Source organism: Pelmatolapia mariae, linkage group LG7, assembly GCF_036321145.2.
Source record: "Pelmatolapia mariae isolate MD_Pm_ZW linkage group LG7, Pm_UMD_F_2, whole genome shotgun sequence".
NCBI classification, from domain to species: domain Eukaryota; kingdom Metazoa; phylum Chordata; class Actinopteri; order Cichliformes; family Cichlidae; genus Pelmatolapia; species Pelmatolapia mariae.
In genome coordinates this window covers 18877107-19120899 of record NC_086233.1, presented here as the reverse complement: position 1 = coordinate 19120899, position 243793 = coordinate 18877107, and the positions used below count along the sequence as shown (strand labels likewise).

The window sequence follows — 243793 nt, the reverse complement described above, 5'->3', positions numbered from 1 at the left end:
ATCAATTTTAAAAGTGTAACGAAAACATAGTGTAATGAAAACTTGAACCTATTTTTAAAAGGGGAGAGGGGGGCAAGGAAGACCAAAACAGAAAAATATTTCCAATTAGTCACCAAAGCTGTCAAATAAATGCAGTGAAGCAGAAGTCAAAACTTTCATAAAAAATACTTGAGTAAAGTCTGGTGAGGTAAAGTTCAGTTTATTTCAGGCTCAGTGATAAACTATAGCCATAAGGTACCATCAGATCTAAATGTTCCAGCCACAAAAGTACCCCGCACTGTGCATGCGGATGGGAAGGATATCTCCGCCCAGGTACTGATCCTATTGGCGGATCCCGCTGTCAAATCCGGAGGGTCCTGCTCGGAAGGCTCCACTGATTGGCTACAGGGGTCTGTGTGTGTGTGCAGGCAGAGCAGTCTGTTTGAATGTGCTGGTGACTGAAGAGGATCATTTCCATGGACCATCTGTCTTACTGGCTGCGCACAAAACAAAGAAGGACCCAGGATGGTTTTAGTGCATGTCGGATATCTGGTTCTCCCCGTCTTCGGCTCAGTTAGAAACAGAGGTATGAGGAGCTTTATGTTCTCTTTTTTTTTCTAACGCTAACCCCGAAATAATACCTCTTCATTACTTATCTTAAATATCCACAGATGATGTAAACAGAGCTGACACCTGCTAGCTAAAAAGCGAGCCAGCGTAACGGCGAGCGATACCGAAATTATATTAGCCTTCTTGCTAGCTGTAGCCGAACCGAGACCGCTAACGAAGCGACCGAAGACGTGAGCCCTCAAATGCCGACGAAGACGTTGTGTTTCGGGCCTGTAAACCGCACTAAAAGGACTTCAGCTGTCAAGCGGCAGCTTTTCTTTTCCTTTTTTCTTTTTTTCTTTTTTACCCTCGGCGGCTAGCGCGCTTCTGTCTGGTTTATCTATTTATCCCTGCGCCTTGTTTATGTGTGTGCCGTCGCCGCTAGCTACTACAGCCCGGACAACAACGGCAGATTAATACTAGCCCAGCTTTATTTAGCTTACAACCTCCACAGCTTTTGTAAGGGGTTTCTTAAATTATGAATTTAGCCAAGCTAGGGTAGACATCTGAATCCAAAGTGACCGTGTGTATTGCTATTTTCTTCCATTTTGCTCCTTTGTGTGCATCCTTTAAAAAAAATCTATTTTCTGCGAGTTACTTTAACTGGATGGTTCTTCCACTGAAAGACAGCATTAGGGTAATCAGTGTAAATCAGTATAAGCATATGATTGGTTTTATGCTTTAACATTTTTGGAGCATGTCCCCGTTAAACCTCTAATAAAAATAATAATTAAAAAAAATCCCTGTAAATTTCGCTGCAGGTGCTCCAGTAGTGAAACAGCATAAAATGCATTTAATAGGGCATAACAACAATAACATCATCCTCCACTGCAGCAGGGCTATCTGTGTTGATTATGTAATAATAATAGTAATTTGTCGTGCATTGTTAAAACTACATGCAGTAGCACCAATGATTTCATTGTGCTTTTATTTGTGTTCTTTTTTCCTGTTCCATAGTATCGAGGCTGGCTCTACATTCCGCATTTCTCAGACCTTTGTCCCCCTCCATTGTGTAGCTAACGATCATCTGCTGCTGTCTGCCGTAGCCTCTGCCTGTTCTCTGCATCTAGCTGTATTGTGAACCCCTTCTTCCTCATTTCCTCTTTCCATCTGAAGACGACATTGGCATTAAAACCGAGTTCCCACTCATACCGTATCCTTCTGTGTAACAGACTAAAGAATAACACTCTCTGTAGAAAACAGTTTGTCTTAATTTAAACTGTCATGTTGCTCTTTAGTGAATAACCCATTGTAGCGTTAGACTTTACTACAGACTGTCATTGTGATTCTCCCATTCAGTGTGGATAGACTACATTCTGCTGTAAATTTCTGTAAAGTGGATACATTTTGATCCTCCCCTCCCCGATTCGATTACAGCCAGGCTTGATCGAACTCTTTGATTACTCTCCTCACAAAGGTGCATTGTACCGTCTTTTTGTTGTCAAAGAAGCACTTTACAATTGCTATTACTGATAATCTTGTTATCCTGATAATCACCAATTGGCATGCGGCGCTTAAGTCATTTTGTTTTTGGCACGTTATGTTTTTTTCCACATTTGAAGGTCCATTGCACCTGTTAATGGTTGCTGGTCATAATCCTATCCATGTGTCAAAGCATTTGTCCCTGCTAGCTGAGCGGACTTCACAATAAATTGGAGAGATGTGAATCTAAACCCATTTTGCCATTTTTGCAGCGCCCCACCACCACCACTACCACTCCCTCTCAAATCTTACCTCCAGCACCTCCAGAATGCTATCCATTTTACAGGGATGTGTATATCCTGCACTGCTGTAGATCTCCTTTTTTAGAATCAAAATGTCTTTTTTTATTCTTTGGTTGTGGTTTTTCTGCCTTATGTTCTTGTATTAGATCCTAATGCATGGTCATTTTATACTTTTGTTTTTCCACATTGAACAGCAGATTCCAATGTAATCCTTGTGTAGAGATGTCCCTGCTGTACTGAAATGTGCTGTAAGCATACACATCTACTCATTGGATGCTGCTTCTGTTCTGTTAACCCTACAGAGAGCATGGTCAGGCCTTGCCTTTGGTCTTTATTTGCATGGGATTATTATTATTATTATTATTATGCTTATGTAGAGTCTCTTACTCTTATTATTACTATTATCACACAGTGCCACACATACTAATATTTTTCCAATAAAGACTGTAGTTTTCTTCCTAACCTTCAGTGTGCTTTTTGCTGATTTCCATGTGTTCCTCCCCCTCCTCCCTCCACACTGTGCTGTCACTGAGACGGTCCCCTCACTCTATATGTGCTCTCATTTCTCAGCTGTCTTTGACAGAGTTTCTTCAGGTTGCCACACTGCTTACTTTGGAGTAGGGGCAAGCACATTTTCTTTCCATTTTTAAAATGCAAAGGCATGTTTGATATTGAAACCTCGACACTGACATTTCCTGTTACAGGCTGTCATTCCGTCCAAATCCATACACTACCTATAGACCAAAACACAGCCTCCCTCACAGCCAATCATTGATGTTAACATTGTGAGCAATATGGGTGAAATCATGGTATGTGTATTATATATATTTTTAAATATAGTTAATAGAAGTATATTGCTTAAAAGAAAAAAAAAACACTCAAAAGGAGTTAAAAATTGTAAAAAAATAAAATAAAAATACAACAGTGTTTAATTAAAAGAAAGTTGGCATGCTATATAAAATGAAAATAATACAGCTATTTGCAAACAAGTTAAACCCTATATTTAAAAAAAAATGTTTTAAAAAGTGAATTAATGAAGCACAAAATAGAATTTAAGGATTATTAAGGCCTTTTTCCTTTTCTTTATGGAAAACAAATAAGTTCTTGTTTTGAATTTGATGCCAGCAAAACCTTTTCAAATAAGTTGCGACAGGGGCATGTTTACCACAGAGTTTCATCAGCTCTTCTTCTAACAACACTCTTCAAGGGCTTGGAAACTATGGCAGACCGGTTGCTGTAGATTTGAAAGAAACATGTTTTCATGTAAGATTTCAGCAGCTCAACACTTCAGAGCCCCCTTTGTTATATATATGTTATTTATTTAGCTTTGGTTTGCATTATCTAGAATGTTGATACTGGGTGATGGCTTTGACCTGTTTAGCCCCTGGACTCACTCAGTACAGAGCCATACTGCTGTAATTCGTGAGGAATGTTGTTTTGCACGGTCTTGCTGAAAAAAAGCAAAGGCTTTTCAAAAAAGAAGTCATCTGATCCGATACCTGTACATATCAAATTGTTCAACATTAATGCCGATTTCACAGATTTGTGAAAGCACCATCAAGATTTGTGAAGTTAGTCATAATATTGTTCACTAATGTATGCGCATATCATCAGGAATGGTGCCATTTTTCTGAATTATATTTATGTATAATTTGTTTGTTTTTCACAGTGGTTTTGAGAAGTTGTTTAGTCCACTTCACAGATTTCCACCACAGAACTGAAATGGCGCTGAAGAGCACTGTCGTTCAGTGTTGATTTTCAGCTTTTCCCCCTGAATACAGAGATTTTCTTAGAATTCCCTTAATCTTTTAAACAACACTGATCTGGAGATTATATAACCCAGTGATAGTCGAAGATTATGGAGATTGTGTTTTACTTTGAAAAAAACATTGGTGAAACACTCAACATAGTTGCATCTAAAAGACTCTGTTCTCTTTTTAAACCCAATTACAAAATTGATCTATTTTCAGTTTACCCAATTGGAATCAAGACTGTTTTTTAGAAGAGGTTTCAGGCATTTTATTGGCTGGGTTTTCCCATCTTTTTGGCCCCTGTCCTAAAAAGTATAGCTTACAATTCAAACTGAGTGTATATAAAACAAAACAAAATTTAAAAAAAAAAAAAAAACAGGAAAGAAAAATAGGATAGTCATTTGTTCTCTTCATGATCACAAAATCAGTACTGCTACCCTACCTTGTACCTTAGCAAGATGCCTTGAACCAAAGCCACCAAGTGACTTTGTCTTACAGTGACAAAATCTACCTTCCAGCACATCTGTCAATCATTCATTGACATGTTTTAACTGAAAAGTGTAAAAGTACTAGCCACTAGATAACAGATAATGACTACCTATTAATTGGTGAGTTTTGCCTCCATATTGAGTTTGCTGCCTCCTGGCTCTAGCCTTTAACATCAGTACTCAGCTGTAAGAGCAATATAGACTTGACCTCCAGCACAAAGTGAACAAGCAGACAGTCCTAAATGTCTAGCTATTCCTTTTTTGCAGTCTCCAAATGGGTATCGCAAAGACAATACAGAGGTTCAATAATTAAATGGTGGCTGCTCAGTCTGTGCATTTAAACTTGTGTCTCTGTGGTATGCTGTCAGGTCCTCAGCTGGTGTTTTTCTTTATTAGCACAACAGACCATGACACATTTATATTGATGTTGCCTTTCTAGCTGGTGACAGCAGCATAACTAAACCCAGTTAGGCTAACGTTGTTTCTCAAGCACAGATAATGTGTTAAACTCTTGAGTAATGAGTGCAAATGAAATAAAAGAAGTCACTTTTTTTTTTTGTTAGTAATAACTCATTTCTCTTTACATGCTGGCTATGCACATCAGCCAACTGTGTAATGACTTTTCATTTTTATCAAAACTTCAGTTTTTTAGACATCTGTTGTGCTTATCTTTAAATGTGGCATTAGATGCTTCTTTGAAAAGTTTCCAAGTGGGACGCATTTCTTCCATTTTAACACTTGACTCAGCTGGGTGAACCTTACATCTGCGTGCAGTGTCTGAAAAAGGCTAAAGGTGTGTCCGAGGCACAGCCATGTGCGCTCTGCAGCTGACTTCTAAATATCCCAACAGCTGCACTGCATGTGTGGCTGCACTGATACAAAACCACGACAACCCTCCCCTAATCTTTTACATGACAAATTGCAAAAGCAAGGTCAGCAAAATGGTTTTCCAAGCATGTGCATGTTATGCTGGATTTTGTTTTCTTCACCAAGTGCAGCTGTACAACACATGCACTGATTTTGCCTCATTAATCCTCATCTTCTGATGGTGAGTGTGTTATAATCGGTGAGCTCAGCAGGTGTGGGGACGGTTTCTGCCTAATGGGAGACCACTGGACAGGCAGAGGACGGATGTGTTAGAGAGGAGGTGTGATGTTAAGCTGCAGTGACTTCAGGAGGAGTAGAGGGAGAGAGAAAGAAAAGAGTTGAGGTTCCATGTCAGACTGCTGCAGTCGCAGGTGGGTGGGGCTTACTGGCTGTCACTCACTGTGGGACACCATGCTGCAGCCATGCTGTGGGGGAGGGGCCGCCTGTGCAGCAGCTGAGGGGAGAGGATAGGTGGAAGTGTGTGTGTGTGTGTTTCTGTCTGTGAGTCAAAGACAAAGCCTCAGATGTAACAGTGGAAACATCGGGGCTGCTGCTGCTGGCAGCTCTGCAGTACGTCAAATATTAATGTCAGCAGTTCATGCTGTGAAAAGCTCCCAGAGACAAATAATCTGATATTTACCCTGAACTTCACACAACAGTCCAGCTTTGCCGGGTCACAGGCTTCATGCAAAACTGATGCACAGCTTTTAACCAATCCAAGCCACCAGTCTGCCATTTCTGCTCTACTTCCTCAGCCAAATGCTGTTTTTTCACTTTGCCCGTGGCTCTCTGGGTTCACTGGCTTCCCATGTCCCGAGGCTATATCCAACAAAGCAAAGCCAGACAAATATGTCGTTTCAGCAACAAAAAACAGAGCATTTTGGGAAATGCGCTTGTTTCATCTGCACAGGACTTTATCAAATCATAACCACTTCCCTGCACATCTAACTCTCCTTAATTGATTTGCTACGGCTTAAAAAACAGTGAAGTAAAAGCAATATTTCATTTTCTGCCATTGAGAAATGTTACACACTTGTTAAATGTTAAATTAGATCTCAACTCAGTGAACCAGCTACTGTTAATTAAACTTGTCAGCAAATGTTAAGTATGTCATAGACCATTAACAAAGAGCCAAATCCACAATGTGGCTTCATGTTATTGTTTGAAAGATTATGAGTAAACAGTTTAAATGGGCAGTTCTTATTCACGGGACATGCAAAGACACAATACTGGCATATTTAAGTATACACTGTGCACTATCCATCCTCCAGACCCCGCTGTCTGCTTTCCTCTCTAGAGGAAATTTGGAGAAGCTTTAATTGGAAGTTAAAGGAGTAATACTTTGCCTCTACCTCAGCTTGCTTCCAGCATTCATTTCTGTGAGCTCTGAGTAATTTGTATTGATTGTTTTGTGCAAGTCCAACACCAAGGTGACTCAGTGGGACTAGCACACAACCTCCCATCTTCTCTGCTTAATATGAAGGGTGGAGAGAAGACAAAAATGAAAGCCCATAAACCTTTCAGACTTTCTTGATGGCTATGGTGCATTACTGTTATCTGACTCTTTTGTTGAGAAAGCCTCAGTTTAATATGTTCCTTCAAACAGCAAACACAATAATAATAACAGAGTTTGAAACTATTGGTTTTGCTGGGATTCATTTTGGAAATACCCTAGACCCCCAGTTAGTGAGGATGCATCTTTCCTGTTGGCTGCACATGGCAAGTGGAGACGCAGACCACTGAGTGAAATCCGTCTGTGGGTTTAGATGGTGCTCCACAGGGTTCTCCATGTCTGCGTCGCCCATCTGCTGTTTTGTCTGTCTCGTCTCTTCCTGTGTCACGTTCCTCTCTGCGTGGTTGATTTTTAAATGTGTTTGTGTCTTTTTACGAGTGTGTGCGAAAGTGCTGTTGATTCGTCTCCTTGTCGTGTAAGTTTCAGTGAAAGCGATCACAGCTCCGTTTTGATCCCTCGCATTTATTCCCAATAGGAGCGCACTTCACCAGGCATCAACACAGCCATGCTACCTCCTGCCGACACTTTCACCTGGGTGCTCCCCAGGCGCCCATCTCAGCTGAGTTTCCTCTAGGACATGCCAGCCAGCCCCCGCAGACAGGCCTGGCCACCCACCTGCCCCCGACACACCATCCACCCCTCACTGCCCTGCCCGGACCCCCTCAGTTTCAGGATGTGCCGGGGCCTTCATTCCTACCTCAGGCCTTACACCAGCAATACCTCATCCAGCAGCAGCTCCTCGAAGCGCAGCATCGCAGGATCCTCCCACACTCCAGGTAGTGACCCTTGCATCCATACAAACACAACTAAAAAACAAAGAAACAAACAAAACAAAACAAAAAAACCAGATATTTTTTAATCAAATCTTTATCTAATTACAGAAGAGCCCAGGAGCGTATTCCCCTGAACCCTCACAGACTGCGTTCGGGCTACGAGTACTCCCCGCCCCTCCATGTTCCTCAGCCAATGACACAACAACCGCGGTACCTGGCCGAAGGCACCGACTGGTGAGTCACCGTTGGGGATTAACGAGAATCCTGCAGAGTTGAGAAATGATCCCGTCTTTTTTATCTTTCCACCCATCTGTCTGTCTGCCACATTGCCTGGCATGGGCTATGTTAATTTAGCCACGTTCCTCTCTTTCTGCAGGGATCTCAGTGTAGATGCTGGCCTCCCTCACCATCAGTACCAGCTCCAGCAGCTTCCGCAGCACTATCAGCATTACCTGGCCTCCCCTCGAATGCATCACTTCCCCAGGAACACATCCTCTGCACAAGTGGTATGTTGGTCACTTCCTCAGGTGGCCTTGGATAGCTTGATAGTCTATATTCCTGCTGTAATATAATGAAGGATTTTGTTGTAGGTTGTGCATGAAATCAGAAACTACCCATACCCCCAGCTTCACCTGTTGGCGCTGCAAAGTTTAAATCCTTCGAGGCACGCCACTGCTGTGCGAGAAAGCTATGAGGTAAATCTGACTGTCCATCTGTCGAACTCTGCACCTTCCCACGGTGTCACTTTAAGTTATATGTACTAACTGTTCTCTAGCTTTTAATCAGTATGAGCTTCATAAGCAGATTTTTTCATTCTTTCCTGACCATGAAAACAGCAGTGAACCAAACCATTTGTTGTCCATGTAGTAGCTTTTTCTCTTTTTAGCATTCTGGTTCATTTTATTAACTCGGCTGTTCCTGCAGGAGCTGCTGCAGCTGGAGGATCGACTGGGGAGCGTTAGCAGAGGAGCTGTTCAGACAACCATAGAGAGATTTACTTTTCCACACAAATACAAGAAGGTATGGCAGATGAGACAAAAATCTGTTGAACGTTTGCTTTTTTTTTTCTTTGTTTTGACCCTACATTTCTGTCTCTCTGTAATGTAACCCACGAACAGAGAAAGCCCCTGCAGTTGAAGATTGGGGAGGAGGAGGAAACAGATGTTGATGAAAAATGTACCATATGTTTGTCCATGCTGGAGGACGGAGAAGATGTCAGGTAATAAATACTTTGTAGACCCAGAAATCGTAAAAAAGGAAGTGCACTTATTCTGAGTGAGTTAAATGGGAAAATCTATACCAAATTGTTTTGATGGGAAACATGATGCTGCAGGCTGCAAATGATGAGCTTAGCTCAGAGATGCATTGCAGGATGGGTCTAGACAGCAGGGACTGATGGGGAAGACGAGATGGAAGCCGGACTTCCTTTTCTATTATCGTAGACAATATGACATCATTGGAAGATAGATAAGCTAATTGCCTGAGTGAGACATCAAGCAATTGCAAGAGATAAAAGAGGCACGACTACAGGAATTACTCCAGATCCCATTATCAGTGTTGCCTTCTAACATTTTTGTCTGATTTTTGTTTTCCACTTTATAATAAATATCACTTTACCTGACTTATTGTCAGGTTTACTGATAATCTTGATATAATACACCACATTTCTGTGTATTGTCTGCAAACTCCTTCTGTGCAGTCTGTAGCACAGCAGCCAAACGTTGCACACAGGTACATCTTAGGTCCCTGAAGCTTCTTAACCACCTACCAACAAGCTAAAGTGGACTATTTTTAGCTTTTACGGAGCTATAACACCTTAAAAATGTATATTATTTTAATTCAAGGAGAGCAACATCTAATTGATATCCAGACAACTTAAAAATTATGGTATATATGATATAATGTCATCAGGTTTCCTGGCAATAAAGGACTAATAGTCAGAACATGAGCATGGGCCTGTAAAAGTAAATGTAATAAATACAATATCATAAATTTATATACTTTAACTGAAAATTGTACATCAGGAGTAATAAAATCTTTTAAAACTTGTGAAGAATTTGCAAGTTTGTAAGTTTGCTCACTTACAAAGAAATTAAGTCTCAAAACAGTTTGCCATCATTTTTTATGGTTGTTTCACTGTAATGGTGATGGAGAGAATGTCAACAAAAAAATCCAGAAGAAACATTACATAAAAGTTATACACTGATTTGATCTGTCATTGGGTGAAATAAGTATCTGATCTCCCAGCAAAATATGACTTGGTGCTCGTAAGTACCAAAATTTATAATGTTTCCACCTCCATGCTTGACTCTGGGGATTGTGTTGGGTCATACTCAGCATTTCTCTTCCTCTAAACAGGGCGGGTTGAGTTGATGCCAAAGAGCTCCATTCTGGTTTCATCTGACAGTGTTTTCTTCTCTGAATAATTTAGATGTTTACTGGCAAACTTAAGATGAGCCTTTACATGTGCCTTCTTGAACGGGGACCTTCCGAGTGCTGCAAGATTTATCAACTGTGTGTTACCAACTGTATTCTTGGTGACTTGGTGACACAGCCAATCTGTCGGAGCCAGTATTCTGGCTGGGATGTAGAGGATCAAATACGTATTTTACTCGATCACATGCAAATCAATGTATAACTTTGATGTATTTTTAAAAATATTCTGTCTCTAAACTAAATTAAAAATTAGAAACTGTTCATTTCTTTGGAAGTGAGCAAACTTGCAAATTCAGTGGGGGGATCAAATCATCATTTTATCCACTGTCTATGTAATATAATTTAAGAGTTTCTGACAAATACCAAGTATTTACTTCTTCCCATTGTGTTCCTGCCAACCTTCTGAGCAAATCATTCATGAGAATTTTTCCAGTCCTGTACCACATGTGTGCATAAATGAGCCTTTGCTATGAGCTGTTGCCAGACAAATAGCTGAGACCCTAGGAAGCTGCTGATCATGGCTACGAAATAGTCCAATCTCAAGCCACCCACATACCAAAATTTGGTTACTGTTTTTTTTGTTGATAGCTGTATTTTCACATGGAGACAAAAATCCCCTTTAGTGTTGCGTCAGGAAAGGCATCTACCATAAAACTGATCAAACATGCAGAGCTACCTGCTGCAGTGACCCCTTGTGAAAATGGAGCTCCCGAAAGTGGCCTCTATGCAGAGGCAGAAGCATGGCAACAACCTGCTTTTCAAATGCTGGAATTATAATCCCTAAAATGTTCTGTTCCATTACGCACATGCATTTGAAACAGTGGTTGGGAGTGAATTTTTAGGTAACAAGAACTGTCCCCCTGGGTTAGGCGAGAGGATCGGTTTGCAACATAAGAGTCTCAGCTGTCTGAGAGGCATTTGGGACTGACTACTCAACAACAAAAGTTGTCTCGACATGCCTGAATGAACAGAATTAACTCCCCGAGGGTCTTTTTAAGCTCACAACTGTATGCATTGGAAAAGTAACACACAGTCATGTGAATCCACACTGACCCTAAAGTTTGTCTCTCTTCCTATCCTGCAGGAGGCTGCCCTGCATGCACCTCTTCCACCAGGGCTGCGTGGACCAATGGCTGGCCACCAGCAGAAAGTGTCCAATCTGTCGAGTTGACATCGAAACACAGCTGAACCCCGACAGCTGATGAGATTCGACACTCTCGTGATTCAGTCGCCCTCGTGGTGCGATTCCTGCTTTCTTCCACCCCCGGCTCGCCAGCCTCCCCCACCTTACCCTACCCACCCCACCTCCCTCCACCTCCTCCTTCCCGTCGGGTGCTTTGCCAAATGTCTCCAGACTTCATGTGACATCACCACCCTTCTGAGTCACGCTTTACTGAGCCAAGCCAGGAAAACTAACTGCACGGAGAGGCCGCAAAGGACTCTCTTTATATAGAAGCACATCCCTCTGGAAGCAAAAGACACACTAACAAACACATACTCATGTACACAGGGTTTACTTGTAGCTTGCTGGTCTTACGTGGGGTTGTTGTTGCTGTTGTGGTGTTGTACTGTAGGTAGCCTGGGGCTGTGTAGCATGTCCTCAAAGCCATGACTTAATGTCCTGAGACTAGAAAACACATAACCCCAGACCTAGCTGGCTACTTTTCTCTCTTCTCTTCAATCTCTCTCTCTTGCTCTCTTTCTACACACACACATATATATATATATATATGTGTGTGTGTGTGTGTGTGTGTATATACACACAAATATATATTTCTCTCTTTTTAAACACAATCAAAATGAATATTCTGCCACGCAAGAAAGCTTAACAGAATCTAAATGCTCTGATGCCATGTTTACCTAAAGATCATTTGTGGTCGTAGTAGAGTAGCAGTAACCAATAAGTGAGATCTGGTGCGACCTCCTCGAGGCCAAGCACCAGCTAGCTGGGTGTTTTAATTCTCTCATGCAGCTTTTGACATTTCGCAGTACAGTTGTGCGTTTACCTTGGGTTGGTGTCATGTGCAGATGGTGTCATGTGATTAGGTCTCATTCACTGTCAGGGAAAACCCAGTGACCGAGATGTTTTTGTGTTTGAAATTGAAAAAAAAAAAAGAAGAAGAAGAAGAAAAAAATAATAGTGTTTTCACCAAAATGCATTATGTCACAGTGTAGCTTGAATCTCCGCACAGGTTTTATGTCCACTGCCCATGCCATGTGTCACTTCAAGAGACTGCGTCTCACACAAACGTGTTAGTTGAAGAGCACGGCCACTGGAGTGCTTATACAACACAAAGCCAAAAGAAACAAAAAGAAAACACAAAAAAACCGAAAAGGGATGAACAACAGAAGCTATCATGCACTGCAGAGTGAGGTGGGAGGATTTAGCTGCCCTTGTACCTGCATTTCCATCTGGCACTAGGCCAGTGGCAGAACAGTGCACACTAAAAAACAAAAAAAAAGATTGCATGTTTCATTTTTTGGGTTTGGGGCTCTTGGCTGTGGTAGCGTTTCTTCACTTTTAATAGGTACAGAGACGCCTGTGCATGACTTAGTTAATCTGAGCTGTGACTATCTTCTGAACACTAACAAATATTAATAATAATAACAATAATAATAATAATAATAATTTTTAAAAAGTCAGTGGTTTGGTCCCCTGACTAGTAGCGCGTGTCATCCGGTTCCCTTTGGTGGCGACCTTGGGATCCTGTTTTTTGATGTTTACCTTATTGCCTAAAGAACAAGCACATGTGACGATAGTTATAGCAACAAAAGTTTCTCCTCGGCATCGCGTTTGGTTTATATATAGGTACGGATTCATGCAGTGTTTTGAGCTGGGAGAGGAGCTTGCGTATTGATCTTGTGTTATATTTGTGTGACAGACCTCCCCTCGTGGTTGCTATGCTGGTTGCTATGCTGTATTTGCTAGAACATGTAGAAACGTGGTGCGACGGAGGCAGCCTCCCTCTCACAGTGCACACAGACACGAGACGACAGGACAGCAGGAAAGCATTCAGGCTGTTAAAACACACACTCTCTCTCTCTATCACCACCTCTCTCTTTTTTTTTACCCTTTGTGTCAGCTTGTCACTTCAGTTCCACAGAGCTGTGTGTGTTTGTGTGTGTGTGTGCGCGTGTGTTACAGGACGCCTTTAGGACCCTCATTGTCCTCTCTGCACTGTGATAGCATATAACAAGGGTAACACTTGGCCCAGAGACTCAATTAACAAGGCTTACTTCTTCCTGTCTTGTGCACTGCCAGTGTTGACACTGCCTCCTCCTGTAGTGGAGTCATCCGTGATGAAAGTTGTCATAGTTTACACAGGGTGTTGTCAGTTGAGATGCCTTAAGTATTTAACAATCATAATTTATTACTAACTGTAGATACTGTGGGTATGTATTTAATTTTATATAGTTTTTTTTTCTTTTTCTGGAGTTGGGTTGACTGAATCATAATTTATTTATTTACAAATATAACATGAAAAGGCTATTAAAAAATGGATACCTCATGTTTTTTTGGTTGCATTGTTTTAAATGGGAATGCTTTGCATGCAGTTGTACTTTTTCGGAACACTAAAAGTTAAAACAAAAAAAAAAGGAAAAAAAAAGTTCTGCTGTTTGATCTCCACAAGCTGGCTGTGCGATGTTTACTGACCAAGGCTGAGCTACTGAGCCCGTTCTCTCTCTTTCTCTCTCTCTCTTCCTGTCTCTCTCTATGTCTCTTTTTCTCTTTCATGTGGTGCTGTGGATCTTGGTTACATTCCATTCAATGCAATCTCTCCAATCCCCCATGCTGTGATGTAGTGAACAAACTGCAAGTGAATTGGTTTTGGTTTGTGACAATTTTTTTCTTTTTTTTTTTCTTTTGCACTAACTTGTTTAAAATGGGAACCCTCTCACTGGCAAAAAAAAAAAAAAATAATATTTTAGATTATTTAAATGAACTGGCTTTTATTTTTTTATGCTCTGCTTCTCACACAATGCACTAAGGGTCTTAATGAAACATGTTCCTTTGCTTTAACTCATTGTGTTATCTCTTCAGTTGTCATCTCTCTAGTGTTTCTCTGTTCGTTGGTTTCTTATGTTGTTGTTTTTTTTTTCCAAAATGCTTTGTAGATTTAAGCATAACAAGTGCCTCGCTTTAAGTGTTAGGGGATAGTTCCATATAACGGAAACCATGAACAACAATCAGTCCATCCACCATGCCTTACTGGTTGCTTAGTTAATTAAGTGAATGGAAAACGAAGGAGCTGAGACAACAGTTGACTAAAGCCATTATAATCAATCAATCCAAGTCAAGCTGTCCAAAAACTAGCTGCCGGTTTGTAGTACCGAAGCACTGCATTGCTGTGGAAATAGCTCTGACTATAAAGAGGCATGTTTCACCATGGGCTTTACAGCGGTCCTTTCGATGTACTTCTCCATTCTGTTTTCTCCTCTTCTTTCCGTCTCCGTTTGATTTTACCGTCCGTTCCTCCTCTCCGACTCTCTCTCTGTTTGCTTTCACAGTCTAAAAAAGGAAGGCAAGGATTTAAAGCACAACCTTTTCTAAAGAACAAAAAAACAAATGCATGTTTTCTCAGGTTTCAGTGTAGTCGCAATGGTTTCATAGTATATGGTGAAAATATATACAAAGAATATAACAGAAAAAAAATTATAAATTTTGTTGCTGCTTGAATCTGACAAAAACCAACAAGTGAAGAGAAACTATCCCAAAAAGTGCCAGTGAAAGGGCTGCCGCCATCCTTGTATGAAAACCTGCTGTTTAGCTGTGACTGCGCAATGTTTTTCAAAATAGGATATTTTATCTGAAAATAGAACTATTTATCATTAATATTAAAGCAATAGCGCATTAAAATGGTTTTGAGCGTGTTGATGATGAAGTGGATGAGCCTGTTATGGGTAAATGTTAGATTTACATTTGGTGGAATTTTGTACTTTATTTATTATTACTACTACTAATAATGATGATAATGATCTCAAAGGTTGCATTGCTAAACCCAAACTGTTCTGTTTTTAATTTTTATTTTATTTCATGGCTTGTATATTATCCTTTTATATGTGCTCTTTTTGTAATAAACTTGATAAAATGGAAGTGAACCTATTTTTTGCGTGTCTTTTTTTTAACCCCTCAAAATGCAGCAGTTTTATACTTCATCCTTAGTTAAAGGTGAAGTCAGGTCATCAGGTTGTTTTATAGAGAAAAAAAAAGATATTGTACTCATAAATTTATAGCGTTTTACGTATGTGGCTAGAGATCACCCACATGCCAAAAGCAGAGAAAAAAGAGAATTGTGGGTGTACTGTAAATATATATTTTATCAGCTTTGATGGGATCTCCTTTACCAAAGAAGTGAAAACACAAAGAAAAGAGGCAACAGCACCAGCATCTGGATATAAAGTCATCCTCTTCCTCCTCACCTCAAATCTTATCTGCTGAACTGAAGTCAGGACTCTAAAACACAAAAATGTGTATAAACATCCTCATTTATTCCTAATATTATTCCAATTACTTATTGTCAGAAGATTAGACTGTTATCCTTCTATCTCCAGCTAGCTGACAAAAGCTAACAACAACAGCAGCTGGTTTTAAGCTAACATTATGCCAGCTAACGTTAGGCTAAAGTATCCTAAAATCCCTAAAAATCCTAAAAATTCACACTTGATTTACATTCTCACACCTTATAAGAGGTTATTCACTCAGAGCGTCAGAGTTCACCAAAGTTACATCCACTTCAAAGACTGTTTCACAGAAGCTAACAGAGGCTACCAGCAGCAAAAACTATAGTGCCACCTAATGTTCTGCATGTCCTCAACAACTCACCTTAGTATGGCTGTCATTGTTCAGACATGAGCTTCTCTGACTCAGTGACACATATTGGACTTGAAAATAGAGATAGGTGCTTCTTACTGGGCATTGACAGCTAAGGCAAACAGAAGACTGACAGATTTTCACAAATAGGGAAAAACTCTTTCCGGATCTGGTCCAAACATTAATAGAAACATGCCGACTGACCATGTCACCATGGGGTACAGTCTAAATTTAATGTTTATGGTCTCTCTTGGCTGACTACAACATGCTTTTCCTTTGGCCACTGTATCTAGGATTATACACTTGAATCAGGGACAAAAGAACTCAGTTGACTGATTTCTGCAATCTACTGACATGTAGTGGTTAGACTGTAATTTAAAAAATGAAAGAAATCATGGAATCTCTGTGTGTCCATATATTGTTGACTAGACATTAAAACAATTGTTTTGGGCCAAGGAAAAAGCTATAAATATAAAATTCATACACAATTACTTCCTAACGATCACTTTGACATATTTGAATTTCCCATTTGAGTCATTTATTCACCTGTTTAATGTAATGTCTAAATATCATTCTCCACAATTTGCATAGGATCATCAAAACTGAACAGCAGAAGATTGGAAAATCATTGCCTGGTCTGTTGAGACTCAGTTTTTGCTGCAGAAATTCAGATGGTAGGGTCAGAATTTTGTGTAAACAACATGAAAGCATGGATCTATCCTGCGTTGTATCAGTGATTCAGGCTGATACTGGTGATGGTGTAATAGTGTGGAGGAGATTTTCTTGGCACATGTTGGGACCCTCAGTATCAACTGAGCATCATTTTAACACCACAGCCTACCTGAGTATTGATGCTGACCGTGTCCATCCCTTTATGACCACAGTGTACCAGTCTCCCTCCAGCATAACAGTGCAACAGGTCACAAAGCTCAAATCAACTCAAACTGGTTTCTTGATTCGTTGAATGAATTCACTGCACTTAAATTGTCTCCACAGTCACCGGATCTCAGTCCAATAGATCATCTTTGCGAGTTTGTGGAACCGAATATTTGCATCATGGACAAATTTGCAACAACTGTGTAATGCAATCAGGTCAATATGGGTCAAAATCTCTGAGGAATATTTCCAGCATTTTGTTTGCTGTGTTTACGGCAGCTCTGAAGGCAAAAGGAGACGACTGTAATAGCAAAGTATAACTAATGAAGTGCCCAATGAGTGTATATTTCTGCTTAACCAGACTTGAATGTAAAGTTTAGACCTACCAGCAAGTCAGAAGTGACGCTGAAAACTGGGTGTTATAAACAAATTGGATTTATTTATTCATTTGTTCATTTTATAAAATCTGTATTACAACAAAACAATGCAAAGAATCCCTGATATTTAAAAAGAATGGCACTTTCCTTTTTCCTGACCACATTAGACATCATCATGACATGTTTTTTTTTTAAATGTCTCAGTTCCTGAGATATAAAACTTGCTAGAAGCAGAATCTCTTTGGTCATTACTTTTAAACATAAGAGGACATGCTTGAGCTGTAGGGTTTTTTAGTATTTTGGGTAGATGGCCCTGGAGATCTTTCCATCTGCCTTCTTAGAGTCCAGCCATTTCCCGCAGAGAAAGATAGTGGTAACACCATTGGCTGTGTTGGTGACTTCCACACGATCGAGCAGCCAGCCAGAGCTGAGACCGGAGTTGTCGTGTTCTACCCGGACTTTCTGCAGCTCCCCCATGTCCAGCATTTCCACCGAGAAACGGTCTGTTTGCCCACGTTCAAAAAGGTTACGAAACTTCTGACGCAGTTGCCTGCAGCCTGAATCTCCATTGGAGCCATAGAGAGTAATGAAAACATTGGCATCTGTTCCCGCACCCTTTTCATCACCTGTGATGACGATGATCTCATATTTGACAGGTACCAGGCTTCGAGCTTTGCTTGCAAAGCTCTCGATGGTCTTTGTGCACTCAACGGTGATGAAATCGTCCCTCTTAGGAGAAAGAGGAATGAGGGAATTGCATTTGAAAATGTACCTGGAGATAATGGAGCAGAGCAGAAGGAATATAGTCTAACCATTTGGGAATATCAAGAAATTGTTTGATGGTGGAAAATAAATGAATGGCTACAGTGGGGAAGCAGCTGCCTTACTTGTTTCCCAGTTCTCTTTCGGTCACAACAACCTCCTCCACGTGCCAGTAAACCTCCCCCTTTACTTTCTTTCCATCCTTGGGTGTATGGCCCAAACAGATGCCAGCAATATCACCCAAGTTCTTGGATGAAAATTCAAACCTGTCAACATTTCCCCTAAAAAGAGAGAGGAACATGGATTTGTTGGTGAAAGTAGCTATTCCCTTAAATCGCTTTGCGTTAATTGAAATTCACATCACTGCCAGGTTGTTCTGTGTCAGAATTAATCTTTAACAGGACGGTGTAAAGTCATGACATCAGAGTGCAGCGCTGGTCTGGTCTTAAGTATTTTGGATAATCATAATGAGGGCAGAGAGAGATCCAGAGGGAGAGAAAGCACATTTCTCAAAGCTTTTTCATGCAAACAAGCTGCCGGTGACTGAGTTAATCTTGCAGCAAGTACCTACCGCAAGAACCTCTTCTTCTTTGAGGAGTTCTCCATTACAAATTCTTTTGATCGACCCTTTCTCCCTTCAAGTACAATCCAGGCATTTTCCTTGGTTTCAGCTGTGTCTCCAGTTGTGATACAAATTTCATACTCTGTCATAGAGAAAAGGAGACTCAGTTACAGTAAAATGTTGTTGCACTAAACTACATGGGGGGGGGGGGGGGTAATTTAATGCTGTGAGGTGCTAGCCTTACTGGTCTTTTCATTGAGGTCCAAGTAGTCATTGTTAGCACAGGCCAGCTCTCTCATTATCTGTCCATCATCATCGTTCTTGGCAAGCCAGCGGTCACAGGGGAAACGAAATGTTTTGTCCATGATCTCGTCCTTCACGTCAATATACTCCAAGTGCCAGCCTGGAGCAATACCTGCATGTAACGAGATGCAACAAATACCAGTGTGCAGTGCTTTCAAATTTTTCATTCTAAGAACAGTTGTGCTCACTCTAAGCTGTTCATCGTGCCAGTTAGAGCAGCTGACCTGTGTTATCGTGCCAGACTCGTACTTTGGAGAGGTCTCCCATGCTGAGGATTTCTGGGAAGCGAAACGTGTCCACCTGCTTGCGCTCAAACTTGTTGGACTTGTTGCACTCTTTCAGCGCCAGTGTACCCGTGTCCCCGTTCTCTCCAAAAATAATGATCCACACATTGGCATCAGTGCCTGCCCCTGAAGAGATGCAGCAGTTTACTATTTAGAAAATAAAAATCCTCGACAATAATAAGGGATTTTTCTTGGTTTGGTTACACTTTTAAATAAACATGGGTGAAACCATGGACAGAACTTTGCTTGGATTTTAGTCTATAAAGTCACAGCTTCCCAGTCTACATGGTCACTGAATGCAATTAACTATAATAAAAATGATTTACTGTCACTCGAGCTAGCTCTAATTATATACGTGCAAAGCAATTAAGCTATATCAAAGAGTTGTATGGCAGTAAAAAGGCTGTACAGCAATAGCAAATCACCACCTGAAAAGTAAACTGGGGAGCAGTGAGAGCTGGGTTCTCTGACTCATACAGCGCATCTATAATCCCCCTGTGCTTTATTATTTTATCACAGTCGGTTAGATCCTGAGTGAAACCTCACTCAGCCTGCAGCATGTTTTCAGTGTCCTTGCTTAAACTCGCTTCTGTAGAGTAGGCAAGAATGTTGATCATTTAACAATCCTGCAGTTGTAATAAGAAATTATCACGCTGGCAATATTTGAGATCAGGATATTTTTAAAGTTACATGTAACATATGTAACTTATGTGACATATATTCTAATGCACACACTTGATCTTCAGTACCTCTTTATAGTATATGTGCATAGGCCCAGCTCTGCCTATGTGATGTTGTTTGTGGGTGTGTTTGCATCTATCAGCCTTGCTCATTTTTTCCTCCCAGAGCCTTAGTGGCGGTGCAAGGTTACATTTCAGCTTCCAGTAACTGACAGTGGCAGAGAGCAGCCCTTTGAAGTCGGCTCAGACTTCTTGCCATTCTGATCGTATTGATCAGCAGAGCAACTGAGCTAGATTAAAATACAGGATGAAGAAAAGATGGAGCAGCGGTGTGGAGGGCTTCTGAAGAGGATCTCTTTAATTGCCACGAGGGATTCAGCCATGAATTATTCCACCTTTGCCTTTGCCTAGGAAAACACAAACCCCTGCACAAGGGCAGGCAAAATGAGGCTCTAACTCTGCATTGATCTTTGGGTAGTGACTGAATACACGGGATGGCAGTCATACAGTAATTAGTCTCTTCCAGGCAGCAGCTCGTTTGGCTTTGATGGGGAGGGTTTCACAGGATGTTCACAGTATAGAGCCACTCGCAGGTGCTCAAATGCAGAATACTCTCTGGTGTATCCTTTGAAAGTGGTCCGAAAAACAGATGATGAGGATGTGATCCAGGAAACGCTTGACAAATTAAATGTGTCCGCTGACCACAGAGTCCTTCAGGATCCCCCGGGAAGAGCTGGAGGATGTTCCTGATGAAAGAGGATGTCTACTCTGCTCAGTCTCAGCACCCCTGAACCCAGAGAATAAAGGCTGAATGGACAGGGAATGCTCATAGGCCTGTTAAGTATACTTAGAGTGCCCTCACTGACCTCACAGCTCAGACCTCAACATTTCAGTTGTTATTTGGTTTTATGTTGACACATTAAGATATGTGGATTCAAAACTGGGTATTGGGACTCTTACATAAAAAAATGTGCTTCATGTTTCTAATCTTACCTATTTGCTTGTGAATGCGTAATAATTTGATATCGTCAAGCCCCTAAACATGTTCAGACCAAACAATATGAATCTTAAAATGGCCACAACAAATATTGGCAACCTGTAACTAGTTTAGAAAACAGTGTCTGAAAGAAGCTTTTATACTTTTCATTTCTTCTGTCATATATATCCTGTTACAATGATGGGTTCTCATATTAAACACAGACAAATTTTCAAATAATTATCCAGCATATGTGCAAAATCCCTTTCATTCCCTCATCACCATCTTCTGTTTGGGATAGATAACCAATCAGAGCCAGCTGACTAAAAGGGCAGGGTATCCTTAAAGAGAGAGACCTAAAACTGGAGGATGAGCTGAAAGGTGGCAGCAAGAGTCAGTATAAGAACTGCACTGAGCAATGTTATGCTTGTTAGTTCTCTGCACTTGAATACAGTATTACACAAAGTTGTCCTTCATATCTTTATATTTTGCTTCCAAAGAGTCAGACTTTCCTGTATTATTCAAAGTGCTTTTGAAAAATACTTTTCCTGAATTTATGGAGAGCTTTCAAAGTTTTTCTTTGGACACTGGGCAGTCCAGTCATTATGCTTGACCTGATTATACTTGAAATTTCAGAGGAACGTTTTGTTTGTTTGTTTGTTTGTTTGAATCATTTAACATTGATCTATGAATCATTCAAACATAAAAGGACACCTTGAAGATTTCCATGTATGTTTGGACAAGTACTGCATAGTTCGAATGGGACCACAGAGCTGGGTTGAGAACCTACCTGCGACGTCACTTGTCTTGACCTGGACAATGTAGGTAGTGACCTCCACCATCACCTCCTCGTCCACCACAGCTGCCATCTCACAGATCAGTGTCCTCTTGGGTCCATGTGTCCTGGACAGCCACCCTTCATAGGTAAACACAGACACCTCCTCCGTGGTCAGGTTACGCATGATCACCTGAATGCACAGAATTAGCTTATAAATTAGCAAAGCATTTGGAAGATTGCATTATAATTATTAAAGGTAAGATTTAACAGTAATAAATGCTGCTGTAGTGTGATGTATTGTGACAGGAGTATAAATATCAACCTGTAGATGAAAGTTCAGGGGATCATCAGTAGTAATGCATTCTCTTATGATTGATATTGCCATTACTTGAACCACAGTACTAGTGTATTGAATGCTGTGTCATATTATGGCTGGATGACTACTGTGTTACCAGCAGGTACACTAATCCTGCCTCTCTGAAGGTTTTTCAGTTTCTAATAACAGGAAAAAATTTCTCTGTTAGGCCAAGAATGAGCCAGACGTCTATTAGCTCTCCCTTCTGCGTATTTATCTGGACAGATTACTATGCTGGCAGTCCACCTGGTGCACCATTGTGTCAGTTTCAAGGCGACGACCTGGCAATCCATAAAGGCAGCATGTCTGCTTGTGATGCTGAACACACAAGGCTCTGTTCAGGGTCAAGTCAAGGAGATGTTCACAGCGGCTGAGACTCGGGCACGGATGGACAGGGCTTTGTATTGTTTCTGACTGCTCTGCCGCCCTACAGGCATGGTGCATTTAGTAGAGAAGACATTTGCATAGGAAATGTGTTCTACTTCATCAAAGCCTTTAGCCTGAGACTTCACACTAAATTTGGTGGTGGGAAGTGATATTATCCTCACAGAATCATTTAAAAAAATCTTTCAGTACTTAGACAGTCAATTCCAATATGTTGCTCTAGTATACTGTAAATTAATTTATATATAAGATGAAAAAATTTCTCTCTCGAGGCCAAACACGGTGCTCATTTGTAGCGTGTGCGTACTGTAAGAGAGAGCGTGTCCATGATTCAAGCAACAGCGGAACGGAGAATAAAATGGGTCAATATGCTCACTCCAGGAGTTCTGGGCCCTGCTCTGTGTGTGTGTTTGTGTGTGTTGTTGCCTGTGTCTTTGTGTGTGGTTGAATCATTGACCATTCTCCTGCAGGCAGGGGTAGATGTGTGTGTGTGTGTGTGTGTGTGTGTGTGTGTGTGTGTGTGTGTGTGTGTGTGTGTGTGTATTTGTCTGTGCCATATAATAGATTGAATGATCCTGTGACCTACAGCATGTGGTGCCAGGATAAAAAACACAAGCCTGTGAGTGCTTTGTACTATTGATCTTGGAATGAGATAGCGATTACTCTTCTGCTTTTTATGTTGCTGGTTTTATGTTTTATGGTTGAGATCTGCAGTTTCTTCTTTATAACAAATTAGGCCTCGACAAGAACAAAAAATTCTATGCATGGTATTACTAAAGAGCTCAATCTGCACACGTTCCCTTTTGCTCTAGCTGTTCCTGGGTTTTTTCTAAACCCTTTTTACCAAATAAACATCTTCTAAATGACTGCATTGTATCTGTGTGCCTGGTGAGCCGACCTTGTCAAGAAACCAGTCGGGCCGACTGCCTGATCCATCTATCCGGAGTCGCATTTTTCTCAGTGGGGCAACGTCATCGATCTCCATGTTAAAAGTGTCCTCTTGACCTCGCTCAAACCTTTTGTTCACCACCACATAAAAGCACAAAGTTTAGAATCTTGAGTATGAATTGGTCCTCTCTTTATTTTACAGTTAGATACTTGAATGAAAATAGAAAACATTGATGCTACCTGTCCTCATTCTTCTGCAGCAGCATCTCCTCTGTGCTGCCGTTGGCCCCAAAAACAGTCATGAAGATCTGGGTGTCTGTTCCCGCATTCTGCACATCTCCGGTTACCACTGTCACCTCATAGATAATCTAACATGGAACGATTATCAGACATCAAACAACACTATCCTCCCACAAGTACATCTAAAGCTTAACTGGATGAGCACATAGGTATGAATTCAGTCATTTTAAGGTTGTAAACGGCGATAAAATAAACACAAATGCAGACATTGGTTATTTAATAGCTATGCCATGAAAAGGGAGGTGACAGCCAATATTTTGGGGCTTCCAGTGTAGCAAAAGTTGTGAATATCTGGGCTAAGACTTCCTGTTCTGTGCACCAGTGAAATATAAAGGAGCTAAACCATCGTGCAGATGGATGCTGATGGTTTAGAGTAGGGGTAGGCAACTCCAGGCCTTGAGTGCCGGTTACCTGCAGGTTTTAGATGTGTCCTTGATCTAACACAGCTGATTTAAATGGCTAAATGACCTCCTCAACATGTCGTGAAGTTCTCCAGAGGCCTGGTAATTAACTAATCATTTAATTCAAGTGTGTGTATACAGGATGAGATCTAAAACCTGCAGGACACCGGCACTCAAGGCCTGGAGTTGCCTACCCCTGGTTTAGAGAGTCCAATTTGGCAAACACAAATCCTGATGTTGCTAGGATTTCCACATCTATCACAACTGCTGTCTTCTGTGCGTGTCAGCCACCATGATGTCTGGTTGGCCAGAAGCTGCGTCTGTGTGAAAGTCAAAGTCCCATAGGACCTTCACCATGTTGCTCCCAACTACCTCTGGAGGTGTCTCCCATCAGGACTTGTGGACTTCTCTATATGCCACACAGATGTTCATCTACACTATCCTAGCCACTAGGTTTTGTCTCTATGGAGCTAATGCTTAGGTCCTGCTCCTGTGCTGCCGTGATCACCATCTGTGCTGTCCTTTAGGCCAGCTTTTTCTAGACACTGGAAGGATTTCTTAATTTCCACTTCTTCAGTCTGTTGATGGTAGACCCCATGGAGGGCCTTGATCTTCCTCCTCCTGTTCTTTATCACAGTCTCCCTTCAGCTGCCTGAGACACTGTCATCATGCTGTTGCTCCTCGTTTTATCCTGAATCACGGCTCTGACAGTCACTAATGATAACCCTCCTGCTTAGTAGAGCCTCAGCTTGCAAAAACCTCTGTGCAGTGTGAGGTGTTTTCATGTCTTGAAATCAGTGGAAATTATGTCCTCTTGTGGACAGCTTATTATATATTATTATACATGTACTATGGTAAGTTCACTCCTTTGTACTTTCTTGATGTAAATTCTTCTCTTGTCTTAATTTAACTCAGTAACACCATGGTGTATGTATGTTGCCTGCAACATGGCTTTGCTTTCAATTACACGTCTACATTTACAGACCTTATGGGAGATAGAAATGGCTTCTGCATCCAGCACATTGAATACTCTAGCAGTCAACCCATCTCCTCGATCTTTGGCCAGCCAGCACTTGCAAGCAAATATATATTTGACCCCTTTGGTTGGCACAGCAACACATAGTTCATCAACCAGCCAGCAGCTCTCTGGAGTGGCCCCATCATGGCCGAGCTGCAGGAAGGAGAGAAACAATCACTGCCAGGAACGTGGGTGCATTTTTTTCTGTGTGTTTCAGTGTGTGTGTGTGAAGCTATGTCAGTGCACAATCTTCAGTGAAACAAATTCACCTGTCACTCACCTCAACCTTTTTGATCTCCCCCACATCTGAACCGTGGGACTCGAAGCTCTCCAGAGAGCCGGCCTCAAAGCCCTTCCTCCCGTCTCGCAGGTCCAACCACAACCTATCTGTCTGGGTGTGATTAGCCCCGATAATGATGACATAAGCCCTGCTGGTGGTGCTCGCATCCCTCTCCAGTCCAGTGTAGATGGTGATGTGATAAGGTATGACTGCATAGAAAGGGCCGAGCAACTATTTGTTCATTTGATGCATTCAAGGGATTAACAACAAACACATGAGAGAGCATCAGGTGAACTAGCAGTGCAGAAGACACTTGAGTTTTCTTACTTGGAAGATCAATTTCTTCTTCTTTCTTCTTCTTGTTCTTCTTGTTCATGTTATTGTCAACGCTTTTCTGCATTAGAGCCAAGTTCTTCTTTTCACTGGCCGAGCTCTCTCGAACTCCTTCATAACCCTGAGAAAACAGAACGGACACTTAGTGATGCAGCAGCCATACCTGCAGAGATACAGACCCAAGTCGATGCTAAGCCACTAAATTTTTTACAAAGACTTCAAAAAGGTGCTGAAATTATTTCAGGTGGTGTGCCACGAAAGAACAAAAAATGAATCCTAGTCACTTTGGTGATCAACCGCCATTCACTTTAAAGTGGACCTGTCACACTTTTCCTCATGTTATGTAACATATACAGCAGGGATCTGTGTTACAGTAGTAAATGCGCTTATACAGCCAAAGTTTCAACATATGTGTAAGTAATTCATATGAGTCCAACACTCATGTGAATTTCAAACTTTTTAAATTCATTTATTTTTTACTCTTAGCTCTGTTGTTGGGAGAAGATCTCCCTAATATGGTCTTCTCAGGCACACAGGTCTGGCTGTGAGCACAGAAACCCCACCCACTTGCTGTTCTCTGTAATTGAGGGGCTGCCAATGAGAATAAAAGGGAGCTAAAATGGCATTTATTTGGTCTGTAAATGAACTGAAGGGCAGTTATTACTTTTTTGAGTTCTGACTCAGGCAAAGCTATTGTAAAAACATCTAAGAATAAAAATATGGAGCTAGAAGTGAGGACATTACGTTAATTGTGCTAGACTGGTGTAAGAAATAGAAGAAATCAGTATATCAGAACCTCTTTCATGTAAGAAGTAGCACTTTAGATTGTTCATGTTACCTTGACATAAAAGTATCTTTCGATGCGTCTATCCTCTCTCTTCCTGGAGAGCCAGCGTTCACATAAGAAGAGGAACACCTCTTCTGTATCAATGTCCAGCACCTCCACCTGGTCCAAGTACCAGTCAGGACTCACCATACTGTTATCATGGCGAATTTTTATTTTGAAAATCTGACCGAGGTCGACTGCCTCTATAGTGAACTTATCCACCTGGGAGAAGAGAAACATTCAGGAAATAACATCAATGTTGTGTACTTCTTTTTTGCTCTGTAATCTGGAATATATATATCTACAGTGTAGGAGACAAGAATTAAAAAGGTCACAAAGTTCAAGCTTTCTTACAGATCCTCTTTCAAACTTGTTGCTGTTTGTCTCCGACTTGCTCAGTTTTCTCTCCCCGGTGTCCCCCAGGTCCCCGTAAATGGTGAGGAAGACGTTGGCATCAGTGCCGGCTCCATACACATCACCTGTCATCACGGAAACTTTGTATGTGTGGGCTGTAGTGGGAGACAGTGATCACAGACAGACAGACAGGCAGGGGATTTTGTGTGAGGCAGCTGCCAGGAAATAGATTGAAAATGAAGCAATTTTCTATCGTAGTTTGATGCTGCTGTCATAACAGAGACTTATTCGGGGGTATAAAAGACCAGAAGGGAAAACTGTCTCCAAATTAATGCTCAGAAGGGCAGATAAAAAGACAGGATGACAAATCGTTTTTGTGTTTCTAATAATGCAGCCAGCAGGTAACATACTCTCCAGAGCGTCTTCCACCTCGACTTCAGTCACTTTCAGGCTTCCATCTCTTGAAAGTTTCTCTGTGATGATGTCAGAGGGCACAAGCTCTCTCACCGTTTCTCCATCGTCCTCTGACTTGGCGAGCCACCGCTCACAGGGGAAGATCACGGTCTCTGAACCCTACAAAGAGACGATTAAATTCTGCGGTTTAATCTGTGTGTTTGTGTCTCGGAGGAGGATCAGCAAACAGAATATTTAGACTGGCTGAGCAGCAACCCAATATGTTGAATCACAAATGAAATCACAGTGCTGCTTGACCAGCTAAGAAGACAACATCACCACCTGCTGACTAAAATCAGAACTGTTCCCTTATTAGAAGAAGGGGATCAGAGGATGTGCTCCTGAGTGCTGAAATCAATCTTATGAATGAGGCTTTCGGGTGTGGCAGCCCAAATACAGCCCTAATAGAGTGTCAGTCCTCTGCGGGGTGAAATGTAACTCTGGGCATTTGATATACGGCTGCACAGTTTTAAAAACTTGAGTGCTGACATTTAATTTATTTTTTATATTTGCACTCAAAAAGCAAATATGGTTCTTTTTATGTATTTAAATGTTTTAGATTCACAATTTACACACAAAACATGCAACAATTTCATAAGATATGATCACCTGTACTAGGTTGAAGTACCCATAATATACACTCACTGGCTACTTTATTAGGTACACCTTATTGGACCCCTTTTTTGCCTCCAGAACTCCCTGAAATTTTTATAGCATAGAGTCAGGTGCTGGAAATGTTTCTCAGAGACTTTGATCAATATAGACATGATAAAATCACACAGTTGCTGCAGATTTGTCAGCTGCACATCCGTGATGCCGAACCCCTAATCCCAACACATCCCAAAGGCCATTTGAGGACATTGGACTCATTGTAATGATCAAGAAAACAGTTTTAGATGATATGATGTGCTATCCTTCTAGAAGCAACCATCAGAAGATGGGTAAACTGATAAAGGGGCGGACATGGTCAGCAACAATATTCAGGCAGTCTGTGGTGTTGCTCTGTGGTGCTCAGTTGATACTAAGGAGCCCACATAAAATATCTCCAACACCTTTATACCACCACTAGTCTGAACTGTTGGCACAAGGTAGGATGGACCCATGCTTTCATATTTGTTTACCCAAATTCTGGCCATATCATCTGAATGTTGTGGGAGAATTTGAGGGTCAGACAAGCCAACATTTTTCTAATGATCTATTGTCCAATAATGGTGAGCCTGTGGGAATTGTAACCTCAGTTTCCTGCTCATAGCTGACAGCAGTGGTGCCCAATTGTGCCTTTAAGGTATGCCTTCTGCATATCTTGGTTGCAACAAGTGGCTTTTTGTGTTACTGCTGCCTTCCTAACAGCTGGAAACAGTCTGGCAATTCTCCTCTGACTCCCAGCATCAACAAGACATTTTTGCCTAGTGAATTCACTGCATATTATCTCTTGTCCAGGCCATCCTCTGTAAACACCAAAAAGGTTAGTGCAGGAAAGGCCCAGTAGATCAGCAGTTTCTGAAATATTCACACCAGTATATCTTGCAACAACAACCATGCTACCTTCAGAGTAATTTAAATCATCTTTCTTCCCTATTTTGATGCTCAGTTTGAATTTCAGCAGTTTACAGTCATGTCTGCATCACTAAATACATTTGGTTGCTGCCATCTGATTGGCTGATTAGATATTTACTTTAGCAAACCAGTTGCATAGACAAACCCAACAAAGTGGCCCTGAGTATATCAAGTAGTTCAAATTACCTTCACCTCTTTCTACAGTACAATGCTACTTGCACACTTTCTGTGCTGTCAGCCATCAGTAATATTAATTCACCAATATATTACCGCAATATTCACCAAAGTTTTCTAAATTGCTATTATCAGATACTATCATATTTTTTTTTACTTAAGCCAGTAAAACACTTTCCCTCTGTTCATGCATCCTCCACAGACAGTACCTTTCCTTTCCTGAGGAGGCGTCTGATTTCCACTCTGTCCAAATGCCAGCCTGGGTTCACCCCACGGTTGTCATGGCCGATACGAATCTTCTCAATTACATCTCCGACATCTTCTAGCTGCACAGACAACAGAACACTTGAATAAACGGACAACTTTCAGACCTGCAGTTCATTGCTGTAAATGCACAAACACGCTCATGACTTTGCTGTTCTAGTCCCCAAAGCAGGATGAATGTATTTATTGCTTCCCTTATTTAACTTACCTCAACAATAAACATGTCCTCAGCTCCTCTCTCAAAGTACATTCTCCTCTCCCTCTTGTTGACACACAGGGACTTCTGCTGGGTGCACACTGCATCTCGGCCGTACAGGATGATGAAGACGTCTGCATCTGTGCCGGCTCCAAACACGTCACTTGTGAAGATTTTGATCTCATAAGGAACGACTATAAAATGGAATAATAACCAATTAAATTACACTTTTAATACAGTTAGAATATGGTGCACTTTTCTGCAATTTACTGTTGACTTACATGGTGTGTAAAACTCTGTTTGAAGAGGATTAGTGAACAGCTCCCTGACGATGGCTCCATCATCTTCTCCTCTGTCCAGCCAGCGGCCGCAGGGGAAGTGTAGTTTCTGTCCCAGAGATGGAGCATCAATCTCCACCCAGTCAAGAAACCAGCCTGCTGACCCTCCCCCTTAAACATTAACAGAAAAGACTGTGATCACTTATGTAGATGTATTCTGAGTATTTCTGCATTATTCTCGGCACAGGCAGCCAGTCGGTCCTAATGTACCATTGTTGTCGTGTCCAATACGCAGCTTTTTCAGGGGTCCGAGGTCCACAGCCTCCACAGTAAACACATCAATCATACCTCGCTCAAACTTGTTCTTATGGGTCTTTGAAGCCTTCAGGTTAATAATTCCTGTGGATACAGAACACAGACTAATTATCATTTTAAACACAGAAAGCAGGCAAAAAGCGCAGCATAGTCACTTCCAAAGCTACCTGTGTCATCCTTGGTGCCATACAGGATCATAAAGACGTTAGCGTCTGTTCCTCCGTACTTCTTGTCACCAGTTTTTATCCTCACTGTGTATGTTGTTGACATGGCTGCAGGAAGAAGTAACCAGATTTAATAATCTCTGTGTTATATTTCTCAGAAAAACTCAGAAAAAGCTCGATATCTGACATCGGTCAGACACTTCTTTCTTCGTACGCAGTAAGTTGCTCTCACCTTTCTGTTCCAAACCAAGAGTAGCTTCAGAGTCATCTTCGTCATCATCATCTCCCTTCTTCATGAACGCCTCATCCACAGGAACAAGCTCTCTGGCAAGCTGTCCGTCATCCTCATCGACAGCCAGCCACCGATTGCAAGGAAAAAAGTACCTAAAATATATATGCCAGGATACAAATTTTTCCATGTCAAAAAAATTGTTTAAAATATTTCCGACTCCCACTTCACACCACACAGTGGTGCTCTACCACACATGCAGAGGCTCTGTCTGCTATGTAGGATGGGGATTTTTTGTGAACCCTTTGTGTTTCTGAATTTGTGTCTAGTATGACTCAGCAAAGTGCAAATTTGCTTTCTCCATTAAGGGGTCCGTTAAACATATAAAATCAATGTGCTGGTGACATACGTGGTTTCATCTTTGTTGTCCACAATCTCCACTCTGTCCAAAAACCAGCCGGCGCTGGCCTGGCTGTTGTCATGGCGGATCCTCAGCTTCTTCAGGGTCCCCAGGTCGACTGCAGAGATGTCGAAAATGTCCTCCTACGTCGCCCGCCAACAAGCCCGGTGACAAAGGGTCAAGAAATGTCACAGGTTAGCGGACCATGAGAACCTCATCACTTATTCATCTGATCTTTGTTTAACCCACAAGGCTACCGAGGCCAAACATTTGTTTGATGAGAGACTTTGCCAGGAAAACAGTATCAATTACAGCAATCTTGACAATGCCAGTGGATTAAACACATCCATGACAGCATTATAAAAACATCAACATGAGATTTAGCATTTTAATAAGGCTGATTTTTAGGCCTTGGTCAGGTCGGGCTGCCTGTTTTCCCCATATACAAAGTCTCTGCAAAGCCAATGCAATATCCTTCATGGACAGACATGGTAGTGATATCCATATTCTCCTTTAACTCTTTGCAAAATGTCAATACATGAGTCAGTGCGATTCAGTTTTATTTATATAACACTAAGTCACAATAACAGTCACCTCAAGGCTCTTTAAATTGTAAGGTAGAGATCCTATAATAATACAAAGAAAATCCAAACAAACAGATGATCCCCTTTGAGCAAGTACTTTGCAACAGTGGGAATGAAAAACTCCCTTTTAACAGGAGAAAAACTCCAGCTAAACCAGGCTTAGTGAGGGGAAGTCAATACCACGACTGGTTGGGGGTGAGGGGAGGAAGATAGGAAAAATCAAGAGTTAACAAACTGATTTCCTTCAGATTTTCAGCAAACCAGGTTTACCTGGCCTTTCTCAAATTTGTTTAGGTTGTTGGATTTCTTGAGGTGTCGCTCTCCCGTGTCGCCTGTCTCTCCGTAGATGTTGATGTACACATTGGCATCTGTCCCTGCCCCCCACATCGTCCCAGTGAACACATGTATCTCATAGGAGTTCACTGTCGGAGAAACACGGTAAATCATCAGTGACATTATGAAAATGCACATGAGGGCATTTGCTTGATTTTCAGCCTCACGGGCTTCAGCAGCAGATATCAGTGAGTCAACATGACCACATTCATGCTCTACTTACTCTCCAAGTCTTCATTGTCCTCAGTCAGCAGCTCAACCACAATCTCCCTGTCCTCCTCATCCCTGGCCAGCCAGCGGTTACAAGGAAAAATAAATGTCTCCACCACTTCCTGCAGCTCCTCAATTATCTCCACCTCCTCCTCCTCTTCCTTCTTCTTCTTTTTCTTATCTTTCTTCTTGTCCTTTTTGCTCGTCTCTTCTTTCTTCACCTCAACCTGCACCATAGCCATCGTCAGGCGCTTGATGTCCACAGTCTCCAGAAACCATCCATCTCCAATACCCTTCCCGTCGTGGTAGATACGTATCTTATAGATCTTACCAACATCCTGAGCCTCAATCTGGGTTGCAGACATGAAACAAAAGTCAAACCAGCAACTCAAATCTCTGACAGACGTTGACATAACCTAAGCAGTATTAATACAGACCTTAAAAATGTCAGTGGTGCCACGTTCAAAACTGTTGGAGCGACTTTTTAGAGGCAGAACTTCAGTTTTTCCTTCATATCCATAGATCTGACAGAAGACTTTGGCGTTAGTTCCACCTGCACGCACGTCACCTGTGACTACTGTCACTTCATAGTTGATCACTGTTATAGGCAAAAGGATTAAGCATTATGAGAAGCAGTGTATCGCAACTTATCACTTTAAAAATGATTAATTCTGGCTGTGCAAACTGTTTTTTGCTTTTGTGCCATTTACATTGTTCAATGTCCAACGTCTCGCTGGGATAGAGCTCCACCTCCACCTTTCCATCAGCTTCATCTTTACAGAGCCACCTGTGACTTGGGAACATGTACTGCTTTCCGTGAACCGGCACAGAGATCTGCACGCTGTCCAGAAACCACCCGGCCCGCAGTCCCTCGTTGGTGTGACCTATCAGAAATCGGTTGATCTGCAAGCATCAAAAAGCACACAGGCAAAAAGAAACAAATAAATGTCTTAATGTCTGTCTTTAATTACATACAGTACAAGTCTTGCAAACTTGCCTTCCCGATGTCAGAGGTTTCGAAGGTAAAGATATCCGTGCGACCTGTCTCAAAGTAGTTCCTGAGGTCATTGTCGGAGACTGCTAGTATCACCTTGCTAGTATCACCCTTCTCCCCATACAGCTTGACGAACACCTTGGAGTCCGAGCTGGCCCCGTTCACACTGCCTGTCTTGATTGCTATCTGGTAGCTGACATCTGAGGAGTGAAAAAAATTGGTTTAAAAAACTGATGTATGCCTACAAATCTAGGCTTTTTAAAATGTCCTTATGTACTCACTGAAGAGACGCAGGCCATCTCCTGCTGGAACTAACTCACGGACAATCTGTCCATCATCCTCATTACGGTCCAACCACCTGAAGAAAAACACACATGTAAATGTACCTCAATGGCGTAAAAACAGAATCAGAGGAGCCTTCCTACACACTTAGAAAATCCCTGGAAATGGAAATATTAAAAAGATGACATAATATTTATGTATTCATAACTTCACTGGAAGAATGATGCTATAGGACTGACAGAACCTCTGAAGCCACTGAACAATAAGAAGAGGAAAGAAGAGGAAACAGAAGGAATATGATATTAACTGACTTACATTTTAGCGGTTACATTTTCCAGATTAAAAGCCCAATCATTAACTTAATAATTACAAAACATTTAAGTGGCCTAACGTTATTCATGTAACAATTTCCACACTGAAAGTGGGAATCAATTTTCCCTGACTGGCAAATCAAACAGACAGGAGGAGGTAACACAGCACCTCAGCCTTGTGGTTTTGGCACCACTATTAGAAGCACAGAGCTGGCCACATTCATTTAGTCTCCATTTGTAATGGCACACTCGTCCATCAGCTGCCTAACTATTTACACGCAAGCCACTGGAGAGCCAGTGAAGGTAAGAGCGGTCAATTTACAACACTTAAGAGAGATTTCGAGCTGTTGGGAGGATTTTGTCTGACTGGATTCTGTCTGTGTTGGTTTCAGAAGAAAGTGGACACTACAAAATGTATGCAATTTCTGTATATAAAACATATATAAATATGTATGTAATATACAAAATAAAAATTTTTAAGCTTCTTGTGAAAAGAATGACATCCATCCATCCTCATATTCAATTCAATGTCGCCGGGGGGGCTGGAACCTATCCCAGCTGACTTTGTCGGAGAGGTAAGGTACACCCTGGGCAGGTCGCCAATCTGTCGCAGAGCTAACACATAGAGACAAACAACCATTCACACTCACATTCACACCTATGGGCAATTTAGATTTACCAGTTAGCCTAACCCCACTAACTGCATGTCTTTGGACTGTGGGAGGAAGCCGGAGTACCGGAGAGGATCCACTGAAGAATCTGAAGATGCTAATTTAAATGGGACTGACCAGGATGAACACGATTAGAAATTAGCATATCTCAGGGTCTCAGGTTGAGTAGTTTGGAGGCAAAGCGAGCAGGGATAGTGGGTATACTGGACATACGTTGAATACGGAGCAGCCAAGCAGGAGCGAAAGAGGAAAACTACAGAGGAGGTTCAGAGATGTAGTGAAGAAGGACGTGTAGCGGGTTGATGTACCAGAGGAAGATGGGAGGGATAGGGTGAGTTGGAGGCAGATGGTCCTCTGTGGTGAGCCCTAAAGGGAACAGCCGAAAAGAGAAGATGACTGTATGCTAACTAAAGCTCCAGCCAACGATTGGTTAACTTAACCTAGCATAAAAACAGGAAACAGGAGAAAACTGCTAGGTCACTGTCCAAAGTTCAAACCTGAGGAGTTCTGTTAAGTGATTTTTAATAGAGTCAAGCATCCTGCTGCTTCTAGTGCTTTTAGTTAAAGATTTAGCATATAGTGGCAATGAAATTAATAATCTACCTCGTGCAAAGAAACCATGTCTGTGAGAGCATTTGAGTTATTTGGAAACTATTGTCTTGCCTGTAACAAGGAAATTCAATGGCCATACTCTCTGGCTGGCCTTCCTCCCTGACCATCACCTTATCGAGGTACCAACCACAGCCTCCACCACGGCCGTCATGACCCACACGGACCCTGCGCACCTGGCCCAAGGATACGGACTCAATGAGAAACTCATCGTGCTGAGGGAAGAGAAAGAGACAGCCATGTAAAGATGCTTGCTGTGCATTTCACACATATTTACTTAATTATTGGGTACATTCTTGTTTATTAATACACTCACGTTTCCCTTTTCAAATTTGTTAACGTTGTTTTTGCTCATAATCATGAGTCGATCCGCCGTGTCACCTAGGTCACCAATAACATTGAGGAAGACGGTGGCATCGGTGCCACTGCCACTGACATTTCCTGTGCAGATGGTGACTCTGTACTTAATCACTGAAGAAACAAAGAGAGAGTAAAGGAGCTACATTCACTCAAGACATACTGTTTGTAATTGACTGTGAACATGGAGTCTGAACATCTGCAGAGTGTTCTGCAGAGCCCTCTTACAGGGCAGCGGCTCATCGATAAGTACTCCTGTCGCTGGAAGCTCTCTGACAATCTCATTGTCATCCTCGTTGATGTCCAGCCAACGGCCGCATTCAAAAGAATATTTCTCCATGGTTAGCGTCTTGAGCAAGGTGACCTGCAGAAAATCATAATTTGGTTCATAATATTCCTTTCAAACAGGACTGCAGCAATAACAGCATCTACACTGTTAAAATAATAATAATAATAAAGGAATGCTTTGAAAACACATCAGGTCTCAAAGGGAAAAAAAAGTCTTGCTGGATATCTATACTGATACGGCCTAGCTCTTCTAGAGTCCCTGTCTCTTCCTTGCTCTTGAGGCTGTGCTGGGAGACACAGCAAACCTTCTCCCAATGGCATGCACTGATGTGCCATCCTGGATGAGATGGACGCCTTGTGCAACCTCTGTAGGATCCAGGTATGACCTCATGCTAACAGCAGCGACACTGAACCTAGCCAATGCAAAATTAGTGAAAAAACAGCCAGAAAAGATGAGGAGGAAAAATGTCAACCTCTCCAACTGTTAATTTCATTAACACCAAAACAGCTGAAGCTGATGAGATCAGCTTCAAGGTACATTGTTTACTATTTCAACACATAATAGCATGCTAGCATTTGTCAGAAAAGTGGAAGATATAAAGTTAAAGCAATCTTTAAGGTTTCACTTAATAGTGTTAAAGCACGGGAATCAACAAAGTCCAAAGGCAAACATTCCCAAAAAAATTGCTGAGATAGTTCACACCGGAGCGAAGTGTTGTTGAACTGGTCTAAAGACTTCAACATCCACAGTAAAAGTAACACTTGCTCAGTGCCAGATTAATTGCTCAAAGGTGACCCTGTACAACAGACTTAACAGCTTATACTGACAATTCAGACAGACAGAGCAATGAGTTTCACCTTTCCTAAATGCCAGCCAGCGAATGGATGTCTCTTCTCGTGCCAGATCCGCAGTTTCAGCAGTCTCCCAATGTCTGGCATTTCAATCTACAATTATCCCCAAATGTAAAATAAGAATAGATAGTTTAGGAAAAAAGTTTCTTTGACAGACTTTATGATTATTGTGCTAAATGAACAATAAATGAAGCTGTTTTATTCACCTTATCAGGTGAACTCAAGACTTACCATGAATTTATCAACCTGGCCTTGTTCAAAACTGTCCGAGTTGTTCTCTAGTTTCATTTCATCAGACTTGCCCTTCTCTCCATAGATCTGCAGAAATACCTGGGCATCTGTCCCTGCCCCTTTTACATCTGAGGTCCAAATCCACAGCGACCATGGGTACTCTAAATGGAAACAGAGTAAGTGTGATTACTCTGATTTATGTTTTGATGTTTTATTCACTGAGTAAAGCAGAATGAAGACACCCACTTTTCTGTTTTTTCTGCCTGAGAGAGACCATCTCATACAGCTCCCTCTCAATCAGCCCATCTCCCTCATCCTCATCCAGCCACATCCCACACGGAAATGTCTGCTCTATCCCCGTGAACGGACAGTATATAACCACCTGGATGAGAAATGGTTGATGGATGTATGACACTTTGAGAAGTGATGTGTTCATACTTAAGAAAAAGAAAAAAAAATACCTTTTCACAGTACCATCCAGCACCAACTGCGCCATTGTCGTGCCCGATGGTGACCCTGCTGAGTGGGCTCATCAGTTCACAGATCTCTACATTGAAGATGTCGATGAGACCGCGCTCAAAAGCCCCACCTTCAAGGAAGACTTTGCCGCTGTTTTTAATGCCCTTAGCGCCATGCATCACCATGTGGATCTTAGAGTTGGTCCCCGCACCCCTCACGTTTCCAGTCATCACTTGGACATTGTAGACAATTCCTAAGGAGCAACAGGAAAATGCACGACACATTTTTGGTCCAAAGTGTTAACACTGAAATCAACATTGGCATCATCATCATCCACACCAGTAGTCTCTTCTAGCTCCTGATGTCCTCTTGACTCTTTAGTAGCTAAATGCTCCACTACATTGACTAAGCACCCAGTGTCACACCTGAGAAGTAATGTGCAGTACATTTTTTTGAGCTATAAACTATTGAAAAAGGCAGGGGAAACTGGTATATTTTACTGTTATATAGGTCCACCACTAACAGTGTTCCCTTTAAAAGTTTCTCAGGAGTTTATGGTTTGTTTGTTTTTTTCTTTATTCCTACAGTGGCATCAAACAGTAAGGTGAGTCAACTTTAAGGATTCAGGACATAATGAAAACAATCTGGTCTTTAGCAAGTCTTAAATTTAGGCCAGCACAATCAAATGATCAACCAAACATGGCATATTACACAGTGTCATTACTTATTTTTTAAGGGGAAAGCCAAAATGCAGTCCACCCTTACTGCTTCGATTAGGATTAGGAGGGTAATGAAATGCACTTGATTTATTGATCATTAGCTATTGTGATCACGTCTATAAAAGCAGAGGTTTAGTCAGTGTGCTGGTCAGGAACAGTGAGGGGTGTGTTAACACAAAGCCAAGGAGGAAAGACATTAGCAACGATCTTAAAGAATCAGTTGTTGCTGTTTAGCTTGGTATTTATGAATAATTTAAAGTCCATCATTCGACAGTGGGAAAGATTATTCACAAATAGAAAGACAGTTGCCAGGTGGAAATTACGGTAAAAATCCCCTCTTGGTAAGACTGCTGTGCTCAGAGAAACGGCAGAAACCCAAGAGCTACATCACAGACTCTGCAGACCTCAGTTAGCATGTTAAATATTTAAGACTAAACAAGTATCGTTTGTTTGAAGAGGCTGTCAGGAGAAAGTATTTTCTCTCTAAAAAGAACATGGCAACATAGCTTAGGTTTACAAAGTAGCATCTGAACAAACCACAAAACCTCTGGTACAATGTTCTCTCGAGACCAAAGTGAAGCTGTTTGGCCTTAATGCACAGAGGCATGTCTGGCAAAAACCAAACACAGCAGATCAGCACAAATACCTCCTACCAACTGCCAAACATGGTGGTGGAAGGTTCATGATTTGGGTTTGTTTTTGCAGCTACAGGACCTGACCACTTTGTACTCATGGAGTTGATTGTAAACTCATCTATACACCAAAGAATCCTATAGTCTCATGTGAAGCCATCTGTCTAAGAGCTAAAGCCTGGCTGAAACTGTGTCATGCAATAAGGGAAAGATTCCAAGCAGAACAGCAAATGTAAAACAGAATAGCTAAAAAGAAAAACTGGTAAGACCTGGTAAGGACTAGATCACTTTTTATTACGTCCTGATATGTAAAATCTGAAAATGGACACAGTGTCTACTGTCTTTTTCTACTCTCTTCCACAGCATGTCTTTTATTCTGTTTTCCTTCTCTCACCCCAACTGGTCGCAGCAGATGGCCGCCCCTCCCTGTATCTGGTTCTGCCGGGGGTTGCTTCCTGTTAAAAGAGTTTTTCCTTCCCACTGTCGCCAAAGTGCTTGCTCATAGGGGGTCATATGATTGTGGGGTTTTTCTCTGTATGTATTATTGTAGGGTCTACCTTACGATATAAAGTGCTTTGAGGTGACTGTCGTTGTGATGTGGCGCTGTGTAAATAAAATTGAATTGAACTGAATTTTTGCCATGACTGTATACATGCTCTCCAATGTGAATTAATTTTCGTAGAATTTCAATATTTGACCTAAGAAACCTCTACATGGGAATAGAAATACTTGACACAACATTGTCAGCATTTGCAGTTTTAACAGGGCTGTTAAAAATCCTTCAATTTTAAAGATGTTAAGAAATTTGAAAAACGGGCCTTTTAGCCAACTGTCTCCACAGACTTTGAGCTTTATACATTGGTCCAAAAAGTCCATTTACATTTTAATATTATGCACAATAATTTTGCATCAATTTGAACTATTTGCAATTTCAGTTACCCTCAAAAAATTGGTTCCAACAGTTTTTTTCTCACCCATTGGCTGCGTGGATCCAACCAACACATCTCTCTGTATTTTGCCATCACCTTCATCCAAGGCAAACCAGTTATACACCGGGAATTCGTACAATTCTTTGTTACCCATGTCATCTATTACCACCTACACAGGGACATTACACACTATCATCAGTGTTTTATATATATATATGTACACATCTGAGCAGATTGCGTGTGCTGGTTTACATGCCTTATCCAGAAACCATCCAGCTGAAGAGCCTCTGTTGTTGTGACCTATAGTGATTTTCTTCAGCCTCCCGAGGTTTGGGGCCTCTATTGTAAACTTGTCCTCTGACCCACGTTCAAAGTTGTCTTTGTCACTGTCCAGTCTTCTCTCCCCTTTGATAATAAACACACAGTTTATAGCAAACACACACACACACACACACACACATACACACATAATAATCACGTATGTCATTGCAAATCTTACCAGTGATTATGGTTTAATATACCAAATGTTTCACTTTCTGGCTTTAGCTTAATAACTATGAAGATTTCACACAGTTACTTCTGTTTGTGTAACTGTAAATTTACAGTATTATCTTTCGAATTTTATTACTTTGTACAGCTTTACATTTTTTTGTCAACCATATTAAAAAAAAACCTTTGTTCCCACCCTACCTGTGTCACCATTCTCTCCAAAAATATTCAGGAAGACATCAGCATCGGTTCCACTTCCCTTCATATCAGCAGTAAACACGCTCACTATATATTTATTCACTGCAGAACATGGGACATAAAACAAGTCAAGCAATCTGAAGGGTATGTAAGTAGCACATAGCAGTCTCTTTGACACTCAGATGGCTTCCATTTTAAATATTCATAACAGTGCATGTCTGTTCATTACAGTTATATTGCTGTGACCACTCCCTCACCGCACAGCACCCTTGTGTCTTTGCGTGAGCCTCAGGTTCACAGTGCTTTGCTTGATTGGCTACAGTCGCTTAGATGCTAGATCACATTGCCACAGAGGACACATGGGCTGTACCTGAGGATTACACTCTAGTGGAATTCAATGACAGCCTGAAACTCTATCTAAAAGACTAAGCTATCGAGCACTGGTTGTGTGCAACTGGCCAGACACATGGCTCTAACACTTAAAAAAGATCTTGAGAAATGCCTGAACATCAGACGTAGTTCTCATTTGGAAAAATAAATATTTAAAATGATTGTCCACTTTGAGTGGTACAGACCAGAGTGCTTTCTAGAGGCATTACATGGTATTTGGCTTTTAGACATCTTATTACAAGAGTCAACCATTTCTAATCCCCGAGGTTTCTCTGACATGTGGAGAAGGTATTTAGGACTGTTATTTTGTTTTAACCTCTGTGAACATTTTGGTCTGCTTATTATTACAGGTTTGTCCTGGATTGACCTACATTTCGGGACATCCATGGGGTTCATGCTGCCCAGCAGGTCCCTGACAAACAGGTTGTCGCCCTCCTCCCGACTCAGCCAGTTGTTGCAGGCAAAATAAAAGCGCAGATGGGGTCGGTTCATGTCAGTCACCACCACTCTGTCCAAGAACCAGCTGGCACTCATCCCTGTGTTGTCGTGCTCGATCCTGAGGAAATCAGCAGATTCAGAGAGAGACACGAATGCAGCCTGGAGGTAATATCAGATGAGACCCTCACATCTCATTTGTTTTTTTATTTTAAATGTCTGTTTGAATGTCTTCAGTGTTTAATAAAATACAACAATGGATGTTGTGTTTAAGTATTGCAGCTCACACTATCAGACACTGAAAATAAATACGATGGGATAGAATAACAAAATGAATAATGCACTCCCATGTCAAATCTAGAAATCTACACTCTGTAGATAAAAAATACCAAGCCACCTACACATTACAACAACGGGAGCTGCTTATCCATAGAAACACATGGTGTGAAGCTTCTGATGCACAATTTTTGTGCTGATGTTATTGCCACAGGAGGCTTAGAGCTCTGCTGTTATTGAACAACATTTGTAACTTTTAAGAACTAACCATCCCAGCATCTGGTCAGTGCTCTGTGTGTGGCTTATATAGTGAGTCACAAATACACAACAATGACAGGACAGGTTAAAAGTTTTACACTTTTACTGCTGTTTATGTTTGGTTTGCTAACTCAAGATTGGTGGAGCTGCTCAGACTTTCCAAGGAGGAAATCTGAGTTGAAGGGGTGTCTCAAATTGAAACTATAACTGGGAACTTGGAAATGTCGACGTCTGACTTAACCTGGACTGCGGCATTAGTTAGTGACTTACTTTGTCAAGGGATCCTTGATTAGTTTCAGCTGTGTCTTATTACCCTTATGGTTCCCATCTCCCCGATTATCTCTTGTGTGTATTTAAAGCCTCAGTTTGCTTGTGTTCCTTGTTGTGTTGTCCTATCGCCTGCTGGTTTACATCCAGCATGTTTCCTGGATTTAATATCTTTGTAGTTTGGGCTTGTCTTTGTTTGTTTTGGTTTTTTTTGTTTTGTTTTTAATCTGTAGATCTTTATTGGCCAAATAAACAGCTTACTTGTGTTGATCTTTGCCTCCCTGTGTATTTGCATTTGGGTCCCCACCTCAGCACACTTCAATATATATGACAGCACTTTCATTACAGTAAGGATTCACACTGCCCTGGCAATGTTTACAACAGGAGAAGCTTTATTAAGTTCTAGTTTGGCCAGATAATCCCCGCTCATAATCTCCTTACCATTTTAGCTTTTTCCAGAGTTTTGAATTGTATTGTTTTTTTCTACAGCAAATGTTGAATTATTCACATGCAATTTCAGTAGCCCTTAGAATTTTAAGTTCTTCCTAAAATGTCTTAAGCTGATTTACCTTGACCTTGAAAAAAAAAAGCAAATAGGTGGACCTTAACTGAGGATCATCTCCATAACAGGTAAGGAAACTGTGTCTGGCATGCTAGAAAAAGAAACAGAAACTCTTACAAAGTTTTAAATCAGAATGCAACATTATTCTTTTAGCAATTCCTGACAATTCAGCATGTTTAAATCTTGGGGCCTGTTTTCAGAGGTCATGTCTTGTGGCTGTGATGTAACTCTGTGTCTTTCTCTCTAGAGGAGACAAACTTCACACAGCAGATGGGGCTTAACCTTCTGTCACTGGATGAAATCCTTTGATGGCCCGCCGCACAGCGAGAAATGTTCCTGTGGGATCCTCTTAGTAAGCTGCTGTTATGCTGTGTGAGGAATGCTTAACTATGAAGCAGAAATTGTGATGTTGTCAGTGACCTGTAGCTGTGCATTCTGGGTATTTAATCCAGACACAGTAATGGGGTATTTAAAGCACAGTGCATACATGTGAGTTTATATACGAGTTATCACAGTCAACTATTAGCAATACACTACCTCAGTTTCTTTAGAGGCCCCACGTTGTGTGTTTTGATACGGAAAACATCCGTCTTATTCTTCTCAAATGCAGTCCGGCTTCTGGAAAATGTCAAAATGTGAATAATATCAGTACAATGCTCTGAATATCCCAGTCTAGAGACCCAGAGACACGTGAACTGAACTCTAGAACAGTAAATCGTATCCCCCTTAATGACGCAGATTTAGGGTACCCCGGTTGTCTCGTGGCAGTGGTATAATCTGAAACCTTCCTGAGGTTCGGCTACTTCACCTCTCCTGCTTCCTCCGGGGCCTGGAGTCGAACCAGGCCCGTGAGCACACCAGACCCCCCTCTGCCCAACACCGTGAATCAGACACCCTCTTTTCCATTAACAGAGAATACCTGCCTTTGTGTCTGACCCATATCTCCATCTGTTCTCATCTTCCTGCAACATTCAGTGGACAGACAATGCCAAGGCTCACAAAATAAGGTGCACAGTGTCATCATACTGCAACAAACTGCCAAGATTGAAATACTGTACAGCACACATGAATACATGCCCTCATTCTCAATGTCAAATCACCTGCAAGAGAATGATGGGGAGAAACTGATTATCTGGTGGAGGGGTGGAGAAAACTCACAGCAAACTTTGGAATTCATGCAATTTGAACGTGTTTTATAATTACACTGAATTTCCAAAGAGTTGCATTTTTAATCTGCCTCACTGATCAGTAGGGCAAATATTCTTGGAGACATAGCAACCCTCCCTTACCTGTATCATGCTGTTAAAGTTTCCAGTGACGATAACACAATACAGGCAGGACCTAACTTATATTGGAGTAAGGTGAAACTCCTTACAATGCAGTTTGTTTAATATGTCACCAAAAGGGGCTCCTGAACATCTGTGTGTGTGTGTGTGTGTGTGTGTGTGTGTGTGTGTGTGTGTGTGTGTGTGTGTGTGTGTGTGTGTGTGCGTGTGTGTGTGTGTGTGTGTGTGGCTCATCAGCTGAGCAACACTACAGTCACACAGCAGATAGGCAGTAAATGCAAAGGATGTGGACGCTGTCTGAAGTGGATGAGTGAGACCACCACAAGGTGTGGGTGACATGGTCCAGAGTGGCTGACAATAACATGGTATATCCGTTACGCTTCACAGGTAATCCTATCTGTCAATCAATGTGTGCAGAGATAAAGGAAGCCTGCTGCTAAGATCCCCTGAGAGTCATTTGATCGTCCCCAGAAATGACATCGTGGTCTTCTTTCATTTATCTCTAAATGGAAATGAAGACCAGCCATGTCACATAGTTCCTCCTTACTCCAGATATCCTGTGTCCAACACTTAATGCACTGTATATAAGAGACATTCCCATTTACCAACAAACCTCTGCTCTGTTGTCTGACGTCAAATAATTTACTGGTTAATATCTTTTTTTAATGGCTGGTGTGCGAACTCATTTTATCTTGCATCACTGGTTCTTTGGACATCAGGTTTTGATGTTAAACAGGAATTCTCTCACATACGGTGTTATATTGACAATACAAGCCAACACAAGGACAGGATCATAAGCATCATTTTACAGTTTGATTAAATAAAAAATACCTCTTTTCTGTGCTGAAGGAATGGAGAAGAATAGAAAAGATTAAAAAGTCAACAACTGACATTGGAAAGGTGCTAAACTGGCATAACTTAAACTGAAAAAGGACGTATTAAGCATGATATGATGGTGAAACAGAGCTCAGTAAGTCACTTAGATCTGACTTAAACAAACAAAAAAAGCATATTCATCAAACGAATTCAAGAACACCACCAAAACCCCTTTTAAACTCACTTGCTTGCCAGGTGGACCTTGGGCGTGACGCCAAAGTCTCCAAAAAGGGTAACAAATACATTAGCATCTGTCCCAGCTCCTTTTACATCACCAGTGACAGTAACTACCTCGTACACTGGAAGAGAGAGGAGAAGGGAGAATAGAATAAAAGGGAAAATACAATCTGAAATACAGTCACAAATTACATTATATCTAATACAAAAATTTAATGAATAATCACTTGAACCAAAGGACGAACACAAAGTCACATCCTCAGTGTCCAATAATCTATAAACATTATGGAGCATTATGTTTCCTTCCATGCACAGTTGCCAGGGAATTCAATGCGGCGAAACTGCAACGAATCCATGTCTGGCATTATACACCAGCCAATCCTCTCTCACATTTCATCCGTCTGTAAAATCTACCTGAGGTGGTGACATTCACATCGTTTGCATGGAGGAGAAGAGAGGACGAATCAAACTAAGAAAAAAATCAAGGCGTGCAGAAAATAAATCCTAATGACTGCTGATCGCTTGACTTCTACTCAAGAAACACCCTTTCAATTTGTGGATTATTATGAAGTACGGCACGGGATAAGTGGTGGCAGCATTTAAGTTCCCTCTGTTTTACATTCATATTCATTAGCAGATCAAAATAACTATTTTCCTAAAAGTAATACTTTGGTTTAATCCATGAAAAAAAGATTTGGTGTTTTGGAGCTTTAGAGTAACAATCTAAACAAAAATCTGCTGTTTTAGAGAAGCTTTCAAAAGGATGTTTATTCTGTTATAGACTATAAAATGGTAACACTTTGGTCCAGCAACTTTAAAGTATCAAATAGATTTTTTCTGTTTTGATTTCATTTGAAAGTATTGGGCTTTGAGATGAAAGTCTACTGACCCAGGGATGAAACGACCAGTATAAAGTATGCCATACATAGTGTGGGAATGAGAAGCACCATTAACCCTTTCTAATATGTAGGTAACATTTGGAAAAAGTTCCTAGCCTTATCATCTATTTTGTAAATGAGTGGCTCATTAAATGTGATAGATTTGGAGAAGTTTATATATAAGAGAGTCCTGTGAAAGTATACCCCCCGTGATTTAATACCTCGTAGAACCACCATTAGCAGGTGAAGTCTTCATTTTCTATTTGGCTTTATCCATCTCCCTCATCACTGTGGAGGAATTTTGTCCCACTTTTCTTTACACAGTTGCTTCACTCCATTGATGTTTGTGGACATTTGTTTATGCTCAGCTTTCTTATGGTCCAGCATCTCAATCAGGTTGATGTCTGGACTTTAACTGAGCCATTGTAATACCTTAATTCATTTCTTTTTCAGTCAGTCTGTTGGGCAAAGCTTTAGCTGTCCAATAGATGTCCTAATATTTGACTCTAGAATACTTTGATATACAGAGGGGTTCATGGTTGACTCAAAGACTGCATGGTGCCAAGGTCCTACAGCTGCAGAACGAGCCCAAATGATCACCCCTCCACCACCATGCTTCACAGTTGGTTTGAGGTGTTTGTGCTTATATGCTGTGTTTGGTTTTTGCCATAAATGGTGCGATTAATTATGACCACTTTGGTCTCCAAAGGACATTGTTACAGAAGTTCTTTGGTTCGTTCAGATGCAACGTTGCAAACCTAAGCTGTGCTGCCATGTTGGTTAGACGGAAGAATCTTTCTCCTGGCAAACCCTCCAAACAAGCCACACATGTTCAATCTTTTTGTACTTGAGCTGTCATGAAATTTAACATTTACATTTAAACCGTGGCCTGCAGAGTCTGGAATGATAGCATTATGTTAGCAAACAACACACCTACATGCTCCAGACCAGCAAAATGCAAAAATGTCTGCTTTTATAGATGTACTACATACATATGAGATAGTAAAGTGACTGGCTCTTAACTCTTTTCTACATGTTTATATGACAGGCCTAATTCACCCAAGCGCTTTGTTATGCTTTGCATCTAACATTCACACTCTTACGGATGATTATTACGCTGCCCCTACTGAAGCATCCAGGGATAAAATGAGATGACCTGTCCTATCTCCTGAGCTACAGCTGGAGTTGGTGGATAAGGAGCTGTTTCGAGAATGTCCTGCTGCCTCTGCAGGGCACCTACTGTCCCTTTCCTTTGCACCAAAGCAGATAAAACAAATTCATAATGGTTAGTGCTTTCTAACTGGTTGGATTGATATCCCTGAAATTAAGTGGCTTTGTGTTATCGAGCCTTCCCTTAATTTTTTGTTTTTTTTAGTATATAGGACTACAAAACTAGACTAAAGTGAATCTGACATATATGCTGCAGGGTGTCCACTGTTCTAGGTAAATGTTAAAAAAGCCAGTTTGAGGTGTCATATTAAATAAAACTAAATACTAAGGATAAATGCATAAGAAGGCTAGACAGCAAGAGAATAGCTTAAACCTTCTAGAAGATGGAGAGAGGAAATGTACAGATCTGATAAAGGAGCAATTTGATCAAAGTCAATCTGATACCTAATTAACAGTGAGGCGAGCTATTAAAACCAGCTTAAGGAGAAAGAGAGACACCTGATAAAATCAGATAGACAGTGGCCTGGTAAAACTCAACCATGATAATCTCCTTGGAGTGTCAGAAACCTGAGTGGGTCAGTTAGGTAACAAAGATGTTCTCACTGTAGAGGTGTATCACTGCTACAAATACTTAATGTTCCTTTTATAATCTGCAAGATGATCAAGAGCTTCAAGTAAATCATTAACTATATAAGGTCAGTTTTATGGAGGTGTTTATGTGGAAACACATAAATAATGTAATTGAATGTAACAGACAAATTATGATGTTGCAGTGTTGCATGTCTTGTAAGCTCTTGCAAACACGTTCAGAAATGTAAAAAAAATGAAACAAAACAAAACATCTTTTGGGGCAAAAGTACTAAATCTGTGCCTTTCCCAAGGTTGTTTGAATATATATCCAGCAAGATATACATGGAAAAAAGTGCTTGTGCTTGTGCATGTGTATGTGTGCTTGTGCGTTTGTGTCTTGAGCACTGAAGCACAGTAAAAAAGCATTATATAAGAGCCAGTCCATTTATCATTTAGGTGTCTGCTCAATTCTTCATTCTGCAAATAGCTTCCACTGTAAAAGGCTCACAAGAAGGACAAGAAGGAATAAAGGGGCTTTTGAGCTTGACCTTTTGAACTATGATGCCATCTAATTAATTACTCTCACTGGATGCACACAAAGAACATTGTGTTAGGATATTCATGATGACTGATAAACTGCAATAAATATAAATATTCTAGTAAGCATGTTTTATATTGGGTTATTTCATCAGCAGTACTCGTGAAAAGGCATTTTTAACCTAATCCTACTAACTGCATGTCTTTGGACTGCAGAAGGAAGTTGGAGTACCCATGCAAACATTGGAAAAACATGCAAACTTCACACAGAAAAGATCCAGCCAGATTATGAATTTGAACCCAGGACCACTTTACCCTGAGGCACGCTACCCGCCTGGTTTTTGTTTTTAGCTAAACTGACAGAAATTTCTTTATCATCATCTTGTCCCCAACTGGTAACAGCAGATGGCCACCCCTCCCTGAGCCTGGTTCTCCTGGAGGTTTCTTCCTGTTAAGACAGAGTTGTTCCTTTCCACTGTCACCAAACACTTGCTCATAGGCGGTGATCTGATTGTTGGGGTTTTCTCTGTATTATTGTAGCATTTCTACCTTACAATATAAATCAGCTTGAGGCGACTATGCTATGATATTATGAGTGAATTGAATTGGTTTGTTTTCAGAATAAACAATGAAAACAATTTAAGTAGGAAACAATTCCAACATTGTGTCAAAAAGTCAATGATTTGCATGTCAAAAACCTGACTTGCAAGCTTAAATTGAATTCCATATCTGAAATCAGTGTAAAAAAATAAGTCTAGTCTAATCAGAGGATGCTTAAAATAGGTTACATGACAAGAAAATCTTATGCTATTAACATTATTAACAAAAAACACACAAAATAGTCCTGCAGAGTTTATTAACATCTTTCTGAGGGCCTCTGATCTGCTTTAAGAAAGCTCCTTTGACTCGCAGGTCTGATTCTGGCCCCGGCTGTGCTCCCAGCCCCTGGGACTGGGATGGCACCCAGCACCTGTCTGCCCCCGAGCCACTGTTTGGCGTCATTCATGTAGAACATAACTGAGCTTTCACCCAGAACAATAACAGAGGGATTCCCCGGAGCGCTCCTGCTCAGTGCTGATAGAACTGGAGTCAAGGTTTGAGCAGCTGATACACTCCAACATATTGACTCAGATTTTTTATTTTAAAAGCAACATGTGAGGCTTCTCCATCTGTTCTGCAATCAGATGCTCTTACCTTTCTTTTTGAAGTATTCATCTTCATATCCATCGGATGAGTCTGTGTGGTAGTTCAGCAGTTCATTCTGGTAGATTTCAGCGTAGTCCACCTGTTTGCTTTTGGACTTTTTCCCCTTCTTCTTTTTATCTTCATCGCTGTCTGCTGATCCCTTTTTTGCCTTCTTTTTCTTCTTTTTCTTTGTTTCCTCCTCCTCTTCCTGTTCCTCAATTAAAGGCTCCTCATCATCGTCATTGTGAGACTTTTTCTTTTTCTTGCCATCTTTGGACTTTTTATCTTTGGAACCCATCTCCACGCCCCCCTCCGGGTTCTCTGCAGAGGATTTTTTGTGCTTTTTCTTCTTTTCCTCTTTCACTCCCTCGGTCACTTCTTCTTTGAGTTTCTGTGATTTCTTCTTTTTGGTATTGGTTGAGGGGTCATTGTTGTTCTGCTCACCCTCATCATCTTTGCCTTCAATCACAGCCTCAGCATCCTCGTCCTCATCTGCTTTCTTTTTCTTCTTTTTCTCTCGTCCCTTTTCCCCCTCTTTTTTAGCTTTCACGTTCTCTGAAAGCTCCTGATTCTCAGTGCTCTCTGAGCTCTTGTGTTTCTTCTGACTCTTCCCCCTTTTAGTGGTGTCCCCTCGGGTCAAACCGTTGCTCCTCTCCTTTAACTTTGGCTCAGTTTCCTCCACTTCGTCATCAACCTCTTCAGTTTCTCCTGAAGCTGTGGATTTTTTCTGTTTGGACGGCATCTTTTATTCATTCACTTCCCTGGCCCTTAGTTTCGTAAGAGCTGCGTAGAGTTTCTAATGGTGTAAGACAATTCATTTGACCCTTGGCTGCAGAGATGTTCTGGGATCGTGGGGTCGGAGCAGCCACTGAGGACACACAGATGGAGGGATGACTGCCTGGACGTCTCCTACCTGGCCACACAGCCTGCAGACACACACACTCACACACACACAAACACACCACACATACACACACATCACTCATGAAAAATTAGTGTCACTTCAGCACTCACATGACCCACAGGAGAAAGCCCTGTGAAAAAGGAGCCTTGCACAGACAACTTATCCTCTCTGCCACGGCACCCTGTATTATTCATGGTGTCAGGATCGCTTTACGGGCCGGGGGTGTCTCGCTTTTACCTGCAGTCATACTCACACAGACAGGACCACAGACACGCATGTACACATCCACACACACCCCTACACACAGACACACACACGCACACAACTTTACAACTACTTCTCTTTGTTTATTGTTGCATCGAGTGTGTCTAATTCACATTCACAGGGTAAAAGCAACTTATAACTCTATGTAATACTCAGACAGCATTGATTTATTTTACTCAGTGCAACTTATAATGAACTCTAACAAAGGTAAGAGCAGCACATTTTAGGAAATATGCTGCTTGTGAACAGGCTATTGCTAGCCTGTCTCAGTCAGGAAAAAAAAGTACTGGCTCTGGCTGGTGTCTAGAAAAAAATATATTTTTACAGTTTCTTCTTTAGTTACAGACCAAACAAACACCATAAACAGCATATATATAGTTATTTAAAAATAATCAAATCAGTTAAAAAATTAAAATCATTCTGATGTAATTTACAAATTGATGAAGTAAATGAGAACGTTTCTAGTTTTTGGACATTATTCATGATGCAAGTCAAAACCAAATAAATATATACATATTTAATACCCCAAATAATACAGAAGAAATTTCCTCACATATTTGCCCAGAAAAAAAACTATTTCTGTGGTGCTTTAATGATGGAGAACGGGAGGAACTATTGAATCTAAATTAAAAGTTAAATCATCTGCGGGTTAGCATCATTTTCCATATATCAGGGACTTATACAATAAATTATAAATAGAAATAAGCGAAATAAACTTAAGAAATAAATAATAATGACACCCTGTTTCATGAATAAGTTCCTTTGCACTGCTGTTGTATCTCTGCCTCACTGACATACACATCTGCATTTGACTATGTGCCAAATCATCCCATTAGCCTTATTGCTGCCATCTGACACCTGATGATGCAGGCATCAAGGAGAAGGGCAGCGTTTGGTCATATTGGTCTTTCAACATCAGATTACCCAAAGATTGGCTGACAGCAAAGAGTCAAACCTCATTGGATTGCTTCACTGCACTTTTCCTCCCCAGGAGTTATCGTTTTACTCTCACCTGCCAAAATTTCAAACTTTTTTCTAATTCACATTTAGCTCAGCTGCCCTAAAATTTCAGTTTCACAGGTGTGTAATAATTTTTTGAAAAATGCACCACTCAGCTACTTATAACTGTGAGTTGAGGACATTTATTTGTTAGCTAGCCTTTTTTTGCCTGTTCTTGAACAGAATCAACTTTTTAGGATAGCTGTGGAGTGCACATTGAGGCTGTGGTTTTACTAGTTTATTGTTTTACACATTTTTTAATGCAGAGTTGACATGTTTTTATTCATGCGTGGTCACATTTTGGTTTCACTTCACACAGCAGTGCATTCCTTCACACTCTCATCCCAACACAAAATAATGAACATACAAGTGAAAATTCAGACAAGTTTATTTACAAACACAGTAGCAGTATAAAGAATGATCCAGAGTCATTTAAGAAGCACTGTGTTATATATTACCTCCATTCTTTACACAGACCAGATCCCCTCTATTTCCACTCTTGCTCATTAACTGTGACTGTAGAGCAATTTAGCTCGAAACCTTTTGGTGCTGCATAAACACACAAAGAGTCTGTATAAAGAGATGAAGGAAACAGCTTTTTTTAAATTTTTTTTATCTTATTTGTAATGCATTCAAAGAAATAATGGACAAGTGCACAGCTGAGCATGAACAGAGGAGTGACTGAAAAGTAAAGTTACAGTCTCACAAGTGAAATAATTTGTTGCATACAACAAAACAAATAGCAAAACCTTTTATGACTTTCCAGTGTACCACAGTAGCATAATACATTTTTGGGGGTCATAAGTGAAAATGATACCACATCATCTCAGCCACTTTAACATATCCATCAATCTTTCTCCAAGCAAGAGTCTTGTGTACATCTCCAAAAGCACTGTGAGCTTCAGTTGAGGCTTAAGTGTAAACATAGGCTATATCAGTGATCGCTGAAGCAGGCACACACAAAGCCAAGTATAGAGTAAAGTCATGCAGAGCGCTACGTGGTTATGAGTGGAGTTTACAGGGAGGGACTCCAGTAGAATACAAGCCATGAACTGCACATGAATTGCTTTACCTTAGCGTGTTAGGGTTGTGCTTGGATGAAAAGAGGCAAACTAAAAACTTTGTCTGCACATCATACAGAGGGATTCCATACCTCATAAGGCAATAAGGCTTAAGACATGAAAGACAGCGATAGGCTGGGTTGCTTTAAAAACTGGAAAGCCAAAAGTTCTGTGGAGTTGGTGTATTGCAAAATATTTTTCTAGCTTTCACCCTAATCTATGACACCCCACTCCTCCCCCAAAAAACAAAAAGAAAATCTTGCCTCTTTTCCACCAGAAATGATGAGAAATATCTGGAAATGGGAGAAAGAAGGCCGTGGAAAACAGGCCGTTTCAAGAGTGTTTTTAAAATATTCACCGAGGGAATATGGTGAATAGGAAATAGATTACAAAAGTAGACAACTGAATCTTACAGTTTGATTTTTTTTTCATATTTTTTTAAATATTAGCTGAATATTAAGGTTCAGAGTTTGTTTTTTTGTTGTTTTTTTTACACAAACATTAAAAGCTGCCACACCCACAGAGTGTCTGAGAAAAAGAGAGAAGAAGACAGGCTTAAATATCTGTGTGACCAAGTAGAAAAACAACACCTCTGTACAGCCGAGCCACTAGAAAACTCCACAGAAACAACATCACTATGAAGACCACTTTGTTCACATTAAAAACAAGCATCCAATGGTCTGACAGTCGGAGATAACCATGGTGATTTTACTGAAGTGAAAAACTTGAAAGATGCTGGCAGAAGAGAAATCTTCAACATGTAGATGAGTGTCCCAAGGCCAACTCTGTTTGAACTGGGGTCAAAATAGTTGCCTAAACTGAGATTGCCGTGATGAAAACTGGCCTAAAGACAAATTAAAAGGTAAAATCTTGAGCCGTTGCATTAAAGCAAATTACTAATTAGAGTGAGGGATCATGCGCATGGCCCTGTGTGTACGTTGATGATCCCACGTGTATGCATGTGAATGAAGTTGAAAATTTCATGAGGCATTGCGTGAAAGCCCGGCCGTGGTTTGACGTTGTCATAGTAGTGGTGTGTGATGAAGATGCCAGAGGGGTTCATAGGAAACGCCCAGAAACCGTAGAGGTGGACCTCCTCGCACATCTCTAATGCGGCGGTGACTAGCATCAGGCCGCTGCTGAGCCGTTTGGCGCGGACGCCCTGCACTGCCCAGAAGCGCTGCACGTTAAGCAGATACTGCGGGTGGAAGAAGAACACACCTCTCTGGGAGTCAAAATCATCCAGCATATACTTAACTCTGAATGACACGTCGGTGTTGCGGGTGTTGTAGAATGCGGGTAGCACCACTGAGGAGTTTTCATAATTCTGAAGGACGTCATAAAACGGCCTCCGCCATTTCTCCAGCTTCTGAAATCTGCAGAGAAAGTGATTCATGTGATAAAAGGAAAAGATCAGTGGCAGAAGCTGAGCTAAAGAGGTGTTCTTGCTCAGACCCATATTTACAGTACCTCTCAGTTATAATGCTCGGGTTTATTGTCACCAGATCTGTTTTAGTCCCAACATCTGCTGAATATTTGTCATTAATGGGCGGTATGTTGCATCTGCAAAAAAAGGAAAATAACGTTTCACTAGAGTTTAATAATCATTTAGATTTGACTTGATATGTTTAAAAAGAGGCATGCTGAGGAGACAACCTGAAGAGCTGCACAAGTAATCATATAATAGTTTTAATAAGAAGTTGTTGGGGTATTTTTTTTTTACAATAAATTACATAAATTGGCTAACCAACCAAAAATCCAGAAGAAACACATTACACAAAAGGCATAAACTGATTTGCAGGTCATTAAGTGGAATCGGTATTGATCCTCTACCGCCCAGCCAGAATTGTGACTCCCACTATTAGTGATCCTCCTGATCTCAGTTTGTTATGTGCATAAAGCACACCTGTACACACAATCAGTTTCTATTATTCAAACCTGTCTGCCACCATGGGCAAGAACAACGACTCGTCAGAGGACGTCAGAGACAAGATTGTAGACATGTACAAGTCAGGAATGGGCTACGAGACCATCAGCAATAAGCTTAGTGAGAAGGTGACAACTGCTGGTGCAATTATTAAGAAAAGAAAAAAATATAAAATCATAAAGTGATGAGAACCTACTTCCCTCAGTCAGAAGACTGAAAATGGGTCATGGGTCTCTCCGCGTGACACTGACCCAAAACAAACCACTAGGGAAAAGGAGTGGGGAAAGAAGAAGCACATTAAGGCCATGGAGTGGCCTAGCCAGTCTCCAGAACTTAGTCCTAGAAAATATATGGAGGGAGCTGAAGCTGCGAGTTGCCAAACAGCAGTCAAGAAATCTAAAGGATTTAGAGAGTTTCTATAAAGACGAGTGGACTAAAATCCCTCCTGAGATGTGTGAAAACTGACCAACTACAAGAAACGTATCAAGATACTTATCTCACTCAATGACATGAAACTCAATTTATAACTTTTATGTAATGGTTTTTTCTTTATCAAAATGAAACTACCATAAAAATTAGAAAGTGTTCATTTGTTTGTAAGTGAGCAAACTCACATATTCAGCAGGGGATCAATAATTATTTCCACCACTGTAACTGGAATAAACAGGAATTTTAACATTTGAATTTCTCTTGGTGAAGCGAGGTCTATGGGACTACACTGATCAGCAGCAACATTAAACCACTTCATATTAATTTTGCTAAAACAACTCTGATCCTTCAGGACATTAACAGTACCTCCAGGGATGTCCTTTGGTATCTGGATCTGCAACATTGGCAGCTTGTCATGCTGAATCCCCAGACACTCAATCAAATTGGGATTTAAGGTGTTTGAAGGCTCTGTCAATACCTTGGGCTTTTGGGAAGCCATCTTCAACAATACTTGGTTGGAAGTTAAATGTCAAAGTTACAAAGTTCCATTTTTGGGAATGGTAGAACCCAGGATTTACTAGCAGAAACTTGGATTCTACAACGATCCAAGTAATACACTTTAGCGGTTTTGATGTTGTGGCCGTTCAGTGTATAGATTTCAGAATTTAGTGCTAGTTTATTATTTGATGCTTTGAGTTTAAAGGTTGAGGTAAAATTTCAAAGAATTTTGCATGAAAGATGAAGTACTTTTATGACTTCTTGTCATGTAATTTTTCCTAAGTTAAAGTTTTAATATTCATTCATTATTATTTTTTATTATTCATTCTCAATTAACCATCAATTGTTCAATGACAATTTGTATCTATTCCTCGAAATTAATATAAAGATCAAGAATATTAAATCAGAACAGAATTCCAGGTAACACTGTACAACTTCCGCATATCAAATACTAGAAGACTGCATCGTGAATACCTAAAAACAAAATCTGCTGAGTCAATTTCCTTTCCACATTTGCTGTTCTTGATGATACCACCATTTCCAATGACAGCACATTTCTTGAACTGCGACTTGGAATACGGCATATCCTGAAAGACATGAGGTGGTAATGTCAAATGAACACAACACAAGAACTTTTGAAATAAATTACATCAGATCAGCAGGTTTGGAAATGCCCACAGATACAGTAGAAAATAGCAAACACTCATAAAGAGGTGGTGAACTCACATCTGGTAACATCTTGAAGATCTCAGTAGTAATGGGAAGGATACCACTGGTGTCCACCTCGTACCTCAGCTTGGTCCCTGCAGGAGTGTTCCTCTTGGTTGTGAACAGAAAGTTAGGAGCATTACAGCAGCGCGACAGAGACATCCTTCAGGAAGACACCAAAGAAAAGTGAAACTTAGCTTTAGAAGATGCACGGTAAGATCAAAACCAAAATTATTTCAACCTTTACATCCTAATTGTTTTGAGATGTATATCAAAAGATGGTAATTACAAATTAACAGTGTCTTTTTAAATAAAATGTTATTTCAGCTCTTGATATCTTCTTAAAACATACCTTTGATTAATGAGTTTGCACATTTTTTAAAGAGCCCAGAACCCAAAGATGATAATTTTATAGATCACTGGTCACATTGTTAGATACACTTGGTTGTTAATGCAAATGTCATCCAGCAATTCAATGCCTTTTGGCATGTAGAGCTGGTCAAGACAACCTACTAGGTGGTGAATTACTTTGAATGGTTGTTGCCATACAGGCTGGTATTTTTGAGTATTTCAGGAGCTAAGGATTTCCCACACAACTATCTCAAGGATAAAATATCTAGTGAGTGGCAGTTCTCTAGGCAAAAATGTCTTGGTGTTGCCCAGAGGTCAAAGAAAAATGACTAATCTGTTTTGAGGTGACAGGAAGACATCAGAAACCCAAATAACCATTCATTACATACAAACTATACAGAAAAGCATCTCTGAATACACAACATATCAAAGCTTGAAGCAGATGGGCTACAGAAACTGATGCTAAAGCTCACATGGGCTCTCCAAGGACGTGATGGAGATTGAGATCATGGATGTGCAGCTAAAAATCTATAGCAACTGTGTGATGCTATCAAGTCAATTGGGACCAACATTTCTGAATGTTTCCAGCACCTTGTTGAAGCTGTGACACCAAGAGTTAAATTATTTCTGAAGACAAAAAGGAGTCCAGCCCAGTATTAGCAGGGTGTAACCAAAAACGTTCCCATTGAGTGTATATGGTAAGATCCTGAACATGTTTGCTTTTTTCTTTTACATGTAAGAATATACAGTATTTTATCCAGTATACTAATCCTTCAACTTATTCTTCTTGGCTATTTATGATTCCCCAACAGTCAGTTCATCGAAATATTGTTCTATAAAATGTGGGATTGGTGTTCTCCATATTCTGTACTATTTGTACATATTTGGCTTGTAAAGTTTACTCTATTTTAATTACATTTTATATAGCAGAAGTAATCATTAATTTTCTGTAGAGGACTTCCAAACCAATAAACGTCAAGGTGATAATAGATAATAATGTTAAGTATGTTTCTTTTAAACTATTCAAAAGGTAACCAGTGCACTTCACAAAAAACACAGTCTTTAGAAAAAAAGACCTTTACTTAAAAGAACTTTAAGTAATACTTACTTAAAGTTGCTGGCCTCCTCCTTGTTCTGCTCCCACCTACACACCTGCAGGTTTCGCCATCTTTCAAAGAGATCTGACGTTTTCACCCTGGTAGAGAGACAGACAGGATCGAGAGACTTGTGGGATGAGGAAAGATGACTTTATTCCAACTGACATGGTTTTTCCAATTAACCATTATTTCTGCAGAGGCAACAAATTGAAGAAACACCTTAAATGTTTCAAAAAGATAAACCAGAGGCCAAAAAAATTACTACAACTTTACTGATCACGCTGGATCTCGACTCATTAACAGAAAGCACATCTGTAAATAGATGTCCTTGAACTGACATTTCCTTGGAGATGATTGGGGCGGCGTGATTTGCTCTGGGAGTTAGGCTTGTGCGTTCATTTTGCTGCCTGCCAGAGTGACAACAGCTGTTCCCTGCCGCAGCCAGAGTCGTTCTAGGGCTTTCATTGAGCACTCGGTATGATTTTGATAATTGAGCTGCCAGCCTGAGGGCCACATGCAAAAGGTCACTGGACATTGTTCATATGCACACAAGAGGAAAGATGCTGCTCAGATTGCCTTTGGAGCAAGTGGCTCATTGAATGAATCTGGCCAGTGATCTACTGTATGTTGTAAGCATGTTATTTATAGTGTCCTGTAGTGATAAGAAAATAAGGAGAGCAACAACTTGGCTCAATAGTGTTGGCACACACTGTCAAAAACTGCTGCCCAACAGCAAGAAAACAAATAATATTGGTCTTCTATTGGTGGGCCTCTTCACCATGTTTCATGGTGCTAGTGCTAGTTTAGCCAAAATAAGCAAGTATTGCTTTCTACACTACGCACTAAAACACCCTGTATATAGGGAGACTTTGCAAATTAAGCCTGCTAATGTTAGCTGATAACACACCACCTTCTCATCTTAAAATAGCCACTTCTAGCGTTAAAAAACCAACATGTCAGAAGTCAAAATGCTAACACAGGGGCTTCCAAAACAGAGCTTCAAAGACAGCTAGTTAACGTAACAGAGCTCTCATCCATCTTTAATGGAATCATGTTCAAGTATCTTCAAATACTATCCTTTTCAGATTTATTTTGTGCCTTGTGCAGTATTAAGTTGTAGCATTGAGAATGTTAGCATGCTAGAATAGATTTAGCCCATTTTTGCCAACAAAGCCTCGCCTTACAAAGAAATAATCAGAATGTCGTTGACACATTTGGCTTGCATTCATCACACTTCACATGATATTGTAATGTGTGACATACAGATGAAAAGTTCTGCAGTCATTAGTTGGCTATAATGACTGTAAACTAATGAGAATTAAAATCTGCTGAGATGTGTCAAGGTTGTCAAGGAGGACAACTTCACTAAAACCTGACCAATACTTTAGAAGGAAGAGCAATTCTTGAAAATGCCTGTAAAACTACCAATACTACCTTCACCATGAGCACAATTTGGGAGCCACAAGGTGACCATTTGTTAAAGTATCATTAATATCTTGCCAATACTCTTGGTGGAGCAGTCAGGGATGATAGACATCTCATCATCAAGTTTGAAAAATATTTACGCCTAAAATGCTGACTTTAAGTAATCAGATTACATGTAAATTTTACATGTAATTTGGCTAAACTGGTACAATGTAATTTCATTATTAATTACTTGAATAAATAAACTTTTCATTTTATATATTTCTATATATAGTTCTGTTTTTACTCAAAATTATTGCTTCTTTGAGTTCAGTTAAGCTACAAAAGAGTTTAGAACTCATGCTTTGACTTGGATTCATATTGTTGTCATCCAGAAGCAGAGACACATTGTTTTGAAAATGCTAGTTACTCTTATGCTGGTGGTGATGCTTAATTTTTAACTTCTTCATGTGTTTTTTTCTTCTGCTACTCAATTTATCTTCATTGACACTGTACCAGTAAACCCTACTCCTGACTGTAAAGGTTGTGATCACACATGAATACTTTCATACATGATAAACACGCAGGATTACCTTGGAGATTTTTTTTACCTTGTTAGAAAACATAATCGGACACTCACATTGTCAGCACTTTGACGTCTATAATCTCCTGTCTGAGCTCCCTGCATGCAGTAGAGTTGTAGTCAAAGGAGCCATCATAGTTTTCCAGATACCTGGAGGGATAAACAGAGTCATCCTCTGCTTACATCTATTCAACATAAAAGAATTTAACAATAAACAGAGGAGATAAAATACACTATGCTTAAATAATATATGTAAAACAGTGTGTTTAAAGGTCACAATAAGAAAAAATATTTCATTTTTAATATAAAATGTCTATGGTTTGACTTTATGAAATACTAGAATATCAGTAGAGCATTGTGGAATGACAAATGACAGAAATGATGTCACTGATTTTAGGTGTCACAAACAAGATAGTAACATGTCTACTGGACACTTGCACCAGATTCTGTTACATCTTAGTCTAAACCAATGTCATACACTAGGTGAAGAAACATAGCACCTCTCATATTTTTATATAGTTCATTGGCTATGATGAGAACTTGCATGGTGTAACATTGGTACTCTGGGGCTAAAATGTGTGCATACACTGAAATAGGGCTGATTCCAGTGCTTGGCTTGCTAAAATGGTGGATTAGACGGTTTAGCGGTGTAGCATCTGGTGGTTATGAGCATGGCCGTGTCGGTGCTTTTGTGTGAGGAGTAAGTAAGTTTATCAGCTGTGCTGGCTGGAGTAACGTGACGGTTTGACTGATTTATTACAATTTTGTCACACTGTAAACATGAACACATACAACAGTAGTCATGCAAACAAGTAACCATAACAAAGAGGTAATAACAAACAAAGAGTTTGGGAGGAATTTTATCTTTTTTAATAAGGACTAAAGAATTGGAAGAGCTTCTTTTAGACACATGTGAAACAATCGTTACACTGGAATGGCAACATTAACCAAAAAGTACACAAAAATAATGTCTTTAATGTGTGGTGTGCTTCTGGTTGATTTCACAAAATGGTTGTGTGGAGAATGCTGGAAAAAGAGCCATGCTGGCTGGGAAATTTAAAGTCGGCTGTCGTATTTCTGTGTACTGATGCCTCATTTCTTCCAGCACAGCCTTTTGTTTAAACGTGATCAGAAAGCGGTCAGGATAAAATGTGTGTGTGGCAGGGGGCGTGGTTAGTATGGAGGAATAGGAGCCTGCTAGTATTATGTTTTGTTGGGTAGTCGAAAGGGATTTTTAAATATCACTAATTACTTTACATGCTTTGTTGAAATAGCTTGGATGTACATCTGTGAAGCAAAGAGACTCCGTTATGGAGATGTTTGGTTTCATCCTAGGGAAAGATGCACGTAGCCACCATCACAGGAGTTATTAAGTTGAAGGTTTTCATGTGGTCATCCTGGTGCTTTAAAAACCAGGTGTGGTGAGCAGGCTCTGACTGTTCAAAGAGTAAGGGACTTCACCCCCTGCTGACCATTCAAAAGAATGCAAGCCATGGTGGCTTCACCTTCAGACCCAGAAGCTACGTCCATCTTTCACACTGCACATGTTTAGAAGCCAGGGATGTAAATTGAACTTAACATGTTACATGATTTAAGTTCCGAGGGAAAAAAAAATAAGGAAACACATATTTTCCCTCATGCTTATCCTATTACCACAGCACCATTTGCTAAATTTCTGCTGCGATGCCTTCAATTCCTACAGATGCCTGCTAACATTAACCCTAGCTAACTGTAAATACATGTGCGACTGAAATCTGTCATGGGTTTTCTACGTGCGCCTCTTTGACAGTACATGTAACATGCATGGACTCAATAAAATAATAATATTGATCTGTTGTATATCTTGTGGTAGAGATGCCCCTCTAGGGATTTTACTTTTCTTTACATCTTATTGTTAAACTGAAAGAATTAATATACTCGAGAACTACATCAGAATTTTAGAGGGCTCTTGCAATGCTAACAGTGTTTTTGATAATGCTTGGTTAGGGACATGATGTGAATTGGGGGAACCTGCAATGTGTCTTTGTTAGAATGAATGTTGGTATCTGTCGCACATTAAATGGAGCATTCTGTTTTGAAAGATGAATAAAACTGCTGCATATTACTTGTGGCTGTGAGGTAAATGAGGTGAGTTAACAAAGTAAGAAAAAAAAGATTATAAAAGGATGCAACAAGCAATACAATGGAGAGATGCATTAAAGGAACAAGATGCTGGGATAAGATTGTACAAATAAGGAACGATGAAACTGGTTGTCTACATCCACCTGATGATGCAGTGTATTTCTGAGGTTATACAGAGAGGAGCGGTGGTCTCATAGAATATATTTGACACGCTGAATAGAGGCTGTTCATTCTTGTTTTAGCTAAGATGATAAAACCTTTGCAAGTGTTCTCTGTTCAGGTCTGAAATCAAGACAACAATTTACTCCATGAGGTGAATTTCGTCGCTTATGGCTTCTTAGATTGACTGTGCAATTGCTGGTTGAAAAAACCAATCCAAGATGAGCATTTTAGCACAATTTCGTGGGGTGTGGGAGGCGGGGAGGAAAAAAAATCGGGCACGTTCCTGTCTTCTTGTAACAAAGAGAGTACAGTGGGGAAAAGGGGTTAAATCCAGGTCGCAGAGAGAGACAATGCAGATGTGAGAAGGGGAGATAGGAGGAGCGGAGAAGAGTGTCCACACTATGCATATGGTATACACACAGAGCTGTGCAGAACAGTATGAGACATAGGTTGACAAGGCATTTTGAAATGGGTGCTGGATGCGACACAGAGATACAAGGAGAAGCCAGTACATCAACAGGAGACCGTGGTTCAACCAGCTTCTGAAAGGGGGTGGGGAAAGGGGGTGGGATTTAGGGATTTGGGTTGGGGTCGAGGTGGACGGGATCAGACAACATGCAAGAGCAAATCTGAAGTGCAACCACCACTGAAAAAAATATGAGAGTTTATCCCTTTTAAACTAATGAAAAAAAAAGAGAGAGATATTCTTGGGTTTCTGTGAAAATGCTAAAAATGCCTTCAAACTGGCCTACCTTTGAGGGCGTTTTTTTTTCTTCTTAATATCAGCTAGGCAGGGTGTGACTATTACGGAGATCTGTGAATCTGGCTGAAAATTCTGACGGAAACATCTGTCAACATGCAGACAGGTTAAGTTAGAGTTAAACGTGTGATGTAGCCCTGTGACATCAGCAACCCCCTGCTAGCTTCCTAAACCTGCAGATGTCAATAACAAGTAGAGAAGAAAAGTGCAAATGTGCCTCGGCTTGAGCCCTTTCTACAGCATCTGAGGGGAGTCATGGGGTATCAGCGGCCCAGTCCACGCATGCAGGGCTGGGTCGTCACTAGAGAGGGTGGATTTGAAACTTGTGATCTCTCGTTCACTCTGCCTTTCAGTCTCTCTCGCTCTCTCTCACACACACTCTCTTTTGTCAGAGGTGTTGTGCAGTCAGTGGCGCTGGAAAGGTACCTTTTCCTTCCATTTCTGGCAGGCTTCAGAGATCCGTCATCGGAGAAATTAACGGGACCGGTCCAATTTCCTGTCTCGTCCCCTTTGAGTCGGCTAAACTGTTGCGCACTAGTAAGAAAATGAGTCAGTTTATTTGGGATTTATTTTCCCCATTGTGCAAATGTCAAACACATACTCCCAATCGCATATGTTCAGTCACAAAACCCAGAAAAAGTTGTACCTTTACACACTCACACATGCACATACAGAGGAAGAGGGGACCAGCTTTTTGGCTAAAGAAAGACAGTATATGACACCAAGCAGGGTTACAGTGACACCGTGATCTGAATGATACATTTATGCTGGGCTGATGCCACTAATCTGAGTGTGATTCAAACATTCACACTGTGCAATATTTGCTTGCGCGAGCGTTAGACTTGTAAATCAATATATTGAAGTGAGTGATTTAAGAGACGAGCGATAGTCAGTGCCAACTGGCCAGCAGATTTGCCAATATAGTATTAAGTTGCCAATCTAGACCATCTTTTCATCCAGATATTACTGAGAGACAAAGGGAAGATTGGTTTAAGCCACCAGATCTAATAGTATTCAGTGAGTGAGAAGAACCTAACCCAGGTGAGGTATCTCAATTTAGAGCTAAAGACTAATACATCAATACTGTACTTAACAAAAAGATGCAATGGCTTGCATGAATGGTAACGCACTAACTCAGAGGCTGAGGGGCTGCCAGGGTGTTTTTGATGCCCCAAATCATTATTGTCTCTTCATTAACAGAAATAAGAATAGCACCTGACCTATTCTTCTCGCTACAGTCTCGCTATGTTAACTTCAGCTGGATGCCATCACAGTACATTTATCAGAGGAGGTCATTTGGTGCATGTGCTTTATAGGATGTTATAACTGTGCCCGGAATAAAAAAGCTCATTCTACAGGAGCGAGAGCCAGGATTTCTTTGAGGGAGAACATGGAGGAATGCAGCTATTTTTAGCTGTCAATCAAATCTGAAAATGGCAGTATTGTTTTGTTGTTCTCAATAAATCCATCCTCCTCCTTTGCTGCACATGCTGTGGAACAGCAGATGTTACTTAGACAGGAGGAAAATGTGTTGAAAGCTATTTTCAGCTCAGTGTTTGTGCATTAGAAGGATTTCTGGCACCAGGATTAAATGGTAAATGTGATCTTTATGAAGGGAAATGTCAGCACGTTAAAGTATATTCCTTAGTTTTGTGGGGAAAAATGTCCAGTGATTTGAAAACTTTTGTGCTTTTCACATGTTGTTTTTTTACTTAAAATTTGATCTTTGAGATTTTCTCAACATATTAATATATCTCCACTTGTGACGACGCTAATCACATTCCATACATCCAAATATCCGGAGGAGTACAACTTCTCCTGTTATGCTGACTATTATGCAAGTACTCATGCGTGACTCATTTCTATGAGTGCTTTGTGGGTGTCGTGCTAATTTCAGCAGGAGGAGATTGAACCCAAAGAGCATTTCTGGATGCATTATGTGATGGAGCATTTATCATCAGGGGCTCGCATCAATACCAATCCGCAGGCGCGCTTAGCTGCTCTGAGTGCCACTTCAACATCTCCGTGGCATTCCGCAAGCGGCTGCAGAGCCGAACGCTAAAATTCGAGAGGCTTCTGTCCCTCTTCTTGTGCCTCAGACAGGACAAACACTAATCAGCGCTAATCAACGCTATTCAAAGCGGCACAGTTTGGTTCATTAGGTTATCTAACCTACACCTTAAACACATAAACCTCTCTTCCACAGTGTGTTTTTTGTCCTGTCTTCCTCCCATCACCACCAGTCCTCCCTAAACCAGGTTCTGCCTGAGGTTTCTTCCTGTTAAGAGGGAGTTTTTTCTTCCCACTGTCACCAAGGGCTTGCTCAAAGTCGTCTGTTTGATTGTTGAGGTTTTCTCTGTATTGTTGTAGGGTCTCTATCTTACAGTATAAAGCGCCATGGGGCTACTGCTGTTGTGATTTGGCGCTATATAAATAGAATTGAATTAGTCATAGCCAAAACAACAAGCCTACTGCAGGCTTGAGTTTAATCTGACATACTTCAGTGTTGTAGCAAAAATTCAAACTCCAAAAGTGATTACTTGAGTGCTTTGACAGGCTGGTAAGACTAGAAAAGCTCCATACAAATGTAGCTACATTAGATTACTTCTGACTCACAGATCAGCTTAGGATCAGGATCAGCCCTTAGGAGCCCATCTATAAGTCCACATGAGACGCTAATGCAAGCATTTGTAGACAAGCAACAATCACTAAGTTGCCCTGTAGCACTAATGCGCTCTGACTCCATCAGCACATCGATCTGGATGCTTTTTCACTGCTGTGTGTTTCTCTAAGACTACCTCGTCTGTTGTTCAGACCAAAACTGAAAACTGGGCTGTAGCTGAGCCTCTCCTCTGCTTGTGCTCTTACTTTTTCTCTTCATATTCCCACATGTTCAAAGTGCTGTGACTTGATACCACGTGCTAACGTCAATGCTCAGTTACAGCTGTGTCAACAGCACAAAAAAACCCCAACAAAAAAACCACACGCACAAAGAGAAAAGGCTCAAAATCAGGGAGATACAGCTCACTTACATAATGCAACCGGAAGATTTAATAAACAGCCATGTGTGCATGACTCCACAGGGCAGTCAGTAATTTTGTGAAATGATTAATTGAAGCAGTAATAGACTCACTGATAATGAATATCATAATTAGTTGCATTTACACCGCCACTCATCATCTGTGGCTTTCTTAATCCCTTCCTCCCTGCAGCCCGGGGTGCTATTCTCTCTATCCGAGAGTATTTTTAGATCGCCCTCCTCAAGTCAAGCGGAGTTGAAAGTTAATGTCTTCGTTCTCAGAAGTGTGTCAGCGGTTTCCCTCCACGATCTCGCGCTCCCACTTTATAATCCTACACTCTCCACTTCACCCTTTTGTCACCAGGATGGCAGACAGGGAGCGGATTTATGCGTCTTTCTAAGGTGGCTCCTTTCAAACTGAACGGTCAGATTCACAGACAGATTTATCAAGTACATCAATGTGTACTGTTTGACTTTAATGGGCATCCTCATGCATTGAACCGAGAGCCCCTTCAGCCATAACACTGACGTATACACAGAGCGAGTTGATGTAAGAGTGATGATACATCTAAACTGTTACTCCCATAAGCCATCATTCAGTTTGCCAGCACCCAAATGTCTCCTCTGCAACCATCCTAGCCAGCCTACATGCCTCACGTAATTACCAATCTGTTTTTATGTTTTGTTTTTTTCTGTGAAGCACTGAAGCAAAGAAGTGCACAGCAAGCATCCTGCCAATGTGTTTTCCGGCCAAGGTTTGGAGGAGGGAAGAGGCTGGGTGTGGCCGAATCCATGTGGATGACTTTTGATTGTTTATGCATGGGTAGGTATCATAAGATGACGCCTTCTCTTTCTCTCTGTTTCACACACACACACACATGCATGAAAACACATTCATTTTATCACACTCCTTGGGTCTCTCACAGTCCCCTTCCTCTTTCCCTCGCTCCCACTGAGGTGTGTGCAGACAGACTGTAGCAAAATGGCTGCCGCTGAGCCAACTGGTTTCTGTTGTGTGGCTTGTTCCCCTTCTCTCCTAGGCCGAGCTCTAGGAGGAAAGCAAAAAAGGCGCAGGGGCGAAACAAAGTGTGTGTGCTTCGCGTCTGAATTCATGCATCTCACTGAAGAGGTCAGGATGCCATGAATCCATGCCGAGTATTATCAGACCAGCCCGGCAGGGTGGCAAGGGAGGGATTAGTTGTGTGCGTGTGTGTGTTTTTTGAGAGGGAGGGAGGGGGACTTTCAGATTGCAGCACATATATGTTTGCTTTGAAGTAAGCATATATGTCCTGTCGGTAAAGTATCTGGTGGTGGTGGTGAGAGGGGGTAAAGTTTTATGTTTCTTTTTGAAGCACCTGAAGCTCAAACATCCCAGCTTCTCAACATCTGCTCGTCTCACGGGGATTTTAAGCACAGAGTATAAAAGAAAGTGACCTGAAAGTTGGGAAATAAATCTTACAGTGGGTTTACAGTGGACTACAAACCAGGGTCCAACTAAAGAACGCCCCTGTCAAGGGGTTAAATACTGATGCAGAGGCATGAAACGTGGCTCTGCAGTGGCAGCATGTGCACTAGGGTGCAGCCTGGTAAAATGAATTATTTAACAGGGACCAAAAAGAAATACACATCATCTTCAACATGCTGCTTTCTGTCATCATCATCACCATCATCATCACCATCATCAGCTCCAGTAGCGTTCATATGTGTTATGAAAATCTGATGCCTCTGTCAGATGTAGGCTAGGACCAGTCAAGAAGGCTGAAACGGAAAATCAAAGGTCTTTGAAGAAAAAACAAAAAAGAAGGGGAAAACATTACCATGCACAGCTGAAGCACTGTGTATGGTATGAATGTGATGCTTCGTTTTCTGAAAATATCAAAAAACAAAAATAAAAGGAACAAAAAGGAAAAGAAATCCAATGGAAACTGTTTCTATGCCACTGGGGAGAAAGAAAAACATGGATGGTTAATTGCTATTGTTCTTTGCAGCCACTAAAGCTTGTCCCGACATGTAGACCATCCAGACTACTCTCATTTCTACTGAGCATGTTCTTACCTCATCACTCACATTTTTACCTTTTCCATTAAAAGCCACTGATATGATCAACAATGACTACAAAGGCATGCTTCTTACCGCTCACTGTCATCCTTACACTCTTGGAAACTGACTGCGCTCTAATTTGCTTTCTAATCGTGGCTGAAGAGAAGAAAGGAGTGCGGTAAAAAAAAAAATATCAGCACTTACCTCTTGATGTAGTTTTTCCCGTAGAGAATCTGCTGCAAAAGTGTGACGAGCCCAAACGCGCAAATAAATATGAAACAAAGAGATCTGCTGCCGAGCAAGTCTTTACCCGACGACGGGTCGGAGTATCCCATTTTTCGGCGCAGCATCCAGGGCTGACGGTGACACCCGCTTCGGTGTCTCTCTTCGCTGCATTCAGAACCAGGATGGCAGGTGTCTCGTACCCGCTGGAGTGGACATTGTCCATCACATTTTTTTCCCTTTTAGTCTGTTTTACTGCTCTCTGACCACAGCATCACCGGAGGAAGGTGATGTGCATCGGGATCTGCGCTTGAGATCTCAAATTAGTGACCTTAATTTAAAATACGCGATTCTTTTGTTTTGTTTTGTTTTTGTTTTTAATGCCTGAGTAGGAAAGCACGAACGGCCCCGGATGATATTCTCGGTGCCTATCGGTTATCGCCCTATACCCGCTTCGAGGAGGCGCAGTCTCTCCGTCGTGTGCAAGCAGTGCAGATTTGTGTAAAATGCGCGCTGGGTGCAGAATAAATCCAGAAATCTCAAGTCAGACAAAGCAAAGGCATCGACTCTTATAAGCGCGATTCTCGCTCTTTTTCTTTACATCGGGGAGCTGAGAGAATAACAGCGAAACACATCCCTCGTGCGTCTTGTCAAATCTGAGCAAAGGTGCGTGACTGAAATCTAAAAAGGAAGGAGGATGCGCCTTTTCCCAGCCAGGCGGACGGGGGCGCGCCGTAATTCATTTAGATGCTCCATACTCAGCCAAAACCCAAGGTCACGGTCTGCCGTTCAAGGATGCGTCTGCGCAGACACGATATCTACAGCCGCCCACTTCACATGACCTCGCAAAGCTGATAAGAAAAAAAAAACAAAACAAAACAAACAAAACAAGTCTATATATTCCACCTCTAAACTGCGAGCCTGGGCAAACTTAAAGAAATGACCAGATTATCTTCCATTACAAAAACGACACTAGCAGTAGGCGGATGGAGTAAGAACTAGAGAAGTAGTAGTAGAAGTACTATGAGTAAAGACTGTCCTGCAGAGCCAGACTATCGATGCCAAGCTGATCTGTAACTGGACGGCATCTGCAGGACTCCTTCTAATGACTTCTCCTATTTCTGACTGACCCGTTTTAATACAAGGTACATACAATACATACAACTAAAAAATAAAAGATTTTTTAAAAATGTGTCTTGTCATCCTATGGCATGTGCTGCCTCACAGCAAGAAGGTTGTGGGTGTATGGACTTGGAAGATCTCCTGGGGCCTGTGCAGATTCACTCCAAGGCATTCCAGCTTGCCTTGTTTCTACTTGTTAATACCCCACCTTTAGCCTTTTGCCTTATAGGGCAGCTACGATAATCCCAGCATCCCTGAAATGGGTACAAGGTTAAGAAAATGGATAGATGGATGGAGGATTGATTGATTCATTAAATTGTCCTCTATCTGGCAAATAATCAGCAAGTGCACCTCACACAAAGACTATGTCAGTATTATATTTTGTTCTGAAGCTAACTAACATGTAGTCTTTTATTCGATAGGTAGACAGAGTACGTATGGAACAGAGGGCCAGTTTACCATATTTGAAACACCTCAAATATGTAAAACATGTCCACATGTGTATTAGCATTCTCTTTGGTCATAGGAAATTTGAAGTAGGCGAGCCAAAAGTTATTGTCCCATCAGACTGAATAGTTCCTTGTGCTTGTATCACTGTTAAACCAAATTGAGATCTTTGTAATTTTCATGCTGGGCTCTAAAGCCTGATATATGGCATGACATGGTGTTATTCAAGGTTATCAGACAATCGAGACAATTGTGTGCAGCGTGGTGGTGAGATACAGTTGAGACAGTGTCTGGCACAATGTCTAGCTGAATGCGTGAGTAAATTAATGAGTGATTGTCTTTGTTTTTTTGAATAGTTTATTAGGCTGTTGTTATGTGGTTGTACCCTGCAGTGTTATTACTGCTGTTTGCAATCACGCTTCAAGTGAATAACTTTTAAATATTGCTAGAAATTAAATGAAATGCAATTAAATATTCTAGACAATTGCAGTTGCTATTCGGTGTTTTAGAAATTATAAACTTTTTACTGCTGCTCATTAAATTAAATTCTTTACAGAAATTAAATATTTTTTTAATTCGTTTTTTAAGACTTTTGCATTTGCATTGAAGTTGTTAGGCAGCTATACAGAATTATGAATGGATGTTTCAATAGCACCGCACTACTGTTTCAGCTGCACTTGACATGGGTACAATTGAGGACAGTTGGAGTAAAAGTGGGAGACAAATGGGAAAAAAACATAAACTACTTATAAATAGTATTGTTTATTATTTTTATAGTACACATAAGGGAAGCATCATATAAAACCTAAATTATTTTAATTCTTGGCATTTGTAAGGTCTACCGACACATTTGCGCATGATTGTGGTCACAGTGCGAGTGAGGACTTTAAGGTTATTAAAAGGTGGGATAGTCATGCATGGTTTATTGTTTCTCCATAGCAACAAATCTCTGGGTTTGAATCCACTCTTGTACTATTCTTCATAATGTTCATTATAACAGCATATTTGTGAAAGTACTGCAAAGTATGGACTAAGGAAAGCAGCCAAGAGGCAGTACAGAGAGAAGCTGGAAGGCTTCTATTCTACTGCTAACTCCAGGTGGATGTGGCAAGGCCTACAGCACATCGCAGACTACAGCATCAGCTCCATAGACAGTCTTCCAGATAATCTCAACACCTTCTACACCTGCTTTGAGACCCCCAGGTATAGCACAGAGAGGAGGCAGGACCAGACAACATCCCTGGGCAGGCTCTTCTCAAGCATGTGCCAGTGAGCTAGCTGATGTTCTCACATTCATCTTCAACATTACCCTCAGCTAGAGCACCAGCGCCCCTTGTTTAAAAAAAGCAACCATTGTCCTGCTTCCCATGACGAGCCTGCCAACCTGTCACAAGCACCCACTCTGATCATCGGGAAATATTTTGAGAGAGTGGTGCTGGCCCACATTCAGTAGGCATACCGGACACTCTGGACTCCCTCCAGTATGCCTACTGGTCCAACAGGTCCACCTCAGATCCTACACTTTTCTCTCCTTCACTTATATAGACACACATCTATAGACCTCACACCTAGACTTTTTGACTGACAGGCCTCAATCTGTCAGGACTGGTAACAGAACTTCAGCCAGCATTACTACAAACATGGGCTGAGGGATGCATCCTCAACCCTGTTCTCCTACGAATGGGTCGCCTACCACAAAGATAGTATCATCCTAAAGTTCACGGATGATACTGCAGTAACAGGACGCATGACTGCCAGCAATGAAACCTACGGAACCACCATGTGGCAACACCAACACTATGGACCACAAACGCCTGCAGAGAGAGGTTGAGACTGCTGAAAAGATGATTAGAACTTCACTGCCCTCTCTGCAGAGCATCTACCATCATAGAGTTCATAGGATAGCTGTCTCCATTCTCAGTGACTCTACCTACCCCCAACATGGACTGTTCAGACTTCTACCCTCAGGCTGGAGGTGTAAAAACATGAAATCTAGAATCTCCAAACTAAATAACTCTTCCTTTGCTACTCCCATTTGGGCCCCATTATACCTGCTGCAACTTCATCTCACAGTCACTTGTATTCATACCAACCATTAAGGTACAAGAAGCCGCTGCAGTATTCTCCTGAACAATAGGTGTGACCACTCAGACAATATCGTGCTGATATAGGAAGAAAAGAAGTCAAAACTGGAAGCCATTGTCAAGCTTTTTTTTCCCCCACAAATTCTCAGGTTTCCAAACCGTTCCAATATCTCACTGTACATCTGCATGTCTCTGAGCTTCTGTACTGGAATATCATTAAAGTGGTGGTAAAAACCAGCACAATTCTACTCCTGTCTTCAGCCCAGCTGTGGTGGTGGCGGTTACAAAAATCGAGAGGTGCACAACCAGCCAAAGTGACACAGGATGTGATGTCAAATTCACCGCACGACACCCATGACAACCCCCTGTCATGGGTGTCACGGCAGGTATAATGGGGCCATTAGACGTCATCTGACATGAGCGTACAACCATGGTTTTACAACTGTCTGCTTTTTCTCAAGTTACACACAGGTGATTGCCACTCATTACTGTTTCTACTGCACATGCTACTGTAGCATGCTAAAATGTAAATTGTGTAAATGTGTGCATAGCCTTTTGCAGCTCAGTCTTTTTATTTTATTTATATATATTTAGCATATCTTATATTTCTATTGTATTTCTTTTATTGTACCTAGTGCAGTTCTTTATAATTGTTTCTATTGTTTTTAAATTATGATTTTTTTTCTATTTTTTTCTGCAGAAAAAAGAAAGGATTTCATTGCATAGGAAACATGTTTCTGTGTAACTTGAATCTAGAAGATAGGGTTTCAAAAATTTGTTCTAGTTTCTAACTAAATATTGAGTTTTAATTAATATTATGAAGTACTGTACAAGTATTTTCAGTTTTTAGGCTACAGACATTAAAAAAGCAAAAGGATAAAAACACACTTCGTGTTTCCTCCAACTCTTGATGTTTTTTTAATATACAATATCAATGTAAGCCTTATAAAGATGACATGCGTCATACTACAGTGTAATAATGAGTGCGTTTCTTCTGTTAACTCATCAAATTCTTATATTTTGAATATCACTCTTAATATTAAATAAATACTAATCTGAAACACGTCTTACTCGACATACAATTTATAGAAAACAAAATAAAACAAAATACTTTTTTACTATAAGTTTTTTCTTTCATACGGGCATGCGTCTGAAAGGTGGTGTTTTCATTAAATAAAAACATGCACGCCGGTGTCGCCACCAGTCAGCCGGTAAGTAAATAAAATTATATTTTTTGTTTGTTTTTTGTTTTACCTTTTGCACAAAATGCTGTACGGAGGGGTCACATTTCTTTGTTACACAGGAAAAAGCACGGATGTAATTTGATGCAGCTCCAGCTCCTCTTCCGGTCTCTTTTCCCACAGCCACCGGAGAAAAATGGTATGTAGCAACGCTGGTAGACAGAAATCTCGTAACATCTGTTTAATGTGCCATGTATCTGACACGAACTGAAGCCACTTCTGTGTCGGATAAACACTGTAACCGGTTGGATGATGTATTTTTGAGATAAAGTTTGATTTTAGTAAAAAATACTGTTGTTCCTGTCACATCCATCCAGCACTTGTTTGCTGCCGTTAGCCTTTAGCACAGTTGCACTGAATGGGCTAAATAGTGCTAGAACAGGACAAAATATCGTAAGCTTGACTTTACCATCGATTGTGGTTTTTTCCGGTAATCAGAAAAATAAATACATGGAAAATACATTTACGGTTGTTCGTTGGCAAAATGGCAACCGGTGTTTTTCGCCGATGTTAGCATAGCTAGCATCTTTTTCATGTGGTCAATTTCTTTTGGTAACGTGTACAAAATTAGTGTCGTCAGCCACTGCGAGAAACACAGATTTTGTCTGAGGAAAGCACACCGGCTTTCAGTGGCCGTAAAGTAACTATCATTTGAGCATTTGTGGCAAGCTGAGGCCACGAGTTGCTGCAACCACCGTGGTTCAGTGTTTGCTACCACCTGAAGTTGAGTCTTGTCAGTGATGTTTTTAAAACACAAATGTCTGAACAAATGACTGCCTGTGATTCCTCCTTTTTCACTGAGACAAGACTGGCCCAGGCCTGGTCTACAATCAGATCTCCTTGAGTTGTCCCTGATCTCACATGTTTGTCTTGCTTCTCAGACCAAGGGGACATCATCTTTCGGTAAGCGCCGGAACAAGACGCACACCCTGTGCCGTCGTTGTGGGTCCAAAGCCTACCACCTGCAGAAGTCTACCTGCGGCAAGTGTGGCTACCCTCAAAAGCGCAAGAGAAAGTGTAAGTTACCTTAACGCATGTAATAGAATACACTGTGTTTAAATGTGATATTGGCAAACTTTATGCTTGCTTCTAGTGTTAGTGTATTTTTTTTGAAATGGCAAAAACCAGCAGGTTGCTGTCTTCCAGCATATTTTAGTGTAACACCCCACTGGTTTGCACCATGCCCCATCAAAAAGGGTGGAACTTAACTCCTTATTATGAGCAGCACTGTCAGTATGCTGTTTAGCTCTTCATTGATGTGAAGTGCCATGCTGCCTTGATTTATGGTGCTGTTCATTTTCAGACAACTGGAGCGCTAAGGCCAAGAGGAGGAACACCACTGGCACAGGCCGTCTGAGACACATGAAGGTCGTCTACCGCAGATTCAGGTAAGATGTAAAAAGGAGCAGATCACAAAGTGTTTCAAGGTGTTCTGTGTGTTAATTTATCATGCTTCTCTCTGTCAAAATCTAACAGAGGTGCACACCTCGCTTCCTTTTTCCCCTTAACATGTTTTTGAAAATCGTCACACCAACAGGATTTTATTTTTGTAAAGCTTTGTTTTTGCTGAAACAGCATTTAGGTGTGGATGAAAGGCCAAAACACATAGAAAATGGTTGTAAGTGATACCTGTGTACATGTGAATGTAGCCTTTGTTTTGTGTGGTGGTTTTTATTTCCTTAACGAATAATAGGTTACAACTGAGATTACAAGGGTTTTTTTTCATGCACTAAATAAATTAAATTGCCTTTTTGTCTTATATTAAATTATTGTTAATTACTCATACCTGAGGGATACAGGTTAAAATATCCCTTTAGCTTGAAAATGTCATTTAAAAAAAACTTCCCATGGTGCTGAATGGGTAAACATAAGTTCCACTTCAAGCAAATAAAGTCCTGCATGTAGTCTGTGCTTTACTTCAGTTCTTCACTTTCTGAGTCTTAAATTGGTTTTTAGCCTTAGCATCAGTATTACAAAGTTGTCTTGATGCCAGGAGTCTTAAACGTGTAATGAATTTAAATACCTCAATGAAAGTGTTTGCAGTAAATTACAATTTGTTAAACACAAGTAAACCTGGAGTAAATTCACTTGATTTACTAGCTTGATCTATAAACCTTGGATATGTTGACAAGTTGTGTTGATGTGTTTCCAACAGGAAATATAAGCAGGATTTCTGTATCTTCTATCAGCTCGATAAAACCAAATAATTTTCCCACTTTGACAAATTTTTTTTGACATAAAAAGATTAATAGTTTATATAAAGATGTCTTATAAGACCATATTATTTGCCTTATGACTTTAAGGGATGGTAAAGTTTGTGTGCACAAGCAAATATTTGTATCAACAATTCAAGCAAGTGTTTACAAAATCTAAGAAAACTCTCAATACTGAACTTGTTTGGCAGTTGTAGTTCGCATACCACTCTTTTTTTTTCTCTTCTTCTTCTTCTTTTTTTTTATTGGTAGACTTTAAACAGAGTGTTAGGCTTGCAGTGTGCAGCTGGGTTTTTTTCTTCCCTCTCCCACTTACTCGTCTTGCAGCAGAAAGCTGAGCATAAAGAAGTTGCCAAACATTTAGTATTCAAGCTTCCTATTAAACAGTTTGAACATAGAAGAGTAACGTGGTTGTGGCCTGCTGCAAATCAGGGTTGTCTTGTCATAGTTAGCCCAGATAGTTTTACTGTCTCACAGACTGGGTGTATGAAAATGATGTTTGTCTTCCTCAATGCTGCTCACCAATGATGGTGAAAAAAAAAATGTCTGAACAAATGAACTTAATATGACATCACTATTTTCTCTGAGGTGAGTGGCATTTCAAGACAAGTCATATAAAAGGAAATTTTGTTGGTCTTACTACTTCTTGAGAGTAAGTGGGTGGTTAAAACTCATAAGTTTTGATATTTATGTTATCATTTACAAAACATTCAAGCTGCACAGTGAGCAGTTATCCTATTTCAGCTTATGTAAACCAAGTCGATCTATACAGGGGTTTTACTTATTGAATTATTTTTTAATCTGATGCTAATATATCAGCTGATATTTTTTTCCAGACGCATGAAGCACAGGAAAATTTTCCTAAGATTTGTTATGTGTAGTAAGTAGCTTTTTGTTGTTTGTGGCACGTTGCCAAAAAGGAAGTTTTAGCGTGCCCCCTGGTGGACAAAGCATGTGTAAGGGTGTTTCTCCCATCTCTTCTTTAAGTGTGTGTGTGTGGGGGGCTGTTACCGGCTGTTAATAATATCAATACAGAGATTGGAAAATGGCTAATAGCGGCTCTTGTTATAACCTTTTGATAAGATTTGTATCAGGCATAAATTATATAACTATTTAATGTAAGAATATGAAAGCGGTACTTAATGGCTCCAATTATACATTTTCATTTTTGTATTAGTTTATGTAATGATGCCAATAAATTACTTTTACTCCAATCTGGCAACACAACCTTGGCAGCAGCTGTTGAGTTTCCACTGTCTCAGGCAGAATGCCTGTTTAGCTGCAATTCAGTTTAATCACCTTCACTGGCTCATTAACGCTGGCAGTTACTGCACAGTTTCACAGTTCTAGCTGTTAGAAAATATTCAGTGTAAATAAATAAGGGATGGCGATGTGTGTGTGTGTGTGTGTGTGTGTTGGTGGCATAATGGGTCAAAGCTGAATGCAAGCCTCACAACAGTTCAAACGTGGCCAAAATTTACAAAACACAGTAGATCTGAGGGCAAACTGTCTTTAATCTCCTCTCTCAGCTGCTTCTGATAACATGAATAATTTACCTGAGCCCAGTCCAGGTAGCAGGCATCGTGTCTGTGTTAAATTGGGACAAATCAGGGAACCCAGTAAATATTTTTAGTAGTTGCGCGGGTGTTTTCTCCTGTCGTGATGATCTTAAGCGTTTACATGTGGTACAGCGGTGACCCTCCAGAAGTGAAGCATCTAAAATGTCTGACTCATTTGGACCTGACATTTGGTGGTCTCCTTCCTCCTGAGCGCTCTGTCTTTCAGTGTTTGAGGTAGAGAGAAGTATCATCTGCTGCGTGCTGCCTGTAGGGGAGGACCACGTCAGTGCCAACATTGTGTGGAGTTTGTGTATGAAAATGGTTTACTTCCGTTGACTCAGGGATGTGTTTTCCAGAATGACGTTTTTGGTGAAATAAACATTTGCATTCTTAACGTCACAAACTTCCTCCAGTCTCAGTTGTGCCAAGGTGCCCTGCATTTTCTATTCATTCTTCATATAAAACAAGTTAAAATCATTATTTATATTAAGATTTAATCATCAGCATTCAAGCAGGTTAGTTGGGGAATAATATTTGGATCAATGTAGTAGTTTTAGCATTTTTGTAGAATCACAGACAGCGTGACTTGGACTTCTTCAGCATGATTACCTCTTAGTAAGACTAGTCTAATATGTCAACAGCATCATCAGTTTTGTTTTTGTTTTTCAGGAATGGTTTCCGGGAAGGCACCACCCCCAAGCCCAGACGCGCTGCAGTGGCCGCCTCAAGCTCATCCTAAAAGACACATTTTTGGTTAAATAAATGTGATGATAAACAGGAGTTGCAGTCTCGTCTTGTGGTCCTTGTTGTCTATCCATCCATCAGTGGCCGTAAACAGTGTTGTTGTAAACAGATTTATATATACACACACACACACACACACTGACTTCGTTTCTTCTTGATTACATTGTATACATCTCCAGTGTAAAGGGGAAAAATCAGGAGTTTGTGAAAAGTGGAAACAAACTTGGAATAAAAGGTTTTCAGACGCATGAGCTGGTGTCTTAATGTTGAAGGTTTTATTACAAGACCAGCCTTATCAGAGCTAATGTCTGATTTATGGAAATATGGGTTAAAATATAACAGTCTCATGAAAGAACACCTATGACGCTGTGAAATGGTTTTAAATATGGACAGAGGTTGTAGACGTACAGACATTCCTTCATGAAGAAGTACAAATAATTGTTTTTAAAACATTGTGGTTGGGAGCACTGATTAAATTAAATTCAGTGGAAGTAAAAAAAAATATAACTCATATTAACAAGATTACACAACTCCATGGAGTGCAAACTTTATTAGAATTTACAGTCAGGTCCATAAATATTGGGACATCGACACAATTCTAACATTTTTGGCTCTATACACCACCACAATGGATTCCAAATGAAACGAACAAGACATGCTTTAACTGCAGAGTGTCAGCTTTTATTTGAGGGTATTTACATCCAAATCAGGTGAACGGTGTAGGAATTACAACAGTTTGCAAATGTGCTTCCCACTTCTTGAGGGACCAAAAGTAATGGGACAGAATAAGAACCATAAATCAAACATTCATTTTTTAATACTTGGTTGCAAATCCTTTACAGTCAATCACAGCCTGAAGTCTGGAGCACATAGACATCACCAGACGCCGGGTTTCATCCCTGGTGATGCTCTGCCAGGCCTCTACTGCAACAGTCTTCAGTTCCTGCTTGTTCTTGGGGCATTTTGTCTTCAGCAAGTGAAATACATGCTCAATCGGATTCAGGTCAGGTGATTGACTTGGCCATTGCAAAACAGTCCACTTCTTTCCCTTCAAAAACTCTTTGGTTGCTTTTGCAGTATGCTTTGGGTCGTTGTCCACCTGCACTGTGAAGCGCCGTCCAATGAGTTTTGAAGCATTTGTCTGAATATGAGCAGATAATATTGCACGAAACACTTCAGAATTCATTGTGCTGCTTTTGTCAGCAGTCACATCATCAATAAATACAAGAGAACAAGTTCCACTGGCAGCCATACATGCCCACGCCATGACACTTCCACCACAATGCTTCACTGATGAGGTGGTATGCTTAGGATCATGAGCAGTTCCTTTCCTTCTCCATACTCTTCTCTTCCCATCACTCTGGTACAAGTTGATGTTGGTCTCATCTGTCCATAGGATGTTGTTCCAGAACTGCGACGGCTTTTTCAGATGTCGTTTGGCAAACTCTAATCTGGCCTGCCTGTTTTTGGGGCTCACCAAAGGTTTACATCTTGTGGTGAACCCTCTGTATTCACACTGGTGGAGTCTTCTCTTGATTGTTGACTCTGACGCACATACACCTACCTCCTAGAGAGTGTTCTTGATCTGGCCAACTGTTGTGAAGGGTGTTTTCTTCACCAGGGAAAGGATTCTTTGGTCATCCACCACAGTTGTGTCCCGTGGTCTTCCTAGTTTTTTGGTGTTGCTGAGCTCACCAGTGCGTTCCTTCTTTTTGGGAATGTTCTAAACAGTTGTTTTGGCCACGCCTGATGTTTTTGCAATCTCTCTGATGGGTTTGTTTTGTTTTTTTTCAGCCTAATGATGGCTTGCTTCACTGGTAGTGACAGCTCTTTGGATCTCATCCTGGCAGTTGACAGCAACAGGTTCAAAAAGCAAACAGCACACTTGAAATGAACTCTGGACCTTTTATTTGTTCATTGTAATTGGGGTAATGAGGGAATAACACACACCTGGCCATGGAACAGCTGAGAAGCCAATTGTCCCATTACTTTTGGTCCCTTAAGAAGTGGGAGGCACATTTGCAAACTGTCATAATTCCTATACTGTTCACCTGATTTGGATGTAAATACCCTCAAATAAAAGCTGACAGTCTGCAGTTAAAGCATGTCTTGTTCGTTTCATTTGGAATCCATTGTGGTTGTGTATAGAGCCAAAAATGTTAGAATTGTGTCGATGTCCCAATATTTATGGACCTGACTGTATGTTGAAATAATTGTACGCAGCTTGAATGTGTTTAACACAAGCAGAGAAAAACTAGCTCTAGTTGCTATCGTCTATGCCGGGTGCCCTTCCCTCTACATCCAAACAGGAAAATAAGTATATTTGGGTTCACGTGAGAGGTGTAGGAACCCTAAAATTGGCTGTGGTGGTGAAAGTGGGGATAAGAACTGTCATATTTCTGTTGTGAGCACAAGTAAATTTTGTGTTGATGTTGCTCTAAAACGAACTGCCCTGTGGCTTTAGCATAGCCTGCCGTAAACTACGCAGTATTTCATGCAGCCTTTGAATAATCCGAAGTTGATATAGCTCAGTTTGTTTTGCTGGAAGTTTAAAAATATTAGAAACTGATAACTATTGTGTAGATCCAATATATGTTAAAAAGAAATGACATGACACATTGAATGTAACCTTTAAATTTTCAAGCTATCTAGGGGCGTAATTTCCAGGGGGGTTACGACCCCCCCCACACACACACACACAATAATCAGACCCAACCAATATAACCCCCCCAATAAAATTATGAATTATCTTGCGTAAATAGGCTGTTGATGTTCTTTACTCATTTCAGTTATTACCAGCAAAATAGTTGCATGTTTAATCACGTGGGAATTTACCCAGATTTGTTTATTTAGACAGAGATCTTGATCCCACCCCCACCAATGTTAGGCACAAAGTTACGCCAATGAGTCTATCAAACATCACTGAGCAGTCCTTACCTTTTAACAATAATCTCTCTTCTTCATCTCTCGTCTCTTAAATCTTACAAAGAACAATATCTGGCTAAATCAGTTTAGTAGGAAGCAAAATCACTCAAGCCATAAGACACTACAAAACACTTTAGCATCTTATTCCAGGTAAAATATTTTTAATTTTTCAACAGTAGATCTGCTTGAAATAAAGCATATTGTTCTAACAGTTTGTAAGGTTAAATTATCTGCTTGAAATACCCAACATTCAGCTTCACAAGCAAATATTTTTTATTTGCTCACACACAATGCTATGATAGACTGAAAGGCTGTCTGAAACAGAAAAATGGTGACAGACTCTTGGCCAGTCATGTAGTCAGAAGCCCCAAAACACACACACATTAACAGGGAAGAGAGAAATCATAAAGGGGTAACAATAATCTGGAGGTTGTGTAATCCTCATTGTCCCATTTTCTTGTGGGAAACACAAATCTGTTTGTATGTGTAGGAAAAATGTTGGTGAGAAAAAGTTGTGCTTATAAAAGTGTTGTGAAAGAAAAGAGACTAACTCCAGTGACGTGAAGACCCTACAATAACACAGAGAAACCCCAACAAGCAAATGACCCCTATTTTAACAAGTACTTAGTGACAGTAGGAAGGAAAAACTCCCTTTTAACAGGAAGAAACCAGGCTCCGGGAGGGTTGGCCATCTGCTGCGACCGGTTGGGGGTGAGGAGAAGAAGACGGGACAAAAGACGTGCTGTGGAAGAGTGCCAGAGATTAATAGAAGAAAAAGAAAATACGCATTCCTGTGGAAAAGCTAAAGCTAATAGTATCCTAGCATGATTCAGCGTAACAATACTAGCGTGCAGTGTTTTCATTGACATGAATTCAGTTGAGGGCTGAACTGTTTCCAAGCCGCAGCTGGTCTGAACATCTGTACACACAGGAGAGTCAGTGAGGCGAAGTTGTTTATTGTATACAACATTGCTTAAATACAAATTAGTCTGCCCACTGATTGCTTTCGGACAGAACTGATCCAGATAATAGAGTTAGTATTCGGTGGTCCCAGAGCTGGCCTTTTTTCAAGCTACCCAAAGTCGCTAACAGCACCCATGCCTGCATAGTATAAGTGCAGCTGGAAGGCGAATAGCAATTAGTTGCTGTGTAACATCCTCAATGACAAAACAAGTCTAAATATTTAAATAATATAAATAATGCAGAAATTTCTCAGAGGAAAGTCTGTTTACAAATGAGTCAAAATACAGAATTTTTATGGCTGCGATTTGGAAATTCCCCAAGAGGCATCGCAGTGGAGAAAACAAGCGGTAGGAAGTATGTGGTGATTTCTCAACAGAGGTTTCCTCAAGATCCAATATGAAATTACCAACAATCTGAATGTGGTGATTACCTGATGGAGATGATGGATGTTCAAAGTATTCCTGTTACCAGTAAATCCAAATATTTTCTAAGAAGTTGGAGAGCTTCTTAGAAAACCTTTGCAGATACAACACCAGAGCCTCGGGAGCTGCTTTTTCAGCACTGTTTCCTCTTGCCTGTGCTTATGTATGCGTATCTGACAAATGTAATCTACCGGACAGTCTGTCAAGTTGATTTACAGCCTCTTTGTGTGTAGGGGTAGGATGGCTTCAATCAGAGATAAGCCTCGAAGGCTTTTGCAGCAGCAGTAATTCCCAACATTCTTCCTGATGCTGTGGCAGAGTTTCTCCTTTGCACTGGCAAAATAATCCTCTGTGAAAACTGTGTTGTCCTTTCACATTTTTAACTTGTAAATCTGCCGCATGGCCAATGCACAGTCACTCAGTGACTTAGCATATATCGGACAACCTAATTCAAAAATGATGCATGAATGAGTCACTTTAAACTGAGAGTAAAATGCTGTTCTTTCTTTTAAATACAGTTGAATGTTGTGAATGCTGCAGCACTGCAAAGACTCATGGGAATGTAAATGTCTAAAATGATTCGCTTACAAGTGTTATTATTAAGACTTTGCAGGGCATGTGTGAAGTGGTTTAAAGTGCTCGTGTGGACAGGAGAAGAGTTAAGGTTTAATAAACAATGGACCTCCATGTTTCTAGTTATTAATGTTCTCCAGCGAGTTGTTTTAGAGCAGACAAATGTTGAGTCAGGGAACTGAGGTGATTCTTATTTCTGTCATATTCTGACACAAACAACTGAATTCAGGGTAGATGTGTGAGGACATCTGGTTATGTTTTGCCATAATAAATAGCTTTAGGAAACCTTGAATAATGGTATAAGGACAACCAAACAGCTGACACTATTATCATAGTGTAAAGCTGAAATGCAACAGTGGAGAAAATAATGATTTGATCCCCTGCAGAATTTGTAAGTCTCTAATTTTGTGGTAGTTTCATTTTTGATGGAGAGAGACAGAATATCAACCAGAATCCAGAAATAAAAAACACAATACATAAAAGTTATAAATTGATTGATATGTCACATTGAGTGGCATAAGTATTTGATCCCCAAGCAAAACATGACTTGGTGTTTTGGTGGAGAAACCCTTGAGAAACTTTATAAACGGTTTAGGATTCTTTCCTGCCACTTGGCAACTCCCTCATGGCTCAGTCTATTGGCTCTTCAGTGTGATGAAGTCGACCTTAGCAGAAAAACACGCCCAACGTTTTCCACCTCCGTGCTTGACTCGCTCGAGTTGAGTTTGATTTTGGTTTCATCTGACCACAGCACTTTTTCCCAAGCTTGTTGTTGTTGATGGCCTTACAGCCCATTCCAGTCTGGTGCAGATGTACAATCTTTGGTCTGGCCCATAGTGGTAGAAGAAATTGATTGTGTGGAAAGGTGAGCTTTTAATACAATGAGCTGATAGGTATGTAATGTGTTGTTTTCTGGATTTTTGGCTGAGATTCTGTCTTAATCTGACTTCCTGACTTCTTCTAATGGGACCATCATGACTTCCTCTGAACTTTCAGAAACTCCAGGGCCAGAGGTGACATTAAAACCTCGCCTTATCTCCCTGAGAGTTTATCCACGGCTGCTTTTCCCTCATCTCAAGCAAACATCCGAGGCAGGATGTAAAAAGCACCTGCCAAGAAACCACTCAGTTGGAAAAGTTTATTGTTCTTCTCAGTGCAGGGGAAGTGTCCTTATTAGTTTAGCATGTTAGTCCAGACTGAAATATCTCCACAATATTTTGTGTCTTTTTTATGGAAATGCAGTGGGTGATGTTTTATTACGTTATACCCAGAAAAAAATGAACCAATATTAAAGACATTAAATTGAAATGATTACAGCGTCTAAAACTATTTAGCTCCATGATTTACAAGGCTTTACAATCTTAGAAGACCTTAAAACAGTGAACGTAGCAATAGAAAGTTAGGCAGTTATTTAGGAAGTAGGGCCACTGATCACCAGCAGTAGGCGGTAAAGGGCGGGGAACCTCGCACTTGGCTCCAAGTCACCGTCGCTCTCTGTCTCCTCTCTCCGGGGGCGATAAAGGCGCAGTGCAGCTTGGCTGTGCTCACACATAGGAGTAACCTGTTGGATAGCTGGTTTTGCTTCTCTTTCACGCTGACCCAACACCTGGATCTTCTCCATACTCCTGATCCCGTGTTTACCTGCAAAATCTGGATCCCCTGCACTTTCCCACCCGTTGTATGAGTTGGTATGAAAAACTCCTGCTGGAATGAGAGGTAAGTAGAGATCGAGCCCTTCAGGTAGAGGTGCTGCTCGGTGATTTGACGTGCATTTCAGCTGCTGGACACGAAACTGACTGACTTTTAACCATGTGGGGAAGCCTCTGTCCTAGGATCAGCCTGTGCGCTTTTGTTGCTGCTGCGGGAGCCTGCGTGTCGGGGTGATGAACTTACCTCGAGCACAGGTAGGTGAAGAGGACTGGTGGGGTTTGATGCTCTGACTTATAGCATTACCTGTTATTTGGAACATTTGCTGCTTTAATAACTGCAAAGTCTGCAGCAAGAAACACACGCAGTCTGTGTTTTGACTAACACTGGTTGTTATCAGGGCTTTTTTCTGAGTGATGTGAGTGAAGCTGCCAGCAGCTACACATTCGTTTAACCCCGATAATAAAGACAGGCACTGGTACAGTAACATGACATCATCCGCTGGAAGACTAAGGAAAAGATTATTCACGAGTAAGGAGGCCTGATGTTGGAACTCCCTTTAATTTAAATTCAAGTGCAGGCTGAGTATTTCCTAATGTATTTCTATAAAAGGTAGGATTTCAACACTGAGCACGGGTTTATCTGTAAAAGTGCTTGGATAAACGTTTTGAAGACCCCTGAGGAGACCAGGCATTTCCTGCCTGGTCCATGTGGGCACTTTTTCCATCTCTCATGTCTTACACACGTAATGCATGCTCTTTTCCATCCTGTCCTCAGAGCAGCATGATCAGCTCATGCTGACTCCACCTTTTGAGCATCACCCTTTTCAGAATGACATTTTTTCAGGATGACATATTTACGCTCATTGTCTCCAACAGAAGACTCGCGCACAGAGATTTATGTCTAGTCACAGGAGAAAACTTTCTCCATAGACTAACTCACTCCTGGTGATTTATGTCTACATTGAATTTAATAGTGCTTTGTGGAAGGTCTATGCAAAATAAAAGATGTGTGTAAGAGATTTGAGAAAGAGAGAGATTTGAACTTCTTCTGACCTGTCAGGCAGTGTGTATGCAGTTTACACAGCTGTCAGATGTAGTTACACATCTGTTAAGTGTGGAGGATCGAGGCCAGGAGGTGGCTTGGAGAGGCATGAATCAACATGTGCACGGGGAAGTGTTCCATGCCGCACTGTTTTTACTCAGAAGAGCTTGGATGTGTAGTTTATCTTGCAGTTCCAATAACATGCATAAATGAAACCCTGTACCAAGAACTGATCTAAAGAGTTATGTAATTGTGGTTATCAGTGTATGGATCTTGGAGTGAAAGAATGCCTGGCCGGCCTTATCTGTCATCATAATGTAAATTAACAGGATTTACTCTCACCCAGAACTTGCATGCAGAAACTTGTGCGTCAGTAGTTTAGACGCCATCCCCCACCAACACCCACCTCCCCCACCAGCACCACCCACCTCCTCCTCACTCTGCTTCTCTGTGTGTGTCCGAGAACAAAGGTCTTTTCATGCGGATGGTTTTTCCCACACTGGTTTATTAAACTTGTAAAGAAGTGTGAGATTATCTTTTATTATCTGTTATCGTAGGAATCCTTTCTAATGGAGCACATTATGCACTCTTTGGGTAGATGGGAAGATCGTAACACTGCAGGAAGCAACTAATTGAGTTAATTTATAACATAAACACTGGAAACAGGAGATAACCACTCGCCCAGCTGTGTTCAATATGAGAGGCTGTGTCATCGCTTATCTGAAGTTCAATATCAACATACAGTGCCCCAGTTGTTGAATTCACGTGAAAATGTGTAACTGCAGTAATCAGCTTCTGGGCAGTCAGAGGTGACTGTCACTGTGGCCTTTGCATAAACTCCATTAAAAACAGCTGATGGTAATTTAAGCTAGCAAAATATAAAGTTTTAATTATTTGCATTAGAGATGCTTGTAGGGCAGATTGTGTTATCTTTTTCTTTGGACAACTTGTTTTCAGTATTTTGGGCTAATTGAAGCCACCTAGCTATTGCTAATCAAAGATGGTTGTTGTAGACCAGTGGTTGTTGTATGGGTAGGCTGCTATTACCTGCCAATATTACCTGCCAATATTAGCTATTTTCAATCTGCGGGTATCTGAATTTATAACAGCTGATAAATGAAAGTTTAAACTGTGTGGTGCCAGTTTAGCTCACCTGGTTAAGCAGGAAACAAATGCCACAAGACTTAATATGGTGGCCTGGGTTCAGTTCCAATCTAGGGTCTTTTGCTAAGTGTCCCTGCTCTCTACCCTCACTTTCCTGTCTGAAAACCTTTCACTGCCCTAACAAAAAATAATGCAAATGCCCTGCAAAAAAAAAAAGTTAGAAAAGAAGAAGAGATGGGAGAAACGCAGTTTGGCCATGCTATGAGTGTTGGTATTGCAGAGTTTCCACCAGAGGGCATTCTGTATCACATAAGTCTGAAATGCAACAATCCACTGAGCCAAGCAGACTTAGACGTAGCAAAAATGTGTAAATAAACACCAGACATACTAATATCTGATTTTTGAATTAGCAAATATAAAATTGGCCATCCTGCCCACAGACATCTGTACAGTTAGACTTCTTTTTGAAACCAAAGGAAAAGCCGCTGCTGGCTGTTAAAAACGATGCAGGTTTAACAAACTTGTACACGGGCTTCACATTTAACACCCTCCATTCATCTCATATATACAGTCTATGAGCTGTATGATTGGTTGATTAAGAATTGATTTCTGATTGCAAGAGGACAAGCAATAAGTACTTTAAATGTTAAAAGTAATGTTAAATCAAAACAGAATCTTGTATGAGTGTATAAAAAGCACTGGTTGTGGTGGCTCTGGCCAAACTGAGTGTCAGCCGTGAACAGAAAGCTCTGAAACTGAGCTCTTCCCAGGAAATTCACACAAGGGGTCACTAGAGGCTGTAATCCAGACTATGTGTAGAAAATAGTTTACCATCAAATTGCATGTGCCAGCTTCATTTTACTACAAAGGAGTTTAATAAGAACAGCTAAGCATCCATGGTGTAATCAACTGTCCATGTACACACACCTGCCAGGGAAGAACAGAACAATAACAACTCAGCTGTCTATTAACCAAAGTACGAATGAGCATATTTCCCAAAGGTCAAACGTGCATGTTAAAGAAGTCCAAGAATCACTTTGAGAGCACAAACCTCCACCAGGGCAGTTGACTCTCTATGTACTTTTAATTTCATTCATTCTGATTTCTTTGTTCTTTTTTAACATATGTTTACTAACATATGTTAGTAGGTAATGGATAATAGATAATGATTTGTAAATAACTGGACATGAGAAACTTGTATATTTCTGAGCAAAAACACAGCTCATTCTCTTTCGCTTGAACTTTCTTTAAATATCTAAATGTAAAAGTGAGATCTGAGGTCAATTGTGACAAAATGTTTGGATAAAAACTGTAATAATCCTCATATACATCATTCCCAACGTGTTGCCTATATGTGGTCAATATAAACAATTTCAGTAAGAAATTGTTAACATGAGCGCGCTTTACACATTTACAAAGTTTTATCAGAACTCATTTAAGACTTCTTTTATCCAAAACTCAAAACGCTACCAAAAGCATAACCTCCTCGGCGGAGGTAACACATGTAACGCTTTATGTTATCCAGTAAAATGTGCAATAGTACTCCAACAATAACTTGGTACCCAGTTATGTGGGTCTTCTCCAGAATGCATTCCTGAGTAACGATTAGTGCTGTATAGAGCAAATTTCCAAGACTGTCACATTTATGTTGATGTGACACCTGGTGCCTTTTTTCTCACATTGTGTCAGTGATTCATACTAAATTCCTGTAAAGAACAAAAGTTGTGCTGGGAACAAGAACTTAAACATGTTAACCTTGCCTAATCTGCAGAGGTATTTTTTAATAAAAACATGTTTCCAGTAGTGCAGTCTAAGATTTCATCTGTCTCTGATTTCATGTCTGGCTCAAAGCCTTTCTTTTATTCTTTTCCTTTTTTTTGCGTGGGCATTTTCAAATAGAGGTCTGAACTTGCTCGAAGGCCACAGGGGTTTTGTATGGAATACCACTTAGTGTGCAGGAAGTGCCGGTGCCGATTCAATATTTGATCTCTCTTTCAGTTTATTTCCATGCCACCGCTTCATATATAATCTGCCTACCTGATGTTCAAGTATTTCCAAATGATCTTCACATGAGTTTTCGTTTCTCTTTATTTTCCACAGTCAATCCATGCTGTTCCTTCCCCTGTCAGCACTGGGGTGTGTGCGTCCGGTACGGTCAGGACAAGTATGAGTGTGACTGCACTCGTACTGGCTACTACGGAGAAAACTGCACAGTCCGTGAGTCCGTTTTCCTCTATGAGAGTGGTGCTCATATCCTCTTTTATTGCTGTACCTTTTAGGAATTTCAACTATTTAACTTAACATAAAACCAAAGGGTTTGGGAACCAAATGGTTTAAACAAAAAAAAGACCATTTCATAGCCCCAGGCTGTCAGCGTTAAAACGTCTGTCTAGACAAGTATTTGGGAAAATTGAAGGAACGTGGGGAAGTGCCAAGAAGAGAGCAGCTGGATCAGAGCTGTTTTGGCTCGTCTAATCTGATGCTACGCCTACCTCTGCTGGTCTGTTTCTCATTAACAAAGAACCCTCACATGCTGTAGTTCCCAATCATTTGCGATGTATTTGGCAGACATTCGCACACTGAGCGTAATAACAGTTAATCACTGCTTTGATTGTACACGGAAAGAAAAAGAAAAAGACAATAGGAGCAGGAGTAGGAAAGAAAAGGAAGGAAAAGAGTATTGGACAGGAAAAGGAGTTACATGTAGACTAATGTTTTCACTTGTTGTGTAACGCAGAATAGACACACATATTGTTCATGTAGCTCCAAAGAAAATATTATGACGTCTTTATGGCGCTACCAGCCAAGTGAAAGGAACAGTTTCACATTTTTGGGAATTACACTCTTTCTTTTTTGTAACAAGTAGGAATATATAGGAATATGATACACCAATACTTATTTGTCCTGTTAATAATACACTTTTGATAAAATCAGAAGCCTGTGGTATGACACAAAAACTTGTATTGTCCTGCTTTCTCCACCTCGTGTTAAACCTTTTTCACAATGTGTTCAGTTTGTTATCGTTTAAAGGTAAATGGACTGTACTATACTCTACCACACATTCACACTCCGATGGATGCATTGGAAAACAACTTGGGGTTAGTATCCTGCCCAACAATATTTGGCAGACTGGAGCAGCCGGAGATCGAACCTTCAACCTTCAGATTAGCCATTTGTATGTGAAGTCCCATTCTGAAGCCTTGAGATGAGCATTTTACTAATCATATGTCATATAATTCTTCTTAGACTAGGGTTAACCTGATAGAGTAGCAAACCCCAGTAATTTGTGCTGCTTCTGTACTTTATTGCTACCTCAACCCTACTTTGGTGCCTAGTACGGATTTGATTACATCTACAAATCCGTAGTGGATGTAATCAAAATCCAAAGTCATTAACCCTAGATTTTGGTGGAGGGGCCCTGAAACCACATAATAAGAGCCTTATGTTGATGTTTTGGTTTAAACATAAGCACATTTTTAAGGTGTTACAGCAAAACCAGCTGACGCAGTAAACTTGGAGTTTTTGGGGCCCCGAGGGAGGCCGATAATCGGACAGAACTGCCATTATATTTCACTTCATTCAGTAATCCACCGACTCCAGAGGTGTGGGTGGCAATTCAGAAGTCTTGATCCTGGTTTTAAAAGCAAGACTATGCCTGCCAAGTGTTCTGCTCCATAATGACATAACGACTTTGTTATTTAGAGTAGATTTCCAAATCCCCAGTTGCCGTGACTTCCAGTAATAACAAGACCGTGTCTCATGATGTTCTGCCATTCCAGCCGAGCTTTGGACCCGAGTGCGTCAGTTTTTCAGGCCCAACCCAGATGTGGTGCACTACATTCTCACCCACTTCCACTGGCTCTGGGACATCATCAACCACACTTTCCTGCGGGACGTCCTCATGCGGCTGGTGTTAACAGGTCCAGAGTCAGCAAACTCATTGTAGAGAAATTCATTCTGGATGTTTTTTACACGTTCTGTGTATCTGTTACATCTTTTTTTTTTGTACCAACAGTGAGGTCAAACTTAATTCCCAGCCCTCCAACCTTCAACTCCAAGTATGACTACCTCAGCTGGGAATCCTACTATAATCTTAGCTACTACACTCGACTTCTGCCCCCGGTGCCCAAGGACTGCCCCACACCTTTGGGGGTGAAAGGTTAGCTACCAAGGAGCCACAATTTGTAATTAGGGAAGTGTGATAGAAAGTGAATACCAAATCGACACCCAACAAGCGGACTGAAACATGACTCAACATGAATCAAACTTTGCTAGTCATGGTTTAGAATCCCTTGTTATTTTTGTTATACTGCCCCCAAGAGGCCAGTGTCTGCTATTGCTCATTTAAATGTGTTTTGTCAAATGATGGTTGACGATTCTGTTGATTAACAGTATAAATTTAAACAGCTGACAACAATTACTGGCATCAAATGTAAGCTCACATAGTTCCAAATTTAAATCCACATTTTTATGCAAAGAGTGTAGTTTAAGGATTGCTCTTATCGATATCTTGATCTTGGACTGCGCAGAAGTGCAGTTTAACATGTCAGCTGTGTCAGAGCTTCAGTATTATGGCTTGAGGTCGGGTGTATCTGTGTTTTTCCTCCCCGTTATGGTGCGTGATGCTGTGGTGTTTCTCTTCAGGCAAGGCTGGGCTACCTGACCCTGAGGTGTTGGTTGAGAGGCTTCTGAAGAGAAGGACGTTCCGACCCGATCCCCAGCGCACCAGCCTCATGTTCGCCTTCTTCGCGCAGCACTTCACCCACCAGTTCTTTAAGACCTTCAATCGCATGGGCCTCGGCTTCACTAAGGCTCTCGGCCACGGGGTCAGTCCATCCTGAGCTTTGGTGTACAGCACATTAGCTTTATTAAAGAGTTAGTGTTATATACATAGCATAAGAGCAGAGGGAAACTTCTAGTCTTGATTCTGTCTTTTTGTTAAATTTCAGCTGTATAATTTACATTATGAAGCTGGAGGTTGGTGGAAGTTGGAGGGTAACTCCAGATGAAGTAGCAGCGGCTTTTTACAATTACACCTCTGATGCTTTTTTTTTGTTCTTTCCTGCGACTCAAACAGGTGGACGCAGGACACATTTATGGAGAAAGCCTGGATCGTCAGCTAAACCTTAGGCTTCTCAAAGATGGAAAGCTGAAATATCAGGTAAAGTCATATGCAGACTTATATCTGACTGCTTTATTAGGGACGCCTGTTCAACTGCCCCTTGAGTCATCTAATCAGCCAATCACATAGCTGCAATCACTGCTTGCAGACATCCGACATCATGATAATCGACTTCAACCTGCTTTCATTTCGGCCCGTTGTGTGGCAGAGCTCATCTGCAGATGTCGGAGAGGTGGTGTTGCTTGCGCACACCAGTGGTGCTGCTCGATAAAAACTCTCAGAGCTCAATTGCACTGTACTGATTGTACTGATTACACACACCACGGTTAGCTGAAGCTCTCTCATTGTTTCCCTCATTTAAGATAAATATGTTTTTAAGTGGAATTTGTGTGCATCTCCTTTTGTGTCACGGCTGTTCAACCCGGTTTGTAACAACATGTTGAACTGCTGAAGTTCAAAGAGAGCATCAGAGTGGGGACAAAAGGTGGTATAAGTCATTTTGAACGTGGCGTGGTTGTTTGTTTCAGATGCCTGCAGTTCGTGTGGGCTCACCAAAGTTGAGTAATAGAAGAGTGCTCAATTTCACCTGCAGTATGCAGATGTTGTCTACCACAAAGACTTTGTGAAAACATGGACAGATCTTGGCTTGTATCGACGGCTGCTGCTGGTGTGAGGGATATTTTTCTTGGCAAACTTTGGGCCACTTAGAACCAACTGAGCTTAATTTCAACACCACAGCCTACCTGAGTATTGTTGCTGTGTATGTTCATCCCTTTATCACCACAGTGTACCCATCTTCTGTTGGTTCTATTGGTCCAACCTGGTACTAGCAAGGTTTAGCTAATGAAGCAGCCAGTGAGTGTACACGTCGATTTAGAAGCGCAACTGTCAGTTCTGCAGTTCTTTTTAAAATGAAATACTTGATCTTCATTAACATTGTGAATTACAGATGACAGTGACTTCTATCATCATTCTTTCTTTTTCTGTCCGGTCAGTTAATTGATGGAGAGATGTACCCTCCCAGTGTCGCTGATGCATCTGTTAGAATGAGCTACCCTCCCGGAGTCCCCGCTGAGGCTCAGATGGCTATCGGTCAGGAAGTCTATGGACTTCTCCCGGGTTTGGGAATGTACGCCACGCTGTGGCTGAGGGAGCACAACCGAGTCTGTGATATATTGAAAGCGGAGCATCCCACCTGGGACGATGAGCAGCTTTTCCAGACCACACGGCTCATTATTATCGGTGAGTTAGACACAGCTCAAAAGGAACAGTGAGCCTGGCATTGCTCCTTTGTTGTGAGCAGCAACCAAAGACTTCAAGTGTTTAGTGCAAGTGGCTAGGACATGTGACAGTTCACTGCTTTTTCTAATAACAAATTAACTATTTTAAATTAAATTTAGCAAAGCATGTTGGATTTTATACTAAATTTGGTTAAAAATGACTTCTCTTTTTTTCTTTTTTGAAAGTTTGAGCCAGACTTTTGGTCCTTACCAGCATCTCTGTGGTGTAGTGGTTAATATGTTTGCCTTACACAGGAAAGAGCCTCGGTTTGATGTCGGGAACAGACTCAAACCCAGCCTCAAGGGGGTCATAAGATGGTGTACTCCTAGTACTGGTCTCAAGTCAAGAGAAATATGAATGTTGCATCAGGAAGAACATCTGGCATAAAATCTGTGCCTAATGAAAAAACATCTGCTGTGGTGATCATTTGGGAAATAACAAGTAGTCTTTTGCCTTAAGCAACCACTGAATTCCGCACAGGTGTAGCCAGAGCCTGTTCTTTACACTAAACTATTGCATTTAATTATGTATTGGTTTTTTGTCCACCTATTGCTAAACTTTTTTATTTAACTTGAGGTCGAGCCACTGTCTGCTTGGTGCATTTTGCTTTAATCCCTTTGCTTCTCGAAGGCGAGACCATACGAATCGTGATAGAAGATTACGTGCAGCACCTCAGCGGATACCTGCTTCAACTCAAGTTTGATCCCACCCTGCTGTTCGGCTCTCACTTCCAGTACGGCAACCGTATCGCTCTGGAGTTCAGCCAGCTCTACCACTGGCACCCTTTGATGCCCGACAGCTTCTTAATAAACGGGGATGAGCTGTCATACAAACAGTTTCTCTTCAACACGTCTGTTCTGACGCACTACGGCGTGGAGGCCCTCGTGGATTCCTTCTCCAGGCAAATTGCTGGGCAGGTAGCAAACGGCACATGTTGTGTAATTGTAACACACAGTTATGGTGCATTTTGACAAGTTAGAGTTGTTTGGATGTCTGTTTTTTATAACTCGCTTTGTAACCATCAGCAACTGAAGTGTTGCACGATTCAGTTATCCATGTTCAGGGATTTCTGGCAGTCACACAAAGTTTTCCTGTTTTGCTTTATCATACTCTGCGAGTGATGTAATGTGATCGCACGCTGACAGCTTGTTTTTGTACTGATAAGCTGAGGCTTGTGCAGACTTCTGCAGTAAGCCATGTGTTTCAGTCACTTTGTACCTAACTTCTCACAGGATGTCTTTTGACTGAGGTCACTCCATATTGGTTACTTACTTCTCCCACCGTTGACCCACAGATTGGTGGTGGGCACAACATCAATGCGATGGTCACCAAAGTTCCCGTTGGGACCATCAAGGAGTCCCGTGAACTTCGCCTCCAGTCTTTCAACCAGTACAGGAAGCGCTTTAACCTCACGCCATACACGTCATTCAGGGAATTCACTGGTAAGGCAAATGATTCTGTGTCTAGCTCACATGGCACAAATTTTACAAGTCCACGCAAACAGCTGGATGGACACTCCTGGAATTAATGGCATCTGCTCTCTTTTTGGAGCAATTTTTAAAGCACTGGTTTTGTCAAAGTTATTTTCTTCCCTCTGCTGTCCTCTGAAGGGTAGCGAGGGAATGCATTTTCATCAGAATCTCTATTTACATGTCACAAACTCCACTGAGTGTCCATCTTAAGCAGTCATGTGCTGATTTACATCATGCAGCTCCCTGACATAGAGAGATTTTCAAAGAGCTTACAACTCCAGTGACTCTGTGATGAAGATGGAGAAAGACTGTGATAGTTCATAGAGCCTGAAAATCCATGAAAGAGGTGTTTTAACCCATAGTCAGTGAATTTAGTAGCTGCTCATTGGACCCCTTGAAGAAGCAGCAGTAGGCCTACAAAATAAAATCAAAGCCAGGAGAAGGCTTCATCACCTGGTCATGAAATTTCACAGCAGTGTGTCTCACTCTATTGGAGTAGCTCTGTAGAAAACCTCCCTGTCAAAACTAATGTGCTGAACTGATCTGCCAGCCTTACAGCAGTATGGTTTAAAACCTGCAAATATTATCTGTAAAAATCTGTACTGTAATAATGTTGATGACCTGCTTTATAAACATCCTATTTGACATATTTGGTCACTTTTTGCAGATAATGAGGAGATAGCACGAGACCTCGAAGAGCTCTACGGTGACATTGACGCTCTGGAATTTTACCCTGGCTTGTTGTTGGAGAAAACACGAGCGGGGGCCATATTTGGAGAAAGCATGGTGGAGATGGGTGCCCCCTTCTCCCTTAAAGGCCTCCTGGGAAACCCTATATGCTCTCCGGAATACTGGAAGCCCAGCACGTTTGGAGGAAAGGTGGGCTTTGAAATAGTAAACTCTGCCACACTCAAGAAGCTGGTGTGTCAAAACACCAGAACGTGTCCTTACGTGTCATTTAGAGTACCAGCAGAAGAGAAGCAAGAACACGGGCGAGAAGGTGACAGAGCGCAGACTGATGAGCTATAACCTTTGCAGACATCAGAAGGTTGTTTTGTTTTTGTAAGATCATTATATGAAGGTAAAAGAGGCGGCTGCTAAATAAAACAATTTTAAAAAAGCAAATTAGTGTTACAGATGTTTGCTTGGAAAACATCAGTAATGCTTGCTTGAACAGCACTGGAGAGTCACACAGGAATCAAGAGCTCAGAATGAAATCAAATATGCCTTTTCCTTTATTTTGCTCACTGTCTCATACACTTGAACACAAATACATGAGGAATAAACATGTTTTTTGTAAATAAAACTTGTGTCCGAAGACTGAAATGATCACAATACCTGTTCGCACTGTCCATCAGTAAACTTTTGTACTGTCTGCAGAGTTATTTTGAAAGATCTCATTGCAGCTCAGCATAAAGACTGAAATAAAACTGCCCATTCATTCAAACTGACTCAGGCTTCAACATTATTTATGACACCCAATGATCATTATCTCTCATGACTGTTTGTACCCCACCCACATTACTCACCCATTGCATCTCATAAAACCAGTGTATTCTTTGGCTTAAAGTTGAACACCGATGATAGCTGATGAGAGAGACCTGCCCAGTGCTATGTAACTGTGCAAGTTTTCTTTTTTTCTTTCTTTCAAGTCTTTCTTTCTTTTCTTTTTTTTTAATAACCAGGGTGCACAGCGTGGTTTAAAATACACATATAACTAAACTGCCCTTGCTTCATAGTTTAAAAAACGTGTTCTTGCTATATGCACTTCTACATACATACATATGGGATTATATATGTCCGGAAAAAACACAGATGCAGTCTGTATGTACCTGCTATTAGTCTTTTCAGATGATTTGCATTGTGTAATCGTTTATATAAACATGGGAATGCAAACCCGTATGTTTTCACTGATTTCAGACAGCTTTTGCGAAAATTATTTAAAAGGAAGAAGGAATGATAAAGTCAAAATATTTAGCTTGGCACTGACTGTAGAAGCCATAGCAGCACTCTTTTTCGTACTCATATTGCCATCTAGTGGTGAAATAGGGAGTTGCATAGTTTATCTTCCAGCAACTTCCCATATTCCCGCACCTCATGTGTTGTCTTTAGGCGCCCTCGGTAAAGTCCAAACTCACAATAAAGTCAAAACTAAATAATGCAGTGTCACCACAATGGGTTGACATATTAGTTTGGATGGAAACAGTATCATAATTAACTATTTAGAAAGCAGTTCGGATCTTCTACTGCTTGATTACGTCATTTTTAAGCTTATAAGTAAATTAAATACTCACGTGCTGCAATTGTTTGCAAAGCTATAGAAAATAAAATTGTTTCGTTACAATTATTGGAGAGGTGAGTTTCAGCGTGTCCACATAACAGACAGGATGCAGTTTAAACTGGCTGCAGCTTCGACTTCATTCCGATTCTCTTTACCCTCGAATCATTATTACGACACGTCAGAGAACCCTGAAGGCATCACGTTTGTTTGGAAGAGCGGCTTGAGGCGGCTGAACTAGTGGATTAAGCTCGGGCAGACAGCGAGCCGGTTATTAAATTGAGGTAAGAAGCCGGGTGGTTACAAGCAACGGATGTATTGTGTCGTTTTAATGCAATATATGATGTAGGAGTCGGCTTCATTTTAACGCAATCTCGGGTAATGGCTGCCGCGGACTCCCAGGAAGTCAGCATAGGAGAAGTAGCTAACCCACGTAGCTAATGCTAACCACCTTACTTTCTACAAACACCCGAACCACCAGCTGTTCGGCCCTCGTCCTTCTTACATAAACAAGCTAATTGGATTGTCGCCATTTTCTTTTCAGTACGGTACATGTACTGAAATAACAGCAATAGTGAATGTAAATGGTTGAGCTATCTGTCTTAACATCGGCAGAGGCTCTCAGATCAACTCTCGTTAGCTGTTGTCTTCGCTGTCAGCTGCTGTGCTGGGACAATAATAAAGCGTCCGACGCAAACAAAAGAGCAGTACAGTACCGATTAATGCCTCATATTATGTATGCTGTCATAAGTAAGAGGGCAGAGTGAGTGTCTCTCTCCCCGTCTGTCCATCTGTACACACCGGCTCTCTTACATACGGATCGGTGCATCACAAAAGGCCTCTTAGCTTAAGTTTAATAAACTGGCACACTTACTCTAAGCTATGTATAGTGTGTGGCCTATTTTATGTACATAAGCCTTTCCTAGCTGTGTTTATCTGTCTGGATTATACAGCACTATACTGGACTATTAAGCAATGAACGCGTTTTCTATCCGATTTATCCAGATTTTTATCAGTGAGGTTAGAAGTTTTTAATATCTCGGAGTCGTTGTATTGTGTGCTTATTATTCGTTATTAAACTAGTTCATACTGCTTCCCACAGGTGAGCCGTCATCATGACTACTCTGGATGACAAGATCCTGGGAGAGAAGCTGCAGTATTACTACAGCAGCAGTGAGGATGAAGGCAGCGACAATGATGATGAGGATGGGGAGAACAAGACCATCAGGGATGCTGAAGTCACCGAGCCCGAGATAGACTACAGCACAGATGGAAGTGCTGTGAACACAGGTTGTACAAACAGATATAGTGCATTCACAGGAAAAAAAAAACATTGATCCCTTGTCACAAGGCATCTGAATAAATTATATGGTTATTTTTGACAAATAAAAATGTCAGAAACTTTTTTTAAAATCCTTGGAGCTTCCCTCATTTTTAAGCCATCCTTGTGTTTGACTTTAATCGATCTTTCATCTGTGTCATAGGAATATAGAGTGTGTTATGGTAACAGTGGCTGTTCTGTGTCAGGGCCCAAGGGTGTGATCAATGACTGGAGGAAGTACAAGCAGCTTGAGGTGGAGCAGAAACAAGAGCAGAAGAAGGAGATGGAAAGACTGATCAAGAAGCTGTCGATGACATGTCGCTCTAACCTCGACCAGGAAAAAGACCAAGAGAAACAGAAGGCGCTTCAAGAAAAAATCCAAGGCAAAGTAAGTAAATCAAACTAACAGAAGACACATGAAAGACCTCGTTTAGCTCAGACTTAATGTTGCTGATCAGTGGCATCCCAATGTAGGCAAAGAGCTGATTATCAAGGACAGCGTGAACATGGTGAAACAAAAAAAACAAAACAGCTTCTATTTTCTAGACTCTGCACCATTGATTGTATTTGTGGATGGAACAAACAACATATATCATATACTCGATAGGCTCAAGATGCTTTTGCTTTTTTTCTTTAATGAATAAAACTCGGTCTAGTTTATTCCAGTTTTTGTCCCAAGTCCACTTTCTCCTGGCTGTAGATTAATATTCAAAGAATACAAAGAACTGTGAATTGTGTTGCACACACTCCTCTGATTTTGTGTGTTCATTCCTGTCCGCTTCGCAGATGACCATGCAGGAGTACAACATGCTTCAGGAAGAAGAGGATGATGAAGAATTCCTCCAGCATTACCGCATGCAGCGCATCGAAGAGATGCGGCGCCAGCTGTGCCGCGGCAAGCGTTTTGAGCAGGTCTATGAGCTAAACAGTGGGGAGGAGTTCTTAGAGGCTTTAGACAAAGAGGACAAAAGCACCCTGGTCATGATCCACATCTACGAGCCGGACATCCCGGGCTGCGAGGCCATGAGCGGCAGCCTGATGTGTCTAGCTCAGGAATATCCGCTGGTAAAGTTCTGCAGCGTGCGCAGCTCAGCCATCAGCACCAGCGCGCTGTTCAGAGACAGCGCTCTGCCTGCTCTGCTCGTTTACAAAGCCGGGGACCTGATCGGCAACTTTGTGCGGCTCACAGATCAGCTCGGGGAAGACTTCTTTGCCGTAGACCTGGAGGCCCTGCTGCAGGAGTACGGCTTGCTGCCTGAAAAGCCTCCCGTCGTCCCAAAGATGGTTCGCAACGGAGCCATCATACAGAGCACAGTGAGCGACGAGGACTCTGACCTTGATATAGACTAGAGCCATAGCTTCTAACATGTATAATATGCTTGGGGAAACTGTGTACACATATGTAGCCCCTCTGTAGCAACAGAGCGAGCCTTGACTGACATCTCACCACTCACGCAGCTACACACAACCAGCATTAAAGCAGAACCAAAAGTGAGTGCAGACACCACAACTTAGTGCATTTCATCCTATCATTCCATAGTAAATATGAGTTATTTGATGAGTGTAAATATCATTATCAGAGGGTTTCAGAATACTGTAGATGTTTTATGTTTTGTTTGAGCTGACAACTTTACCTATTTATTGTGTTAATCCACATTGCCGTGTATTCATGTGCTTCACTGTGTAGAATAGAAAACCTTTGGGCCAAACTAACTATTAGTTAATTTTCTAACTTTTATATGTGCTCCACCATATCAAATAGTCAGGACAATAAAGTGTAAAGTGTTTGGACTTGGTATTTTGTTGTCTTTTTATTTGCTGGAATCTGTGTAAAGTTTAAACTGCATCATCAACATTAATTAGTTTGATTCAGTTGTATTTTTGTAGTGCCAAAATCTGCCTTTATATTGTAAGTTAAAGACCCTGCAATGTTAGAAAGAGAAGCGCGAACAAGCAGTTATGCTCTTTCAACAGGAAGAAACCTCCAGGCTCAGGTTGAATCAGGCTCGGGAAGGGGCAGCCATCTGCTGCAAGTGGGTGAGGGGAGGGAAACGGAATGAAAGAAACACTGTGGAAGAGGGCCAGAGGTTACTAAAAACTAATGATTTAAGAGGTGAGTGAAGAAGAAACACTCATTGCATCATGGGAGGTCTTTAAGATAAGATGGGACCTGATTATTCAGGATGTTTTATGTGAGGAGTTTAAATTCGATGTGCTTTCTTACATAAAAAGAACGGGTGGCGCTGTCCTGAACTAAATGAATTCTAAAAATCCTCTATCAAGCTTGTGATGGAGCTTAACTTGCAGAGGTAAACAAACTATTTTCTATTTTTAAAAGAGGTAATCAGGTGATTGGTAAGTATTATTGCAATTGCAATGTGCTGGTGATATTTACATATTGCTTAAAAGAAAAGTGCCAGGAGGCGTTTCAAGATGACTGCCAAGTGGTTAAACTGGCTTCAAGAATGACTTTGGCTGCTTTAACATTTTATTTTTTTTAAAACAGGAACTGGTGAACAAGGTAAAGCGTTGGGGTAGAAGTGTTTAAGGTGAAAACACCTGAATGATAACTAGTGTTGTTGAAACTGGAGGGCCACGAGTGCCAAAATGAATTAAATAAGTAATTAAATAATAAATTACACATTTCAGTAACTAACTTTTTCAAATTGGAAATAATCTATTACATCTTTTCAAATAAATTCATTGATATTTCAGTAATTATTTCTATTTCATTACTTAATTCTTTCCAAATTAAAAAAAACTATTGTTTCATTTTATAGCAGGTAAAGTGGCTTCAGCTGTACTCAGGCAAACACAAAAATTAGCACAGTTAGCTTTATTATTCAGTAAAGTTGACAGCATTTCCATTTAGAGTTACAAAGACCAACTTTCTGAGTTCAGCTTAGTTATAAACATTTATTGTATTTCATTAATACAATAAATGGCTAAAAAGTAAGGCAACTCCCTGTGTTTAACCTGCTCTCAGTCTGCTTTCTCTACACCCACATTAACTTTTCGCTCCAGTGAATCCTCCCCAGAGGTGATTTGTACGCAGGATTGACGGGTCAACTCTTCAAATCTTGTCGGCTCAATAATTCCTCTGAACAGGAAGAGCGGTGGCATTGACACTCGCTGTTCAACCATATTAAATTGCACAATACAGCCTGCAGCGGCCATGAGGCGCTGACTCAACTTTTCTCACATAGACAGCAGCTACAGATCTGACATCGGACCGCTGCAACCTACAAGCATCTCATCATTATCATCAGGAGCATCAGCAAGAGGAGGAGGTGGGCTCCGTGTCCGTGGAGAGGAGCTGCTGAGCCATGCAGGTCATGCCCACAAAAGGTGTTTTCCAGCAGGAGGTGGGTTTCTGCACTGATACCTGCCAGGAAAGGAGAAATTCTGTCACACTTTGTCAGCTGGGGTGTGCATTAGGCAGCTGGTTTATCCCAAAGTGCAACTCATTAACCCTCTGCTGTCCACACAGCCATGAAATCAATGCAAACTAATGCAGTGAGCACAGCTCTGTGAAGTCACGGGAGTAGTTTCAGCCAGCTGCAGACATACACACCATGTTCTGACCATTCGTCCCACAGATGCTGGACATCTTCATCATGATGTTCATGGTGATGATCTGGGTCTGTATCAAAAACAGAGAACTGCTCTGTTAATATCTTTTATTCTGCGAACAGCACAGACTATATGAAAAAAATTCAAAACATCCTGCATCCTAATCGAGCCCTGAAGTGCTAATGTGTATGCAGAGAGTGCATGAGTTAACACAAAGAGCCGGGAGAGGATTAAAACATACAGAACATGAAGAGTGAATGAAAGGGGAAAAGCCGTTTTGACCTTGGATGCCAACATTTCATCCTCATCCCCATACACTGTCTCAAAATCAGCTTCTGTGTGATTGTTTCTCATTTCAGCTCAAAGATGTTGTTTTTGTGCACCATACAAGAATATGTGCAGTGAAATATGGAGTAGGAGACACTAAAGATATAAAAAAAAGACTTTTGTAACAAAGAAAAGGATCAGAATTAAACACACAAGCGTGAAGATTTTATTTCCCATTTGGATTATTGTCTTGCACTGTGGATTTTTAATTTAAAGAACATTATAAATTCCTCAAAGGAACGTTTTATTATTTCATCTTAACCACCATCGTTTTGAGTTCTTTTTATTAAAAACCAAAACCAAGCTTAGCCTGCCCACCTGTATTTACAGATAACATAAAGAGGACTCTGTACCATTTGAGTGAAGCCACAGCATCCGTTTGAGCTCTCTGAGGGCCTTGGTGAGGTTCTCCAGCTGGTCATGGAGGTGGATGTTCTCCTCTATCAGCGCATGGATCGTATCCTGCAGTTCAAAACCCTGACTTTCCAGCACCAGCAGCGCCAGGGTTACCAAAAAAAGCCTTAGTGTCCTCATAGCGACTGCAGCACAAAGCTTCTGTCACATCTTCACAGTAACCCAGCGATCCTTGTCACAGGTGAAGACAGGAATAAATGGTCGGTGCAGATGTTGTCAGCTTAAACACAGCAGGGGTGGGGGTGACAATGGTTCTTTCTTTCCAAAGCCATGGGTGGAAAGCTGCCAGTGGGCTGCTTTTAAATCAATCCAATGTTTCCGTATCACTAAGTGCAGTAGCAGAAGCAGTTTGCTTCAGTGTGATCGTCCTCAAATACAAATACGATCTATGATAACAACGGATCATCAGGGCAGGGAGTTCGGGAGGAGGTACTCCCTATTCATTAACATACAAAATACTGGAAACAAATTTCAATCTAAAAATCACAATTGTAGCTTTTAAGTAAACTCTCAGTAGCAGCAGCATCTAAAGCTCAAGCCTGTCATGTATGGGCAGAAACTTGGATAATCAGTCATATTGGCCCATTTTCCACTTACTGCCAAACTAATGGCTGTCACAAGGAAACTGCACACCTGTCAAAATAGTAACATGTAACTTTATTTCTGCTTCCATACATCTACACAGCTCATCAGGACTGTTTTCAGACTCGTGGAAGTGAATTATCACTTGAGGAAAAAAAAAAATTGTGGAAAAAAAAAAAAACATCCATTTATATGCATCAATTCCTCAGACACAAACACTGCTTTAACCTCCTAAGACCCGAACTCTTCCATGGCATGCATTTTTAATTTCTCTTTGATATTTGGTCACATTGGGGCCCGATGAATGTAAAAACAAAGAATTACCAGATTTTTTTTTTTACCTTATTTTTGTTTTTAAGAAAAATAAGAGCCACATATAAGGATATTAGTTTAAAATTTTGATAGAACAGTAGCAGTATAATGGCCTCGTAAGTGGATATCAGGCCCTTGTAGAGCAAAATTGAGTGTTTTGGTCTAAATAACCCAAAATGTGATGTCCACATATGTGGACACCAGGTCCTAGGAGGTTAAAAATGTAACCACATCGGATACCTGCGCAGATCACTAACCTAAAGAAGCTCATGCTCAAAATTGAAGACTCAGGACACTGTAGTGTTTTTTCCAAACAAAAACCATTTTATTTATTTATCATGTGTATGAGTTTATGCGGTCTTGGCAGCCCTGGTGCGCTTCTTTTTGACCACAACAGGCTTCTGGCTCTTCAGGATAGCGCTGGCACGACGCAGGGCAGCCTGGGGAAACAAATGAGACTTAAATGTTGTTCTTAAACTTTGACACAAACAAAAATACCAGCTATATGAAGTTTCAGCCTCCCCAAAACTACAGATTAAGCTCACCATACGCAGGTCCTTCCTGTAGTTGTTCTTGCGAATGATGTGCCTCAAGCTGTTGAGGGTGGCACGGGAATTCTTGTTGATGGTGACCTTGACGTAGGAGTTGGCAGGTTTGTTCTGGCCTGCGCATCAAGAGAACAAAATGAGCATCAAATGTATCCAATGATTCAAAAATAAGGATTTTCCAAGAAGAAAACTACATATTTCTGTATACTGTGATATATACAATATACAGAATCTAATACTTCTGCAGTTGTCATCCTTGTTATATCTCACTGTACAACACAAAATAGTGTATCTAGTTATAAATTTTAACAACTTCCTTTCCCCCCCTCCCATTAATGGAAATTCATTAGGCATCCATAGATGACATAAACGTTGCTGCCATCTGATGCATAAGGAGCATTTCAAATATTTGTGTTCAAATATTCCTTAAAGTTACTGAAGAGAGGATCGTTTGTCCAGTCTGAGTCTGGACAATACTATTACTCAAACGTTAATGAACCAGCATTACTCATTTACCTGCACGCTTCTTCAGCACTACGACGACACCCTTGCCGTCGGCTGCAGGCTGCACACCTACAGTCTTCTTGTGCACCAACCCATTGAAGCGGAAAGAGTTCCTGGCCTTCAGGTTGTTGGGCTCCTGTCTCAAAACAAAGACATTCAGATCACTAGCATGCATTTATTTCATTATCTTGCCTGATCCTGCTGTTAGGCTAGGGAGGTAATGCAGTATATTTTAATAAACATTACCAGGACATTTAAAAAACTCAACAATTTGATCTTCAGCAATATAAAAAATTTTCGGATGCTAGCCAACTAGCATTTCCAGTGCCACCTTCAACTAATCTCACATCTTTAGCCAAAATTATGTCACAAACACAGATACAGTCAAAGCCTATGTGGCATATCCTGTCAGCTAATACGCAATTCTCAAACACTAACAGCAGACTGTCTGCAATGTTTTATTAGTATGTGAAGGTGAATGAACAAAGCCTGGGATCCGTGTTTCAAGTCTAGGTTATTTGTGTCCCTACCATACCACACTGCACATCCCTGTTCAAACCCAGTTTAAGTACTAAAGCAAACTTTCTGGGTCACTTTTTAGGCGTAATCGCAGGTTTGGTCAGGTTCTTCAGAGCAGGTTTTGTACTCACAGTGCTGTAGGTCTGTCCGTTCCTCTTGATGAGGAAGCTGGAGCAGTTCCTGATGACCATCCACTGCAAATGGGACGACATGGTGAACCTGTGTAAAAGAGGGAAAACATTTCTTGAAAATCTGGAAGACGAAAAACCCTGTCAGGCGTCTAACATGTTTGCCTGCATTTTCTGACATTAGCTAAACGTGTTAGCTTAGCGCCATAACTTGAACGGACTAACATGGGAAACGGTGAGACGGTAAATATCTACTATAGCGAACCGTAGACTTTACTATTCTGTTAGGACTGTACAGAAAACACAGAGAGCTGCGGTTGCTAGCATTAGCGCCACTGTTCAGGCCGGGGAACCGAAGGAGCACGATGAGGCCTAACCAGAGCGAGGTGCTTACAAGATTAATCTTTCCATTTCTACATACAACAGGGACATTTATTGTCGCAAAAGGTGTATAACAACAAACAGAAGAATAATAGCTACATTTATTAAAACAAAAACAACTAGGGAAAGAAAACAAATGTACTTTAATGACCAGCTTTTAGCCACCGAAGCGACCACGTTACCTTTTAGCGGAGGAAAGGACCGGAGAGAGCGGAAACCGCTTTACGGAACCTCTCTCTGAGATTCTTACGCCCACCCATCTACCTTTTTAAAATGCAATTTGGGACAAAAGCCACATTTTACTGAATTAAGGCATATATATCTAATATATAATATATATATGTACATTTTATTAACGCCTTTGATGCTGTATTGAATACTGAACGTAATTTTGTTTAGTACTAGTTATTTATAGAAAGAGCGGAGGAATACGTTCAGCGTAGTAAGTAGGTCTACGTCATTAATGTGCGCCTCGTGTTTACAGGCAGCCGTCAGAAATTTTACACATAATAATCAGCTGTTTTAACGCCAAACCGATCAGTGTTATGTTAGCTCCAAACTCGAGCAAACGAGGAGCAAAGGCAGGGCGAATAAGAGAGCGATTGTAGACAAAATCGCAACTTCTGGACGCCGATTTTGATTTATTTCGTGGATGTTTTCGTTATGTTGCTGTGATTGAAAGATGTGAACAAGAAATGTATCTGAGGTCAAAACTGATAAGTTAAAAGTCACGGCCTGCTCTAGCATGGCAGGTAAAGTCAGGGTCTTGTGATGAAGAGTCAAACATGGAAGAAGAAGAAGATCTGGAGACACTTGGGGAGCAGCTGTACTCTCTGATTTCCTCCAAACACAAAGAGGATGCTGGAAAACTCACAGGTTAGGGGACCTGCGTACCTCAGTTTTTGTTTTGTGACATTATATATATGTTTTTGTAGTTTTGTTTCAATATTTGCAAGTGAAGCTGTAACTTGGCCCTGAAGTCTAGCTTGCTCTGTGTTACAGGCATGTTACTGGAGCTGCCAGGTCCTGTGTTGACTCAGATGTTGCAGGATGATGCCATGCTGACCGCAGCTGTGGAGAAAGCCCTGAGAGCCCTTCAGGTGGCACAGGAACCCAGGTACAGAAATGGCCTGTAGTTTTGGAGTGTTATTTTTAAAAAGACAAAGCAAATTAAGTAATTTGTAAGTTACACTATATGGACAAAAGTACTGAGCCAGGGTATTTTTGATTTTATACCCAGTTGTAGAAAGCCAGGCCCTTAGCCATTCAGTTACCTTTAGAAACTTTTGTGAAAGAATGGGTCATTCTAAAGAGATCACTGAAGTTGATTGTGGTGCTGTAATAGTATGTCGCTATTGCAAAAGGTCAGTTTGTAATATTTTTTCCTCTCTAGATCGGCTGTAAATAGTGTTATTGCAAAGCGGAAGCATTTACAAGCCACAACATTGAGCGGTAATGCAAACAGGGCATAAAAAGTGCCAATGCTCTGCAGAACCCCAAACCTCCTTTTACATTAACATCAGCATAAAATCTGTGCAACAGGAGCTTTGTGGTATGAGTTTCCATGGCTGAGCTGCTCCTGTAGGTGTAATGTGGCTTCTGATCAGCCCAGTTCTTTTGTCCATTTTTTGTATGTGTCAGATTTTTAAACACGACACTGTTATGTGTCAAAGGTCCAAATGGGAGTAAAATGATCCCAGGTGAAGAATAAGAGGAGATGACAAGGCTGGACTTTTCAAGGGGGACAAAGGCCTAAAAACCTAAATAGAAAATTACCAGCATCCAGAGAAAAGAGACGCCACAAGCAAAAATGGCAGTTCACCTCTACAGGCCTTGGCTCAGGTTAATATTAAACCCTAAACACATAGTGAATTAAATCTGCATCATAAGTCCTGACAAAGACAGGTTCAAAACAAGATGTGCTGGCACTCCTAAGAGGCATTGTGGCCTTTCTTTTATATAGGCCACAGGAGAGCTTTACCTTTGGAGTAAATAACAGTAACACACATGGGATTTATCTGAATGTCAAAACATTTCAGCGAGTGTATTCTCATGTCTTTCTTTACAGTCAGGTATGTAAGGATGAGGATGATGTGTCAGTGTCTTCTGACTCTCTGGGGGAGCAGCTATTTGAGCTGGTGGATGTTTACAACACAGGCCACTCACAGAAAATCACAGGCAAGTAAAATGTCTCAGTAAACAACCCATAATATGTGTGTGAGATTTCACATTGAAACAAAGCTACAAATGAGTGAATTTTAATACAGGCTTGGTCAAACAGTTGTTTGCTAAGCTTTTTGGTGACTTCTAATATAAATTAAACTACATGTTCAGCTTATTTCAAATAAACCCTTTAAAATCGTTGCCTCTTTAGCTCTGCTTTCTGTCTCACACACTCTGTTTCATGTTTTATATTTTTAAGTAAATTTAAAATAATTCTTTTACTAAAGAAGGGAATGAGTGTACACTTTTATTCTTGCTAATCTTCATAAGAAGATAGTAATTCATTTTTTTCCCCTCATTTTAAACATATGATCAAATTATGTTGTTAATTCCTGAAAAACATTCTCAGCTGTATATTTTTGTGCCAATAAATAAACCCATGTTAATCTGAAAGAGCTGGTATTTCAACATAGTTTTGCTCTATTTTAGTGGATGGATATTTCATGGATATTTACATTTACTGCATCAACATTTAATTCTGATAGTCGGCCTCAGCAGCTGGGGATCAGACCGGCAGGGGCTCTGTCTCTGGTTGCTGCCCGACACACATTGCACCCAATGTCATACGACGCCTCCAGTGGGATGGTGACCCTATAGGAGGGTGGGCCTGTGTCACCTCTTCAGTGCCCGGCCGTGCCCCATGCGGTGAGGCCTGGTGACCACGCAGTCACTCTCAAGATATGTCCACAGTCCTAGCTGCAGGGCTGGAAGCAGCAACCGCATCCTGGGCAGGATAAACTTGTCCCTTGATTCCTCAATCTTGTTTAGGGGTCATGTGAATCTCTCTATGTCTGGCCCCTCACCCAAGATCAGTGTGCTTTGGGTGGTCCTACCAGGGGCAAAAGCCCCTGGGACATACAAGCAACTCCACTACATTAAGGTGGCAGTCCCCCTGGGTGCCTCCTGGGTGAGGTGTTCCAGGTATTTCCTACTGGGAGGAGGCTTCGTGAGTCAACTCATGACATACAGCAGAGAAGATGTCTCTTGGCTGGCCTTGGGGAAGGCCTCTATGTCCCCCAGGAGGAGCTAAAGGAGGTGGCTGGGGGAGACAAAGGTCTAGGCTTCTCAGCATGGGCTGCTGCTTGCAGGATACGGCCCCAGATAAGAGGTAGAAAATGCATGGATAAATGGATATTTAATGCACTTTTCCTCCATAGGAATGCTTCTCGAGCAGCACAAAGATGCCATCTTAAAGCTTCTTTCAGATCCCAGTCTGCTAGAGGAACAAGTGCACCTCGCCATGAAGACGCTGAAAGAGTATGTTGTTTTTTGTAGAATATCTTTACATATGGGCTTGTTCAGAAATGTGAATTTTTTTAATTGTAGCCGGCCTTGCAGACCAGTAGCAGGGCAGCTTTAATAAGATAGGAGTGGAAATATAATCAATTGTTAATGAAAAATTGTAATAATCGCTTCACTTCAGGCAGAATATGGAGGAGACTGATGTGAGCGACACCTCAGAGCTGGATGACACAGAGAGTTTAGGAGAGAAGCTCTTCTCGCTGGTGGTGGAGATGGATCCACTCCATGCAAATGATATTACAGGTGACGTTAAGCTGCAAATATATTTTGTGATTTATCAGTATTTTGTTTTTTCTCTCTGGAGAGTTCTTGTTGATGATGTTGAAATACTCATAACACTCATGCATCCTTGTAGGTATGCTGCTAGAAATGGACCCAGCTACACTCCAGCAGCTGCTCAGTGACCACACAATGCTCCAGATTGCTGTTCAGAAAGCACAAGCAGCACTGGATACTTTAAACTGAGCTTTTCTTTTTTCTTTTTTGCTCCAGCAAAAGCAAAGAAATAAATCAATATCTTTGAAGTAATACGTCCTTCAAGGAGATCTGGAGGGTATACAAGTTGCCTATTTTACAGTATGCCTTTATTATTTTATGTGGACTTTTCTGAGGACCAATGACAAAGTTTTAGTGGACCAGCCGAAAATACACAAAGAACCTACAAAGCGTTTCCACTCAGCACAGAACCAATTTATTGTTAGCCATTTCTGACATGGATGCTGTGATTGTTGTTCTCAGATAAATGGACTGAACACGTTCCAGTGTGACAAATAATAATCTATCAAAGTTGTTGTGCTTGATGATAATGTTTAGAATATGATGATAGTATTTATTTGTAAGTCTCTAAGCATAAATGCTAATCTAAATGTTGCTATTTATGTTTTTTTCTAACCTTAGTCTAGGTCTCAATTGTGTAACTCGGTGATTTTCACTTCCTGTTTTTACCTGTTTTAGAGGAATGACTCCATGGGTGGTGTTGGTTGGTTACCTCCTTTTATAGACGGAACTATCTCAGACTAATTATTGATTTGCCATGAAGTTTTGACGTTCATATTTCTCAGAGGATTAATGTTATTACATGCTTTCTTCAGTTGTGCATCACTGCCCCTGTTGCATCTCTTATTCATGTCGATTTGTGGGCCTAAGTGCAATAACTAGCTCGATTTTGCTTTAAGAACACGTCCAAATTTCACCTCACTCTGTGTGTTTGCAGACCTCACCTCCTCTTCATACCTCACACTATAGAAAACTCTAATGTGTACATGTAATATACAACTGCGCTCATGCTCTCTTTATTTACCCACTGCATGTACACTGCTTATAAAAATAAAACCTGATCAAGGCTTTTGTCGTTCTTCTTGTTGTTTGTTCAGTTCGCTTGTGAAAACTGCACAGTTTTATCAGTAAATCAGTTCACAGAAGAAATCCTATGGTTGAATTCAATTCCGTTCACCAGCCATCACCAGTTAGCCTGTCTGGATCTGGAAATTGCACCAGATCTTATTTTGGTCATTCGGAACTACGCTAGGGGGTGTGTCCCATTTGAACCCCAGGAATTCCAGGCTATACTCGGCACAGATGTTCCTGTATACTATGCCAGACACTTGGTTATGTCTTCTATGTATGCTCTGCCTGCCAGTATCTTGCACTCTGCTGTTATGTGCTGGATTGTCTCAGGGGCATCTTTGCACAGCCTGCACCTGGTGTGGTAGACCCCATTCTCTATGGATCTTGTGCTTAGAGTTTGTACCTGTGCTGCCACAATTAGTGCCTCTGTGTTGTCTTTCAGTCCAGCTTTTTCCAGCCGCTGTTAGAATATCTGGATGTCAGCCACATCTCAGGACTTGTCTTACCCTCTGCAGGTACTTGGTGGTTTCAGCTTTCCTAGCACCTGTACATGATTCCCATTTGCCTGTGGGATTCCAAGGTACTTGTAGCTGTCCTTGATGTCAGCAATGTTCCCTTCTGGTAGTACAGTTCTAACTAGTTTCCCTGTCTTTGTTAACGTCCGAATACACTTCTCCAGTCTGAATGACATTCAGATGTCATTGCTGTAGATCCTAGTGGTGTGGATCAGGTGTGGTGTGAATCCATGTCTCGTTCACTCCTGGAACACAGCTTGATGTCATCCATGTAGAGGAGGTTGCTTGACAGCTGCTCCATTCCGCAGTCGGTATCTGTAGTCAGTCTTGTTACTGAGGGGGTTCAGGCCTATACAGAAAAACAGTGAGGACAGGGCATCCTCTTGGTAGATCCCCACACTTGATGGTGACTTGTGCAGTTGGCTTGTTGTACAAGTTGGCCTGTAGTGTTGTTCCCCACATCCCCATCAAATTCCTGACGAAGGCTTTTAAGGTCCTGTTGATCTTGTACGGTTCTACACATTCCAGGATCCATGTGTGAGGCATTGAGTCACAGGCTTTCTTGTAGTCAATCCAGATGGCGCACAGGCTGGTGAGCCTGGTCTTGCAGTCTTGGGCGACTGCTCTATCTACAAGTTGCTGATGTTTCACCCCTCTGGTGTTTCTGCCAGTTCCTGTCTGTGTCCCACTCAGGTATTTAGCCATGTGCCTGTTCATCTTTGCCGCTATGATGCCTTACACGAGCTTCCATGTTGTGCTTAGGCAAGTTAGTTGGCTGGTATTTGGATGGGACCAGTGCCTTCTGGGGATCCTTGGAGATCAGAACTGTCCGGCCTTCGGTTAGCCATTCTGGGTGTGTCTCATCCACTAGCGGCTGGTTCATTTGTGCTGCCAGATGTTCATGGAGTGCATGGAGTCAGCTTCTTTAGCCAGTAGGCACGAATCATGTCAGGGGCTGGCACTGTCCAACTCTTCATATTGGAGACCCTTTTTTGAATGTCTGCCACTGTAATGCTTACTGGATCCTGTTCCGGGAGGTTGCTGTGGTCTGCTCTTAGATCCCTTAGCCACTAAGAATTGTTGTTCTCTTTGCTCTTCCAGTATTGGTCTGTCTCCAGCCTTAGTGGGGCTGTTCTTCTGCCTCTGAGAGTACACCATGGATGGTTCAGTGGAGTACAGCTGGTTCATTCTCCTGCCTTCCATCTCTTTGGACGTCATTTTCTCGTTACCCTGAAGGATATGGCGCAGAGGAATGCGCACTCAAAACCGGATCACAACAAATTGGTGCTTTCGAGAGTACGTTTGCTGATTGTAACGCGCTTTCGTATGTATGTTTTCCAACAGCACAAACAATACTGCAGAATCAGTGTGTACCAGTTAAAACAAAACAAAAAAAAAAACACATTTACTGCTGCTTAGAGTACCATATTTTTCTCTTTGTTCGCAAGTGCATTACTAGTTGTATGTGTCAAAATGTGGTAGTATTTTTGCTATCATTCCCAGCTGACAGTTATACTTTCCCGAGACTGTTATGTAATGAATGAAACCAGAGGACATCTCTTTCAAAGTGCTACAGAGGGCCAAAAATACCTTTATTATGATTTTTTTTTTTCATTTCTACCTTTTGTATTTATAGTTTTCTGTCAAGAACTTTACATGAGGGAGTCTAAAACACTGGAGACCACAACTGCTTCTCTGAAACAAAAGTGAGAAAGGGGTTAAAATCAAACTGTCTACAAAAAAAAAAAAAAAAAAAAAAAAAATTGGGGGATGACAAATGATTGAATTAAAAAAAAAAAAATCACAGCAATTAAATGACAAGAAGTACTTTGAATACAATTATCTTTCATTTTACAATGTAGATAAAGATTTATTTGCAGAAGCGGCCAATACAGGTGATCAGAATATGAATCTGTCATCTCAATCATAAATGCATTTTGTCAAAGCGTATCAGAAAAATTAGTTGTTCTACACACACAAACGCACACTCACACTTTTATTTCTACATCTCATAAATACAATCAATCTGATATACAAATATTTGGATAGATTCATTTTTATCGACATTTAAAATGCAGTTTGAATCCCGGTTCTTGCTGTTCTGTAGACCACCTCTCGATTAGATCATAATTCAGTTTCTCGCAACAGAAACTCCAGCTCGCTTGGACGAAAAGACCCTGTGGGCAGAAGAACCGATGGGCAGTTGAAATAGGTATTTGAAACGCGCAGCATCCTAACACTGCAGACTTTCTTTCTTCTCTACATCATCCATCATGCTTCCATTACTGAAGGGCGACTGAGGAAAAGCAAAGGGCATAGCAGACGAAGCAGTACTGACAATTCATTCTCACATAAAACGTTGTCTCCATTTGACAGAACACCAAAGAGCTGCACATAAAAGTCCAAAATCTGAATTAAAAAAAAGAAAGACAAAGTGCCGCTCTTCTACCTGTCACACATACAAGCAATCACAGGCATCTGGACTTGAGACAGAATCGAGACAAGGGATGATCATTCTGTTAACAGTGTTACGTTTGTGCGGAAGCCGGGTAGCTTTAGAGGATCGACGCATTTACTGTACATTAAATCAAACCTACATGAATGTACAATTTGTGTATGAATGCATCCACAGATCAGCCTCCATTATTCAACTGTCAGTTTTCTATTTGGATGCGAGAAAAAGCCCTTCATGGAAACACGCCTGTGTCAGAAACACATCAAAGTCAGTAATAGTTACTGAACTGGGGAGGGAAAAAAAAAAAGGGGTTGAGTTCTGACATGACGGATACTGTGATTATGCTCTTCTTAGGTACAGGCAGAAAGAAGGGTCCTTAAGACATAAAGCAGTTTGTCCATGTGCTTCTTTTACTTTCAGCTAGAATCCTCTGCTATCCAACAGGTCTGCATCTTTCAGTGGGATGTTCTTTACTTCATCACTGGGTACTGACGCGGACCGCCCAAACGACCTGAGCGTACTCCTGATGGTGCACTTGTCTGAGGAAAAACAGCAGCAAGGAAAGGTGATTGTAGGGTGAAAAGTAGCAAAAAAACAAACAAACAAACAAACAAACAAAAAAAAAAAAACTGTAAAGGTTTCTCACAACTGCAAAACTTTTGAAACTTTGGAGTTCATACCTGTGCAAACTGTGAGGGGTTATAAAAGGTGACGCCCCCAGCGGGTGCAGTCCCCTGGGCGTGATCGCTCTGTCCAAAGACAAGTTCAGTTACTGAAGTGTGTGTGCAGTGTCACACTAACATCACTTTAGAGCAGAGATGGAAAGCAAGACACACCTCACAAACAGATTTGACCAAAGTATAAAATAGAAGCCAAGGAAATGAGAGGAAGCAGTAAGGACACCAGGACACAGCGAGGCAGCATTACAGACCACTGTTACACAGCCATGCAAGCTTTAGGGTGGGTTAATGAAGCTGTGAGCACCCATGACAAAAAAGGAAAGGATCTGTCCTGCAACAGTCTCTTACATACTTCACTTTTGATCTTTAAGTCAATGAGATAGCGATGTTACTGCTTACAGTGATGAAGTTCAGCAGATGCTGCCCAGTCCTGAGCCTGGTTCTACTGGAGGTTTCTTGCTGTTAAAAGGTAGTTTTTCCTTCCCACACTCGCCAAATGCTTGCTCATAGGGGGGTGTCTGATTTTTGGAATTTTCTCTCCATTATTGTAGGGCTTTAAGGCAACTGTTGGGATTCAGTGCTATACAAATACAACTTAACTGAATACCTGTTTGCCAAGTTCATCATCTTAGGTTAGCTTGGTAATTGAAGCCAAGCATTAAGGGAAGCTTTAAGTTTGTTTTTGTTTCTTTTTTCAAACTAAAACAAGCTGCTTTATTTTACGTTATATGTGACCATATTTTCCAAATTATACATCATGCTGTTTTGAAGAAGAATTGAAACTATTGCGTAAAACTGTGAAGTCAATATGAAAAACTCTACTGTGCTCATAAATCACATGGGAAGTAGGATTTTTTTTTCCCCTCATCAACTTCTTTATAATCAGATTTTTTTCTTGCAACCAGAGACTAACCCCCTGCTGGCCACTGGAAAGAATGCAGATTTAGGACACTTTCATATTGACTTCCCTTTTTAGATCAGATGACGTAATTTTGCACGCACTAAATCTTAAACCAAATAACTGAGCAAATTAAATGATGCCTGAAAACATCAGACAACATGATAACATGAATCTGTACTTATGTGTAATTTTATGGCACTCCAATTGATGTCAAGGCAATTCATTCCAAATCTCAATTTTAACTTGCTAACAGCACTAGGTTAGACAGAGATGACAATCTTTTGAGAACTAGAGGTATGGGACAGGGAGTGCTGCAGTCAATCCATTCAATAAAAACAATATATAACCAAAGTTAATAGAATTCTCATCTTTTCTACTCCACAGAAGTGTGAACACTTTTTTTTGGCGACAACTATATAACTATACTCCGATTTTATTGTCCATTTGTGTTATGTTGAGTTAGTAATGGTGAAGACAACAGGCAGGGTTTAATGGGCAAAGAAGCTTTGGGTGGGTGCAGTGAAGCATGCTACTAGTGATGTGGAGTGAGCTAGAAGGGTGGCAGGCAGGGGTGAGTTAACTTAAAGCCCAGCTAGAGGTACCTGGTTTAAATGCTGACTCACTTCGCGTGATAAAGAACTCATTGAACTAGAACGTGACAGCTACAGACAGCAGGAGGAAAATTAAAAAACAAACAAACCCATTTTAATAACCTGGCATGCACTGGATTAGTTTTCAGAATGAAAATGAATAAATCAGCATAAAACCATGATTCATAGAAAAACAGACATGGAAAGAATTATATTAGACCAGCACATGGAACAGAGTATTATTTATCAAGGCATTTAGCATGAATATGAGGAAAGATTTTAATTCTACATGCATATAATACCATGTTCTTTCGCTCCTACATTAATATTACAAAGCGCACACTGGCCACTGGCAGTCGAGCATCATGTTTCAGTTGCATTATGACAGGAGGCTTAGGCTTACCTCTCCAGAATGGGAGCCATCAGGCACTGGAGGACCTTCTGGGGCAGGTGGTAACAACATTGGGGTGAACATCTAGACAGATTTTTAAAAAGCGCAACAGAAGAAGTTTGGATGAGTAGAGCTGTTGTTTTGTACTTATTGATGACTGCCTTACATTCTTTCTCAGTATGCTGCTTATGTTTTGTCTTTTTAATGCATTTTTTCACTTATCTTTTAAAAATGAAGAACAGGAGTAAAGTTCATGATTATAAAGAATATTGAGGATTACTAGTAAAGAGTAGAGATACCTGTGGACCAGCACTGGTGTTTGGTGAGTTCTGCTCCTGATTGCCTCCTTCACTGCCTTCCAGAGGTTGTTGATCATCGGGAGCTAATCCAGGGATACAAATAAACATGGAATTACTTCAATATTTAAAAGCAGAAAAATCCTCTACAGCCACCAAATGCTGCTGGTGAATACAAGTTATTATGCCATCTTGCACATGACACACACCTGAGCTAGGCACAAACAGGTTTGTAGGAATAGGCATTGGTGCCAAAGGAGCAAAGATGTCCGCTGGAGCAGGAGCTGGACCGCCAGGTTTAGCAGCTCTGCTGGGGTTCAAAACATCCACGTATCTACTCTTCGTGCCTGAGAGGGAACAAACACATCTGAGTTAGAAGCGCCCTATAAGAGAAGACATGCTTCTACTTTTAGATGCATTATGCAAGATGAAGGATGAGGTTTGTTTAGCCAAAAGCCACTCTGAGTAATCCTCATCTCACCTGCCTTCCTGGAAAACATGTTGACAGGAGGACCACTACTCGGTGGTGCAGCAGGCCCTCCAGGACCAGGAACTTGAGGCATCTTGGGGAAGACCGAGGGTGGTGGCGGAGGTGGCTTGCTCTAAGAGTTTAGAAGAAAAACTATTAGAAGTGTTCGATTTGTAAGACTTTCAGGCTTTCTGCACACTACAGGTCCAGCCTGGAGAACACATTTTCATTTTTACAGACCTCCTCCTCAGGCTCGTTCAAGTCGACCCATCTCTGCTTCTTTTCATCCCACACAATCTGACAAAGATCACAGTACTCTCATATTGGCCGCATGTACAAACAAGTGTATGAAATTTGTAGAACAGGTAATGTAAACAAGAAAAAAAAAAAAAAGGTGAAAGTGTAAAAGCTATAACTTACAGACTTATTTTTGTCATCCGGCAAGTGAGCTTCATTCTTTCCTTTCCCAATGATCCAACCCAGCCAGCCAACCCCTTTCTGTGTGTGAAAAGATAATAAGTATTCTACTTAGCACAGTGACCACAGTGCACACTGAAAACCTGAGAGCCAGTATGTGAAACTGAACCTTTTTTGGAGAGTCCTTCTTGACTTTCTTGGCCTCTTCTTTAATGGGCTGCTCGGGGATTGAGGGTGGAGGTGGAGAGGCTTGCACCACAGTTGAGTTGCTCCGCTCTCTTCCACCAGAGTGAGTAGAAGACTCCGAGGTGGTACGGGAGCGGCGTCCTGATGACTGGATGACAGAAAATACTAGATATAAATGAAATGCATAGACCTCCAGATACGACCTCTTTTAATCATCATATAATTTTTTTTAACTTATTACGCAAAGATGGTGTTTTATAAATATTGACTTGATTCCTGATATCTTTTTATCTGTTTTATGTAAACATATACAAGTAAAACATCAAAACATTGATTAATTTCTAATTTCCCAACAAGAAAATCTAAATGTGTTTTGAATGTGTGCCTCTCTCTTATGTTGTATACATTCCTCCTGTTTGTTATTTATTTGTTCTGTCTTAATATTTCTATTGTATTCCTGCACAGTTGGTGTGAAGCACCCACAATTTTGTTATACTTGTACAATGACAATAAAGGGCTATTCTATACTATTCTAAAAATCTATTGTTAAATAGATGGGGTATGTCAGAATAAAACTACTTGTAGGCCTAGATTTAAGTTTGTCCAGGATGTCTTGGTGAAAACATTTACTCCACTGCAGATAATGGGCTAAATCTGATTTTTTTTTTTTTGTTAAATGAGATTATTAGAAGTAACAAAGCAAACCTAGCAGCAAAAGCTGCTTTCTGGGAAATGCAGACAGCAGGTTTTAACTTTGCTATAATCTCTTGATCTTCATCTTAGTTTTTAAAAACTGTCATCAGGCCTACTTTTCAAGCAAACTGTAGTGATTTGGGGACATTTTACAAAAAATCTAAAGCCTAAAAATAATGTCTTGTATACAATTAGCAGCATTGCCTTGTTTCTGAGCGGATATGCAAAGACAGCCAGTCTTTTACTGCTCATTTTCAGTTCTGATAATGACTAATATACACTAGAACTGGACAAATTAAATAGAATTACATATGCTAGCAGTTGAAATACAAACATACCAAATGCAATGACGATTGTGAAGTAGTCCGAGGTCTCCCGTGACCCTGCAGAACCATAAAGATAACACACTAAGACTTTATAGAATGTTTAAAAAAAAAAATCAAAAATAAATACATATAAAACAATTATAACTTTGCCAAAAACATTGTATAAGGCTCTTTCCCAAAAAAAAAAAAGAAAAGATTCACATTAGCAGATACTGACCATCTTAGCCATCTGATCATAGAAGTCCTTCTGAGGAGTCAGTGAGGTCCTACGTGGTGAGGATGGCATTGATTGGATGTTTGGCATCTCTACTGGGGATCGTGGTGGCTGTTCTACAGGTGGCATGTGCCCAGGAGAAGGGGGCATGTGCGGAGGCATGTGCTGAGCCAGCTGGGCTGGTGGATGTATAGGTGAATGGGGCATCTGAGGGTGCATGTGTGGTGACATTTGGGTCACTTGATGAGGGGGAAATTGCTGCTGATGGGCTCCTGGATACATATCTGACTGCTCAGGTTGAGGTTGGAAAGTGGGAGGGGCAAAGCCAGGATCCTGTGGGGGATAGTTTGGGAAGGGAATCTGGGCTTGTGGTCCGCTAGTGGGGACCGGATAGTACTGGGGCAAATCACTGGAAGGCGAGAACTGAGGAGGAGCCATTCCATCTTGGAGAATGGAAGTGGGAGCTAAAAGAGAATACAACAGATGAGATTTGATGCGTTTTAAATGTGCCCGACATTTCAGATAAATTAAAAAATGCACCAAAGGCCCCCTAAAAAAAACCAAACAAACCTGGAGGCATCAACTGGACTCCCTGTGGTGGAGACCCAGGCAGTAATGAGCTCATGAGTGGGTTATCAGGGGCTGGGTTATCTAGCGACATGCTGTTTGGTGGGCTCGGATGGTCCAAGTCAGAGCTAGGGCTGCTGCACTCAAACTGTGTCGGAGTTGTTCTGTCTGCATTGTACGTAATCAGACCAGTCTAAGAAACACAAAGCATCAAACATTTGTTTGTTAAAAATGTTCACATAATTATTATACACAGCCTAAATGTTTTTTTTTTTTTTATTCAGAAGTAAAGTTTACACAACCTCCCTATATGACAACTGCTTATGTCACAACAGAACTAGAGTACAATGTTTTTCCTTCTCCTCACTTTGATCTGTCCATCCAGCTGTCTCAGGCGAATCAGCCATTCCGGCTCAATGAACAACTCCTGCTCTGGTTTCTCCTTCAGTTGTGGATCGAAGAACCGCAGCTTTTCAGACATCTGTTGGCAAACAGTGTAACAGTAACCTTTGTCTGAATGCAACACTGCAAAGTATTTAAGTGACTATATTTAGGCAAAAAACACAGCTAAAGAGGAGGAGAATGAGTGTATACCTGTATGATCTGACTGATGAAAACGGGGGAGTAGTAAGAAGGCTGCATGAGGACGGTCTTCGAGATAACTTCGCAATAATGGAAGGCCTGAGCGCTCAAGCCTGCCTCAGCCAAGCGGCATGCATAGATCAATTTAAACACCTAATGAGAGACAAGAAGAACAGAAGAGAGTAATACTTAGTAATATAACATGATAAACATCACTGTAAATAATGCAGTCATGTATAAAGTTCTTGGTTTATAAATATTATTTATTGGTTTGTCAACTGGTTTAAAAAAAAAAAAAAAAACTCACTTGGAAATTGGGCAGCGAACAAGGTTGGGAGCCTAGAGACTGAGCATACTCATAGGCTTCAGTCCTTTGGATTGCTTCATTAGTCGCAAATTGAGAGAAGGGCAAACTGAAAAAACAAAGATGAGGTTACACATGATGTTTTCTATAAAATGTGAGGACTTTTAAATATAACATCTTGGAGCTACGTGGGAGTGGTTATTGCATTAACCTGTGGTTGGAGCCAATCAGGACCATCTTGGTGCTCTTCTTTGTGAAAACGCCAAGACCAACTTGAGCCATCAAATAGCAGAAGTGTGCTGCATCAACCAGGCCCTTCGAAGCTGGCGTGAGACAAAATGAGTGCAGAGAGAGTTTAAGGGTGCATGTTTGTTGCCAGCGCTCTTGATTACTGAATTCTTGACAAAACCCTACCAAGTGTGTCGCCCATTGTGGTAATTGTGCGAGTATCCAAATCCAGGGTGTGTGTGAGGTTTGACAGCACCATGGCCAAATGAGGACGCCAGTCTCCCCACTTCTCCTCCCCGCAGCACTGTGTGGGAACAAGAGGGCAAAATAAACACGCCTTTTTTTAAAACAAGTGTCTAAAGCTACAGTACATACTGGAAGCGATTTATTGCCACCAGAGAAAGTGAATGATATTTGGCACCTTCGAGTGACTACAGGTGAAGTGGGTAGGACCTGCAATAAGCTTTCAGGCAAGTGACTGAAGAGACTACCAATGAGAGTGAAGAATACCATTGAATGATATATGGCCTGCTAGTAAATACATTAGAGGGTCATCTAGGCAATCGGAGCCTGTCCACAAGTGACTGTGAAACACTTCCAGTGTGTTTGGCTTAGGAGGGTAAAACAACACTTACGGTGGCTGACGCAGGCATCCTCCCCGACATCAGCTGGTATACTGTCTGAAGAGGGTCATTTATGGGCAAACTGTTAGCAAACCTACAAAACAAAGACACACACACAAAATAATATAATAACAATCATAGAACAAATAGGACCAAAGTTAATTATTCCCACATCTGATTCTTTACCTCGTCATGACTCGGGCATGAGTCCTGTTGTCCATCTTACTGGCCAATAGCAGGGCATGGCCCCAGAGACCTCCCTTCATGGCTGCTTCTAGTGCATCCTAATTCAACAAAGTTTAGGTATTTAAAATCTTGCAAGTTAATACCTCATACTGCATTTCTTATGTACAATTTTACCTTCTTTCGGCCAAACAGCAGCAGCTCCCTGAAGCGTTCTGTTTCTTTGCCGAAATTTTCTGGGACAGTCATGAAAGTGTCCGACAGTAGAGACAGCGGTCCGGCTCCAGGCTCTTCCTCGGCTCTCGCCAGTGGCTCGTTATTAAAATCAATCAAGTTGGCTTCATTAGGACTCTTGCCGGGAAGCCAGACAGAGCGATGCTCCTTCAGCAAGAGGTCAGCAATATCTGTGCCCACAACAGTCTGAGGAAACAGAGTACGAGTTAAAACGTTGTCTCACGCAAATGTGAAAAGCCACAGTCTTGCCTTAATTTCAATGTATGGTAAGTTTAGTGGTGCCTGCACAGTCTTACCCCATTCTGTCTACATAGCAGCATGATGAAGTCCCAGAGGAGGCGGGCAGAGTCTCTGTCTAAGAGGTTGTTATCACGGGAAGACTCCAATGCTTTGTTCTGGGAGAATTTAATCACGTCCACCTTGTGAGTCTCTTCCCTGATGGACAAGATGCAATATTAAAACAGAAAAGCAGTCAATGATGCATTCAATATAAATAGGGAGTTTTAGGCTCTGGCTAGGAATTAGATGTATTTAATTGCTGTTACGGCCCTGGCCATAAGCTGAATCCTGGTGGCTGTTTTAGTTTTAGTTTTTTCTGTCTGTGTCTTTAAGAGGCTCTTCAGGTTCTTCCTAATTGGAAAGCTGGCTGCTGCTGATTGGCTTCCTGATCATGTGGCTGCTTTGAAAATCCCTCACCAGCAGTTCTCCCGGGGCAGCAACTGACAGCAGCAGCAGCAGACCCGACCTTGGCCTCCAAAACCCTCTGTGATTTTCCTGATTATTGAGCTTTGTAAATAGATTATGGATCACGTGTAAATAGGGGCACCGTTTTCTCCTGTTTATTCAGTTAGGGAGTTAGGGGTAGCACCTGTCGTTTGTTTGGTTTCACCTAGGTTTTAGGTAGCACCTCCCTTTTTGAATGTTTGTTATTTTGGCGTTTGTTCACCCCAGAGTTAAGCTTTCAGTTTGGACAAAACGACCTTTCACTTGAAATTTGGCTTCTGGGTATGGTTTTGGGGACAAGGGTGGCGTCACTTCCTTTTTGTCTACAGCTTTTGGTTGGACGTTTTCTGGTAGGGTAGGGGGTACACTAGCCACAATGACTTTTGATGTGGATGATTTTGCACAACGGCCCACCATGGATAAGTTGCAATGATGCACAAAGGCAGATTTGTTGTTGGTGGCTAATTTGTTTAATGTTAGTGTCCCCTTAAATGCACGAAAAGCAGAAATTAAGCAGTGTCTGGCAGACCAGCTGGTGGAAAAGGGGATAACTGCGAAGGTGAAACCTGGACTGGTTGATGCTTCTGGAAGTTTGGTGGTGGATGTGGGAGCAGAAGCTGCAGCAACCATCCCACAAGCTGTCAGTGGATGGATGACACTGGGGCGGAGGCTCCTGCTGCCATTCAGGTCCCAAACATTGAACCAGCTGGTCAGTTACAGGCAGGAATGGTTACAGAGGATATCAAGCTCGCCCTTTGCCTGAAAGAGGTGGAGCTTCAGACTAAAGCCAAAGAAGCTGAGCTTATGCATCTCTGCGTAAGGGCTATGGAGCTGGATCCTTCCCAGGAACACAATGCTACGTCTACCCCTGTGAGCAAAACTTCCGAGACATTCTCCTCTGACCAGTTCAATGCAAGAAAACAAGTTGCCTTAGTGTCACCTTTCAGAGAAAGTGAGGTTGATTCTTACTTTAACGCCTTTGCATTGCAACCACTTTAAAGCGGCCCAGTGGTTAGCTGCGAGTAAAGTGAAGGATTTTATTAGCTAAGAGAATTGGTCCTATTGGAAGAATTCAAAATGTGTCTCCCTGAGAATGTTGTTGTGTATCTCAATGAGCAAAAGGTGGATTCTAAAGCTGCTGTTCTCGCAGATGAGTTTTCGTTTTCAGCTGTGCACCATGAAAAGGTTTCTCCTAAGAGTCAAACGCGCCCTGATCCAGTTACCATGACTCGTCGTGAATACTTTTATTGCCATGACACTGGACATCTCATTGCCAATTGTCCGTTGCTTCGCCACAAAGAGCAAGCTCAAACCTCGAAAAAGCCAAAAAGTGTTGGGTTCGTTCGGTCGGTGTCCACTCCTAATCCCGTCAGTGATGAACCAGGAAATGACTGCCTTGACAGCAGTTACTGACCTTTCATTTCAAAAGGGTTCGTCTCACTGAGTGGGAAAGAGGAAGATCGTGTGCCGATTGTAATTTTGCACGACACTGGGGCTACCCAGTCTCTCATTTTGGAGAGCGCGGTGCTGACTCTCTCGTATGAGGAGTGAAAATGAGTGTGTTATGGGCTCCGATCGAGGAATCACTAAACACCACTAATTTGAGGGATTTGCTTTCTCCCAAGTACTGAAAACTCAGTGTAACCACCTCTGATTGAAGTTTTCTGATCAGTTTGTTTGTGCAGTGCATTGTCTGAATAGTAGCATGTTTTGTGCTTGGGGTCTGCTCTGTCTTGCTACCTACAGTAACTGTCCAATCATGGATGTGGTGCCCTTGTGGGATTAATAGGAATAGGCTGTAGGTTTTTTTTGTTTTTTGTTTTTAAATGTACATATCTTCTTGTACTGAAGAGAATGAAGCTCTATCCCGACGTAGCTGAAGCTGTTATGTTCTTCTCGTCCAACTTGAAAAGCAGCTTCCAGTTTGAGGATGACTACTGTGGAGAACATGTCTGAACCACCCCACATAAAATCATCTACATGACATGCAAGTACCCCTGTCACCTTATAGAGATCATCTAGCCAGTAGAAGACAGCTGAATCTACATTTGACACTGTGCCCCCCAGCTTCTGCATGGTTTCTTTCACCCTGTTTTACCTGAATAATGAAGCATCTTCCAGGCCATAAACACATTTATTCAATTTCATGTAGTTCCTTTGCTCTGTGCTTCTACCGGTGGTAAATGAGCCACGTTAACGCAGCTTAAATGTGTTAACGCCGCCATCATGATTAACGCGATTAAAATTTTTAACGTACTCAACCAGTCTAGCTTTGGGTACAATGCCCACTGGTGTTTCCTTGAGTGTGCACACCCACCTTGTTGATATACATTTCTGACCCTTGTCTTTCTCCTCTTTAAACACATCGTTTCTTTTCCAGTTGTCAAGTTCAGTTTGTTTGGCTTGTGAGAAGATGTCTTCCTTCACCACTAATCTTTCATCTCTGTCTGTGCATGACTTGGCATCTTCAGACGGTGTCACTTGGAGGTTGTTTATTTGCTGCACATTAATGGAACCCAGGGATCCAGCAATTTCCTCGGGCTCACTGTACTCCATGTTGTACCACTTTGTGTTTCCCAGTCGCTTTTCCTGCTCGACTGATTATTTTTCCAGCATATGTTTGACCTGTTTCTTTGTCTGTGTATTTAATTATTTGTCCAACTTTAAGTTTCGGTCCTTCTATATCTGTGGTTGAGTGGGACAGTGTAGGACCTCTTTCTCTAGCTTGTACTGGATCACAGAAGGACTGTTTTCTGTAGTACCAAGCAGTTCATTTTTTGTTGATGCCATCTCCTCACTTTTGCTTTCAAAAATCGTGTTCCTCACCAAGTACCACTGCTGGGGTCTTTAAAAGATTTTCATCTGTTTTAATCTGATTTTCCTCTTCAGTTTCTTCCATTTCCACTTGTGGTTCATCCACTTTTCTGAGCCTAGACTGGTGTACTCTGACATTCCTCCTTTCTCCATGCATGGGTTCCTCCATGCCTGGCAAATATTACTACACATTGGCCAATGACCACACCTGGACCTTTCCACTCATGACAGTCTGTCCTTTTATAATAGACTTCGGCCCCAATTTCATATTTGTCAACAATGGATTGCAGCTGTTTGCGAAGGGCTCTCCGTATCTCTCAGAGCATTCAGCTTTCAATGTTAGTCCAATAATCAGACAATTGACATTAGAACTCCAACTTTAATGGTCGCCTTCCTTTGCACAACCACTGAAAAGCCAACCCTCCAAACTTCTACTCCCCCCTTTTCCACCTGCGTGTAGCCACCCCCTCCACAGGATACTTGTGCAGTAGGTTACATACATCTTAACACAAAGAAGGTAGAATTCCCTTACTTGACAAGAGGTCCAGGGAAAGCTCGCAGTTCTGCCTGATCAGTGGTATCCTGCAGCATGGTCTATAAATACAGGCAAAGGATATAATAATTCTTCAGATGTCCTTTAGATTATGGTCATATATATTCCCAAAAATCCACAGAAGCATTCAGTGTAGGTTTACGGGCAAATGCTAACAGTTACTTCAGGGCTTCTAGCAGAAGATAATGGATATCATCAATACTGTTCTATCTGCTAGTCATTGTTTATGAATGAAGATAAATTCAAATTAACAAGAAGTTAAATCACTGTTAGACAACAGCTGATGGTTTTGAGACTGCATTCTAGCTAATGCAATCTCTCTTTTGCCCTTCGCACAGGATGTTTACCTGCATACTGCTCAAAGGTTATTGGTCAGTATTACTGGGACTATGAGCAGACATCTCGTCTCTCTCCTACTTCATGGGAAAAGCTGTGTGAATCAACCCATACAATCTAGTGGTCTTTAAGTGTCAGTGATTTCAGATCATTTAGTGTTGTACATTTAACATTTTGTGTCTGCTAAAGTAAATCCGCCATAATCTTAATGAGATAAATAATGGGACTTTTTTCCTTAAAAGACACACAGCTCATTAGTTTTAGTGCTGCTTTTTTGCTAGGTTTATTGAAACTGGAGTAATACAGTTTCAGGAACATCTTCCAAAAGACCCAAAATAAACAAACAACAAAAGCCAACCAAAAAAACAAAACAATATATCAATGAAATATGGTCTGTTAAAGCCATACCTCAAGGTTGTGGATATCAACTAGAGCAGGCTGTCCTGCTGAGGGCAGATTTGGCAGAACCTGAACAAGATGTCCACCAGGTCCAAAACGAGCACAGCGGTGTGGTATGGTGAACTTTTCTGGGGTTGCGGGACGAGGAGGGGCTAGAGGGGAAAAACCAAAGAGAATCAGACCATTCAACTCAGCTAAGGACCCTTAGAAATGAAAAAAATGCTTCAAAGAGTGATGCAGCACTTACGCTGCTCAGGGGCGATCCAGGTGCTTTCGGTGGTATACCCAGAGGGATAGTACTGGCTATAGTTGTGAGATGCATCAGTCTGATCTGGGTACTGCCCATAGGAGTAATCCACAGCCAGAGTGGATGATGTGTTGTCATATGCTGCTGACACCAAGTCAGGCTGGCTCCTGTACACTTGGCTCTGCAACAGAGAGAGAATTATTATTTATAATGCAAATGAAACATTAAAAAAAAAAATACATGGAAAAAGAATTTGTAAATTAATTTTTGCTTTAACAATATTTCTACAGTGATTACTCATAAATTTTGGCCTGGTCTCCATTTGTGGTTCAGCCAGATAACTGCATACACAGAATACTTGTGAGGCATATGTGGGGAAAAAAATTGCCTGTTGCGATCGTGAGCTGAAGCTACTCCGTCTGCTGTGGTGACTGTGGGAGCTGTGGACTGACTGTTCACTGTGGACACTGCGCCGGTCAAAGTCATCACCATAAGCATCTCCCTGACGACGGTAGTCCTCATCAAAGCTAGCATCGTAACCAGGATAGTACTGCCACTGGTCCTCATAGCCAGTCTTCCTGTGAGTGAAATGTTGTAAATTGAATTTAGATTTTCTTTTTCCATGAGACACGCATGAACAATAACACTTCTTACACTGCCTTTTATTACTCACTGTAAATGTACATTAATATTATAACAACTCCATGATGTGCAAACAGTATTCTCTGCATACCTGGTAGGATACATAGATTGATTGCTGTAGCTGTCTCCCCTTCTGCTATCATCATAAGCCCAGTAGGACTGGTCATAGTATCCTCTATATCTGGGGTCATAGTGTCCATAGTATCCTTTACGCAGAAAATATGAAACAGAGACAGGGAAAGATATGAATTAAGAAAAAAAATAAAATAAATATTCAAAGCTTTCAACACTATGAGCCATACCTCCAAAGTACTTGGCATAATTTGCATAATAATCACTATAGGCACTTTGGTTTGCTCTGTGGTAATCCTCGTGATAGCCTTGCCTTAAGGGGAGAGAAAAAAAAAATCAAAGATAAGATAATGATGAATGAAGTAGTACAATGTATTAACACAGATTTTTTACATCCAACAAAACCAACATCACGGCAGGCAATTCTTTAACTTGGAAAATCCTCTTAAGATACTTAAAAACTCAATTTATAAATCAGAAACACATGAAAAGACAGTACACACCATGCAAGTGATCTTGTGAGTTTCACTAACCTGGATGATGGCCTGTCAGAGTACTGGCTGGCTCTAGAGTTAGGACGCTCTGGCTGAGGCTCTCTGTACTGGTAGTTTGGATCACGATAACTTTGGGTCTGCCCCTCATATCTGCCATACCAAGGATCTACTCTGTTCCTGTATGGCCCCGCCTAAGAGCACCAATATAGGACTTTATAGAAATTGGGAAATAAATATTCACATGCTAGGTTAAATAAAAGGACACCTTATACTTACTTGATAATATGGCTGTGCTCTAGGATCCCCAGATGGAGGTGGGTACTGGCCAGAAGGATATGGTGCTCTGCTATCTGGGTAGTCTCCATAATTATTATAATAGCCACTATACATCTGACCCGGTGCTGGTGGAGGCCCATAGCCTTGATGGCTTCCTGCAGAGGACGGTGGGCGAGGTGGCTCCGCAGGAGTCGTCTGTGGAGCCACTGGAGGACCTTGAGGCCCAGGAGGGTATGTACTAGCAGGAGGAGGAGCATTTCCTGCAGATGGCTCCTGTATTGGAGCAGGATACTGGTAACTGGGGGGTTGTGCTCCACTCGCTGTAACAGGAGGAGCATCTTTTTGTCCGTGCTGTGCAGCCTGAGAATCTAATACCTTAGGAGGTTCTGCTGGGGGCTGCTGGGTGTTTGGAGCTGTTTGAGAGGGTGCTGGTGGTACCTGTGTGGTAGATGAAGAAGTTGGAGTCTGGACAGAGGCATTCCCTTCCACTTTTAGAGCATCTTTGGTGACCTGTAGGTAAAATCCATTACTAGATTGTGGAGACTCGTGAAGAGAGGAAGGGTGTCCAGAAGCCTGGCTCTGGGCTTGTGATTGGTGCATAGAAAAATCAAGCAGTTCATAATTTGATGGCTGATTATGATTAGAGGAAGGATCATTCAGAAGAGAAGTTTGCAGATTAACTTGGAGAGCAGAGTTACTCTCTCCAGCCACTGATTGGCCCCTTGAAAGAGGAGGGCGGACAGGCTGGGGATGCGGCGATGCTGTGATTTCTGATGTCGTAGCTGCTGTGTTGTCTCGAGTCAGATTGAGCGGACTCTGATTAGAAGCCGAAACATTGAAACTCAGGATTCCAGGAGAAAAAAGTGGATTTTGATTACATGTTACTGAAGCTGGTTGGGAGGTAGTGGGACCCTGCCCCTGTGCAATCAATCTCACAGGTGGGGTAGTTTCCCTAAGGCTACTTTGAGTGGCTGCTTGAGGAGTGGTACTAGGGGGAATCACACTGTAATTGGACACTGGCGGGGCAATGAAAACAGGTTGGTGAAGCGAGCCAGACACAAGGAGAGATGCATAGCCCAGGTTGCCTTGAGAGTCACTTGGCTCTGCCTCACTCACCTTTGGCGGGTTCTCTAGATTCTCTGAGTGCTGATGTGAAGGTGGCTGGGTTCTTTGGGAGGGCTGCAGGTCCAGTGGACCATCCTCTGGAGGTTGGATAACATCAGCACTTGGCTCTCGTAATGGGGCAAGAACTATTGGGGCAGCAGGGGCGAGGAGGATGTTACCGCCCAAGGTCGTAGGATCATTCTGAGCCCACAGAGTAGTGGCAGGACTCTCACAGGGCTGATTAACTCCATGAGCACGGGATGAAGGTCGAGAGTGAGAATAGACCACTGGGTGTGTCAAAGGAGGTACGCCACCTCCAGGACCTGCAGGCAGAGGGTGCCCTGAGCCATAAACATTTTCCATATTGTCTGGTGGCTGCTCCATATTACCTGGTGTACAATCTGCACCCCCTTCTGCTACCATTTTAGCCCTGTCAATCTCAGCGGGACGCACCCCGACCCCATGTGAGCGCACAGGTTCGAAAGAGCTGTTAGCACTGGCCTGAAAAATACCGGTTGGTTTGGGAGGGCTAGGCGTGGGGGGCCACATTTGCTCCAGGGAGCTCTGCTGTACACCCACATCTCCAGCTGGAGAAGTGTCAATCTGTTCAAAGTAGCCTCCAGCTGCAGCAGCAGCAGCAGCGACAGGCTGATTAGGATCATCAGAGAGTCGTGAGCTTTCCTGTTGAATAAAGGTGCCCACCACCCCCTGGTGTCGACGAGTGCCTGTTCCACTCCCATGGCTCATGTTGCTGTAGTTGGACGACACACTGGCAGATCTCATTGGTCTGGGAATTGAATCTGGAGTCTCCAGGTTGGGTCCAGTTTCAAACTGCTCAGCACTGTGGGGTGCAGTAGCAGCAGGACTACTATGGATTTCACTGGGTAATACTTCTTGGTTTGGAACACACTCCAAATTCTCTACATGGTCAAACTGTGAATCAGATGGCTTCTGAGCATTTCCCTGTGATGGTTGATTGCCATCGATCATGTAAGGTACTTGTGAGTGATCTTGAAGAAAAGCTCCTTGGTAATCTGAAGAAACATCTGCATGACTACTGTGTGCCTGCTGGTTGCTGTGAAGTTGAAAAGTTCCAGCAATACCATTTACTGCCTTATTTCTCTCTGCAGACAGCGTTTCCTCATTTTCCACATCATTGTCTTTGAAGAACATTGAAAGTGTACCGGATTCCTGGTAATGTGGAAGTGGGGCTGGGACAGTACTAGAACTAGGCCCAGGCCCAGGCCCAGTACTGGTTGCAGGCTGAGATCCAGCAGCGTCAAGAAGGGGCTGAGGATGACCCATACCAGTACCCATTTGATGGTAGCCCGAGTCCTGTGGGGGCTGGTTAAACCAAAGATCTGGTGCAGCAGAGCTCTGACTGAAGTAACTCTGTGTTTGGAAATGGGAATTATGCTGTTGGGGACCATTTGGGTCTGGCCACTGAGAAGTAGGAGGTTTTAGTGGATTTTGAGAAGGAAGAGAAGCCTGATTCTGAAGATGTGCAGGTTGGGTCGGAGGGGTAGGGGTGTTGTGAAGGGGTGATGGGCTGTGGGAGGGGTACATCTGGGTTTGTGGAGGCATATTAAATGGCTGTGGTACAGGGTCACTAGTAGGCTGGAAATAGTTCTGAACTGATGGGGGGCGACTTCCGTGATCAGGGGCCCACTGGGAAGAGGAGGTGGTGACCGGTGGCAGTGGCTGGAAGGGCACTGGCAGAGGACCAGACTGTCCTTGAAATTCAGGGTTCAAAGGTGTCTGACTAGGTTCTGAGGCTGTAGCCATAGGTGCTGATGGTATCTGTTCTCTTGAATTAAAATATCCCTGTTCATTATGTGAGGATACGTATCCAGTTGGACCAAGCGGTGGTGTACTGTGAGGGTTGAAGAGGGTCACTCCAGAAGTAGCAGCTGTGGCACCCTCCAGTGTCTGTGGTTGCGGAGGCAGCCCTGAGCCAGGTTGATGGTACATGGCATTAGACGGTGTTTGCACTGGTGCAGGGTTGCTGTTAGATACTGTTGGGAGGCCACCTGCAGCCATAGGGGGAGGAGCTCTACTAAAAGCAAAAGGGTCTGTCATGGGTTGAGCAACAGGAGGCATTGTGGCAGGAGCTGCAGCAGCATGCTTGTAAGGCCTGGTCCTGCGGAACATATTGGGCCCAGAAGGAGGAGGGCCAGAGGCTCCTGGTCGTCCAGTCTGGGGAGGGGGCTGCATGTCCGCAGAGTTAACAGGTCCGAGGACCAGGTCACTCTAAGAAATCTCACTGAAGACTGAAGTCAGGCGTAGCTGAATAGAGACAAGAAAGAGGAAGTGATTAACAAAAAGCCCTGCCTCTTTAGGATACTTTACCACACCTTTGTTTGCGTTTTAGCCTGTGGTCCTATTCAAACCAAACGTACAACGTGGCAAGTTCTACATCAGCCCTCAAGATGCTGTGGTGGGTAAATACATACAGTGCTCAATTCAATACAACACACCTGATTTACTGTAATGCATACTTGGTATACTAGTATACTATCTACTGTTAATTAAATGGTCTGTAGAGTATTTGATGGTCATCTTACTGGTAATATATTATGAACCAAAGCACTGATGTAAGTCTATACACTTGTATAGTTTATATCACCCAGGTGAGGAAAATAAAATATAATATATGAAATTTATGAAAATTTCCTTAAAAAATAAACAAAAACAGGAAACTTAAGTTAACATCACAGATCTCATGGAGGCTGCAAAGTTGAGTAGCTAAATAGTTTCTTTAAAAAAAAAAGAAAGAAGCACCTGCTTTTGCATCAAATGCAGCTTTTAGCAGAAAGTCAAACTGAACTGCTCTACTGACAAGAGACCACAGTGCCATTTCATCTACAGTTGTTTCTTGAGTTCAGGTAAGGATGAAATCAGCCAAACAGGGGTGGAAGCTATGATTAAAATTATTTACACTTAGCATTAACTGGTAACTGTCACATGAGTCGTGCCACTACCCTTGTACAACATGTGTACAGCTTTCTCAGTTGAAATGCAAAAGTTAATAGTGGACAGTCATTTAAATCAAGCCACTACAAATGTAATACGTAGTATTAAGATCAAGGCCATGTATATTATTTGTCAAACAGAGATACTGAGCGTGTCTCAGTAGGAAGTTGAGTCAAGCTAACACGGCCTGTCAATAAGCATTTCAAATGCTAGATTTGGAGAGAAAGAAGACACGGAACTAATGTAACGTAGGGAAGTACATTTGGCCAGACGGGCTCTACCGGGGAGATCCCGGATCTTCCCGGCGCTCTGGGATATAAATTTACCAAGAGCCGTTGCACCCTCTTAAGCTTCGTATCGTTAGCACCGCAGATCTGCCAACTTAGAAAAGTCACAAAGTTAGCGTTGTTAGACATACGCTCCCTACTTCTTATCACTATTTGCCAGTTGTTCCAATATAGATGGCTGCTAAATCTCTTTGGTCTGGCACGACATTAAGATAGTGTTACACATTAAGCGACAGTGGGGAAAAGGTCCGGTGATTGGTACAACAGCTAACGGGAACCGTTCGGTGCTCCGTATGTCCCAAACGCCGGAGCCAGCAAATCACTAACACCTAAAGTCTGCTCGAATTCGTCCTTACACCAGCAGTTCTGTGAGTCACGAAAGGCGTAAAATTTCGGCACAAACTCAACATTGACATGGTTACACAGCGATAAGTTACAAGTCGCTGGCCACTCGTCGAGCATAATTTAACAGGTTCACAGCCTGGTCAGCTAGCATTAGCACTACTGCTTACTTAGCATTCCTGGCTAACTAGCCTGCGCTAATCACAAGGTAACAGTTCCCTGCCTGCCACAGACACCGGATTAAAACACCTAGAGTAAAACATTGTTAATTGTGTTGCAGATATACTCTTACCCGCTGTCGGAAATGTGTACAGAAATGAATAAATTCTTACAAGTATGCTGGACAGTGAGTGTGACACACCGCCACCATCTTCAATGAACACATCCTACTAGGCTACGTGTACAAGCAGCGTCACGGGCCAAACAACGACTGCGTCGCAAGAGGGCGGGGTTTATTAAATACCCTTTCCGTATATTTATCATCCGATTCTATTTAAGTGCAAAATTAATTGAAATATGGTATTTTGACGACAATGCCATACTGAAAACACTAAATAGTCGTGTTTGACTTGGACATGGAAACTGCAACACAATTTTAATGCACTTAAAGGGGAATAAATAGGGACTCCAGATTCTAATAATGACATACCCTATGATATATCAAGTTCATGCTAAGCTATGTGTGCAATAAAAGAGTATAACAGGCTGCTCGTGTTGTGTGAGGCATTATAATAGACTACCATAATAGACTATTTGTATCACTCAGTGTACAATTAAAGCATGCAAAACAGGTTTTTGTCCACTGGGGAGCACTATCGTATCATCAACCTGAAAGCTTCTCGGATGAGAGGTGAAACGTCTTCAAGCAACTTAAAGAAGTCCAGACGCTTTTCTTTCCAAGCTCCTTAGACAACCTGAAATCCACTTGCTCCTTATTGGCAAAGTAGGTAGGAATGAGCCACCAAAATAAAATGATCTTCACTTGTTCTTGAATATTGTGGCATAGAGTGACAGTTTGTTTAAATACCTGGTTCCACAGTTGACCTGGACGTCAACTAAAGCTGAAGTATAGTGGGATTTGGTCTCGTTAAATCAAGTCAAGGAAGTCAGAGCAAGTCAAAGTCAACCTTATTGTCAGTTCTGCAACATATACAGAACATAGAAGAATAAAAAAAAATCCCCCAGCCACGGTGCGAAACTATAGTGAAACAAAAATAAGAGAAAATAGGGAGATATAAGAATATGACGTACAGGTATGAATATACATATATATTGTATCAAACTACAGCTCTGAATTGCATGAGATATATACAAGTAGTGCCATATATGTCTTAAAGTATATGAATTGTACAAGCATTCTTAAAGTTATATAGATTATTGCTGAATTTTGTATGAAAATATGAAGTATAATTGAATTACTAAAAAGTCTGTGTACAGCATTACCGTTGAGACAACATCAGTATGGGACTGAATGTTTAGATAGCAGCAATATTCTCTTCTGCAACCAACAGCAATAGTAAATATAAAGACTGGATTCAAGACACTTGTGTGCTGTCTTACTGTTGTCTTATTGGGAATGTTGTTGATTTTGAATGTGAACTTCCACAGACATAGTATGTGAAGTTCAGTTTCCACATCAGAAGCAAATGTAGAGGATTGCAAGAAAAAAAATCTCTTGCCACCGCACACACTATACAGATAAAAATAATTGGCCACACCTCTTGATCGTTGTTTTTTCTGAGCTTTGCCTTCAGCCTCTTAGTTAATTCAGATAAAACTGAGGTTATTGTACTTGGCCCTGAAAATCTTAGAAATATGGTGTCTAACCAGATTCTTACTCTGGATGGCATTACCTTGGCCTCCAGTAATGCTGTGAGGAACCTTGGAGTCATTTTTGACCAGGACATGTCCTTCAACACACATATTAAACAAATATGTAAGACTGCTTTCTTCCATTTGCGCAACATCTCTAAAATTAGAAATATCCTGTCTCAGAGTGACGCTGAAAAACTAGTTCATGCATTTATTACTTCCAGGCTGGACTACTGCAATTTGTTATTATCAGGATGTCCAAAAACCTCGCTAAAAAGCCTTCAGTTAATCCAAAATGCTGCAGCAAGAGTACTGACAGGGACTAGAAAGAAAGAGCATATTTCTCCTGTTTTGGCTTCCCTTCATTGGCTTCCTGTTAAATCCAGAATTGAATTCAAAATCCTGCTCCTCACATACAAGGTCTTAAATAACCAGGCCCCATCTTATCTTAATGACCTTGTAGTACCATATCACCCTATTAGAGCACTTCGCTCTAGCACTGCAGGCCTACTTGTTGTTCCTAGGGTATTTAAAAGTAGAATGGGAGGGAGAGCCTTCAGTTTTCAGGCCCCTCTTCTGTGGAACCAGCTTCCAGTTTGGATTCGGGAGACAGACACTATCTCTACTTTCAAGATTAGGCTTAAAACTTTCCTTTTTGCTAAAGCATATAGTTAGGGCTGGACCAGGTGACCCTGAATCCTCTCTTAGTTATGCTGCAATAGACGTAGGCTGCCGGGGATTCCCATGATGCATTAAGTTTTTCCTTTCCAGTCACCTTTCTCACTCACTGTGTGTTAATAGACCTCTCTGCATCGAATCATATCTGTTATTAATCTCTGTCTCTCTTCCACAGCATGTCTTTATCCTGTTTTCCTTCTCCCACCCCAACTGGTTGCAGCAGATGGCCGCCCCTCCCTGAGCCTGGTTCTGCCGGAGGTTTCTTCCTGTTAAAAGGGAGTTTTTCCTTCCCACTGTTGCCAAAGTGCTTGCTCATAGGGGGTCATATGATTGTTGGGCTTTTCTCTGTATCTACTGTACAATATAAAGCGCCTTGAGGCGACTTTTGTTGTGATTTGGCACTATATAAATAAAATTGAATTGAATTGAATTGAATTAGTTCCAGTGAAGGGGAAATCTTATTAATGCTTCAGCTTACCACAACATTTTGGACAATTCTGTGCTTCTAACTTTTTGGAAACAGTTTGAATAAGGCTGTTTCCTGTTCCTGCATGGTTGTTAACTGGTGCACAAAGCAAAGTCCAGAAATACATGGTTGGGTGAGTTTGGTGTGGAAGAACTTGATTGGCTCTCAAAAGAGCCCTGACCTCAACCCTACTGAACACCTTTGGGATGAACTAGAGCAGAGACTGCAAGCATGCAACATTGGTTTCACAAGCGCTTGTCTTGATGAAAGACTATAACTTTCCACAGACAATTCGAAAGTGCAAAACATATTCCAGAGAAACAGAAGTTGCTATAGCTGCAAAGTGGGGACTGATGCCATAAAAAAGATCCTGCTCTTAAAATGTGTAGATGGCCCAAATAGTTTTGTCTGTATTGTGCGTTTAATAAATAGGTAAAAACAAGAGGCCTGAGGATCTGAAAAAAGTTCAAAGCAAAATGATTAAAAAAAATCTTATTTTTCCAGATTTAGGCACACTGTTGTTGCGTTTCTGAAGATAATCTGAAAGCACAGAACAGAAAGAAAATAATAAAGTACGACAGAAGAAAAACAGTCTTGTGATGAAGTGGCGACCTGTCCGGGGTGTAACCCACCTCTGACCTTATGACAAGGATTAGGCTTGAGGCCTCATATGACCTAAATTGGATAATCTGTTAAGAAAATGAAATGGTGGGTGGATGGATAGAGTCCTCATAATTTGAAGGACAGATTACTTTTCCATGAATTGTATTAGGCATTTCTTTAGCTGAATAAAGTCAAAAGTGTGCACTTTGTTTTGTTCAAGTATATTATTACAAATGTTTCATGTATTAAAATATCAAAATAAGCTGAACAAAAATCACTGAATCTTCTAGAGATAATTTATTCTGACAGATAAATGTACAGCATTAACTCCTGTCGCTGTAAGAATGCATTATAACCCCCCCCCCCCCCCCCCCCTTTTTTTTTTTCTTAAAGCAAATGGAGTCCACCTTGTAAAATTGTGGTTGGAAAAGACAAACAACAGAAACCAAACACTCTCCTTGGCAGAGTTTAAACACCCAGCATGTGAGTATACGACTGTGTCTTGTTCACACACCCCCTTTTCCTCAACTTTCGCTCAGACTTGTCAACCGAAACCTGCCCTCCCACTAGACTGTGTCAGGAGACTTTGAGGCCATGGGGCAGGTTTGAACAGACCCTCTCGTTTACACCTAAAATCCCCCTGGCTTGTCCTTTCCATGCAGGAAAAGTGTCTTGAGTAATGTGGAGCTCCCCCTAAGCCCTGGCTCCTAATAATGTAATAACTTGTTGACATGTGAAAGAAAGTAATGTTAAAAACAAAAAACTATATTACATTTATTATTATTATAGTAAATATTATAATGAAATCTAAAGGAGTATTTCTCATGATTACATTTCCAAGCAACTGCTGACTGCAAATTAGAAGCTGAAGCAAGTTTCAGGCTTTTTCTAATGATTTTTTATATTTTAACACAGTGTTATCATGTTATATCTCCAGTGGAATGTTCAGAGCCAGCATTAAGCAAATTAATAATTTATTTAGATTCCTTTTAGGTCGACCCCCCCCCCCCCCTTACCAAACCTACAAAATCAAACATATGAAGCTACCAGCACTGGTGACCCCTTTGTGAATAAGAAGCCAGAAGTATCTTTATTTATGTTCTTTTATAGCAATTTTAAAGACTGACTCCATAAATATATGAGAAATTTCACTAAAAAACTGCAGTACAGAAATAAGCTCACAACCCACTTTCTTGGGTACACCTGTGGAGCTGCTCATTAATGCAAATATCTAATGAGCCATTTACACTAAAGAAACTCAGTGCATTTATGTAAGCATGTAGACATGTTCAAGATAATGTGCTGAAGTTCATTCTGAGCATTAAGCATGAGCATTACATGACTCCAAACATGACATGGTTGTTGGTGCCAGATGGCTGGTTTGAGTATTTTAGAAGATGCCTGATGTTCCGGGATTTTTCTGCACAGCTATTTTTAGGTTTACAGAGAAAGGACTAAAAAAGAAAAGAAAAAATTAAATGAGCAGCAGTTCTATGGGCAAAAATATCTTGTTGATGCCAGAGGTCAAAGGAGAATGGTCAGAGTGCTTTGAAATTTGAGCTAAAGACAAAGATAACTTAAATAACCACTTGTTAAAATCAAAGTAAGCAGAATACCATCTCTGAATATGTAATATGTTGAACCTTGAAGCAGAAAACCACTCCAGGTGACACTCTTGTCAGCTAACAGTAGCAAACTGGACCATGCAAGCTACTATTTGCATGGTCTCACCTTTATGACCACAGTGTACCCATCTTCTGATGTTGCAAAGCTCAAACCATCTTAAAATAGTTCCTCTAACATGACAGTGAGCTCACTGTACTCACTGTAACTTGATCTCAAACCAATAAGGCACCTTTGGGATGTGGTGTAACGAAATATTTGCATCATGGACGTGCAGCCACCAAATCTGTGCTATGCTATCATGTTAATACGGAACAAAATCTATGAAAATGGGTTAGAGAACCATGAAGTATTAAAGCAGTTCTGAAGGCAAGAGGAGGCCCAAACTGTTTATAACAAGGTGTATCTAATAAATTGACCAGTATGTGTGTTTAGTAAATATTTTATTAGGCATAATAACATAGTTTAAAAGTCACAATTTAACATTTTTATGAATGTATTTATCAACAACCAAAACTGTCTTTATAACTTCCCTTATGCATTGTCTTTTAACAATAAGGTATCTTCCCACACACACACACACACACACACGCACACACACACACACACACACACACACACACACACACACACACACACACACACACACACACACACACACACACACACACACACAGTAAATTATAACTGCACCCCCTCCACACATGAAACCACAAACACATCACTTCCCATTTTATGGTTCATCTTCTCTAGACTTGATTTGCAATACACAACCTTATCACTACTTTTTAACAGTAATAAAGAATGAAGTACTCTAAGCACTGTGGAAATTGTTCAATAAAATGAAATATTAAAATTTACATATTTATAGAACCTATCTTGTAAACATGCCCCAAACTTAAATTATCTGAGAGCTTGATATTGAAGTTGAGAGTTTGACATTTAAATGACAAGCAGTGGCTGCACCTGAAGTCCATTACTCACTCTGCAAATCTCAACACTTCATTGTACTCAGCTAATCAGCACTATCTGCCGGGCTTGCATCCTGTGGGTACACACCAGTTGTGACACTGGCAGCGTTTGTCCTCAGAGACCCTGCCTACCCTGTCATTAAGGTCATGTTTGCAGTAAAGCTGGGAGAGCGGATAATGTTTGGTTAACCACTGTCTTAACTCCAGATAAGCCCCTCAATATCATCCTGAGACCCCGCGGTTTGTTAATGGCACAGGGTCTCCAGATAATAGCGAAGGAATGAGTTTAACCTTGCTGGGGCACGTATGTTTGTGTTCATCTGTCATCTGTGGCAGGTGTGTGATGACTGAGATAGGAGCAGGGAATAACAAATAAAAACATCTTCTTTTCATTGTTTTTGGTAATCTCTCTCTCTCTCTCTCTCTCTCTCTCTCACACACACACACACACACACACACACACACACACACACACACACACACACACACACACACACACACACACGGACACTTGCTGTTAATGGAGTGATAGCAAAGATTGTATAGGCAGGTGTGGGCCTGGTGTTCTAGTACGATTCTTCCCAGCATAAAAACCCATCATAGTGCCTTACAGCTCTTACCAATTGCAGAGATGCTGTCATTTAGAAGCAAATAAAATAGAAAAGGGAGTCACAGTTAGTCTACAATATCTTACAAGTATAATTTGTTGGTTAAGGAAGTCTCAGCACTTTACTCACTTTCTTGAAGGAACACAGAAATCTGAAAAATTTTTCACTGCAAGTAGAATTAATTGTTTCACAATCCCATTTAAGTGAAAGTACATACTGAAAGCATTATAGGTGTGAAAAGTAAATGCACTTTTGCTGCACAGTTCAGGCTTAAATATGCCACGGTAAATGCTCACTGCATCACATCTGAAATGCTTTGAATAAATTTGGATGTGACCTGGTAGAAACCCTGAAATAAAGTATATGTGCTCAAACATTTGTCTGTGGTCCTTTGACCTTCAATTTAGTTTGGTGGTGTTTTCAAAGTGGCATCCTGCCCCAGAAGCAAACGTGAGACAGCTTTTGTGTTATTCTCCTGTCACAGAACTAAAAAATCAGAACTAGTAACCTCTGAAATTCACTGCTTACAATCCAAGATTGGATTAAAAATAATGATTCTGGCCTTTTTATTGTTACACATTTCACTTGTAAAAGCAGGAGTCACTTAAACATGCTAACAACTACATAGACAGCATAAAAAATGACACGCTAACCACCTTCTGGCTCTTGAAAACACCACCAGATGGGGACATTGTTGCTCCGGTGATTGAACATAAGACTGAATTTTGCCTGACTTTCCATGAGATGCACTGAAAAAAAATAGTTTTTTTGGTAAATCATTTTTTTAAATGCACAAAGTGCTTCTAGTTGTACGCATCCCAATACATGATACATATATTCACCCAGACAAAAAAGAAACCTAACACACAAGCAATGGTGAGAACTGTGGTTGAAAATAAAGGGCACATGACCACGATAAGGAGAACAAGTAGAGAATATTTCCTCAATCAAAAGCCACATGTTGACAATGCTGAATTAGATTTATTTTCGATTTAAACTTAATTTCCAGTGTGTTTGTGTGTGTGTGCAGTAGGGTACACTGCTGAGTATGTGTGTTGAGTGAAATAAAATGACAGCTTGAAGTGCACTTATTTGATTATACTCTAACGGTCCTGTATCACATTTACCATTATTTAGGAAAATGAGTGCATGATAAAATTAGGGCTAATTTTGTTTTGGTGTTGATTAAAGTGAGAGTTGTGGGAAGATACCACAGAGGTGGAAAGTAATGTTTTTACAAGTGGAAGATGGATTGTTTTACAAGAGGCAGAGGGAGAAACTAAGTGTGGGAGGGACAGACAGAGAGGGGGAGTGTAGACGTCACATCTGTTCCTGCCACTCCCTAGGGGGCTCTGGGAGCATGGGAACCTTCACCAGCTCCAATAGTTGCAACAAGCTTTGCAAAGTGCATTTATCAATTTAAAAGTTTAAAGAAGCAAAAGGACTGCTCGAGTGCATTGAGCAGTGGGAGGAAAAGTCCACACTAAAAACACTAGAAGTCCAGTTTTACAGAGCATCCACTCAAGTAACATACAATAAACTTTTCATCCTCAGTCTTTGGGTACGCCAGTATAAATAAAGGCATCTGTCATCAGTATCTCAAGCTCGTGGTGTGCTCTGTCGATGTAAATACATCTAATAAAAGCATCTCTAGAATCTTGGGCTTCCTGTCTGTGGCTTGTGGCCTGCATCATGTTCAATGTACTGCGACGGGTTTTGAGTTACCCTTACTGTCATGTCTTGGTTTGGCCCCCCAGAATGGTGACCACCACACTTTAATAAGCCATTTCACAGGGGTCAATTTTCTTTTCTTCACGGCGTCAGCTGGGTTGCCCCATTCACCCTCTTCACCCCTTCCTCACCCACGCTCCCCCATTGGCATGTGTGCGGCCCAATGTTGTTTACTGGACTGAGCATTTAGAGGGGTTAGCGTTTCACCATGGCAGCTGTTGGCACCATGTGCCTCCCCTTCAGGCGGCTGGCCGACGGCACGCAGGCCACAGCTTCACACACCCTTCAGCATCCCCCTGAGGACCCTCACTCCCTCCACTCAGCCCTTCGCTTGGCCTTGGTTGAAACCAGTAGCCTTGATCGGGTATCAGATACCAGTTTAATGTGAAGACAAAGTTCTGGCTTTAATTGATGGCTTCCAATTGGTGCCCACAGTCTGTCCACAGTGCAGAGAAGTAAATTCAGTGACCGCGCACAGGATCCACATACAGTATCAAACATGACTAGACTTTATTTATTTCAGTGCAACAACTATTGCCATGTCTGTCGTTGGTAGGATTAAGGGCTCCTGTTACTACATTTTCCATGTCACCTCTCCCACTGATTTGCTTGACAACTGTAAGTAATAGTAGGGACTCAAGGAAAAATCCTTTAAATAGCTTCACCGTGAGACCGTAAATGGAAGCCTCTAGTTTTTTTCCCCCCCAGGCTTTAGAAAAGGCAACGTAATCTCTTCTTCATGATCTGGATGTTTGATTTGGCAAAGCTGTGCAGGACGCCCTTCCTGACACAACCCTCCTTATTTATCTGGGCTTAGAACTGGCACTAAGAGTACACTGGCTTTTGGTCCCATAAAATTTTAAGGGATGGTGGTTTACAGTGGTTATCGCTATTGCCTCATAGCAAGAATAGTTTGTCTTTGAGCCTTTTGTTTCCTGCTCTCCCTGTGCTTGCATGGGACCCACAGATATTGGGTTGGTTAGCGCTTCTAGACTTTATGCGAATATGAGGATGGAAAGTTGAGAGTGATGTCAGTCCAAGTATTTATTGGACTGATATGTCTCAGTTGACATTCATATTTCTTTGTGAGATGACCTAGCAGCTATTTGTTGGATTGCCACTGACTTTTAATTAAATTAAATTCAACCAAATTAGCAGGCATAATGATAAACTATAATAACTTTGGTATCCTGTAAAGTTTCGTGTCGCCCCGTTATCAGATTAACCCACAGTACCTGTCCAGTTACTGCTTCACACGGAAGTATTAGTAGAAAAATCAAAACCCCTGTAGTGCATGTGTGATGATCTCAGTGTCTGCTGTAGCTCTTAAATGCAGTTTTGACCTTAATGGGTGGGAAGCTTGCAGGTTTGCTGGTTAGTTAGAGCTGGAACCGATCAAGGAACACAAGAAACTCTTATCTTCCTTATATTTAGGCAACTCCCTCTTCCCCTGCATTGACTACATTTACATGGAGCTTAGTATTCTGAATAAATTTGGTTTAATAGCTAAACAAGCCCAGTCTTACTGGAATTTCTGTCTGCTTCAGGGGAGTGGAAAATAACTTTTATTAAAACGAGAGAAAAGTTGCACAATGTAACGATTACTTTTTGGCAGTGTTCACACTACACATGCCCTGAGCACTGATATAATTCCATGGGGAAGTGTGCTTTTTTTGGGTTGTTTTTTTATTGCTGCTTCCAAGCTAAAGGAGTTTGGTTTCCATGTTTTTGTCATCTAATTTTCATTCTTTTTGTGTGCATGTGTATGTTTTTATGCTATTGTATCCGAGCTGGACCATGCCAATTTGGGGGCATGTCTGGGAATCAAATCCCTTCTCCAGATCAATAAATACTGGTAGTCTGAAATATTAAATTAGGAATTTGGATGTGTGAGAGTATCATCTGTGCAAAAGTAGACTGAAACTCACTGATCTATATGTGTAGATTTTAAGGGTGTGTCCAAATTCACTTGCAGCTTCCATACATTATACATTATACATACATTATGCAAAAGTGAGCAGCAAATTGAAATGAACCTTCTTATTACTTATTATGTTTCAGATCATCAAACAACTTTTAACATTGGACCATGACAGACCATGTGGTATTAAAATAATGATTTCATTGATTAAGGGAGAAAAGTTATCCAAACCTACCTGGTCCTGTGTGAAAAAGCAATTGCCCCTCTTATTAAATCATGAATTAGCTGTGATTAACCACATTTTTGAAAAGCTGAGTTTAGTTTCGCTAAACACACTCAGGCCTGATGACTGGCAGACCTGTTGAATCGAGAAATCACTTAAATTGTACCTTTCTGACAAAGTGAAGCAGCCTAAAAGATCTAAAACAGCAACAAATCATGCCACAATCTAAAGAACAACCTGAGAAACAAAGTCACTGCCATCTATCAGTCTGCAAAAGGGTTACAAAGCCATTTCTACGGCTTTGGGACTCTAGTGAACAACAGTGAGACCTACCACAACATCCTAAAGAAGAATGTCTGTTTGTGACCTTAAGCTGAAGTGCATTCAGGTTCTGCAGCAGGACAATGATCCGAAGCACACCAAGAAGTCCACCTCTGAATGGCTTAAGGCTATTCAGAGGTGGCTTGACCTTAAAAAGCCAGTTTGTGCTTGAAAACCCTCCAATGTGGCTGAATTACAACAATTCTGCAAAGATGAGTGGGCCATAACTCCTCCACGATGCTGTAAAAGACTCATTGAAGTTATCGCAAATGCTTGAATGCAGTTGTTGCTGCAAAGGTTAGCCCAACCCGTTATGATGTTTAGAAACTGTTTTTTGTGTGTACTTGTGTTATCTTTGTCTAATATTTAAATGTGTTTGATGATCTGAAACATTTAAGTGTGACAAACATACTAAAAATAGGAAATCAGGAAGGGGGCAAACAGTTTTTCACACTGCGGTAGAGTGGAAAGAGAAAAGTATGTGACTTATCTCTGTGACATTTAGTACTGCCAATCACATGTTGCTCTCTAATCAGGCAATAAACCAGTCAGCAATTTCTAGGTGATTAGTTGTCACCTTCAAGGTGATGTGCAAGAGAGGCAAAGACATACATGCACATATATACACAACCAAATATATTAAATATAATTCTACAATCTGAGATCCTAACATGTTAGTGACATCTTGCTTTCTGCTACCACATCTATGTAGTTAGTAGATGTCTGTGTTTCTTTTAGGGAGATTGTGAATGTCTGCAATCTCGTCTCACCCTGTCCCAGAGTTGAGTGAGTCTTGGGAGAGTGGTGTAGAGAAAGAAGGTCAGGGTGACAGTTGTCAGACCCTCATCCATACCATTTGGATGGAAAGTGATACCAGAGACAGCTGAGACTGCTTCGGTCACTCTCAGGGTTAATTTGAAGCGTCTTAACATTCACTTTACTTCGGGTGCATTTGTAATGAACGTGGAACTGTGGGCTAAATGGAAATCTCAGCATCTGTGTCTCCTTAACTCTCCCTTCTCTTTCTCTCACACACGCACACAGATGCACTATGAATTAGGCTACACTCACCCTCTCAAGGCCACAGAACAAATTCCTGAGGTTGTCTTGTAACCACAGAGTCATGCGGTCATAACTCTTTCAGTCATAATCACTGGGGTATTGCCTGTCATTCTCCTGCACGCATCAAACCCCACTCCGGTAGCTTGGATTGTGCGTAGAATGCCTGGTGGATGTTTTCCTCCTTCAACACAATCTAGCTGCATATCAGGTTAGCCCCAAAATAAAAAGAGGGGAGCTGGAATGAGGTTCTCTGGTCCCAAGTTATCTTTAAATGGTTCCACACTCACTTTCAACACCACCATGCGGATACAAAAGGTATAAATGGGAGGAAATGATCAGGAGTTTGCTAATTAGTGACAAAGATAAAATGTGGTACACAGAAAATCGACAGTTTTCTTATAGATGATATTCTCTTGGTGATTAGTGAGGATATGTGCCCTAATTTTAGACATTTTGACAGACTAAATAAATAGTGGTGTAAAGAATATTCAAGCTTAATACAACTTTAACAATGCTAACCCGCTGTCTCTAAAGATGACAGTTTGTACTTAAATAACTTTTCATTGCTCATTGGTAATATTTTACAGGCTATGCTTTCTTGAAGCAATACTATTTGGTCACAGTTTTCACTTCTATCTTCATCCTGGTGTTGATCCCGCTGGTGCAGGGTCCGCTCTTCGGCAAAGGTTTCTCCATTTGGTTCTGTCCAAGGCGTCCTCAGGTGATGCGTTGACAGTCTTAATGTATTTCTTGATTTTGTCCATCCACCGTTTCTTCGGTCTGCCTTGAGGCCGGCGTCCTTCTGGGTCAATCCTCATAGCCATTTTTGCTACGGAGTTCTCATCGCTTCAAATCACGTGTCCATACCACCTCAGGCAGGACTCAAGCATCTTTTCCTTAATTGGGGCTACACCTAGTCGCTTCCGTATGTCCTCGTTCGTAACACGGTCCCATCTCGTAATTCCCAGGCTCCATCGGAGCATGTGCATCTCCATAATGTTTAGGGCCTGCTCATGTGTGGTCAATGCGGGCCAACATGCAGAGCCATACGGAGCTACTGGGCGGACCACCGTTTTGTAGGTTTTTCCCTTGAGTTGATCTGGCATTCTTCTGTCACAAAGGACACCAGTGACCTGTCGCCATCACTGGTGTCAATCGTGTTTATTTACAAAACTAATGATGTTCTCTCCAATATCAGCTATAGTTTATGTTTAATGCTAATTAGCAAACAATAGCATGATACCTGCCTTGCATTTTTAATCATGTTGGCAAACAGAGCTTCTGTATCTATCTTTCTGTGTCTATGCCCACATGCCTTGAGAGTTGTCGACCTTGTTGAATATGATGGAACTATCCGCTGCAAAGGAAAAAATCTGTATTTCCTGACTGGAAGTTGTTCCTGGAGGTTGCTGGCTGTCTCTAAGGGAAATTGGTGACAAAGAGAGTGCTGCACCAAAAATGTCCTTGTGTTCACCTGTAGTTTGTGTGAAAACAGACATTCACCTTTGAAGTTAAACTTGTCCCTCAGTGCTGCAGGTTTCAAAAGGTTTTTACTTTTAAGGGAAATGGTATCTGTTTCTGGTTTGTGCCACACTTTTCAGTTTCACAGAGAAAAGCAAGCTACTCTCAGAGTGTTTGTAGACAAGCCGGCGTGTTTGATGTCGGCTACAGGTGACAGAAAACTGACAGAAATCTGATAGTAACCAAAAAAATTACAACACGGTTTCTGCCAACTGGTTGAGGAATACATATTTTTACCAGGTTACCACTAACTGTTCTTTAGGCCTATGTAGCTGTGGCTTTAGCAATCAGTCTCCAGCAATCAGTTGCCAATTGGTCAGGGACTACTCATTTTTCCCTCACAGCCAGTTGCAGACAAGTCTCCAGGCTTGTGTCAACGGGGCCTTATTCACTTGACCCTGCCTTGTCACAATAGTTGTCACACATGCAAAACAGCAGACAAGTTAACATCACATGGTTACTGGTTACGTGTCTACAAATCCTCAATACACTCTTATGCAAGATTTTACTGATTGATATTTTCATCAAAGGATGAACCCTAGTCTTAATGACTTAGTCAGAGTGCCTGCCAATGTTTTGTGACTGTGTACATTTGTCCACAAGACACTGCACAAGAATGCACCAACTGTGTGCGCAAACATCAAGTGAACTTGAACAAAAGTATAATAAAAACAACTATTCATCTGCAGTGTCTGCACCTGTCTGTGTTCATATTCACATGGAAAGAATAATCCCAGCCTTAGCTTTAATCTACCTTTTGCCAACTTCCTATCTGTATGACACAACAGTACTCATCACAGAACAAGTAAAGTTAGTAGCAACCGGTCAGGTGTTACAAGAAACATTTTGCAGTCATACAGTATATCAACAAAGTAAACTCCCATGTTTGCCGCACTGTGCTTCAGATAAGAAAAAAAAACACAAGGGAGTGCGGTAAAGTCTTTACATGTTCTTTATCAGCGTTCCAACCTTTAATATCTATAGTTGCGTAAATTCACAAATAAGCACGCCTGTGTACACACCCATAAAAACACACAATTTTTTTTGTCCTTGGTCTCTGAGGTGTAGGACAAAAAACAGCATTTGATTACTTATGACAAATAAGAAAAACTAGAATGCAGCTAAGTCTTCAGAAAGTAACACACAAACCAGGTATGCATTCATTTAACCATCTATCCTTTGCAAACTATTGCTATTACTGCTGACTTCTTCCTCTCTTGCTTGCTTCATTGTGCACATTTTGCCAAACATGAATTCTTAAATGCACGCACAGCAGAACAGAAGGTTGCTTAGTAAAGTTAAAACTATATATATATATATATATATATATATATATATATATATATATATATATATAAGCTATATAAAGTTAAAGCTAAAGTGTGTGTGTGTGTGTGTGTGTGTGTGTGTGTGTGTGTGTGTGTGTGTGTGTGTGTGTGTGTATTTTTTGGGAGACCATAGAAGGAGGAAAGAGGAGAACAATGGGTGGTGGTGGTGGAAATGTGGTGGTTGAATCTTCATCTCTTGTTTACATTCCACACCCCCAAAGACCCTAACCACAGCACCAGCACCTAATCTCATCAGTAAATTTCCCACTTGAACAAATATCTAAATATCTCCTCTCACATAATCAGTCTTCGTGTTAACACACTCATGCACAAACACATAACTTCGAGACACACAGTTCCAGTTTGATTCCCTGGCTGTGTCTTGTCTTTGACTCTCTCTAGCAAGAGAGTCAAAGACCTTCCTCTTGTCCTCCTGCCTGGTAGCTCCATATAAGAACAGGAGACTTTTGTCAACTTGTTATTTCTGGTGTGGACTTGCAGCACGTCCGCAGGAAGTGCATGCAGAGATCACATCCTCACTTCTGTCATTGTTTTTTCTTTTGTTTCAGCTGTTTGACAATCATTAGCTCTTTCTCCGAAATTCTTTTAACTCAAAAACAGCTGTGGCTGTTCAGCAGGGATAACGAGTGTCTTTATTCAGCGCTCCAGCATTTGGCTGGCAGGAGACCCTCACTGTCATAGTGGTCACAGAGAGAGAGAGACCTCAGGGCATGGTGAGGAGGTGGATATGAAAGGCTATATACGGACTACTGTGCCTTCCTTTGGAGACACAGAGCAGAGCATAGATTTCCAGCTGTGCAATCCCAACTACTTCGTGCAACTATTAAGGTTTGGATCAGTGGGCCTGTAAAGACCAACCGCCTGGCCTGCTGCACTGCTACAGTCTTTAGCCAAGGCTATGTCCATTTTTTTTTACAGGCTTCAAATGTCTGCTTAGTGGAGCAGCAAATCTAATTTGACAGATCTTGGGGTTTTTTCTTTGGGTTTTTGGGGGTGGTGGTTTGCTGATGTAGATTATTTATGTATTTGTCTTGTTTATATATAATAGTGTTTTGGGACAAGAGTTTGAACAACTCATAGAAAGTTACGTTTTAGTTTTAGGCTGGTGCGGGTAGTGGCACGCCATTTAGGGAGAGCTAGGCAATGCCTAATGGCAGTGAGGTACTGTTTTTTGTCACAAGGTTGTGAATCAGAGCCCATTTCCTGTGCTGTTTTCACTTTGAGCTGCACACTTTCCTGCCTTCCACTGTCTTTTAGATTAGATTAGATAGAACTTTACTGTCTTTTGAACATATCAACATGCTGGCAACACATAAGTTGCCGCTATATGCGAGGTTCCCCCATTCAGCTGTGTTTATTTTTTCTAAATAAAGGTAGTTGAATGATCACATTACTATTGTGAGTTCATCCGGTTGTGGTTTGAAGTCTTTCACCAAAATATCATACTAAATTTGTCTAACTTAAGTCTTCTCATGGTTAAGTGCCTGGGTGTGTTTGAAATTAGCATGACTTACATACATGTCTAAAAACCGAAGGTGAGGGCCATCAAAGGGAGGTGATAATTGGGACATCTGAGGACCTCTGCTGTTTGCTAACACCCCAGAGGTGTCGGGGGTCGGGGGAGGTGTTCTTCTCAATGAAGTGCTTTGCTTTTTCAACCCTTTATCTCCATGTAGCCAACAAAAAGGATTGTTTTCCTACAAACAGCAGCCAATGCAGTCCAAACCCTTTAGTCAATACTTCATCAGATTCGCAGACACATAGGTGTGAACTACTTTCAGCTTGGGTCGATTTGGCCAAAAATCAACTGTTTTCTCAGAGCTTTATCACTGGTTTGATCCGATCACATGAAAGGCTTAGGAGATAGGGTGTTTTATCTACTAATCAGAAATTTGGTGGCTCGGTCCCTGGCTCCTCCAACCTGCATGTTGAAGAATATTTGGGCAAGATACTGAGCCGGTGCATCCATCAGAGTGTGAGTGTGTGAACTTTAGGTTAAACATTCTTAGGTTTGACAAAAAAGGATGTGTGTGAAAGGCTTGTAGTAAGATCGCTCTCTGAGTGTTCAAAGTGAGTAGAAAAGTGTTACATAAGTGCCAGTTTGTTTACCATTTACCATTCTTCTTTTGGCTCTTACACCAACTCTCTGCATGTTCTCCATCACTACATCCATGAATCTTTTCTGTGGTCTTCCTCTTTTCATCCTGCCTGGCAGCTTAATCGACAACACTCTTTGCCCAGTATACCCACTATACCTCCTCTGCACCTGACCAAAACATTTCAGCCTTGCCTCTCAGACTATATCACCAAATAGCCCTAATTTCTAATCTTGTCTATCCTGTTCACTCCCAATTAAAATCTTAAAAAAAAAATCACTACCTTGCTGCTAAAGTAGAGAAAATGGTACCTGGTAAGCTGCTTACTGTACTTTTTTTGGTCAATTAATCCACAGCAAAAATAACCAGGTTGAATTTGAAGGAAGGAAGTAGTACGATTTTGCTGGCCTGTGTCTTGAGACTTCCTGGCTTCTGCTTTTTGGTGTGAACCACAAGTAATATCTCCAGCTCTGCTCGGGCTTTAAGGTCTGATAGTAGGATGACATCATGTAGAGAGCTAGTTTTTATCAGGGCCTCAGTCCTCGTTCCATTCCTACTAGCACAGAAGGAAGGAAGGGAGTCTGATTGAAGGAAAATGCAATGTGCTCTAGGTCAGACTCTGAGCAGCCAGAGTTCATACTACAAATGGCAGCCACATTTATATAATCTAAAAGAAATCACTGTGTTTTCTTGAACTTTGCACCAACCTCTCTAGGTTTTGTTTCTATATTAAGCTTTGATAGAGCTTGTTTTCCTAGCATTGGGTCTCCCCCCACTCCAACCTTGTGAATCTGTTGTGGAGTATGTTCTCATGGCCTCTTATATACCCTGAAACAAACAAGCATTTCAAATCAGAGAGAGTGAGAGAGAGCTCAGAAAGAAAAAACGCCCCAGTATCATGACAGACAAACATGCTCTGCCAACAATTTTGAAAAAGCGGCACGCTCTGACCAAACCACACCTCACCACATGTAGTAAGGATGCAGAAGGGCAAGTATTAACAGTACACTATGACTTGAGCTGAGCGTGTGCCTGATAGTTTTGACGTTTCTCACGGTGGGTCAGGTGCTTTCTTACTACAACGCTGCATGCCCATGCACATCTCCCTTTTATTTCCAGCAGTTTCCCTCACCACTCCAAATTTGCTTTTCTCTTGTGCAACACATTTAAAGGTGACTGCACGCACTCCCTCTTTTTTTTTCCTCATTTCTCCCAGTGTTTCCCACACTTCGCGCACCTTGAGAGATCTAGCGCCCTTTGGCGCTCATCCATTTGGCTGTCATAACAACAGAAGGACCAACATGTGCGTAGGCTTCATAATAAAATAATCTTTGCCCTGGGGTGCTGAAACTCTGCAGCTACTCCCAGACAGTTTCACTTGCCCTGAGAGAGAGAAAAAAGGAATCGCTGAAATCTCGCAGAGACATGCACTCTTGCTTGTCGTGCAATGCTGTACGTTCGAGGTGAAATACAGAGCAACGGTATGTGCAGCATACTTGTGCACAAGAAAGACGTAGATGTGTGTTGAAGAGCATGCAAAACTGGAAATGTATCCATATTTTATGATGTTTTTGTAGTTTTGGCTCCAGAATATCAGAATTCATATGGACATGTCAAGCTTGAGCTGTTGCTTTAGCACTTGACTTTACATGAAGTAAAAGCCACATCCTGGGACTATATTAAGGCAGTTTTACTTCCTTTAGTCTTACTATTTTAAATTGCATAAAGGTTTCATGCATAAAAACCATCTCTGTATTCTATTAGTAGATAATCATGACACAAGATGGTTTTATTTAGGTTTCTTTATACAGCATACTTATTTAGAAAAGGAAAACCATTTGAATTATTAGTTTTTGATTCATCTTAAGAGAACTAACTGTGATTAAAGTAATTAAAAGAAACACATGCATTGAAAAGGAAATACACACGTACACACAAAACAAACACACAAACAGAAATCGAGTTGTCATTCACTTTCAGTGCAGCAGTAAGTTTTAAAATGCCCGAAAGGTGTTTAAAAATGGGATGCATTTGAGATTATCAGTGCCACAGTTGGTTTCATCTGTGGTTTACAATATGAAAAAGCAGGTTCATCCTGTTTGCTTCCAAACTTCTGCTACTTGACTCCTTCGTGCAGGATCTAATGGCCCTGTTATTACAGAGTGATTAAGAAGCCTGTTCTATAAATCTTGCGTGTATAAGGGAGCCAGTGTAAACAACTAAAGCATTCTTTTCTCCTGGTTCTCATTTAATCTCTGGCAGCAGCAATTTGAATGAGCTGAAGTCATCTGACTGTGTCTTTAGGAAGACAAAAAGTGTCTGTTTGACGCAATTCCACCCTCCTGCTGAAGCTCTGAATCATGTTTGAACACAAGACTTATGGTTACATCAATATTTATTTAAGGTGATAAATTGCTCATTTAGTCATAGCCTTAAAAACGCAGATCTCAGTCAACATGACACTAACATTTGTGACATGGGCTTTTGACTTTTTAGCCCTGCAATCAAGCATCTTTTATCATTTCTTTCCTGATAAATGGAATGGAATGATTTACAAACTGAAAAGATGTGACAAAGAAGTGACTTTTAACACTTAACACTTATACAAGGGTACCAGAAAGCTTGCACAAGAGAGTTCAGGCTGTGTTGAAGAATAAAGGCGGTCATACCAAGTGTTGAATTTAAAGTTCATTAGAAATGCACAAGTTAGAGATGAGTGGAGCCATTCAAATATCGATATTATTGTAAAAAAACATACTTCAAACATGCAATTTGAAAGATGTGTGAACATTTTTTTGTTGACTGTCACGTCTATTTTATTTATTTATTTGAACACATTTAAAACCGAAACTGACCCAAAGCACTTTAAAGACAGGCACATTTGCATCCCAGGTCTCCAAAACAACCAGTTTCAAAAAACATGAAAAGCTGAAAGGTGTGTTTTATTGTGTTAGCTAATTATTGTAGAAAGTAAAAACCAACTTGATGATGATTCATCTCGTAAATCAGGACACAAAGCTGTCTCCTACATAAAATGTGTTTATAGGTTAAAAGTATCAGTATCAGCTGCAATACTGGTGCTGTAGTTGCAGTACAATTTGCAGTATTGCACACTGCAAACACTCACACAAACTCCAAACAAACAAACAATGTCCCCTTTACCTGGCAAAGAAATTTGGAGTGGCTTGAGACTTTTGCACGGTGCTCTGTGTGTAACACCCCCTATAAAGCAAACATCACTTTTTAAAAATTGTTTATAAGACTAGGCTGTAAACATTTACCTTTTTTTTTAAATTAATTTTTTGTATATTTCTGGCACCTTTAGCTGTCAAATAAAGGTTGTGGAAGAAGAAAGCTACAAGTGTAAGGATTTCTTTTAGGTAATGAGTGTTCTTTGTTTGCTTAGTTGTTTAGTTAGTTGTTTGCTGAGTGTTGGGGAAACACTCTTTTTTCTTGATATATTAGTCAAAGCAATAGCACCACACTGTAAAAATATGCCATTACAACCTCAGTATACTCTTATGTACATTTGGATTAATTATGTGTTGTTACCAAGTATATAGTATATGGTATATTATACTATACTATAATGGTATTACATTATAATTTGATTTCTGTTACTGTTATGGTTGAATGCCATTTCGGCTGTCTTTAAAGGTTAATGTTAGTAATTAAATGGTTATCCTGTATCTTGATTTTAATTGTCTCAATTTATTATGAGTGAAAATTTAAGTATGTTTCTTTGGCAGGCTAGGAAGTAGATGCAAGCTTTAATGAAGCAAAGAAAATGGTTAAAACCCCTATAAAATGCTGCTGTTTACTATTACTAAGTTTACTTTGAGAGGGACACTGTTTCTTCCCCCCAGAGAGGAAGCGTGATTTCGTCCTGTGTGGGAGGAGGGGAGGTGTGGAGGAATAGTGGGAGGAACTTGTAGAGTTGCCCACCGATTTCATTGAGAACTCGGAAGGCAGCAGGTTAACATCTATGAACTGAGTCCAGCTGAAGACTTTCTCTCACCCATCTCTCGCTGTTGGATTTACCTCCATATTTTTTTTTCTTGGATATTTATTTCAAGACAACACCTGGATTCATCAACTGCGGATCTATGCGAACCCAACGCGGGAGTCAACAACATTTGTGAAGTTGAAGAGGAGGAATGTATCGTTTCTTTGTGAAACTAACATTTCTGATTCCAGTAATCGCCATCGCACAAGGTAAACAATTTTTATTTATTTATTTATTTTTGAGCGTGCATTGCCACAGAGCATGACCGAGACTTATCTGTGATATTCGGAACAATTAAAGTGGGCTTTAGAGAAGTTTGTGAATTATAAAGAGGAAGAGAAAGACACTCGATTAAACTGATTTGAGTGATTTAAACGTGATGCTGTATAATTATGATCGGAGTATTAAAAAGTGGCATAAATAAATCTCGATGAAAGTTTTCCAGCTTCTCTTGGCCGTGGGAAAGTGAAGAAGCCAGAAGCTGCAGTGCGCTTGGCTGACTCCCCCGGTGTGCGCTAAATGAAGATGTCGCGAGCTATTTTGTCTGCTCATTGCAGAGCAGTCACACTAAATCAGCTGAGCTTATGCGGTAGATGCAGCAATGATGGAACCACGATCAAAAGCTAACTAACTGAACACAACATTTAATTTGTTTTCTTACTCTAAATTTATATCAAGAATTTTATCAACAAAACTTTTTTAATGCTTTATAAAAAACGATATTTAGAGTGTTAGACAATAAACTGTCTATTTGTAAGCTGTTATCGGAACACTTTCATGTAAAATATGAGATAATGGAAGTTGGTGCGGAGGGACGCGGATTTTTTTTTTTTTGGGGGGGGGCGGTTGCAAGCACCTTTTGTCTACAAGTGTGGGAGAGTGTTGTGAGTCCCGGGTTGGCGGGGGGTGGAGGAGGAGGAGGTGCTGTTATTCCCGTCTGCCCGGTAAACAATACCCGAGGAGAGTGTTTTATGGCTCGTGCTGCACCACGATTTCTTTTGTTCCGCATCTGAGCCCCGCAGCTGCTGCGCTCTCCCCGCAAAAGCGTGCGCCCCCCCACAGCCCCCTCCCCTGAATTAAAAAAAAAAAGCCACGCACCACGCGCTTCTAGCCTCACCAGTGTCCACGAACAGGCTTCCCAATATCCCCTGCGGACACTTGTGGAACAAATCAATTTAAAAATCACGACGCGTGTGCATTAAAATTTGCTAATAAAGCTGTGTTAAAAAAGAAAAAAAAAAAAACTTAACTGCTGAATAATTCCCTCATGATTTCACCTGCAGCTTAATCCCGATTAATCCCAGTGTGCTCATTTCCCTCCTGTGTGCACAGAGAAACTATGCTGGGTAAAACATGTTTTTGATCTATATATTTGTTTATGCATTCAACAGGTCTTAAATGCTCTCTACCCACTGAGGCATGCCTTAATGGAGGAAGATGTGAAGCCACCCCAAACGGAAATGGAGAATGCAAGTAAGTAACAGGGAGCCTGAAAGCAACACATGAAGATGCTGCTGCAGGCAGTGAGGAAACACCATAGCTATCTTTCTTGTGTGTTACTTGGAGCTTGTATGGTAGTAGTAGTGCACTGTGGGGCAATCGTGGTACTTGAAAGTTCTTTACGGGTGGGGAAGAAAAAGAGGCCACATATTCCCCCTTTTAATTCCAGCCTTTGAGCGGTCTCTCTGCTCAGCAACCAGAGGCCCTTAAGTTTCCTCTGGGCTGCTGTGCTCCTGTACCCCTCCGAGAGCTGCATTGCTCTCTGCACACATTCCCTGAAAAGAAAAGACTTTAAAGGAGTGCAGAAATGAAAAGAGAGAGCAGCCTCAGAGTGCTGGGGAGATGAGAAAGGGGAGGCCGGACACACACACACACACACACAAAGCCCCCCCCCCCCCCCCCCCCCCCCCCCCCCCCCATCAGCCCCTTAATGAATGCAAGTCCCCTTCGCCCGGCAAAGTGAGAGGACGCGTCCAGTCCTAAATCTTGTTTTTCTGCTCTTTCATGGGCGACAGCTGGGGCTCGCCCGCCGCCCGTCACCCATTGTCCTGCAGTCAGAATAATGCTGTGTGACTAATCTGAGTGGGGCTTCCCATCATGCCACAGCCACCCCAAACACCACAACACACACCAAACCCCTGCCATACCCCCCCCGTTCTCCTCCAAAAGGCTTCTCTCCGTCGTTTTGAATGGCTCTCTCCCCCACCTCACCCGCTTGTGAGGTTTGAAAGCCAGATGGCTGGGAAATGTAATTGGATTGGATGTCAAGAGAGTGAGATTAATTGGAATAAAGTGCAGAAATTTGAGGGCGAACAAGTGGGAACAGACAGGGAGGCAGATTGTGGGGCTGTTTGTTTAGAGTGTGGATTGATGTTTATGGGTGAGACGTTTTAATATGCAAACATGTTCCTTTGAGCTGACCTTCCTGTAAATTTTAATATAATGTAATGACACACCAACTTTTATATGGTCTGAGGTACAAACTGATGCTTTCTGAAAGCATCTTTATGTGTGATTTTTACTTGTGGCGTCACTTTATTTTTTCTCCCCTCTTGAAAGAAACTCAGAGGTGGCCTGGTTTGCCCTGGGGCATGTGATCATGGCAGGCTCTCCTCTGGTCTGCGGGGACAAGGGAGTGCTATTGAAGGACCTACGCGAGTAGCCCAGGGGCACCAATTCACAATATGTGAATCTGCACGCTCTGCACACGCACACAGTCACACACAGCGCCCTGCACGTGGGCGCACGCTCTCACACAGAAACTCTCTCCACCCTCCGATCCCACAAAGCTGTTATTGTGTTCTTCATCTCTGCTCAGTCCAATTAAAAACAGACAGGATAAGAGCATCACTTCACCCACCCGTGCTCTCTCTTCCTCCTGGCTTCCCTCTCATTCATCATTCATCCTTGCCAAGCTAAGCAGCTATCAGTCATGGGGACACTGTGAGATTCGGGGGGTCAGGGGAAAGTGTCTGCAGCAGAGAATCTTCCAGCAGTGGTCCATGTTTTTGTGCCATGAGGTGTCACATCAAATTCGCTTTTAAACTTTGTGCTGCTGACACATAGGTGGAAAGTCCGCTGAGTTAGAAAGGAGGGGATGCCTGCACTGTGACAAGAAAAAGGAAAGCAGCAGTGGAGTTGAGCTGAGGGCATCTAAATTGTGCGGTCACCCTCACGTGATGTTTAGGGGAAGGTCAGCAGGTTATAACACGTCAAACCCACAGAGCCAACTATCGGAGATACCACTGAATCATGTTCTGCTTTGTGGTTATGCAGCATATGGTGGCACAGTTTTGAGTGGTTAAGACAGATTTGAATCCTCTTTTCGGCACAGTTCTCACGAGTGCGAGAGTCGAATCACATGCTGACAATGATGATCAACATTACACCCTTCCTCCCTCCCCCGATATTACTTCATACCTTTAGGAAACTCATCAGGAAAAGGATTAGATTTGTCTTCTTTATTCATGTTGCATTCACTGGAATCTGCTTTTTCTCAAGCTGATATTCAAATGAAGGATTTTAAGGTGATTTTTAACCCCAACAAACTGTAAATTCAACAAGAGTCAAAACCTCTAAAGATGGTAGCTTTAATTCATTCTACAATCACAGCAGTCAGCTTGGTAGAGTAAGGTTAGATTTAGCTAAAAGAAATATAACAGCTAGCTGTGTGGTTGACTGATTGGCTGAGATAGTAAGGTTCCCATGCTGGTTTTAAAAATGGAACCAGAATATGGTCTTAATATGTGTGACAGCATACACCTCCAGAGAAAATCGAAACACTCATAAGGAACAAAGGGGAACCAGCTTTAAAACCTTTAATGCTGTTTCCTCGATTGAAGACAAATCTCTTTACATTAAAAGACTGAGTAACTTTAGGGGAAGTGGGAGAGTTTATGTAAATTGTGGCGATATTGGACACGGAAACAGCAACGAGCGTCTGCAGTGGGGAAGTACTCGGTCGCGATTCTGTGAATTAAGAGGTTATCTCAAGGTCTGGGGCTTCCTGTTTCCCACGAAGCTGCAGCAGTCTTTTTTAATGTAGGCAACTTTAAAGTTTGAGGGCACAAGCATAGCGTGAGTCAAATTTAGTTTCCGTTTGTCAGACTGTAATGAGGGCAAAGTCAGGTTAAAAGGTTGTTGCCCTCGGTCTGGCCTTTACGTGACAGACTCACTGTTATTGCTGATTTGCTGAAATGGGTGCCGTTTTGGTCAGAGATAAGTGTTAAGAATAAACTCAACTGTCGCCCCACGTGTCTCGAATACTGCACTGACAGAAATAGACCAGACGAGAGAATTTCACTTAATGTGACGTAGATAGTAGAGGGAGCTGTATGGTGTTGTTTATTGATGATGATGCGTCTCAGTCACAACCTGAAATGATTTTTACACTCTTCCTCTAAGAATGCTGCTCTTCTTTTGTCCTCCTATAGGATTACCAGGAAGGTCTCTATAAAAGCTCAGCTCCCTGAATCAGGGACATACAGTGCTTAGTGGGTTTAAGGTGCCTGCTGGTGTTGCCTTTTTATTTGGGGTTTAAGCTCTAATGCTGCCACTCCCCTGGTTGGGCCCATTCCCCAGATGCCAGGAGCCACATGATATAGCACTGAAAGAGGCTGGTGGGAAAAAAAGTTCCCATCTTCTTACATCAACTTTGGAAGCAAAGTTGATGTGCAATTTTCAGATATATAACTCCCAGAAGAGAACGCATTGCATATATAATGTAAAGGCATATTTTTTCACACCTACTTTGGAGACTGATCTGGAAATCTTCAAAGCAGGAGATTGAAAGCGATGCTGTCAGAGCAGAGCGATAAGGGCCTGTGTCACTCTAGTGGGTGTTGAAAGTTCATATCTAGCAGTAGAGGTTATCAAATTAAATAACTCTTCTAATAAGTCAGAAAATGTGTGCACGTCTTGATCTTTCTAGTAATTGCATGTGCATGGGGGGGAATGTTATCTGGTTGGAATGTGAGTCACCCTTTATAGCGACCAAACAAGTAATGATGAATTAATATGTTGTAGTAACACACTTGTGCCTACCTGACTTGATGGTAATCTGAAGTAATAGACCCCAGACTACTCCATCGGCTTTCACTGATAATCATCACAAGAGGTGGAATGGCAGGCAGGTGTTTTTCCTGGTTTTGATCGTGAGCTGGGATGTTTTTACAGCGTTGTTAAGTGAGTGCAGCAGAACAAGGTGCATGACACACACACACACGGAATCAGAGTTATGCCGTCGGCTGTTTACCGTAGTTTTATGAATGAAAGTGAGCTCACTGTCAGGCTGTGCTGTTTTTCAGACAGGTGCCAAATTCTTCTCATTCTGACCGCCTCTACCAACTTCACTGATTTTAGAGAGTGGAACAGAAACTGCTTTATTATTGTCCAATGATTCTTCTAAGATCCCCTTTTTTGAAGATATATGTTACTTGTAGAGAGTAATTTTTTTGTTTAGGAAGGTGGTTTGATTTCCAAGCAATAATGCGCATTTTACCGAACCAAATGAGCATGACTCAATGTTTAGTAAACACTTTATGCAGTTTAGCCCTTTTTAGGTTCAACAGCCTGAGAGTGCACAATCTTTGTATGACTATTATACACCCTTTTAATATAACAGTGTAGTGGGATTTGAGAGGCTTCCAAATCCAGTGCATTTCTCATTTTCTCTAGCTGGGCTACATTGCTCCGCTCTTGGTCTTACTAACAGATGTGGACCCCAGGGGTCACATCTTGGCTAATGATGAGACACATTCAAGGGAACATCAACTAACCAGACAAAGCAAATGAGGAGGAAAGGGCAGAAACAAATATGTAATAAAGACAAAAGGACGAGTGAAAATCAAAAGAGAGAAGAAAAATAGTCGGTGATCTTGAAACATTTTCAAGTATCATGAAAGGAAAAACCAAGACTGACAACATTATACATGCCTTTGATTACTGTACGCCACCCTCAGTCATTTCACATGACATTTTCCACAGCGGTGGCATTTCCAGCGCACAGTTGGGCACGTTTTGTGTCAGAGCATAAAGTCACCCCCAGAGTGACAGATGGTAGATCAGGCCCAGCAGGGAGAGTGGAGAGAGAGAAGAGAAGGCAAAGGGGCTGTCCCACAGTCACAAAAGTGTTTAGGGTCAGAGGTCGGGGAAGCATCTGCTCTGGCCTGAGGGGACATTGCAGCGCTGGGAGAGACCTGTTGCCGTGGTGTGTGCTGCTGGTCTTTTCAGCGTGTGGGTGGATCTTTATCTCTGACTTCAGGACAAACAAGATCTATTACAGTCAGTTTGCGTGGGAGTTAACTACACACACACACACACACACACACACACACACACACACACACACACACACACACACACACACACACACACACACACACACACACACACACCATTATTAACACCTCGTTTTTATCATAGTGGGTGAGATTTTTGTACCTCAGCAGTGAATTACCTTTATAATGCGCTCAGTGTGTTTTCCCGGTGACTTCAAAGTCACCTCAAATGCTTTTACAATCTTGCGCCAATTACAACTGTCTGGACTCCCTGTAGAGGCCCTGCTAAAAACTCCCTGTTGGTCTCACCTATCTAAGTCAACAATAGAGTTTTGAACAATCCGGTGCAACACAAGGGGAAATCTGCAAAGGGGAAACAGCTACGAGTTTAAAAGAAAAATGTCCCTTTAAAAGGAAAAAATGAGAAAGCTTAGAAACCTTCCCCATGGTAAGCTGAATGAGAGCTAAAGTAGAGAAAACTAGAGGGAAATAATTTATGTGAAAAGGGAAATAAACAAAAAAAGGGAACAGGTAAGGAAGAGAGGAATTAAGAATAAGTCGTGTGGTTTGGAGGCACAGAAGTTGCAACAGCTGACTTCACATGGGTTCTTTATGTCCCCGGAGGAGAGGTTGGCTTTGTCAGCACCCCTGTCTGAGAAGGGGACAGAAGGGAGGGGGAGGAGGAAGAGGAAAGGAGGAGGGGACACGAGGATGGGGGAGGAGAAGGAGTCCTGACCAACAGCTGCCTTCATTAACATGCGCACCTGCTCCCTGTGGAGATACTAGGAGGCCAACAGATGCCCTCCTTTACACATAACCACTCACACACTCAGGTCACAGCTACACACAGTCACACAAGCCTCCCGATTCAAATGTAAACACTTTTCTGCTGACTTTAAATGCTCCCTCACGTGACAGATGGGACTGCAGTGTTATGTACGGGCTGCATATCAAATAATGTCTGTGCATTTCATTAGCACAATGCTAAAACAGTCAATTTCTTGTACTCTTTGGTCAAAATGTATTGATTTTTTTTTACAAACACCCTGTAACCACAGTGGGCAGAACCCATCTTTGTGAAATTTATAAGAGAATTTGTTCAACTAACCAGCCACTTTGAGCTGTGTGACTTAGCAGTAACAGTCCTTGGTCTGGATAGGAGGGAAGCAGGCTTAGGGCCTGAATGCAGAGCTTCATATCAGTCATCCATGAGCGGCACATTCCCCTTGATCTCTACGGTCATTGTGGATGAGTATGGACAGCATGGGGGCGAAAGGTAGATGGGAACAGGCTGTTAGACTGCTAGACTATTTTGTGGCGTCTGTTGTCCCGGCAGAATGTATTTTTAAGGTTCTGAGGGAGGCTAATCCAGAGAGACGCATTAGAACAACATGTTATCCCTGTCACACTGCAGTGGGACTTTGCTGGGCGGGAAACTTTTAGTTCCCTTCTACACCTCCCCCTTACACATCAAACCCCTCCTTTTACTCCCCTTTTGTTTAGATAATTGTTCCCATGATAAAAAAAAAGTCATGCTTTTCTAATCATTGCTGCTCCCTCTCTTCGCTGTCTGTTCCCAGGTGTCCCAGTGACTACATAGGCAGCCGGTGCCAGTATCCAAATCCCTGCAGTCATTCGCCATGCCACAACGGTGGCGAATGCCGTGCTGTTTCCCATAGCAACACGTTTGATTTCCGCTGCGTGTGCCGCCTGGGTTTCACTGACCGACTGTGCCTGACCCCCACCAACCACGCCTGTATGAGCTCCCCCTGTCGCAATGGAGGAACATGCCATCTCATTGCCCTCAATGCCTACCGCTGCGACTGTCCACCTGGATGGTCTGGTATGTATGGAAATGTTCAAAACTTGTTTCGTGAATACAGATTTCTTGCCCCTCTTCTCAGCCCTTTTTTATGATTATTTCACTTTTACTGTGTTACTTTCCAGGTAAAACCTGCCAGGCTGCCAACCCATGTGCTTCCAATCCATGTGCAAATGGTGGCCTGTGCTCAGCCTTAGAATCCACCTACATCTGCAAATGCCCACGCGCTTTTACTGGTCAAACCTGCAAGCAGGACGTAAACGAGTGTGCCCAGACTCCCTCTCCCTGTCTCAATGGCGGCGTATGCGTGAATGAGGTGGGCTCGTACCACTGCCGTTGTCCTCAAGAGTACACAGGCCAGCACTGCGAGAACCCCTATCTGCCATGCAGCCCGTCACCATGCCAGAATGGAGGCACTTGCGTCCAGAAGGGGGACACCGCTTACGACTGTAGCTGTCTTCCAGGTATGGCACAAACATGAATTTACAGAGTAATGGTAGCTGCCACGTGGAGTTGTGGATGGTTAGTGTGGTAACAAAACACACAATTGTTTTTCCTGTTACATCAGTTGACCTACAAACCAGCCTGTTGTTGTAGTAAAATCTGATTGGGTGGAGTGGAGTAATCTGGAATCACCGCTCTTCCCCTCTCTCTCTGCCAGCCTGCACAGGCAGGATGCAGTTGCACAGACGTTTCCTTCTGATAATCGGTAGCAAGCCCCTACAATGGCAGAGAAACCCACATGCACACAAACCTATAGATTTACACACCCTATTCACGAGGTCACAGACTCGCAAAAATATCTTGTTTTTCACATCAACACTGCCAGCCTGTCTGCCACATTTATTGCGCAATGTTGTGGTAACTGCTGTTAAGAGTCAGGACACCAGATGTGTAGAAAGCGCACACACAATACATACGTGTAGATGTGGGGAAATAAAGAGGAGAAAAAACAATTAGGCATTTTGCATCAAACCTATACAGTACTTATGTTTAAATTATTCATAACATGCTTTCTAATTTTTATTAGAAAGTACTGTATAATTTTTCATGGAAGGTCACAGTTAGTTCCAAAGGTCACAATCTTACTTTGAAGTAGTAGCAGTGTACATTGCGGACTCTTATGGAAAGTATTACCTCCTTATCCCTAGCAAACCACATCAGTTAAAATAAAAGGGTGGCTGGATCTCTTGAAGCTTTCACTTGCCTGTGTTTTTGTCTCATTATGTGGTCAGCACAGAGCCCGTTGTTTGGACATGCGGATGAATAACTGATGTTGTGTGTTGAAGTTTTAAGTCACGCTGCGTGCCAGTCGCGGGTGTCTTTGCTGGAATGCGTTTAGATAGCGCACCAGTACAGGCACCTGTGGAGCTGTGGGTTGATTGTTAAGCGGAGCTATTGTGCCTATAAAACACCCACACAAGCCTTTGATGTTAACAGAGGGGACAGGCTGTGCTCTGCCACAAGGATATATATCTATTTTTATTCAGGAAGGAAAGGTCTGATTATTACCTGCAATCAAGTGTCGCAAGAGCTTTTCTACATTTTGACTCGTTTGTTCTCACCCCACGCCAATCCAACAGGCTTCACAGGCCACAACTGTGAGGTCAACATTGATGACTGTCCAGGCCACAACTGCCAGAACGGTGGTGTTTGTGTGGACGGGGTGAACACCTACAACTGCCGATGCCCACCTCATTACACAGGTACCTTTCACTTAAAGGCTTTAAAAAAATCATCCAATAACATTTTAAGATAATAAATACCAACTTTTTTTTTCTCTTTTAGGTCAATACTGCACAGAAAATGTGGATGAGTGCGAGCTGATGCCCAATGCATGTCAGAATGGCGGGACATGCCATGACACGCATGGTGGCTATCACTGCGTCTGTGTAAATGGGTGGACCGGCGACGACTGCAGCGAGAACATTGATGACTGCGCCAGTGCAGCTTGTCACCACGGTGCCACCTGCCATGACCGCGTGGCCTCATTCTTCTGCGAGTGCCCCCATGGACGCACAGGTATGGCTCTTGTGACCCCTCTGTGATTGCTATGCAGACTTATCATGATCTTAATGTTTAGAGAGTAAAATGTAATACATCCATGGCTACAGGTCTGTTGTGCCACCTTGATGATGCCTGCATCAGCAACCCATGCCAGAAGGGCTCCAACTGCGACACCAACCCAGTCAATGGCAAGGCAATATGCACCTGTCCCCCAGGTTACACTGGATCGGCCTGCAACCTGGATATCGATGAGTGCTCTCTGGGTATGTTATTAAGTTACCAGTTTGTCTCCTTTAGTTTGGATTACAACCCTCTGATGATTCTGATTCTTTGCAGTTAACACGCAGAACTGATTTATTACATTTATTTATTACAACTTGCGTATTTAATGTTTTAGGTGCCAACCCCTGTGAGCATGGCGGTCGCTGCCTCAACACAAAGGGCTCCTTCCAGTGCAAGTGCCTCCAAGGGTATGAAGGGCCTCGTTGTGAGATGGATGTCAACGAATGCATGTCTAATCCTTGCCACAATGATGCCACCTGTCTGGACCAGATCGGAGGGTTCCACTGCATCTGCATGCCAGGTAAAGCATCGGTTTGTAATACAAGAAGACTACTTTTCTTTTGACATGTTTTTTTCCTTTACGTGATGTGACCTATAACTCCCATTTCAGGATATGAGGGTGTGTTCTGCCACATCAACACAGATGAGTGTGCCAGCCAACCTTGTCTCAACAATGGCAAGTGCATTGACAAGATCAACTCCTTCCACTGCGAGTGCCCCAAAGGTGAGAAAATAATCTGATTACTAAAGTAAAAACAGAGCCACAAAAATAGCTTCCATGGTATCATTTTAACCCTCCCTTTTTTTGGCAAGACAATGGGAGCTAAGAAAAGAGGGTATAAAAGAGTGGATCATTAACTATCTGTCAATGAGTGCCATGCATGCAGTCCCCCGATTGAATGTAAATGATTTACTTCTTCTAATAGTGTCAGTGAAGCATTTACGAGTGTGCTGGACAGAACAGACAGGGCCGCAGAAACATTAGCATATTTGGCGGGCTGGAGAGTTTGTGTAAGAGCTTAGCGCCAAAATTTGGGGGGGGGGGGGGTAGGGATTGGTTTTTAGCTGGTAAGCTGTGGACTATTGTGATGTAGTTTGAAAGAAAGATTTCACTGCACAGTAAGAGTGCGAAAAAGGAGGGGTGAAGGGAGTGTTGCGGAATGATTTGTTAGGACTTTCAGCACCACGTGGCCTTTTTTAGATGCAAATTTCAGCAATTTTCTGCATTTCTGCAAATATCTTTCCTCTCAATATTAAAAGAAGTTTAATTCTCGGTTTTAAAAAAAAATGCATCTGCAGGCTTTTCAGGGAGTCTCTGTCAGGTGGACGTTGACGAGTGTGCCAGCACACCCTGCAAGAATGGAGCTAAATGTACTGATGGACCCAACAAGTACACCTGTGAATGTGCTGAAGGTACACCAGACTAATCCTTTCTTCTAATTTATTGCGTAATCTTGTTTGTCTTTCTTAGAAAAAAGTTGTGGGTGTTAAAGCTGTTCTCCTACATGACAGGATACACAGGGCAGCACTGTGAGATTGACATCAATGAGTGCTACTCCAATCCCTGCCACTATGGCACCTGCAGGGATGGCCTGGCTTCCTTCACCTGTCAGTGCCGCCCAGGCTACACTGGCCGCTTGTGTGAAACTAACATCAACGAGTGTCTAAGCCAGCCCTGTAAGAACGGTGGCATTTGCCAGGACAGGGAGAATGCATACATCTGTTCCTGCCCACAAGGCACTGCGGGTGAGACATTAATATTATACAACTTTGAAATTCTTCCAGTGAAATATGCCTGCACTTTCTTCACCTTCTTTCTGCCCCTTATGTATATTCTGATCTACAGGTTTCAATTGTGAAGTGAACCTGGATGACTGCAAGAGCAAGCCCTGTGACTACGGGAAGTGCATCGACAAAATAAATGGCTATGAATGTGCATGCGAGCCCGGTTACACAGGTGAGCGCTGGGTGGAGTTTACAGGTGCAGGGGGGTGGTCACCTGAGCTTTGGGAGGGGCTGGTAGAACAGGTGGCTGGCGGACCCATTCCTGCGGAACAATGGTGTCATGTTGCCTATGTGGGACGGAGGAGAAGAGAAAGGGAACACAGCCTGATACATGCACACAGCACACACAAAGCACTGACTTTGTTTCCCGTCTGAAAAGATTGTGACGTTGAGCTTGCAAAGACTCTGTAAACTGATACTTTGAAAGGAAAAGAGAGGCTGTCCTTTAATCACATATCTGATGGTTATTAGTGTGTCTGCACGACAAGCCAGTTAACACTTGATTTACTAAGCAAGCCAACCTGTAATGCACTAAAATACAGAACTTTGGTGACAGGCACTCTTTAACAAATAGACCATGTAGGTCACATGGATCCGGTTCTGACTGGTAGTGGCTATGTGATTGTGCTAAAACCAGGGGTGTGTGGTTAGGGGGAATGTGTGTGTGTGTGTGTGGATGTGAAGGCTTGCCCCCCCCCCACCCAAAAGAAAAAAAAATCTTTTTGTGCTGAGTGTAGAGGGCACGGCAGGACTGAGACACAGAGGGACAGAGGACTATTGTAACTGAAGATCAGGCAGTTGGGCCCTCCTCTCCTGACTGATGAAGAGCATAGGAGGAGGGAGCCGGGTACGAGATCAGAAAGGGGGGGTGGGGTTAATTGTTACTCAGCCGTGTGTGAAATAAGTCTGGCCTTCTGTCCCTGTAAACAGCCCTGGGTGAGGTTAGGTCTCCTGGATAGGGGTGGTGTGTGTGTGTGTGTGTGTGCTCCCCCCTCTCTGTGATTCAGCTGAAGCGCTCCTTCTGCCTATTCAACAGGGCCGTATTCAATCAATGTAGGAGAGGTAAAAGAGCCTCCAGGGGCCACCAGGCTTGGCGCACATTGTATTTGTTGAATATTGAGGGAGTTTGTCTTTTTTTTTCATATGCAAAAAAACCCCCTGCACAGATTATCTCAGTGATCAAACTGTAAGGCCTTAAATTATATCACATGTGAAATGACAGCTGTTTGGCTTCGATAATGGCCAGCTTAGTTATTGATCCAAAAGAAACGTTTGTGACACTGTCCTTAAAATCAGATTTACTGTCTTACAGGAGCAATGTGTAACATCAACATTGACGACTGTGCCATCAACCCCTGTCACAATGGAGGCACATGTGTGGATGGCATCAATAGCTTCACCTGCCTGTGCCCAGAGGGATACAATGATGCCACCTGTTTGTCCGAGGTTGACGAGTGTAGCAGCAACCCCTGCATACATGGCAGATGCCAGGATCTTCTTAATGGGTGAGTAGGGATCCAGGTTTTATGAGAAAAAAAAAGTACACACACACATATATATTTATATATATCAATTACTGACAAGCCTTTCTACTAAAGATACAAATGTACCTGTGAGTCTGGCTGGAGCGGCCAAAATTGCGACATCAATAACAATGAATGTGAGTCCAACCCATGCATGAACGGAGGAACCTGCAAGGATATGACCAGCGGATACCACTGCACGTGCCGAGTTGGCTTCACAGGTCAGTGTTCGGCCCTACCTGCACTTTTCTTTTTTATTTGCGCACAGATTGAATGAGGAGAGCCTTGTTGGCCAACATCTAACCAACGTGTGTTCTCTAATTCCAACTGCTGTAGGTCCTAATTGCCAAACTAACATCAATGAGTGCGCCTCCAACCCCTGCCTCAACCAGGGCACTTGCATCGATGATGTGGCTGGATACAAGTGCAATTGTTTGCTTCCTTACACCGGTACGACATGTAACTGCTTATCTCCCACTGTGAGAATTACAACTGCTAACTGGATTGTTCATTTAACTAGCACCTGCTTTTAGCTGTTTGCACAGGTCTGATAGCATGAACACAATCTTCCAAGTTTCCACTGAAAAAGGATTAGACTGTTATATTCGTGTTGTTTTTGAAAACATCACCCAGCGGCTACTGACAGGGATGTCTGGTTTTTGGCGTCTCTGTGTGGAAAGATCTACTCATCTGTTTTGCTGGGATAATAGCGTGTGTGTGTGTTTTTTGGAATAACAGGCCGTTGTGGCTAATGTAACGCAGAGACCCGGACACTGCTCCAAGCACTAGTCCCACTTCCGCCATGTCCTGTTTCCTGTCTATGAACAAACAATAGCAGGAAACAGGAAGGCCTTTCCTGTTTGGCTAAGATGTCATGGAAATGAATAAGGAAGTGGAATGGAAACTGGAATTTAAAAAAAAATTGTGTTGCTTTTAAAATTGTGTTTTGCAGTCACTGAAACTGTGGTGCTTATTTTATTACATGCGGTTAGGTACTCAAAGGAGCTCCTATGTAATGCCAGAGTGATTCAATCAATGTTGGTTTTTTTGGTCATACCAGGGGAAAATTGTGAGACTCTACTGGCCCCCTGCAGTCCCAGGCCATGTAAAAATGGTGGCATATGTAAGGAGTCGGAAGATTATCAAAGCTTCTCCTGCATCTGCCCTGAAGGATGGCAAGGTATACATTTTTCCAGCTAGTGGTTTTTTTGATTGTTTGGCTGACTGTGTGTGTAGTCAGTATATAATTACTCAACAGTACAATAAATTTTTTTTGTTTTCCCCTTCAGGTCAAACATGCGAGATCGATATCAACGAATGCGTGAAGAGCCCATGCCGCAATGGCGCCCTTTGCCTCAACACCATGGGAGGTTACCAGTGCAAGTGCCAGCCGGGTTACTCTGGCCAGAAGTGTGAGACAGACATCGATGACTGCAAACCAAGTAAGAAGCAAATCTAAAGCCTTTTAAGTTCCCACTTTGTGTTTGACTTAAAACAAAAGTGGCAATCATACTTCCTTTTTCTTGCATTTCAGATCCCTGCAGTAATGGTGGCCTGTGCCGCGATGGCATCAACAGTTTCACATGCACCTGTCCGCCCGGGTTTCGTGGTGGCAGATGCGAGCAGGACATAAATGAGTGCGAGAGCAACCCGTGCAGGAACGGGGCCAACTGCACCGATTGTGTGAACAGCTACACCTGCACCTGCCCACCTGGCTTCAGCGGTATCAACTGTGAGATCAACACAAACGACTGCACTGACAGGTAGCTCCCCTCACTACAATCTGTTATTATTAAACTGTTCTGATGAACTGACCCAGAGGAAAGTAAGTGATTTAACATTTCCTATTTTCTTGTTTCAATAGCTCTTGCTTTAATGGCGGCACCTGTGTAGATGGAATCAACACTTTCACCTGCTTGTGCTTACCCGGATTTACAGGCAGCTATTGTCAATATGATATCAATGAGTGTGACTCCAAGCCATGCCTCAATGGAGGCACTTGTCTTGACAGTTATGGGACCTACAAATGCACCTGTCCTCATGGCTACACAGGGATCAATTGTCAGGTAGGGAGAAATATTCTTATCTTTGTCTTATCACATGCCTAGGCTTCTTTACTACATCTAAGTACCTTCTCTCTTTTTTATGCTAAATTAGAATCTTGTGCGCTGGTGTGACTCTGCTCCCTGCAAAAATGGAGGCTCGTGTTGGCAGCAAGGTGCCTCCTACACCTGCCAGTGTCAGACTGGATGGACTGGCCTCTACTGTGACATCCCAAGTGTTTCCTGTGAGGTGGCAGCTAAACAGCAAGGTACGCTCATTTCGATTATAAGGTGAAGCTTATGATAGTAAATTTGGTATAGTCTGGTGGGCAGTTTGTACATTCTGAAACTCCTCGTTTGTCTTTGATTGTAGGTGTTGACGTGGCTCACTTATGCCGGAATTCAGGCCAGTGTCTGGATGCTGGAAACACGCATTATTGCCGCTGCCAAGCTGGCTACACTGGCAGTTACTGCCAGGAACAGGTGGACGAGTGCTCACCCAACCCTTGCCAAAATGGAGCCACCTGCACTGATTATCTAGGAGGCTACAGTTGTGAGGTAAAAGGATATATGAGTAATTTAAAGATGAATTAACTTATTTAAGTTATCTTAAATAAAGTCCTGGACAGGACTCTGTCAGCTAAGCCAGCTTGATAAACCATTGTCACCAGGACACTGATTTATATTTGGTGCTATGACTCTTTTCTGGGAACTTCCTATATATTTGGTACTCGTAAGGCACCTCCCAACCCTTTCATGAACATGCATGGAAACCAGGGAGCAGTGAGAGCAGTAGCAGAGTAGGCATCACTGACAACCGTTATAACAGGGATTAAGTCAGTTAGAGCATTAAATGAGGAGCTGGGATAGAGGTGGGTTGCAAAGTGATTTGCAGATGCATATGGGTATCAGCTGAGCCACCAAGTGATTGGTTGGCATTAAGACAAACTGTTCTGAAGGGATTGCAGCTGATATGGATTTAATAGTCACTCTGAAATATGATATAATAGATACATCAAGAGGCTGTTTATTTCAGGTAACCCTCTTAACTTCTTTCTCATTTAAATAACAAAATATGCTTGAATATCTTTTATTGTCAGTGTGTCCCTGGCTACCATGGTGTGAACTGCTCAAAAGAGATCAATGAATGTCAGTCTCAGCCCTGCCAAAATGGAGGGACCTGCATCGACCTAATCAACACATACAAGTGCTCATGTCCCAGAGGAACACAAGGTATCTTATAGTTTAGCATATGTGCATACACACATTCCAAAAAATATACTTGATAAATGAATACCTAGGTATCCATGGTGTGTAACCCAACTTATCTGTTTCCCCTAGGTGTCCACTGCGAAATTAACTTAGATGACTGCAACCCCTCCAGAGACCCACTCACTAATGAGCCCAAGTGCTTTAACAATGGCAAGTGTGTGGACCGCATTGGAGGCTACCAGTGTGTGTGCCCACCGGGTTATGTAGGTGAGCGCTGTGAAGGGGACGTCAATGAGTGTTTGTCAGATCCTTGTGACCCCAGAGGCTCCTACAACTGCATCCAACTCACTAACAGCTACCGGTGTGAATGCCGCACTGGGTATACAGGTACTGAATGTGGATCAGCAGCAAAAGTACAGCAAAAGTCTAAATGTTTTCTAAGAGTAGCTGACACATGCTTTTTGCTCCTGTGCCACAGGCCAGCGTTGTGACAAGGTATTTGATGGCTGCAAAGGGCGACCTTGCAGAAATGGGGGGACATGTGCTGTTGCCAGTAACACACCTCATGGTTTTGTCTGCAAATGTCCACCTGTGAGTAAAACATTATAGCGTCTACTTAAATGTTAGCACTTAAAAAGTCCTTTTAACCCTGGAGAACCCATGGGGTCAGAGCCGACCCCATTGGTTTTCTAGGGAAACCATGGGGTCAAATTTGACCCCATGGGTTCTCCAGGGTTAAACCAAAGCATAGCACACTAATCATAAGGTCTGTGTCATTTCTGCCCCTGTAGGGTTTCACTGGCTCCACCTGCGAGTATGACTCTCGTGCCTGTGGGAGTCTGAATTGCAGGAATGGTGGCACGTGTGTGTCAGGCCACCTAAGTCCACGCTGCCTGTGTCCTTCAACCTTCACCGGGCCTGAGTGCCAAACTCCGACTGACAGCCTCTGCATCTCGAACCCCTGTTACAATGGTGGCACTTGTCAGATAACTCCAGACCCTCCGTTTTTCCAGTGTAGCTGCCCCAGCAACTTCAATGGTCTGCTGTGCCATATACTTGACTACTCGTTCGTTGGCGGGTTTGGCCGGGACATCACCCCACCTCCGGAGGTGGAGATGAGCTGCGAGATTCCACAGTGTGACGAGTTTGCAGGAAACCACATCTGCAACTCAGTGTGCAACAACCACGCCTGCGGCTGGGATGGAGGAGACTGTTCGCTTAATTTTGATGATCCATGGCAAAACTGCTCCTCTGCTTTACAGTGTTGGCGATACTTCAATGATGGGAAGTGTGATGGGCAGTGTAATAGCCCTGGGTGTCTCTATGATGGTTTTGATTGCCAAGGACAAGAAGGACAATGCAAGTAAGTGTCATAGAAATGTCTTGGGTATTTTTTTTAAAGATTTGTGGGGCGGTATCAGAATATTAACCCAGTCTTATTTTGTTTTTCAGCCCTCTATATGATCAGTATTGTAAAGACCACTATGCTGATGGTCACTGTGACCAGGGCTGCAACAACGCAGAATGTGAATGGGATGGACTGGACTGTGCCAACAACATGCCAGAGAAACTGGCTGATGGACATTTAGTTCTTGTGGTCCACATCCCACCAGATGAGCTTAAGAACCGCTCTTCAGCCTTCCTCAGAGAGCTCAGCAGTGTCCTTCACACTAATGTGGTGTTCCGCCGTGATGCCAAAGGAGAACCCATGATCTTCCCTTACTATGGCAATGAGCAAGACCTTGTTAAGCATAATGTGCTGAAGCGCTCTGCAGATGGGTGGCCTGACTGGACTTCGATGCCAGCCAGTGTTTTGGATCAAGTTAAAGAGGGTGTGTCATCCATCGTCAGCTCCCGGAAACGCAGAGAGTTGGATCCTTTGCAAATCAAAGGGTAGGGCACAACAAAGAGAGTTTTAGCTATGTTTAACATTTAATCACTAAATAATTACACTGATTTGTATTCACATCACAAAAATGCTAAAAAAGGTTAATGCTAATGTGACTATCTATCTCTGCTCATAGGTCTGTGGTGTACCTGGAGATTGACAACCGTCAGTGTTACCAGCAGTCTACTGAATGCTTCCAGAGTGCCACAGATGTAGCTGCATTCCTTGGAGCACTGGCCACCAGTGGGAATCTCAATGTTCCCTACATTGAAGCTGTCACAAGTACGTGTCTCAGTTTCAGCCATAAGATTTTCCATACATATACATATATATGCATACACAAACACAATGCATTTCAGTCATGTAAAATAATTTTATTTTAAACAATCATTCCAGGTGTGAGACCTACTCCCTCTGATTCAGAGCTGTACCCCATGTATATAGTCTTCCTCGGTTTGGCTGCTCTGGGTTTCATCTGCCTGGGTGTTCTGGTGTCCCGTAAGCGGCGACGAGAGCACGGCCAGCTCTGGTTTCCCGAAGGATTCAAAGCATCGGAGCCAAGCAAAAAGAAACGCAGCGAGCCACTGGGAGAGGATTCTGTTGGCTTAAAGTAAGTGCACTCTGAAAGTGGAATGTGAAGGCTATTGGCACTGGGTCACTATATTTCCGTGACTTGTATTTGCTTTGCTGTAGGTGCTCTAATCTGCAACCTCTTTTCAATAGGCCAATGAAACACTCGGACATGAACCTTATGGATGACAATCAAAATGAATGGGAGGACGAGGATCCAGAGTGCAAGCGCTTCAGGGTAAGAAGAGTTTTCCTTTGCACCAAAGCTGTCCATTCTAAATTTTATCATCTCTGATACTAACACTGACACTAACTGGTGTGTCTTTTAGTTTGAGGAACAGGCCATGTTGGATTTAGGTGATCACACTGATCATAGGAAATGGACACAGCAACATCTGGATGCAGCGGACCTGCGGATTGAATCCATTGCTCCTACACCTCCTCAGGGAGACATAGAGAATGGATGCATGGATGTCAATGTCAGAGGACCAGGTGTGTAACTGGAAAACTCACAATTTCTCTGTCAGGGTGTCACAAACGAATAAAACATAAATTATCTTTTGAATTACAACTGACTGAAGATGCTTATATACTCACTGATCCACTCCCCCTTCTTTTCAGATGGTTTTACTCCCTTGATGATCGCCTCCTGCAGCGGTGGAGGACTGGAAAATGGCAACAGTGAAGAGGAAGAGGATCCATCGGCAGAAATAATCTCTGACTTTATTTACCAGGGCGCCAACCTCCATAACCAGACTGACCGTACAGGCGAGACTGCCCTCCACCTGGCTGCCCGCTATGCCCGCTCAGATGCCGCCAAACGCCTCTTGGAATCCAGCGCAGATGCCAATGTTCAGGACAACATGGGTCGCACACCGCTTCATGCAGCCGTGGCAGCAGATGCACAGGGAGTGTTCCAGGTAAATGCCCTGGAAATCCCCTCAGGAATTTATTTTCAGGACAATGTTTGTCCCAGTTTGACCCAACAGTTTAAATTAATTTAACAAAAAACCTCTTGTGTCCTTGCAGATTTTAATCCGAAACCGTGCTACTGATCTTGACGCCCGCATGCATGATGGAACAACACCATTGATTCTGGCGGCCCGTTTAGCAGTTGAGGGCATGGTTGAAGAACTTATCAACTGTCACGCCGATGCTAATGCCACCGATGAATCTGGTAGCTTAAGTTTTATCAAACTACAATCTCTATAGTTTTCACAAATGGCTTATTGTGCTAGGGGTCATGATAATAAACCCCAAATTTGCACTCTCTCTGCAGGTAAATCTGCTCTGCACTGGGCTGCTGCTGTAAACAATGTGGAGGCTGCTGTGGTACTGCTGAAAAATGGTGCCAACAAAGATATGCAAGATAATAAGGTATGTGAAATGATATGCATTTAATGGAGGTTTTCCACAAGCATTTATCCTTACATTTACAGTGATTATCTAGTGTATGAAGTGTTGTTTAATGAGAAGTGGGTATTTCCACCCAGGAGAGCATACCTCCCTGCTAGAACATGTACTTGTAAATCCTTGATAAGAACAACAAGTCATACACATAAAAAAAGATGAGATGGGGTGAAAAGCAGCTTAGAGATGCAGCAAATGTAGGCAATCTTAAGCAGCTTAAACACTGTATAAAAGTCCTGTTTGAGATTTGTTAGTTAGATCAACAACAAAACAAAAAAAACTGTTATCAGCTGCTGACTAGACGTCTACAGTGAATTGTTGTTGCAACCTACGTAAGTGGCCAACATCATTGGTGGTGGTGTGCCAAAAAAAAAAATGCTTGTTTTGTTATAAATTTAATGTTATATTTGTTGTAATTTCTGCTGCCCTCTTGGCCAGATCTGTCATGAAAAACAATTTTTTAAATGTCAATGGTTTTACCCAATTAAATGCAGGATATATAAAAGTCACATTGCTAAAAATCTGATAATCTGTGATACATTAATATATCATTATTATTCCTGATAAATTAAAAAACAGTGGCAAAAAAGCAGCCGTAAATGCATAGTTAGAATCAACTGAACCGGTCAATCACAAAAGTTATGGGCTGCATCACTGCGATGCGCAGTTAGATTTCTAGTGAGGTGCATATCAGATTATGCCGTGGGGCTTCAGAGAGGTTTGTAGTTACAGTGGTGTAGAATTCCTGCTGAAGCAGAAATCCCCAGTTACACTGACTTAGTGGCCTGCCTTAACTAATGAAAATCTCAATATTTCATTTCTTTATAGGAAGAAACGCCGCTCTTCTTGGCAGCCCGTGAAGGGAGCTATGAGACAGCGAAAGTTCTTCTGGAGCATTTTGCCAATCGTGAGATCACTGATCATCTTGACCAGCTGCCCAGAGATATTGCCCAGGAACGCATGCACCATGACATTGTGCGTCTTCTGGATGAATACAATGTGGTCCGGAGTCCTGGGCTTCATAGTGCACCCCTAAGCACCTCCACCCTCTCCCCACCTCTCTGCTCCCCCAATGACTATCTCAGCAACCTCAAGCCAAACGTTTCGGGCAAGAAGATTCGTAAGCCTAGCTCGGGTGGAAAAGGAGGAAAGGACAGCAGCAAAGATAATAGGCTGAAGAAGAAAAAGTCAGTGGATGGGAAGAGTAACTTGCTAGACACATCAGCTGTCCTCTCACCAGTTGATTCCCTCGAGTCACCCCATGGCTACCTTTCTGATGTTGCCTCACCTCCCATGGCTTCCCCCTTTCAGCAATCACCCCCAATGTCTTTAAATCACCTGCAGGGGAATGGAGAGTCCCATCCTGGCCAGATGAACATGGGTAAGGATCTGAGTTGCATGGCTTTTGATCCTAACCCACCCCGTCTCTCCCATTTGCCTGTGTCCAGCTCAAACAGTCAGGGCGCAACATCTATAGGTGGTAGCAGAGGAGGGCAGTGTGATTGGATCTCCAGGATGCACTCAAGCATAGGCCAGCAAGGAAGCTTCGCCCAACCGCCACAGATAACCCATAACATGATGGGTCCTCTGCATGGTGTCAGTACTGCCACCCTGTCTCAGATAATGGGCTACCAGAATCTGCAAACCAGCCATCTGGGCTCGTCCGCTCACATGATGCAACAGGCTCACTCGCGGCAGCTCCAGCACCAGAACTCTAACAACACCACAGCCGCTCAGTCCCTCAACCAGAGTTTCCCAACTGTTGAGCTGAATGGATCTGACATGCAGCAAAATAACTGCTCAGGCCGCACCATGCCCATCCACACGGTGATGCCGCAGGAGACCCAGATCCTTGGCACCCAGTTTCTCACCCCTCCATCTCAGCACAGCTATTCAGGCCCAATGGACAACACACCTAGCCACCAGCTACAGGTGCCTGACCACCCATTTTTAACCCCCTCCCCTGGGTCCCCTGACCAATGGTCCAGCTCTTCCCCACATTCCAACATGTCTGATTGGTCAGAGGGCATCTCCAGCCCTCCCACAAGTATCCACTCACAGATGAATCTAATCCCAGACCAGTTTAAGTAAAAACTTGTAAAATGGACTGAACTCTTGTGTGGACTACATAAAAAATATCCAGTGTTCACCATGAAAGACACAGAAAAAACTTGTTTCAAGACTGAACATGTTCTTTTTTTCTATTATCAGTTTTTATACTAATGACAAGAACAATTTTAGTAATTTTGTATTTATTTATGTGCATTTTTGACCTGAAAGATAAAGATGTTTTTATATTTATGCTTTTAAATTTTTATTGTTTTGGGGGGTTTTTTTGTTCTGTTTTTTATGTTTGGGAAGACTAGAACCCATAAAAGGGAGTATATATCAGAAAACAGCTCCTGAGTGTGTACACTGGCTATTTATTTCTGTCTTCTGTTGATATATTTACTCGATTTATTTTAATATTTTGACGTATCGGTCTTGACAGATTTTATCCTTGGGTTGCTTTATATTTGTACTTTTTAAAAAAAATTATAGATTATTTTAAAGTTTCAGTATTAATTATATTCTAACCTCGTTTGTCCTTTTAATTTCCACAATTTTTGTTACTAAACTACATTTCACTAAGTCTTATCAGAGTCTGCTTTGATCAGATTTGTACATAAAGCATCACCTTTCATGATGTTGCTTGCTACACTATTCTCTGTAAAAAATAATGGTGGAGACAGTAACTGAGCAAAGGTATCAAAGATATAATACTTTAAAAATGTTGGACCTTAAAGCACAGAACAACTATGTCCTGTCGGCTGAGAGCTGCTTTTGAGAATGAGTATAAATCATCTCAGTAAATCTGAGCCTATTCTATTGAATAGCAGTCTTGGCTGGCAATGAGTAATAGATTTGTGGTCATTCATGATGCAAGGACTGTTTCTTTATTGCATACTTTTATCACAAATCAATGATTACATGTTTAACCTGTTTTGTGTTAAATGGCAAACCTGTAGTAGAACACTGAAATGTTACATTTGCCACAATTTCAAATAGTGCCAGTGCTTTTTGAAACGCAGTGTATGTGTGTGTGAATTTTCTTGTAAAAAAATGTGGGGCAGAAATTGTTTGTGAAGGAAGCTGGGACCTTTGTATGTTTAATGGAATCACCTGCACTTTTAAAGGAGTGTTGTTTAAGGTGTTTAAATGTCACGTTTTATAAACTAATCCAGAGGTAAAGGTGTTTTTTTTTTAAGAAAAAAGAATGAATTCAAAATCAAACTTCATGCAAAGTTGTAGTTAAGAAAAATTTGCTGAATAAAAATGTTTTGTAAAAATGGTCTTGATTCAATAAAAGCTATTGTTAAGCTTTAAAATGTGTGTCTTTCTGAATTTTACTTTATTTTCTGAAAAAGAAAATGCCTGCTAGGGTTGCTGATAAACATTTCTGTTGATGTTAACTGAACTAGATAAGAATAAATGTGTGTTTGCTACTATCGCTATTCATGCAGTGGGCTTGCTAGCTAATCTGCTGAAGATTATAGCTGATTTGAAAGTATGCCACAAAGGAATTATGTCATTATTTACATCTCTTCAGGTTTCAGTGGACTTATAACAATATGGAGCATGTACAATGCTGACAGTTTTTCTTCCTGGTGCCTACCAGACAGGTTTAGGCCAGTGCCAACAGTGCTGTCACATTATAATGCAATACTTTTTTTTTAAGTACATAATTTTGCTAACTGGCACTGTGTTTGCCTAAGCTTAATTAAACTAAAGATAAACCTAAAATACAATACTTCATTCCTTTGCTGTATGTGAATTACTTCTGCCTACTCCTTTTCAAACAAATAATGAAATGATATTTGGAAATGATTGTGAAGGCACATGTTTGAAATAAAAATGAACTGAACTGAACTGAACTGAACTGAACCATTCTGAGTCTGAGTCAGATAAAACATGTTTAATTTTTATCTGAGCCACTGAGTGTCAACATTTTGCACACTCACAGCCCACTATTTGTTACACAGGCTCGTCCACTTTTTACTTTTATAACTGCATTAAATCTTCGTGGCACAGATTCAAAAAGGTGCAGGAAGCATTCTACAGAGAGTTTGGTTCATATTGACATGATAGCATCACACAGCTGCAGTTGCCCTAAAGATGGCTTTGTGGAAAAATCTAACAAGATCAGCAGATTCTGAAATACCAAGAAATACCTGTCCATTTTACACCCACAACCCAACCGAGGTATGTTCATAGCCACTCACATTCTGATTCTCAGTTTCAAGTTCAGTTGCCACTAGGTAATAGACTGCTTAGATATCTGAATCAGCTGAACACATATACCTAATAAAGTGTCTGCTGAGCCCCCTGTCTCTTTTTTTTAACCTAAAACATCTTATAAAATGTGATATCCTAACATAAGTACTTACACTTAAAAATGCTTTATTTTTGATTGATTGATTTATATCTTTGTCATTTTCACACCATCATCCAGCATTCGTCCAATGTAACCACATTTATGGGTACTTACTTTTTTTGCCATGAATTTACAATAAATTGTTTTAGACATATAAATTGACCAATACCGCCCCCTCCTGGACGTATTCCTCAATGAAAAGCAGCACACTTGTGACAAAGCCACATTTAATCCCTTTGATTATTGGAGGCTGGCTTTACTCGCTGACTGTGTGAAGTTTCAGACCCACTCCCCTGCGTGGAAAAATAAGAATATTACACCTTAATCTAGGTTCACCTAGGCAGAGGGTTCTTCTTTCACTACTTTTACATGACATACATCATGACGGTGAAAACTGATGTGTGAGCCACCAAATGTAGTCATTGTCAATTTTTCATATACTTCTTTGCACCATTTTAGGTAAAAACAGCAATTAAAGAAAATGATTTCGTTTCGAACAAAATATTTTTTAGAATAAACAGATTTTTATCCACAGCAAAAAAAAAATATTTAATATAATGTTTTATGGAAGAGAGAGATAAGCATCAGTTTAATTCTGTGCATGGTGATCCTGCACAAGATCACATTCACTGCTTTCCCTGTTCTATGAGTTTGGGATGGCTGCCATCTCTACTGTTTTACTGTGCCTTATAAGTCTTACCCCAGTATCACCGAGCTCTGTGTGATGACTCTCACACGTGCTCATTTCTACAGTGGATACAATAAATAAATAAAACAATAAATAACATTACTTGTAGTTATGAACTTTTTTGTTTAAAACAAATATAACAATAATATCCAATAGGAAATTAAATCAAGCAAATAATTGCTTTATTAATTATATCTAGTCTTATTAGTTTTAACTTTTAGTATTAATTATTTAGTTCTAAATGATTGCCTAATGCAACAATCTTATGTTTTATGTTTTACTTTTTTTATTACGTTAATTTGTTCCTGTTTTTTTTCTTATCTTTTATTAATCTTCACAGCTGTTTTTGATTGTTTTTTTTTATTTTATTTTAATAGCGCTGCAGCGCCCTCACCAGGTGGCTATATGTAACTGGCGGTAACACCCGTCCCCATAGAGACAGGCTCCTACAACAGGGTTGCTCGTGCACCGTTAGAATCGCCAGTCCTCCGTCAGAGACGATGACAGCCTCAGTATGAAAGAGCCAGCTATTTGACATTAGTGATTCCCTCGAAAGCAGACTTCTGGGGTGGTTGCCAATCGGAATTTTTATTATTACTGTTATTATTATTATTATTGGATTAACGACCATCAGCCGCCAGGCGAAGCTTTATCCTGAGAGGCCGGAGATTTGTGTCGCTGGGCAGGGAGGAGTCTGTTATTTCAGCGTTAGCTGAAGCCAGGCCAGCATGTCGGCGTTTTAACAATACATCCATCTCAAATACAAAGCTGCGGAGAGGATCCTAATGTGCTCTTAGAGGTGAGTCTTTGCTACATGTTATATTATTGCTGTTAAATGTTGCAACGCTAGCTAACCTGCCACTGATACAGTGGACATAGCGGTGCTAGGTTAATATTGGGTCATTCTGTTCAACTGGACTCACAAGAACCAGCTGTCATTTACTAAAAAAAAATATTCTTTTTGGTTTCATTTTTGAAGCTAATTCTAAAAGAACACAGAGCTATCATTTATGCCCCGAAGTGCCCTGTAGTTACTTCAGTCTAAGACATTATTAGCTGATAATCAGATAAATAGCATACATATAGAAGGTGTTTTGGGCTCATATAAATGGTCGTGCTGACTGACAGCAGAGGCGACTACAGCACCTGCAGGTCAGACGAGGTGAGTCTTTGTGAATTTCATGTTAACGGAGCCGGTGCTGTCAGTGAGCAGGGCCCCGGTTGTTGTCCTGAAATCGATGATGTAATGGTGTTGGCTTCATGAGAAGAAGTAATGCCCGTGTGTCTCTATGTTCAGGATGGATGTGGAGGTGAGTGCTGGCAGGGACAGCACCTGGAGGAGAGCAGCGGCAGCAACAGCAGATGATGATGGTGGTGGTGGTGGTGGAGGAGGGGTCATGGAGGCTCAGGTTGTACCGCTGGAGCTGTACGACTCTGCAAGAGCCAAAATAGACGCAAATCTCCGCTGGTTGTTTGCCAAAGCCTATGGTACAGGTAAGACTTTCTCTTGTGCTGCTGAGACCTTCTTGGATGTCAAGAATGCAAGAGGATTCATATCTTTTTATATGGATGAATATTTTATTGTGCATTTTGTCCTAGTAGTAGAAAGAGAGAAAGGTATATACCCAACAAAAGGTCCATGTCTAGAATCATATCTGAGTTGTGTGTAGTTATACAGATGCTACTATGACACTAATGACAATTTTAATAAAATGAAATTTGTGACCTTTTCAGTTTAAACATTATTGATTTATAACTGTGTTATTAAACAGTCAGAATAACAGAAAACATCAGGATATGTTGACGTTAGGTTTCAAGTTTCCAGTTACTAGTCCTTTGTTTGAGACTTCAGTCTACTTATAAATCCACTATCCTATTTTGTAAGTGTTGATTTTCGACCACAACAATTGCAAATGTATTTTATGAGAATTAACTTTTCATACCACGACAACATAGCAGCGCTCCAGAGCGTCATTTCTGCGAGTGAATCCTTGGGCTGACATCTCGTGATGAGTCTTTCATGCACAGGTCACTGGCTTTGTCAGCTCTGATGAGGTCTGTTAAAATATTAAAAATGATTGCTCTACATAGGCAGGCTGTAAGTACTGCAAATGTCTGGAAATCACTCTTTGAATGTGGGTTTTTGTGCCACGCACTGGCAGATCTATCAGGAATGTGATCAGGAGGTCAGCTGTGCTCTGCAAGTCTCAGTTTTTGTTTTATCAGTAACAATAATGTATTTGGAAGTTGATCCGGAGGCAGTCATTTAGGAACGGAAAACTCATTGTTCTCATATCCACTTTATGAGTCAAGCAGTTGGAGTGCCTGCAATTAAAGTGTATCCATTCCTGTGGCTGACTCAGGAAATTGATGCTGACATGGGAACTGAAACTGAAAATGCGGGGCTTATAATACCATAGAAATGAAGCCGAATGCTAAATTCTGCTCCAATCTACACACTGGGAATCATTGTATTTTTCAGATGACAATATAACTGTCATCTTCCATCAGTCATGTCAGCATGAGCGATCTCACATGAACAGATGGAGCATTTTAGTGTTTTATCATGAATGCACTAAATATTGTATGCTCTTGTTGTGTAGACTAGAGCTTGGTGTTTGTGTTACTCAACACTGTGTTTGTTCGGGGCAGAGATAAGATGTCCATAATAAACACCAAACCATCACCATTACCTCAGCAAGCTTCCTGCTTCCCTTAATCTCATTGGCTCTTTCTGATGTGTGCCAGGGACTCTGGTGTCCTGTTTTATGCAGGCATTGATATAAAAGTCTATGCAGATAATAGCAATACTATATGACATGGGAATCCTCAGTTTATTAAGCTATCACAACTATTTAGGTAGTAAGGAAAATGATGAGCTAGACTGTCGCCGCCATTTATTCACAGCTGTCACCATCATGTAGCGCTTATCATGACAGTCAGTTTTTGCTCCTGCTTAGCTTAATGTGGTGTGCAGCTAGTAATTATCACTTCGACAAAGAAGCAACTGAGACCATAATTAAGCAGGAAGTGGTAAATGTTTGCCACTTTTCCTTTAAAAAAATACTTTAATGATAAATTGAACACTTCAATAGGTATACCTGATTGTTGTTGGACCCCGTTTTGCCTTCTGTCTTATTTCTTTATAGCATAGATTCAACAAACATTTCTCAGATTTTGGTTAATATTGACATCATGCAATTGCTTTGCCAGCAGCATCTCCTGTTCCACCACATCCCAAAGGCGCTCTATTAGATTGAGATCTAGCGATTGTGGAGGCCATTTGAGTAAAGTGAGCTTATTGTTATGTTTAAGAACAAGTGTCTTCTGGAAGCAACCATCAGAAGATGGGTACGCTGTGGTCATAAACAGCTGGGCGCTTAGCAATACTCGGGTATCGTGCAGCATTTAAAAAAATGTTCATCTGGAGATAAGAGATAAGTGTGGAAGACAGAACCACACTATCAGAACTCCTATTAGAGTGCAAACTGACGAACACACCGACACAGCAGTGCCGGGAGGACCGTGTTGTCTGTTGTGAAAGTCAGCACAGCAGTCACATGATTAAGTGTTTAATGGGATTGGACCTGAAGGCCTGTGTCTCTGAACAACACAGCCCGTTTGTTTAGACTCATGACATGTTTATTAATGGCCTGTGGAGAAACACTGAACGTTCCTGCACTGGAAACAGTTTCAAAGAAGAAACAGATAAACAGATAGTAAAAGTGTGTCGTTTTCAAACTACATAATTATTTTTTATGTACAGTTTTAATAGCTTTTAACAGTTGGAGTCAACAGTCTTATGTTGTATAATTTGTACAATAGTGGGCTCTAAAGGTCAGGGGTATTGCTATTATATTTTCTCCCACATAATGCTTAAGTGCTCTGTCACCCACTGTACAGATCAGTACAGTCCATAGATTTTTTGTTTTGTTTTGAAATGGAAACTGAATGTCGTTTGAATGAACAGATATTGGAATAGTCGGATATTTAGGTAGATGTGGAAGTGCTGAGATTCTCCTGGGGCGTAGTTAGTGCTGTCACCTTTCAGCTTGAAGGTTTCAGGTTCGAACCTGCTGAGGTCTTGCTCTCAGTTTGTTTGCCCTCAGTAAGCCTACATGGGTTTTCTATAAGTGCTCTGTTTTAAAGAGGCAAAGTTTTGTTTGTGTTTTTGTTTGGTTACTTGGCATATCTGTATTGGCTTTATACTTGGATGGTAGCAAGAATGGTTGCCTGTGCTGTTCACCCTGGGATGGACTGGCCACCTGTTCAGGGTGTATCCTACCCTTTGCCCAGTGTCAGTTGGGATAGACTCCAGCTCCCCTGTGATTTCAGTTGGATAAGCAGTTAGAAAATGATACATGGATGGATGTATTAGTGATCTCTCATGCACAATAATAAATGCGTAAAATTAGAATAAAGGACCTGGAAAATTGGTGCCCACCTTTTCAGTTCTGTCTGCTTTGCCATGCTTTCAGGTGGGATTGGCTTATTGACTTACAGGCTATATTTGCCCAACACGCTGTCTTCAGGAGGACTGTTCATTGAGCCGTTTTATTGGAGAGAAATGTTGCATACCCCTGCAGAGCCCGGAGTCTGATAGCTCTGCCTTAACTGTCAGCAGGATTTCTGCTGGTCAGTCTGACCTTTGTGCTTGAAAGAATAAGAACAAAGACTCATACATGCACACTGGGCTGGGTTTAAGTCCTGGATCAGATAGACGATAAATATCTAAGCAGTATTAACAACTAGGATTATGGAGGAGAACCTCTCCTTTCAAATTTATTGCTGCACACACACATACACATGCACACATCTCCTGATGTCAAGGTCCATAAATCGATTCACTGAGCAGGAGCCGGGACAGCATCCCAGCCCCCGCCTCCAGCCTCTCCATCACCACAGCAACCATGGAGGAAGAGGAACCATTCTGGGACAGCTGAGAGTGAGGAAGTGGGGGTATTTGTAAGAGGAAAACAAAAAAGAGGAGCTCAGACATGCAGGGGTGCGTTTTCTCACATGATATGGAATTCTTATTCACATATGGCAGCGCTACATCAGCGAAGCGTGCGATAGATCCTGTATGTGGACCATGACAAGCAAGCAGTCTGTTGTAAAAGACACAGCTGAGGTCTTCGCAGTCAGATGTAGTACCGAGCCTGCTGTGTGTGCGTTTTCCACTGATGGATGTTTGTCTGTTACATCACAGTCAGCATCATCCCTAATGTGAAGCAAAATGAGAACACATGCTTTTGTTAACTGATGCAAGTATAGCTGCTTATCTTCTCTTCTCACACTTTTATTCATCACTGTCATCGCTCAGTTCTGGAGATGTTTGACTTAGAAACAAGCAGTCCCTCAAGAAGCCTGGCAGGGTGTAACTGCTAGTCCAAACCAGTCATTTGATAGAGAAACCATAGATAATGGCAGTTAAAAGCAGTGCATTTTAGGCATATCTGTGTATGTGGACATTACAATATTTTAACAAGACAAAGATGTGCAAGGAAGCACTATCTGGCTACGAGGTTTGCTGTACTGTCAGAGAGATAATTTGACATTTTGGAGCGATACACTTGTTCATTTTCTGCTGAGTTAGATGCAAAGATCAATATTATTCTCTTGTATGCACATCATCTCTGAAGCTGGAGCCAGAAGCAGTTAGCTTACCCTTGCAAAAAGACTGTGCACAGGGGCAAACAAACAAACCTAGCTCTTCAAAGTTAAAAAAAAAAGAGCTAGAGTCTCCTAGAGACCTCATCATTAGCTTGCCAACATTCCTTCATTTCTGTGGTTATTCAAACAAGATGTAATGTAGTAATAGCTGAGCTAAGAGGTGCTGTAGACACAGATTTACTGCTTCCCCCTCCATCCACTTTTACGTTAACCTACACTAAGCACCTTCTGGCTTCAGTTTTTATCTTAAAATAGATACCACTGTGCCTGCTATCGATTTACTGATTTATCACAGAAATAAATTATACAGTTATACACTTTGTTTAGAGCAGTGCACACCCACTCATACCCCTCTATGATGGACAGAACTACTAAAATACTAAATCCACTACAAGTTCAGGTCAGTTTTACATTAGCTTGTATGCTTATAATATTCATTATCAGATGGCTTTGAGGGTTTTTTTTGGGGGGGGGGGGGGGGGGGGGTTGACAAGAAACAACAGAGTTTCAACACACAGAAATTTCGTGAATGCTTTGGGCCTTAACTCCTGGATTAACATGTCCAACACATAGAAATAGCTTTGGCATGTCCGTGTCCATGAGCAGGAGCTGGAGAATGCTAGGCTGGCTCGGACGACACCATCAGCTTAACCATCACCACTAAGTCCCGTTGGCTCAGTGGCTTAAAGCTTCAGGTCCAAGTGCTGTTTAACCACTGACTTTGAGTGCTCTCCTCATGCACTGGTTTCTTCTTAGACGGTCTAATACCCTTTAAAGCCTGTGTACTAGGAGCTTCTCTGTTACATAACACAGCAAGGCATTGGTTGGACACGTGTTGTATAAAAATAGTTTGTGTGTGTGGTTGTAAAGCGTGATTTGTACCTTTATACAACTTTGATAGGTAAAAAAAAACTTGCTGCTCACATTGTGGCTCTCATTTTGAAAGCATTTTGTTTGCCATCAATCCTTTCCCCAGATCATGTTCCTGCAGACCTGCGGGACCCCTTCTACACAGACCAGTATGAGCAGGAACACATCAAACCCCCCATCATCCGCATGCTGCAGTCTGGAGAGCTCTACTGTCGTGTGTGCGGGCTCATCCTTCACGCCGAGCAGGCCGGCTCACTCCAAAACCACCAGTCTGTCATCCAGGCTCTGTCAAGAAAAGGCATCTATGTCCTGGAGACCGACAACACGCCAGTTTCCGATCTGGATCTCAGCGCTTCTCCCATCAAAATGGTAAAATGTGTCTTTCTAGGTTGTCAGAAAAAGCAGACTCAGTTTTCTGAAAGATGAGTCACGTTTCGGCAACCTCCCAATGCCAGATTCTGTGATTAATGTGTAGCAGTTGTAACAGTGACAAAATAACAAATATTTAATTTGCTTTCATTTCACTGATTTACACACCTCCCCAAAAATCTCTTTGTTTTTTTTCCCATTGTGGTTAGTATTCCTCTGTAATAGTATAACCCAGTAACCTGGCAACCCACACTTACCATCTGTTAACAAGCTAATCTGACTTTCCAGAGCCAAATGTGAGCTAGTAGTGTTGGAATAAATAATGCACCAATGTAACAGAAATATTCATCAGGCAAAATGGATCAAAAAGTTTTTCATGAATTTTCTCTTGATGATTTCCATAATCCTGAAAATGTGCTCTAAATGCAAAAACAACACATAAAAAGGGAATGATTATTATATAAAAACAATATTGTACCATTACCATTATACCATTACTACTATACTAAAGTAAATCTGTGATTCCCAAATATTTAATACATAGAAAGACTTCATGAATGTTGGCTTGTCACAGTAGGGGGCAGGAAAAGTAATTTCCGCCCAAGGCTTCTCAAATGCTATGTATCTAATGATAGATTCAAAGACAGCTCTTTATCTGTTCTCCCAGAGCGCCCACATCCACCTCATTGATTCCCTGATGATGGCCTATACGGTGGAGATGATCAGCATAGAGAAGGTGGTGTCCAGTGTCAAGCGCTTTTCAACCTTCAGTGCCTCAAAGGAGCTTCCTTATGACCTGGAAGATGCAATGCTGTTTTGGATCAACAAGGCAACAATTAAACAGTGTTATTGTTATGACAGTTGGATTTGTGTGTTCATCTGTCTGTGCTAACCTGCTGTATTCTTTGGTGCTTTAGGTGAACATAAAGTTGAGGGAGATCACAGAAAAAGAGTGTAAAATGAAGCAACATCTTCTTGAGTCACCGAGTCACCAGAAGGTAATGATAATATAATAACAACAATAATAACTTTATTTATATAGCACCCTTTAAAAACAAGTTTCAGAAAAATACACTCACTGGCTACTTTGTTTGGTACACATGTTCAGTTGCTTGGGGAAAGGCCAGACTGCTTGCATTTGATATGGATGCAGCAGTAACTCCAATAACCACTCTTTACAACCAAAGTATGCAGATGAGTGTCTCTGAATGCAGAAAGTAGGGTGCAAACACCCTTGCAGATGAGCTACAGCAGCATAAGACCACACCGGGTGCCAGTCCTGTCAGCTAAGATCAGGAAATGGAAGTTATAATTCAAACAGGCACATCAGAATTGAACAATAGTAGATTGCCTGGTCTGATGAGTCTTATTTTTCTGCTATGACATTCAGAAGACGTTTAAATGCCACCTCAGCATTATTGCTGATCTATTACATCATGGATGTGCAGCAGGCAGCAAGTGCATGATATTATCATGTAAATATGGACTAAAATCTCTGATGAATGTTTCCCTGTTCTACGCAGAGTGAAGGGAGTGCTGAAGGCAAAAGGGAGTCTGAATATGAGCAACGTGCACATAACAAAGTGTTCAGAGAGTGTAGCTTCCCCTGTCTTGAAAAGAGTCTGTCTTAAGTGATGTTTTTTGCCTTTGTCTAATGTCCTACATGTGTGCATCTTGTCCTTAAAAGACATATTAATTGTCAAGTAATCAGTTCTGTGATCAGATATTCAAAAATTTTTATTTGTGTATGTTTGCACCTCATGCTTAAAGAATATATCATGCTTTATATTTTTAAACTACTGTCCCTATTATTTGAGGGCTTTAGGATGATTAAGCTGTGGGATTCTTTGTGGGGAACCAGTTTTTAATATATTATATTTTTAACATAGGGATTTTTTTTTTTCAAATTTTGTCTGTCATCATTAAGTTTGTGCTGAGTAAGCTTTTGGTAGTTAGTGTTTTTAACGTATCAACAGATGTGCAGACAGTTGCCGCTGGATTGACGCTTGCATCAACTAGCTGCATCATTAGTAGCACAGTGTATCTTTTGAGCTACGTCTCATTTCAGTTGTTCCTCCCTGATTCCTGAATAAATAGATATTGCTGATGCTTTCATTCGAACCCTTTCCAGTTATCTTTAAGACCAGATCTGCCTCCTTCCAGTCAGGAGAAGATTCGATTCCTTCTGGCTGTGTCTGACCCTTTACTTGTCTGTTGCTCTTCCTCTTTGTGTCTCCCTCCCAAATTAACTCCCTCGTGTGCCTCTTGGATACTAGTCTCCCTCCAAATGGTACTGGAAGCTTGTACCTGTAAGTGCCACTGCTTGCAATCACCTGTGTGAATGTCAATGTGTCAAGTGGAGGTGTGTGAGGTTGTGTATGTGTGTCATCAGATGTGGCAGCGTAATGGAAAGCTGGGAAAAAACTAGACTAACAGGATGAAGGAAAAAAGGAATATATTTATGGGTGTTATATAAATGCAGTAAATTGTATAAGGAAGATGACACAGTGCCCCTTACTGGCAAAGGAAGGAACATCACCATGCTCGTTTGCTTTTAATTTCAAATCCTTTTTTACATTCTTTAATGTTCAGCTGAGCTCGTTCAGTCCTCAACTTCCTCCTCCCAAACCATCCATTCATCCACCCAGTGTTAGAATGGCTCATGGCTTCTTTTATTTCACCATTAACTTCCTCCCAATATCATTTCTTTCTCCCCTCACTAGCCTGATATATTGCATGCTCTGGCTCATTGCTTACTGGAACCTGTGGAGTTCTCTCGTGTGGTAAAGTATTCATCATTAATCCCTTTCGTTACTTCATTGTACGGTTTATGACTTTTCCCCTTGCATATCCACACAATACTTATCTGTGTTATGCTTAGCTTAAATATTTTATATGAGAATCATTAGCACCCTTCCTGATTCGTATCAGCGAAGACACACATTATGCACCACATGACATGTCACAACCAAGAAGCCCTAGACCCCAGTTAGTGCTGAAGAGAAGCAGAGATTAGTTTACAGCATGTGAGATGTTGTGTTTATCTGACAAGTGAGTGTGTGATTCAGTGATTCATTAGAAAAATGTGTGCACACTGTGTAATCCTAGGCCTTCTCTTGGTGTGTAGGTGCGTTACCGCAGAGATCACCTATCAGGTCGAACGCTCCAGCACTTCCCCTTGTTGGACGACCTGTTGAAAGACATGTGTGATGGCACAGCTCTGTTGGCTGTAATCCACTTTTATTGCCCAGAACTCGTTAGACTGGAAGGTACTGTAACACAGCTCTATTCAAGCCAGTCAAGAAATGTAGCACATACTATAGCTGTCAATTTTCTAGCAGGAACCTAAAGCTCTGTCTCCTAATGTTATATAAGTCAGGATAGTTTTACCAAGAGGTGAATTAAAAGAGCAATACGACTGTGAAGTAAAAGGTTTAAGAGTACAGAGTAAGCCTGATAGCGTTGTCCTGTTCTGTGCAGATATCTGTCTGAAGGAGGTTCCCTCTATCGGTGAAAGTGTTTACAATATCCAACTACTGAAGGAGTTTTCAAATGAGTATTTGAACAAATGCTTCTATCTGAAGCCTGAAGACCTGCTGTACTCCCCACCGGTACTAAAGGTGAGCTTGGAAACATAAAACGCTTTTATAGTTACATTAAATCACTGTACATTTATTTCTGAGTAAAAGTAGCCAACGTTAAATTTAACTGCTTAACTATTATACCTCAACAACAAAAGATGTGTTTTATGGATTTCTCCTTGTGGTCCTGCTTCTCTTGACCTCAGTCTCAACACCTGATAGTGAATTGCTTTAAGCGATGGATTAAATCTAAAGAATACATATAAAGCCCAGTGTGCCTTGATCCTGTGCTATGCTGCTTTTTTGTCATGTCTTGCTTTTCTTCCTGATATCGTCAGTTTTTGATGTCTTACAGAATAATGTGATGGTCTTCATTGCCGAGCTGTTTTGGTGGTTTGAGATTGTGAAGCCAGACTTTGTTCAACCCCGGGATCTTCAGGAAATCAGAGATGGTATGGCACACTTTCTGCCTTCATCCATCAGTTTTGATTGAGTAACACAAAAAGCACAGTTGCTACATGTACACAGATTGATTTGATGACTATATATATTTATTTGTATTTACTGAAATGTTAGTGGCTGTTGTGAAAACGTGCCATTCTTCTATTTCCACAGTGAGACTGCTGCTGCAGCCTAAAACTTCTCGATCCTATGTACCCATCTCCAACATCACTAAACGAAGTTTCCTGACATCATCGCACTCTGCTGACACCCTGGCCACGCCCTCTAGTCCTGACCTCAGGTATCATGTAGTCATTTTTCTCAGTTTCAGACGCACTGACCGGTTTTTTATTACTGTTCTGTTTTCTATCTCTATTTGTCCACTTGCACATTTGTGTGCTTATAATATAAAACCTAATGTAAAACACAGGTCTTCACAGGGAAATGTTGTATACATTCTCAGAATTTATGCATTAGTTTGACACAAATATAAACTGAGCAGGCTTATACTGTGTCACCACTTGGCAGCCATTTTGGTAATGCTTGCTAATGGGCACTTATTTGGGCGATAATTTTAAAGAATTATCTAAACAAGCTCAGCATAAACATTAAAAAAAACATTTATTGAGTCACTAGTCCAGAAAAAAAGAGTTTGGCTGTCTTTTCCCTAAGATTAAAAACAAAACAAAACAAAATTAACTGATGTTTTAAAGTTACACACATATAAAATTATACAACATTAGGGCTAAACTACTGACACGATTGAGGTCTTGGGTTTATTGCACCAGATCATGTAAGAAAAGCGATTGGCTTCTATATTTCCCAGTTTAGCTTTTGATTGGGTCTTTGGACGCAGGACCCAGACAAGCATCATCTTGGCTGTTCTCCCAAATGAAGATCTGTGGGATGATTCGGAGTGAGGTGTCTCTCTTTTGTGTCTCTGCGGTAGCGTTTTAAATGCCTCTGCACTAAATATTTAAGCAGTGGTGTCTTACTTAGTAAGTTAAGAGGTTATTAATTTATACAATGATATAGATATTAGAGATGGCACGATACCACTTTTTTATGTCCGATACCGATACCGATATCATAAATTTGAATATCTGCCGATACCGATATGAATCCGATACAGTGTGTTTTTTAATCAATAAAACTGTTTTTTGAATATCTTGCTGCATTTTGTATAAGTTCATACTCAAGTTTAAATAAACAACAACACTAAAGCTATTCTGTTATACCTGTATGTAAAAAATACATTGCGCCCAAAATATTTCATAGTTCAGCAACACTGATCAATCTAATAAACTTAAACCTACTCCATCCTCCCAATTCTGGTATTTTAAAGAGTACTTAGAGAAATATTAAGCAACCTAACTAATAGGGTTGCAAACTCCCAGCAAAAAAAAAAAATAGGGAGCCACCCCCCACCCTCCACCTCATGATGCTTAATCGATGTAATCAACTTTAATTTGATGCTGGGTAAAAAAAAATGCACAGAAATAAATTATTTTTCAAGAATAATGAAATAGATTCAACATCTTTCTTCAACAGAATTGCAGAATTTACAGATGGTACTTGGTGTTAAAGAAAAAAGTACTAGCTTACTAGGGTATATTAGACTTAACAGCTACTATATAGAGTAATGGACTTCTATACATTTTACATCAGATTAAAACTTTGGGTGTAAGATTCAGATAATTATTTATTAAAAGCTAGATATTTTAAATGAGAATAAGAAAGAAAAGTATGTCTTTGTGCCACCTTTTCCCTGTTCGGCCCCCCTGGCTAAACTTTGCTAGATCCGCCCCTGCACAGTTACCAGCCGTCAGCTACGTAGAAAAGGATCCTGATCTAGAAAGTAATATTAAATAAATTCTAACAACAGCTTATCAAGCTTAAACATGCTGCTGTTGTTCAGCCGCTGGTTTCCTCTTTCTGGTGCAAAGTGGGCCAAAAACAAAGAAGAGAGACGGACTCGCAACAGAAAAGCCGATCAGCTGATCATTAAGCAGTTTCCCGATTGAAGTAGCAGCAGGAGAGGGAGAGAGAGAGGCAGTCGCTCCATATATCGGTTGTTAAGCTTAACATGGGAACGCTTTACAAACATTCAGAGATGAACTTACACACTTGCTTTACTTCTCTCTGGGATAACTTCCTCGGAGATGAAATGCTGGTTTGGTGAGGCTCCACACAGCCGCTCTATCACGTGAGCACACTGCTCCGACATGCTAATGGTTATGAGCCGAGTTACGCCGTGTTGCAAGTTTTGTGAGGTGCTTTTTTGATATTTAATGGATCGGATTACATTTTTTATTTCTTGCCGATATCCGATCCAGTAATTTAGGTCAGTATCGGACCGATACCGATACAGAATATCGGATCGGTCCATCTCTAATAGATATACAATAATAATTTACACAGCTAATATCTATCTCTCTTTGTCGCTCTCGTGCAGCACTAAATCAAGCTCCACAAGCCCATCTCTGCTGCCTCTGAGACAGAGACAACAGAAAGTGGTTGAGGAGACCACTCCAGGTAAAAAAAAAATCATCTGTGTTCTGAGCTGAGATTTCTGCCTGAAGTCAAGAAGTAAATATATTTTTCCTAACATGGATCATGTATTCTTTGTGCAGATATAAGGCATAGGCCTAACTCTCTGATAGGTCCAGATGTGCAACATCAGGACTCCAAAATGGCCTGGCCAGAGAGAAGGACGAGGTGAGTGGTATACAGTAATTGGTTTATTCAGTTTCATGTTGCAGAATCTATCAGTATCACAAATTCTTTTGTTCAGCTTACCTAACTCATTTTCCTCCTTCTGTACTATTATCTCATCCAGGCCTTTATCCCAGCCTGCACCCTATGCCCTGCATTTTGCCCCAGAGGATGATGCAGACAGTATCAGTCTCGCTCGCTCCATTAGCAAAGACAGCTTAGCCTCCAACATAATGAGCATTACTCCTAAACACATGCTGGGTGCGGGTCTGTCTCAGCATAGACTTAGTGGTCAAAGCCTGCTTAGTCACATGCGCATAGAGGATGAAGAAGAAGAAATAGAAGAGGAGGAACTGGTTGCCGTTATCCACCCTTCTGTATTTTCTAGACATCGAATCGGGAGCAACATGGAGCAGGACGAGCTGGAAATGCAGAGTGCAGCTCCTGCCTCAAAAGTATGTAATGCTTCTCGTCCTTCCTGTTTCGATGTGGGCCCTTTTACTCTGGACTGCCGAGGCGACGGCTATTATCTGGAGCCTTTGTTGCCCGCCATCCCTAAAATGGCCAAAGAGAAAAGCATCAGCCTGAACAAGCAGGAGGAGAGCGGTGAGAGTCGCTGCAGAGGCATGGGAAATGCAAGAAATGTAACCACCAGTGTCCCGCGGACCTCACAGAGGAAATCCCCCAGCACCTGTACACCCACACAAGTGGTGGAATCAGTTCCTAGCTCTCTCAGGCAACTGATCGAGGATTCAGCAGTCGACTCTCAGCCTGGAAAGAAGCAATCTGAAGGCTTTTTCCTTCACTTGTCAGATGAGCCAGACCAGCACAGTTCTTTCTCCATAGATTGCATGCCAGAGGCAGGGCCCGATTCTGACTCTGACATCGCAGACCTGGAGGAGGATGAAGAGGAAGAAGATCAGATGGAGCTGATGAAAGAGGAGGTGAAGGGAGGGAGGGGAAAGTGCCCAGAAGAGGACGACACGGCTGAATTTGGAGAATTTGGAGAGGGCGAGTCAGCCAAACTCAGAGAAGACATGAAGGTGAGCGAGCGGGAGGATAAGGAAGATTGCAGTGGGCGCTCTAGCCCTTGCCCTAGTACCATATCATGGGCGAGCAGCTGCAGTGCTTCGGGCAGCGCCAGTGTCAAGATGACCAGCTTTGCAGAGAGAAAGCTCCTCAAACTTGGTCTCCGTGACGGATACTCAAGTACCAGCAGCTCCCAAAAGACAACACCTGATGGGTCTGACGTCGCCCCCTGCCCTCCCTGGCAACTGAGGAATGATTCCACCTCGGGTTTGCTGGGGAAAGAACCGAGCACTGTGATGGGGAAGAATACGACACTTAGTTCTCCAGTTGTGCCTTCAGAGCTACTGCAACTTCACATGCAACTGGAAGAGCAGAGACGCGCGATCGAATATCAGAAGAAAAAGATGGAGACGGTGTCAGCCAGGCAGAGATTAAAGCTTGGGAAAGCTGCTTTCTTGAACATTGTTAAGAAGGGTGGGGGGCGCAGCGACACTCTTCCTTTACCCCTCAAACACTCCAAGGAATCCTTGGAGCTAACATCTGCTGACAGGAGTAAAGCGAAGAGCCAGACCAGCAGAGATGATTCTTGTCTTGATGCTCTAAAGGTTAGAACAAAGGGAGGTCAAAGAGAGGAAGGTCCGATGAACATAGACAACAGATTAAACGCTCTCTCCCAGGATAACGGAGCTGAACCTGATATAAATGAGTGCTCCCGTTCCATAGAGCTGCTCAACGAAGCTATTAGTTCTATTCAGCAGCAGATGATGCAGCTCTCATTACAGCAAAACCTGCTCATGAAGCAGAGCGTGGCCTCCCCTCCAGACTCGGTGCCGTCAGGCCCAAGCACACCCCCTGACACAAACCCAACACAACAAACACCTTCTACCTCAGACTCCAGATCTTATGCAGTTCACTTTGTAGATATCAGTGGCGGCAGTGCTGCACCAACTCGCCGTCCTCCCAAGCTTAGCTCCAGCCAGCGCAGCAAAGCCTCAGAGCTGAAACAGAGTAAAGAAAACAGCAAGAGTGTCAAAAAATCAAACATCCAACTTCCAGAATGTGCTGAAGGGGAGGAGGTGGAGAGTGCTGCTGAGAGCTCTAGGACTGAGAGAAGCCTTCAGAGAAACACCACCTTCAGGGTCCAAGACAGCGCAGGAGAGGTAACAGGGCGCCTCTCAGACAAACTCAAATCACCAGACCCACCAGTTATCTCCAGTACGACTCAATTTCCGTCACAGGATGGAGAGCAGGAGAAGGACGCAGCTGTCAGGTCAAGGATGGAGGTTGCCAGTGGGGAGGAGAGCACAAGAGTCAAGGGTCAGCTGATTGAAGTCGACTTGTCAGAGCTCAAAGATCCACTGGAGGATGGCACTGTAGACACCCCAGACTGCGTGGCAGAAGGCGAGCAGAAGAACGTGTTGGGCTTCTTCTTCAAGGTGAGATGAAGATGTTTACACATTTTGTTGTACTGTGTTTTAATTGCACTGTGGTATATTGGAGGTTTTTCTTTAATCTTCCAGGATGATGAAAAGGCAGAGGACGAAATGGCGAAACGTCGCGCTGCCTTCCTCCTTAAACAGCAGCGCAAAGCCGAAGAGGCGAGACTACGCAAACTTCAGCAAGAGGCTGAGAGCGAGCTCAAGCGTGATGAGGCCCGGTGAGTTTGAACATGAAATCACATGTTAAGAAAAGATAAGGAGTGGTCTAAGGCGCGGGTGGGCATCTGACTGCTGTATAACTGTATAACTTTCCTTCTGTTTGCTCAAGGCGAAAGGCTGAAGAGGATCGCATTCGTAAGGAGGAAGAGAAGGCGCGGCGAGAGCTGATTAAGCAGGAATACTTACGGCGGAAGCAACAAGCCCTGATGGAGGAGCAGGGTCTGGTCAAACCTCGCCCACGGACCAAAGCGCGCAGGAACAGGCCTAAATCGCTGCACCGTGAAGAGTCCAGCAGTCTCTCCAAAGGATCTGCTACACGTAAGAGTGTCTCTAGTACTTAAGCAGTAAAAATGTTCTTCTAGTCCTTCATGCTGTCTGCATTACTGTCTGTTTGGAACACTTTGCGCACATGCGGTTATAAAAGCTAAGAGGCTCTTGTGCATTTAATTCACTCGTGATCGTGTTGTCGTCCTCTGAGTATGTGTGTGCGTGTGTGTCGTGCAGGTAATTCTCTGAAGGTTTCCATGTTGATCAAAGCCCAGGACTCTGCAGCAGGCTGCAGGGGAGGTGAACCTTCTTAAGCTGCTCTGCATGATGTGGACACGACTGATAAAAATAGGAGTGGATTTCAGAATAGGAAGATCAGTCAGTCTTTTTCAGAGCAAACACTTCTGATTGGCTTTGACACACTTGTTTTATTGTCTTATGTGCAGCTTATTGTGTCTCTTTGGTCTTACAATGTGCTTTTTTTTAACTGCATTGTACTTTTTTAAATTATTGCTGTGAAAGTGCAGTAGTTCAAGCATGAAACTGGGCAAGCAGCACTTGGCTAAGGAAAGTAGCTGATACTAAATCCTTCTATCTCCATTTTCAGCCGATCTGAGCTGCAGTCATCGAGGATCAACGCTCTCTTTGGCGACCGATGCAGACAGCGTTCTCTCCGGAGGGGCAGAGTCAAACAGGTGAGAGTTTGGCTGTATAAAAGCAGAGAAAATTTGTGTCCATGTTGTGTGTCTTTGCACTAATTTGATTTTGGTGCATTTTTTAGGGCTGGATCTGTGTGTTCTATGGAGTCATTCCCCCTAAGCAGGGCCTCCAGCAGGAACATGGAACGGGACTGGGAGAACGTCTCTATAGCCTCTTCCATTACTTCGAATGAGTATACCGGTGAATAGAAATGCTGAAAAAAGATTTATTTCCATTATCACAAAACCAACATTTATTTTTAAAGATTGGTCCAAAACAAATTTTCTATTTTGTCACATTCTTAATGAAAGAGACATTTAGATAAATGTTTTTATGCTTTTTGTCAATGAAACTGTCAAAAGGTTGATGGCTCTTCTGTATAACCAGGCCCAATAAAACAGTTAGCTTAGCCTTAAGCACAGATTGTAATATCCACTGGACCTCAAGCCATGACTTCACAAACTTTGCTACAAGCTTGAACAGCAGTTTGCCACTGCATCTGCTTCCTTCTTTAGTTTTGATGCTAAGCTATGCTAGGCTAATCGGCTCCTTATTCTAGCTTTATAATTGCTTTAAAAATATGAGAGAAGTATTGATATTCTCATTTAACTCAGCAAGAAAGGAGTTAGGCCTGTTTTCTATTATAACCTAAACCACTCCTTAAATAGTTAGAGACCTGTATGTCATTTACTGATCTTTTTGGTTTGGTTCATATGCTATAGGTCCTAAACTCTTCAAGGAGCCGAGCTCCAAGTCCAACAAGCCAATCATCATCAATGCCATCGCTCACTGCTGCCTGGCCGGAAAGGTTAACGAAGTGCAGAAGAGCGTTGTTCTTGAGGTCAGTGAACACACAGCAGTAATACCTATGAAGCTGTCTGGGAACTTTGTGTATATCATAGTAAAAAAATTTTACTACGTGTTTACGTGTTATTTAAACAGTACTATGCAAAAGTCTTGAACCACCCGTCATTCCTTTCTATTTTCCTTTCAAGAAGCCAGGCTTTCTAACATAAGAGACAGCTTAGCTAAGAACCCGTTTTAAATTGCAAGCTCACAATTTTAGATTAGTTTAATGTTTAATGTTAATTTGTTGGGCAAAAAATTTTATTTTTCCAACAATAAGGTGATTCCCAAAGAGCTATCAGCTGGAAAGTTCTATCTCAGCATGGTGTGCAGTGGACAAGTGGAGGACAAAGGAAGAAGTAGCAGGCCTTAAAAACTATATACAGCAGATGAACTGTATCTAAAAATCATCCCAATGTTCAAATCATTGTTAATATATATGGAGGAGGTTAGGAAATACATGCAACAATATGTGAAACACAGTGGAACAGGTGGTCATACCAAATATTGACTATGTATATACTATATTACCATGTATGTTTGCACATTTCAATAAATCACTGCAGCTATTTTCAGCAGACTACAAAGAAATAAGTGGAAGCTGAAGACTTTTGCATAGTACTTTTAACTTTTTACCACATTCAAAAATTCAGTTTTAAATTCTCAGGAACTAGAAAAGTGCGAGTCCAATCACCTGATCATCCTCTTCCGTGACGGCGGGTGCCAGTTCCGCGCCATTTACTCGTACTCTCCGGACACTGAGGAGATCATCAAGTTTTCAGGCACAGGACCGCGCACCATCAACCGAAAGATGATCGACAAGCTCTACAAGTACAGCTCAGACCGCAAGCAGTTCACTGTCATCCCCGCCAAGACTGTGTCGGTCAGCGTGGACGCTCTGACCATCCACAATCACCTGTGGCAGGTCAAGAGACCAGGGAGTGCACGGAGAAAATGAGAAAGGGGGACATTTGTAACCATTTCTGGTCCCATCTGCTACTGTTGGGCAGGACCCAATAAGCGTGGAGACGACTGTCATGTCATTAGAGGGTTCAGATATTCAAAAGTATTGCATTCTGTTGTATTAGCTTTTTATTCTGCATGTCACACTGCAGGGTTTTAATTTGTGGGGATATCCTACATTTAATTAGGCACTTCTTTTTATGTAGCACCCCCACTACTGAATCTACTGGTACCAAGTGCAAGTGTAGACACGCAGGGATGAACCTGACAGTGTCTTGTAACATTTACTGTTTCAGCTTGGCAAAGAAGTACCCGACTGCTGTGATTAATCCAGGCTGCGCATACAGAGGACTCTTCTACTACTCGTATGTGTTTTTATGACGAGGGAGCTTCGAACAGACTTTTTCTTTTATGTCCGTGTGGAATGGATGTTAGTAAGTGGTAGTCTTCTTTTCTATTTAGTGTGTTTGGAGAAGTGCGTCAGTCTTTGTGTTAGTGGGAGGGGAGAGCAGAATGCAGTTCTTCTGCATTTGGCCCTGAATGTGTTTACTCTTTTGATTATGCTTTAAATCTTCTGACAACCAAGCAAATGTTTTTTGGAGGGGGGAGGGGGGGTATTTGTGCTACTGTTACGGTGGAAAACAAAATAATGTTGTTTTTACATTAAGGGAAATTGTACTGGTATTTATCTCAAACCTGAAGCAATTTAAAGACTGCATTAAATCACATCTCAAGGGCAGCCTACGGAAATAATCGCACACATATATAAACATATATTCCACCTCCGATGTGAGCCTTGTGAGATCACCGATTAGCTCACATCGCTGAACCAAAATTGACTGGTCTATGCCACTGAGCTGTTTGCCTCTCACATATAACTGCTCGCTGGATGTTGGCGAGATGTTTGTTTTTAATGCAGCTTCTGGCGCTCCACACTAGTAATTTCCTTGCAGTGACTGATGTCAGCAGCTGGTACAGTGTTTGGGAAAACTGCACAATACTTGATATTTGTTTGCTGCGTTTTGTACGTTTTTGAGCAGTATTTTTTGTACGTTGCGTACAAGTTATGTTTACTAAAAAAAAAAAAGCAGGCACTATTTCGAGGTTTGTTCTGTTACAGGCATACAGAGCTGAGTCTTGTCCGTGTTATATTGAATGTTTATTTATTTTGATTAAATATAATAAATGCAGCTAGGTACATTTTCTTGCTAAAGTTGCCTTAATGTGTCTTTTTTCTGCTCTCCGTTTCCACTCTGTATTTACTAAATGAGGGGGATGCACAAGTCCTTTTTATGGATTGCTAAGAACTACTAAATGCCACACAGTCAGCACCTGCAGCTGGCAGTTAAAACTAGAAAATGAAGATCTGTGGAGGACATATGGTCAGGAGAGTGAGCAATAGTTATGGTTGCTGATCAGGAAGTACAATTAAGTCCAGTTAGAAAAACACTGCACAACTATGACTTGTTTGCTATGGTCACCAGTAAGTACATCCCATGATTCAGTCATTTATAGAAGCACCTGAAATCACCTGCAAAACAAACCCAAACCATCACCCTCACACTGCCATGTTTAACGGTTTTTTGCTGATATGCTGTTTGGTTCTTGCCAAATCTGGTGCTCTGCATTATGGTCAACATCTCCCCTTTGGCACAAAAGCAAACGCAGCTTATCAGCATTTAGGGTCATGATTTGGGTTTGTTTTGCAGCAGGTGATTTCAGGTGCTTCTATAAGCATGGAATGTATCTGCAAAAAGTCCTGTGAAAAGTTTATTTTTAACACAACTGTATATGCCAGTCTCTTGCACTTTCAAACTTTTTTTCAGACTTTTTTGAGCAATTATTGTTTAAAAATAATCAGCATATTTTTCAGACTTAATAATTACCTTAATGAAACTATCAGGACTACTAATAGATGTAGCTAAGTAAAACATTGTACCACATGCGACTACTTGGCAGTGGGCTATTTATGATTATTTGGTTTTAATCAAATTTGCATTTTAATTACAATATTACGATAATTTTGTTGCCTTAGAGCCACAGGGAGCCAGTGGAAATATCAACCAATCCATAGCTCCGGTGGTTCCCTGCGACTTTAACAAAAAACTATCCCAATACAAATATGGAAATGTTTTAAATGATTATAATTGCTGTAAATGATCCTTTATATTGTCCGTTTATTAAAAAAATGCACCTAATGATGTACATAGAATAAGCAAATATCAAATTAAAAACAAAAGTCCTGATAAGTTAAAGTCACTAAAGAAAATGGAGAATTTTACTGTACATCAACCGACAAGTTCGCTCTCACCATGTAACACTGATGGCTCACCGTGTGCCTTGTTTTCCCAAAAAGTGATTATTTTTCACCTATAATCTGTCAGACCTATCTCTAATTAACGTTATCAAGTCATTTTGTATTAGAAAGAACAAGTAAAAATGTAAAATCGCTTTTTAGCGAGAAAATTCCATTACAAATGCTTCAAAAATCACCAGCAGCATAATTACAGATTCCAGTTTAGTGACGCCAATCAGTGGAAGTGAAGCAAAGTATACGCCAACTAGCTCCTGTCAATTAAGGTAACCATGGCAATAGCACCAGTGTTAGGTGCATGAGTTTACATATATGTGTGTTTTTTGCATCGGACATACTTTTTAATACTCTAAAGAATGGTCTTTTAAACAGGGTACTTTATGGGGATTTACTCACTCGTGCAGTCAGCCTCAGCGGGCACCAAAGAAAGTTGACGACTTTCAGCTGCAGCTTCCTCCTGCTCATCAGGGCAAACACATTTCTCATAAAATCAGGTCAGGTCTCAAAAGCCAGTTAGAAGGAATCTGAAGTTTATAATCTTTCAAACAGAGATCAGAGGGAGCGTCTCACTAATCAAACCCACTTCATGCATACATTCAAGGCCATTTATAAAACAACAGTTGTCTATCACAACCAAATCATAACTTCCTGTGATGGCAACAACAAAAATCAGATTTCACCTTGAACGTATCCCAATAACTTGTTTTATTAAATAATAGGACTTTAATAATCTATAAATAATGTATTAAATGTCCCATATTTTCATGCAGGTACATAAGTGATTTGTGTCTGTGCATTTAGAGGTACAAGTTTGTTCTTCGGTTTATTCATTAACTAGCTCTAGGTTGTTGAGAGAAGAAGAAGAAGGAATAAACAGAGGCTTGTATAAACACAATAAACAATCCATAAATGATATTTTCACAATTCAAATAATTAAATAGCCTAAATTAGATTTAACATGTTACTTAGCTCAGTCTATTGCGGCCTCTGGGCAGGTTAGTTGCTCCCCCCATTTATGGTGCTTATCTTAAAGTAAGCTAACATTTTTATGACATTATCTTAAAACAATTTAAGCAGTAGCAGTCTTCTCACAATTCTTGCAAAATCTCTAAAGCATCAGACTATTCCTTTAATGTCATTGCTTACTAATAGACATGTTGCTATAGTAAAAAACAATATAGGCAACTTGAAATCATTTCAGTATGTTGTGTTCATAATACAGCACTTTAATGTGCGAATAAAATAAGACTCAAGTATAAATAAGTTCAACACTCAAATAAGTATGAAGTCAAAGAGTCAGAAAGATTCTTACATTAGGCCAAAGCAACCACAATTGTATATCATGAAGCAAAAGTGTTTCACTTAGCGGTGTTGAAAGAAAAATGGCGCTTTCTAATTACTAATATAGTGTTAATCAACTAAATACTTTATGGCACAATATTGAATACATGGCACGGCCTGTTTAAAGGGTTGAACTAAGTAGTAAATACTTCATCCAGTCTAAGAAATGCACTGCAGCAAACATATAAGTAACCACCATTATTTGTACATAATACTAATCTACACCACTAAAAATCTACTTCTATTCTTCAGCTGCAAAAATTAAGCTTTGAGAGTTTAAAGCATATATTTTTATTTGAGTCATGTAGTGTCGCACGTTACGCATGAGTTTATGCGAGTGGTGGTAAACAGAAAATGTGTATCCAGGGAAATTCAAAATATGATCACCTGATATTCTCCAAAAAAAAAAGCAAGGAAAGAGGATTAAATCCTGAACTTCAATGTCACAATTTTTCTAATAAAGATACTTCAAACCAAACCACCAGAGTTCTGTAGCTTTCAATGACAAAGACACTCGAAGACACTCATAACAAAGACATATTTCTGTGCTCATACTTGAATGGCTAAATGAATTGGATTCATTCTAACCAGGGCCGGCTCTTTAGCTCTGATGAAACTGACTGACATTCCTTCAGTTAGCTCACTTCATTTCATAACAAGCATGTCCCTGACTGCTCATTTAAAAAGAGCTCTCACAAATATCAACACACTATTTTTACAGAGTTTGTGACAAGAGGATGAAAATGTCACTGATGACATCAGCTGTCACCTGACAAACATTAGGCACTCGTATAATACAGTGGCAGACTGCAGGTGCTGAAACTTTGTAGCACGAATTGTCCTCTCTCAGACTGGACCTGCACGGATGCAACGAGACCCCCACAGAAGCTGAAGCTGGGGTAATGAGTGTAGCAATAAAGGTTGGCAGGGTATCAGAGCTGGGTGTCCTCTCTGGTGTCCATGCTGGACTCATGTCTCTCTTTCAGGCTGCTGCTGTGGACAGGAGGCTCTTCGGGGACGTGAGCCAGAGGGTCCGAACGAATCAAGTAGCTGGGTGGGAAAAAGAGAGCAGAAAGCAACGAAATGCTGATGTATCTCGCTCATTATTAAAACTGCTCCATACTCACTCAGCTTACTGAAGAATGAAAGGACCAGGACATCTTAAAGCCCTCATTGCATCATATCAACCCATTAGAGCGCTTTGCTCTAATGCTCTAGGGGTTACTGGTGGTTCCTAAGATACTTAAAAGTAAAATGGGAGGCAGATCCTTCAGCTTTCAGGCCCCTAATCTGTGGAACCAGCTTCCAGTTTGGATTCAGGAGACAGACACGCTCTCTAATTTTAAGATTATGATTAAAACTTTCCTTTTTGATAATGCATACAGTTAGGGCTGAATCAGGTGACCCTGAAACCTCCCTTAGTTACGCTGCAACAGATCTAGAGTGCCGGGTGCTTCCCATAAGTGTTTCTTCACCACCTTTTTTCACTCTCTAAGTGTTTATACACCACTCAGTATCTAATAATTAGATATTATTCATCTCTCGCTCTCTTCCACAGCATGTCTTTTGTCATGCCCCACTACACCTTAGCCTTAATTGGTCATGCCCTTCCCTGAGCCTGGTTCTGCCAGAGGTTTTTTCCTGTTAAAAGGGATTTTTTTCCTTCCCACTGTCATCAAGTGCTTGCTCGTAGGGGGTTGTCTGATTGTTGGAGTTTTTTCTCTATTATTGTAGCGTCTTTAATTTACAATTGAAAGCCAATTGAAGCTTTAAATTCAATTGTGAGTGTGCCCCCCCCCCCCCCCCCCCAAAAAAAAGCAGCATATACATATTACATATACATCAATCTTCACTATAAATCTTTTATTTATATTCATAAGAGGTGTGCTTCTTGCCACCAGACAAAATTAAGTCCAGTACTCTTTTCGATTTCTGTTCATTAGTTGCAACATAATCTACTATAATAATCAGCTAAGTCTTTATCTCTTTACAGCTTATTTGCCTAATAAACTGACAAAAATGTAAAGTTGTAGCATGTAAAACCCAAAACAATTAGTTAATATGCCATTTTAATGGATTTGCTCTACAAATTACAAATAGTAATATTTCATTCATTAATAACATAAAAATATTGGCAATTCACTTTATTTTAATTATAGTGCACACTAATATCTTACTGGCATTTTTTTCTTTTTCCCTCACCGTTGAATAATTTGATGTCATCAGACATGTAAATACATCGAAATACAACGATGTGGAGGAAGGGAAATACACAGCGCAGCAACATAAAGTAGTAAAACTTACACAACATCATTGAGCTCCAGCCTAGTGTCAGGAGATGGGTTAATAAGGACATAGGAGAGAGTATTTTGGTGATCGTTCTGTTCATCTGAAACACAAACATCACCACAGTCAAGCACAAAAGGCGATGCCATGATCAAACTATATTTGCAGGATCATGAGTTGAATACCTTGTAGGTAACCCAGATTAACTCTATTCATGACGTCACTGGCTGTCAGATTTGTCAGGTCATCTACAGGTACACAAACAGCAGTTAGATTAAAAACGATTAAGTACTGAGCTGTCGGTTTTCTCGTGTCTATCATTACCATATCCAGATGTGGGGAGGCCCAGGTGCCTCATGCGGTTGCGGACCAGTTCTGACAGCTCTTCCCTCTCAGAGCGCCTGTAGAGGTTGAGGCGCTGCTGGGCAATGCGCTGGGCGTTTTCTTTGCTCGAATCCCGGCTTGCCCCCTGCCACCGCACACTTTTCTTACTCAGACGCCGAGCCCACTGCATGCTCTTCTTCCTCAGCAGGGGGTGATCGGATGGGTCGTTGTTGCGAGACTCGTCCCCCTTATCCTTTGTGTCCTCGCAGTCATCAACACTGACTGACACCTGCGACTAAGGTGGCGAGACAATAAGTTACATTTACACATCTTTAAAGAAGGGAGGCTGACCATTACGTATTGAGGTAAATCATTTTCTTCTGTTTCTAGTTTTTTCTCAAGCACCAAAATGAGATCTCAATGGAAATACATCACTGCATACATTCATTTGTTTTTTGTGTATTTAATAAATAAGTTCTTGGACTGGAGATTGATAGCCTGACATCTTGCTTAGATCTCACCTCAGAAGTACAGAAAATGTGTGACTCAGTTCGATAGATCCCAATAGGAATTTCAGCACTAGAGGAGCAGAGCTTCTGGAACAGTCTCCCGTAAGTGCCGATCCACAGATCCTCCTCTTTTACTTTCATCTAGAACAGCACATGATAGCATATACTATTAGGGCATATGGGCTGCACTGTGCTTCTTTCTTTTCATTAATTATTTTCTTCTGTCACACTCACAGCACACAGGTATCCTGATCCTGGAGTGGTATCCAGCCCCAGCAGCAGTCTTGCAATAAGGATCATGTAGTCCTTCACAAAAGACTAACAAAGAATAGCAGAAAATTACTTGTATCGCTTCATACATACACATACACATAGCCATGACAGCTATGAATGCAATAGAAAAAAAAATTGGTAAACCTTTTAATCAGTCACTGAACACAAGAGGGCACTTGCGCTTTATGATGGTAACACTGCTCACCATCTTCAGGTGATGCTGTTTTTCTGCTGCTATGAGCCATCATTTAGACATTACTCATTTCTTTCACCTAGTGTTAAAAAAGAGTCATCTCAGACTACGAGTTTCGCTGCAAGTGTGTACCAACCTGATAAAGGAGGGTGTCCAGCATGCTGATACTGAAGACTCTGCCCGCAGCGAAGGGTAGGCGAAACATGAAGGCCAAGTTGGAGCCTTTGTCACGCTCCTTCTGTGGGGGAGAGACAGGACACACATAAAGCAAAGCATCTGTAAAGGCCTACAGGGCAACTAACCGTAAGCTCCCTCATGCTGTTTTTACCTTTTCCAACTTAGAGAGAGCCAATGAGTAGCAGTCCTTCGCTCTGAACTGCATGAATCTCATGTTGGATGGGTGAGTAAGCTCTGTGATTATACTGAGACTGGGAAACAACCTTGAGTGGGAGAAAGTGATAGAAAAAAAAGAGGAATTAGAAGCTCAGGCATCATTTCATAACAAACTGACTGCGGTTCATGAATAATATATGAACGACTGGAAAAAATGCTCACTTTACCTGAACATTGTCTGCACATTGACAATAGTTTTGGCATCGGCCATGTAGTCTTCCTCGGCGCTCATGGTGCTCTCTTTATCCACAACGACCAGGTTATCGGCGTAGATGATCCCACACTGGAGCAGGCTGTCCAGACTGAAATACACACACAATAAAAAAGCAGAATATATAAAAAAGTGAATGTAATAAATATCAAAACTGAAAATGAAAGCAGAAAATTATGTGACAGTCTCACTTGTCTATGGATCCAGCCATGTAGTAGACCATTGGGAAACAGCAGATGGCCTCCAAGAAGTGATTATCAGGCCTGGGGGAAGTATATATGGTGCATTTAGTTTTCATGAACCTTATTACATGAATATATAACAGATTTAAAAGAGATAAGTGTATCGTTCAAGCATAGAAAAGTTGTAGCCCAAGCTTCCTTTCTCTGAAAACATGTTGGCTTCCTCTAGTACTTTTTAAATATTTTGCTATGTGTAGCCACACTTCTGACATTATGTAAATATAGTGTTACTAATGATGTTTATCTTTCTGTCTTATGTAAAGAGTGTTGAACTGCTGCACTGTTAAAAAGAGCTACACAAAAAATGAATAGTATTTCTTGTAGACATGCCTTTTCTTGTCATTTTGTTTAATGTGCAGCGATGAATTATAATAACATGAGATGGGCCAAATTTGAAATATTGATCATTTGATCATTCAAATCTCAGCTGGCAAAATGAAATGGCCCTGACCTCTCCTCAAAAAAACAAGACAAACATAAAATAAAGTCTATTAAAGTAGAAAGCATTAAGATTTTTGACTAAGTAGCTGCTATGCTCCTATAATATGTGCAACAGTGAGCACAGGTTCCCCAAAGCCCTTAAATGGTAGCTTTAATTCCCTGTTAGTGTCTTCAGGCTGAGGGATGAGTCCACTCAGAGAGATTTAGCTGCTGACAGAACGTTACTGCATATGCATCTGCCTAGTCCTGCTGACTAGAGACCCAAGGCTGTCGTAAGTGCGTGGGTGTTTGTATTTGTATGCGTGCGACACCAATAGGAAGAGAGAAAGAGAGAGCGCTGCATGAACGGAGAGTTATTGTTATCTGTCTGTTTCCATGAGAGTCCTGAGAGCTGGCATGTGGGGGCTGAAAGGGACACATCAGGGCTGTGGTTGAAAGCCTGCGTAGTGCTCTCCAAAGAAATCATTTTCTCCATCTTTTCCTCCCCTTGTAGCAATCTAAATCATTCAGGTTCAAGGCAAAGCAAGTTACCATGGTGACCGTCTGGAGGTACAGAGAGCAGCGTTTTTATTTTCTTTGTCACTCAAAACACACCGTCACTGCAAGCGGTACAGCACTAACCTAACATCAGGGCTGACAATGGAGTCCCGCCTCCACAGCCGTGTCCTAAGTGCTCAGCTGACGCAGGCTTTTAACATACATAATGTTTCCCAGTGTGAAACGGTGAAGGATGGAGTGAAGGGAGAAGAAAGGGACAGTGTGCGTGTGGCAGGCGTGTGTGCACGCCGCGAGGGCGAACTCACGGGTTATCCAACAGCAAGACAATAGGGTTGAGTTCTTTCCTGGGTCTGTAATAGGCTCTGAGAGGCACTATGAAGTTATAGAGACCGTTCCCTGCTGTTTCGGCTGAAACGATTATGAGCTTGTTTTTAAACCCGTACGCTTTGGCATCCTCGAAGCTGTTGTGCCTGCACCCCTGCGAAGACAGAAAAAACTCAGAAACATGGAGGTATTTTAGGATTGCTTTTATGAAGTGAAGGACAGAGAGAGGAGAGAGGGAGTGATTGAGGCAGTAAGTAATTTGAGTGACTAAGTTGAAGGAACATCGACTGCCCACCTGGTCCAGACGTAGGCAGCAAAACGGGGCTTTTTCAGCCAACAGATGGCAAAGGGTGGGCGAGCTCCCAATGTACGGAGAGTTAGGGGGATAACCTTTCACATACCTGGCAACGAATCCAAAAAGCATGAACGACACATTTCATAAACCATACAGGATTTTCCTTTCCTTTATTTTTTAATAAAAACCCCCAAACTGGCCTCTGTTACTTAGAGAAAAAAAAGAGAATATGAAGGAGTATCTTTATTATATGTACAGCACATTAGCACTGGCCACTACAGAAATCTAAGAGGTAAGAAACATTGTTTGTTTGTTTGAGGGTTTTTTTTTTTTTTTTGCATAATATATAGGCAGGATACTACAAAACAGTGAAGAAAATAGTTGTATTAAACATTAAGTTTGTCTTAATTTGCACATGGATGTATGCCTTGTATTCAGAATGCTGGCAGATATTAAATGTGTATTTTATGTCACTGGCTGAAGTTCATGTTGTTCTTGTTCAAGTTGAACAAGAACAACATGAACCCATGCCAGCATGCTAAAGTTCATGTTGTGAACTTAAACAAGAATGCAAACTTAAAGTGACTGCAAAAATATAAGATTACAAAAAATCATGTTCTACCTGAGAAAAATTTAAGCCTAATAACTAACGAATAATAATACTCGCTAATAATACTCCCTGCTGTTTTTTAAAAATCAATTTCTTTAGGTGTGGTTTCTGCTTGGTCTCCTTGTAAATAGGTTTAGGAATAGGCTGTATATAATAGAGGGAAGTCGCTACCATCTAAACCTGTGTCATATTTTACAAAACAGACATCAGTGGCAGTGACTAAGACCATAATCATTACAAAGTTGTTAACTGAAGTTATAAATAAAATGAGCAATGGGCTCGTAGACTTCAATACCTTTTAATTGTGAAGCCAGATATTTTGAACCTTGCTGTCCAGTAAAAACAAGGTAGATTCAAGATACATAAACACTATGAACACAGAGGCTATGTCCATCTTTTATATACAGTTAATGGCTTTAACGTGCATTTTCACAGCAAGAGAGTCCTGGTTTTGAATCCATCCAGTTACCATCTGCCACCTTTTTGTGTGTTTTCTTTATGTTCTCCCTGTCAGCTGGTAATTCTCAAGGATTTATAGTTGTCAATGTGAGAGTGAATGGCTGACTCTCTGAGAACAACATGAACTTCAGCCATGGAGAAATAAAATACACATTTAATACTTGCCAGCATTCTGAATACAAGGCATACACCCATGTGCAAATTAAGACAATCTTAATGTTTAATACAACTATGTTTGTCTGGCAGGGTGTAACCTGCCTTTCCCTCTATGAGAGCTGGTTTAGGCTCCAGTCTTCCCACTAACCCGAACTGGACAAGAAGTTAAGAAAATGGACTGGTGGTATTAAACTGTGTGTGTTTACACGTGCACAGAAAACCAGAATCCTTACTCTGTAGATGAGTGGCCTTTTTCATCTGTGAAGACTGAGTCATCTTCTGATTGGTCACTTAGCAGATCACATGGCAAGATTGAGGCAGAGTCTGCTAATTCCTGAACCGGAGCAATGCTCGGCCTACGACTTCCAGTTCCATTTACTGTAGGTGGGACCAGTTTACCTACTGAGGCGTCAGGAGGGGTTGTATTCTGAAGATCCATGGCAACCGTACCTGTAAATACATCCATTCTGGTTCATATGAATCTCAGTCCTAAGTTTGATCGAACGTGATCAGTTTGTTTTCTTTCTCACCCATGCTGGCAATGATGCTGTGGACAGGAAGCTGTGAAGGCCCATCAAAGAGTCCCCCAGCAGGACCACCCTTCTTCTCCTCCTGGTTGAAGATGAAGGCTGAGTTTTCCTCCTTGGTGATGTTGATGTAGTAGCAGGTGTCTGTAGAAGCCATGATGTGGCGTGGCCCAGGGTTTAACAGGATGCTCTTGTTGTCTTCCCTCTTTATACCAATCAGACAAACACCATACCTGGGGATCACATACCTGCTGTTAGACAAAAGCGCCTGAAGGACCTGCTTGGTGGAAGACTGAGAATAAAAGAAAAAGAGCAGTTCTACTTGTAAGTTTAAAGACTAGATTTTCAGATTGGATGAGCACAGAAACTTCAAATTAAAACTGAAAATTCAGTAGTAAGTCTTTTAATTGCTTAACAGCTATTAAGAGCTTTAATAAGATTTGCAATCTTAAGGGATATTTGTTGGTGTTTCTACTCATTCTTTCTCATCTAAACGGATCTATCTTATCAGAGTTGTCATCAAAGAGGTATAAGTTTGACGTATTATTAGCTAATTATATTTTACAGCATGAAAAAAAGAAAAACTTTAATTTGCATCTTAATGAGAGCTCCAAGATTAATAATTAACCTCCATGCATATTAAATGTACTTGTCTTAAATGTACTTGTTATTCCTATATCAAATAAATTTTCATTATAGCACTTTGCTAAAATTACACAAAACAGGTGTTAAGAAATACTGAGCTTTCCTTGATAACCTGATACAATCCCACAAAAGCTCATCTGACTGATGTTGTTTTGCAGCTAGTTCAAGTGCTAATATGATATGCTGTTCTCTCTTAGATCCCGATGAATAGTAGATTTTAGTTTGAACACAACATTAATACCACTCCCTGATGGCAGTGGACTCTTCCAGCAGGACAAAGCGGCTACCAGACTGTACATGAAAGATATGGGAACACAAGAAAACCCCCAAAGTGGAGCTTCTTACATCCTATTTTGATGGAGCATCAGTGTGATTCTTATGTCATGTCCAGAAAGACTTTCTACATTCCAAACACCATAGGCACAGCCACATGCTCCTTATCCAGGGGTTAAAGGAGGTTGGAACGATCCAGAACAGCAGTTAACGAGTAGTTACATCTGAGTGGTAGTTACACAAAATACTGTCAAGCAACATCTGTTTTTACGAGCTGCATTGTGGTTCTCCTTTTAACTGATGCCACGGAGACAGTTAAGTCGCCTGCATGTATCCTTTTTTCATTTCATCCCTGCAATGCGCTCATGGTTCAGATAAGAAGTTGTGTTTGTGGTACTTGGTAAGTGGAGCAAGCATAAGCAGAGTAATTTTTAGCACATTATTTCAAATTGAATGTTTCAGCCCATTTTACTAAAAAACTAGATAGTAAGAGCAGGTTAGACTGGGTAGTTTTTCAGTGATGTTGTTTAGTGTACAGTGATGAACTGTGTTAATTTACTTTAGTGTAATTTTACTTTATTTAGAAAGAGGGGCAATACATATTAATGAACATTTTAACAAATGTAAATATGCCGGATTATAGTCTTGGGCTAATTTCCATCTGCAGACCCTCTGGCAGGTCGGTGTTACACACAAAATAGTCAAAACATACAAAGACACTATTTACAGATCATGTGACAAGGATTTAAACAGTGATCACATCATATTAGAACAAACAATGACAAGAAGAGGGGACAACAGAGGACAATACAGAGAACAATAACGGAAACACATCAATTATATTGCACAAACCCCATTATTACACATACCCTGACTGTCCTGATATTGCACTGACCCATTACATTAATAGTTGTTTCCCTTTTTGTAATACACTAACTCTTTTTCACGTCCAATATAAAGCATGATTAATTAAACATGATCACATGTTTGTGCGTCCCTCAGCCACCCTTTTAAGTGACTCTTAAAGATAGAAAGACTTGTACTTTCCCTGACAGTGGAAGACTATCCCAGAAGCTCACTCCCTGATACGACAGAGCATTCTATGAAAAGGCAGTCCGTCTAAATGCCAATTCGCAGTCACCTCTAACAGTGGCTCAAGTCAGTCGAGACCCGGCAACACTGCTAGACTTTTGTTTAATAAGATCACTCATTGGTGGAGGCCCCAGACCATGTATAACTTTGTATATTAGACAGACAGGTGCTGAACTGGTGCAGGGCAGACTGTGGTATCTTCGGTCACTGCTAAGTTAGGTTGTGTGTAGCACCAGAGACAGTATAACAGAAAGACATGAGACACAATTCTAAATTGAAAATTATGGAAAATTACTGGACGGAAAGAAAAATCCCCTATAGTCTTATGTGTGTGCAAAGCCATCATAATTTTAGGCAGCCTTCATCAGATATAACTGAATATACTGGACATGAAGTTTTTAGGTCTCATTAACCTTTGAAATGAAAATTAATTTAGATAAAGCTTCAAATTCATTCTAACTATTTAATCTTGAATAGTTTTTAAACTTTAAACTCTGCCCTATGCAGAAAAGTTGTTTGATGGGTCTTAAAGGTGCTGATAGGTGGATTTAGATACCTTTGGACAGAGACAAGCTAACGCTTCTACTTATTTCCGGTTTTCAAGCCAGGATTAGCTAACTGATTGATGCCATTAGCTTTTGTAAAGGGCGGATATAAGGATGATATCAACTTCCTTTTATAATTCTAGGCAAGACAGCAATTTGGCACAGTTTTTTCTTCAAGCAAGAGCAGAAGTGTTATCTAAACATGCATGAAATTAAAACCAGTTTTTTTGTAGTCTGCGACACACAGAATATGACTTTCAGCAGAAAAGCACTGCTGAAGCACTTAATGCTGTGTAACACTAAGCTAAACAGACAAGCAAACATTTTAATCTCTGAGGGAGATGCATTTGCTTACAAAGCTACTCACTTCTTGTGAGCATGAAAGGAGGCATATGTGAAGCTTTTGCCATTGTACTCTCCAAAGAACTTGCTGTCACACACTTTGATGTGGTAGACCTCGTTGCCCGAGCAACATCCATACATCCTCTGCCACTGCTCCGGGGATTGCTGTCCTTCTCTGGAACCATTCAGAGGAAATACAGATGGATGGGTTAATTTAACACGTAAACCAATTCAGTCTATTCAGCATCAGTGATAATCATCAGTTGTGAAAGAAAAACTCTCTTCTTTGCTGCACACCTCCCTCTAGACCCTTGGGGTCACAAAAGTCTCCTGGCGAAAGCAGGCAGCTTAATTTATCTGTGTCAGTCAGGCAGTTTTGTGCTAATATGCTTTTTGTAATGACTTCCGGTTATTACTGTAATTGTTCAAGTGCTTTGATGGAGTTTAATGGGCTGTGAGAGATGCTGAGAACAACCCCAAGGTGGTGGTTTACAGACTTGCTTCTTAGTAGTTATTAATATTTGCATAAGAAGACATGTAAATTGGATTTCTCACTCTACCTTTCATATTTCCAAGTAAAAGGCAGAATAACATGCTCTTGACGATTGGTAACTCCTGATCCCCTTTTATTTCCCACTGCAGCGCCATGATGAGCTGCATGTCACTAAAACCTAGCGGTTCACATAAAGACGCCCACACAAGCGAAGGAAACATGCAGACTGAAATACGATACGTTCAGGTACATATTGTTACACCTGTGTGGAAAATGTCTGCAATTTTAAAAATTCACAATAGAAAATACACAAAGCTTTTTTATTTTTCTTAAGGGTTGACAGGAACACAGCAAGCACTAACTAAAGCCTATTTATTCTTCTTTAATGCTGTTTCCCTCGAGCACTGAAATCAGCTTTTAAGCGCGATCTGTTTGCATGCTGTGAAAAAAATCATTTTCCACTGGAGTGCTTTTCATACGGCGTTACAAAGGAAACACATGCTAAAAAAAAAATCAATCTCGGTGGCGGCTGTTCTCTCTTTTGGTGCACTCTCTCCTACATCCTGCTGAGCTTCACAATGAGCTGGGACTTTTGTCTTTGGCTTGGCTTTCTCACCTCTCTGTGGCAGCTCCATGGGCCCTATTTATGCATCAGCAGACATGAAAATGTGAAGAAATTTGAACTTTGCAGTCTCACTAAGGAGTAATCAAACAGCCCGAGGAGGTTTTGTAGAAGAACTGACCGTCCACGGGAAGTGTGTACAAGGAGTGTGACCAAAGTGGAGGTGGCAGGGCAAACACAGTTGAGAGCCAGCATGGCGTACTTGAACTCTTCCTCGCAAACAACATGATCTGAAAATGAAGAAAATAGTTGATCAGCAGAGCTGGCTGAGAAGTACTCACAGTACTCTACAACTTGCAATAACGTTATAATGGGGTGATTATATTATGTGTCACTGTACAAAGTTGTATCAGCCCCATCATCACTGCAAAGGCAAGTATATGGTAAGGCTTAGCCAAGTTCATGTGTCCATTTACTTGTGTGCACAATCAGAGCTGTGTTACAGATTTGTATTTGTTAACAAATACACTTAACTCCCCAAATTCTTGCTAAATCACAATCTCATAAATTCTTACAGTACATGCTGGTGTTATGGGGAGTTACACATTTATGCTGAGCTAAGCTAATCAACTCTTGGCTTTAGCCTGACATTTAAACCTGAAATAGCTAACTGTATGGGCAGTTGTTAGGTGTAAAAGAACAAACTGGAAGGTTTATAAACATCTGATTACCACAGACTGAACAAAAACTACTGGTAAATAGACTCACTGGCCATTTCATTATGTACACCTAGCTAGTACTCGGTTGGACCTCTTTTTTCTGAAGTACTCAGAACACCCATCTGGCACCAGCAACCATGTCATGTTCAAAGTCACTTAAATCAGCTTTCCTCTCCATTCTGATGCTCACTTTGAACTTCAGCACGTCACTTTAACCAAGTCTACATGCCTATATCCACTAAGTTGCTGCCATGTGATTGATTAGCTGCTTGTGCTAACGAGATGTTGAACAGGTATACCAAATGAAGTGACCAATGAGTGTATATGAAGGGAAAGAAGTGGGCTGTAAAATAATTCCCCATTTGCTTTTTTTTATGGGCAAAAAATAATTTCTGTTGTTTTGTCTGTGCACACCAGCACAGTGCATTTTAAACCACACAATCAAGCTTTGATTAAAAGTTCAGACTTTAATTCAAGGGGTGAATAAAAGGGTTTAATAAAAGTGTTTCACTAGCTGTTTAGGAATTACAGCCATTTTTATATATAGTTCCTATTTAGCCAGATGTCCAAAGGTTATTGGACAGATAAACAGTTTCATGGTCAGGTGAGGCCTCTCCCCTCATTATTCCATATCAAATAAAGCGGATAAAACCTCTCAGCTTCAGTCGACCTTAACTGTTTACATTTAAATCCACCATGATGATGTACAGAGGCAAGATTACAAAACAACTGTGTCATTGTCCAAAAACTTACTGACTTGACTGAACATGTATTTGTGTGATTGCTTCATTATTTAATTTAGAAACTCTCACCTGCAAATTTAACATGAAACTTATTTTCAGGTTTGAGTATCTGGACATATAGGGGACAATTTGGAGCAAAGTCTTTCACTGCCCAAGCTCTCAGGATGGTCTGATGGTCCTGAGGGGGGAAACAACAAAATATTATGCAGCTGTCTCTGTGACAGACAGCATTAATTTCTGAAAAAACTCATAAATCAGAATTACAGCATAGTTCATAATTTGTCATTTGTTATTTTTTGTCTTACTGCAGCCATGCGATCCACCTCGTTACGGCTGCTCAATATGAAACAAGCCTCTGCATCATCCATTCTGCAGAATTGTGACAAAATTGACAAATTATTAAATGTCATGTTACACAAAAAAACAAAACAGCAGCAGAGAAAATACAATCCACAAAAGACAAAGCTGAAATGATAACAGTGAGGCGTGACAACAACAATCTTTGATTGAATTTTCAGATTAGCATTGCTCGCTTGCAGGCAGACAAAACAAGCTGAAATAATATATACTGTATACTGAAGGTGCTGAGAATATGGAACTGATTTTGCATATGATTAACAGAGCCAGGAGAGTGCAGAATGCAAAACAAAGTGTGGGAGGATTTGAAACAGTGCCAGATGCAGGATATAAGCTCTACACGCCCAGTCCTCGACTTCTAATTGCTCTGTCAGAAACCTGCCAAATGTATACAGTGAATTTACATAACCCATTACATCAATGTAATTTTGATTTGAATAAAGTTAGGACATACCTTATGGTACAGCTGTACAGTCAGCACAGAACTGAGAAGTGCCAGGGTGTGTTTATGTTTACAGTTTAAGTTATTAATAAAATGTTTTCAAAGATGGCAGCTATGGTGGGGGATCCCCTGAATTTGCTCTCTTCCAAAGAAATGAACAGTCTCTAATTCTTATGGTTCTTTACTTTTAATGGAGGAAAACACATTACGTAAAAGTTACAGATTGATATGCATAATTTTAACTGAAATAAATAATTGAACCTATTCAACCTGTCTATAAAATCAGTTTTATCCATTCCCACTTCACCACCACCACGCAAAACCAAATAGCTGCCGAAGAGCACCAAGGACAAGACTGTAGAACTGCACAAGGCTAGAATGGACTACAAGACGACAACAAGGTTGGTGAGAAGGTAAAAACTGTTGATGTGATTTAGAAATGGAAAAAAATATATAAAATAGCTTCTCTTCCTCCCCTCACAATAACAGGAAGACCTGTTTTCCTTCCCTCATCCCCAACTGGTCGCGGCAGATGGCCTCCCCTCCCAGAGCCTGGTTCTGCTGGAGGTTTCTTCCTGTTAAAAGGGAGTTTTTCCTTCCAACTGTCAGCAAAGCGCTTCCTCATAAGGGATTATATGATTGTTAGGGTTTTCTCTGTTTTCTTGGTATTACTGCGGAGTCTTTACCTTATAATATAAAGCACCTTGAGGCAACTGTTGTTTAATTTGGCGCTATATAAATAAAACTGAACTGAATTGAAGCCACCAGTGGTAACACAATATGCTGTAATAAACTGAAATCTTGCAGTGCCCGCAAGGTCCCCCTGCTCAAGAAGGCACACGTACAGACCTGTCTTAAGTTTGCCAGTGAACATCTAAATGATTCAGAGAGAGCACTGTGGTCACATGAAACCAAAATCAAGCTCTTCAGCATCAACTCGGACTTTGAAGAAAGATTAATACTAAGTATGACCCAAAGTCATCCTCACAGTCAAGCACACAGTTGGAAAAATACTTTGGGGCTGTTTTTCTGCCAAGGTACCAGGACAATTTCACTGCATTGAGGAGCCATGCACTTCAAAATCTTTGAGTTGCCAAGCAGCAGCCAACAAACATAAAGGAGAGAGTTTCTGGAAGGAGGAGCGGAACAAAATCCCTCCTGAGATGTCTGCAACTACAAGAAACATCTTCTCGCTGTCGCTGTTGCAAACAAGGGTACCAAGTACTAAGTTATGTTTTGCTTGAGGATCAAATACTTATTTCACTCAGTCATATGCAAATCAGTTTCTAGCTTCTATGTAATGTATTTTTTCTGGATTTTGGTTGATATTCTCTCTATTAAAATTCAAATGAAACTACCATAAAAATCAGAGACTTTTTTTGAGGTAAGCAAACTTACAAATTAAGCAAAAGCACTAGATAATTATTTCCCCCACTTTATATCTGGGCTGTTCCTGGTGTGGTTCTGTCTATTGAACACCTTTGTCTTTGTCACCTTTGTCACAACTTCACTGAAAGAATCCCTGTGAAGTTTTTCAAACAGCCACACATGAATCAAGACTGTATACGATTACCACAAATATGCAAACTAACTGTAATGCGCTGTACAAAATTCCTGGATTTATCGCTTAAGCTTGGCTGCAGCTCTGCATACTGGATATTTGTCAAATTGGACTTGTATGAGAGGTACGATATAAATAAAATTCAACTGAGTCATAGATGTCATTATGGCTACAAAAATAAACCTGACTTGACATACAGATTGACAACAAGTTTTTATGCCTTTCATCATTGTTACAATGTTCCATAGTCTCCCTCATAAATCTTTCACAACTCCAAAGTATCAGAAGAATGTGAGACAGATTATGTTGCCTTTCTTCAGAAGAGCAGTCCCTCTATCGGTTCACTTTCAAAAGGAATGAGTATAGCTTGAATGAATAATTACAGTGTTGTCTGAGTATGAGGCCAAACAATAGCTCTGACAAGCCTATTTACTAAGAAAAGAAGAAGAGAATATCAGGGTAATATTAAGGATTGGTAGGACAATAGTCTTTTAAATCCTACTGACAGTTTGCAAGAATTATCAGTACCTTTCCCAGAATGTGAAATATGAACTTTTAGGAGCCACTGTAGATGATTTAATTGGAAATAAATGAGGTGCAGATGTCAGATGATTAAAGGAATCCATAAAACTGTCTTTATGAATATGACACTGGTATATTATCATATTTTTAACATAACCAATCAACAGGAAACCAAGAAAGACAAACAAACTGAAAAAAACAACACACAGAGCTATTTGCAACATGCACAGACTGAGAAAAAAGACAATTTCAAAAAGGGTCAGTCTTGAAACCATTTCATTTTTCAACTTTCTCTTTCAATATCTATGTTATTCTTTGTAATGGCAAGTTTGACATTTATCTTAACATCTTAACTACGCATTTGATCCAAGCTGTATTTCCATTTGTTCATTTTCATTCTAGTAGCATTCTTTTGAAGTCAAGCACAAATAAATTCAGTTGGGCCCAAAAGTATTTAGAAATAAAATTCTCACATTACTCTGACCTCTTCTCAAAATGTCTTCTCCCTTGCCAAACACAGTGAAGCAAACACAATAAAACAGTATTTTATTATGACTATGTTTACACTTACACTTGACCACTTATAGTGGGTTTCTAAGGACTGCATTAACTAATAATATGGGCTTCAACAGCTCATCTCAAGTTTACACAATGATTGTAAAATTTTATATAATAAAGCAATTTTTAGTTTCCCACAAAATGAGCACCAACATGGCGCATTTCAGTAAATGCTGGACAGTGTTCCAGCCAAACTTTTACCACGTCCCTAGTCAATGTTATGCAGAAGCTCGTCTAGTTTGCAACTTTCCTTCATTTCATTGATGTTTGTTGGCATTTGTGTCAGAGACAGCTGTGTAGCAGGCAGAAGATGGACGCAAAATGCAAGACTTGGAAGACAATAGGTAAACTTAAAAGCAGCTTTAATGCTAAACTTACACCAAGTACAAAACAATGCAAGTCAAAAACAAGGAAACCAAAACTTCTAGTATTCAAGGGAAATATGGAACTAGGAGAAATACAACAAAGGACAAAAGGGAGACTGAGACTTTATATACAAACACAGGATAACAAGGAAACAGGCAACAGGTGGGAAAACAGCTGAAACTAATTACAGATAATGAAAGAGGGGAAGCAGAATTGAATACAAAACACAAGAGACAAGAGGTTCCCTAAATAAAAGACCAGGACTAAGGAGACAATAAACTGACAGTGTGGGAAAACAAGAGGGGCACGAAACCATAACACCAAAAGAAACTGTACCAGGCGCAAGGAAATAATAAACAAGATTGTAGATTTGTCTTGAGATCTTCGTCCTGTTGCACGACCCAGTTTGAGCCCAAGTTTTAGCTGTTGGACAGATGGCCTCACATTTGGTCTCATCTGTGCAAAGGGCATTGTTTCAGAAGTCGTGTGGTTCAGATGCAACTTGGCAAACCGGCTGTGCTGTGCTGTCATGTCGCTTTCTCCCTTCCAAACAAGCCAGACTTGTTCAGTTTTTTTCTCATTGTACTGTCATAAACCTTTACATTTAACATACTAGCTGAAGCCTGTAAAGTCTGAGATGTAGCTCTGGGGTCCAGTTTCTCTGAGAATTGCACAGTGTGACTCCTGAGACTGTTACATTGTTTTAATTGTGTTAAGATTAGCAAACTGCCAAAATTTTGTAGAGGTGTTCTAACTTGCTGATGATCAGTTAATCAAGTACATTTGATTAGCAGGGCTAAGTGTTACTTACCCTCTTAATTCCTATTGGAAACAGGAAGGGTGTGATTAGTTTCTAACAGGACTGCAAACAGTCCTGTGAAGAGTCTCTTTTTTTTCCACAGGATTATATATTGGAAAAAGTCACAGTTAAAGTATAATCTAGTTATAGGAACTGTAACTTACTTGGCTCTAAGCAGATCCTGATCTTTGAGGACAGACCCTTGCAGATAGATGACTCTTTGAGACCACAGAGGGATCTGCAGCACCCTTCGCACCTGGAGGTCCATTTCAGTTGGGCACAGGATCACCACATAGTAATCCTTGAAGATTATGTAAGAACCACATCAGTATCTCAAAAGAGGAATTTCTATGTAAATGGAGACACACCATGTCAGTCATTATCACTTGTAAGTAAACCTCGAGCATGTGTATGTAACGGTCGTTACCTGCAGTCGTGGATGAGCGTAGAATTCATTGAGAAAATCCATGAGCAGGTCTATTTTGAGTGCGCTGACACACAGCACAACATGTTTCTCTGTCTGTGCTCTGTGGCGGCTGTAATTCCCCCCAGACTTCTGTCTCTCCATCCACAGGTAGATCAGCTCTTCAAACTGACAAGCAGCAAGTGATGCAAAGGTCACACGAGGAAATGTAAACGGATCCAAAGATAATTTTAGTATCTTCGTACCTGAAGAGGCAGCACCACCAGGGCCACGCAGATCATGATGACTACCAGTAACTGGGAAGGCCATATGCGGGGAGTCACATCTCCGAAGCCCACAGTGGAGAAGGTGACAATGCAGAAGTAGAACGAAGTGAAGAGGGAGAGGTTTTTGCCTGCTCGTTCCAGGTGCTGAATCCCACACGTGCTGTGTCAAACAGATTGCACAGACTATGTATACAAACAAATACAAAGTCAGCATATACAGCTACAGCATGTAGGTTGGTTATGAACCTGGACATAGAGGCCACAAGGAATAGATAAATAAATATGCGGTATTAACAACTAATACGTTTGTTTAAATATTAATAAAAAAGAAACATTAAGCTTTTGTTTGCCATTTTGACTTCATAACTGATATTTTAATTCATTTTGAGCATTTTTCAGCTAGCAAAAATGGTTTGGATCACTCTTCAGCGTTACAATTATACTTTAACCAGTAGTATAGAGTAGAAGAAATCAAAGCACAAAGCTGGTGAGTGCTTTTCAAAGTTTTCACTGTAAATTCTCATCTTTTAAAGCTGTTGCATCAACCTCCACTGTATAATCTGTCTAAGTTCCTGTACGGCTATATCACTGAAATGTGATCTTGTACGCTTGTTTTGTACTCGGCTGCGGCAACGGTGTCACATTTACCAGGTTACAAAAAGCAAGAGTATACAGTAAGCTGAAATAACACCAAAGCACGGTGGATGCCAGGAGCTGTGACGTCACTTTTCTCACTGTGATGGCATCAGTCACACATGGATAAATCAGTCCATTTGTTTACTTTATTAGTTTGGTTTGCATTTAATTTAAACCTAACACTGATGTTATGAGGCACGCGCGTTATAGCATTGTGTGGTTTTTCTAAAAATCTTTTCTGTTATATTAATTATGTTTCTCTTTCTTTGAGTTACCTGAGAACAAAATGCCTGCTCAGAAGGACCAACCATGTGCTTATCAGGAACAGGGGTGTTTTAGGTTTACTTCTGTTATTCTGTGCTTAGTTAGTATTAGTGTGTGTTTTTCTTTTCCCCCTATTGTGTGTAAATAGTTTGGCCAAACCACTATAAAAGCACCCTCATGTGTCTTTGTAATTAGGTCAGTTTATGAGTTAAGTTGTGTCTGTTTGTTTAGGTTTCTGGAAATTACTTTTTGTAGAGTTATATTTAGTTGACCTCTTTTATGGGCCCGCTAATTATGTTTTTGAATTTTGTGCTTTGAACCTTTTTGAGGGTTAAAATAAAGAAACATTTTTTCCTGTGTCCTCTATGCCTTGGCTGCTTGGTCCCTCACACTCACGCACAGCTATTTGTGAGGTCGAACAGTAAGCAGAAACTAGGCGTTAGTACCTGTAAACTGCATGATTCCTAACTACAGCGGCAACTTCTTCATTTCTGTAAAGAAGTCAGACTGTGACTAAGAAAATGACTGTGTTGACCCTTGATTTTTGACCTCAGTAAAAATTTCTTAATATGTTTATGATCTCAATCACTGGTTTTGAATCTTCTGTATAACATGATTTTCATTTTTAAATTTATGGCCCCATTCCGAGTTAAATAAAGCAGGGTATATTTTGGAGTCTGCCTGCCTTGTGATTGGCAGGTCGCTACCACACGAGCGTACAGAGTCGCTCGATTTCTCAGTCAGAGCCAACCATTGCTTGTCACCTCTGGTTTCCAAAAACCAAGACGCTGATGGTGAAAATGCTCAGCTCCAGGCTTCAAAACAACAATTTATAAACAGCTCACATAATCATGGTTACATCTCATTTTACGTACTGTCTATGAGTTTAACTACCCTGCAGTGAACTAAACAGCACTGTCAAAGTTATGCTCCCATAATATTTGGAATGATCTGGATTCACATTTTAGCAAACACAGACAGAGAAACAAAATATGTCACCACTCTGAACAGAATGGTTTTACAAACAGCTGACAGTCCCTGCAGAAGCAGGCTCACCCAGTGAAGACGAGGCAGAGCAGGGTGCAGATCAGAATGAGGACCTGGTTAAACATGGCTGAGTTGGTCCTCTGGATCGCTCGATGGACATCGTTCTACACCATAAACAACATGCGGCAGTTATAGTTACAAACCCATTCATTTTCTTCTGCTTATCAAATTCAGAGTTATAGGGGGAGGCTGAAGCCTATCACAGCTGTCACAGGATGAGGGTACACCCCGAACAGGTTGTGAATCTGTTGTAGGGTTAATGCACAGAGACAGATAATAGGTCACATCTAGAGTCAATTTAGGATCTCTAATTAATCAAACCCCATGCATGTTTTTTGGATTGTGGGAAGAAGCTGGAATACCTGGAGCAAACCCAAGCAGACACAGTGAGGGCATGCAAAAGGACCCGTCTGGATTTGAACCAAGCTCCTCCCTGCTGTGAGGTGACAGTGAGTACTACCACTGGACCACCGTGTCTCCCAAGGATGCAAATGCTTAAAATCAGTAACACTGCGTGTACCCCTGTTCAACTTAATTGTGAATTAGTTTAGTGGTTGCAGATGCTTCTACTCTTGTATGCTCCCCACTGCAGTCTGCAGAGCAACATGATAAAATGCACACAGCACTGAAAATAATCCCTAATGAGCTCCCTCCTGTGTGCAGCACAAACAGAGCAGAACCAAAGAAGGATTTTTTGTTGTTACAGTGTGGATGTCGGGGAGTACGAAGGCCTCTATAAATCAGTGCAGTTAAAACATCTGAAGAAAATCAATAAGCTGTTGAAAACTAGTCATTATAGACAAAATTCAGTTAACTGCTTTGACTTACGATCATATTCTCCAAAGCACATTTGGCCAGCCAGCAGTTGAGAAACACAGGAATGAAAATGTTCCTTATTGAGGGCCAGAAAATCTGAGGAGAGGTAGAAAACACTTCATTTCACAGTTTTCTCAAACAATAAAAACCTCACAACAGTGGGGCATATGTCTGCAGCTTAACTGTGCTACCTGTGAAAATTAAAACTTTTAAGTGTTACTGTGTAACGTTTTTATACCCAGAATAATTAAAGAGGAATACTCTGCACTGTCTTAGTCAGCTATAATGTTTGTAGTTCTATCTTCTATGTCCATGTAGAAGATGGACATAGAAGTCCATCTTCTACATGGACATAGATGTCCATGTCTTCTATGTCTTCTATGTCTGCACAAAATGTCAGTGTTACCTCTCTAGTACTTGTTGTGGTTGAGCATTTTCATATAAGAGCTAATCAAAGCAAGCATGCAGCATTAATTACAGCTCAGGCAAGGGAAATGATTTGAATGTTTACAGACTTAAAACTGTCATGACCCTCTTGTGACAGGTAGATGCACACTTGTCCTGCACATTGATGTAGTTTGGCACAAACAAACTAGTCCTTAATGAAACTTGTTTTATCTTTTAGAGTAGCAAGGCCAAGACTTATTTAAAAAGACAATTCTGCTGAGCTTGAAATGATTTTTTTTTCTGGCCATCTGGCCACCACAAATCAAGGTGCCATCCATTAGAAAGTACACCATCTTTAGATTCTATCTATCTTAATATAATAAAAAAAACATTATCTTAAGAACAGATAAATACATTTGGAGTAACAAAAACATGACATATTACATCATGTCATTATTTATTTAGCAAAGCAAGCCTAAGCAGAAAAGTGTGTAAAAAATTGAGTATACCCTACCAATCGGACCTAAGAGGTTAAGTAGCAGCCAGGTGCTGATAATCAAATGCACCTGATTAAGAGACCATCATTATGTGTGAGTACACCTAATGAGGGTAATACAGGAGCAGAAGTTTTTGCAGTTTGCTGGTCTAGAGCATTCAGTGTGCGTTAACACAATACAGAGGATGAAAGAACTCAGCAACCATCTTTGAGAAGCAACTGTTGCTGCCCATCAATCTGGGAGGGAGTATTACGTCCATCATTTATACAATGCATACAATCCTTCATACAATGAGAGTGATTCTTCAAAAGTGGAAAACATTCAAGATAGTGACCAATCTTCCCAGAAGTGGACATAGCATAACACCTTATACCAACTATCAAATCGTCACAGTGGAGGGGTGACGATTTGTTTATTTTGCAGCAACAGGTGCTGGGGACCTTGCAGTCTTAGAATCAACCACAAACTCCTCTGTATAGCAATAATTCCAGAGACCACATGTTTAACAGGACAATGAGCTCAAGCACAGCATCAAATCTATAACAAAGAAGCTGAAAAATAAAAGAAATAGGGTGTTCCGTTGTTCCAGTCTAACCAAAACCTGAGCCTGCTTCTGCCAGAGGTTTCTTCCTGTTAAAAGGGAGTTTTTCCTTCCCACTTTTGCCAAAGTGCTTGCTCATAGGGGGTCATATGATTGTTGGGTTTTTCTCTGTATGTATTATTGTAGGGTCTACCTTACAATATAAAGCGCCTTGAGACGACTGTTGTTGTGATTTGGCGCTGTATAAATAAATTGAATTGAACTGAATTGAATTAAAAGAGCTGTACATAAATAAACTGCAAAACTCAGTGAACTGAGGCAATGTTGCAGAAGCGAGTGGGCTACAATTCCTCCACATCAATGTGAGAGAGTGATATAATCATACAGAAAATGATTGCTAACTATTAAGTTATTGCTGCTAAAAGTGATTCTACAATCATAGGATGTGCTTAATTTTTCATAGAGTGCTTCTGCATAATAAGGCACATTTCAGGGTTGTCACGGTAAAACTTTTACCGTAATGATGAAGGGAACTGTGTTGATCATCTCTAGAAGAAAGGACACCTGGAATATCTGCTCCCAAATGTTCCCCTAAAAGTAAAAACAGGCACAGACTTTTAACACTTTCATCTGTAAGCACACAAAAGACAGTGAGTCACTGCAGAGATTCATTGTTGTCTGTCACCCTGCAAAACCACTTATTCCTTCACCTCAGCCATATCCTGTAATTACTGTCTGTCTTTAATGTAGCCTTGACAAATGACTTGGTCTAATTGCACCACTTATGGATTGTCAATCTAGCACATTGTAAGTGATTAATTGTACAGAATGCATTAATCATGTTTGAAGCCAGAGTGCTTTTTTTAGCACACTCTGTCTTACCTTGTAACTCAGATACATTAGTAACATAGTCTCCAGGAAACTAATGATGGCCACAATCACCTGTGCAAAAACAGGAAATAAAACATACTTAATTATTTACAACAGCGTTGTCACAAATAATCTTCTAAGAATGACGCTCACCATGTTTTCACATGATGATCAGACATTTATGGTTTGCATTAGACAGTCAAATATTTGGTCAACAGCACAATTGAAAGCAGAGATGGGATCACGCCAGTTGCAACACCTGTCAATATGTTGATGTTCCGACCCACGACCCATGTAGTCACTGCTACACTGTTACCTGATCGTGTGAGTACACATGGGTCGGAGAACCCCCGTCTTTAAAAATCGGCCATCATTTTCAACTACACACCTGTAAAGTATCTTGAATCTTGCACGGTTGTGACGCTATGCTGTTGAAATCTGTCCACAGACAGACAGACAGAGAGACAGATATACAGAGAGACAGACAGACAGACAGATAAAGACCTGCCCGAGTACTCAAAATGGCTTTGTGGTAGTTCCACTTACAGAAGATGTTTCCAGGACAATTTGTCACAATGACACACACATGCACGCACACAGACACTCACAAGGTACAAACTGTACCAGCTGTGCCAATGAGGCCGGCAAACACACACACAAGTTTATGCAACTCAGTGAAAGTCATTGAAAGTTCTGCTTTATGTGCTCTTTCTTCTCTTGTGACTCACTTGAATGGCCCAGACAGGAACCTTCCTATCCACCCAGAAGATCAACTCCCTGACAGAGAGAGCACACAACAGTGACAATTGTACTACATTTAACAACAAATTCCCTCCAAATCAAAGAAAAATTGTACATGATTGGTGTCTATACCATCAGTGACAACGTGAGATAAACAGAAGACCAAGCTGGCAGGGATCTCTTTACATAAATGTTGATAAAAAGGGAACATCCGATAATGAAAACACCGATGGCCTGCCAGAATAACTAATAAGGTGAATAGAAGAAATGAGGTATCAGACCAAACAAAGAGCTGAAAGAAATCACACCTTTTGCTGCTTACCAGTTAATTTCTCTGTCCTGCACTGAACCGTTCCACTGACAGTCGACACTGTGGAGTAGTGATGATGGTAAGGGAGGAAGGCAGCAAAATAGCAGGAAATGAAACATGAACATGGGAGGATTTCTGCAACTGAACTAGATCGTAGACACATCAGTTTATTAAAGCAAAGTATGAGTTCCTCAAATCTTCACGCTGAATTAAAATAAAAGGCTAGATCTTTTCACACTTTTTAAAATTTTTAAAAACTTAAATATGAAATATAAATTTATTTATTAATGATCATTTGATTTGTGTAAGAATTAAAGCACACAACAAGCCAATTAATCAAGTTAACCACCCAAAGGAGCTGGGCAGCTCCTGACATCCTCGTAGATAACTGTATGGAAAAGAGAAAAGGCTTCCTGTTCTGTCCTATAAGCAAATCTTTGCTTTATCTATTGGTCTTATAAGACTTATATATCTTCAGTCATCAAAGTGGACCCTTTGTTATATTTCTCATATAACAAAATGTTTATCCATTCCACAACCTATCGTCCACTTATTCAATTTAAGGTGTGGGGCGGCCAAAGCTTATTTCAACTGTCGCAGGGTTCATGCAAAGAGACACAGATGCTTTTATACTCACACCTACAGCCAATTTAGAATCACTGGAATTAGTATTAAACTGAAATGCCTGACGTTTGGACTGTGGGAGTAAGCCAAACTAATTCTGGGAGAAACCACGCAAGCACAAAGAGAACATGCAAAATCCACACAGAAAGGCCCCACACTGCTGGTGGAGTCAAGCCCAGGAGCTTCTTGTTCTGAGGTGACTATCTGTGGAATCAAACTCTGATTACCAGTTACCCATGGTCACAACAGCAGGTAGATAAAGCACAGCAAAAAGTTGATAGGGCAGACACTGGAATGAGACATTACCTCTACAGATCACCACTGACTGGCCTAAAGTTATCTAGAGTCACTGAGAGGCGACTCTAGATGAACAGATTTAAACTGGGATTTCTGCACTCGTTTGCATGTAGTAGCTCTAGAATTGGCAGTTTTACACATAATATTTATTCAATTCATAATAATTTGGTTTTTAAAAAATGAGAAAGGGACCACTTTCATGAGTAAATCATAGTATGTGACATTTAGGTCTTATGATGCGTACAATAGATACTGTATCCTATATATAGTATCGCACATTGAGCATGCTGTGTCATCTAAAGGACACCAAAGGAGGCTGCTGTTGCTGTGATTATGCAGACTCCAGGGCTTCTAAACAGATATTATGATCCCGACCTGTGGAACAGTCCTCCTACATATAATATGCAGAGCAACCTTAACCAGTAACCTTATATTCAGTACTTGTCTTTATTTTAAACAAACCATTTGTTGTTGCCACTGGGAGCGTTTTGCTGTGCAGCGCTGTGGCTGGTGCCTGCGCTCTGAGCGGGGTTGTCTGTCATCACTCTGATGATGTACAGCAGACAGGTGAGCAGCTTCAGGGAAAAGTTGAACACACGAATCCTGAGGCCTGAAGGCAAAAGAAAATAAGATTTGTATAAATAAATCTTATTTGTAAATAAGATTTATCGTGACAGTGTGTACATAGGCTTTCCTGTGTTTAAGCATTTAACACAGTGTCATTTCTTCAGAGTAAATCTCTGACAGGTAAGGAAAAAACATCTGGGATTCTCCACAGGTGTTCCCATACAATGGTGGAAATAATCATTTGATCCTGGGCTGAATTTGTCAGTTTGTCTCTAATTTTTAAAATATTTTTATAATTTTTATAGTTTAATGGAGAGAGACAAAATATCAACCAAAAATCCAGAAAAAACAAATTACATGAACTATATCATTGATTTGCATGTCAGTGATTCTTAAGCAAAGTCTAACTTAATACTTGGGGGAGAAACTTTTGTTGGAAAGCACAGCGGCAATATGTTTCTTGTAGCTGGTCACCAGGTTTCACACATCTCAGGAGGAATTTTAGCCCACTCCTCTTTACAGAAACTCTCTAAATCCTTTAGGTTTCTTGGTTGCTGCTTGGCAACTCAAAGGTTCAGCTCCATCCACTTATTTTCTCCAGGACTGAGATTTGGAGACTTGCTAAGCCACTCCATGACCTTAATTTGCTTCTTCTTTAATCACTCCTTTGTTGGCTCTGTGGTTTGTTTTAAGTCACTGTCATGCTGGAAGACCCATTAATGACCCATCTTCAGTGTTCTGGCTGAGAGAAGAGATTTCATGGTACACTGCCCAGTCCATTGCCCCATTAATCCGATGAAGGTGTCCATCATCGGATTGCCCCAAACAGCCCCAAAGCACAATGTTTCCACCTCTGTGCTTGACTGTGGGGATTGTGTTCTTTGGATCATATTATTATTAAATATTTCATTCAAAATAAGACACACAACTACAACATGGGAAAAGACCCAGGGAAACCGAGTTGACGATAAAACCCCCGAAAACCACAAATTCCACAGCAGAGCCTCAACTCTCGCGGCCCGTCACCAAACCCAGGGGTTGGGGACCGCTGGTTTAGATGTTCACTGGCAAACTTAAGATGGGCCTGTACATGTGCCCAATTGAGCAGGGGAACATTGCAGGTGCAGCAACATATCAATCTATATCAATTCCTTACAGTGTAGTAATGTGTTACCAGCAGAGTTCTTGGTGACTGTGGCCCCAACTGCCTTAACATCATTAACAAGCTCCACCCATGTGGTTTTGGGTGATCCACCACCTTTCTCGTAATCATCCTATGAGGCAAGATCTTGCATGGAGCTCCAGACTGAAGGCGACTGATGGTCATTTTATATTTCTTCCATTTCTGAATAATCACACCAACAACTGTAGCCCATTCCAGCCTTGTGCAGGTCTACAATCTCATCCCTGATGTCCTTTGGCAGATCTTTGGTTTTGCCCATGCTGGTGGAGCGGTTGGAATGGATGAAACAGATTCTGTGGGCAGGTGTGCTTTATACACATAATGAGTTGAGATCAGGACCATCTCTAATTGCTTGGCTAATTTTTTTGATTGATTGCAATTGACACACGGCCAATCTGCAGGAATCAGAATAATTCTGGCTGGGTTGTAGAGGATCAAATACTTATTTCGCTCAGTGACATACAAATCAATTCACAATTCTTCATATAATGAGTCTTTTCTGGATTTTTAATTGATATTCTGTCTCACTCCACTAATATATAACTACCATGAAAATTTGAAGCTGTTCTTTAGAAGTGAGCAAATGTACATATTCAATCATTATTTCCCCTTCTTAATACATCTAGGTCTTATTATGCACAGCTTTCTGGGTTTGCTTTTGTTGCGTTGCCCTTTAATGTGCCCTTTCAATTAAGCAGCACTCAGCGTAAGAACATGAGATGGTGGCCGGCACCATCCACTTACTTGATCTTTGGTTTTTGATGAAGAAAAGCTTCAGGCGCTCCTTGAAAGTGTTTTCGTTCACATAAAACTCTACCTGCACCCTAACAGGTAAGAGAGGGAGAGAGACAGTCACACAAGAATCAGCAGCATTAACAGAGATACGAAGATGTTTTTCAAAACGACGACCTTAATACAGCATGAATATTCATAATGCTGTTTTTGTAATTATCTGCCTGAGGAGAGTTAGGTAATTATCTGTGTCTGATTTAGTTTCCAATTACATGACAGGACTCCTGTAGGCCACGCAGTTTCAACTGAAGAAACCAAAGAGCAGCTGCTAGTGTGGAGCATCATTTTAGCCAGGAGTGAAGTTAAAAGAGACGAAGGTAAATATTTTTGCATATTTTTTGTATTCAAGATAACAACATTCATATTTTAAAAGGAGAAGAGAAGAGAAGAGAAGAGAAGAGAAGAGAAGAGAAGAGAAGAGAAGAGAAGAGAAGAGAAGAGAACACAGCCTAGTTTTTTTTTTCTATTCCTCTGATATCATCATTAAAAAGGTCATATAGTAGATGGGAACTGTTTATGCAGATATCACTGTGTCAGTGACATCTATCAGTGGCATTGCTAGATTTCCATATCAGACCAAAGCATGTTTTATGATGAGAAATCCAACATCCAGAAATGGAATGAATGCATAAATGAATATTAGATTTGTTTTTGCACCATCCCACAGAAGGATTACACATGTTGTGCGAGACATTGTGCACACCCGTTTGTATTTGCTATTAAGAATGATATAATGAAGATGAAAATGTATATTCATCAGTGACTCCTTTACAAATTAACTGTGGTTATTGAGAAAATATCTTGAGTGTGAGGAGATTCATTTTTATTCTGGTATGCCTTAGTAACATTTTCAATTTCTCTCATCCTACTCCTGTTGCTGCTCATATTTATGCTAAATGAGAAATCACTGCATCTCCCCACACAGCTGCATTTGTGCACTCTCAAAGCTGTCAAAGACTGATCCTCCTGCATCCCTGTGACAGCATCAGCCCATCCATCAGGTTTTGATGTGGAGGTCCAATCTAGTTTGAGTGCCTGTGACATTTTTTCAAACTGTCGTGACTCCCAAAGAAAACCAACACAGGCACAATGAGAACATGAAAACTCCCAAAAAGAAGACACTTCAAATGTAAGACCCTGTTGCCAACAACTGACTGCCTGTGCTGTTGCTTCTGTATAGCTTGGCTTATTACTCGTGCCAGCTGGTGAGATGCTTGAGTCAATATAGTACTGTGCAAAAGAGTCACCCCTATTTTCTTATATTTCTCTTTGAAGGAGGGAGACTTACAACTTCTTTAAGGTTGTCTTGAGCAAAGGTTCACCAGACTTTCTGAAGGTCTTTCAAAGTTTTTCTTGCTGTTTTTTCACTAATACTAATTTTAAGTCCAGTCCTTACACCTGACCATTTTCAGAGGATTGTTTTATTATTATTATTGTTATTAAGCCACTTACTGTAACACTGACCTATGAATCATTCAAGCATTAAAAATGAATCAAACTCAAGGGATGAAAAAGCATTGTGACTACACATACCAGAAGCAACAAGGTGATTCCCAGAGAGCTTTTAGCTAAACACTTGGCATATATCTGAGGAAACAAAGTTTGAAGAAACTGGACAGTCGAGTCCAGGATAGCTGAGGATAAAATCAGAAGTGGCAGGTCTAATGAAGTACCTATAACAAATGAACAGTATTTTAAAGTCATGTCATTAAGAAATAGGGAGGGTAAATCCAGCAAAGACCTGACAAAAGACCTGAGAGTTGCATCTAGCCCTTCCAATTATCCATCTACTATTCAATGAAACCTTATCAGAAATGGTCTCAGTACAAGGACGGCTGTCAAGAAGACATTCTTAAGGAAATTGTTTGCAATAGCTTCATTTTTCAGCGAGGTGATAATCCCAAACACAGTTCAGTAAAAGCATACCACACCAGGATCTGCTGAGAATTGGCCTCATCGGATCCTGGCCTCAACATTATTGAAGCAGTGTGGGATCATATTGGCAGAGAAGGGAACAAAAGGTGGCCAATATCCATAAAAGAGCTTTGAATGTCCTTCAAGAAGCCTGGAGAACTATTTCTGAAGACTACTTAAAGAAATGACAAGAAGGCTTGGCTAAGAGAGTTGAGGCTGTGCTGAAGTTAAAGGTGGTCAAACCAAATATTGACTTTTGTTAGAATTCTACCAACTCTGTTTTATCTCATTTACCTTATTTCCATCTATGTTTGCACAACTCAATAAATCACTGCATCTGTTTCTCATTTTCCTGAGAAACAGATGCAGTGCTGTATACATCATCAAATTATGCTAAATCCAAACTAGCTGGGATTAGGAGAGATTAGGAGAGATTCCTTGGGGAAAAGAATCTCTCATGTAAGTAGCCTGTGGTCCCCTGGGGGCTGGATCTTAGCTGAGCTGACACGGGCTGAAAGATGGGAAGAACTGAGGACAGCACAAACTATTACAGGGCTAACACAGAAAGAAAGGCAACCACCACACACTCTCACATCCACATATACATCCAATTTAAAATCACCAATTAACTTAATAAGCATGTTTTTGGACTGAAAGAGAAAACCAGAACACCAGGGGAAACCCACACAGGTAAAGAAAACACATAGAAAAAACCAGTGAACCAGGAGGTTCAAAAACAAGCTCCTTGCTGTGTGGCAACATTGCTAACCACCAAATCCCCTCATTTTTACTTTCATTTTTTTAAACAACCCATTTCACAATATCACAATAATCATTTCATCAGATACATTTTTAGGATAAACTATAACACCAGCAAACTCAAACTTTCCTGTTATAAGAAAAGACCAAAGGTTAAAATAAGATTTCATAAACATTTTGTAAGACAGAGCAAAACACAAAGAGAGAAAGTGCAAAAATTCCTTTGATCGCTATGAATGAAAGAGAATTTCAGTGCTGTCTTCACAGTACTGTTTTCTGATGGATGGGCATGGGAAGGTATGAAAAGGAAGGCATGAGAGAGATTAGCAGGATTTCAGAAAGGGTGAAAAACTGCAACGCTTCACTGATGCTCCATTAAGCTCAAGTTTTGGCTTGTGGCTGAAAGGATCACAGTGGAAGGGAAAAGGCGGTGTGGGTTGTTGGATGCGGCACTAAAATGGCTATTACAGTTCTGCACGACACTAAAACTACATCACAGTGATGGAAACCCTTCAGTGAAAAAAACTGAGAGAACCGCTCTGCGATGAGAACTAAAAACATCTGTAACATGTGGCCAGCAGCAGGACAGAGATGGGCTGTGGAGGCAGAAACACTTCAAATGAGAGGCTGTGCTGTCGTATATGAGAGTCCTACAGATTGATCTCTGTCTGTCTGTGTCTGTCTGTCTATCTCGCCCTTATACCCTCCCACGCATACATAGGCCTAATGGGTACAAGTAATGGTCCTTAATCAGCTCCTGTTGAGCACACAATTACGAACTGAAGAGGTCTGATATTAGTCATACTGCAGTGTCACGTCGGAGTTTCAGGCAACAAGACGCACACTTCTGTGACCAATTAGATCTTTTTAAACGCCTGCTTGTGGCTCAGCGAGTGTGAGTGTGTGTGTGTGTGTGTGATCATTGCCTCGCTTTCATTAAATCAATGCAGCTCGAGGGGTTCATCAATAACAGCATAGACCTGTTGCTTCCAATCCAAAAGGCCCATTCATCAATTGACAGAAAATATATGGATTAATATATATGCAAAAAGTCCCAAAAATCTCACAAACTTTCAGTTAATTTGTTTTTTCTTCTCATTTATGTGACACTAAGCTGACTTTTAAATTACCGCTAAAACAAATCAATTATTGGTACGACTGAAACGAAACGTACAAAGATTCAGTTCATGTGCGTCTCAGCACTCAACATTTGCGCGTTTTCGTGACTGAAGACCTTTCCGTTTTCGACTACTTTAAATAGTCACCTTGCAAATTCGCAAGTGGGGGCTTTCACACTTGAACAAAAGAAGTACAGGAGTAACTGAGAGCATAATAATCCACAATAGCGACCTTAAGATACGGTTTTACTTTACATAATAGCAGAAGTGTCGATGCGTAAAGAAGAAATGACTTTCTGATCCTGGCCCCTATAAATAAATAAATAGGAAGTTTTTTTTGTTTGTTTATTTTTCCATCGCGTATCAAACTCCTGATTATCTCCTAATAACTCCTAATACATAATAACTACAACTCTTCCCGCCTGAAAATAATAATTCACAGCAAAGAGAAGAAAAAAAGCCTTGGACAGCATTATTCCCCCGCCTCTTTACCGGCGCATCCACTTCCATTAACATTTGGACATCGTGCGCACTTCGGAGGGTAAACTGGTCTCCGCTCGCGTGGCCCTACCTCTGCCCGGCGTCACCACTACCAAACGCGTCGGACCTCCAGGTTGGGATGAGGATCTCCGGATCCATCGTGCAGGACACCTGTAGCTGCGTCGTGCAGCCAGTTTGAATTCCTACAGATGACCAACGTGCCTCACTGCAGCTCTAAAATACCAGCGCAGCACTGCCGGATGATGAACTGACTTTAGCTTTAACTTATGAAACGACACGATAAAGATAAGAAGATAAAAATAAGAAATCATAGACGAAGCGTTTTTTTTTTAATCTTTTATTTTCAGATGCTTGTTGGAGTATTTTTAGAAATATATTCCCGCAGCCGCTCTTTCGTTTTTATTTTTTCCCTTCTTTGCGCGGGCCTGTTGCCACAGCAACGTTGCTTTGACAGGAATAACCCTAACTGCTGCTGCTGCAGCATGGTCCTCTCCAGCAGCACAAAGCTGTAAACATTCACTGTGCCATATCAGAGAGATTGTCAGATGAACTCGGATTTGTTTTAATTTGCTGTTGGCATCAGCAGCATGTCAGCAGGCTACCCTCAGCCTGTTGGAAGGAAGTTTTCATGACTCGGAGCTCGTACAGTCACAATGAATGTGCCGCCTTACCGTCTGTTCTTCTGTCTGATCATGCTAAACACAAGTTGGTGATGACGCTCGCTTTGCTCTGCAGGATGTGGTGGATTGGGACAAAAACAGAAAGACGATGCACTTTTACAAAAACATGAACAGGCAGTGCAGATGAAAGGAAAATCAAGAGGACTGCTCTGGCAGTCACCCTCCCTTCAGTCTCCCACCTCTTTGTCTCCTCTAAATTTGCGATGTCTGAAGTACTAATTTATAGATGACCTCGCCCCCAGCAGTCAGTGCTTTTGAAAATAGGAGGAAAGGCCATCCCTCTTGAACCCCCTTTCGCCCACACCAGTACAGCCACTCAGTGTGGCTTCTGAGTTGCACGTGAACACCCTTACATCACAGCCTCTGCCTGTAAGATACAGCATGGTGTTCAGGATAACAAAGTTTAGATAAAAATCAGGTAGGGGATATTCAAGGCAGGGCAGTCAAACATAAGGCTCGGGGGCCAGAATTGGTCTGGCAAAGACTCCAATCCAGCTCAGTGGAAGGCTTTGGAAAATCCAAAGGGGGGCATAGATTATGAACATTTAACAGTATTTTCATGTTTTACAGCTTTTTCTATTAATAAATAACTTTATCATAGCCATTTATACTACTTCAAAAGTTACATAATAGATAAACAGTTAATATCTACTTTAGATATTTTCTACTACAGACAAAACAAGCTTTAATATAATACAAGACAGTCTGGGCAATGAACCTTTTCTGTTATTTTACACATTTATCATGTAGCAAACTGAGACATATTTTTGAAATTGGACTCAGTTGTGGCAAATTATGTTGCCACCACTGAGTGTTGATTCCTTTAGCAAGGAACCTTTGAGTGACGGATGATTCCCCGGACAGATGTGACCGGTGACATTTGGGGTTTCAAGAGACAGCTCTTGACTTGACCACTGGAACGCTAACCTGAAGCATCAGTCACCTATAAACAACACTATCTCCTAAGGACAGAAGATGCGTTCATTTGCAGGGACAGAGCAGAAAAAAAGACGGGAAACCATTTAAATAGGAGCTGGAAAGGTTTGCAGCTTTCTCGAAGAGAAAACGAGGATAGCTGTGAGGACAGCTGGAGAAAAGGTCATCTTTGACTAAAAGCATTGGCAGAGCTTGTTGTTATTCCTCATCAAACAAAACAGATATGACAAATATTACAAACAGCTCTACAGTCTGAAATGCTTGCTGCTGCTGTTATCACTTCTAAAATTACATCTGATCATACCTCTCCAGCGGTCCATCTGGAGAACACGTGATTATGCACTGAATAAACATCCCGAGGATGTTTTAGCTTTTTAGCTGACTTACCCAAATTATGGATGTCAATTCACTTCAAAACTTAATGTTGTAACAGAAAAAAGAGTGCCTAATTCTTATTTTTTGAGTTTGTGCCTAAACTAATGAAGAAGGTCTCTAAATTCCCCAAAGTAGAATGTTTTTTAATCTCAGGATGGAAACCAGTGAAGCAGATCTCAGAGAAACAGAAGCAGACTGCTGCTGATCACATCTATCACGCACAGATGCTGCAGCTGAGTAGAGGGCTGAAGGCAGAAGATGAGGAAAGACAGAAAGACCGACGGAGAGATCTCATTTTCAATTCTGACAGTGAATTAGGTCGCAATGCTGTCGCAGAAAAGAAAAGTGTGCTTCAAGTCAAACTTCTTCAATCTTCAAATATGTACACAGACACCTGCTCCACAGCTTCTCATGCGCCGCCCTCTTATTCAGCACCACGGACAGCGCCCCAAATCCTGCTACGTTTCTGGCCCCTTTTAAACACAAACACCACTTAGACCGGAAAAAGAGAACACTCAAACTGCGCTTCTATGTGCTAAAGTCTGGAGGGGGCAAACACTGCTAAACACTCCATGAACAAAGCCTTTTCAGCAACTACAAAGAGGTGAATCAAGTGGGATTGAACTCCAAATAACAGTATTTGTCAGGAATAAAAAATAAAAAAAGAGGTCTGGCAATCAGCACGCTTGATAAGTGAAAGCAACATGAGCGGACGACCAACAGAGCTGTGATGAGATCAAATCATGTGTGACACATGATTCAATTTACTTGTTTTTTTCACCCTGTATATGTCTAGGGGCTGTTGCAAATAAAACACTAATAACTTACATAAAATTCAAACAAGTGGAGTCAAAAATTAACAACAACATCAGCCACTTAAAATAAAACAGGGGGAATAATGGATGTGTGCTCTTTTTTAGATGTCGTCATTTTACACTACTTCACTTAATGCTATTTCATAACGTTTTATAGAGGCTACTGACCAACATCAATTAATTTGATAATTTATTACCACAGTTATTAGTAATAGTAGATTTATCTTCACAAAATGGTGCAAAAAGAAACCAAGGTCTTCTTTTCTTTATTATTAGATTTACCCCAAAATAGTCCACATTAAAGAGGATTAAGCAGCATTTATTTAAAGATTACAGCTGCTTGCTTCGGGATACAAAACTAAGTAGGACAACTAACCAATTCTGACAAAAAAACATCCACCATTTAACTCAACTGTTACACTTGCTTGCTAGTTAGAGAGAATGCTAGTTAGTAAATAATGTTAACTAACTAACATTAATCATTCACTAAAGTAAAGTAAAAATGAGATCAATAGCCAACCTTATTGGGCAAACAGCTGTTTGCTAAACGTAAAGAAATGGTGCATTGAAAGGATAAAAAGCCGACATGTTAGCTATAATACTTATAATACTTAAAGTAACAACTAAATTAGTAAACTACAAATAGCAAAACAGCTAATTTTATATGACCAAAACCTAAGAGTTACAAATAAATGTTGCAACAGCTCAACTTAGATGAGTAAAAAGCAATAAACAGCTAACACAGGTAGCTCAGCTAAGGGTCAATAGTCAAAATAATTTGTTAAAAGTAACAGGCAAACAGCAAAAGTGCTGAATTTAAGAGACACTTACCTGAAATACTAAGCTAAATACAATGTTGAGAAATTGCTAAACTGGTCTATAGACAGCTGAAATATTAGGCTACCTATAACACCCATTATAAAGGTTATATGTCTATGAGCTGATGCGTCTGTCAGAATTGTACAAATTTTAAGTTTGACAGTTTCTTCTCAGCTTACTTCTTTCGTTTCCTGACCACCTCAAACACCACGTCTCAGCCAAGTTTGTGTGTTATAAGCAGAGCTTCCTGCCTACCTGTCATCATTCGGGAAGCTCTGGTCCCCAAGAAGAAGGTCTCTGAAGCGGAAACGGGGCGGCAGAGGAGGCACCTCGCTCTCTAGCTGCTCCATCTTGAGAGTAGAGATGTCTAAGATAACCCCAGTACTGCGGCTGCTGTTTTTGGTCTGGAGTGGGGCTGGGGATGAGCTGGGGGGATGGACAGGAGAAAAGTAAAGAAACAGAAGGCAGAGAAAGTTGTGCAAAAGTGAAGGAAGCCAGTTGAGCCAATGTTGAAAGGAAACAAGAAGCACAAGGAGAAGGAAAGGAGGCAAGGAAGGTAAACATGGGATGGAAAAGTGCAGTTGACGGGGCCCGGGTATGGGGTTACAGAAAATCAGACCAAAAAGGATAATGCCCCTAATGAATACTTTATATTGTACTGTAAAGTTTATATTTTTGTATTTTTAGTAAAGATAGTCCCAAACAATGACCTTTGCAGCTAAAATCTTTGTGTAATGAAGAACCAGCCAACATATGTTCACCTAAAGCACCATGCATTGTGGCTTCTTCACTATCCTGGGACAGATGCAGGGACAGGCTAAAATGCTGCTGCTGTGTGATGATTCAGGCTTAAAAGCAGAAATTAGCATGCATTCAAGGTTATGTCGCTCCTGTGCTGCTTACAGACCATAGAAGACAGACCTGAGTACTTTCCACAACTTTATTAATAGGATTTAACTTTGTTAACAGAAGCGTAACGTTTGTTTCTTTAGATTAACAGAGTATACACATGCTTGCATGAAATGGAAAAAAATACCCTTTTTTTAGACAAGGATCAAAGTGCCTTCTTTCAATTCAGGGCATGTTCATGTAGTGGTATATTTTTTACATTGTTGTTACTATTACTTCACTTTTCCAAAATATCCAAGCGTATTTCGTCCACCACCAGGTTCAACATATGGCTCAGCTTCAAGCACACATCATTCATATTATGAATGATGATTATGAATCACCATAGATTCATAACTTGGATTAAAGTTTATCTCAACCAGCGGAAAAAAAAAAAGTAAAAAATCTTCGGCTGCTGTGTTTTTCTGAATGGCTGCAGATGCTGAGACACATCTCTCTAATGTGCAGCCTGAAAGCCTGAGTAACATGCAAAGGTTAAATACAGCATAATGGGATTTTACCTTTACTGCTGGAGAAGATGATGTGGGAAGATGAACTGATTCTGTCGCTTGAAGAAATGAGATGAATTAGAAACTCCAGAGTGAAGTGAGCGGAGTTATTTATGCCTTAATATTTTTAACTGTGTGGCTGTCACAGCATGGATGGATGCTTTTGTGAGATTACACTGTTGCTTTTAATATTTGTTAAATGATCAACGCCGGTCAGCACATCACCTCCATAATTAAAATATTGCATCCTTTGATAAAATATGACTCATTGCAGGGTAGTTATTAATTCAAATGAACGTGGTTTGGTGTGAAGACGGATAACGTTTTCAAGCTCTTAGAATTGCACAAAACAGAATCTCTATCACTGTGTCTGTCAGCTTTGGTCCTCCATTAACCTTGTCAAACTTAATGCATGATTGATGAAGGGGATATTTTTTAAATTTTGATACTGTGATTTTGTTTAACTCATCCATCTAAGCAAATACAACCCAGGAGTAAAGTTCACCATTAATCTCTCATAAGATAAGTGAAGACATGAAAAATATGTTATTACATTTAAATAGTTCAGCACGTATGGATGCGTGTGATATATTTGTATGGCTTCAGTATCCATTTTTTAAGAGAAGATGGTTTTTGTTTTGGCCAAAAATAATCCCAAATGTTCTTAAGAAAGCATGTGCGTGCACGGGTCAAACCAGCCATCACCAGCCCTGGTAATGGATTCATATGAGCAGCAGATAATCTGTTATCTTTAGGCCAACACTGAAAGCTGAGACAGCACACCGGTGAACAGCTGGAGACAAAACAGGTGATGACGGATGAGCAGATTGTGTATGGATGAGAAAAACAATGCAAAATCAACACGTTTACGTCACAATCAGTCACATTATTCAACAGGTATTTGGCAATTTTCCTGATATTTTTTTAGAATCAAATCCCAAACTAACCCGCAAGTGAATATACTTTAAAAAATATTAAGAATACAGGATCTAACTTCATCCTCGCCAATCACATAATGGATGAAGTTCGCCGGTTGAGGCTACTTGTTAGACTCTCTGAGCTGTTGGTTGTCTTACCGTGGCTTGTGATCGTTCACGCTCCCGTCATCGTTCACAAATGACTGATTCACGTAACATTCACTGCACATTTTGGCCGGAGATCCGGCGCTGCCGTCGGACTGGAGTGCTGCGGTGGTCGGCGTTGAGTCTCCCTTGGCGAAGTCGTCTTCCTGGATTAATTGCATCGGAGGGTGATCTGCCAAAAAGGAGTGTACTCCTGGAGATAAAACACGCGCTCCTTTAAAAGTGATTTTGGCCGTGCGCGCGCGCGCGCCCCTCTCACCTATCCAGGTGCATTTCGAAGGTGAGTTTGTGTCAGCCTACGCACAGACAGAGGCTGCCAGCGATGTGACAACCGCCCGATGAACTCTTCAAACGGACACGCTGAGAGGCGCGAGCGAAATCATTTGGCTGTCAGCGTGTGGAGTGGGAAACACTGTGGGACGCAGAGAGGACAGGTCTGCAGCAGCAGCGAACATCACAGCTCTGCTTATTGAGGTGCGGGTACACCTCATGACATAACTGTCGAATTATCACCCAACTCTTGATGATGAGGGAGACAGAGACGGAGAGAGAGCGAGAGAGATTAGCACCATCTGTTGGAAGCTCCGAGTCTCCTCAGAGACTCCAGTAGAACTCAAGTTGAAAAGGGAACATTAACATTTATGCAAGGACACAAGAGATCAGCGCATTTCAGCCTTCAACATAAACATGACCACGGAGTCTAAACAACACTTGGATTTTTTTAAAAAAGCTTATATTGTGCTGTACTGCTGTTTTTATTGGGTGCTTGCCATTTTAAGCAATTGTGGTACAATCAAGCAAAATACTGTTTAACGGGGAAATGCATTCAGAGTGCAGAAGAAAAAGTGTCAAGAAAATCCACTTCAAGCATCAAAAGTAAACATCTGCAGGGAAAATAGCCCAGCTGTGCTTGATATATAGATATTTTATGTGGGTTGTGAGACAATTAATATGTTAATTAATCAATCAATCAAATCTAATCCGCATTGAAACAAATGCACACAAAATCAGTGAAAGCCATTATATTCCCATGGATAAAAAAATGTTGACCATTTCCCCTTTTAAAAGGAGTAGGAGGAAGCTAATGCGTATTATATCCTACCTCTGTTTAGCTCATCTTCTATATCTGCTTTGATTATACAATACAAAATGTACATATATGCTATAAATAAATATGGCTATGTAATACATGGCCCTTTGTTATATATATATATTTATATATACACATATATTGTTAGATCTATGATTATATAACTACACCTGTCCAAAAGTACTGCTTTATAATATGTCATTAAATACAATTATCCATTTAATTAACCATTTTAATGTACAGTACAACCACATACATATTTAACACCCTACCTCATCCATATAGTGTATTATCTGCATGAACCCAGCCATACCACTTCATATACAGAATGCATTGCCATGATAAATTCAATAATTCCAACTTTCCTGCAACACACTGCGATGGGTTTGTGTCTCTTACTGCTCTGTTATTCCACAGCGAGTAATGCCAAGCGAGATGATCACATGACAAATTATAATAACAAATTCATAAATGGAAAATACATATTTAAGAGTATTTATTTGCCCCCTTCCACAAGGAAAGACCCCTCAGGTCATAGTATAAAAATGCACACACAGAGACAGTTACATGATATGCATCAATAGACTAATGATGGTGACTGGACGATGCCCACTCAAATGAGCTCTCTCCTTTGTGCCTGCTGTCAGTTTTCTCTCAGGTGTAATGAGCTGAAGCAGAAAATCACCCTCCATGCAGAGGAAACCCCGCCATCTTCTCCATCGCACAGCAGGGGAAAGATGAGAGCCCAGCAGCTTGGCAGGTATTAACGTGCAGCTTTTCAGATAAGACGTTATGCTTAAGCTTTACGTTTTAGCAATCATTGATATACATGATTAGTCTGGTCAAAATGCACGAAGACTCAGAATATAAAATATTCAGACTAGCTGTGTCCAAAAAATGTCTTGAGATGTCTTTCAGTCCCTGTGTTATAATTTTATTCTTCACGAAAAGGTCACTAATGATGAACACTAAACGATATGTGGGAAAAAAGAAAAAAAAAAGCATAGCTGAATGATTTCAACAACACATCCAGAAGCGCCAGAAGAAATAATAAAAATAAATAAATCAAATGTACAGAGAAAAGATTGACTGACTGGATGTTTTTTATTATTTATTTCTTTGTTTATCTGATGACGCAAGCTGGAGCAAGTATGTACAAGACGTGGGTGAGGTGATATGATTCACTGGGACGGCAGTGACACGAGGTTGTTGAAGAGTTTGAAGCCGTTTGGGATTGAGTCAGTCGTTCTCACTCCGGGGAAACATTTCTAATGCTGTAGATAAAGAGTGCATATGTGAGATTAAGGGATTCCACCGGGAGAGATGTGTAAAGGTTTGATATCGAAAATACCACCAAGCGCTTGCTCACAGGGAATCGTTGGGTTTCTCTCTCGTATATTACCAGGTGTAAGTGTTGTTGTGAACTGGCACTTTATAAATATAACTGAAGTCAGATTAATTGATGTGGATTCATTTTACATTTATGCCAGGCAGTAAAGGCCAGCAAAATGTTTGTAGGCTTTTGCTTGTCCTCTTGTTTTTTAAATACTGATCACAGATTCTAGATCAGAATGAAAGAAGATGGTCTTTGAAGATCTTCGAGGGCTTTTGAGTGTGTTCAATCCTTGAAAAGAAAGTATGCAATGTGTATGGACGTTCTTCACAAAGCACATTAAACACAACATTTGTGCTTCAACCAAAAACCTTTTGCATATGACTGCAGTAATATTGTGCTAAAGCCGGGCTGATCTCTACAAATAATTACTGGATTGCAATATAGTCTTATTCCACTCATTCATTATCTCAGGTGAATCCAGCAGCTATGTATTTAGTATAGTGAAATTAAGTGTTAAGTGTTTGTTATGTAGGCTGAAAAAACTCCTAATACTTTCTTATACTTTGATTTTGTACTCTGACCTAATGTCAGCAAGCAAACATGTTCAAAATAAGATTGTGAGAATGGAAAAAAAGCAAATAACATTTTAAAAAAACATGTCTGCAGACATCTTATCTTGTTTTGCTGTAATTTGTGTGTGTTGTTGGAGGAAAATATTAAGTACAGCAGTGATTTGTTTAGCAGGATTATAGATAAAATAGAATAGAATAATCCTTTAATTGTCCCACAAGGGGAAATTTGGTTGTAACAGCAGCCAAAAAGACACATATACAAACAAACAGTACACAGGACACAGAACAGAAACATACACAATTTTTCTTAAATATTTACATTAAGGACAATGGTTACTATATACAGAGTACTGTACAGTTATTAAATTAAATAAAAATAACTACTAGTAAGAGGCAAACCAGGTTGTAGTGCGAATCGGTTGGTTAACTTATTGCAGTTACAGCGCAGATGTAAACATTATGTTTGTTGGGAGCAGTTCTGATTGTACAGTCTGACAGCTGCAGGGAGGAAGGACCTGCGGAAACGCTCCTTCATGCATCTAGGATGCAGCAGTCTGTCACTGAAGGAGCTCTGCAGTTCAGCAACATGTACATGCATGGGGTGGGAGATGATAACATCTCTGTCCATCAGAGATGTTATTTTGGCCAGAGTCCTTCTGTCTCCCACCACCTGCACTGGGTCCAGGGTGCATCCCAGAACAGAGCTGGCCGAGATGTCAGAAGTTTCACAGTCCAACTGTGGGAAAGATAAAGACGCTCTTCTATTCAGACAAAAATTTGATAAACTACAATATTATACTGTAAAGTATAAATTAAAAAAAAAAAACATCTTTAAGTGGTTGCTGGTGGCTTGTGAAAACTCATAAATTCTTCTGCTAACCAGTCTTGGTGCAGTTTAGAAGCACTTCGTCTGTTTCCGAGTCACAGCATTGAGTTGAAAAGTGATTTTTGTAGAACATCATGTCATTAAAGTGAAGTTAACCTTTGCACATTTGGATTAAAAAAAAAAAAAAAACTCCTCACTTTAGATGTTCTTGTTAAATGTGGTAAAATCAAATTAACACTTGAGTCATGGCCATAAACCCCAAAACAAACAAACAAACACAAAAATCACAGCAGCTTCTAATATTTAAATTATAATTTACTTTTTCCTTCAGCCTGAGTGAAAATTTGTGCAAGATGTAGTGATAATCCCTCTCAGGTTTCCCAATGAATTTCCCAACAAGAATCAAGGCCACGGCTATGTTGAGCTTTGACTTCAAAAAACAAATCCGTTCTTTCCTCTTTAAGTGTGTGTGAAAAATTTGGAAGTATTTCAAATATACTGCGTTTAAGAAAATGGGACAAACACACAAACACAGGAAGCTTCAGCCACAGTCACCGAGAACACATAACTATGTTCCAGCTGTAGATGCTACAGCTACAGAGCTGTTTACTTCACGTTCTGCCAGCTCTGCATTTACACAGTTGTAGTGACGTGACACACCGATAAGGATGAAAACGACCAGTGTCTGTAACATCTATCATTAGTACAAACTGCACTGGTTTTATCTTCCATGTCTAAAAGCTTACATAAGGTGTGATACTATCTTCAGTGAGAAGTTGGACCTTTCCCCTGTGCCATCGCGGTCTCCATCTGGTGTGTGGAGCCACTGTACTGCCCTGAGCTCGAACTCTCCACTTCACAGAGTTCAAATTCTAAAGGAAACCTAAAACAGTAACACGACTGTTGCATTTGGGTTTAATTTTTCTATGTTAAAATCCCTGTACTTTCCAATTTATTGGGTTTTTAGTTTG

At 41.2% G+C, this 243793-nt stretch overlaps 11 protein-coding genes, 1 long non-coding RNA gene and 2 other non-coding genes across 24 annotated transcripts; 8 read left to right on the top strand and 6 right to left on the bottom strand.

Annotated features, from left to right (window-relative positions):
* The first annotated feature begins 314 nt into the window (after positions 1–314).
* ark2ca (arkadia (RNF111) C-terminal like ring finger ubiquitin ligase 2Ca) lies at positions 315–15232 on the top strand. Its single transcript, XM_063478273.1, has 8 exons — positions 315–565; positions 7407–7707; positions 7813–7938; positions 8081–8210; positions 8295–8399; positions 8629–8724; positions 8823–8923; positions 11225–15232. The coding sequence occupies exons 1-8, from the start codon at positions 505–507 to the stop codon at positions 11340–11342; spliced, it is 1038 nt and encodes a 345-aa protein (XP_063334343.1). The 5' UTR covers positions 315–504; the 3' UTR covers positions 11343–15232.
* A 2099-nt stretch (positions 15233–17331) lies between these two features.
* On the bottom strand, positions 17332–39340 carry LOC134631693 (lipoxygenase homology domain-containing protein 1). The gene is made up of 35 exons (XM_063480250.2): positions 39226–39340; positions 36903–37153; positions 36688–36823; positions 36442–36602; positions 36217–36303; positions 35299–35434; positions 35030–35184; positions 34768–34928; positions 33122–33198; positions 32844–33040; positions 32557–32749; positions 32284–32444; positions 31860–32196; positions 31574–31725; positions 30729–30862; positions 30323–30474; positions 30094–30198; positions 29882–30010; positions 29615–29782; positions 29346–29527; positions 29083–29199; positions 27100–27262; positions 26690–26844; positions 26348–26557; positions 25504–25630; positions 25177–25385; positions 24864–25049; positions 23418–23545; positions 23188–23305; positions 21563–21740; positions 19057–19242; positions 18774–18944; positions 18539–18671; positions 18093–18248; positions 17332–17977 (listed from the first exon to the last, which is right to left on the bottom strand). The coding sequence occupies exons 1-35, from the start codon at positions 39332–39334 to the stop codon at positions 17497–17499; spliced, it is 5901 nt and encodes a 1966-aa protein (XP_063336320.2). The 5' UTR covers positions 39335–39340; the 3' UTR covers positions 17332–17496.
* Positions 39341–51271: 11931 nt separating this feature from the next.
* Positions 51272–68048, bottom strand: st8sia5 (ST8 alpha-N-acetyl-neuraminide alpha-2,8-sialyltransferase 5). 3 transcript variants are annotated; one of them, XM_063478270.1, is made up of 9 exons: positions 67266–68048; positions 62429–62536; positions 61995–62090; positions 59017–59109; positions 56984–57070; positions 55543–55687; positions 55291–55403; positions 53433–53525; positions 51272–53338 (listed from the first exon to the last, which is right to left on the bottom strand). In XM_063478270.1, the coding sequence occupies exons 1-9, from the start codon at positions 67409–67411 to the stop codon at positions 52876–52878; spliced, it is 1344 nt and encodes a 447-aa protein (XP_063334340.1). In that variant the 5' UTR covers positions 67412–68048; the 3' UTR covers positions 51272–52875. The 3 variants fall into 3 exon arrangements, with proteins under 3 accessions (XP_063334340.1, XP_063334341.1, XP_063334342.1); XM_063478271.1 differs by lacking the exon at positions 61995–62090 and having other exon boundaries at positions 67266–68046; XM_063478272.1 differs by lacking the exons at positions 61995–62090; positions 62429–62536 and having other exon boundaries at positions 67266–68046.
* A 4190-nt stretch (positions 68049–72238) lies between these two features.
* Positions 72239–76729, top strand: rpl37 (ribosomal protein L37). Its single transcript, XM_063478269.1, has 4 exons — positions 72239–72316; positions 73059–73194; positions 73481–73565; positions 76619–76729. The coding sequence occupies exons 1-4, from the start codon at positions 72314–72316 to the stop codon at positions 76686–76688; spliced, it is 294 nt and encodes a 97-aa protein (XP_063334339.1). The 5' UTR covers positions 72239–72313; the 3' UTR covers positions 76689–76729.
* Positions 72906–72986, top strand: LOC134632536 (small nucleolar RNA SNORD72). The gene has a single exon (XR_010094541.1). It is a non-coding gene; the product is annotated as a small nucleolar RNA SNORD72 (small nucleolar RNA).
* LOC134632535 (small nucleolar RNA SNORD72) lies at positions 74906–74985 on the top strand. Its single transcript, XR_010094540.1, has one exon. It is a non-coding gene; the product is annotated as a small nucleolar RNA SNORD72 (small nucleolar RNA).
* A 6374-nt stretch (positions 76730–83103) lies between the features above and the next one.
* Positions 83104–98636, top strand: LOC134630705 (prostaglandin G/H synthase 1-like). Its single transcript, XM_063478267.1, is given in 13 exon segments — positions 83104–83292; positions 83397–83480; positions 87472–87588; positions 89151–89291; positions 89387–89530; positions 90016–90197; positions 90449–90532; positions 91489–91735; positions 92405–92691; positions 93069–93216; positions 93914–94294; positions 97052–97160; positions 97589–98636. Coding segments are annotated over 13 exon segments (2538 nt in total). The 5' UTR covers positions 83104–83285; the 3' UTR covers positions 98196–98636.
* Positions 98637–99624: 988 nt separating this feature from the next.
* Positions 99625–101488, bottom strand: LOC135933474 (uncharacterized). Its single transcript, XR_010573762.1, has 3 exons — positions 101099–101488; positions 100420–100488; positions 99625–100230 (listed from the first exon to the last, which is right to left on the bottom strand). It is a non-coding gene; the product is annotated as an uncharacterized LOC135933474 (long non-coding RNA).
* An 866-nt stretch (positions 101489–102354) lies between these two features.
* On the bottom strand, positions 102355–104338 carry rpl28 (ribosomal protein L28). The gene is made up of 5 exons (XM_063478266.1): positions 104316–104338; positions 103756–103843; positions 103118–103241; positions 102599–102717; positions 102355–102493 (listed from the first exon to the last, which is right to left on the bottom strand). Exons 2-5 carry the CDS (start codon positions 103834–103836, stop codon positions 102404–102406), a joined length of 414 nt encoding a protein of 137 aa, XP_063334336.1. The 5' UTR covers positions 103837–103843; positions 104316–104338; the 3' UTR covers positions 102355–102403.
* A 259-nt stretch (positions 104339–104597) lies between these two features.
* On the top strand, positions 104598–109005 carry LOC134632023 (uncharacterized). Its single transcript, XM_063480604.1, has 6 exons — positions 104598–105009; positions 105136–105250; positions 106202–106311; positions 107514–107613; positions 107780–107901; positions 108014–109005. The coding sequence occupies exons 1-6, from the start codon at positions 104919–104921 to the stop codon at positions 108121–108123; spliced, it is 648 nt and encodes a 215-aa protein (XP_063336674.1). The 5' UTR covers positions 104598–104918; the 3' UTR covers positions 108124–109005.
* A 2091-nt stretch (positions 109006–111096) lies between these two features.
* On the bottom strand, positions 111097–131503 carry sec16a (SEC16 homolog A, endoplasmic reticulum export factor). 4 transcript variants are annotated; one of them, XM_063478262.1, is made up of 31 exons: positions 131454–131503; positions 126416–129805; positions 126179–126330; positions 125876–125958; positions 125665–125779; positions 125320–125509; positions 124932–125112; positions 124694–124836; positions 123929–123990; positions 120156–120294; positions 119803–120045; positions 119629–119726; positions 119455–119536; positions 119006–119123; positions 118803–118914; positions 118595–118700; positions 118300–118440; positions 118073–118186; positions 117709–117898; positions 117142–117602; positions 116937–116981; positions 115889–116053; positions 115723–115800; positions 115543–115599; positions 115315–115435; positions 115043–115180; positions 114837–114919; positions 114550–114621; positions 114159–114218; positions 112656–112724; positions 111097–112514 (listed from the first exon to the last, which is right to left on the bottom strand). In XM_063478262.1, the coding sequence occupies exons 2-31, from the start codon at positions 129731–129733 to the stop codon at positions 112446–112448; spliced, it is 7005 nt and encodes a 2334-aa protein (XP_063334332.1). In that variant the 5' UTR covers positions 129734–129805; positions 131454–131503; the 3' UTR covers positions 111097–112445. The 4 variants fall into 4 exon arrangements, with proteins under 4 accessions (XP_063334332.1, XP_063334334.1, XP_063334333.1 ...); XM_063478264.1 differs by having other exon boundaries at positions 114180–114218; XM_063478263.1 differs by having other exon boundaries at positions 131414–131498.
* Positions 131504–152087: 20584 nt separating this feature from the next.
* notch1a (notch receptor 1a) lies at positions 152088–176052 on the top strand. Its single transcript, XM_063478254.1, has 34 exons — positions 152088–152321; positions 153504–153585; positions 159971–160233; positions 160338–160676; positions 161796–161918; positions 162001–162234; positions 162327–162482; positions 162617–162802; positions 162893–163006; positions 163582–163695; positions 163795–164028; positions 164129–164239; positions 165380–165572; positions 165666–165811; positions 165927–166040; positions 166651–166770; positions 166880–167032; positions 167125–167353; positions 167455–167656; positions 167748–167901; positions 168006–168190; positions 168733–168865; positions 168974–169231; positions 169323–169435; positions 169636–170207; positions 170297–170737; positions 170869–171014; positions 171129–171342; positions 171456–171540; positions 171632–171794; positions 171924–172222; positions 172332–172479; positions 172582–172679; positions 173541–176052. The coding sequence occupies exons 1-34, from the start codon at positions 152264–152266 to the stop codon at positions 174801–174803; spliced, it is 7443 nt and encodes a 2480-aa protein (XP_063334324.1). The 5' UTR covers positions 152088–152263; the 3' UTR covers positions 174804–176052.
* A 2192-nt stretch (positions 176053–178244) lies between these two features.
* On the top strand, positions 178245–198138 carry camsap1a (calmodulin regulated spectrin-associated protein 1a). Of its 6 annotated transcripts, none has more exons than XM_063478255.1 (20): positions 178245–178613; positions 179112–179308; positions 184464–184726; positions 185394–185555; positions 185644–185724; positions 187450–187509; positions 187854–187995; positions 188207–188346; positions 188663–188759; positions 188923–189049; positions 191204–191283; positions 191382–191466; positions 191588–193928; positions 194013–194149; positions 194260–194468; positions 194655–194717; positions 195025–195112; positions 195199–195317; positions 195839–195957; positions 196630–198138. In XM_063478255.1, the coding sequence occupies exons 2-20, from the start codon at positions 179113–179115 to the stop codon at positions 196918–196920; spliced, it is 4800 nt and encodes a 1599-aa protein (XP_063334325.1). In that variant the 5' UTR covers positions 178245–178613; position 179112; the 3' UTR covers positions 196921–198138. The 6 variants fall into 6 exon arrangements, with proteins under 6 accessions (XP_063334325.1, XP_063334326.1, XP_063334327.1 ...); XM_063478256.1 differs by lacking the exon at positions 187450–187509 and adding an exon at positions 187003–187035; XM_063478257.1 differs by lacking the exon at positions 187450–187509.
* A 1870-nt stretch (positions 198139–200008) lies between these two features.
* kcnt1a (potassium sodium-activated channel subfamily T member 1a) lies at positions 200009–239441 on the bottom strand. The gene is made up of 31 exons (XM_063480603.1): positions 238993–239441; positions 236775–236945; positions 228555–228634; positions 226523–226670; positions 225152–225199; positions 224817–224865; positions 224101–224160; positions 223735–223809; positions 221806–221889; positions 220987–221081; positions 219010–219190; positions 218768–218932; positions 218505–218641; positions 214041–214104; positions 213805–213913; positions 212455–212563; positions 211244–211393; positions 208325–208554; positions 208028–208244; positions 206570–206675; positions 206256–206428; positions 204961–205032; positions 204726–204860; positions 204494–204605; positions 204302–204403; positions 203934–204017; positions 203712–203840; positions 203191–203485; positions 203052–203114; positions 202885–202969; positions 200009–201630 (listed from the first exon to the last, which is right to left on the bottom strand). Exons 1-31 carry the CDS (start codon positions 239157–239159, stop codon positions 201513–201515), a joined length of 3813 nt encoding a protein of 1270 aa, XP_063336673.1. The 5' UTR covers positions 239160–239441; the 3' UTR covers positions 200009–201512.
* Positions 239442–243793: the final 4352 nt, after the last annotated feature.

Coding starts and splice junctions, on each gene's coding strand:
- sec16a (XM_063478262.1), bottom strand. CDS start 129,733: ATGCAGCCCCCTCCCCAGACTGGACGACCAGGAGCCTCTGGCCCTCCT. Junction 120,046..120,155: donor TGCTATGTAGACAGAATGGG/GTAAGACTGTGC, acceptor CTGTTTCCTCAG/ACTGTTGTGGGCACAGATAT. Junction 117,899..118,072: donor AGCTGGATGGACAGATCAAA/GTGAGGAGAAGG, acceptor TGTGTTTCTTAG/ACTGGTCTGATTACGTACAA.
- LOC134632023 (XM_063480604.1), top strand. CDS start 104,919: ATGGAAGAAGAAGAAGATCTGGAGACACTTGGGGAGCAGCTGTACTCT. Junction 107,614..107,779: donor GCCATGAAGACGCTGAAAGA/GTATGTTGTTTT, acceptor GCTTCACTTCAG/GCAGAATATGGAGGAGACTG. Junction 107,902..108,013: donor CCATGCAAATGATATTACAG/GTGACGTTAAGC, acceptor GCATCCTTGTAG/GTATGCTGCTAGAAATGGAC.
- rpl37 (XM_063478269.1), top strand. Junction 73,195..73,480: donor TCAAAAGCGCAAGAGAAAGT/GTAAGTTACCTT, acceptor GTTCATTTTCAG/ACAACTGGAGCGCTAAGGCC. Junction 73,566..76,618: donor GTCGTCTACCGCAGATTCAG/GTAAGATGTAAA, acceptor TTTGTTTTTCAG/GAATGGTTTCCGGGAAGGCA.
- ark2ca (XM_063478273.1), top strand. CDS start 505: ATGGTTTTAGTGCATGTCGGATATCTGGTTCTCCCCGTCTTCGGCTCA. Junction 7,708..7,812: donor AGGATCCTCCCACACTCCAG/GTAGTGACCCTT, acceptor ATCTAATTACAG/AAGAGCCCAGGAGCGTATTC. Junction 8,211..8,294: donor ACACATCCTCTGCACAAGTG/GTATGTTGGTCA, acceptor ATTTTGTTGTAG/GTTGTGCATGAAATCAGAAA.
- kcnt1a (XM_063480603.1), bottom strand. CDS start 239,159: ATGCAATTAATCCAGGAAGACGACTTCGCCAAGGGAGACTCAACGCCG. Junction 211,394..212,454: donor GTACACACTTCCCGTGGACG/GTCAGTTCTTCT, acceptor GAATGGTTCCAG/AGAAGGACAGCAATCCCCGG. Junction 203,115..203,190: donor CCTCCCCACATCTGGATATG/GTAATGATAGAC, acceptor GTGTACCTGTAG/ATGACCTGACAAATCTGACA.
- rpl28 (XM_063478266.1), bottom strand. CDS start 103,836: ATGTCGTCCCATTTGCAGTGGATGGTCATCAGGAACTGCTCCAGCTTC. Junction 103,242..103,755: donor ACGGACAGACCTACAGCACT/GTGAGTACAAAA, acceptor GTTTTGAGACAG/GAGCCCAACAACCTGAAGGC. Junction 102,494..102,598: donor ACAGGAAGGACCTGCGTATG/GTGAGCTTAATC, acceptor TTGTTTCCCCAG/GCTGCCCTGCGTCGTGCCAG.
- notch1a (XM_063478254.1), top strand. CDS start 152,264: ATGTATCGTTTCTTTGTGAAACTAACATTTCTGATTCCAGTAATCGCC. Junction 162,483..162,616: donor TATCGATGAGTGCTCTCTGG/GTATGTTATTAA, acceptor TTAATGTTTTAG/GTGCCAACCCCTGTGAGCAT. Junction 166,041..166,650: donor TTGTTTGCTTCCTTACACCG/GTACGACATGTA, acceptor TGGTCATACCAG/GGGAAAATTGTGAGACTCTA.
- camsap1a (XM_063478255.1), top strand. CDS start 179,113: ATGGATGTGGAGGTGAGTGCTGGCAGGGACAGCACCTGGAGGAGAGCA. Junction 179,309..184,463: donor TGCCAAAGCCTATGGTACAG/GTAAGACTTTCT, acceptor TCCTTTCCCCAG/ATCATGTTCCTGCAGACCTG. Junction 195,113..195,198: donor GGAGGGGCAGAGTCAAACAG/GTGAGAGTTTGG, acceptor TGCATTTTTTAG/GGCTGGATCTGTGTGTTCTA.
- LOC134631693 (XM_063480250.2), bottom strand. CDS start 39,334: ATGGGTAACAAAGAATTGTACGAATTCCCGGTGTATAACTGGTTTGCC. Junction 25,050..25,176: donor GGGAGATCAAAAAGGTTGAG/GTGAGTGACAGG, acceptor TCCTTCCTGCAG/CTCGGCCATGATGGGGCCAC. Junction 18,249..18,538: donor AAGAAGAAGAGGTTCTTGCG/GTAGGTACTTGC, acceptor CTCTCTTTTTAG/GGGAAATGTTGACAGGTTTG.
- st8sia5 (XM_063478270.1), bottom strand. CDS start 67,411: ATGCTGCGCCGAAAAATGGGATACTCCGACCCGTCGTCGGGTAAAGAC. Junction 62,091..62,428: donor GCCAGAAATGGAAGGAAAAG/GTACCTTTCCAG, acceptor GCATGTTGACAG/ATGTTTCCGTCAGAATTTTC. Junction 55,404..55,542: donor TCTTCAAGATGTTACCAGAT/GTGAGTTCACCA, acceptor CATGTCTTTCAG/GATATGCCGTATTCCAAGTC.